At 34.2% G+C, this 256503-nt stretch overlaps 11 protein-coding genes, 1 long non-coding RNA gene and 1 other non-coding gene across 14 annotated transcripts in view; 4 read left to right on the top strand and 9 right to left on the bottom strand.

Moving 5' to 3' along the window:
* The first annotated feature begins 34390 nt into the window (after positions 1-34390).
* Positions 34391-43713, top strand: LOC138322983 (uncharacterized). The gene is made up of 4 exons (XM_069267265.1): positions 34391-35320; positions 37775-37821; positions 38312-38392; positions 40316-43713. The coding sequence occupies exons 1-4, from the start codon at positions 35311-35313 to the stop codon at positions 40541-40543; spliced, it is 366 nt and encodes a 121-aa protein (XP_069123366.1). The 5' UTR covers positions 34391-35310; the 3' UTR covers positions 40544-43713.
* Positions 43714-45003: 1290 nt separating this feature from the next.
* LOC138322982 (cadherin-23-like) lies at positions 45004-71489 on the bottom strand. Its single transcript, XM_069267264.1, has 29 exons — positions 71226-71489; positions 70239-70364; positions 67992-68070; positions 67469-67593; positions 66518-66718; positions 64943-65107; positions 64000-64161; positions 63312-63373; positions 62862-63108; positions 62456-62704; positions 62012-62084; positions 61456-61898; positions 61033-61171; positions 58401-58610; positions 57839-58143; positions 56591-57112; positions 55810-55998; positions 54260-54473; positions 51737-52041; positions 51188-51448; positions 50708-50796; positions 50201-50287; positions 49646-49714; positions 48830-48896; positions 48441-48571; positions 48088-48128; positions 47783-47846; positions 46717-46791; positions 45004-45726 (listed from the first exon to the last, which is right to left on the bottom strand). Exons 2-29 carry the CDS (start codon positions 70344-70346, stop codon positions 45453-45455), a joined length of 4956 nt encoding a protein of 1651 aa, XP_069123365.1. The 5' UTR covers positions 70347-70364; positions 71226-71489; the 3' UTR covers positions 45004-45452.
* Positions 71490-73966: 2477 nt separating this feature from the next.
* LOC138322981 (uncharacterized) lies at positions 73967-78537 on the bottom strand. The gene is made up of 5 exons (XM_069267263.1): positions 78400-78537; positions 75954-76032; positions 74993-75070; positions 74155-74327; positions 73967-74029 (listed from the first exon to the last, which is right to left on the bottom strand). Exons 2-5 carry the CDS (start codon positions 76012-76014, stop codon positions 73967-73969), a joined length of 375 nt encoding a protein of 124 aa, XP_069123364.1. The 5' UTR covers positions 76015-76032; positions 78400-78537.
* LOC138324286 (cadherin-related family member 1-like) lies at positions 78450-178012 on the bottom strand. Its single transcript, XM_069269366.1, has 17 exons — positions 175823-178012; positions 174093-174155; positions 173481-173558; positions 93511-93683; positions 92741-92791; positions 92478-92567; positions 90447-90536; positions 89772-89783; positions 88785-88901; positions 88101-88226; positions 87602-87677; positions 86882-87000; positions 85883-86083; positions 85007-85171; positions 84404-84532; positions 83384-83438; positions 78450-78587 (listed from the first exon to the last, which is right to left on the bottom strand). The coding sequence occupies exons 2-17, from the start codon at positions 174142-174144 to the stop codon at positions 78577-78579; spliced, it is 1545 nt and encodes a 514-aa protein (XP_069125467.1). The 5' UTR covers positions 174145-174155; positions 175823-178012; the 3' UTR covers positions 78450-78576.
* LOC138324160 (uncharacterized) lies at positions 98961-102494 on the bottom strand. The gene is made up of 5 exons (XM_069269244.1): positions 102395-102494; positions 101844-102036; positions 101215-101402; positions 99656-99692; positions 98961-99015 (listed from the first exon to the last, which is right to left on the bottom strand). Exons 1-5 carry the CDS (start codon positions 102492-102494, stop codon positions 98961-98963), a joined length of 573 nt encoding a protein of 190 aa, XP_069125345.1.
* On the top strand, positions 126098-138390 carry LOC138324159 (cadherin-related family member 1-like). Its single transcript, XM_069269243.1, has 17 exons — positions 126098-126134; positions 126258-126323; positions 127037-127209; positions 127767-127817; positions 128189-128278; positions 128602-128691; positions 128985-128996; positions 129209-129325; positions 130422-130547; positions 132659-132737; positions 133078-133202; positions 134173-134373; positions 135814-135978; positions 136673-136834; positions 137476-137538; positions 137742-137988; positions 138146-138390. Exons 1-15 carry the CDS (start codon positions 126098-126100, stop codon positions 137524-137526), a joined length of 1545 nt encoding a protein of 514 aa, XP_069125344.1. The 3' UTR covers positions 137527-137538; positions 137742-137988; positions 138146-138390.
* LOC138324158 (cadherin EGF LAG seven-pass G-type receptor 1-like) lies at positions 139343-165000 on the top strand. The gene is made up of 7 exons (XM_069269242.1): positions 139343-139407; positions 139884-140022; positions 142394-142603; positions 142854-143158; positions 147352-147873; positions 161390-161578; positions 164680-165000. The coding sequence occupies exons 1-7, from the start codon at positions 139357-139359 to the stop codon at positions 164998-165000; spliced, it is 1737 nt and encodes a 578-aa protein (XP_069125343.1). The 5' UTR covers positions 139343-139356.
* On the bottom strand, positions 148042-153283 carry LOC138322979 (uncharacterized). Its single transcript, XM_069267262.1, is given in 3 exon segments — positions 148042-148074; positions 149813-151295; positions 151297-153283. Coding segments are annotated over 2 exon segments (2406 nt in total). The 5' UTR covers positions 153124-153283; the 3' UTR covers positions 148042-148074; positions 149813-150716.
* On the top strand, positions 165158-173279 carry LOC138322980 (uncharacterized). Of its 2 annotated transcripts, XR_011208510.1 has the most exons (5): positions 165158-168230; positions 169123-169173; positions 171293-171787; positions 172097-172213; positions 172600-173279. It is a non-coding gene; the product is annotated as an uncharacterized lncRNA (long non-coding RNA). The 2 variants fall into 2 exon arrangements; XR_011208509.1 differs by having other exon boundaries at positions 165159-169173.
* A 3493-nt stretch (positions 178013-181505) lies between the features above and the next one.
* On the bottom strand, positions 181506-190519 carry LOC138324285 (cadherin-related family member 1a-like). Its single transcript, XM_069269365.1, has 13 exons — positions 190514-190519; positions 189431-189481; positions 188651-188740; positions 187893-187982; positions 187280-187396; positions 186553-186678; positions 185563-185638; positions 185102-185220; positions 184609-184809; positions 182948-183112; positions 182603-182764; positions 182350-182377; positions 181506-181627 (listed from the first exon to the last, which is right to left on the bottom strand). The coding sequence occupies exons 1-10, from the start codon at positions 190517-190519 to the stop codon at positions 183047-183049; spliced, it is 942 nt and encodes a 313-aa protein (XP_069125466.1). The 3' UTR covers positions 181506-181627; positions 182350-182377; positions 182603-182764; positions 182948-183046.
* An 8933-nt stretch (positions 190520-199452) lies between these two features.
* LOC138324615 (U2 spliceosomal RNA) lies at positions 199453-199645 on the bottom strand. The gene has a single exon (XR_011208652.1). It is a non-coding gene; the product is annotated as a U2 spliceosomal RNA (small nuclear RNA).
* Positions 199646-218250: 18605 nt separating this feature from the next.
* On the bottom strand, positions 218251-230260 carry LOC138324512 (uncharacterized). The gene is made up of 3 exons (XM_069269570.1): positions 229429-230260; positions 222081-222242; positions 218251-218662 (listed from the first exon to the last, which is right to left on the bottom strand). Exons 1-3 carry the CDS (start codon positions 229532-229534, stop codon positions 218313-218315), a joined length of 618 nt encoding a protein of 205 aa, XP_069125671.1. The 5' UTR covers positions 229535-230260; the 3' UTR covers positions 218251-218312.
* Positions 230261-254567: 24307 nt separating this feature from the next.
* Positions 254568-256503, bottom strand: part of LOC138322978 (uncharacterized) — a 6556-nt gene continuing 4620 nt past the window's right edge. The window contains exon 2 of the mRNA XM_069267261.1: positions 254568-256503. This exon is cut by the window's right edge and continues 213 nt beyond it. Coding sequence (XP_069123362.1) covers positions 256310-256503 — 194 coding nt within the window. The 3' untranslated portion in view covers positions 254568-256309.

Here is a 256503-nt window from a genome sequence, read left to right as displayed (position 1 = left end):
CAGAGATCTCGTGAAATTACAATATCGTTAGTTATAAACACCAAAGTGGTAATTCACAATCCTACAAAACCATGATGTAACACTGTATTTAATTATCAACAGGATTTTTACCCTCTTGTAATGGGTCTGTTTTTGCATTGGTTTATGACCAGGATCAATCCTTTGTCATCAGTAGATTTTTTATGGGACAATAATACTTGGTGGTCGTTTTATCAGGACCAGGTCGAATGAACTGGGTAACTGTCAATAGATAAGTGATGAGTCAGAGGTCGGTCTGTTACAGGTGGGCACTAGAACAGGTTAGGGCTGCTGAAGGATACCGTGTTGGGCTCAGTGCCAAGGAATCACTTACAAAATAGTATTGGGGGCGGGGGGAAATCGACAATTAAAATAGAGTTTGATTCTTTGATGCAGGTCTCTTGTATGTATACATCATGAAAATAATTTCAGTTTGGTGGAGGTAGCTAGTCATATTGTCTGTGACTGACCCCTTATAAAATACATAGCAGATCAAAAGGATATTTGGTGCAAGGGCGGGATTTTGACATACATATGGTGACTCCCACCATTTGATGGTGAATACACCATATCTGCCATCTTTATCAGTATGAGAAGGTAAATTTACTGCTTATATACTGATAGGTATTATCATCTGCTTGTAATATCTGGATATTGGTAATATAAATCATCAGGTAAAGAATTGTCACTGCCAAAAGGAAAGGTATAGCCGTAATGTATAATGTATTAGGCTTAGCAAGTACTCTACAAATCATCATACAGAGGAGTACAACTTCCGTCTTGTAGTGTACAGTACCGCTATCAGGAAAAGTAGTCTGTATTGAAGTCTCAAGATATAGCCCTACAGATATGGAAGATGGGGTACACTATCTCTCACTTATAATATGTAGGATACGTGTATTCTCAAAATATAGCCCTACAGGATGGGACGACGGGGTATATTTTCCACTATGTAGAGTATATCAATCGGGAAAAGATCTACCCCACTTCTTTTTGTTTTCAACATACTCGCACAAATAAGCTCCTCACTACATGCAGTTGACGTAGGGCTATACAATAAGTCACTACATGCAGTTGATATAGGGCTATAAGTTTTAGTCAAACATTTATTTTATAGGATTAACAGTTCCATCAAGTTCATTTGTAAAATATTACAAGACTATTATGTAATAGATTGTATAGATAGTTGCTAAATATAGATATTATGATGTAAGATACTAATATATAATTATATATAGCAATATGAATAATGAAATGGAGATTTGCTTGTAGAAATCTTTTCATTTTTGTTGTTCATATATAAAGAATGTTTTATGAATAAAAAATGTTTTAATTGTACTTATTTTTTTTATCAATTCTTTCCAGTAATATGTTTCGCATTTTACTCCAATTTTATGTATTGTTAAAGATGCTTCACCACCGACAAAGCATAAATGATACTCATCATTTGAACAATAATTGGTGTTTAATCGTGTATATGTATGTCTAATTGATACAAAAATGATAAAAAAATAATTTATTTTGCTTTGGTGCATGCGCTATCAATACTTCATTTCAACATAGTGCCACAGATTTTTTTCGGGGTGCAATTAATTATTTTATCTAGAAGTAAAAGTAGAACCTCAAATTTTACAATCGTGCTAATGGTGTAAAGTAAGTAACTTTTGTAACTGAAGAAAAATACTAAATCGTCTGCTCCTGTTTTTGATAGAAAAAAACCCATTTGTCAGCGATTGAGCATTTTTACGGAGCAAAAATAGAAGAAGAAAAATCAATTGTCAGCGGCTGAGCATTTTTAAGGAGCAAAAATAGAAGAAGAAAAATCAATTGTCAGCGGCTGAGCATTTTTAAGGAGGGAAAATCCAAAGTAACATATTTGAAGGCATGGTCACAAAATAAAAATTGATGCCCAATATAACTTACTCATTCTAACCAGGAGGATTAAGGGAGATAAACACAGTGTATTGTCAAAAATTCTAACCTTACACTTTTCATAATAAACTGTAGAAACCATTACAGTCTATATAAAAGCCCATACTATATAGGTAATGTTCAGTATTCTTGAGAAATGTGACCAGCCTATGGGCACTCGGTAAAATCGGACATTGCTGATGTTGTTGATGCATGGTTACTGCAGGCAACCCAAATTGCCTCGTATAACCTAAATGTATTGGACTGGACAGTAATTAACAGTTTGTGAGTCATTTCAGAGGTCTTTGCTAACATTGTTCCTTAAAATACTTACGTACTCTCCCTGGATAGCCGACTCTCACGTTTTTGGCGGGAAAGTCGCAATTTCCACTGTCCATCTCAAACAAGCTCGTGTAGCAACGCGAGACAAATTCACAATATTTGAATGATCGGCCCTTCTGAAATACATAATGAAGCTGTAAATGACCATTTAATCAAATATGACAAACATTAAAATATACTGTGTAATAAAATACTTTTCTGTTTATTCAGAAGCACCTGTATATCGCAAATGGTTTAATTATGATGGAATAAAAATAAGTCAATAATGCCATATTGCAAAATCTCCGTTTTGACAGCTTCTTGGTAAAATATTACCTTTGGCATCTGAGGTTGGCGACCCTTTGATTCCACATACCACATTTCAATGTTTATCAACACAATCTATTAATGTAATTCTGATTCCTACTAACTGTATTTATTTCAAATGAAAATAAGTTCATATAAAAAGTTACCTTACTAACTACTTTAAATCGCGTTTGGGCTTGAACAATGGTTTCTTTGTCTCGTGGGTACTTTGTAGATTTATCTTCATGTGTGACTTATTCTTCATTCTTTAACAAACCAAAAAAAGTTCAAGAATACAATATTAACTATTGACACTTCCAGCCAGTCAGTCTTACAATGGTAATAATAAAAAATGACATTGCACCTTCTAAACAAACAAACTCACTGTAATGATGTCAATGTTTGACTGAAGGAACTTGCTTTATTGGATTTACCTCATTCTATCGTGCAGACGCATTTGTACTCTTCTAATTAATAATTTGGAACAGTTCATTTTGAAATTTTAGGGGCGAATAAGTTGACCAAGTGAGATAGAATAATTTCTTGAACTTGTCAAATAATATTTATCACAATAGCCATAATACAAATTCTGTCTTTTATTAGCGTTTAAATAAAACACATAAATGTAAACCGATATTTTGTAAAAAGTGCCGCAATTTTTATACTCTTAAATAAAGAAAAGCTTTTACTATTATTTACCAAAAGTTACCAACATTTCTAAAATTACAACATACGTGCTAAAAATGAATTTTTGCAGTACTGTCAAAAATCATATGTTTGTCTACAGTGCAGTAAAATGAGTACATACATTGTACGGTCAGATTATGAAGCCAAGTTGTGGTCTACAATTTCACTTCATATTTTTATCGTATTATTAGTAATTGTAAAATGAATTCTTCAGGTATGTTTTTATCTAGATATGAATAAGAGCATAAAATAAGGATTTTAATAGTTAATAAATTATTTCATGTAATATTTGTCTGTCCATTTGAATGATTTTCACAGCCTCATTAAAACGTATGGTTTCCATTAGACTTTTGAAGAAAAACTATCATGTCAAAATTTCCGCCCATTTATGGCACATATAACTTTTGCACGGAGTTGTTCCTAATTGACATTTCTCTAATGTATTTCTAACAGGTTACACACATTACACAAATGATGTCGTAAATATTGTCTCATTTTATTAATATGAAATGAAGGAGACATAAACGTTACACCATTAGTCACCCATACAAGGCAGGTATATATTTCAATGCTTCTAAAACACCTATCAATACTTAATATTAATAGCCCTTGTTATAGCAACAATTTTCCATTCTGGTTTATCTACATTAATAAAGTCATGTACATGTACATATGGAATGTAAAATCAAGTAGCTTTTAACTGTTTAATGATAGCTTGGTTTGGCAACCAGAGTCATCTACTACGTCGCAAGTTTTGATTATTCAACGTTGTTACGCTTAGAACTGTGATATTGGTTATCGAATGAGTTCATTCCATTTTGTATTGCACAATATTTTTGAAATATTTGTACAGTGACTATAAAAAAAACATTTTAACCGTAAATTTTATTTTTACTTTTGAAAACATATTTGTTATTGGTGATAATGAGACATGTCATATTCAAGGGAGTCCACATGCACATGTAAATAGTTGGCAATCTACTTAAAATCAGATATTTAATTAGAAATCTAGATATATACACCACGTTTGTGCAATGAAGGTCATGCTTTTTAATTAGATCGTTGACATATCGTCTATTGATAATTTCCCAAACATCCCTAGCACTTGCAGTACCCTTGTGAACAAATATCCATACTTCACTTCCATGTATAATCTGTAGATACCTCTCCCTCTCATAGGCAACAGTCGTGTGCTCTTCGTGTTTTTTAAAATAATATTTCTAACTATTAATGGACAGTTGTCTTCTGCTTAAAGTTGTCAGTTTTGGCGGGTTTCAAGATAGACTGGATGTACTTGCTGAAGTGATCGGGACCCATCGGCGGCCATTATCCGAGCTTGCTCACTGACAAAACACCATAATAAAGCCTGTTGAGAAGAGATATGCGAACAAAAAAATAATGTAGTTCCACAATATTAATACAAACTTACATAAAATAAATGGTATTTTGTCCAAATAGACCAATTAATAGAGTTTTGCACGGGTGTGTCAAGTAGATAGGCTTGTCTTTTCCATAGCAACCACAAGATCACCATGTGAAGTACGTAAGAGAGAAACATGATCCGTTATGTTACGAAGGTCACCGTGATGTTGATTAAGACTTAGTTAATGAGAGAAACATGTCGATCGATACAGAACAGATACATCATAATATCATGTTCAGGTTTCTAAGGAAATAGCACAGAGTTGGAATGTAAAACTAAATTATTTATATAACATTGATATAATTGGAGATACCATACAAAGTTTGGATTGGAGGATAACAAGCATATTGTTGGGGGAAAGATAGGGTTACATGTTTTCCATTCAATTAAGAAATCTTCCTTTTATCTTGTTTTTGCAATCGTAACGACATAAATCTTTATGCCGCCCAACAAAACACAAAATTGCTCATTAAACTTTCTTTTGTCTATATGACTCGAATTATGAATAAAAATGCTGAATTTGATTGAGTATTGATATTTGGATTTAACGCAATTATCTACATGCAATTGCATTTACTTCTTTTCTCAAACCCGTTCTATAGTAGTTTCAGGAAATATAACATGTAAGTAAAGGGTTTTTCATGGCTTTGGAGTAATGATGGATTTAATACACCCGAGCGAAGCGAGGGGGTAAAGAGTCCCGAGTGACGAGAAATCATGCAATAATTATCTTACTGCATGTTTCTTAACCGCGTATAAAAAGGCAGGTTGATTAAAACATACCCGTCTTGCCATCCCTATACCCCTACTCTCCCATTCCTCTTTGTTTGATTTACTTGTACGTATTTTGCTTATGAGTACTTTTCGGGTTCTTTGCTTGATCAGTTTGTCATTACCCATTGTAAGGAGCACAAGGATTTGTGCAATATGTACAGAAAGAAACTTTGATTCTGGGAAATACTACACCAAAATCGTTTAAGGGATATACTCAGAATGGAACAATTGGGTTATTGTTAAGCCCTGTTCATTAAATGCGCTCAACTCTCTTACGACCTCTCTGTAGAATGTATGACGCGATGTTATTAATGAGTACCTGGAATGTACGATTATTTTTAGTACGGTTCCACTAAAATATGCTGTCAGGATATGCAAATTTCAGTAATAATTGCTTAACGCGGTTTTTACGAGACAAAATCAATACGAAATTATGCTTTGATATCGAAACCTTCTTAACATATGTTACACTCAACAAATCTACATACCAAATATCAGGTACATTGTATGTGGTTCTGTTTCAGATATTCTGCCGGGAGTACATGATGTATTTCTATTTAGTTTAAACAATATTTTATTCAAAGATAAGACAATACAAGTAGAATACAATTCAATGATGTACAAGCTTTAAGCTTATGTAAATCCATCTCCTTATTTGTGGTAGGCGTATATCTTATAAAGTAGAGTAGCAAAAAAAGAAAGCTATGGATAAACAACAGTGTTACTATCAGGGTACTGATCCAGATTTCCATAATCATTTACAATTGTGTACAGAAATAGCATATCCTATGTCATGTTAATGGTATGGTTATAAACAGAGAATATATACATTGTATCTCGAGCCACCTGTACGTATTTGACTTTATAATACACAAATTACAACATGTTTATGTAATTATAATCATTACAATTACACTTATACAATAAAGAAATAAACTGTAAACTTTAAGCTTATGACCTTTATAGAGTACAGTTAACTCGTGTATATTATCTTCATGTACAGTAAATACAGAGCATTGTAATCATTCGTATGCAAACATGAAATAAAAAAAATATATTGCATCTAAGACCTTAATAGAGCACAAGTATTGACCAAGGTAGATTAATCTATACATATATGTATATGGGTCATAGATTCATGCATTTACTTTATAGTAAACAGGTTACAACTAGTTGCAATCACATATGTATAAATAAAATATAATTATGTAGGACTTAATGAATACAGATATTGACAAGGTATATTAATACATGTTTGGCATAGTTAACTTAGTTACATCATAAAATAATTAGAGTAATTACATGATTAGCCAAAACGCTCACTCTTTATAATAAATTGTTGAACAGCCAAGATAATCTCTTCATTTTGTTGTATAGTAAGGTTTGGACTTCCCCATGGTAAACAGTGGTATAATTCAGCGTCCAAATATATCGTTCTCTTAAATTTATATATTTTTCACAAGCAAACAAAAAATGAAATTCTATTTGGTTGGTCAACATGGAGTGGAGGCCAGCATTTGATTCCAACAATCGTTAATTCTTTATTGTCTATCAGTAACACTATGACAAATGAACATCCTTATAGTTCTAATTTGTTTTTTTCGGTTAGCTTTGTTCAGATGATAATTTGTCCTAGGTATAATTTAGCCGCTGCTATTGCCTTTGAGTTGTGGAATGTGAATAGCTTTGTAACATCGATTTGATGACCCCGTTGATATCGTCAACACATCGTTTCCACAGACACGCGCTATACTTTATGCGCGTATATGTCGTTTAATTTACTCCTCTCCGCACACGTGCTGTCAGGTGAACGTATTTAATTAGCATACGGATCACCCCCGCAACACAAGGAAAATATACTGAACAAACCGGTAAAAAGACGTAGATCAGTACGATACATTCGTCGGATGCCTTTAGTTGGCTAGCGAATTTATGATGTGGTGTTAGTCAGCTAAACATGCCTACATTATTATATTTATATATATTAGGGAAAAAAAAGAAAGAAAAAGAGAATAAGTAAAAAAGCCTAACAATATAGGCAGGTTTAGCGGACTAATGTGGTGTAGGACTGTTTGTATTAACGGATATCTTGGTATGATAAATGATGATCTCTGTATGTCGACTGATTCTGATCTGTCTCTAAGACTCCCGTCACCAATATATATCATACAGTCGATAGTTTACTAGACCGCTCAAACACTTACATTTGATAATTCGACTGTTCATAGGAAAAATGACGTGTGCAAATGAAACAGAAACATTATACATTGTACAATCCACTTTTGACGGCTTGTCAATATCCAATTCCTTGGATATTCAAGGCATTGACAACATATGTTGGCTTTAAAATTGTGTCGTTTTATTTCTCTCCTCCGAAATAAAAAGCAGGTCGAAGGCAAATCTTTACCCACACTTTGTAACAAACCAAACTACTGTATTATCTTATCTTGAGTATGGATGGCAGATTCAAAAAAGCGTTTTCCACAAATTGTAAAGTAACGAAAGAACTCCCTCTAAGAGAAGAATATAGGACTCTTTCATAGGTGGATATAAAGGATAGGGATATTCTACCCGAGGGCCACAAAATGTAGTAAAACACGAGGCTTGTAGTAAAACAAAGGTCCTCAATATTTCGTAACCACCACCCCCCCCCCTTCGCGAGCCCTACACCCACATGATATATACTTGATATACGTTTTTCATATATCATTACATATAATCCCTGTACACATCTATAGACAGTGGCGTCGTAAACAGGAAATTAATGAATACGCAAATTAGCGTGCGAGGTTGGGGGTTCGGGGTCCCTGGAAAAATATTACGATTTAGAATGACGGAGATGAGTTTAACGATGCATTTTGATGTATTTGCGAGCGCCGTAGGCGCGAGAATTTGGTGAATAGGGGTCTGGTGGTCTCCCTCTGGAAAAAAAATACGATTTAGAATGGCTGAGATGAGTTTTACGATGTATTTTGATGAATTTGGGAACAGTGAAGGCGTGGGATTTTGTTGTTTTGGGGGTCCTCGGTTCTCCCCGGGAAAAAATTAAAAATTTAGAATGGCTGAGATGAGTTTTACGATGTATTTTGATGAATTTGCGAGCGCCGAAGGCGCGAGATTTTGTTGTTTGGGGGTCCGGGGGTTGCCCCGAGAAAAAAATATTACGATTTGGAATGCCTGAGATGAGTTTTACAATGTATTTTGATGGTTTTAAAGCGTTCTTAACACGGTAATTTTTTCGATTTAAAGTTACCTGCATTTAGAAATGATAATTGTGAGTGTCGTCATACCATTATGCAACCCAGCTCGATCTGAACATACCGGATTCAGACCATCGGCACATTATTGTGTAATTCAAAATAATAATGAATTGATTGTCTTGCTAAGACATATAAACACATCAATCTTTTAAGAAACATTTTTTGAAATAATATAATCCTTTGATGGACAATTTTAGTTTAGTTCGTGTGTATTGAATTTTTATTATTAAAAATTTGAACATTACGTGCATGAACGTTTTAGGAAACGCGCCGCGCAGCAAACTTTTTTTTCTGGAATGAAGTACAAAAATGTGCAGGAGGACCCTTTTTTTGCAAATGTGCATTTTTAGAACATTCACTCGGTGAAAATGGAGGGGCAAAAAGACATGTTTGCCCCCCCCCTGTCCTGGGGACCAATCCCAAACCATTTTTTTTTTTAAATTTTACCGAGGAAATAGAAATTTTGTTCACGCCGTGACGTCACGAGGCTTTATTGCATGGGTAGCCATGCAATACAGCTTTAGGCGGCTTGAGTGTATTGCCCTAGACCAGCCAGTATTACACCAGTAGATATGAAAGAACATGTAAAATAGGATGATGTAGAATCATGGGTCAGCACACACTGACAATGACACTGTAAAATCAGGGTCAGCCCACACTGTCGATGATATTGTAACATTACTGTAATACCGTGGGCCAGCCCACACTGTCGATGATATTGTAACATTACTGTAATATCAGGGTCAGCCCACACTGTCGATGATATTGTAACATTACTATAATATCAGGGCCAGCCCACACTGTCGATGATATTGTAACATTACTGTAATATCAGGGCCAGTCCACACTGTCGATGATATTGTAACATTACTGTAATATCAGGGCCAGCCCACACTGTCGATGATATTGTAACATTACTGTAATATCAGGGCCAGTCCACACTGTCGATGATATTGTAACATTACTGTAATATCAGGGCCAGTCCACACTGTCGATGATATTGTAACATTACTGTAATATCAGGGCCAGCCCACACTGTCGATGATATTGTAACATTACTGTACATATCAGGGCCAGTCCACACTGTCGATGATATTGTAACATTACTGTAATACCGTGGGCCAGCCCACACTGTCGATGATATTGTAACATTACTATAATATCAGGGCAAGCCCACACTGTCGATGATATTGTAACATTACTGTAATATCAGGGTCAGCCCACACTGTCGATGATATTGTAACATTACTGTAATATCAGGGCCAGCCCACACTGTCGATGATATTGTAACATTACTGTAATATCAGGGCCAGCCCACACTGTCGATGATATTGTAACATTACTGTAATATCAGGGTCAGCCCACACTGTCGATGATATTGTAACATTACTGTAATATCAGGGTCAGCCCTCACTGTCGATGATATTGTAACATTACTGTAATATCAGGGTCAGCCCACACTGTCGATGATATTGTAACATTACTGTAATATCAGGGTCAGCCCACACTGTCGATGATATTGTAACATTACTATAATATCAGGGTCAGCCCACACTGTTGATGATATTGTAACATTACTGTAATACCGTGGGCCAGCCCACACTGTCGATGATATTGTAACATTACTGTAATATCAGGGCCAGCCCACACTGTCGGTGATATTGTAACATTACTGTAATACCGTGGGCCAGCCCACACTGATGCTGTAACACTGATCCAGTTAATATCACACGTAAATTAGAAAATCAATGACGATATATATCCAGATTTTTGCCCTCCACTCGACCCACGGTAAATCAGACTGACCAATAAACTATCTAAAGCGTTCCCTTACAGTACACATGTTACAATGGATATCTGCAACTAAAATCATCCAATCTATGTAAAATCAATATTCACAAACAATCAAATATCCATCCTTCTTGCCTTACTATTAAAGCGTAACAAACTACATTGTCGATGGTAATTAAGCAGTGTTTTGTAACGTTGAGGAATATTTGGTAGATTTGTTGGAAGAAAAAAAAAACGTTTTGTCGAAGTTTGATATCAAAGCATCCTTGTGTATTGATTTTGTCTCGTAAAACCCGCGTTATGCAATGATTACTGAGATTTACATATCCTGACCGCAGTGAGATTGGGTAGAACCGCAGGTCTCATTTTATTGGAGACATGTAATATCAGCTTTCACTGGTCTTCCGTATAGTCGTTATACTGGTTGGAGATTATAACGCTGCTGCTTTTTCAAGCCTCACAAATCTCCAATTTTGAATTATCGGATGCCATAGATTAATAAAAGCAACATACATAGTAAATAATATTAAGTAATTCAACAAAAAGAAATAACAAATTATTAGGATTTTTTTATTATCAAATTGAAAATAGATATATGAAATCATCTGACAATAAAAATATTTGGTGATTGATAGTGAGTGAGTGTGCATGCTAATATATGTCTATGCAATCATAAAATGGATTGGAATATATATATTCATAAAGAAAAAAATGTTATTGTACTTGTATTAAATTCTCAGATACTACAGTGCTTAGGTATAAAGACAAATGCTTGGAACATAAACTTGATCCTCCTTATATATATTATATATTTTAAGACTCTCCCATATGTGGATTTAATCTTACAAGAAAGATAGGGATATTCTACTCGAGGGTCACAAAATGTTGTAAAGCCCAAGGATTGCCGAGTGCTTTAAGACATTTTGTAATATCGAGGGTAAAATATCCCTATCCTTCAGATCCACATTTGAAAGCGTATTTTTTATTCATACCTTGACGTTTTATTGCAATTTTACAATATAGTATTGCGCCATTTTGAAATAAATTCGAAAAATGTTACTGCAAGTCGATTCTCCAAACATGAAAACGCAAAACCTGTTGTTTGCATCTTTTAAGGTTAACCCAGCCTATTGTCTGAAAAAACATCGAGAAAATAGTAATTTTGTTGACGCCGTGACATCATAAGGTTATCTTGTATGGGTAGCCATGTAATACAGCCGCAGGCGACATAAGTGTATTGTATGGGCATGGGTAGCCATGTGATACAGCCGCAGGCGACATGAGTGTATTTTATGGGTAGCCACGTAATACAGCCGCAGGCGACACGAGAGTGTTGTATGGGTAGCCATGTAATACAGCCGCAGGCGACATGAGTGTATTGTATGAATAGCCATGTAATACAGCCGCAGGCGACACGAGTGTATTTTATGGGTAGCCATGTAATACAGCCTCAGCCGACATGTGTGTATTTTATGGGTAGCCATGTAATACAGCCGCAGGCGCCACGAGTGTATTGTATGAATAGCCATGCAATACAGCCGCAGGCGACACGAGTGTATTGTATGGGTAGCCATGTAATACAGCCGCAGACGACATGAGTGTATTGTATGGGTAGCCATGTAATACAGCCGCAGGCGACATAAGTGTGTTGTATGGGTAGCCATATAATACAGCCGCAGGCGACATGAGTTTATTGTATGGGTAGCCATGTAATACAGCCTCAGACGACATGGGTGTATTGTACGGGTAGCCATGTAATACAGCCGCAGGCGACACGAGTGTATTGTATGGGTAGCCATGTAATACAGCCGCAGGCGACATGAGTGTATTGTATGGGTAGCCATGTAGTACAGCCGCAGGCGACATAAGTGTATTGTATGGGTAGCCATGTAATACAGCCGCAGGCGACACGAGTGTATTTTATGGGTAGCCATGTAATACAGCCTCAGCCGACATGAGTGTATTGTATGGGTAGCCATGTAATACAGCCGCAGGCGACACGAGTGTATTTTATGGGTAGCCATGTAATACAGCCTTAGACGACAGGAGTATATTGTATGGGTAGCCATGTAATATAGCCTCAGCCGACATGAGTGTATTGTATGGGTAGCCATGTAATACAGCCGCAGGCGACATAAGTGTATTGTATGGGTAGCCATGTAGTACAGCCGTAGGCGACATGAGTGTATTGTATGGGTAGCCATGTAATACAGCCTCAGCCGACATGAGTGTATTGTATGGGTAGCCATGTAATACAGCCTCAGGCGACATGAGTGTATTGTATGGGCATGGGTAGCCATATGATACAGCCGCAGGCGACATGAGTGTATTGTATGGGCGTGGCTAGCCATGTAATACAGCCGCAGGCGACATAAGTGTATTGTATGGGCATGGGTAGCCATATGATACAGCCGCAGGCGACATGAGTGTATTGTATGGGTAGCCATGTAATACAGCCGCAGGCGACATGAGTGTATTGTATGAATAGCCATGTAATACAGCCTCAGGCGACATGAGTGTATTGTATGAATAGCCATGTAATACAGCCGCAGGCGACACGAGTGTATTTTATGGGTAGCCATGTAATACAGCCTCAGCCGACATGAGTGTATTGTATGGGTAGCCATGTAATACAGCCGCAGGCGACACGAGTGTATTTTATGGGTAGCCATGTAATACAGCCGCAGGCGACATAAGTGTATTGTATGGGTAGCCATGGGTAGCCATGTAATACAGCCGCAGGCGACATGTGTTTATTGTATGGGTAGCCATGTAATACAGCCTCAGACGACATGGGTGTATTGTATGGGTAGCCATGTAATACAGCCGCAGGCGACACGAGTGTATTGTATGGGTAGCCATGTAATACAGCCGCAGGCGACATGAGTGTATTGTATGGGTAGCCATGTAGTACAGCGTCAGGCGACATAAGTGTATTGTATGGGTAGCCATGTAATACAGCCGCAGGCGATATGAGTGTATTGTATGGGTAGCCAAGTAATACAGCCGCAGGCGATATGAGTGTATTGTATAGGTAGCCATGTAATACAGCCTCAGACGACAGGAGTGTATTGTATGGGTAGCCATGTAATATAGCCTCAGCCGACATGAGTGTATTGTATGGGTAGCCATGTAATACAGCCGCAGGCGACATAAGTGTATTGTATGGGTAGCCATGTAGTACAGCCGTAGGCGACATGAGTGTATTGTATGGGTAGCCATGTAATACAGCCTCAGACGACATGGGTGTATTGTACGGGTAGCCATGTAATACAGCCTCAGCCGACATGGGTGTATTGTATGGGTAGCCATGTAATACAGCCTCAGCCGACATGGGTGTATTGTATGGGTAGCCATGTAATACAGCCTCAGACGACAGGAGTGTATTGTATGGGTAACCATGTAATACAGCCGCCTTATATCCAGTGATTTAGTCTGTCTGATATATTTTTGAAACTCGCCTTTAAGTTTTATTTTTCGTTCGCCAAGGCTTCCAAAAAATAAAAACTTCAAAGACTCGCCTTATTTTTCGCTCGCCAAGGCTCCCAAATAAAAACTTCAAAGACTCGTCTCATAAAATTCCATATGAAAGGATCCTATTTATATATGACATACGTCATACCTTTCCTGAAAATAACTATCAGATGACAATACGATGCTGTTTTAAAGTACTGGCCAAAACACAATGTTTTTTTCATTATAGAAATGGTATTGTTAGATTGTTATGAATACACAATGATGATGGGTAATTGGTATATAAATGTTTTAGAAAAACACAGATTCGCATGACTGGTGTTTACGTCAATATGTTTCGATGTGCTTAACATTATGAATATGTTATCATTGTCATAGGAACAGAAAAACAAACATTTTTTACAAGTACATGTGTGTCAGAATTAGTTATTTAATTGGTTGAGGAATATGAAGTACCGATGTTCAGAAATAAGCATGCGCGAAAATAAGGAACCATTGAAGTTTTCCTTTAAACCAATAATATATATCAATCTTTTTCTTCTTCCATTACAAAGATAGATTATAATATAACATTGTTATATTTTATGTTGCCGTGTTTTTATGCATCAATGATGTCGTTACACACCTGGGACTAATTAGTGATGGTGGAGATATACTGTTTCTATTTTTATGTATTATTCATAATCCTTAGGTTACTTAGCATCAGTCCTACTATGTATAATGCTAGATACCAATGCTACAAAACCTTACCAGATGATTTTAAACTTCTTTAAATGTGAACAAAATCGACAGAATTTTATTTCCGTATTTAAATTTTCCTCACGCATGTTTGCTAATTTTTTTTTATTCATAATCATTAGAGTTACTCTCTTTAATTAAGTACAATTCTAGAGAACAATGTTGGAAAACGTTACCAGATACATTTAATTTAATATTCTTTACACTAGAATTTTATTTCCGTACATGGGCTTGCCTCATACACATTCTTACTATAAACTATTTGGCAATTTTTTTCCTCAGGTCAGCACATTATTCTGGCTGGATATCAATACCCCTTGGTTGGTCTTGACCTCTGCTTAGAGAAAATCCAGCAATGTCGGCTCTTACCATCAAAGAGAGGGTGCTAAATCAGGATCAGTACGTTGTCTATACAAGTTAATATTTAATGACATTGGCGCAGACGTTTTCCATCGCATACGATAACACTCGTTACTCAAGTCTGGCCACTGGCAAACGTCAATAACTTCATCTCAAATTTCACGAAAAAAGAGATAAATATTGACATGATTGCTAGTATATGGTCCCTAGTAATACATTACCAACTTTGTATGTTTTATTTTCGTATTGCCATATATATTGAAAAATAGATTTTAATACCGCACAGTTTCCCCTAGGCATATTTACCTTTAACGACCTTAATTTTACCTTTGCTTCTCTGTTTCGATTTTGACAATAACACTCGGAGATAGTACCTTCTACCTTCAGTATGCATACAACAACCAGGGATGAAGGTAATAACAATATGTTTGAACATGTCTTTATTAATTTTCACGTATTCGCTATCACGCTGATTGCCTATTTGCGACTCCTATATAGCTCAAATGTATGAAAACATTTCTTTCGAACATTGTCTTGTATTAACTCTTTCGTTTGAGCTAATGCTTCAATGATATTTTATGACACATTCCTATTGCTTAAGAAATAAACGAGCTACACAGGCAATATTTACTAACCTGGATTTCAGGACAAGGAATCTTGACCTGAAATTGAACAGAAATTCTGGAAAAGGAATCTTGACCTGAAATTGACCAGAAATTCTGGTCAATTACTGCTCAATTTCAGGTTAAGATATTTTGCCTGTGAAGGCTTCGTCATTTACAGTAATGAGTGTGATGAGATCAATATATCTTATAACGACGACTCAAATGTAATAAACCATAGATTGTGATTTCTATTACAAGCATTGTTTTGATATTTGACAGAATCTCACAAAAAGACTTTTATACCAAAATCAACATGCGAATTTCTTCTCTTGGTCAGTGCTAATAAGCTTTATTTTATTGTAAATTGTTCATTGGGAATAAGTTATGTCACTCTCGTTATAAACGAGAAAAGAACTAAATCTTTTGGAAAATAAACTATGATTTTTTTGGAAAATGAAAATATACTCTGCCTCTATCTTGGCGATCATTTCATTAATTTTCATTTGAAGCTTGAGTCCGAAGCTATCCGAACAAAGAATGTAAATCTATAATCTAAAATGATATGTATATTAATGAATTTCCTTTGATTATTGCTTGTTTATATATCCAATCACTTATCATAGTTTCCTTGGACATTGTATTCTACTGTCCTGTCGAAATGAGAAGATATTGAGAAATGGACTCTCTAATTGAGATTTTTGATAAACGGGGATACAGTTGTAACGGAGATGAAGAAAAGGATGCTTACTTTTTGGTAGGAATTGCTGATACTTTTCGGTAAAAATTCAATGAATTGTAATGATGTTGTTGACTTATATTACCATTGGTGTTTGTAGCTTAAGTTCCACCACGGTTTTATTATCAGGTCGTCATCCTGTTTAGTTTCAGCTGAAATTTCAGTTGATTAAACTTATCAAAATTAAACTTTGACAATATAAACCTGTTAAAATATCAAAAGTAAAGTGAAAATATATATCAAACTGAATAAAGACATACATCAAAGATGTTGATGTACGCAGTATGTACCCTTCTGTGAAAATTATATCTGTCACTGAGAAGTATACATATGATAAGGTGACCGAGGTAAGGAATAACAACTGGCAGAGTATTATACTTACTAATGACTTATCCCTGTTGATAAGCTGAATTTATCGTAATTCTAAATTAAAACGTAGCGGACTTATAATCCGACACTGTCTATTGTTGCCTGGACAACGCATGGATACAACATATCAACTACTGAATATAAAACATTTAAAAGAACGCAATAATATTCATGTCTCTTCGTAAAATGACATAAGATTAAATGCACGACCAACAAAATTACAAGTTTTCTATAAACTACAGGTATCTCGCTTTGTGTCTATGACATTTAATGTCAGGAATGATACTTATTTCGGCGCAATCACAAGTCAGCGCAACATAGAACAACTGGTGTAGTAATGAATTTGCGCTTTCCTAATATCATGTTTCCGGTAATTTTTACGGGAATGGTAGTTTCGCGATTTCGCAGAACAATGGTGTTATCGCAAACCATTCAACCGTGATATAATAAGTAATATATTAATCATTTGTACTCAGATAGCCATATTGTTAAATTTCTGTTCACCAATATTCAACTCATAAGTATAAATTGCGAAACCAATGTCAAACAGAAAATATAAGAAGCACATAAGGTCTAGTACAAAAAGCATTAAAATATTCACATTTACTTTATCAATGTGAAGACAAGTAAATGTATTGAAATCAGTTACTTATTACTTGTTACCAATTATTTTAAGGAACTCTGATAATAAATATTTTCGATCGACAAACAGATAATTTCTGAAATAAAGTAACAAAATCAACAATTTTGCAAAAGAAATATAATTTTGAAATTCAATATTGACTATCACTTCTAGACCAAAAATTCTTCAACATATTTGTTAACAATCATTTCTGGGAAATCGGAGCAAAAGATATTGCGACCAAAAAAAAATCATGAAATATACATCAACAATTACACAGCAGAACATATATCTCGTCTAAAATTCAATATTGGCCATTACGTCTAGGGAACAACTGTTTTTATGTAATGAATATTTGATTTTGCCTAGCAACAAGCCTTATTACTACCTGTGCGTCTACCCCATCCGCTGGTATTGCAAGAGAGCCCGATTACAGACGTCAGGTGTCGCTTTGGACGTGCCAGGATCAGTGGGTATTAGTCGAGGTTCCATATCATCACCATTTTGTTTATCATTAGTCTGCAGCAAAGACTTTGAGGATCATTAAGGATTGGTTATATACATTTCTCGGTGAAGTAGTAAACAAGGTAAGTGGTTACATTAAAGTTCGCATAGGTCATTAACATAGTCGCAATGTATCTTATTCCGTTTGCATCTACATTTTCAGGTTCTGATACTTCGTTTTAGTTATTTTAACTTTGTCTATGACCGGTCATTATCATCACCAAATTTAGCATTCAGCATGATGTTCGAATATTAGAATGACAAAACTGCAACTGAGTAAAAAAATGTTTGAAGTTAAATAAACGGTACGTGCTTTTGGACTTTTTGGTAACCATAGTATCAAGTGGTTTGATCTGTTTCTTGTACCTTAAGTTGAGAAATAAAACTTTGTCAGAATCAGGTGCAAAACCTAAAAGCATTTACTTTTGACCTAGTCTGTCCGATATTAAAGTGTAGTGTAAAATAAAACATCATGCAATGCTAGCACGGTCAAACTAAACACTAGTTTACAGACGATTATGGAAACCTACTGCCCGTCATTGATAGCTATCACTCCCTAATTAACTATATGATTAATTATAATCCTACATAGTTTACAGCATACGTGACCTCTGTCTACTTAATTACTAATTGTTGATATACAAGTTACGCGTAAAACGCGAAACGCGAAATCCAATTTAGACGAAAAATGTATCACTCCCTTGTAGACATTTGCAATGCTACCAATCAAGCAGGCGTACCAAATATAATAATTAAGCAATGAGTATATGCTTTTATCGTGTGTAAGACCGTGCGAGACATCATAGACGCAACTCGTATACTTTTATATAAATTTTGCTTCTTACGAAGATAAATAAGAATGATTTAAAACCACAGGACTGGAATACAAATGAAAGATGTTTGTGGCATTTCAAAAATTACTACCGAATCCTTCTAAGACAGGAAATAAGCATGGAAGCATTAGTGGGGGCGACTTAAAGTATTTGTAGACAAATTTTGAAATGAATTCTATTTTGTAATCTCAAACTTTTGATCTATGCATTAAACGATACTAAAGCATACGGTATATATATGAGGTCCTGCTGGACCTTGTTTACTTATCTGTAACCTCCCGCACAGATTTACTAGCGATATTTATTAGAATAGCCCAGGTAAAATACCCAGGTATGCATGCGAGATATGCATATAACTTGACCTGGACAGGTATGATTGCAACACTGTAGTAAAAGCAACATAGGAAACATAAGAGAGTAGAAAAAAGGAAACAGGAAGGTTAGAAAGTTAATACCAGTGTCAGGTAAAAATTTACATATAATATTAGGATAAGTAATTAAGTACACAGATATGAAACTGACAAACAACGAAGGCAACGTGTTACAGAATTCCAAAAGCTGCAGTTGGTATTTTGCATACAGCGTTATAATCATCAATCCAATCCAGGTTTGTGCCGATGGAATAAGAAACGCAAAGGGCCATCGCGGCGGTTGCTAGGAAATCACGTGCATTAGAGTCATATATGGCGGCCCTATCAGGAAGTACTCGGAGGCCTGATTGCTGAAACAAATGCATACGAAGTTTAATGTCGTTGCCGTTTGCGATTGGAACCAGACTGATCATCGTTATCACGCCAAGTTATCAGATTAAACTAAATAGCCTTCGAATGTCAATATTTAAACCACCCAGGGACACAAGTGACCAATCACATTGGCGCAGAACAAGAACAACAGGAAGAACTCCACAAACTAAATATAGAAAATATAATAGATAGTCAACCGTATTGTATCGCACTGTTTTAAAACGATCTTTATTCTTACCTAAACTGTTAACCACGAAATTAGATCGCCGTGGAAAAGAGCTGAGGAATGAAATATGCATTAAATTCATAAATGAATCCAAATCAAATATTATCGTCATTATCGACAGGTCTTTTCCACTACGATCTAATTTCATTTGATGTAGTTTAGTTAGGACAATAGACAGAATGACTTGAAGAGTCAGGGCAATTAACAATCGATGAAGTATTGCCTCATATGTATTGATATATGTACAGAAAGAGCGAACCTAATATCATTTTTACGAGACAGGTCGTCTTTGAATTCTTTCATGTCGTTAATAATGTGCATCTATATAAGTCTGATTGTTTGCATCCTGGAATCAAAATTTGATGCTAATATTTGTGCCATTAGAAATGAAATATACATAAATCCATCAGATGGTATGGTTCACCTATCTCACATCAAATCGGGTTTATATGTCATAATCATTACAGAAAATGGTTTGTCGGCATGTTTGTCATTCCTAAGCATCGAAGGAGGAGACTCGTGACCATGCAATTATAAATAGCACAAGATATCACGATATGGACCCCGGTGACAATACAATTACTGATATCTCAGAAGTCAAAACGATTTTCCTTGTAATGATGATTACTGATTCGTTCATACGTAACAAAAAGAAGCAGGCTACAAATGTGCATCATTACTTTTTATATATCCACATGTTATCGCTTATGTTTGATAGTACATCAAAAATCAGTATCAAATAAAGGAAGAACTAATAACGCTTTACAAATAAATATTGGATATGTAACACATATCTCTGATTTAGCAACACTATCTTGCCCACTATCTTGCCCACCCGGAAGATTTAGACAGGATGGCCCTTAACAATCTGTCACCATTCTACATCAATAGCTGTCATATATCTCAAACTGGCTGATGAGTCAATGCAGTAAAATATAAACAAATCTCTGTGATTGTCGTCACAGGTTGTCCACCTGGCAAATCAACATGTTGGGGAATTATTACATGCTAATATCGACACAATAGTAAAAAAAGAAATCATATGTCACATGGTAATTCCTCACAAAGTAATGACGTCATAATATACATCTACCAAGATGGGAGAGAATTCTGTTATATAAAAGACGGCATAGATAACAATTTGTGGTCAAATATGCAAAATTATATAGAGAATCATTTGTTACAGAAGCAAACATAAATGTACTTCCATTAAGATATCGTGGATGTTATAAAGACGAATGTTGTGAATATTTGAAAGCACCAAATAAGAAAGAGGAAAGTGCCTACGCACATTAAAGTTATTCAGTTAGCCTATTCTAAATATGGACTGACAAGACAGAGAAACCAGCGTTTTATAAGTCTACCGAATAATGCTTTAAGAGATTCACTTCTTACGTCCACGAAGTATATATGTACATATACGTAAATAATACAACGCTTGATAGGAATGTGTATCTCGGGTGCAGAGTTACTGCGATTATTTGCCACGCGCTCTGTTGGTCTGAAACGTGCGTGCATTAGTCAACCCGTGTCTGCTTTAATACATACACTTATTTGGATGATATGAGGATTATCAATAGGATTTTTCCAGTATCGACCAGAATGGCAGGTTTACAGGTACAAAACTTGATGGTCTATGGCAAATTACCAGTTGCAGGCAAGGTAGTTATAAGTCACGCAGGGCAGAACTGCCAACAGCGCCGTTCTGTCTTTCATTAAGTGACCCGACATATTATCACAAGCCCTCCGCCTCTGGGTCGAGAGTTAGAATCCCTTGTGGGCAGTTCTCAGGTACTGAACGCTAACGGTGGTTTTTCTCCTGGTACTCCGGCTTTTTCCTACCTCCTTTACCTGGCGCGTCCTTCAATGCCACTGGTTGTTACTAGGACGTTAAACCTGTTAAGAGAAACCAAACTAATTTTCAAAAAGTGAAATAATTGACATTACAAGGAACTTTTCAAATTACTAAGAGTCTATATTCAATTCACGGTGACTATGGTAAAGATAGACGAAACTCTTCTGGTTTCAAACCTAATGAGTTAGTTGTGAATTAAAATAATTTTTTTTCTGGATAATAATGAAGTTTATTATTTGGATAATAACATAGTTTATTATCCTTACGCGATGCAGTAATACAGAATGACAATTGACTTGGCTACTTTATGTGACTACAGGGTGAAGAAGGATATCGATCCAATTTCCTTTGCTGTATTTTCATATCATTACATAATAAAGTTAAAAAATTCTCGTTATTTTCAATAACTCAAACAATGATTGCAAGAGGTATTACACTTTCGATAAAAATGTTTAATTCTTTTAGTGGGGAAGAGCGTTTTAATAATGCATGAAAAAGGTGAGACAGTAAGAAAGGAAAAGTAATATTCCACGTTTTGGGGGCAACAGGTGCAGATGTTCAGTGTACCTCGAATGTAAGTAGATTTAAGCATGCATAACCATTTAAACATGTTGATTTCATGTTTTCCTTGAAACATCTTATTTCTAACATTTATCTTTACGTTTGGTATAATTATACATTAAAACATTTGTATAGTCACATACCGACATCCATATTCTACCATGTTAAAATGACGCAGTTTATTCGACATCATACTATGAAATATATCAAATGAAGACGGAAAGATAAATACAAGATGCTATACGAGTGTTATTTCAGATGATATTTAATAAAATTTGAATTCTTTGATTTTTTTTGTATTTTTGCGAACCTTGGAGAGACGAGTTTCATAACATCCCATATTAAATGTTAACAAATTGAAGATACTTTTTACCACATTACTACAACAACCTACATTTTAAAAAGGTTCAACGTCCACGAGACCTGACGTCACGGGATTGTTTTCCTGACGTCTAGTCACAAAAAAATTCCAGCCAATCGCACCAGGTTGTATTACACTAGTGATATAAGCAACAACATTACATGGCAATGTCACTGGATACCATGCAGGTTACATAAATTATGTGATAAAACACTTTATGATCGAGAAATGTTCTGTTTCCCTTCATTACTTTTAATATACATACTAATTTCGTTTCTACTAAACGATTCCTACTTCATGCACATTATGATTGAGAATGTCATCGATGTCTCAGAATACGGTTACTCTTCTGAAACTATTGGTCATCTCCGTTGAAGACTGTAGAAATCTACATTTTAGTATATAATTTCTCCCTGTGTATATTATTTGGAGTTTGTATAGTGATGCTGTTGTTGGTTGGGTATTCTGTATTCTGTACCGAGTTGATTAATGGCTTTTCAGACATTTTCATACATTTGATATACATTCCCATGTCCTAAGAGTAAATATTTCCCTTAATAGGCCTCTATTCTGGAGGTGCAAATACAATGCCGTGGTATACTGGACAAGTAAGGCGGAAAATTGATCCAAAGTCATCTAGTGTGTTGTAACACTAGCTCCTGCTTTAAATAACTTAGTGAAGGCATCTTAGATTTAGTTCAGATATTACCAAACAGGAAATGGGTGATGTTGTGATTGGGTGTGTAGAGTATAGGGGATCTTCTTTAACAGTTTCATTTAACATCGCCTATGATATTATTTGGTTAAGATATACGATATCCGAAATAGATTTAGGACACCTTTTGTTTCTATACTCTATGATTTTACATGTAAATACCAATAGTAACCCTATTGATTTAGACCAGTATCTTCTCATAACCTCTCAATATTCTATACACCATACTTGTATTTGTGACATTTATTTCTGACTGTGGTTTGATCTTGTGGGTTGACCTTCAGTCTTGTTTGTTTATATATTCTAAGCGTATGTTGTTCTGTATTAATCAACAGAGCTCCCGCATGAATTTGGTTGTTAAAAATTATTCAAGGATGGTTCTCTCTCGGGCGTTATTTATCATTTTCATCCCTTTTTTATTGATTCGTTATTTGTTTCTGTATAATGCAAAAGGAAAAACAAAAATTACTCAAGAGCGAAATTACATGTAATATTAATATCTACAGCGATTGCCACAGTGTTACAAATTGTTAATAAAGGGGAATCCAGATGGAATTTATCAAGTCTAGTAAAATCAAAATGATAAAGGGAAATTTACCAGAAGAATATCTATATATCTATAATGTTTGAGCCTGGATAACAGACAGAAATACATAGCCGTCTACCTTATTAGGTACATATAACAATATTACCATATCAAATGGGAAATATGTTTATTTTCCTGCTGATATCTGTGTAATATGGCTGTCATGTCCATCTTGTAGTCGGATCATATATCACAATGGTCACAACCCAGCCTTCATTACACGTGGTATGTCCTTGTCCACACCCTCATTATTTGTCCAGATAGGTCACAAGTGTGTGTGATTGCTGTTCTGGATTCACCCCAGTGTCATAACTTACCTGTTTTCTGTGATATTGATGACGGGGTCAGACAGGCGGTAATATTGCCCTATAACACTGTATTGTCAGATAGATATTCTACATTCTGTATGTTTCAGGTGAAGGATCATACAGGGGAAGCTGTTGTCCTGGTCAATATTACACCTAGTGACATTTTCGTAGTGATTAAAATTATTCAAGGATTAATTTGAATATTCTTTTAATGTTATGGGGATGTAACACAAAAATCTGAGTGTAATCTAAATGATGAGAGTATTTTCTAAATGATGAGAGTATTTATCCGAATAAATCCTTTACTAAAGATAATCTTTTCAAAATTTAAAATTTACTTTGAGACTCTTCCGTTATGACAGCCAATCAGTTTGTTTGTTTGATTATTTTAACGTCCTATTAACAGCCAGAGTCATGTAAGGACGGCCTCCCATGTATGCAGTGTGTAGCGTGTGTGAAGTCCGAGGTGAGTTTTTTGGGAGACTGCGGTATGTTCTTGTGTGCAAAGGGAGGCATTAGGAAAGATAAAGTCATGAAGAAGAGAAAAGATAAGATCCTAAATTTAATCGCCTCTTACGATCATGCAATAGGGGCAGCAAGTGCAATTCTAACGCCCTACCTGCAGGGCTGAAGCCAATCAGAAGCGAAGTTATAAACGGAAATATTATACAGTTTTCTTACTTTCTACGGATTCAGCTTAAAGGCTCAAAGCCTATTTCAGTTAATATTGATGATGTAATCCGTATCTGTATAGCCCATACGTCCGGCCAGTCGTCCGTTTGGCCGTCAGTCCGATTGGTTTTCGAGATATAACTTAAAATGTAAGGTATATAGTGTGATAGTGTTGATTTTCATATTGGCGACATTCTCTTTCATTTTTATGTTACCATGTAAACAGTGTAAAAGACACAATTCACAATATTCTGTTTTTAATTGGTTGGTGTCTTAGTTGTGCCTTTCCTTATTTGTGATCATGGAAACATTGGTAACAGTTTCTACTGATACTACGTCTACTAGAACGTCTACTTTCCATATTATCAACGGCATTGTTCTTCAACTTTCAGACAAATTGCTAATGGTCTCATAATTATCTGCATCAAAACAGCGTGTCTGTATGGAATCAGTCAATCTAGTCGACCTACATGTACTAATAATTTCAACATTGCATATGAATTAGTAAAAAGCAGCGAAAACATGCTTTTTACTAATATGGTAACATCAGAACAAAAAATCTGCATTCTTCTAAATTATCATAACGGCATTTCACCTGCTTATAGAAAACTTCCTTGCAGACCTCGATTTCATTTTTACTTGAATTTACAACATAAATTACAAAAACATTGCCAACATGCATAACATTTAAAATACACTTTCAAGGCTGCTATCATTTTTTAGATATGATTTTAAAGGGGATTTAAAAAAAAGTTGTAGCTATTCAGTATAAAAAAAGACAAGAGCCGTTTATTCCGTTCCCGCCTTCCCAGTAGTATCCGGCTGTAGCCTGTCTCACGCAGGCTCACACGTAAGAGGAAGCTATTTTAAATGAAGTTATGATTTGTTTGCAGTCCACAGTGATAACGCTGGATCAATAGTGAAGTTGTAGAAGGAAATCTCCACAGAACGATCGTCAACTCTCTTAGGATGATGTCTCCAATCTCACACCAGACCACAACACTTGGTGAGTGTACACTGTGAGGTTTAGCTGCTTCATTTTATTAATGATTACTTGTGTGTTTGTAAACGTCCGTTTTTTCAGATTATTTCTTCTATTTTTCTAAATTTTACTTTGTGTGTACCATCTCGATGTGTCAACATTCTGTTTTAGCTTATATCTCTATGTGTGGAATATGTAAAATATGAACTTTCATATACATATGATTTCCTTCTTATCACATGAATAGTTTTATTACACTACGTGAGAGTTTTGAATTTCGTGTGATTTTTCCCGTATGTCTTTATACTCTTTTAGTCCATCTTTTTCAAAATGCTATACTGCCAAAATTGTTTATTACCTAGATACCTGTCAGAAAAAATACTTTTGAAATCCATAATTAACCAGCCCAACAGTGCCTCAGTCTTATACACACGGGCCATTTCGAAGGTCTATTTCTCATTTATTTGGCTGTTCCCTATATATCGCAGATGACAGACTATTATTTTCGTTTTCCATCCATCTTTGACGTTTTAAACTTAAAGGTCCATATTGAAACTAATTTTGTGTTTTCTATTGTATTTGTAAAACGGACTAGATAATGTAAAAATCCGGGTGTCGTCCTAATTACCCGGAAGTAGTTGACTATGACTACGGCACGCGCAAAACAGCGGAGTCAATCTTTATTGTTAACACAAATTACATGAAATCCTTTATTTCAGGGTGTTGTAACTTTATCTTAGATCATGAAAATATTTGTGCCGACGTTATGATAAGGATTGATAATTTCATGAAATATTGTACCAAAAGTTTTTCATATAGTCTAAAAACGAAAAAGGTTCCTACTATCCGTGAAGGCTGTTGATTTGCAAATCAGTTTTGTGTTTTAAAACAAGATGGTGACCTTGACATTACTAAAACCATTGAATAAAATCAAGGACAAGGATAAGAAAAAAAATCAAATTACATGAATACTGCTTTTCATCAAAATTTTCAACATGTCTGCACATGTATTTTGTCCAATATAAGTGTCTAGGTACAAGCCAGAGTGAATAAGCAGGATACAGGAAAACTGAAATACATTTACCTCTGTGTAAAATAATATAAAGTAACGAATAAATTTATTAAAGGTTTCACGGTTTATATAGCTAATTAAACGAATGTGACTAGCCAAGTGTGTACAGGTTTTCTGTGGAAGGGATTGTTTAATATTTCGAAATAATAGTTTTCGTGATTCATTAATCCGAAGCCGTTCCAGCTCACGAATGTGAGTTGTATTATATTACACTATTGTTACACTATTGTTACTCTATAGTTACACTATTGTTACACTTGTTACACTTTTGTTACACTATCATTACACCATTGTTTCGTTTACTGTTAAAACGTTTGACTTGAGTCTTTTCAAATGACAATGAACAATTGATACGGTACAGTGTTGAAGCCATTTTCATCGCGACCACTTGAAACTGTTTATCAAGATGTTCTCATCTCTTTTATTTGGGAGGTCCGCTGCCATGAGACCTATGTATCTATATACTGAACTCAGAACCTTATGCCACTGATTATTCATGTGCTTTTCTTATTGAGAATTCTCATTTAGAACTCAAAATGGCGAGCTTCTCTTTATCCAGTGCCATTGTTAGCCGTTTATCTCTAAAGAAAATTAACAAAAGAAACCAATAAATGATAAAAATTACCCCCCCCCAAATAAAAAAAAAACAAAACAAAACACGGGACTCCCACTTACTAGGATCATAGATGTTGTACATGAATATGAAAAAACATTATCTTTGTATTTTTTTCTATAAACATGTTATCTAGGAACGGATACCTCAACTTCTCCTATCAGGTGGGCCGCTCTTAGTAGCCACTTATAGATGATCCAGAGTTTTCGTTTCTTTGTTTCGTTCACAGTGTGATATATCGATCCATTCCAGTAAGGTACATTTCGGACCTTTTTATCTTTTCTTTACCACACTCGTGGTGTCTTTATCAGCGTGGATCCATAGGCAACCATCGTAACATTTTATAGGGTGTTATCAGAAAAGAGAAGTTGCATGTCTATATGTGGTATGACAAGGTATGTGTCCCACACACCTATTGGACAATTATCTATCACCATTAGACATGACGATGTTATAATTTTACGGGATATGGAAATAAAGAGGATTTAAAAAAGATTACTTTATTACATGTGTTTGAGAGGACTTAAGGAGTTTAAGTTTTAAATTACGCAGCCTTGGATCACCGCCGCCTAAGTCAGAAAGTTTGTCATCATCGGTGGGATGCCGTATTACAATGATGTCCAATATTCACTAACACACCACTTCTGAGTGTTGACTTTGGTGCTTACGCATGGTAGTTAACCGTACCTAGCGGCCGTATACTAAAATATGACACATTTAAATGACCTTAGAACGAATATACGTACCCAGCCAACCATCTATCTGGTGTCAGGGCCAGAGTATCTTGGGCTACCAGCCTACGACATCATTTTATGTCTACAACTTTATTGAGATTATTGCAGATACAATGAGGCTGATTAGCCCATCAACTCTCACACATGATAGTGAACTCTAAATGTGGGATATCCCTGCTGTCATTGTACTCCTCCTGTGATGATATCTGACATTACAAAAAACCATATGTAATACACATATAAAATACTTTATTACTATCCACAAAGAATAACACAATTGGACTTTTTAAAGCATACCTAACTTTATTTGTTTGCTGAGAATAATCTAGTATGCATCATAAACTGTAGAAAATAATTGATTATATGATAGGTTAGTGTCTAATGAATAAGATTTGCATACCCATTGTACATTATTAATCTGAAGGCAAACGATAACACTAATTACGACTCATGCACTAGTGCACACGTACCACAATAAAGTAGCTTTGAGATTTCCTACTTAATTATATCTAACAGCCTCATATAGTTATTTCACGTTAGTCTTCCTTAGCTAATCGACATATATAATTGGATTTAAAACAATTAACATCAAATAAAATAAGCAATAAAGTTAGAGCGACAGCAGTGCAATGTTTTTGCAGTACAGTAAAACAAATATATGATGTTGACGTTTACAACGAACTCATAGTTATAACGTATTGATTTTCATTCCCATCAAGGTTCCTATAAGTTGTACGTAACATGTGTATAACGAACTATGTGTATAATGAAGAATTTTTGTTGGTTCACAGAAGGTTCGTTTAATCGTGTTTTGCAGTATTAGTTTATCGTCAGATTAAGGACGCCCCATGGTTTCTGAAGTGAAGTAGGGAACCTTAGGCATAGCCACCACTAAAAACGGCTTATTGCCAATACCTTTGTGTACTAGTATATACTAATATCAGGACATTTCGTCACGTCATGCATAATAATATAGCTATGATGTGCTGCATGAACGAAATGACTACATACACGAAAATGATTCTGAGAGCAATTGTAAACTATTTCGTAGCCGTAAAGAAATTTGATTGGTTCATTTGAATTTCATTTAGGATGTTGTCAGATCATTAATAAAAGTAGTGAGAAAAATGACATGTATTTTAATCAGATTGTTTGAGAGAGAATGGCAATGTCGGGTACCTAAACTACTCGGCAATACTAATCATATGCCCTTTTGTATCAGAGATTTTTGAAAAATGTTTTTATCGAAATGACAATTGGCCCATCCTCCAGTTATGATAATAAACTATATCAGCGTACATCCTGGTTCATATTTTAGGATATAGTCAAATCAACATATGCTAATATTAAGATGAACGCTTTCTGTAGAAACATAATTCAGGAATGCAGTTCAGAATCACATGTAGCTAATAATGGTTGGTTAATATCCATTTTTTCTGCTTAATAATAATAAAAATATGGAACACGTACAATTTAAAATTTATGGGGAAGTATTGAAATGGCGGAATGTTTATCTGCTTTTATTTTAGTATCAGTCGATAGCATGCACGTTAAAAACTTGAAATAAAACAAAATAGCCGCAATGATAGCATCGTTGAGCAATAAAATGCAGCTTAAATACTGCTTGATACAAAGTTTTTTTGAGCTGGGAACATCTGTGTCCGCTCGACAGGTTTACTGATAAAGTTGTTTACTTTGGAAAAGTCTTAGAAGCAGAATCAATAACTACAAATGCAGGCTAGAGTTTGATCGTATTCGTTGCTGGGTGACTATGGTAACAGTTTCAAGCAATTTAAGACAATAAATCGACATTTTGTACCTTTTATGGGTGTTTAATCAAATTATATTAATAATTGTACACGTCTTTTTAATGGCAATTTCTGTATGATAAACGTTGAATGGATATCTTTCTGTATGGAAAACCTATAAAGGATAGAACCTAGAATGTATATCTTTCTGTATGGTGAACCTCGTATGAATATCTTTTTGTATGGTGAACCTCTGATAGATATCTTTCTGTATGAAGAACCTCAGATGGACATCTTTCTGTATGATGAACCTCGTATGAATGCATTTATATATGGTGAACCTCTGATGGATATCTTTTTGTATGATGAACCTCGGATGGACATCTTTCTGTATGGTGAACCTCGTATGTATATCTTTTTGTATGGTGAACCCATGAAGGATATATTTCTGTATGATGAACCTCGGATAGATAACTTTCTGTATGATGATGTGATCTGATAGATATCATTTTGTATGATGAACCTCTGATAGATATCATTTTGTATGATGAACCTCGGATAGATATCTTTCTATATGGTGAACCTCCTTGGATGGACATCTTTCTGTATAGTGGACCTCGTATGAATATCTTTTTGTATGGTGAACCTCGTATGAATATCTTTCTGTATGGCGAACCTCGGATGGATATCTTTCTGTATGGTGAACCTAGGATGGATATCTTTCTATATGGTGAACCTCGGATGGACATCTTTCTGTATGATGAACCTCGTATGATTACCTTTCTGTATGGTGAACCTCTGATAGATATCTGTCTGCATGATGAACCTCTGATAGATATAATTTTGTATTATGAACCTCGGATAGATATCATTTTGTATGGTGAACCTCGGATGGATATTTTTTCTTTTCGGTGAACCTCGGATGGACATCTTTCTGTATGGTGAACTTCGTATGAATAATCTTTCTGTATGATGAACCTCGGATGGGCATCTTTCTGTATGATGAACCTGTAATAGATATCGTTCTGTATGGTGAACCTCGGATGGATATCTATCTTTATGGTGAACCTCGGATAGACATCTTTCTGTATGGTGAACCTCGTATGAATAATCTTTCTGTATGGTGAACCTCGGATGGACATCTTTCTGTATGATGAACCTGTAATAGATATCGTTCTGTATGGTGAACCTCAGATGGACATCTTTCTGTATGGTGAACCTCGGGTGGACATCTTACTGTATGGTGAACCTCGTATGAATATCTTTCTGTATGGTGAACCTCGTATGAATATCTTTCTGTATGGTTAATCTCGTATGAATATCTTTCTGTATGGTGAACCTCGGATGGACATCTTTCTGTATGGTGAACCTCGGATGGACATCTTTCTGTATGGCGAACCTCGGATGGACATCTTTCTGTATGGTGAACCTCGGAAGGATATATTTCTGTATGGTGAACCTCGGATGGACATCTTTCTGTATGGTGAAACTCGAATGCATTTCTTTCTGTATGTTGAATCTCAGACGAGAATCTGTCTTAATATCGGCCTATAGTTGATCACAGTTCTGTATGGCGAACCTATGATAAGTAAACTTCGCTAGGAAGATTTCTTTACTGAGAGTCTTTTATTCGATATTATTCTGTATAGAAACTCTCTAGTTGAAGGGTCCAATGCCAAAGTAAGCTAAAAATGTCAAACAAGAAAAAACACTTAAAACGTTGATACGGAAATAGCGCTTTTCAGTTGAGCTATGCGATAAAATGTGACACAGGTTTAAATTTTGAGCTTCGAAAGTACTATTTTAGTAATGAAAAACATGATATACAAATTACACCAAAAATATAACAACAATTGACAAGAAAAATTGAAACAAACATGAAAGCTATTGGTTTAAAAGGCTTAACAGGAAATTATTCTTGCTTAAAACAGACAAGAAAATATTTTGTTAAGATAACAATGACAGACAAATACTTTTGTTTAACATATAAATTACGAAAATGCAATTATTTTACATTAGCAAACAGAAAAATATATTATTTAACAATGACGGACATTGATACCCCAGCGGATGATTTAATTAAATGCTGCTAGTAAAAATCGATGATACCCTGGAGTCTTACAGGTAATTGTGACAAGCTGTATGACCGAGATAGCTACAATACGGGGTTATGGCTTATCCACATATGGAGGGAACGTGATAATGCATGATGTAACTACCGCTATTACTAAGACCTCAACATAATGGTAAACAAAAGGACTTAGTACAAAAGTTAATTATAATATCAAGGTAAGAAAAGTTAATTAATTCATAGGTTTGATCAGTCATTAACTGCTACGGTCATTTGAGGACTTGTCAGGTTTACAAGGTAGAGGAAAGACAGATTAAAAGGAGGAAAAACACCAACCAGCGGTCAGTACATGGCAACTACCAAATACATGATTCGCGACCCAAATGTGGAGGACTTGCGGGAATGTATCGGGACATCTTAACCCCACTCGGCAATCGCGATGCTATTATCGTTCATTATAAAAACACATACAAATATAAAATAAATTTACCTTCAAATTTTGTTTATATAATCCCTTCTCCATGTTTTGATCTGTTCAAAAAGCAAAGTATCCGCGGATCATGTCTATAGAATTAACGTTTGTTTGCCACAAAAACAACACAAAGAATTAAGCCTATGCATTTCAATCGTCTCATCACTCAGAATGTCTACTTGTCATATCAACTCAGTAGAAAACACAAAAGATACTTCATTTTACACTAGCAAAGACAATACTAGTGGTCAAGCCGTATGGTACTCTCATTTTCCCGAATAACTCAATAAATAGTGAGAGATGAAAGACGACCTTGTGGCATTTACGCTCCATTTTCATTCTCTCCAAACATATTTCTGTTTTCTTGGGTTGTATAAAGTATGGACATTAGGTCGTTTGCATAAATTCATCTTTGTTATAAAGACATTGCACTAACACTATCTATTTGTTATCTGATAAATTATCAATATTTTCTTCTGCAGTCATCATTGGTGTTTTGGCGATATTGATGTGTGCGGCACCGACGTCTGCCAGTTCCTCAACAACTGAAAGCGGTAAGTATAAATCTGCTTTTGTAGTTAGTTTTCCAGATATTTAATTTACACAATACACAATGTTGAGAGTGCTAATATAAAGACAATTTATTGAATAGTATTTCGTGTCCACTTTTTACTCATACATATCAGTATTGTACTTAAACCTGTCTATAAAGGGATTATATAAAGATCGTTTATAGACAAATGTCCTGTATAAAGTCAGAATATATAATACATTCCACCAAAAGCGATTGATGAGTCTGTCCTTTATAGACAGGTGTCCTTTATATAGAGTTGTCCTTTATCGTAGGATAAACCATATGCACTGCCCTCCAAAAGTTCTGTTACACGTGTAGTTTTACAAATATACATAACATACAGAAATATGTAACCTTTTTTTTAAATACAGGCATCAGTATATGTTATTTATCAACTTATTTATCTTCTCTAACTCATTGATTTTTTTTTCGAGAGTTGTCTAACAAACAAATTTCCAGATTTTTTTTTACATAAGTAACAGAACGTTTGAAGGACAGTGCATATTATGTATATTTTGTTTTGAACCATTCGTATCATTAACCGATGTTGAAGTAGGAGGAAGACAATCGTATTTCATTGAACGTGTGTTGGCTTTCTAGGTAACAATAACAAGTGTTATATTGTCTATATAACCACATAAACACATAATACAATTGTTACCTTTATACTTTGTTTTCCACAGCCACCACAGAAAGTAAGTACACTATTTTGATAAATGTTGTTATATATAATGTCATGCATTTTAAAATATTCACAAATTAAACTATTTTATCATTATAATCATATCCACATGATTTTTATGATTTTTTTTATCGAAATGTAGGGGTTTTAAATTTTCGTCTATTGTAATTTTAACTATCGTAAACAGCAAATTTGTTTTAAACAGTGACCAAAATATTCCTGATTGTGTCATAATAAGAATAAGTTTTTAAATGTTAAAAAGAAAAAGTGGGGAAATAGAACAATAAGAGAACAGACTATGATATTTAACGTATGGCACAAAATCACTTTCGTCACGTTACATATTAAAATGTGAACCATTATATCATATAAGTGGAATATAGTTCACCAGCACTGTTGATGAATGAACAGAACAAAACAAACAGGTGTTGTTTTATTATATTTACACTGAATTCTGAGGTCCTTTGTTCAATTAATTTTCACGTGTGGTATGTACACCCAATTATCACGTGATTTGGTGTTTTATAACATAAGTCACCGTAATGATAGTATCATCAAGTTTGGCGTGATGATTATTTACTTTATACTGCAATATTAAAGAGTGCGTAAACGCATCTGATGGTTTATGTCAGTATGCAATTAACGTTTTGGGAAATCAAAATATCTACTTAATCATTTTTCAGGCTCCATTGAAAGTAAGTTTATAAGTATAAAATCTTAATATATGTTTTGCACTGTCTTTAACAATTATTCACATTGACAACAGTATAGGGGAGACAATTCACACATCAAACTTCTATCCATTGTTCCACACACCAGTTGGTGTTAATATCTAAATGCCTTTACAATTCCAACACAACATCATACTACAAAAAGGTATTGAAATATATGTTAAGTTGATAATTTATGAAATCTCCATCGTATTTTATGATACAATAAAACTGTCAAACTGAAGTTAAGCAAAAGGTGAAAAAAAAATCTTACTTTTTTGATTATTTAAGTTCATTATTCGGTTTTCCTGATGTATTATGATTTATATTGAATATTTCTAAAAGTCGTGAAGATTGAGCACCTGTATTTTTGTATCAGCTATTAATAACACACTCTGTTTCTATTGAATATTTAGGTAGTAATTTGCTTAATTAACACCAATGAAGAAATAGACTACTCATGTCTGTACATAGCTATGCTAATTACTTTATGTATTCATATTTGAATAAAAGTCATATTTTATGCATCATTTTTTCTATATACACGTTTTGTGTTTGTGAATTTTGTCATCTTCGGACATTACCTGTAGTTACGAATATATAGATACTTATCAAGCACAGTTTTTTTTAATTTGTACATATTTGTATGACGCGCTGTTACAACCCACTTGAAAGAAATAACGCACTTTGTAGTTAAAACATTTTTTGAAAAAAATTTTCAAAGGTTTCAAAGTGCGTTATTATTTCAAAGTGGGTTTGTACCAACGCACATTTCTGTTCAATCTTGTGACTTGTTATGTAAACTCTTTTCTCTATAATGCAATATAAAAGCAAACACACCTACTACTGCCGATTCTGGCTCGACGGGTTCCACTGACTCAACAGCAAGCAGCATGGCGTCCAGTAAGTCTTAGACGTGTCCCTCTTACCCGTGCACGACTACATGACTTGTACATTCTCCCTTGTATTTTTCCTGGTTTATATTCTGAACATACATTTTATCTTCTGTTGCTAAAATGGTATGGTATAAAAATGTTGATCTATACAATCAACCCTTCAATTCTACTGCTTTCAGTACTACAAAATTATGTTATCCTTTGTGGTATACCAATGGGGTTTATATTTCAAACATTTAATTTTTCTGTTTGTTATTTATTCAGGACTACATATGTAGTCCAATACCCATCCTTATGAGTTGGTTCTTGCACATGTACCGTTCACTTTGTCTGTAAACGTTGTCGAATGTTCTGTTCCAATGTCTTTCTATTTTACCCAGCCTTAAATGTATCAGTGTAAAGCTTGTGTCTTCCTCTTTATTGACTGCTTGGAAATGTATGCCCCAGAGTTTCTGTGTATAACTACCTGTTGTGATGAAGCATGTACTAAGTAATCAATGCATGATGTAATTGCTTAACTTGATGATATCACGATATTTTATAATTCAATATAAAATATGTTTATAATTCAATATAAAATATGTGTAGGATCTTACATGAGTGTTCATTTCATATGAGATTTTATGAAACTCGTCTCGAAGTTTTAATTTTTGCTCGCCAAGGCTCGCAAAAATAAAAACTTCTTAGACGAGTTTCATAAAATCTCATCTCGAAGTTTTAATTTTTGCTCGCCAAGGCTCGCAAAAATAAAAACTTAGACGAGTTTCATAAAATCTCATATGAAATGAATACATATTTAAAATTACTTTTTATCACATAACTCCAAATACCTACATAACAAAGAATTTCACGTCAAAATGTATTCCGAAAATCCAGCAACGGCCGCCATTTTGTCTCGACGTCCTCATAATCCTGACGTAATGTCATTTTTCCTTACGTCATTTTCTTGTTTCTGTCTGATGTCACAATGAATTTCTAGCTCATGAAAATCTCTCCAGGTCATATTACACTAGTGAAATATGCAAAAATATTACACGGGCGAAATCACCGGATATCAGGCGGATTATGTGATAAAATAAAATGTGATATACATGAATATGTGTTCCACTGTTTTGTGGTTGTTTGTTTGGTGTCTGCCAAGTAGCATCCTCTATATTCCAGGGGTTGCTATTGAAATTACTGTCGTACAAAAAAGTAAAAGCACTACAAAGAATGATCAAATAATGCCTATTTAGACTACTTTAGAATATGACAATGGATCGATGCCCAAATTCAAAGCCAACAGCATACCGTTATTCGATTCTTTTGATGTACATCGAAGAAACGAACTATCATGTTTCATCTTATACAAAAGTTATTGTAAAAAAAGTCGAAAAAGTTGCTGTGACAAAGTCCAAAGGTGGATATAACGACAGTGAATAGTAACTCCTTAAGTGTCAGGGATGGTTTTGTAGTTAATATATAAAGTTGATATACCCGTGGCGTTACAATATGTAAGTATTAATGTAAACTTTAAATGTTTATTGCAAGTAATTTATTTTAGACTAAAATATTCAAAAATTCAAAAATTGTATTATCAGTATTTTAATAGCCAACAATGTATTCCTGACAAAACACCACTAGCTTTTTATTATGATCATCATGCTATATTTATATTGTATGGTGTAATAGTTCACTTTCAATTTGTTATCACTCCTATGCTTAATGTTTGATCAATATGGTCGAAAACGTTACTTTTGAGGAATCAACATACACTCATCATCGGAAGGCTGTATAACGTGTAAGACAACAAATAAATGTATCTGTATGAATCATTTATCATTACTTATTGAATTTATAATTACTATCCATTTGTGTTATATATATATTTCAAATTATGTTACCGTTGGTATAACGAATTTCCTTATGGAATATAATGTAGAGAAATACAACTTTCAAGTCTTGAAGTTAAATATTTCTTTGGAAAACTATTCGAATATGTAAACTTCGAGCTAAATTCCTGACGATAGCTACGATATTGAAGTATGCATGCTTTCAATTTCATGTGTTCTAATTAATTGTAGTGATAACTATTTTACTACAGATATAATTCATGCTATGTTCTCCATGCTATTTGTATGGTTATAATTATCATCATAATTCTAGCTGTAATCTTTATGATAACTTCATATGTATCTAATATACAATCATTTAATTTGATTCTGTCGTTATAGTGTTATATTGCCCTAGTGGAATCTAAAGTAACGACCTCGGACTACGTTCCCTGTCATTATTTATTCTTTCACAGCAGTTTAACAAATGTAATACCATTTAGATCTCAACAAAGGTTCATAAGTGATAAATATGTACCAGTATGATTTCATTTGTACATATTAATCGTTCTAGCTTTTATAAATGTCTGATATATAATTGTACGTGCTATTTTATTGTATATGCAATCATTTGTTTTTATATTTATTAGCTCCCACAACTACGGCATCAACTACAACTACAACGCCATTTACCATTGTGAGTCTCTAGCTGCAAATAAATAATTTATCAAATATGTTTGATTTTGCAGTATTTAAAGATGCAAACCCGGTATTACTAGTTTAGTAAACATCATCTTTTTTTTATTTGTTTTATTTTCGGTAGTTAAATTTTTTCTGGGTCGTGATTTTTATCATAAAGATGAAAACATCGATTAATAGAAATGCGTTACCCATACATTTATTTGGGATGATAAATTGATGGTATGATGTTGATATTTGGTTGGTTTATGATCCGTTCACATTACGAATCTCATGATGGATTGAATTAGGTTCTATAGACGTATACACATTTTGAACGACTACTCTTTTAATCATTGCAATGCATTTAGCAGGGATATACCCCAATATGTGAGTACTCGCAAATGACTCAATCGGTAGATCAACCGGCCAACATTCAGGGATTCATTTCCTCTAATCTTGCCACACATTTTTTAGCGAATGTTAATGATTGATCTCTTTGTTTGTAGTCTTGCTACAGTGGATTCTGTTCTGGTGATGGCTGTACAGCCAACATCACCTCTAAGTGTTCGAGCACATATCGATGTATGGTAAGCATTTGGTATTTGCATATTACAGAGTTATCTGCCCTTGCGGGTAGGTATTGATTGTGACGTCATGTGTTTTGCGGGCGTAACGTCATACTTGTCGGAGAAAACGACGTGAATTGCGCCTATAGAATAATGACGCCACAATGGATACCTACCCGCAAGGGAGCTAACTCAAAAATATGCAAAGACGGAATATATAAGATTATGCCGCAAAATATCGGAGCTAAATAGCCAAAATTACCAGAGTTATTATCAAATATAGACCAAAAGCCGTAGCTACATATCCAATATAGGCGGAACTACATAGCTATTACAGCCGGAGCTACATAGTTAATATAGCAAATATAGCCAGAGTTACTAAACTGATATAGCCAGAGCAACATAGCTAATATAACCAATATAGCCAGAGTTACTAAACTGATATAGCCAGAGCAACATATCCAATATAGCCAATATAGCCAGAGTTACTAAACTGATATAGCCAGAGCTACATAGCTAATATAACCAATATAGCCAGAGTTACTAAACTGATATAGCCAGAGCTACATAGCTAATATAACCAATATAGCCAGAGTTACTAAACTGATATAGCCAGAGCTACATAGCTAATATAACCAATATAGCCAGAGTTACTAAACTGATATAGCCAGAGCTACATAGCTAATATAACCAATATAGCCAGAGTTACTAAACTGATATAGCCAGAGCTACATAGCTAATAACCAATATAGCCAGAGCTACATAGCCAATATAGCCAGAGCTACATAGCTAATATAACCGATATAGCCAGAGTTACTAAGCTGATATAGCTTTAGCTACATAGCCAATATAAACAGTATAACCACAGCTACATAGTTAATATAACAGTAGCTACATTAAAGAGCCGATATAGCCGGATATATAGCAAATGTAGTCGGAGCTATATAGCCAAGATAGCCGGAGCTACATAGTCAATATAGAAAATATAGCCAGAGCTACATAGCCAATATAGCTTGAGCTACATGACATGGCTGCCAATCTAGCTAGAACTGCATAGTCAATATAGCTGGAGCAACATAGCCTTTATAGCCGGAGCTACATAACATAGTCAATATAGCTTGAACAACATAGCCTTTACAGTCGGAGCTACAGTACATAGTCAATATAGCTTGAACAACATAGCCTTTACTGTCGGAGCTACAGTACATAGTCAATATAGCTCGAATAGCATAGCCTTTACAGTCGGAGCTATAGCACATAGTCAATATAGCTTGAACAACATAGCCTTTACAGTCGGAGCTACAGTACATAGTCAATATAGCTCGAATACCATAGCTTTTACAGTCGGAGCTACAGAACATAGTCAATATAACTCGAACAACATAGCCTTTACAGTCGGAGCTACAGTACATAGTCAATATAGCTCGAATAACATAGTCTTTACAGTCTGAGCTACAGTACATAGTCAATATATCTTGAACAACATAGCCTTAACAGTCGGAGCTGCAGTACATAGTCAATATAGCTTGAACAACATAGCTTTTACAGTCGGAACAAAAGGGACAATATCAATATGTCATTGTTTATGTTTTTGTGTACGTCCGTGACCGTCCTTAACATGTAATTTTATTTGTTTGCCTTGTGTCTTGACAAAGGGAGGGGCAGATCGCCTCGAAAATTCGACATTATTTTGTCCACACTGTTATAATTTCTTCTTTTCCATGTAGTTATTAATACATATAGTGCATTCGGATCAACCCTGTGGTTCTAAGCATAACTTACGAGTGTAGAATCATATTAGAATTACTTACTTAATGGTGCTCCGATGTGGATTATATACATCAATTTAGCTTTTCTATTGTGCTAATTAAATGTCAACAGTAATCGATTGACTGTATATCTGATGTACACATGTTTCATTGAAAGCATTCTTTTTAATTTCAGATCGAAAAAGAAAATAACGCCACCGATACTTACTTCACTTTGTCCTGTGTTTCATTCCACTGTGTCCGCACAGCTACAAAATATTGTTGTCCCGACAATGATTGTAATCGGGTCGAAAACGAGTTTGCCAGCAGCGGAGGTCATGCCCTCAGCTCATGGATCGGTAACATTCTCGTCATCTTCGCTACAATGTTCGTCATACGGCAAACGACGACTTTAGGATACTGAGGAGTCAAACGTCGGCCATACATAAGGGGATCCAATTGTGAAAATAGTTCAAATGTTTCAGCGTAATGATATCTGAAAATATATTTACAAACAGAAATGCAGTCTGAATGTCAGAAAAACCTGCATGTTCATATTATAACTTAAAAATTGTTAAAAAAAAGGGCAAAGATAAAAAGTATCTAGGATTCCGCTTTGGATCGAATGAAAATGTGCTATTGTGCTAGAAACACGACTGAGATTAAATAGTGCAAACCCAGAGAGCCGAGTAGGGGTGGGGGTGTTGGGGCTGCAGCGGGATAATCCAACTGAGCCTATCTGTCATTTTCAGAGCTGCTTACTGCTAAATAAAACTTAATCTCATGGAATCCTAACACAGCAGGGTTGTTCCATGAAAATTGTGATCTCAGTATGGTATAAATGGTCAAATTTAAAAATATCAAGTGTTGAAATTTTGAGTCAGTCAAATAAATAAATTCATCAATTGGAATCCTTTCTTTATAAAGGAATGTGTTAAACATAAGATCAAAATAGATAAAGTGATTAGTTGGTATAGGTTTCCTTCTTTTTGGAGATTTTTCTTTTTTTTCTCTCTCTAAATTTGGCTTTCAAAATTTCAAAGAAAACCTATGCAATAATGAAGAATTCTTTTTATATTCTTCATCATCCTGAAGAAAACAAATGATAGTATCACATTATTCTTCAGGTCTAAAATAAACAAAAGTTGTATGGAAGCTACAAAGCAATTTAGTTCGGTGTCCCCGTCTGTGACATACAATCGCTTTATTGTACATGTAAAATTTACAGATGCAGTCATGGGGTTGTATGTAAGGGTCATGCAGTGATTCTATTTGTTTCTATTTACAAGGCGTATGACGCTACGGCCGAGAATTGCCTTGTAACTTGGCAATCTATCGACAAATATTGTTGAGTTATCGATAACAACAAATATGTATTTTCTATAACAATGATTGCTCGTTAACTGTGATAAGTTTGAATAATTGTTGATGGTGTTTTGTCATTTACGGTACTGACATTTGATAGTTGTATGTACTATCTTGCATTACCAGTTATGATGTATTTAAAAATCAATACTTCGATCTCGAGATACCAAAACAGCGATGATGAAATACGATTTGCTTCTGGTGATTAAAACCTCATATTTTGACGTATTTTTTTCACAAATTGAATCTCGACTTTTGTTCAATTCATAACAGCGGTGTTTTATAATAATATACGCGTCATTAAATGATATTTAATTTGGATATTTTGATTTGCTTCCGGTGATTAATCGACGGAAAATTGTACTTCACTCACGTCGTTTTTGTATCTCAAAACCCCCGTATTAGTTTTATAGTGATTATTGGATGAAGTCTATGAAACACAGACTGAATCTCCATTTTTTGTTCAATTTATTACAGCTACATTCTATAACAATACGGGGTTTCTGGATCCCAAACCGACATGTGTAAAGTGCAATTTACCGTCGATTAGTCCCACCACCCGTTGATTATAACGTCATCATTTGACTTAAGTTTCGTGACGTTTTAATAACCGGAAGGTGGGACTTATCGACGGTAAATTGTATTTTACACACGTCGTTTTGGGATCTCGAAACCCCCGTATCTATTTGCCATTAAAAGATACATGTATTTGATTTGGATATTTTGATTTTTGTGGCAAATGGTAAAGACATTTGAGATATAAATCAGTTTCTATGAAATACAGCTCTAGTTTTGATAAATAAATAGTGAAGAGATTTAAAGTGTGGAGATGGACAATGATCACAGAGACTAATCTGATCCGTCAGAGTCACGTCCCTACTGAATCCTTAGTGAAACGAAGGGATGTTATTACGGGAGATCAGAATGCACCGAGATCAAAAATATTATAAAAGATGTAGGTGCCTCTCAATAACACGGTTTCATTGTTTATCAGTAGCTTACATGCTCTTGTTAAATTATATTTTCTTTTGGTCTATTATTACGAATGCAAAAAGCTTAAAGCGATATTATGTTTTATAGAAACAAAAATCAAAATCCTGAAGCAAATACTAGGAATTTATTTCACAACTAGTGGTACCTATTTATTTTCAATTTGTAGCGTTGAGTAATATATTTGTTTTACGCCGACTACATAATGTGGTAACTTTTGGATAGCCTGTGTGCACCAATGTACATTATACATAAATGAATAATTTAGGAAACGATTGTTCTTAATTGTTCGGGAAAAATAAATATATCCGCTAGGTTTCTGTCGACAAATCCAAAACCATTTTAAACTAAGAAATGTTTATTAACGCTTGTGCTTTATATAGTCTGTTATATAGCTTTGTTTTATTGTATACTTCAGATAATATCTTTTTTTTTTAAATTGATCAATAAGGTAACATTCCAACAATATTTTTGTGAAATCAAGTTTTAGCCATCATAAACTTCCCCCCTTCTAACTCTTTGTATGTGTTAGCAATACGTATTAACAGATTTCGATTTCTGAAAGGTTATAAAATATTATTATAAAGTATACCTACGTATAAAATTAAGCTTTAAAATTTTGTTTTCCCAGATTGGATAATTTTTAACAAAAATCTGATGATTTCGTATTAAATATAATGCCTACCAATACGATTAAGCTTCATAATTTAGGTTTTCTCAGCAATATTTGGACAATTTTGAATCAAGGGAAATAATCTAATGAAATAAAGCTCATATTTTAATAAGACTAGTGAACACTTAAGTGCAGAGAACAATTGATGTAAATAGTTATTTCGTTTTCAGTTAGATGTAACAACGACCGCTTGAATTTGAAGCGGGGAATTTGGTCAATCTTGTGTTGATCTTTAGATTGTGAGATATTGTAATTATATGTTTTGTGGTTTCTTAAGTAAACAGTTTCTGCTGTCTTAAGCAACACAACTTAAATTAAGTGATTTATTTTGGTTACTGTTTTAAACCGCTTCGTTTATCATACAAAACAATCATTCGATTTGAATAAATATTTAATAATATTTCATCATGAAAAACAGTAACCCAAATAGTCCTGGAAGAATAGCGTGTGTCATAACATTGGTTAAATTCTGACAAAATATTCCTTTACCATTATTTGATTTTGTAATATATTGTATAACATACTGATTGTATCCGTCCTTTGAATAAAAAATCTACTTAACCACCTTTTCTTGTAAATAAGAATTCTTGACAAACACGAAACATTGCAGTAAAACAGTACAACAAACTATTGTGATATTATGCACAGGAACAAAAATTATACAATGGTGTCATTCATACGTATGAACTCAATGACATTTATAATGTGAATTAGGATTGGAAATGAAATAAATGACCGACAGGAGTTTGCAAATACGAAATAATAAGTATTCATATTATATGAAACCAAATGCTGTATCTTAGTGGTAATTTTCTTTAACGATAAAAACGCAAAATTTTGTAAAAATGACTTTCTATTGAATCACCGAATAACGTTAATTTATGTCCGCGCTAACGAAAACATCATTTACAGTTTTTCGCATTTGCGCTTAAATTTGACTACGCTATAATAAGTACGTATACAGCTGTGTCTTTGTATATCAACCATTGAATAGTTATATTGAATGACGTAACAGTGGTTTGAAACCAAATAATGAACAATTTATTTCACTCGAAAGAAAACAAATATTTTTACAATTAAACTGAGATTAAATCATGGACATTCACATTGCATTAAACAAACAGATATTGGACTGTGCGAAGCCAACTGTTTAACACTTATGATATATCAAAAGTTATATCAAACCTATCGATGCCATATCGTGTGGAACCAATAATTTCAAATCAAGATTCTACAACAAAAATGTTAAACGGAACATTGAAGTTCACATCGCCTGAAGCATTGAACGTTCCTAACAGGCTGAAATAAAACATTTAAATATAACCATTTATGAAAGATTGAATTTATAATAAAACATTGCTGCGAGAACAATCAAATGTGTTCCAAGAGAACAGTAGAATTGTATACTTAGAATCCTCATTTAGAAAATATTAGCAAGCATTTACATTTCTAATACACGATATACAATTTTTGTATAGACATTTCTTCAGTAGAGAATAATCTTTCCAAATGTTGTTTCTGCCAGATAAGAAAACAAAGTTTAACTTTTCTTTTGAACATCTTGGCTCTTATTTTGAACAATGAAATATACAAAGTTGAAAAAACAGTGTCAATGCACTAGTTGAACGTGCGCCCGGACAACAAGACAGTATATATTACTTTCTTATCTATCAGAGTTACTTCCCTTCGTTTTCTTTCTTCAGTACTGACGGAGTGAAAGGGAGAATAACTCTGTTAGTTTAGAATGAGATATCTAAGTCTTACCAAATGAAGATAAGCCACTGATCACATCCAAATGTTTGTAGTGAAATATTAAAAGATTTCCAAATTAATATACAAAGTAACAATAACAATAATTAAGTGATGACAGAATATTTTAATGTACAAATTGAATGTCGTTTAAATCATATTCCGGTACTGAAAAAAACTTACAGTAAAAAAATCTTCCCGTGTAAAACTTTTTTTAATATTTCATCCTTATTTTGATTTGCTATGACGATATGAACAACACAAATGCTAGTCAATAAAAAACACATATATCAAGTTTACGACATACACATTGCCAACAAATAAGAAGGTATATGGATTTGCAAGAATTTAGGGGGAAGTGACTCTAATATAACTCGAAGTCAGAGTTGATTTGATTGCGTGTGCATCGATATAAATTGAATGAAATGTACAATAAATAGCTCACGTTAGACAGTTGATTTTGATTCCTGACGGTGAGTAAACCAGTAGTAGTTTTATCTACATAACACATCGCGTTTAATTCTCCGATTATGCATCATGGATATGTTATCCCTTCTCATACTTCCGTAGTTTCCAGCGTCAGGGCGGGATTATCGAAATCTAAATGAAACTCTGACTCGTCTTCCATGTCGTTCATTTGTGTCACGTGACCATTTTGTGCTTTCTCGCGCTCATGCATGGCTAACACCATTTGTAGAGGGTCTGTGTCGGTGTCGGCCGTGTAGAAATCCTCCGTATACATATCCATTACAGCCTCCTTCTCCTCTGTTGTCCGATAATCAGGTGTCATGCCTTCAGCGCCCACCTCATTGAGATCAAGTGAGTTTTGGCTGCAATCAATTGATGGATATATATAAAATATCAAATAAACACAAATTTAAGATGTTTTTTTATCACATAACTACAACAACATACATTAAAAAACAACTTCAATGTCAAAATGTACTGCAAAACTTCAGCGGAGGCAACAAGTTTGTCCATTATTATAATTTATTTACATTTTCACTACAGTTCCACTATGAAACCTTACCAAACGCAGTTGGCAGTCATATAGACAATGAACTCTAAGCGCTTATCATGACGTCATTATTATTGTGACGTCACAATTGTCGTGCCAGCGATCACGGAAGACGGCTGTTCAAATAACTGTTCCATCCATGACGATAACGAATGATTATTTCATTATAGATGCAAAAAATACCAAATATATTTTTACCATAAAACTTTACCATATTTAATTTACTCCGAAAAAAATAAATGACATATTTCCAGATATTATTGTTAGATAAACTCTCAGCCCGATGCTGAGGGTTTTACAACATTTTGTGATCATGAGGGTAGAATATCCGAATATCCCTACCCTTCATTCCCACGTATAAAAGAGTATTTTTCTGTCATACCTCGGCGTTTTATTGGAATTTTACTGCTTCGAATTTCTGCTTTTTTGAAATAAATTCGGAACTGCAGGTCAATTCGCTTTACATGAAAATTGATTTTGAAAAGAAAGTTAAAATTGTACAAAGAAAAAAGTAATTTTGTTGACGCTGTGATGTCACAAGGCTCCATTGCATGGGGCAGCCACACAATACACCTTCAGGCGACATGAGAGTATTGACCTAAACCAGTCTGTATAACACGTGTAGTATAAGAGAAGTAAAGTTGCTACCAGTACAATATGAAATGCTAAAGGTGGTCCGATTTATTCTACAGAATATAGGACCAAACACATAGTACATGTATACAGATGTTTAGCGATTAGCTGTGAGTGGGAATATTGAATATTGAAATGTTTAGATCACAATGACAGAAAACATATTTACCTGTCCGTATCACTCAGAGTATCGATTTCGGTCATGACAGGCAATGGTACGTCCTTATTCAGGATAGGGTTGGTACTGTAGAATCAACAAAAATAACAGTATTACAATTCTATTTAATTGACAGACATTACCATAACGACATAATTTACCAAATAATATTTCGATACAAATTCAAACCAGGTAGATCTATAACGTGAAGCTACCTAAATTGGTACAATTTTTGAAGAAAATTGTTAAACCTTTCTAACGTACGTGTATGATTTTTACTTTTAACGCTCCACACATACATGCCTCCAGTTTTAATTTCCTGATTTGTTTACTTGTCAGAATTGCATATATTTATAAATAGAGAGCTTTGAAGCATATCCGGTCCGGCCCTGTGTGTAAGCAGGTTTGATTACCCAAAATGGTTCACCTCCTAATTTAATTTGATAAAGAAATGTCTAGACATGATAAAAATGTTTGAATTAATTGAAAGAACGTTCAAACATTTCTTAATTGATTTAAGTCATATATCTGTCAAAAATATCCCATTCAGCAATTATTGTCCGTGTGGTGTTTTAATATAAATGCTATTTTTAGGGTTGTCACAAGACGTCGTCTCCTGGATTTTTTTTACAATTTCATTATTTTCATGTTTAAAAAGAGATAATTAGCAACAGAAAAGAATATGACAAAAACAAATTGCCACATGTACTGTTAAGCACTTTTTTTTTTGTTCAGGACAGTTATTGTTAGTTTAGATTATAAACTGAAAATTCTACTGCATATGTATTAAAAGTATACCAATTTTGGTAGTGTACCAATTTGGGTAGCGTCATGTAAGTGTCTTAAATGTCTGCCAAAGTGGTGGAGAGTTAATCGCAGAATTTCAGACATTGTATTCTTCGCTCGCTCTGCCCTCCAATATCACCAATGCATGTAAAACCACTATCAACAGACGGTTTAGAAATATGAAAAACTTTCCCAGATGATAGGTAATGCTCTATCAACCACTGATACATCCCCTATCTCCATAGATATGGTATGGACTTTACCTGTTTTATACCGATCAACTTAAACTTACATTGAAGCGTAAACATTACTTCCAGGAACGATAGAATTCTTTTTCTCCCCGGAATCCTTTTCATCTGACAACAAAGAAAGTAGTCATTGATAAGACGACAACACTTGAAAGACAGTACATGGATCAGGGGACAAAATCGAAGGTTGTGTTGTCATTATCGCCAATGCGAAAAGCTATAATGCGTAGACTTGGGAACCCTTAAACATTGTAAAATATCTTAATAAAAATTAAAATACATAATATTTTACAAAGTATAAGTGTTATTGTCATGCTTTTGGGATTTCGTTTTTATTGTCAATCCGTACCTTTCGTTGTAACAGTGGCCGCCTTCAGCTTTCTTTTGAATCTGAAATAAAGATATGGAAGGTACCCTGTATTACCTGGGAAAATGCGAATGTGTTCGATATAAACCCATTTTAGCTCTATTTGAGCCAAACGTGTTGCAATAAAAGGTAATTTCGCTGGAACCAGTTTCGGTAGGCAGTTTTATATATAAGGCATATAGCTGATGAGACTGTAAAATAACATTGCCTTTACTTATTAAAACATTTTGAATGTGCAGGAACGTTTGTGATGATTTGAAAGCAGCCGTATTGATATCAGCTTACTATAAGCAATACTATCATAGTATACAAAATATATATGTGAGATTACTTACTTCCCTTGACTACGACACGCTACCACAATCAGGATACAGATGATAATTGCTTCTAGAATTGTGGCTCCCGCTAAGATCATCTTTTGTTTAAACTCTCCATTTTCCTCTTTCAGCGGTTCTTTGAAGGCCTCCTAAAATACATATGAAGTTGTTTTTGATTCACCTCTTTTGACGCATGTGATCACCATTTTTCGTAAGGACTGCTTATAAAATGCTGAAACGTAGCTTACCAGTGATACATTAGAGTTATTTTATTTCCTTTAATATTTCACTCCTCTGTTTAGTAGTACATTGTCATGAGACGCAACATCTTGTGTCAGTTATACATTGAACGACATCTGTATTAGTGTGGGCATACATAAGGACGTTTATTCTGGTAAATACGTTACCTCAACAGAAAGCAACCGGTACTTTAGTTGTATGGATATAAGCTGGCTGCCAAATCTGTCCACCAATCTACACAACAGAAATATACCCAACACATAACGATACAGACCATTATTGTCTGGCTAAATGCCCAAATATGTTAACAAAATAGCTAATATAACATCTTCAATATAACATAATAGCTAATATAACATCTTCAATACAACATAATAGCTAATCTTAGACTAGTTAATTTAAAATAATAGTTCATCTATCTCCAAGGTTTCATTTCTAAGGAACACAATATTTATTAAACTAGGTAATTGACTTCTCAATGTTCTTCATCATTTAATTATCAATTGTGCTGTTTGGTTCCTGCAATTTGTCACATTATAATATTTTTAAAGATGCTCCACCGCTGACAAATGGTATTTTTTTACTATCAAAAACAGGAGCAGACGATTTAGAATTTTTCTTCAGTTACAAAAGTTACTTACTTTACACCATTACCACCATTGAAAAGTTTGAGCTTCTAATTTTACTTCAAGTTAAAAATATGAAAAATAATTAATTGCATCCCGAAAAAAATCCGTGTCACTATATCCTATATGGAAGGAAGTACTGATTGCGCATGCACCAAAGGCGAAATAAATTATTTTATATTATTTTTGGTGTTAATTAGACTATTATATACAGGATTAAACACCAATTATTGTTCAACTGATGAATATCATTTATGCTTTGTCGGCGTTGGAGCATCTTTAATATATCGGCTGATTTTTTTTTAATTGAGGACAAATTATAAAGTTACGAACGAAAAGCGTTTTTATGGGACTCACTGCTTTATTTCACTGGCGGTAAGAATTCTGCCCGTCGATGGATCCTTCACATAAAACGTTAGAATAGACCTAAACATATATAGAGAGAAGATTTTCACTCAAAATTAGCTAAAGCTAGATTAATAGGTTTTCTAAAAATAGTCCTGACCAGTTTGTAAATACAATTGATATGCGATGCAAGCTTACAAAGTGCATTGACAAACTATGTTATATCACCGTTGTTAGATCGTTCAGGTATACGTATGTAATTAAAACTATAACGTATAGTTTCTGTTATGAATTCCGAGTTGCATAATAACTACTGTTATATCTGTTTTGGTAATGAATATTGTAACACAGGTTTGAAACGATGAAAATGTAAAAAAAACTATGAAACCGTGCATTTCTTTAATGCAGAAATGTACAAATATATGAGAAATAGTACATTTTTATCATCCTTTATAATTTTGTCTTTTCTGCAACTCGATCTCATTACATAAATAAACACCTAACTACAATACACTCTTGTTATCAATTGATGACCTTACAAACTCGGGTGGTAAAAGTGTTACTTACCGACTACTGTCCACGATACCATCATCTCTCGTGTAAACATTCACCTCGTCAGGAACAAAGATCATTCCAGTAAGATTGGTCAGTTCTCTATAAAAAATACAGCATAGAATGATACTATACAATGTACCCAAGTATGTACTGCAAGTTAATGTGTAGTTCCTTCTAAATTTAATAAAACGCATATAACTTTTTATGCATAACCCATAATTGTCAATGATATTATTTACGAATCGAGTTGAACTTCAATCGATTTCAAACTATTCGTTACATGACGTCATCATAGGATCATGCTTCTATCAAATACGACAAAGCGGCATGTACTGGAGTAACAAAATAAACATTTTATAAATTTGATGTAGAAAAAATTTTTTGGTTCAACACAATATAAGGTATGTCCTTAATACAGACAACATGAGTTTGAATTAGATAAATTTAAAACGAAAGTGGGTATAAGTACAAGAAGTAATTAATACTTATTATTAAAATGTTCACAGCGACTAAACTCACCCTGTAACATTTGTTTTGATATTCTCCACTTCCTGTTTGCTACCTTGAAACACCATTTTGGCCATTTGATTATCAACTATAATATCTATCTGTAAAATTAGTTGTATATCAAGCTATTAGAAAACAGCAGGACTGTAAATATAATAAAGGTTTAAAATTTATTTTGATTTCTTATTTGTCTTTGTAAAATTAAAACATATGCAAAGTAAATATTGTAATTCTCTTAATGTGAATATATCTTAACGCTGATTTGCCGTTATGGAAATTACGGCACATATAACTTTATGGTCGATCTTCTCACGTAATAAGAACTACAATACGTTTAGTCTAGACATACACAAATACACAATTCTGACGTTAAAATCATTCCAGTTTTGACATTTGGTTATAAAACAAAATAGATAAGTCACAAAAGGCAGAGACATCTAAAACATCCAATGCTATAGCTGCATTTTCAATATTAATAGAATAAATATTTACGTTAAGATATGCCGTATCGTTGCCAGCTATATCCCTTGCCAACACCTGGAATGTAATAGTACCCTCCATAGCCTCTTCAAACAACATATTGGTCGTGATCGTCCCGTTACTAGACAGACATACAGGTCGCTTGACCTTAGATTCCGCACACTGGCTTGCCTTTCCTGTCGCATCGGTAATTTTTTGAGGCATTTCCATGTCACCAACAATCTTAAATGAGTGGATACTATAGGTCTCACTATCCTTATCCGTCACTTTCCCCTAGAGAAAAAATAGCAACGTTCTATTACAGAAAATCTTGAAACTTATTACACCGAGTAAAACGAAATGTCACTCATTTATATGACAATGGATTTGGTCATTTGAAAAAATAAATAATACCAGACTGAATAAAAGCATGTTTTCTCTGAACCGCTTACACACAATCTCACTGTATTCTCAAAATAAACCACGACAGATTTATTTCGATAACATAAAATGTAATCGAATGATTAAAAAACTAAATATTCTGAATAAAAATATTAAAAAATAAATAGTATCAACACTTACAACGAAGTCAAATATTTCTGTGTTGAGTTTAATGTTTTTTCGAACCCCTGTACGAAAAACTTTCTGTGTAAATACTGGTGGGCTGTCGTTTTGATCATCTAAATCCACGCGAAGTATCTGAGTATCATTAATTGCCACAGGTATGACTTCAGTACGATTACAGGTTTCATTTCTTAGAGAAGCATCCGTGGCCACGACTTTGATCTCAACAAATGGTGTAGTCTCGCGGTCCAAAGCCTTAACAATGGTAACAACTCCAGTGGTTTTGTTGACATGGAAGTATTGGTGGTATTTCCCATAATTGTCTGTTGAATTGAATTGTGATATGCTAATGAGCAAAAGAAGACTTGGATTCAAAGTTTATATAGAGAATACATGATTAATATCTTTCAATACAAGGTTTATTTTGGTGGGAGACTTAGGAAAGCCGAGACGAATTACTTTACAACACATACCTTTGCTATGAGCCAAAAAAGACGACACCGTGATATGAGATTTTCGATATCGTAAAAACGACGTCATGCCAGTGAATGTGACGTCACTTTTTAGTGGGATTGAATGACGTTTCATTCACAGGAAGGTGAAATTTCTGGGTCAAGTTACATAAAGTTTCGTCAGATGTGGAACAAATTCACGTGATCATACTGACGGATAAAGCATTTTGTATTTAAGAATAAAGCACAAGCTTATCCGTTAGTAGTTATCCGTCAGTATGTGGGGCAATTGCAGGATAAATGGTAACATGAAAACTGATATTAATTTCAAGTAAATTAGTGAAAATGTAATTGGGTAATGAGTGAAATAGTTGTCGGAATTTCAGGTAACAAAATTACATACAATGAATTTATATGGAATTTTGCAATGCAGTTAATAGATTTTAAAAAGAAAAACAAGTTGATAGGGTTAAAGGGGTATGAAAAAGCAAATTCCGAGTATCTACCAAAGACAAGATCTTGATTTTGGACCTGTTATCGTATCTAGCAATAAAATGATCAGCTTACAGCGTCGAATGTTCCATGCGTATTATTCGCGGGAACTTTACAATTTATTTGTTCATACCAGAAGATATCTGTTATGCAAGGAATCGGTGGAAACTGTTATCAGATTTAAAAGAAAATATGTGGGCTATGCGTTGTAAGCTATTTCATTTTTATAGACAACAGCAGGTTGATAGCTGATAGAATATTCCCCAATCCGTTTTTCAAAATGAAATATCTTAATAATATCGGATTCACAAGCCATCAATTAAAACTGAAGACTTAGACTTGCATTTTCAGGGTTGATATCCCTAGCAATCTGTCAGTGATTGGTACTGTAGTTGGAATTTATTTTACAAAATCATGGTTTAAGTGGTAATCGAATCAGAAAACAGTAAGCTTGTACAGCTATACTTACTGATACTGTAAGTGGTAATCGAATCAGATAATAGTAAGCGTGGACAGCTATACTTACTGATACTGTAAGTGGTAATCGAATCAGATAATAGTAAGCGTGGACAGCTATACTTACTGATAGTGTAAGTGGTAATCGATTCACATAACAGTAAGCGTGGACAGCTATACTTACTGATACTGTAAGTGGTAACCGAATCAGATAAAAGTAAGCGTGGACAGCTATACTTACTGATACTGTAAGTGGTAACCGTATCAAATAAAAGTAAGCGTGGACAGCTATACTTACTGATACTGTAAGTGGTAATCGAATCAGATAAAAGTAAGCGTGGACAGCTATACTTACTGATACTGTAAGTGGTAATCGAATCAGACAACAGTAAGCGTGGACGGATATACTTACTGATACTGTAAGTGGTAACCGAATCAGACAACAGTAAGCGTTGACAGCTATACTTACTGATACTGTAAGTGGTAATCGAATCAGATAAAAGTAAGTGTGGACAGCTATACTTACTGATACTGTAAGTGGTAATCGAATCAGATAAAAGTAAGCGTGGACAGCTATACTTACTGATACTGTAAGTGGTAACCGAATCAGACAACAGTAAGCGTGGACAGCTATACTCACTGATATTGTAAGTGGTAATCAAATCAGACAACAGTAAGCGTGGACAGCTATACTTACTGATACTGTAAGTGGTAACCGAATCAGATAAAAGTAAGATTGGACAGCTATACTTACTGATACTGTAAGTGGTAACCGAATCAGATAATAGTAAGCGTGAACAGCTATACTTACTGGTAACCGAATCAGATAAAAGTAAGATTGGACAGCTATACTTACTGATACTGTAAGTGGTAACCGAATCAGATAATAGTAAGCGTGAACAGCTATACTTACTGATACTGTAAGTGGTAATCGAATCAGACAAAAGTAAGCGTGGATAGCTATACTTACTGATATTGTAAGTGGTAATCGTATCAAATAAAAGTAAGCGTGGACAGCTATACTTACGGATACTGTAAGTGGTAACCGAATCAGATAAAAGTAAGTGTGGACAGCTATACTTACTGATATTGTAAGTGGTAATCGAATCAGACAAAAGTAAGTGTGTACAGCTATACTTACTGATACTGTAAGTGGTAATCGAATCAGAGTCGTTATCAAAAGCTTCCACTGTAGTAACTACTGTATCGTTGGTATTCTCCATTACACTGACTATCCTGGTCGGTTGGGGAAACTGAGGTGGTTTATCGTTTACATCCCTGATCTGTATTGTTATATCTGAGGAGAGCGTCGTTAGTCGTATTGGTGATCCTAGGTCCGTGGCGTTGATTTGAAACTGTCAAATAATCGAATAAAAGATAAATACAACTTTATTGTATAAGTTTCCAAAATTTACTTAAATTGGTATCTACACATGTTTTAATTAACAATCTGTGATATCCTCTGAACCAGGACCGAATTTCATTTTATATAATAGCCTTAAAGGAATAAGATTCCGTTGTTTGTGCTGTGATGATTGAAGATGCTGCACCGCTGACAAATATTATTTTTTCACTTTCAAAAACAGCAGCAGACGATTTAGTATTTTTCTACAGTTACAAAAGTTACCTAATTTTCACCATTATCATCATTAAAAAGTTTGAGCTTCTAATTTTACTTCAAGTAAAAAATAACAAAAACAATTAATTGCATCCCGAATGATATACTGATTGCGCATGCACTAAAGGCAAAATATAGTATTTCATATTATTTTTGGTGTTAATTAGACATAAATATACACGATTAAACACCAATTATTGTTTAAATGATGAATATCATTTATGCTCTGTCGGCGGTGGAGCATCTTTAATAAAAAGTATTTGATATATAATTATATATACTTTGTCTGTTTGCTTTGCAAGATAAAGTTATCGTAGAACCTTTTCGTCTAACCATACGTATAGAGTTTAACAAATAATAAACGCATTATTGTTTTAAAAGCCCTATAACTATACATAGCTACATTCCATTACACACAGGTACTGTTTAGATTTTTCCAAGTGTGCCTTATTTATTATTGTTTTTGTGTGTTAAAAAACTACATTAGTCAAACAAAAAGGAACATTCATTTGTTTTCAATTGTATGACATTATATCATTTCAATGCGTGGATGTTTTTACCTTTAATCAAGTATTTTAGAACTTATGATAATGAAAATGAACTCTTAATTACAGTATTATATAATCTAGTATTTATGTATATGTTTTTATTCTGCGACCAATAATGACAATGCCTGAATACAACTGTCATATTAAATATGGTAAATATACATGTTTTTTATGTCACTCACTTTAGAACTTTACCTTGTGCACTGATTCGACTGACCTACAGTTCTTCAAAGGGCGAAATATTGATTGAAAGAAAAACATGTTTGCAACAATATTGACATCTTTTAACTGAAACAAGTACAATTGTAGTTATTAATGAATGCTGCAGGACGAAAAGTATGCGTGGTCAGTGTCGTAATACGTGATATTATTTTTTTCTGGCTCGGGACAGGAAGACAAACGTGGCTCTACGAAGACACTGACCAAATTTCTTCATACATATTCATCTGTCACGTGTCTGAATTACCTGACAAATAGCCCTATGTTTCTTTACATCTTTGTATGATTAATATTATTTCATGTTACCTTATATTCTGGACGCTCTTTATTTGTTACGGATCTATTCAACGAAATCTGGCCGTTATCCTTTCCTATTGTGAACGGTAGAGGACCAGAACCAGGTTCTCTAGTGAGTGAGAACATGATCTTTCCATTGAGTCCTTTGTCTTTATCTGTAGCTGCTATCCTTGTTATATTTATACCTGGTCGTTCACACTAAAAAAATATAGAAAACATTTTATAATTAACAGTACACATTGCTTTGAGGCTGTGACCCCTCTTCATTTTGCAGTTGATTTTGATGAATATTCTCATGTAAAGCACATCAGTAACATGTGATAATGATGTAATTATTACAATTGTGTGTTTTCTACATACCTTTGATTAGATGTATTATCTAAGATAAACTAATGTGTTAAAGATTACTGTAAAGAAATAATAATTAAATGCTACATTGAAATAATTCATATGAAATTTTATGAAACGAGTCTTAGAGGTATTTATTTGCGAACCTTGGCGAGCGAAAATTAAAACTTAGAGACGATATGTTGCAAAAACACAGCGGAGGCCGTCATTTTATCATGTAGTTCTTAAGTTCTGACTTCACAATATGACATTTTGACGCCACAATGGATTTCCAGCCAATGAAAAGCGCCTCGGGTTGCAAACATTTTACACTTGGTATTAGGCGGATTATGTGACAAAAGTTAATATTTCAATAGTGTTGTGATTGCAATTTTAAGATTTGCGCAGGTTTAATACACAAGTTGAGAATGAATTATCAAAAACCATAATATACAACATATACCTCGAGTATGCTGAACATGAATTTATCAATTTTGAACTCCGGTTGGTTGTTGTTCTCGTCTACGATTTCAATGAAAACTTCAACACTTGACATCAAAGATGGATGACCGCCATCACGTGCTGTTACATTAAGGAGGAATGTGCCGACATTATCAACCATCTCGTCATTGGCATATATCATGCCATTCGTGTCATTAATGTAGAAGAAATCTGTCCCATTTGTGTTCTGTTCTATTTCATAGGTAATACCATCAGTGCCATTAAGTCCATTGTCAGAGTCTGTCGCTGTGACTTGTAGAAGCCACGTTCCATTCTTTACTTCCGTTTCCTGCCCAGACCCATGATAAGTTGTTCCAGAAAATTCGGGACGGTTGTCGTTCACGTCTAAAATGAGCAATATTAATTCTGTTGTGTTCCTCAAGCTTTCAGGGTCTTTATCTGAATTTTCAGCAATGATGGTGAGTTTTATCTTACCATCTTTCTCAGCCTCTCTATCGACGACACCAACGGCGTAAATATCACCCTTCAAAGATAATAATACATTTGTAGTTATCATTTCAATAACTAATTATTATAAAGATCATTTCTTTTAGAAAAACACTTACCAACATCAAATATAGTTTTAATCCATGGGATAAAGTACTGGAAATGTCTTTGATTCGTTTGCTATTTATTATCGCAATCAAAGCAAATTCGCTTAGCTCATCGAATTCATATTAATATCGCTTATATTAAAAATCTGCAGAACTTGTATTTTCCTATTGTTGATAAATATTTTGGTGTTTATATATAAAAATAACTTCTTAGTTAAAAATTTTCATGGGACAAAAAGAATGGGGACAAATGGAGAAATTAGTTCACCAGCTTCAGTTTATGTTCGCTCTTCAGATATAACAATATTCTTAATGAACTATAATATTATTTTACACATGCAATATGTCAATTTGCTGTTGATAATGATATTAGTTAAATATATGAATCTGAGTCAACGTTTAAATTATATTTTGGTATGGTTGGTGTTGGTAGGTTGGTTGATTATCCTATTAACATCTTAGGTTATTTAGGACGGTTCCTCATGTAGGCAATGCACTGCATGATTAATGATGAACCGGCGTAACACAGCTATTTAATTACACAACGCAATTTAAGAACCAAAACCAGGAAACAGTGCTTATATTAAGTAATTAAATAGGAAAAGAGAAGGAGTGGGTCATAGATGCAACACTGACATGTGTTGTGATAAACATACTGTAGATTCATTAATCCAGAAGTTGTTATGGTTGGGTGGAAGTCTGTATTTCACCGTGGCATTTTCTCCTTCGTCAGCATCAGTTGCATTAACTCTAGCCACCCACATGCTATTGTCCGTGTAGTTCCCCTCTGTAATGTTAACTGTGGAGTCGAAGGGAAGGAACTGCGGTGCATTGTCATTGACATCCGTCACGTTGATGATTACGATGGCCGTGGAGTTGTTAACGCCGTCTGATGCACTGACTGTTATGTTGTGGACCGGGTGAGTTTCTCTGTCCAGATTTCTAGTTGTTGTTATAGTTCCTGTATACCACAACATGATAACAAATTGAGTAACCTTCATATCTTTCAAGTACAACATACTTATCATGATACAAGATGAATGCTTATTTTGATCTGAATTATAAATACATTATAATAATTATACTTTAAAAATTACTTAAAATTAAAAATATAATTATAAAAAAATTCCCACAAAGCATTGACGTAACAATCAACACAAACCATAAACTCTGTAGTATGTACGACGGAATATACCAATAATGATATCACCTGTTTACCTGTTCTTTTTTCTTTAATTGTAAAACTAGAGTATGGGTCTGAAACCACTGTATAAAACGGTCCGTCTCCTGTAATGTCGACGTCAGTGGCTGTTAGAGTTATGACGACTCTGCCGATAGCATAAGACTCTGGAATGGCTACCTCATACACATCCTGCGAGAACTGAGGGGCTACGTCATTAACATCCTCTACAGTTATAGTTAGGGTTGCTGGAATACAAATGTGATACATATTTATTATATATGTTAGTGGACAGTAACATTAATATGTAAATAAAAGATAAAATTTATAAAACTTACACCTGGGATATGATTATTAACCCCATTTTATACCATAGCTATGCATGTTTCACAATGGAAAAACCATGTGATAAATTCCATAGCAGTTGGTTATCAATTATGTTTACACACTCCAGTGTGTAAAGGGAACAACCAACTAAATAAAAAAGACCTTCGAAATGGCCCCTGTGTATACAAGATTGAGCCAGGATAGAATTTTAACACGGACGCTGATTGGCTGGCTAATAATGAATTTCAAAAGTAATTTTTTTTCTGACAGGTAATTATTCTTAGATAACCATGATATGAATTTGGAAATTCATATTGAGATTTAGGTTCAAAATTTCAATTTTGATAATGAATACGTAAAAATATTAGAATTTCGAGATTTTTTAGTGCAAAATGCGCCTGATTTCAACGAAGCTACCCTGGTTAGAGTTTGAGCAGAAGGACCCAAACTTTTTTTTCTATCTATTGTCATATGAGAACCTAGACTTTAATTATAGAACACAATAGCTAACTAATATTCCTTTGTTTTAATAATACAGTACAAATTTTAACAAAGTGTAACACTGTGGTCTATGTAAAATTATTTAGTTGGTTGTTCTCTATAGCGAACGAACCGGAAATATAAGAGTCAGTCACCGGAGCCGAGTGAGTCCATGGATAGAAAGATAAGTCGCCAAGTTTTAGGATAAAACGTGTCACTGTGACTATGCATGCAGTTTATTTAGAATTGATCAGTAAGTTAATGGTACATATAACGTAGATTCAGGTAATTAGCACGGCTATAAACGTGTGACATGTGCATTTAACATAAGATGGGTACGGTCACGTGGGTGCGCGGTGCATGGTCTCTTCAGTTGTCACAATTTAGTTAACGGAATTGTATGCATGTTCCGGTTTAAGTGAACCAGGATTTAGTGATCAAATTAAGAAATTGGGGGGTCAGTCGTCTCCGCCATATTGGAGCGCTGAAAGCCATAAAGGTATAAAACATAAGTTACAGCTTATACATTTGAAATTGGTAACGTTAAGGGGAGACAATTACATTGTATTACATAATGTCTAGTTTGGGGTTTGCTATTTATACCTGCCAGGTATAATTGGTGGGAAAGGGGGGAGGGCTCTTTCATTGTATTACATACTATTCATCTCAGGTAAGCCAATTTAACTAATTATACTGTTTAATTGTACAATTAAGGCTAATTAGTTTATTAAAAGTATGTATTTTATGTTATAATGATGAAACATACCATTTTGTGAATATTTTTTCTGTTCATGAAACTTATTAATGGTGTTTCAGGGTCATTCAAGATTTCCCGAAATATGTGTTGGCTGCACAGATTCCAGTCATGGACGAAGACATGCATCTTTTGTGCTCTTTACAGATTTGATCTTTGTTTAATTTGTTTATTTTAAACAGAAAGGCTCTGGAACCATGTTCCTGGTAAATTTGAATATGTAAAAGGTTTGGTATATCTGGTTTCTTCCAAAATCTTTACATTTCTACATTATTTCTATATTACAGATTTGACATACAGCTGAAATACACTTTACATCATAGAGAATTTTAATTTCTGCTATAGGGTTGTTCTCTAAACACCTACGGCGCCTCTGATTGGTCAATTCCAAGATCTCTTGGTTCCGATTGGCTCTCAACTTCGGGCTACTTTTCATAGCGCATTTTCTTTTAAATAGCATTGTATTTACTATTTAGCAGGTAGTTGCTTAATCAAAGTATAAAACAATATAATATTGGCTCTCTATTAAGGCACTATACTTTATGGTGGAAAGATACATGTATCAGTACACAATGTATGGTGATAAGTTTCCCTGAATGAAGACGAGAAAATGGTCACCACGGTATAACTATAGAGCTAAAGTTATGGGATAAATAAGTTCCCCAACGCGTGACTGTTGTTTATCATGTTTATCTAAACTCTCGTTAGTTAATTTTCAAATTTTTAAAAGACACTCGCTAAAGCTCGTGTCTTTTCAAAATTTGAAAATTAACTAACTCGAGTTTGATAAACATGATAAACAACAGTCACTTGTTGAGGAACCTCTATATATATACGTTGGAAATAACCAAAATAGATTCTTAAAGTAAGAATGTAAATACCGCGCACATAATATGTTATTGCTAAATATTGTTAAAATAAAGCATGACCTTATATTTTCATCACCACAGTAATGTTCAAAAGATATTATTTCTTATTTTTGTTCCATATTGTAGATGTTTTGATGAACATACTATGACATGCAAAATATAGAATAATCGTTTACATTAACAAATACATAAACATTAGTTGCAATTGGTCCATTATTCAACAATATATATTCCACTTACTCGTATCATTTTGTGGACAATTCTCAGCACACATGGTGTCGTTTACGAGAAGAGTAATGTCTACTTGGCTGGCTGTTTCTCTGTCTAGTTCACTACTCACAAACACAGAACCATTGTCACTAACAACATCAAACATGTTCTGAAAAAAATAAAATTCTTGATTTTAAATACTATCAATGGCGATATTCAGAAAACAATTTCTACACGAAAAGTGGTGTCAAACGTCTCATATATATGGGATAAGGAAACACGTTCGGATTTATTCTAATGTTTAAAATGATCACTTCAATCGTGTCATAGACCTATACTTCTCGTTATAGACTCAGTGTCTCAACAGATGACCAACCGAGTCGATATCGACCTCCAAGTGACCATGCAGTGCTAACGAGAATAATGTAGAATTACAGCACATCTGATATTTACCTCTATCAGACTTCTGTTGACGGAATCACCGTCTATATCTGTTGCCTTAATTCCAAGTATGATATACTCTAGATTACTATCTTTGTCGACATCAGTTGCGTTATATGTTTTTATGATGGTTCCAACAGTGATATTTTCTTTTACGCCTCTTGTATACTGTGACTCGCCGAAGTTGGGCTTTTCGTCGTTGACATCTGTGATTATGACAGATACATTCACAGTGCCTGTCAGTGGCGGGGTACCGATATCTGCGGCGATCACAGTCAGGATATACAGGTCCTGGGTTTCTCTGTCGAACCTGGCATTCAGATCAACTGTGATGATGCCTTTGATAGCATCAATTCGGAACTTGTCGGATCCTCCCTTTTCGATATAGTAGCGGGTTACATTATTTGGGCTCGTAGCGTCATCATCCTCAGCGGACACATTTTTGACGGGATGACCTTAAAATAAAATAAAAATATTTTTGTCTTTTTTTCCCCATGAAAATTTATTATCCGTGTTACATAATCCTGGTATGCCATGCATGTGTTTGTGATTCAGAATTTCTACTTACCTTGCTTTGAGTTTTCGGGTATACTTGCATTGTAGTCATCATTTAGAAACTTTGGGGTATTATCGTTTTCATCCTATCAATAAAAAAGACAATGGCGATGACGAAAATGATAAGTTGAGGATATTGATGCATACTGTCAGTCCTTAAATGTATAGATTAGGAATAATAAATTCCTGGACGATACTGAATATATGTAATAAATATTCCAAGTCATTGAAAAGTTGTATTTATCTTCCCAGTTTTATTACCTGCCTTCGCATACACATCACTTGATAAAACCACCTTCTTGTGATTCAAATCTCCTCAATTTCAACACAAGAAAAATACTTTATGTCTGAAAAGACCATTGCTTTTCTTCATCGAGTGGTCGCTATATGCAGGTTTACCTGTATGTATATTATTAACCAATAAAAAGGCATTTTGAATGTTTAAATTCTAACTCACATGTGCGTTGATTATTACAGTGATATTTGATTCTAGAGAGGGTGTTCCAAGGTCGTAAGCGATGACAATCAGTCTTATCTGTCCATTCTCAGACGGGTACGTAAGGTTCTCATAGTCCAGAGGCTCCGTCGCTATAAGTTCACCCGTTGTGTCGTTGATTGTGAAATTACTCTGGAGATTTGGGTCCGGAATGTCTAATCTGTACCGGACCATACTGTTATTTGTACCAGGCTCATCGTTGTCATTTGCCTAGAATGTTTTATGAACACAAGTTAATGTTTTACCTTGACAATTATACACTTTTAAAACGCCAACGAGTAATACAACTTTTAGAATTCATATTTTTTTATTCACATTGAAAAGCAAACGATGGTGAGTTTATTTCAGAGGTATTTCCATCTGTTACCTTTATAGCAATATTTGGGGTGAACGTGGTAGTATTTTCGTTTATTGACATTTCCACTGTAGTATATATAAATTTGGGTCTATTGTCGTTGACGTCTGATAGTGTAACTGTGAGAGACACCACAGCCCTCTTGCCTCCTCCATCAGTCACCACCACTGTCAGGTAGTACGTGTCACGTGTCTCCCGGTCAAGGTCACCAGGACTCCCGTTCGTGTAAACCGTACCGTTTTGTGGATCTATAGCAAATCTGTAGAAAAGAAAGAAAAGTTTTCATTTTTCTTTCCTGTTCACCTTCGATATACCTTCGAAATCTACATAATCGTAAGGTGAGGAAAACATCAAAAGACATATAACGATCACTGCACGGGAAAACTGACATTAGGACATTAATATTACGTTCGATAAAGTAAATGCTCAAACCAATATTATAAATATCTTGGCTATACTTACAAAGAAGAACCTTTAAGTGTGTAGTTTAGGTTACCGTATTTTCCTTTATCGTCATCTTTTGCCTGCAACAAAAGTAGTATGACCTCGATAGTAATTGCATCGCACTAAATGTATGCTAATATTAGTAAATTATTGGAAAATAGCCTTACACTTATCCAGTCATTTTATCTTAAAACAAATAATAAACAACAAAATATTCAATGTATCTTCATTTTGCATTATAACTATACCCAACAACGACCAATCCATTTTAAAATAAATTCTAAGCACACCGGAAATGGTATTATATAAAATACCTCCATCTAACTGCTACGATTACAAACTACAGTTAGGTTGGAAATTTATATATTGATTTATCACATAATCCACCTGATATCTGGTGATTTTTGCCCGTGTAATATTTTTGCATATGTCACTAGTGTAATATGACCTGGAGCGATTTTCATTTGCAGGAAAAATGACGAGACGTCAGGATTACGAGGACGGCGGGGCAAAATGGCGGCATCTGCTGGGTTTTCGGAATACGTTTTGAAGTGAAATTCTTTGTTATGTAAGTATTTGGAGTTATGTGATAAGGCTTGCAAAAATAAAAACTTCTTAGACTCGTTTCATAAAATTTCATATGAAATAAACACTCATATAAGATCCTATATATATTCAGTAAATATACACCATTTTCGGTTATTACCGTTACTACAATCACTGATGTTCCATGTTCCGGATTTTCGGCGATGATGGCGTTGTAGTCACTCTGATCAAACACAGGATCATTGTCGTTTGTGTTGTTGATATTGACAGTCACTGTACATGTGGTAGTCATACTGTTGTTTACTTTGCCCGTGGCTACAACCTGTGTGTTAATAATGGTAATTTATGATATATACTGTAACGTTACATGTGGTAGTCATACTGTTGTTTACTTTGCCCTTGGCTACAACCTGTGTGTTAATCAAGGAGAGCTTTTGATATGTAATTCACCACCATAATTTACAAATATTTTATTACTATACTTTTACCATACAATTACAATGTTTTTATTTTACATGTACGAATAAGAGCTCAAAATTAATTTTAGCAGTACTACCAAATTTCATTATATTTACAGTGCAATGAAATGTGTACAAACGGTCAAACCATTAAGCCAAGTTTTGGTATACAATTTCGAGTCCTATTTTACAGTGTTATAATAATTGTAAAGTGACACTTGTAGATCTATTTTTATCTTATCTTGCAAAAGGCATAAAACAAGAACTTTCACAGTGCATACATTCTGTGTTTTGATTAATGTTTACAAGCCATCATACACGTTTGTCTGACCATCTGTGTGGTTTTCACAGCTTAATGCTTCAAACCTGGTGGTTTTCAATATTTGTCCCCAGTTATGGCACATATAACTTTAATGTTCAGATAATACGTTCATATTTTCCCTTGGTTACCAATATATAATACATGTATATGATCAAGGCCATTGAATCGGTTTGAGTAATAAAATTACCCAATTTCAGGAAAGGTTTTTTGTCAGTACAATGTTCATGATATGGCAACGGAAATACACTTAATATACATAAATGTCCGATAATTGACCAAAGTACATCAATCAAGGAAAATGAACTGAAAAATGCAATACTTACCTGCAGTTCAACCATTTCCTCTGTTTCATAATCAAATTTAAATCCATGTACAAGTCTCAGTAGGACGGTAGCCTGCCCGATAACGTGTGAGGGGGTCGATTCAATACCGGTACATTTTGTTCCATTGGCATAATTAACGGTCAGGTCGAATTCACTGTTTTTTCCCTGTCAAAGAAACAATATTGTAGCGGATATTTAATTGTACATATTTATATGGTCGTCTCCTAGCTTTGCGCTAGGGGAGATTTCCTTTTAGTTCAGGGTAGAGCTCGGTAGAGCGACAGACCAGCATGTCTGAGGTCGCGGGTTCGAACTCGGCTGGCGCACACTACTCTGTTACAGTATTATATTACATATACACTTCCTTTCTCTATTTTGGACACAATTTATATTAACTAATATGTTTAGATATAAATAATTTATCAGAAAATATTTCTTTATATTCTAAAGTTTACATTTCTGACTTTTTCGCCATATCTCATTAGTCAAATAAAAAAAAACCGTCACATGATCACCTATAAAACTATCATTAACCGATTATTACAGATATAGATATATATATACCCTTATTTTAGTATTTGATGTTTGTACTGAAGATCTGCTTAGATCGTAGTCTAGCTACTGTATATAAAACCTAATATAATTTTGTGATCTGAAAATTCTTGGTAGGATATCTTTGAAACATTAAACTTTATATACTGAAATATTAACATGATTTTATTACCACCTAAGTAAATGACTTCATCGAAGGAAATTGTGTTATGCGTCAACAATTTTGACAAAGTATATGCATATATGCCGGTACAAATAACCAACGAATTCCATGCACAAAGTGATTATGATTTCATACTTTATTGACATTAGACCTCTTGGAAATCTATCAGTTGAAAACAAAAAATACTTAAAGTTGTGTCTTTCTAAGATTTATTTTCTAAAACCAAAATAAAAATAATGAAGCAATTATAGCATTTCAAAATTAAAATCACCGTCAATACTCAGCCTCTATCGTCGGTTAATAAATTTCTTAGGTCGATATAACAATATGTCAACCTCATAAAAATTCTATATTTGTGTAATCAAGAGGTTTTTTTCATATTTGACAGGTATACAAATTATCAACAGAACTATTACTGTTCTGTTGTCAGAGGAATAAGTTTCCTTTGATTTACAAGCGACATACGTCCTAGAATCAGGGTGGTATCCGGATAAATAATATGTACGAAATAAAAATATCATTGTGTTCACGTCGTTGAGATTTATAATGATAATACTAAATGTAGTGTAGAGTCACCTATTTACAATGTAGTTACTCTTCTATAGTCGTAACAGTAAATAATACCGAATTATTGAATTATTATTTTTTTTCTATATACATAATGGTGTTTCTCTATTTTTGATAACTGAATCTGCTACTTTGTCTCAAACTTTTTATAGTACATCTTGTCTTTAATCGTCTATTTTTCTTTAATACAATATTTTTTATTTCTTAGTTTTATATTCTTGTTCTTTTGTTCATTGTTAACACTATTCCTATATAGCTTATTTTTGAATATTTGTATTCAGTCAATTGTTTACCTGATCCAGATCAGACACGTTTATGCCAACGGCTCCGTTGATGGTCAGAGGAATGTTCGATACCTCCTCGTCTACGGAAGCGTTGTAATGAGACAGACTGAAGGTGGGGACGTTATCATCAATATCCTCCACAGTCACTGTGACGGTGGTATTGGCTGTAGAGTTTACAGTCGGCTCTCCCGAACTTATAACTTCACTGGCCTGTAATCATTAGTAAATAACATGCTAACGGATTCCTGTCTTTTCCGTCTTAGCATATTACATAGTTATCTCCCTTGCGGGTAGGTTTTCATTGTGACGTCATTATTTTGTTGGCACAATTCACGTCGTTTTCTCCGAAAGTATAACGTTACGCTCGCAAACAAACGATATCACAATCAATACCTACCTGCAAGGGCAGATAATTCTGTAATATGCAAACACAGAATTTATACACCACAAACCCAATGGTTAAGTATGAGATTATCCAAAACGAATCAAATAATACATATCTGATTTTGCAAATATTTGCTCGAGATTCAGATTTCAGAAAAAAAGTAAATACATAAACTTTAACAATAACTTTCAGGTACATTTGTGTTTCTCTTCAATAGTTCCATTACTTGATATGCAAATAAACGTATGGTTCTCAAATATGATATTTCTATGAATTTATGACACATTATTAATTTTTTTTCAACATACATAGAGAGAACATATCAGAGAAAGCACTAAGAATTGTTTTTCTTATTGCTGAAACTATTTGCTTGCACTCCATTGGTCAAATCACTTATTTGAAGACAAATTATGTGCAAAGCACTTTAGCTAAAAATAGCGTTATGTTTATAAGTTTAGAGTTAAGATAATAATACATTTTCAGCATTTAAAGATGTATTTCGTAGATCATATCGTAACGTTTTTGGAACAAATTTGTAAGCTAATGATTTATAAAATAATGAACGCCGATCTTACCTTTATTTGAAGCCTGCATACACCTTGTTTTTCTTTTAAGACTCCAGTATCCCTATCCAGTACACGTCCATCTTTCAATGAAAGCTTACCGGTCCTATTATCTAAAGTAAATAAGCTGGAACATTCTGGAAGAAAGATAATGGTACACATAGACGGTCAATGATTTACTCATTAAATGTAAAATTATTTCTATTTTACTCTATAAAAAATAGTGTGAAAATAGAAAATAAATTCTATCAATATGTGAATGTTTCTACAAATAAGTGTTTTGAAGTATATTTAGTTATATTTCAGTTATTTATTACATAAACCTCACAAACACTACAATAAATCCAGGACGTGTTATGTCAGATATCATTTTAATGGTCAGCTTTATTTACTAAAAGATCTATTTGCATGTTAAACTATTTTCATTGACTATCGGATATTAGGTTGTGCTATTGATGAAAAATATTACATATCTGATTCACAATTCGGTTTATGAATGTGTCTTGTGTTCTGAAACATATATTGATTATCTTACGTGAATCGTTGTAGAGGCTATACGTGATATCACGAGGGAATCCTCTATCGCCATCCTGAGCAAGGATATTACTTCCGACCTGAGGCAAGACAAAACACTATCGGTACACAGTAACACATACTTGTTTGAAAATATCAACATTATTTCTCACAGTGCATATGTTTTTCGAATATGCATTATTAATAGGTTTTCCATGTTTAGTTTATTATCTACAAGCATACTCTAAAAGTAACAAATATTAAACAAATATAATATACATTATCAAAATTCATATTCAATACGTTTAAGAGTAAAGTAAAATACACTATTCTAAAAAGTAGAAAGGGCAGCACACTATTATATAACAATTATAAATGATCTGACTTTTTATAATTATTTAATACGCCATGAACTATTAGGAAAGTAACATATCAATACTTTATTAGTTAAATAGGTGTCATATTTCATAGTCATGATTCTAAGTCTATATAAATAATACATGTAATTAGTAATGATAATAAATAGAAAGACAGACAAAGCTGTTCTTTGTTTATGAAATCCGTCTTGGCTGTGGCATTTCTGTTATATTTTTTGTCTACCAATAAGTCATGCGACATGACAATTTCGTTATAACTTCATTATTATATTACTTGAAAAGTCACAAGTGTTATTCCATAACTGTTGAATCGTTAAAAATTATGTAATAAAATATAAAAAGAATAATTGTAAAAGTTGTGTACTTTGTGTTGATAACAAAAATTAAAAGTTTGTATAACCATTTTGTTCAAAATGGAGAAAAACTGAAAATAAATAGAAACGACCTAGTCACTATTTCATATTATTATCTTTCGAAGATGTAAACAATCGCAGGAAATCTCATCTGCCTAATGGACATATCTGCTTTCGACTGAAAACACCAATTTATCGACTATAAGTTCCTGATTTTTGTGTTAAATCTAATAAACGTTGAAACGTATGCAGATGTTTTGTGAAGATTTTTTTAGTGTAAATAATCATATTGTACCTGTTTTTGCAGAGTTTTCATAATATTTTTTTTTGGTTTTATACTTATTTCTACCATTATTTTATTTTCATTTTTAATAATACTAGGTACTAGTCCGCTAAATCTGTCTATACCATTAGGCTTTTATATGTTTTTTTTTAATTTGCCTAATATATTGACTATATATTAAGAAAACAAAAAACAAAAAAAAACTTAAATATAGGCAGGTTTAGCAGACTAATAAGGTACATGTATTTCTATTATCATTATACAATTGTATAAATATTTAACTTTCCCTATATATCCTTAGTTATAATGTCTATATATCCGTCTAATGGGCATTCCCTATATATTCCTGGTTATAGTCGCTATCCGTCTAATGGACATTCCCTATATATCCCTAGTTACAATGTCTATCCGTCTAATTGACATTCCCTATACGTCACTAGTTGTATAACCTTTTCCCATCTTACTTCCTTCAAAAAATCAGCCTAGCTATATATCTAAATTTTATGTGTATTTTTTATGTATTCACAGCAAAAACACATCTTTCTTATACATTGTAGGCCTATGCATATATTTACTTGATAATGTACATGTACACCTATATACATGTATGAAATATACATAATTAACGGGTGAAAATACCTCTCACTTCTTGTCATATTTCCATCAAATACTCTAAAGCTACATAGAACGTATGCTGTTTTTCTTGTCAATATAGATACGCTGTAACTGCATCAGCTATTACACTGAATCAGGCCAATATAACTGATATAATATATGTGGCCTCTTATAGTGGTGTTATGACATCTACATCCATTCGCCGGATGAGATTTACAGCGAACTCAAAGATGAACTCGCGATCGTTTTTTTTTCTATTATAAACAGCCAATGCCGACAGATACAGTTTCGTGTTGCGTTTTGCGATATTTTAACGTTGACTAACATTGTCAATATTTCAAATAAAATGTTGCAATTTTGAAAACTTTCTTATTTCAGGTAAAAGAATTTATTTTAGGAAGTCAAATACCCTAAGAAATCTATGTAAATGTAATGATTTAGTACCTTTAAGATATTTAGACTGGTAGATATTCATAGACGTTATACACGACAGACTGGACGATCCAGTCATATGATAATACATACAGTGTATGTTCAAACAGGCCTGAGTATATGTCGTATAAAAGAGCGAATATTTCTTAAATGAAATAATGTTGTAGAACAACAATAGAACAACAATTACACAGTAGCTATCAGCTTACCCATGAAGAGTTTTCTTTGATGGCAAATAGGTAAGGTAGTCTCTGGAAACGTGGGGGCGTGTCCTGAACGTCACTAACTTTAATTGTTATCTCAGCAGTACCGGTCATGGCGGGGGTACCTTTATCCTGTAAGCATGGGAAAAAGACACGCTAATTTTATATAAAGTGGCGAACTAGTTGTAAATTATCCGGACAAAATAATATTCTATCGGAAGGTTTTCGGCATGAGTTGATTGTTTGCCCCCGTGAGAAGTGTGTTGATTTTTTCTCATGACCATTTCTCACAAACTTCTATAAATGCACATAGAGGGATTAGTGTGAACGGTTTGCCAATTGTCAGTATAATGTGTCCAATTGGGTGTGATATTCGGTATCTTTCACGCAATATTAAAGATTATGCTATACAATGGATAAAACGTTCACATTTATAAGGAGATGAAACTTGCCAGGGTTATCCCGCAGTTGCTAGAAATAGGCCTATCGGGGTAGGGGAAAGGCAGCTCATGATAATGACATGAGGTCACCAATTCAAGCGGATCTATTGTCGACCACGTCCCTGTGATGACGGCACTATGAAAATTCTTCTTAACAATTGAAGTTTCTTTTTTTTTCGTTCGCTTATGGAAGAAAAATAAGTGTTAAAGATTTTGACTTTCAGCACGTGGGTTGAGCTATCCCTGTCGACTTGACATTGTATTAATCTGCATGAAGTCACCTCACATCTTATTTGAAGAATTAAGTACAGTTACAATTATTGAAAAACTTTTAAATGGTACATGTATTTCAAATACTGATGCTGTCATCTGTGTTACCTAATGGTTTACTTATCTTTTGTTATATATTTTGAAATGGTAAACTGTCACTTGTGTTACCTACTAAAATCTAAATGATATATCGGTAAATTAGTCATTACAGATACAATATTACGTATGGTACCTAACAAAACTGTTATGATTTCTTGGTGTGTATGCCATTGATGTTACCTACCGCAGCCTCTATGGTATACTGGTAAAAATTCAGAGTCTCGTAATCCAGGGCTTCGTTAAGGTTTAAGAACCCGCTATCTGGATTGATGCTGAAAACACCTTGATATAATCCTGCCGACTAAAAATTAAGGTATCAAACATATAGTTGTCTATGAATCTGTCGTTATTACTTGGTACGAAATTGTCTGGCACTGAATGATTGATATCACACGAGCAAATTTACGAGAAATACCAAATGATAAAAATATATTTTTGATCTTTGAAATATGAGATATATACAAAATAGCCGTATTTACCAAACCCTGATCGAAATGTAAAACTGGTTAAACAGGTATTGCTTTATATAGTGACTCATCGAAAGCGGTCGTAAAACAACACCGGCATCATAAGGGTCAAATATCAAAATTCAAATGAGACAAAATTTACATAATATAACAAACACTGGAGAGTGAGATTTTTCTTAAATGTCATTACTTAGAGGAATACTTACCTGACCTGCAGCCTGCAAAATTGTAATGGATATGCTTAATTATTATTTATATATATTGATAACGAAATATACATGTATTTCACTATCATCAAGTAAAGAAATAATCATTAAAATGATTCTGTTATAATCGACTTTCTAATTTCGAAACTATCACCACTCAATACTTTTAGTTTCCTAAGTATGGATATTATATATGCTATGATTTCCTCAGTTCTCAATGGCTAGTACATGATCACATGGAGTTTGATATAAAACATATCAATTCGTTGTTTCCATTTTTAGAGACATCGAGTTAATATTCCTTTGTGAACTGCATTGCCCAAACGTTGAGTTCATCAAGGGGCGTCCTATGGTCAATGTTTTTCTTGAAATTAACATGAACTCTAGAGAATGTTTGTGACATAAGTCAATGACGTTAATATTTTACAATTATCAACCTATTTTCAGGTGGATACGGTGAGTTATCAACACGAGTAAGTGATATATCCCGAGGCCGGAGGCCTAGGTTTATATAATTTTTGAGGGTTGATTTGTATCCACCGTAAATAGGTTAATAACTGTTTTATTATATGACATTTACCGGATATTAACCCGACTGTTCAAAAAAACTTAACTACAATAAATAGGATGTTCATAAAGAAATTTATCCATTACATGTAGTATATGTTAAGTATCCAAATGTTTCTTGCTAATATTTATGACTGACAGAACCGGAATAGTTTATCGCTGCATCAACTGGCTTTCTTGAACGTTTTCATAACTTGAAGTTTGCAATTGATCACCATTGATCGCAATAAACTTGTCGCCTTCCGTCATATATGTTGCCGACTATAATAATGACGTCGCAATACATTTTCCCGACGTCATTGGATTAGAAAACACCCATTACGCTATATTTGAGTACGATGCGACGTCAAAAGTGATTATGACGTCACATCTAAAGGGAGTTTCCCTTGATCGATTTTTGACACAGGTTACTAGACTCGCGAGAGGTATTTGGACTGAGTCCAGTAATTTTATATCCTCACAGGCTTTTCGCCGCCTTTCGGGGTTGATATCGCAGTTGATGAAGGTACCTGAGAAACGTATCGGCCAATCAAAATACAGCAAAAACAACAGTCATATAATAAAAAATACGGACCTTTGTTTTGGTTCATATGGTGTTATACCGCCCTGGTAGAATTTAAAATAATGACTTCGGGTTACACTCTCGGTTATCGTTTATTCTACCAGAGCGGTATAACACCATATGAACCAAAACAAAGGTCCATAATTGATATTTATGTGATTAGGTGAGCGTGTTACGGCACACGATATACTTGATATTTAAATGAAACTTACGTGTAAACTGTACACAAAAGCCTTGTTCACACCATCATCAGCATCTGTTGCTGAAATGTTGACATTAAGTGTCGATGGAATAGTCGCGTTCTACAATTGTAGAAGTAATTTGTCAGCACAGTGACTGAAAACAACTATGTTATATCGAAATCCGTTGATGATTTTAGGTGTTAACTGAAAAATACCTTCAATGGTTATAAAACATGGCATTCACATATGCAATGTATAGAATCGGCGAAGAGTATAATCAAATTAAAAAAAAGAAAAAAGGCATAAAGTGATGAATAAATAAATGAACAGTCTAGCTTAACTATGCATTTTTGTAACAGACAAAAACGCAATCTGTATGATATTTAAAGAATTGCCATAACATTAATTTTATTTTACCTCGTCTATTTCGGAAATATACGCAGGACGTTTGAATACAGGTGGGTTGTCATTGACATCACTGACGTAGACATGTACGAAACCTGTTACCTAAAATGAAAGGGGAATAACACAAACATATTCCAGATTTCATTTTCTAAAATACAATAATGCAAATATTCACTCTAGTAAATTAAATTCAAATAAATGAATATTAATTTAAAGTTATTTATACGTAATAGCTACAAAACATATTGATAAGCTATAGATAATAACACCATATATCTGTCTTGACCTTTTAATTTGATATCATTTATTCCAAGTAACTGGTCTAAACCAAATGTCATCGGGATCAGCACATTTAGCTGGCATAGCCAGGTTTCCAAATTGCACATGTTTTAATAGCTATCAGTTAAGAAATACACGAGGATCCGGATTAGACAATGACCGACGTTATGCTGTATTAGTTACTCAAAATAAGAAGTATTAATGACGAGAGACCACAAAACCATTTTGAATGTCATAAAGGACATTTACTTCAGTTTTTAATACCTTACCGTGTTCTCACCATCACTTGCGGTGAAAGCTAATCTAACATCTCTCTGCCCCTGCAATTGCAATACAATAAAAAAGTATTTGGGGTATATATAGAGGGCGAATTTCTGAAAATATATCGTAAGTAAACAGGTTATCATATATGTAGATCATAGTCCGGTCTGTTTAGACATCTTACCCTATCGTAGTCGAAATTATCCGGATTAATGAGGAAGACATTCCCCGTCACAAAACCGGCACGGCTGTTAGTTGTGGTCAAGTAGACACAGGAGCGGGTGAAGTCATCATATATCCCCAATGTGATGACGTCATTGTTTGGATCAGTGACATTAAATGATGTGATCAGGGAATCTGTAAGGATAAAGTAAGGGAACGCAAAATTAGTTGTCACCTCGTTTATACTTGTCATCATAACCTGGTATGGATAAGTAAATTCTACTGTACTGTACAATTTCTGAGACAGTAAATGATGAGTATATAAAAAGAATATATTTTGAAAGGTGATAAAGCTATTGCAAACTAAAAACAAAATATGAAAGGTAACGAAGACTAAGGAAAGATTTACTTCAATATTTTTTTCTTCATTTGGATAATTTTAATTCTATTTTGATAATTGTTGTATTATATAATTAATATGTTATATTTGACACCTGGTACTTTGTCGGAATATGATTTCGTAACTGATTGAAATGTGGGATAAAATATCAATTAGAAGGCGAAAAGACGTCATTTGGCGCGATGTCGCGTGATTGTATCAGGCGAAAAAGCAGCGTACGAAAGGGGTGAGATTTTAGAAAGTTTAAAAAGGCGATTTTTCGTGTTCATATCAGATAAAAACACTCCGAACGGCGCCTTTTTATGGTAAAACAACGCGAACTGGCAGAAATCCGGCACCATAGTTTTGCAATTCTGTACTCGAAAAATATATAGCTTAGACTTTAAAACACTGACGTGGGAATCAGAGTAATATGTTCTGTATGTAAGAGCGATAGAAACAAAGCTTTTGTTATATTTACCATTTGTTTTGTTCTCAGGTATAAATCCATACAGATTCGATGGAAACCGAGGTGGTAACTGCTGTGACAATGTTGTGTCTGTAAAAAAATCATCAAAGTTTGTTAACATACTAAATTGTACTTAGACATAAATTTTTTGATGTACTATGATAATATTCATTATTGTCAAGATCTTTATTTTATCCCATTTTTGAGGTAAATACCTATTGTTCATATGTGACATTTGAATAGTCATTTTGCTACCTCAAGTTAGAGTTTTGACAAGTCATATAATACAAATCAAAGAAAATCAAGGTATTGCCAATTGAACATATTTTATGTATTCATATAGAGTGTTAGTACAAATCGCCCGAATTACTGTGTGTATTTCGTTTGGTCATATGTTCTCTTAAACCAAAGACACTATAAATACTATTTACAGTACTAATATTGCAAGAAGATTTAACATGAAATATATACAGTGAAATGGTCTTATGGGTCAGGTGGGATGAGTTAATTGGATTCCAACTTTATTCGCCTTTTAGGATTATTCATTGGTGGCAGCTGCGATTCAAGTGTTCTCTCTATGGTACACTATTAAGTTTTTTGGCAAGTGGTCTGTTCGCACGGCCGTATCAGAGGGTCTATACTTGACTGTTGTAGATTTGTAATTTCTGATTTATAGGGTCAATAAACTATGATTTACACCAACGACCATCATTGATATCCGGGACATCACGTTATCGACATGAGAGAAAACACATCTGGATTGTAAACCATTTAGAAATTAAAATATCTATTTATTTATGTTAATGTTAACTGGGTGGGATTAGTTGGGAACGTGATTACTCTGTGTTATAAAACAGGTGGTAAATTCATATACCTATATACTGTAATTAATATAAGTACCTTAAGAATGAACAAACAGAAACATAAATTATCACAAATACATGTTTATAGAATACATTAAAACATTACTCACCAATATAAAATAAAACAAACAGGAAAATCACATTTCGTACCAATCTGGACATCGCCATCATTGTTGTTCATGTACGACTCTGAAAAAAATGATATATGTATTGGTAGAAATGCAAAACTTTGTTCGGCAATAAAACACTAGAAGTTGTGAGCCACAATTTCATTGCTAATCTCAAATCCTTCTCTGTACATGTACTCTCAGATTACCATTAATCGTTTTGATTTTGATGTTTATTTTTTTTTCTATATCGGGTTATGAAATAGTTCTTTTTTTATTTTAAGATTAATTTTCCAGAGAGTAACGTTTATCTTTGACCTATTTTTTTCTTCTGATTTTTCCACTTCAAATTAAATTCCTAAAAAGGAATATTTCAAAAGGCGCTTTAGGCTCAAAGAAAATTTTATCATTGTCACACGTCAATTTCAATAATTGTACTATTGGCGAAAGAAATCCAATCTGTTTTCATCATTATAAGGTTACAGAAATTTTATATAGAAGTATTGACAAAACCCTTACGTATTTGGATCATATTTTGAGTTAATCTGTCCTGTTTTATTTGCTGTCATAAATATCCTAGGTAATACTTTGGTCTGATTATTTCATTTCGTTTTGCCTTTTTTCGGTAAGTACTCTAAACTTTTCTTATGTTGCGTTGGTACCTTACAGTAATACGTAATTGTATAACTGAAAGGTAACTCCATTATTTCAATCGGCCTCTTTAAGAAATAGTCAGCCATCACAATTTTTGAAATAAGCATTAATGATTTCGTAATGGCATACTTTTTAACTCAAAAGTAACTATATCAGTTAGAAACTATAGGCTATTATTTCTTCTCTTATAGCCATAAATGGCTATTTTTTATGATTGTTTTTACTTAAAACTAAATATATATCGTAGGAAAATGAATACTACACTTGTTTATTCCAGGGTACTTGGAATCCTACCAATCTTTGATTTGTGTCAAGACTTCAACGTACTGGCAATAATTGTTCTTCAATAATACAAATGTGAAAGACATACCTTTAATGAAAAGATTACATAACACTGTGTAAAGGTGAATAACAAAAGTCATAATTTGTTACTTTGGGGTCAATATCATTTGTTTATTTGTTTGTAATGAACTTTATTCGTAATTCATACTGTATGTTATCACGATATAAATTCTGCACCTAACAAATTCGCATAATCACAATGAAGATACCCGCTAATGAATGTCTGTCTATATAATGCCTATACTTGGTACTTTTTTAATGTTGAATCACATCAACAGTTCTGTTCGTTGTTTCTGTTTGTGATATTAACTATATCAATAATGTCTGTTTAATGAAAATAACTTTTGATACATGTACCATTCAAGATATATGTTATTCTTGAAAAACAAATGTTAATTATTTTCTTCGTGAACTTGCCTTATAAGGCGAAGTATACAAAAAAAAATCATGTAGGTATGATTTTGATAAAATAATTTTTCAGATTTTCTTATCTGCAATATTGATATAGACCTTTGATTTTTTCCTGATCGATATAACTTTATCATGTCTACACCAACGAACATTCGGACTAGATTTGATATCGTCTGGCCGCCTTAAGTCTATCTCTTCCTGGTTAAGATAACAGTACCAGACTACTGAGAACATGTAGGAACACTAGCACATAACGTTACATAACAGCAGGTGGCCAGTTTAAAACGTGAATTCTGAAATACTTTGATGGTTCGATCACAATATACGATATACCAAGTAATAATTTTTATAGTGTGTCATGGTCATTATTGAAATACTTATACACTCCTATAGTCAACCAGAGATAACAACGTGTTTCTCGGAAAATTTACACTCACTGAAATGTATGTGTTCACGCCTAAAATGAATCTTGGATATCGGTTTCTGAGTAGTTAATGTAGTAGTAAGGTAGCAATACAGACGCTTGTATCATCACCACTTTCATATTTTATCATCGCTTAGTTTGATGGCTGTATCTTGGAAATACCACAGATATATGTCCAGTGAGGTGTAATTAAATTTGTAAAAACACCAAATCGCTAAAACATTCCTACTTTATCAAATCAACACACGAAGTCCTAGATGTTTGTTTTGGTTTGAATGGATTCCTTAGCGAACTCAAAAGTGAATGTTGGAATGTATATAACATGAGACATAACAAATATTTGTTTTTTTTTCTATTAATTCCCATTTCGTTACCATGCTCATAAATTGTATCGAAAAATTAATTAAAACGTTGACAAACTACAAATTGCTTTTCGTGTTTCCCCTTATCCTCATCAGGAATGTATAGATCCCGGACGTGACTCCGTAAGTAAATAACCTATGATTTGATAGCGGCGTGAGATGAACGAACAACGACACACCTTCCTATACAACTTGCATGTACTATTGTGACATAATATAACCTCAACAAAGATTATAAACAATAATTAACACTTACCTTGATGAGACAATAGTTCACCTGATCATTGATGTAAATTAAGATGTCCTTCTCTCTTACACAGTCGTTTCTCAAGGTGTATGTGTGTGTTCCGATGAGTTATATCAATATATCGCCCATTGTATCCGCTTATCAGTCATGTGGTACAAGTAGCTGGGCAGTTGTCAGGATAAAGGCCTATCGATTTCCTGTAAATACTTCAACCCTGCAGTGAGGTAACAATATGTGGTAAAACCTAGATTAAACACGACCGAAACTGTTTTATTGCATTTTACCTGCACTGGTTTTAATTTATGACTAGGTAGTTAGACATTCCTAAAGTCTAAGTGCAATACATTAGCGCTATGGTTATAACAGTAGTGAACTACAGTACGTTTAGTGTCAAACTACATCCAGAGGCAGTTAGGAGTGGACTACATTTACTGTGGGACTAGAAGTGGACTGTAAATTTCATAAAAAATCATATATAACAAGCAGGTTATTGCACACTGCCTTAAATTGGAGTCACAGAATATTGCAGTATTGTACTCGTAATGAGACACCACAGTGAAAGCATATAGCTTTACATTGGAGTTAAACTAGTATGTCACTGCATTTAGAGTACAGGTGGCCTGGAGATGGACTGTATCTACACCAAAAAAACCACACTGCATTCATTTGGTATATATAGGCGTGTATTTCTTTATTTAGATAAAACGTACTAGTTATGAATACAATTTAAAGTAGACTAATGAAGGACTACATCTATACCACACAAAGGCATACAATGCACTACATTTACATGTAGATAAACTGTCACTAAATAAATACTTTGTGTAAACTAGTGGTGCACTTCATCATACTACGTATAGTTGGCTGGTTTTGCTTAACATCTAGACAATGCACTGGTTCCCGTGTATATGTAATATATTTCGGGTGGCGAATGCTTACATATTTCAGGGTACTGCAGTATGATCATGGTATGTTTCTATGAAATAGTTCATTATGACATCATACTTACAATGGGAAACACAGTGATTCCAATCCCGTTATTCGAAATGGTTAACAAAAGAAGTGTTTGCGAACTTTTATATTCCCAACAGGGACGATATTTAAGACAAAAAGTGAAGAAGATATCAGAAAGGGAACATAGTTAGAGAGTTATAAAGATCAGAAATTCAATCGCCTTCATGGCACTACCGTGTTACAACGTTTGTAGACTTTTATTCACAATAATAGTATTTGAGTACGAAGGGATTTTCTTAAACTTGTGTTGTTCAATGATGAAGTAAGCATCGAGTGACGAGAGTTTATTAAGACACTTATTTCATGCTTGCTATACGGGGAAAACATGGAGAATATACACACTTACCTGTCTATCTGTATACTTCACTCTTTCACTGTTTACTGTTTAAGTTACTTGTACCAATTAATCTGGTGAATATGTACTTGTATATGTTCGGGATCTATTGAAGACATTTTATTTCTGCGTTTAAAAAAAGAACTTATAATAAACAAATACTTGCATCTGCAACATACATGTACATCAATTAAAATGCGAATTTGCAGTGGCGGATTCAGATATCTTTTTTTTGCGGGGAAAGTTGGGGAAGTGTGAAAAATGTTTTAAAACTAGATTTAAAGACTTAGACTGACTTAAATGTGTCAAAATAACCTTATATTCATAACATCTAATCTTGTAAGCGATTATTTATATATTTCCTCATAGAATATAAATGTTTCTCAATTTAAATTTCCATGTATCGATGTGCCGATTTGTTTATCACAACTAGATCAATATATGTCAACCTGTAGCAATACTCTTAAACAGCATATACTGCTGCAGGGTTGATTTCGGTGAGACCTCTACCTAATGAATGTTAAAAGGAATTTAAGTGGACATGAACATCTTGGTGTTGTATGAATAACAATTCGATATAGTCTTAATTAACTTTAAGTTAGTTTATTGTCAATTTATACACGTGTCACCTCAACGTGGATGTCGTATGTATATTACGTCATATGCGCCATGATCACTAGTGAGTTTTATTGAGAGAACAGGCGGGTGACGACATCTAAACATCTCAAACAGCTCTCTTGATTGTTCATTGTATGACCTAGTGCAGCACAAATACTTGTATATGCATACTGGTTAAAACGGCATCCAGAATAGTTATGTCTGAATCTCATGAAAAACATACATAGATAAAATATGCTTAACTTAGTTCGTTATTAAAATAAATTGCAAGAAGATTAGAACCAGGTGTTCCAGAAAAGTAGGTGTCTACTTCTCATATACTACATCGCCCATACGAATCCTGACCAAAAATGTGCACTGAAATCACTAGGCATATAAAGAGAAAATGAATACAATATATGATAAAGAAAAACATAATCTCATCTTTATGATAAATTAAAACAAATCGTGCCATTTTCAATTTTATTTCGGGTATTTGAGAAACAGATACCGCATCCTAACTGATCTACATATAATTGATCACACTGGATGTAATTCATTTTTAATTCAGTTAATTTTCAGCTTCTTTATAAAAAATCAGAAATTGCAATATATATATTTTATGAAAAAAGAACACTCAGAATGGTGTATTATATGTTATGGAGATAAGCCGAAAACTATTAAATATGTGGGAGAGAGAACTGTATCGAGGCCCGTCAGCGCCGATATATGTTCTCTCTCCCACATATTGTACAATTTGAGGCGTATCTCTAACGTAAAACATAGCAATTGTTTGTGTTAATAAAGTACAGTTTTATTTCTAATATAAGACAAAGACAAAAACTGTCTTTGTCTATGAGCTCAGGTAACTCTACCAATGTGCATTCAACCATGACAAATCCCATATAGACAATGGCAAAACAGAATTAACTTTGCCTGTTATATGTGATGAATAGCATTCATGAACGGAATGCATGACGCATGCTTTTGGGTTGGACAATTATCTGTAAATTCATTTACACTTTGTCCACCAACAGTGACTGAGGGATATTACTTTGAATTCTCAATTTAAGCGATAAAATAAGGTGGTTTTAGTGATGTTCATTACTAAAAGGATATTTCTTTCCGATGTCTGATGTGGCAAAGAAATTACATATGAAACTAGACTTGCAATTTAGGCATTTGTTTGAAAGCGTCTTGCTAAAATGAGTGCATATAACAGTGATTTCCAGGCCAGTTCAAAACAGTCGGTGCCACCAGAACTTTTACTGAATTCAGAGGATAAAAAATTTCGACCTCTCTAGGGACAATCTTGGAGGAATATTTATACCATGTGCAATTTCATTCAACAAGCCAATGGGATTTAGGTGAAATTCTGAAATATTGTTGAAACAATATCAAAATAACTGTAAAACTACAGTGTAAAAGATTTGGAAATTTAAAATCAAAAGAGGTTACAAAAACAACAAGGTTTCATCAAGCGGAGTTAATGCTGTAGGGAGTTAATGCTGTAGATAAGTGTTAAATGATGAATTCATAATAAGGAGGAAAAAACTCGATCTGGGATATATACAGAAACTCTGTGGATGTGTTCATTTCTGCACCAATAAAGAATTCAATTCTTTTCAGAGTAATGTGTGGGATTTTTTCGTAATTTGAATTAAAAAATAATGGAATATTCCGGCAGGTTGTATGTTGTGTGTTAATTTAATTATTGGATTATGCTCGGAGACATATTCACCCGTATTGTGTAACTCTTCCATATGCTACCTTTTACTGTCTTATATTAGAGTCACATATATAAGACAGTAAAGGGTAACATATAGGACAGTTTCAGGTAATGATCCGATAATCCGGGAGTTAAAGTACAGAAACAACAATAGTTGACATCACAACTATGTTTTATATTATAGGATATTATCAACAGATCATTTAAAGTGAATCCTTATAATTCAATCTACTTTTGATATCCATTCAAAATGCCTAGTTCCTTGAGCGACTCCTTTTTTATGAAATCGTTACATCTTGTATCTGACAATTAGAATCAATATCACAAACTACATCGTCATGTGCTCCTTGGGTTGACAAAGTACATTTTTAAACCAATGCTCGTTACAACCAAGACTGAATTATTGAAATCTATCTCGAAGGTGTAATATATAGCTGAGACGATTGATCGATTTCCATTTATTTTTTAACAAATAAGCCAAGACATCAACACACTTGCCTCGTATTACCTACCTCAGATGTAATAACATTGATAATACAAGCAATGTAAAACAGCCGATTACATCAACGCGAAAAATCGCCGTAGAGCTGCGACAATATTTCAACAATACAGCAATAAAAATAACATTCTTTGTAAGTGTGTGTTAATGATATATGAACAGTTGTTTTAAAATAAGGACACATATATCTCATAAAATTCTAAATGTTATCTCATCATGATAAAGACATATATATATATACATGTATACATACGACTCAAAAGTGAAAAAAAAAACTTACATAACAATCATATGCATTCATCAGAGATATAATGTAGTTTTGCATTACTGCCATTTTGCCGTTCTGTGAATTGGTTCTTGAGCAAGACTAAGATTTTAATCTTAAGAGTGTATGTATAAGAGCTAATTAGCGATACATTAGTCACAGAAACGTTTTTAAACAGTTTCCGTATATCATTTATGCGTAAAATATCATAAACGCAAAAGGGTGAAAATTAAAATTGTTTTTGGGGATGAAAATTTAAAAAAAAATCGGTTTTAATGTTTGGCATATATGTAACAAAGGCAAAATTGGGTGTTTTTCGTGTAACGTTTTGTTACGTCTGAACAAAATGTGGTTGGCGTTAAAACACCTTATGCAGCAGCATGTTTTTATCTTTATCACCACAAACTATAACTCACTATAACTCTTTAACTTATTGTTAAATATATATATTTCTAATACCATATAATCGGAAAAACAACTTTGTGAAAATATTCGCATATACAATATATATATATATATATTATATGTTTTTTAACATCTGTCAGGATAACTTACCAGAGTTGTCATGTGTAGTGGCTTTACTGATCGGTTTGAAAGTCCTAGTTCCATCCTTTGAATAAAAAGGCCATACAAAATCATTTTAAAGCACACATACAGAACAGTCCTCATGTGATTAGGTCAATTCACTGTGTCCCCGCGATCGGCACGAGAAAATAGTAAATTCTTTGGCACAATTTCGAATGAATTTTGGTATAAAAACTGTGCTTTTTAGTCATTAACAATAATACCAGGTATTGAATATACATTAAATTTTATTTACTATTTTTTAATTTCATAGGGGTAAGAAAAACTGTTTACAAAATAATTCTTGTTCAGAACCCAATGAAATAAAAAAAAACAATGATGACATAAATGCTTATAATTAATTTTCCAGAATAATTGACAAAACGTATGAGTAAAAGATGAATATGAAATACATCTTTTATTATACGTAATAATTTGATGATTAAATGTATCTCAACTGCAAAAACACTTAATGACAGACTTACTGTTAATGTTAATAGCTTAGTGGTAATCATATGTATATTTTCATGCTTTTTGTGCCTCACATTTTTCACTAATGCTATAACTGCGCTTAGTATTTTCCGTGTGTCGTTACTACAGCAATCATAATGAATGCGTGAATTCATCACAACGCAAAACATTTGATTGCACCAAAATAAATGTGTTTACAGTAAGTCAATATTAGTATGCATATTCTGCATTGGCATATTAAGGAGTTGTCCGCCCTTGCGCGTAGGTATTGATGGTGATGTCATATGTTTCCGAACGCCATACTTTTCAGAAAAAAATGACACGAGATTCGCTCACAAAATCACGACACCACAATGATTTTCTACCCACATGGAAGGCAACTCCGTTATATGCAAAGGCGAAATTCCTTGTAGGCAGTATTAAACGAAATATTAATTATTAATAAGCGTTAATTTAGTAAAGGATTCTATTTTGATAAATACAAAGGCAGTTTCATCGTTTTGTTAAGCACTATTACATAAAAACTACCGTAGAGATTACCGATGTTCTGGGATACGGATATTCGGAGGTGGCGGCGATTTCGTTTACATCGTCGTTTGTGTTGTTGATATATACTGTAACACTAGAGGTGGTAGACATACTGTTGTTAACTTTCCCCGTGGATACAACCTGTGTATCGTAAAGGATGGTTGTCAGTATATAAACAGTTTACAATTAAAACAAAAAGCAAATACGTATATATATATAGGTACATTTTATAACAATCCCATATAATTAACGCTTGTAAACGTTGAGATAAAACAATAATTTGAAATAAATGACTCTTTGAAATGTATCATTATTTGTTTTACTTAAAACGATGAAGACCTCTATTGATTCGGATATACATTCCAGCCTGTTTATCAAAATCACCCAAGGAAAAAGGAAAAATGGTCTTTATATACCGGTCAAATTGTAATATAAATGAATATTTGGGACCTTAAAAGTGGTCTTATTGAACAGGTTGTGTTTTTACAGAGGTGGTCGTCAAGACAGATTTAACGGTACAAAAATTGTATTTGCTAGAAAGTAACAAAAAATAAATATCTTATTTTCAAACTTTTTTCAATCCAAATTACAACTAGCAGACAGAGAATAACTTACGTGCAGTTCAACAATGTCCTCTGTTTCGTAGTCGAATTTAAAACCGTTTACAAGTCTCAGTAGGACAGTGGCCTTCCCGATAATGTGGGAGGGGGTCGATTCAATACCGGTACATTTTGTTCCATTGGCATAGTTAACTGCCAGGCTAAACTCGCTGTTTTCTCCCTGATCAAAATATTCAAATTAATAATATAAAGCTACATTGTAATATAGTAAGTATATAAGTATTCCCTGTCTGCGTAAAACACTGAACACATCTTTTACAATCTTGATCATTTATGATTACTGACAATACATCTTTGTGTATTTTTCTTATATCGAAGTAAGTTTATATTTTAATAAATCGTTTGATATGTCCGTATTTTTGAGTGTATATTGCAAGTTTGTTCTGTAGATTCGATTCTGAATTACGGTTACGAAGTATTTGAAGTGTTCTCTAAGTTTAACCCTTTTATATTTACCAACTTTTGTAAAGTTGTATTTTCAAGGTTTATTAGATAAATCTACATGTAATCGGATCTGTGTCACAAGACTCGCGCGTTAGCACCAAGAGCAGGAGAAAATGGCGATAGTGCAAGAAAGAAGGGACAGAAAGCGATCAAACTATCTCAATATTTTATCGATGATTAGAAAAAACATTGTATGAAATATAAAATCCTACAACTGAATACATGTATGTGGTTATCATTCAATCTGCTGTTGCATCTCTCATGAATTATTTTCGCCAAGGTTGCTAAATTTAAAATTGTTTATACTTAATTTTGTACCAATTTCCGGTATACTGAATATGCTGCAGTATTGCAAGCTTCACACTGTTTTATCTGCTTTATATCTGATCGTATATGGTCTATTAACTGCTATGATATAAGTGTTTACCTGATCAAGATCATACACGTCGATGCCGATGCTTCCATCGATGGTCAGAGGAATGTTTGACACCTCCTCGTCCACGTAAGCGTTGTAATGAGACAGAGTAAAGGTGGGGACGTTATCATCAATATCCTCCACAGTTACTGTGACCGTTGTACTGGCTGTAGAGTTTACAGTCGGCTCTCCAGGGTGTGTAACTTCACTGGCCTGCAAATCATCAGAGGGCACACTCTTATATCACATTATGATCCCTATTAGGATCCCTCAAAATCTGGCTCGGATTAGTTTGAATCTGAATTTAAAATTAGACAAAAATGACTAAAAACAATCAAACTATTGTTACACTGATAGGGATTTAAGCTATTGTAGTTATTTCTGCATCATTTCCAATGTTTAACCTCAGTTTGATTATGTGTTGTACATTTACCAAAACAAACAGGCTTTATATTATGATGTATTATTACCATATCTAATTACTTATATAACATAAAGTCCGTTACTATTGGGTAAAAACGATACATTTCGTAAAAAATGATAACTTTAATAAACAGACAGGGATATTGCCTCCTCCGGTATCTCACCAAGGAATATAGCACATTTAATGAAGCAACATTTGGCCTTTTTGAAATGTCACCAAATATAATTTGGCAAAAATCACGGAACATTATAAGTAAACTATATGTTGAATATATTATTCCCATTGCAGTTTTTGTAGTGGGAAACATAATAATATTGAATTTCAATAGTTTAATATTTTCAGGACGTAAGAGACGACAAGAAACGTCCCACCAGGACAGTTCACGCTAGCCTTATAAGAAACGTCATGATGAATACATCCGTATCTGTCTTCAATAATGTGTCATGGGAATCACAGGTTAAGGAAGATTTGGTTTTATTGATTATTTTAACATCACTTCATATTGTAAGTAGAAGCAGGATCGAATTGTTCAGTACCATACTTTAGTGAATCTAAGGTTTAGATTTAAAGCGTTAAGGAAAACTTACCTGTATTTGAAGCCTGCATACACCTTGGTATTTCAGTATAGTCCCAGCATCCCTATCCAACACATCCTTCAGCAGAAGCTGACCAGTCGTAGTATCTAACGTAAATAGTCTGGAGCATTCTGAACGACCAACAGGGAAAACGTTTAATCAAAGATTCTACGTTGTTTATGATACGAGAATACTGACAAGGCAGTCCCCACTGAATTTCTGACCCACCAGAGTACTTGCCTCTACCGCAAGTCTCCGTCAATGCAATAAACAATGTGCAAATTGAAATGTTTTAACCAATCTATATGTATTGTTGAGAATTTGACCAGAATCCTATAGCTTCATAATGATATCACGAAATTCCTTTAATTTAAAAGCAACAAAATAGTGTTTTTCGTGCAAACTTCCAGTGGTTTTTACCTCTAACATAATGCCTTTAACCTGTGACCCTCTGTCACTGATCTTTGCTCAATTCCGTAACACATTTACTTCATAATTTAATGAGATAATGTCCATCAGGAAATGCATGATTTGAACGTAAAAAAGACAAAGGAAACAAATATTACAATAAAGTGAACCCTTTGGCAAACGGAGGCCGAATGTGAAATCTAGCTGGATGATGTATGTTTAAATATAATTAAGATATGGTCCATATTTGGGAGGATTTTACCCATGGACTGCTTACCTGATTTACAATTCGTGATGTAATTACATATATATAAAGTACATTACCAGAATCGTTGAGGCTGTACTGAATTTGACGAGGATTTCCTCTGTCGCCATCTTGAGCCAGAAGATTTCTCCCAACCTGAAAATAAAAATAAACATGCCCAAAGATATATTAAAGGCATTTAAAAACCAAATGAATATCAATTAAATGCATATTGACCTAAAGTTCAAAAATATATATCCTTTATCACAGCAACACAATAGACCAACTTTGATGATGTTGCTGATCTGTGAATGTCCTGAAAGCGTTTTGTTGCTAAATCAAACATTTTTTTAATCAAACATGGTCAAGAAAACAAATAAAAATATCATAAATAGTCATGGGAAAACTTACTTGATGAAAAGAGCGTTGAATGTAGAACCAACAGATACTAATAGATGGATTAACACTAATAGAAATAATCATACCGATAATACAATTTCAATACGGTCTCCATCAACCTATATGTAAAATGTAGATACCATACACAGGAGTTGTCTCTCTTTGTTATATTAAACTTACCCATTGATGATTTTCTTTAATCGTCATTAGATATGGAAGTCCTTGAAAATAAGGAGGCGTGTCCTGCACATCTGTCACTTTAATAGTTATTTCAGCGCTTCCGGTCATGGCAGGTGTTCCTTTGTCCTAGAACCATGAGACAAAACAGAGGAAATATCTATTATGATTAAATGACAATCATTAAATATGTAAAATTAATTATTCCGGGTAATAACTTTAACCTTGGTATCGAACTCAAGTCCAGAACGGGGATGTAGACTATATCATTGTCATCATCATGGCATAGTAAAACTTTGAGGGAGATACTTATATCTCTGTTCTCGTCTATAACTACTTGTACAGTAATGTATGTATGTCAGCGGTAATTAATGCACTCATTAATCTAGGTAATAATATATTGTCCCGATAAAAATACTTTTGAAGGGCTATACACGAAAATGTCATAGTAAGATATCCTTACAATCAAATATCAAATTATACAAAAAATAGCTGCAATTGGTGACATCAACCCTCTCTCCACATATTCTTTGTCAAAAAGGAAAATGTTTAAGATTATTTTGAGTTCAAAATTATGTGCAATTTGAATCAATTGCCTCGGTCCAATTAATATACTAATACACTATGATACCCTCTATATCCTCTCTACTCTCTGAACCCTCTATTGATATCTGATATGTTACCTACCACAGCCGTTATGGTATACTGGTAAAAATTCAGGGTCTCGTAATCCAGGGCTTCGTTCAGGGTTAAGCTCCCATTATTTGGATCGATGCTGAAAACACCTTGATATAATCCTGCAGACTAAACATAGGATTTAAAATATTTGTAATATCTATCGAGTATATAATAGCCAGATTATCATACATACAAAAAAGACTGCATATCTTATATATTGGAATAATGATAATTGACTTACTAACAAGATGTGTTATTTTTTTAAAGATGCTCCACCGCTGACAAATGATATATTTTCATTATCTAAAACAGGAGCAGACGATTTAGTATTCCTATATGGAATGAAGTACTGATTGTGCATGTAACAAAGGCAAAATAAATTATTCTATGTTATTTTCTGTGTTAATTAGACATATATATATACACAAATGAACACCAATTATTGTTCAAATGATGAATATCATTTTTGCTCTGTCAGCGATGAAGCATCTTTAAGTAGAAAATAGTTTTGTAAGAATACTCTAGAAAAAAGCACAAAGATAGTGGAACCAAACCAACGAAACCAGAAGGATGAAGTTATCTACCTTTTATAAACAATGCAGAGACAACGAAACTGATAAAATGACTCTCTACACCTTATATCGCAAAGGGAATTTCATGTCATTTTAGAAAACGAACACTAGAACGTACATTAACGGTGCTATAATTGCTTCAATAATAGAATAATAAAATGTCTACCGAATTGATGTTCAGAAATAAAAATAGCGTAACCAAATAATATCGGGTGTAGTGATTGTATGGTAATATTCAGGACTGAATTTATTAATTTTGAGGGCTTGAATGTTTATACCTATCCATTAATATCCCAAATAGTCCCATGAGTTCATTTAGACATCCTTACTAATATTTATTATCCCAAAATACTGCTTAACGTTTTAAATATGTCAAACCAAAAGGTATAGGCACAGTGTATGTTCTCTGTGAGGAAATACTCACCTGGCCAGCTGCCTGTAAAATACAAAATCACGATTGTATAATAAGATATAATTATCCAAACAAGAATAACCTGTGCTTGTTAACCTCTTAATTGTTAACATATGTAAGAGGATAATAGACGAGAAATTAAAGTTCAAACTTCCGATAAAATGAAATAATAAAGAACAGCACTCTGTGTCCAATAACGGAAACATCATGCAAAGGAAGAAAGTTTCATTTCTAATGATAATGCAGTGTAAGAGAATAAAAATGCAATATATATAAACAACATGTCGACTTTATCCGGCCATTCATTGTTCCAAAACACATGTTTATCTTACAAATGAATTGGTTTATATCATATGGATACCTGATGAGACTTCTTTACGTGTTTTTGTTATATAAATGAGACACTTAATCTAAGTTCAAAATAGCTCTGACTATTAATCCTATAATAATTACCATTTACCTCTGATATAGTTGTACAGTTCACATTAGCTGTAGTTGAGATAATGCACTTTGCATTACCGTTTTGATCCAAATGATGTAAGGAAGAGCTTAAAATCTAAAGTAAATTCCAAATATTTATCATTATGTTTATAATTCAATGCTCTGTCCTAAGAACATGTGCGTGTCTGGGTGATAAGGTGAGCGTGTTATATTATAGTGCATATCTAACATTTGAATAAAACTTACGTGTAAACTGTACACAAAAACCTTGTTAACACCATCATCAGCATCTGTTGCTGTTATACTGGCATTATGTGTCGATGGAAAAGTCGTGTTCTACAAATGTAAATGTATATCTCAGATAGATAGCTCATACTTATCTAATCTATTTATGAATGGACGAATTAATATTGCTTCATCGCCTTATCACACCACAACAAATTCTTAACTTAAAGGTGTATGGTGCATCCCTTTCGCTCTTTTTGTCATAGTGAAAACTGTTGGGTTTTTTTTAAAGTGTTATACACATTTTTTCTTCGTCTGTCCGAGGTTTAAACTGTCTAATTTTACAAGTATTTTTGCCGAATCATCCCGAACTCTTCCGAACATCGTCACGAGAATCTCAAAGTAATACGAGAGTTTTGAAACCAAGAAAAAATGTCAACAATTTTTCGTAAACGAAATATGTGGTCGACCTCAGCAGACTGGATCTTCAAAAACAAATAATGCTCGCATATTGCAATATTTGATACATACAATATTGAATTACGGAAATGTGTGAATCAGATTTTTCAAATACTCGCTCTATGGACATATACCAGCCCGATTTGCTCATATTAGCCAGAAGGAAAACGTAAACAAACACATGTGCGCTTACGCTAGTTACCTGGAACACCACGTGCAGGTCGTGTGGACGTCAGTCACGTGATACGATTCGCAATTCCGACAAATCCCGAAGGTACTGAACATGGCGGTGATTGAAGGCACTTTATTCAAAACCAGGAATATATAATCCATATATTCCGGATCTCTTATAGGCCATCATATGCTCTTGGGGAGCTAAATAACCAGTTACATGTCCATGTTCAAATATCAAATGTTTAAGTGACATATCGTTACTGTGAAATTAACATGCAATATAACTTAACTTAGAACCAATTTATTCAAAGAAATTATATATAACAACAGTATAGGGGAGATAATTAACTCGATTGTCGTTGGATGAAATGTGCATTGAGCTATACCACCGTCTATTAGATTAGGATTTTTACCTATATTGGTATATTTACATTCGTTATTGTGCAAATTGAATATATCAGACAATTTGGTAAATATTCATTACACCAATAATCCGATAAGTATTGACTTCCCAATGTAAAAAATAAGCATTTACAAAACATATGTTATGTTCTTCCCTTTTGGCTTTATTCATGAGCAATTTTCAATCTTCAAATATAAAAAAAAACCTGCATATGTGTCTTCTTCATTAGACTTATATTTATTCTCATTTCCGTCATTTATAGACAAGTCGAAAAATATCCAAATGCACTACTTAGTGAAGATAATCTGTACTGAAGAAATTTGACCGAAATATGTAATAAGCACTAAAATACTGAAAATGTATTGAAACTATTTTCAGCATCAATGTATTTAAACTTATCTAAATTGACAGAAATAACTTTTTTGGTGGAAAGGAGGGGCCAGTACACGATTATGTCATGACTAAAACTTTAGATAAAATTTTCTCAATACTTCACAGGGATATCCCGTGGTTGTTAGGGAAAAGATAACTCTATATTACACAGGAGGGTGTAAGACAGCTCACACGCGCTAGACAATAACGTGACGTCATCAATGCATGCTGCGTAGCCGCGTCATGCATTGTTGATGACGTCATCAATTGTGATGCATAACGAAGTTCCTGTGATAATGGCGCGATGAAAAAATCTGGAAAGCAACGATAATTTCGTATTTCCCTACTTAGTACGGGCGAAACAGAATCAAACATGGGTCTGTCAAATGGACAGAGATATCTGAACCCTCGTAAAAGGTTTTGGCCGTCAACCCATGGCAAGCCTGGGGTTGACAGCCAAAATCTTTCATTCGGGTTGAGATATCCCTGTCCACTTGACAGACCCATGTACGATTCTATTAATCTTTGTTTGTATAGAAAGACACCCAGATTTTAGTATACCACTATTATGTCAATATATAAGTTTTCTTTTTATTATGCCCATAGTTTTACTTTGATATAGGATAATTTCAATTATACATTACCTCGAGTATTTCATAAATGTATGCCGGTCTTCTGAATTCAGGTGCGTTGTCATGGACATCACTGACATAAACATGTATAAAACCTGTTACCTAAAGTGAGAATAAAAACCTTTAAAATGGTACACAGACTCAATAATTTAAACACAATGAGGATTTCTAAGGCATTTTAAAGCATTGTTTTACTGCATTATCACAAAGATCCTTTCAAAAATCAATACGTCAGATGTTTTTGTAAATCAAAGTCCAATTCTTTGAGACCTTACCGTGTTTGCGCCATCACTTGCTGTGAATGCTAATCTTACATCTCTCTGTCCCTGTAACGATGAGCCAACACTACCTCAAAAACTTAAGTAACAATGTTCGAAATTATGTTTAGGTTAAAGCAAAAGACACGATGTTTGACACAAATAATGAAATAGTGATATTTCATTATCTTGCTCATAAGATTTTTACTTCTGATGTCTATACATGTATCATGATACAAAAACATTGATTGCCGATTCTAGCACATTGATGTTTTAGAGAAAAAATAAGCGCGATTGAAGTCACCGTCATTTCTGATGAAAAATATTTACATATCAAAATGTATACTGCACCATAAAAATGTAAATATTGGTTTTGATGCATGAATAGATCGGCATCTTTGTCTTTTTATTTTTTTTATTTCATTTTATATTTGGATTAAACATTTGGCAACTAGCGCTTTATGTCCCAGATAACGAATGTACTTAGTAGCATTGATTTATTGTGTGACAACAATATTATACAGAAAGCCTCACCCCAAATAGTGATAAGTAAATAAATTCACTCTATATGAACCAAACGATACATGCAAAACGAGATCGAGTTTAAGAGCTTATGCAATGTCATTCATGGTATGGGTATCAATATATTACGATGCAATGTGCCTGATTTTTTAAAAATACATGTATCTATAATTTAGTTTTTGAAATTATATAACAAATACTGTTTGATCGGATATATATGGTTTGTTTCTGATGCGCTCATCTTTCTAATTCCCTCAACAACTCACCCTGTCGTAGTCGAAATTATCCGGATTGCTAAGGTAGACATTCCCCGTCACAAAACCGGCACGGCTGTTAGTTGTGGTCAAGTAGACACAGGAGCGGGTGAAGTCATCATATATCCCCAATGTGATGACGTCATTGTTAGGATCAGTGACATTAAATGATGTGATGAGGGAACCTTAATTAATGGAGAAAATGAAAATGATGAACGTCACAAAAAAGATCCGTGTAATGAACTTTCGTAATTGGTAATATGACGTTTCTTTTTCTATCATTTTGCGGCAGTGGACAAATTCATTCAGTAGTTTCTCGAAAATTTAAGATATATTGTCTTTTTATTAAAGAGTTAAAAACAATTTTACCATTTGTTTTGTTCTCTGGTATAAAACCGTACAGATTCGAAGGAAACCGAGGTGGTAACTGCTGTGTTTGAACTGGATCTGTAAATAATATTAAATCATTAATATCGTTTGTTCATTGGATGCTGAAATGTTTGCTTTTCTGTTCTGTGAAATCCGGAATCATTGTAAATAGGACTCGTAAATACGAAAAATGTGTCGGTATAATTTCACAATAAACAAATATTTTCCTTCAAAAAAACTTTGAACAGATCAAGAAACATACAAACAAAAGTAATGATTAAAATGTATTTTAGTTAAAATGAAAAGCTTTCAAATTATATTCTGTGATTTGAGTAAATACCGATATGTTATACGCTTTAAGTAAGTATCGGATTAAAGTATTTATAAAATAAACGTTAAATCATACACTATCACCAAAAGCTTGGATATCAAAAGACTATGGCCATTCTATCCTCTTATCAAGAGCGTTTTGTAACGGTGCGCAGGTTTAAATTCTTTTGAATTTGATTGGTTTCATGTCAGGGCGAGATCGCTACGTGATAATGTACAGGCATTAAGGCACGCCACGGATTTACGAGGTTAGAGACAACTGGAGTAATGTAAAAAGTGTAATCGTCAATATGGTAACTATATCACGCTCACTCCAGATAAATTATCACAACCTTCAAGCCTTTATGATGCAATCATTACTCACCAATAATAAACAAAGCAATTAGGAAAACCAGTGTCTTTGCGATTCTCTCAGCCGTTGTTATGAAAAACATCTGAAAAAGTATTCAGAGATCGATGGGGACAAAGCTGATGAATTTGTATCATTCAAATAAAGGACAACTTTAAAACCATTTCATTACAGGGCATTCCTTGTGACTTCTACAAAATAAAAAAAAACATCTTTGATTGCCGTATTTACAATGTTGTGGTTCCAATCTAATAGAGAATACATGATAAAACAACACAGAATAGCAATGTCTTAATTCAATATGAATGCCTATCAGGCATGTTCTTTACTGATCAATCTTGCCCTTCGATGACCCTTGCGGGCCTGTACAAATATGATTCTTTTAAAGAAAGCATTTCTTTTGTCGAAAACTAATTATCAAGCTATCAAACAAATTTGAACCAGATCATTTCGGTACCTTCAATGGTAATTTGTCAAGATATGAAATGACGCTTTTCTCTCGATTTTATACACCTCTAGGAACGATGGGCGCCTAATTATTAAATAAAGTTTTGTTTTGTTTTGCAAAAGAGCATTCAGAACTTTACAAAGTTACAGAATCCAAGATGACCACAGATCGCCCTTGTTTCCATTAGTATAAGCATATTTAACTTGTGAAGAAAATGAATAAAATTTCCTATAAATATAATTATATGTTACTTCGCGAAGAAAGAAAATTACAAACGAACGAAAGTTGATTTAAATTATCCTGAACGTTACATTTGGCAGAACGTTATATTATGTCTTATAAAAACTGTATGCCGAAACTTCTGCTACCAAATTATGTCACGGTTACCCAATCAAATACAGCAGAGATCATTCTGAATTGATTCTTAAACCGATGGTAATGACGTCCTCAAATTGTAACTAAAAAGCAACATTTAAAATGTTTGAGTAAATCATTACCATTCTTCCCATAGTCTAAACAATATAATTATATGATCATGCGTGTTGACAGGTTTATCGAAAGTGATAAACGTCGTGTATAACTCCAACAATGATTAGACGATGATAATGAGATGATATATATAAATTGATACTTTTTTAATGATCATCATTTAATTAAAAGAAATAAAAGTCAACAAAGAAATAAATTTAAATAATAACTTACACCCGTCATTTGCAAGAATGTATTAACGCGTCCTTTGCAATGAAAAGCCGGCAATCCATATTTGTGAGTCCACCATGGCCGATTGGTTTAAGGTTTTAGATAAACTTTCACTAGACCTCCAACTCTATTGCGGGTTCGTAATATTTGGCACGTCATTAAGTGACTATGACTGTTTATAGCATGTTAAACATACATAATGTAAATAATCAAAAACCACTCACCGTATGTTTTTCTTTCCTACTATTTGGACTCTTTTATTTTGGATCAACTGAAAACATGTCATTTTCATTAAAGCAGGACTCCATATGAATCAGTATGATAAAGATTATTTGAAGCATGTTGCTTTTAAGCTTTATGTAATTGATATGCAAGTTTAGTATCCTACCACAATAAATGTTCTTATCATAATTATGCGATTTTTTCTCAATCTGAATATTATTCCGTGTTTGGAACCTTATTTAATCTATGTTTATTAGTTCAATTTGAATATCCAGAGATCATATATACCCGGAAGCAAATTATCTATTCAGTTCTGAGCATTATGTATACAAAACATAGCCTTCGGACATTTGATTAGATAGTTTTATAACGTCTCTTACATATTCACGAATTCCCAAAACGGACAAAAGCAACACATAACACCTACCTGGACTAAACCCGATGTACTTATTTAAGGAACCCTCCTTTATCACACTACCGTCTCTCTAGTTGTGTGGTTGGATGATTAATATACGTATAAAGTCGTGTACTGGTAATTCCATCCGTTTATTTGTCAAGTGTTACAAGGCTATGTCATTGTTTACAACCCAAATGCTGGGTAACAGCGTGCGCTTTATCCTGAATTAAGTTAGCTCCTTATTGTTCATTGTTTAATATATTTTGGTTTTGATCGATGTCTTATTTATTCGACATCTCTAAGCCTTTTGCATACTGTTGCCTTCACTCCATATCCAACTGTGCAAATATCACCAGTGGTATTTGAGTACACTTCCTCATTTCATAGTAAATTCAAGCGTTTTGATTTCAATGTTTTGAATTATTTGACATATCCATATTATCTCTTCTATCTAAGAATTTTAAACATGGTAAATAGTACAACTGTTATAAATAAAGACATTTTGATCTTCTGTTGAATATGATTAGAAGTTATCATAATTTGAAAAATTTAGAGTTGATATTCAATATCGTCTTGATCGTTCGTAAACATACCTTTAACTTCTGTTTAAATTGATGTTTCATTTGGCATTACTCTTAATCATAATACTGTAGTATACGCTAAGAAAAACGGTATATTCCTTTTAACAGTGCCACCCGATTAAGCAATCCAATAAAATGTTATTTCCAATGAATAAACTGATAATGTATTCTTTATCACCCTTTGGAAGATTGGAGTAGTTTGTATACACAATCTTAGAAGGACATCTTTAGATGAAAGACACAAATACATTCAAAGACCACAACTAAAAAAATGGAATAAAATTATCGTCATTATTGAAAACAATAGTGTATTTGGGTTTGTTTTCTTTACCTACTCTTCATAATCCAGATTGCTGGGTTGAACATACCTGTGTTTGTTTGTATCTTCCGTCTTCATGTTCTTGCAGGTGTTATTAAAGCATTGATCTGCTCACGTATCACTCCGTTATCTCCTCGATGATCCGATGAATTCACAAAAATACCATATCAATCGATGATCTCTTCTTCAATGTTCTTAATGTTTAGGCCAACTGTGTACCGGTGAATTGACAGAAAACCATGATTTCAAAGGGAACATTAAATTAATCGAATTAAACAATCCTAAAGTTGTCCTTTAAAGATATTCAAATATACCATCAGTTAGTTATGCTAGTCATTTGTCTTTTCGTTATTACATATTTGAACACTCTGGGCAAAATAGAATAAAAGATATCAATTTAGAAAATAATTATAATGTTAATGGCGACCTTGCAGCCTTGAACCAACTTCTATTCGCGGCTACTTAATTTCGCTTATTCCGACTCAAAACAAGTTCGGGTAGATTAACTTTCGCGGGTCGGACTATCGCTCTACTTTCATTACCTTTCCTGACAAAGTATTTATAATGTATTACAGATCTGTTTTTGTGAAACAGACTATAGCCATTTACTTGCGAATGTATATGCCTAAGTGTTAATCCCTATACAAACACGTACAGCACGACATAATAGTACTCACGATCACACACAAATATACAATAGAATCTGCCAGTATTGGCGACAATCAGTATGCCTTGAGTTGTATTTGGTTAAAAATTGTCGGTATTAGTGTATTTAAAACAAAACAAAACAACATCTACTACATGAAGCTAAAACGGATACCATAACTCAAAATTCATGGACTTGAGATCTAAAATCTCCAGAACTGAAGTGACCCCTTTTGTCCCCTCACTGTAACTAAACGAATGCACCGATAACGATTTCCACCTGGCGTGTAATGGCGGCTGACACAAACACCGTCTCATGCGGACGATAGGGTTCTGGGATTTACTGAACTGTGTATTGTTTATTTAGTTTGAACATATATATTTTACTTCTGAACAAATATGGTCATCTTAATGTTAACAAAGCATTTTTGAACTATACAGCCATATAAATGTATCGATAATAACACGCGGAGATAATAACTTTCGCGATTTTCAGTCGATCGCAAAATTCGCGAAAGTAAATGGCACGCGAATAAAAATTGGGTTACAGTATAATAAAACAGAAGTCAGCGCCTGAAATATAAAGAGAGACTTACCTTTGCAATCAAAAATTCTCAATATTGTGTCAGTAGTCTAGAATAATTATACTGACTAAAGTTACCAACTTATGTTTCACACATATTCAGAAACCGTGTGTCTAGTGTAAACTCAAGCTCTTACCCGTTCTTTCGTTGGATGAAAACAATCCTGCCATACGTAATTTGCTTCTTGGTTTTTAAAACCAAAATAAATTGGGAAGGAATATACTGAAGTAAATGATTTACTTAGACAGGGAAACTAGTATAATTAAAGGTGACATAATCAACACAATTTCAGGGCTCACTTAGAGGGAACAAGGGCATCTTGGTTCAAGGGGATAGTCATTTAAGGATTGAATCTTGCTTTGGTCGATTTCATGGGGTGATGGATTGAGTTGCTCTTGAAACAAATTGAATGAACTGCTTCGCAGTTCATGTTGAATTTGTTTCAAGAGCAACTCAATTCATCACCCCCATGAAATCGACCAAAGCAAGATTCAATCCTTATATTTCAATTTAATCGTATTAGATTTTTGTTGATTTTTGTTGAAAAATTGCGAGTTCCTGGGCTTGTGCAAGTCTACAACGTGAGACGTAAGAAAAGATTGCGTCATTAGATTACAGTTAATTAAAAATAAATAGCGCAAATATTACAATTTATCATACATTTATTTAAAAACAATTTTATTATCAATGTAATCCAGATGAAAAATAAAACATTTACACTTCGATTCGATTCAAAATGGAAAGTCACCGTAACGTAATGGGAGCGGAAAGGTTCTTGTGGTCTATGTAGCCTTTAAAATTGATACAAGTTAAACAACTGATTAAAGGTAAATCAACACGCATTGACTTTTATATAGTATTTCTTATTGCCGTTTAGGCTTCATCATTTGTTTGTAACTGAGACGTTCTAACGTAGTTTCGACACAAGTCACACACGGACATGGCACATTTATAGTAGACAATGTTGCTGACTCGAACGATACACAAGAGTCAGTAAAACGAATTATAAAAGATACATTATAATCTAAATAATGTCAGAAACACGTTAAAGCTGATTCATAGCAATATCTATATCGTCCTGTGATCAAATAATTAAACAAAAAGGATTAAGTCCATTAATTCATTAATTCTGATAATAAGGAATTAACATTAATAATTTTTTCATATACATGTACAACGTTGTATTTCTTATCTTTGATGTTCTATACATGTACTTAACGTCAGTGTAGATGTAACAATAATTATGTACAGGTACATCTATAGTGATAACTTACCGATCCTGTCGATCGTGACAAACACAGTTGTCGGCCCTGTATTAGGGGGTGTACCGCCGTCAGAAGCTATCACCGTCAGTGTATACAGGTTGTCAGTTGCTTTATCGAATCCGGAATTCATTTCCACTGTGATGGTGCCATTAACGGCATTCATTCGGAACTTGTCATTTCCTCCCTTTTCGATAACATTATTAGGGCTGGTGGCATCGTGATCGTTTGCGGTGACACTTGTGACGACATGACCTTAAAATCAAATTGATCCCATCAGGTTTGATATATCATCAGCAAAATGCTCCACGATAGTAATAAAATATAGTTTTTCATGTATAGTGTAACATGTCTTAACCGGATGTCCTTGTGACCGGTATATGTGGTCGTTATAGTCAAGTTGCCGGATTCCCAGGTAAAACTAGCAATAAATAAAGAAGGAAAATATCAATTTCACCGGAATATACAGCGACCTGGATATGACAAGGGTTTTCATTTATAATTAATTTTACCTGTACTGTACAAATTAAAGAATATACAATACCAGCATAGTGGAATGTTTCATTGCTGTCAAGGAATAAATCAATATTTGGTATAAAACAAGTACTGAATTATATATATCTATCAGTTGAATATTATGCAACCTCTCAGCAACCTATTTAGTGAAACTCATTGTAAGCCAATTTAGATATAGGCCGATCTTACCAGGTAATGAGTTTTTAGATATCGTGGCGTTGTAGTAATCCTACAATTTTTCTCTACATTTTCATCCTTAAAGTTAAAACAAACAATACATTATGTATACATGTATGTATTCACGTCCTTCCTGTCAGTTGAGTATTCATAATGAAAATTGACACAATCAACAGAGAAGTGCCCGATAAAACTACAAATCATGAAATTTAAATCAAGATACTGAATTAGAGAATACTAGGAAATGGCTTGCAAGTATGATGTGTCATCAACGATACAAGTAATACAGAGGACAATCTTAAATGAATCATATTGATAATTATTACATAAAGGTGGTGACATTGAACCTGATATAGCATTTTTGTTTAAAAAAACAGCGTTCATTAAACAACGTTCCTTCAGGTCTTCCTATTTTATTAGTGACACGTTAGATATTAACTAACGTGTAGGATGATTACTACATAGATGCCTATACTCAGAGACGGTATACCCAGGTCGTGTGCAATAGCAATCAGAACAGTACGTCCATTATCTGACGGATAAGTGAGATTTCCGTAGTCCATTGGTTCCGTAGCGGTAAGCTCATCTTTTGTTTCGTTAATTGTGAAATTGCTATGAAGATTAAGGTCTGAAATTTGTAGTGCATATCGTTTTTCCTAAAATTGCTTAAATCACATTTATAAGTTAAAAAAACCCAATAAGGTTAAGATAGCACACCTCCACCGAAACAATCTTGTTCGAGATGACTTTTTGTTTCATAATGTTATGATTTGTTTTATCTGTAAGATATCTAAGTTACCAGTGCTATAGTCCTTTATAGGAAATGTTCTTATGCCCAGAGTGTTGTTGAACGAGTGTAGGAGGGACTCCTGCATGAACTAAAGTGGTAACTGCAGTTTTTCTTGCACTAGGATTCACCTTACGGCCTTTAATCCCCGCACTTTCACAAATGCTCTTAACGATGCTCCCGACATCGGTTGGGCAACATATCAGACTTCTTTGTTCTCTTTAATTTCTTATGATACGCCATATAAAAGCGATCGTCATCCTTCATTATGCTGGCTGGTCGTCTCACAGCATATACTACTCGTACATGACAATTTGACACCGCAAATTTCCTGTGGACGAATATGTATATATAACTTTGAAGATTTTTTTTTCGTAAATTATTGCTATTTCTTCTACCGTCAATGGTTTTGCTTTTCTCGCACAATTTCCCTTTCCCTTTAACAATACATCAGTACAAACTTTACTTTATGAAGCATATAGTAATTCGTGTTTGCTTTACTTGACATTGATTGCGTGTTTTATTATATACATGACAATAAATATGATAAAAAAATATCAGTTTAAAATTCAATGCACATGTATTTGTCAAGAGTTTTATATACATGTAGATTGATTACGTTGCATTTATATAAAAATACATACCACAGTCGGTATATACGGTCTGGATCCACCATTTATACCATTCCTCGTCTTTGTCGCTCTTTCGGTGAATTCCAAGTATTTTTCACCGGTTGAATGAAATTTAAGTTCGACGTCGCCCCATCTTATATTGGCATATTCCTCTCTTAATCGCAAACTGAAATGAAGAGTGTTGTTCATATACATTGTATTGATCAGGGCGGTAGATTTTGCTGAAAAGATATGCCCAATAATCAAAATAAGCAAAATAAAAGAAAGAAACTTAAGTCATGTAAATTGAATGTCTATCTTTCACATTGTGAACTTTCAATATAAAACATATCAAAGACAAATATAAACTATTTATAAATTATTGATTATTACGAGTGAATTATAAAGTTGTAATTTGTAGCCAATTAGAATATTTAATCTGTACTGGGACGCTACCAGTACTCGTGAAGGAACAGTTGTCGTGATTCGGGTAAAATTTCATTCTTAGCATCTCATGAAACACACTATTTCCACATAAACAAACAACACTATCATGAAGTATTTTTCAGCAGTTCCAGACATTCAGAAATCTGGATTCACAGCAGAATATGTACACAATCACGACTATTCTTCCGTCATGACTACTGGCTGGGTCCCAGTACTGTACAGTAGCCTGTGCTCGTTTCCAGACTTCAGCCATGTTGTAAATTTGTTCAAATCTGATAAAGTTTTACTCATCATATTTGGATTTCTCATCTTTTCTACAAAGTGACGAGTTGATTTGTCAGAATGCTCTAATGCGTCAACGCCTCATACGTCTCTTTCTCCGTCTTGTCAAATGTTTCATGTAATTTAGCTTCTTTTTCCATGTATCGTTTGTAGAGTAGATAGTCTAAATCCATTATTCTCTCCACCAGCGAGTTTAACACACGTTCCCCTTCCCTTTTCATGATAATGCTGTGGGAACGCGTCTTCAAATTCCAATCCAGCAAGCATCGATTTAGGCAACGTTACGTTTTACAAATTTATTTTACTAAAGAAAAATTAAGTCATTGAATAGTCTTTTTAATATCTTCTGGTTGAGCGTAGTACTTTGTTTGAATACCCTAAAATCTCGATTATAAGCCTGAATCGATAATAAATAAATTATCAAAACGTTTTGTAGTTGTAGTGGGTTTTTTTTATTTTGTACAATTTATATACATATATTGTGTGCGCATGAAATCAATTTTGTTAAGTATAATTGTAAGTAATGTTTTTGGTTCATGACTCGCTTAGAATTTAAATACAGTGTATTTGAAACAATGATGAAAAAAGATAATAATAATAATTTAAAAAATGCACTATGATGACACTGAAAGAAGAATATCTTTAGCAGATATGGAAAAAGTGAGACAATGGATATTTACAATAATTCCAAAAAAATCACTCAAACGATATATAAATATTCACATTTTTTTCTTTCCGCATGATTGTATTATAATTGAATATAAGCGTAATGTGAATCCTTGTAAGATTGATGACGACTTCATGACTCTCACATAGCTTACTTTAGCTTTCGCACTTGCTCTAGCCTGACTCTCATCTCTCCACTCACTCCCTTTACCGGATATTCTATTTTTCTCTAAGCTTTCTCACTCATCTACAGTAGTCCTACTTGCCATGCGCCCATGACCGTCTCGCGTCGCTTGCCTCCGCATTCTCTCTATTCTCTAACTCCCTCTTCCTGCCTTTTCCGGCTGCTTCCCCCCCTCTCTTTTTCCTTTTTTTTTCCACTCTCGCTGTCTTTTCCCTCTTACCCTCTCTCGTTCTGTTTTTTTCTCCCCTTCCCCCTATCGCTTTATGTATTTTCTCACCATCTCTCTGTATTTCTCTCTATCTTTCTGTATTTTCTCTCCACCCCCTCTCTCTCTACGTTGCTCTTTACTCTCACTCCCCTCCTCTCTATCTCGATTCTCCTCTCTTTCTCTCTATCTCTGTCGGAAAAAATTACTGTTAGAAACAATGAGACTTGTTATTGTGAAAGATATATAAAAGATATACATATGCTATATACCATTGTCGCATTGGGACCATATATGAATAGAGAATGACCTTAGTCCTGAGTGCATAAAAAAATGTATACATACATGAATATCTATAAATAAATGCATATTTTTGTATTTATTATCTATTTTATTCATGTTCATTTTTTTTTTAATTTGAATATTCAATTTAAACACTGATGGATTGTTTCGAAAGTAAGTCGGTCCCGTAAGTATGCCTGTCATGCGTTACAGGATAAATGACTTCGAAAATAAGACGGGCTTGAAAATAGACCGGTCATGAAAATAAGCCTTGGATTTTCTAACAAAAAGAGTATAAGTCGCGGCTTATCGAGATTTTAGAGTATGTTCTTTATACGTGAGGAAATGTGACTTATAACCAAAGTTAACCATTGCAGTTGAAACGCAATAAAACAGTTTCGGTCGTGTTTACTCTAGGTTTAACCACATATTGTTACCTCACTGCAGGGTTGATAATCATGAAGTATTTACAGGAAATCGATAGGCCTTTATCCTGGCAACTGCCCAGCTACTTGCACACCTTGAGAAACGACTGTATAAGAAGGACGGACATCTTAATTTACACCAATGATGAGGTGAGCCATTTTCTCATCAAGGTAAGTATTGATTATTGAATTGTCTGACTAATTCAGTCTATTACGAGTTTTATCAAAGTCAAGAATGTAAGATGCAAAATGGCTTGATCACATGAAGCTTTTCTTTAGATATTTTTTTCAGAAAGTAAATTATTTATCTATTTATTAGGATCAAATATTCTATACTTATTATAATACATTTATTATTAGCTTTATCCTTCAGATCAATTATTAGGTATTCTACATATAAATAGCTATAGTTATTTTAATTTATTTCATGTATTTAATTTTTTTATTTGATTATTTATTTAATTGAATAAGATATTTTCATACTTGCCATTCTAGATATTAACAGCTATTTATAATTGTGTTTCATATTTAGAATGTCAGATTAAGTACATTTAGCAGTTTTGGCTATTAAATTGTTGATTTTATTATACCTCATTAGTTGCCTGGCACAATGAATTTTACCTGTACCTGCTAGGCGCCAGGCAAGAAAAAATAGCCTGGGTCCACCTGTCTTGCCATACATGACTGTCCTCTGCTAATCCTTGTATTTAACTATGAAGCAAGTTCACTTACCACAAAATTGCGATTCCTTAAAATGAATACATATGCCCTATGAGTTTTGAGTTTTGAAAAGTTACCGAATTTTGTCAATAATCAGCTATTTTGCTGAAATAAATCAAGTTGAAATATATCAAAGAGTTAACATTAGCTACCTTTGTACCCAAATAACTCTGTCAGAGACCTTTATATAGGTCTCTGACTCTGTAAGTACTTCTAGCAAAAAATGGTTATTTTACAATTGTGCGATTGGGACGATCGGTCAATCTTTGCGAAATCATTCCATAAACGGACCGTGTTGATGAGTCTAATTTGCATGTACTTTCATTTTAGTGATATTTAAATCAAATTTCTTAATATCTGTTTAAACATATTTTTCGACACATGTAATATTATATTATAATATTTGATATACATCTTGATTGATATATCAAAATTTTGATTCATTGTATTGTCAGTTATATGGCAATCTCGATGTGGCGCAGTGGTAGAAGGCGCAGGTATGTTTGGCTAGGCGATTGGGTGCTGTAGATCGTGAGTTCGAGGCCCGGATATGGCACGAGTCAATAAATTGTCATGCTTTGTTAAATTGTGTTTCTTTGATATTTTATATTATAAATATAAACATATGAAATCTATATGGAATTTAGCAAAAGTTGTGTACATTTATTAGAAGATTATTATCTATGTCAAGATACATTTTTAATCGTATATCTGTTTTAGTGTTTACACATAGGGATTGGATTTCGTTTTTATGTTAACCATGCTTGTATGGAGCAATTCCTCTAAGAATATATTCTATGGGGCGCTAACGCGCCCCATAGAATATATTCTTAGAGGAAACGCGCCCATAGAATATATTCTAGAGGAATTGCTCCATATGGTTAACATAAAAACGAAATCCAATCCCTATATTTACACTCACACGACTTTTTATTTATATTTCATGCAATGAAATCGTCATTTGGAAGTGACGTAATTATTCAATAAAAGTCGGTCAAAAGTGGGAGGAGCTTACTCATTTGAACAGCGAATGGTGACGCTTCACGTAAGGTAGAATTATTCATCCGCGACGACAAAAAAGTTCAATATTTTTGTTTAAAATAAACATGACAAACAAAGTAAATTTCAGAGATAATTTTATTTAATCAGATTAGAACTTTACATATATATTCAATTTTGCTAAAAGTTAATATATAGCGTAATAACATAAAAAATTTGTACACGGCCACATGTGTGAACTCGGTGACCGTTATTGTGCAGCGAGGCGAAGATGACGCACGCTTACACACTTTAGTTTGACGAAGTTGGCAAAACACCGATTTTCAAGTTAGTGTTTGAGATGTCGTTTGACTTGACGTATGGCATGTTGATTATATAATCACGCGATTATCGCCATCGATAGTTCACTTGTGTTCGATGGATACAATCAATGTCAACACGTGGATTATTAGCGGTTTGATTAAATACTCAAAGAACAAAGACAAGAGGATATGTTTATATACTGACCTCTATCAGAGGGTCTCACACCCGTCCACCCCAAAGGCTCGATTGTAGGACGAACATAGGCACAGAGGTAATGTTTACATTTGACACCCATCATTTTTAACAAAAATGAAAGCACGTCGCCCCGGTCGGGATTTTTTTCCGTTTCTTTATACAATTGTTAATTTAAAAATTGTTTGAATCATTTATATTAATTAGATATAACACATGTATATATTGTTTTACATTTTTCCAAATTCTATGAAAAACAACAATATACACGTAATGTTGCGTCAAAATGTAAACAAAGCCATGTGTTTCTTTTTTAAAAAAATAAGTAGTCCTTTTACGTTGCACAGAACATTTCCTTACGCAAGTTCAAAGTTCAATTGTTACCATGCAGTTAATGGTAAACAAAATCGGCTAGTATAGAGCGTATATAGTGACCAAGCCTGGCAAGTGTAAAATATATTTATACATAAGATACAATATTTTTATCTTACATGCATGTTCATATTAAGGATTTATAACTGCATTTGTGTACAATAATCAATTAACTTAATTGTTATCATATCATAATGACATGTAACTTACTACGTTATATGTATGCACAATGTATATAGTTGATGTGTTGGATATACGTACCCAATGTAATACTTATTGGTACAAAATTCTGTCACATATACTAATTATATATGCACTGTGCATTGTATATGGGGATACAAGTATACACTAGTACTGTACCTGCAAAAATGACTTGTATGCGGTAAACTTTAGGCACAAAGGTCTGTCGTTCTTTATGCCTTTTTCTTTAACCCCAGGGGCGTCCATTATAGCATTCAATTCAATTGATAGCATGTGCGTGAGAGCTCAGCCTCTGTTCCCGAAGTAGTTTAGTAAAGTCTCACTGTCTACTGACCATGATGTTTTTTGTGTTTCAAATAATTACATTACAAATATATGCTTAATTACTTACATAATTGATATACTAATAATAATAAAAATACTGTTAGATGTGTATCTATCATGATTCCAACTGTTTTCGAAATCAGAATGATATTTTCTGTCAGTGTTCCAGCAAAATTAATGTAGATTTTATATTTCTTACTTTTGAGAAAAGTCAACTTTTTATGTCCTTGTTCCCCCGATTGCCAAAATTCACTTGGAAGGTTCGTTTATCAATACGGTTGTTGATTTCTAGTCTGAAAATCAAGGCTCGTTCCTGGACGCCTCACTTCTCAATTTGGCGACATTCAAAATTCAACAAAAAGTCAGCGGAACGAAATTCAATAAACCACATGAGTTTTCTGCTACTCATAATTATCTAGATACTTAATACAGGCATAGAACTCGAATAGCCTGGGTTCTATTTATAGAACTTCCTGTAAAAACCAGTTTATGTGTGAGTAAATTAATGATACAATTTCTTTATTCGGATTACCTATTTCTAAATTTGCACCTATTTGATTCCGAACAGTCACCATTGTACTCCACCCCATGTTGTTTAGTCCTCATATATGAGCCCGGGTGATTCGTACCTTAGCCAAGCTGGACGATCTTGAAGGACTAGAATAAGCATTCATTTGTGGTATTATTGTTGCTCAATTTGCTAACAACTGATATAGCTTATAATAGTATTAAAATAACTTGGGTACAGTGTTACTTTTATCTTGAAACATTTCTATTAATTTAACGGTCACTCTGACACAAAGGAAAACAGGTCAGGCCTACTGTAGGGCTACAAAGTAAAAATCTGTACAGACGTGATAGGGAAACACTGCATCGTTAGTAGATGAAATGTAATGAAAATGTAAGATTGACGACGAAAAAACGATCATTAAAAGGCCTTCTGAAACATTTAATTAATGATGTTGAATTTGGATATGTGTTTGTACATGTGTGATGTAAAAAAGAGTTAATTTGGTCTTTTCGCCGTCGAAAAACCGTTTTTGATGAAACCACGTCGGTCACCACTGGATTTGCGAAAGCATCTATCCGTGAATCCTCTTAGCGCTCCTGTTTCTTATTCAGCCGCATTTTCGAAATTAGAGACATACAAAGCAAGTTGACCTATATAATAATACATCATATGGTTGATGCGCTGAGAATTTGAAGACTTCATTACCTTTGAGACTTTAACGTCTATCTAGTCCAAAAGGTTTCGGCAATAGCATTCATTTTTTACTAAAAAAGCTTGCTTTTCCAGTATTGCTACGGCCCGGATGACCCACTAATTTAAATGCGATTGACCTCTCATTTGCATGCGATTTTTTCTCTTTTCCTCTTCCTAGAACAAATATGCTGCCATAGTGCAGTTAAACAACTTCTATGGTATTTCATTAAATAGAATAGTTTCAAACATGTCTACAAAAACTATAACATGAACGTTCCTATAATTGAAAAAAATAGTGAGGATAATTTCCATCAGTGGTAGCGATCGGTGGCCTAATTCTCGCCCAGCATTTGCATATATATGTAAACATCCGGTTTGGGTAACACTAAATAAAGGAATTGTCAGGATTTTGGTATGTAAGTAACTAATTGTAGTTTGATGTATACATTCATAATCTATTATGTAATGACAATTTTTTTAATTCATCCCGACGTAAGAAAGATACAAAAGTTGTTTGTTTTTTTACATGTATTATATTGATAGTCATTTTGGAGAACAGGTACGTTCGTATTGATGATCATGTACATTACGATGGCCCACTGAATTTAACCAAGTCTCACTCAAACAGACGCTTGTTAAACTACGTACGCATCAAGCGTCTGGGTGATCTATGCAGAAGCTAACAAACACGATAAATTCTGAGTTACGCTGGCTCCTTATCATTTCGCACGGATTGTCAACTAACGCATCCTTTCATTAACGAGGGAATATTTAATACACGGATACAGATACAATGAAATATCGTGACACTCAGCAATAGTGGTAAACGGCCGAATGTAAACAAAGACGTCATCACGCAAAGCGGACCTGTGATGTAAACTTGCAAGTCAAGAGATATTTTCCATTTAATTATCGAGCGTAATAAATACATTCTCATATCAGAAAAACACCGAAGTAATATTTGAACACTGCATGTTGCAAGCCACCTTGCTAGTAAACTTCGGAATTCTTTTCGTATTTGGAGACAGAAGCAGTGAAAATCGTAAGTTTCATTTCGTTTTGCTTCTTTGCCTATCACGCCTATGGGTCGGTATATTATAATTATATGAACTATTTGACAAACATCGGCACATTAAGTGAACTTACAACATCATGAGTATGTGTGAATTCCTGCTAACATCCATATAATCGACGTTTTATTTTATTACAACGCAACAAAATTGAATATCACTTTAAATTTGAAGTAGTTTGTTGTTAATATAATTAGCAGTTGACAAGATTCATTTTTGGTATTATTTTCTAATGCGATGACATCAAATTTAATATTAATGCATAGAGTCAATTTACCAGATTGTCAATATGTCTATAAACATCACAAAGCATGTGTTTTATTTGTAGGCAAAACAATGCATGATATAGATCCATACACAATACGTATATATGTGTGTGTAATACACATGTGAATACAGAATTTCTTTAGATAAATAGAAGAATTGTAATGCTAGATTTATTTAAGACAATTGATATCTGGGATTTCGAAATTGGCGGTATGAACTTAAAACATCGATTAAACAGTCACTACATATATAACTTCATGGATTCAGAGAATTTATATAATAACACTTACCAAAATAAACAATAACCTGTGCACTGTAATACATGGTAAATTTACACTTGCTCAATATTACAGTATTTTGGTTTAAAGTAAGTTTTGCTAACAGTAAAAAACATTGTATTTTATCAATGTGTATCAGGTATAGGAGACAAATTAATTAATGATGCTAATATATTAAAGATGCTTCACCGCTGACAAAATGGTATTTTTTTTCACTATCAAAAATGGCAGCAGACAATTTAGTATTTTTTCTTCAGTTACAAAAGTTACTTACTTTACACCATTACCGCCGTTGAAAAGTTTGAGCTCCAATTTCACTTCAAGTTAAAAATATAAATAAAATAATTAATTGCATCCCGAAAAAATTCTGTAGCACTATATCCTATATGGAATAAAAGTACTGATTGCGCTTGACCCAAAGGCAAAATTAATTATTTTATATTATTTTTTTGTGTTTATTAGACTTATGCATACACGATTAAACACTAATTATTGTTCAAATGATGAATATCATTTATACTCTGTCGGCGGTGGAGCATCTTTAACTCAAAGTACTTGTGTACATGAGTCCAGTTTCTTCCTTTTGTCATTGTTTAGATGATTTCTGTAACTTTTTTATAACAAATTAAGAATATTGATATATATGTTAAATTTTATAATTACAGGACTCATTGGCTAGTCATCTGAAGCAGATTCATAATTGTTGAAGACTGGAGATTATCAGGATTACTTTGGAAGCAGTGAAATGATTCTAAGGATGACTACCAGGCATATATTAAACTAGCTGCGACAGCATACATGTAGCTCTGGACAACAAGCATATGGGTTGGCGCTTCTCATTCGCATTGTTTCGTAATGCCAATTAAAACACAAAAAATACAAAAAAGTAAATCCAGTATATTTGCAACTTTGGAAAGAGTTGTCACCATTTGACATACTGCCGATTGTTATTAATCTGTGGAGAGATAGAAGGTGTTTAAACTTTTAACTTCACAGACTGACTCACATGTTAGTCTTTCTGTTTTGTTGTAAAATTCATACAAACAAAAATAATTTTCTTGGCTTTGAATGAAACACACTATATATGTTCTGACAGACGGTCATTATCAGAACTACAATTCTGTCCCATTGACTGTAATGTTGCAAAACATCAAGTGATGACAATTAGCGAGTGTCGAGTAACTTTGCATTTAGATATATATAGAAATATCTACATTTATAATATATAAACTGATAATTTATTTACCCATCATCACGCCTGAGTTATCATTACTACAATGTATATTTCAATGATTTCACATCTGTGACACGGCCATATAAGTACATTTTGTATATGGAATGACATTCATTTATTTGCTACAACAGAAACATATTAAACAGTTTACTTGTTGACTTTGTGCAGTGTGTTCACAAAAATGACACAAAGTTTAACGCTTCTGGTGACATAGCCCATTAGTTGTTCCATTTAGTTGATGCCTCTATCAAATGTTTTTACAACTGTTTCTGATCTTGTTACCAATATATGTACAAACAGTTGTAAGTAATGTGACATTAACAACAAGTTGCCAATAATGTGTGATTACATGTACGTTAATTTCATATTCTTAACATAATTAAATGGGAAAAAAAACCTTTAAAACATAACAAAAAGAAGTATTTATTTTAGTACATAAAACATAAAAAACCGATCATTGATTTACAAGGTCAAGGAGAGTAACTTGTACATGACAATTTCAAAATTGACTAGGGTACACGAAATTCGGCAGTCCAGAAAATTTGTAATCTGGGCGGTTTAGGCTGGGAACGAAGGTTTCCAGATTATCGAGGGTCCAATGTACAATGTCAATGTATACAAATAACACACTGATTTTGAGAATGGTTGTTTTAATATGCTGTTAAGAATTCTCAGTGTCCATTTTATGCATTATATAGAGACAGTATCATACTGAATCTAACTTTGATATGACTTTTTCTTCAATATTGCAGCAAAGTATCAAGAACTGCTCTTTACTTAATAATATGCCTGAATACATTGTGAGTGTATCACAGAAGAGAACTAGAAAAAAATAATGTATTGTGATGTTATTTCATGTTTGTATTAAAGTATTTTTGAATAAACATAATTCAAAACAATTCAGTTTTGATTTTGATGCAGTAACCAATTCTTTAAATGAACATTTGACCCTTAGTTTTTGTCATTTATTTCTTCTCTTGAAAAATTATCTAATTAATTGCCTTTTGCCACATAGTTCATCGGAAAAAAATACTTGTATATTATATGCATTGCACATAGTTTCCTTATAAATGAGGTCTGTAAACAACATTTGCAGCAGAAGCCATGAACTTTGTAAAAATGCCATCAAGGGATATCCATGTGTCAGATCATACTTTCTTCTTAATGGAGAGTCTTAATGTTTCCCTTGTTGTCATTTTACTGCAGATTGTTATTAGCTGTCTCCATGGCTTTGTCCTCAAGATCAATTATCAAATAATCATAACTACAATTTTTTTTCTTTATTTTGTGTTATTCAGACAATTATATTCAAACATTAGAGAAAAGGTCCACATGACACTGACTGTAAATATTTGTTGAAACTGTTGAATTCAAGATAGGTTCAAAGTTCAAATCTAAAAGAAATTTTCTAGCATTTTCTTAAAATCTTCTCATAATTTTTAGATTCATCTTTTGATATGAGGAGGAATAGTTGTGTCTGCAATCTCAACAATTTATCCAAAATTAATTAAATGAATACTTGGAAGATAAATAACCCAACTTGATAATGACAAGGGACTTGCAAGAAAATACACACCCTAAAATGTTACTAATGACATATTTTGCCTTCTTTGAACTAAAATTTTGTAGTACATCAATGCTTTTTCAGTTCAGTACTTACAGTACTTTGATTTATATTTGAGTTGAATGCATCAAATCGGATCTGTTCCCGACATCGACTGTGCATTGTATAACGTTAGCCTACCTGTACCTGCAGTTATCGTGATTTTTCATGCAATTTAGTAGAATTTTACGATGCATACGCAGTAGAAAGATATAATCTAAAAAAGATTGTGTTGTACAATTTCTCATTGCATATACAATGTAACTTTTGATATTATATGGTATAAAATAAAAACTGTCGTTTTCCTCGTATCAACGTAGGCCTAACGCAAGCCTGTGCTTCGTCTCGGCGAAATCTAACTCAGTCGTCTCAGGGGGTGTCTTCACCGACGTTCGAGCATATCAGAAAAAAAATCAATAAAATAACAAACAAAGATTATCGTATACCAGGTATATTAAAAAGCAACAAAAAACTTTGTGATTTGTGATCAATGTGTTATTATCATTTTTTCCACTTTTCTTCATGCTGAAAAAACAGCTACATGCACATTACATTTACAAATTTTTATTTTTACTATTAGGAAATACTCAATCATACATCATAAAAAAATAACAATGTTATCTGCTTCTTATAAAAAAATTACTGTATATAAAAAAGCAGAAATCTGGCTTAGTGTTAACGTGCAGATCTTCTGATCTTTTGATTCTCACAACCGGCGGCAATTTTTTTTTTTCGTTTTTTTTTTAATATATCATGCAAACATGCCTATTCAAACTATTCACAATGTCTGGTGAGGGCTACATGTATATGTAGCTCTATTACTACAGAATAAATAATTATATCTGAGGATTTACATCGGATATATACACGGTCAGTATCTTACAGTAGCTAGGCCAAGGACGTGTCCTTAAATAGGCCTGTTAGTTTTATATTGGTGTTGACACGGAAAGACGAGATGACTCCTGTCTCCTGGACATTAAAACAAATCATTTATTTCATCTAGGCAAATAATGCAAGGAGACGTCCTAAGCCTATCGCTACCCACAATACACTCGATCGTGGTCTTACATTTGTATACATATGTATTATGTAACTTTTCATAAATGATTTGATCCAGATATATCTGTCTTCGATAGTTATATTTAGAATTATGAATATGTGGAAGGAACGTGTGTACAAGATAAAAACAACCCATCTCAACTGCTATTCCGGGACGGTGACATGTAATATTGGTCACCTCAGCCCAAGCACAGGGGCACGCAAATTATTCATGTAAAATAATTCCTATGTACGTCATGTCCACATGACTGAAAATTGCGAAAAATGAATTATATATTATGTAAATATCGGTTAGCTTGTAATAATAATGATAATACTGTTAGAGTTATCTTCATATTTCCAACTGTTCTGAGATCAGAATTACTTTTTAGTGTTCCAGCGAAATCAGTATCTTGAAATTTACATACTTTTGAAGAAAATCAACTTTTTATCTCCCTGTTCCCTCGATGCAAATATTCCCTGTTGCCATACTTAGAAGATCTTTGTCATTACAATGTTTATTTCCGTTGAAAACAAATATTCTGACGCCCCTCGACTCTGCGAATTTAAACTCAACAAAAGAAGCGGAATAATATCAATAAACAATGCATTTTCAGCAATTGATTCCCAATTCTAAATTTGATGGTTTGATCCCGAACACTTCAGTTACGTCACTTTTTAGTCCTATTAGTCTTGCACGCTTCATTTTAAAGGAATAAGTGGTATAATGGTGGCGATTTGCATTCATATACAATAGAACATAGTTTAGAATCATTGTGTAAGTTTATCTTGAAATATTGTATCATTAAAAGGTCACTTAGACAAAAATTTCAAGAAATGACGGTAAAACAACACTCATCTACTTGTTAAAAATTACTTTTTAAAGAAGGAAGAATCAACAGCCTTGGGGTATGTTGCAGATTTTCTGGTCAAGCGGCTAGGGTTCAATACGCACCGGTAAAAAAAATCATGACCAGAGGACAGAATTAGTGTCAGAGTGACGAGATAGTCCAGGAAATGCACATAGAAACGGGTTTTTCCTTTATAAAGCTCTTAGTGCCTCTACAAACTCTTGATTGTCAGTTACCCCAGTTATTTCAATTACACTTATAAAAATACAAGTTATTTAACTTTTTTTAAATAGTGTTCATATAGGGATTGGATTTCGTTTTTATGTTAACCATGCTTGTATGGAGCAATTCCTCTAAGAATATATTCTATGGGGCGCGTTAGCGCCCCATAGAATATATTCTTAGAGGAATTGCTCCATACAAGCATGGTTAACATAAAAAACGAAATCCAATCCCTATGTGTAAACACTAAAACAGATATACGATTAAAATGTATCTTGACATAGATAATAATTTCTAATAAATGTACACAACTTTTGCTAAATTCCATATATGATTTCATATGTTTTATATTTATGATATAAAATATCAAAGAAACACAATTTAACAAAGCATGACAATTTATTGACTCGTGCCATATCCGGGCCTCGAACTCACGATCTACAGCACCCAATCGCCTAGCCAAACATACCTGCGCCTTTACCACTGCGCCACATCGAGATTGCCATAACTGACAATACAATGAATCAAAATTTGATATATCAATCAAGATGTATATCAAATTATTATAATATAATATTACATGTGTCGAAAAATATAACGCGCCCCATAGAATATATTCTTAGTAGGAATTGCTCCATACAAGCATGGTTAACATAAAAAACGAAATCAATCCCTATATTTACACTCACACGACTTTTTATTTATATTTTATGCAATAAAATCGTCATTTGAAAGTGACGTAATTATTCAATAAAAGTCGGTCAAAAGTGGGAGGAGCTTACTCAATTGAACAGCGAATGATGACGCTTCACGTAAGGTAGAATTATTCATCCGCGACGACAAAAAAATTCAATATTTTAGTGTAAAATAAACATGACAAAAAAAGTAAATTTCAGAGATAATTTTATTTAATCAGATCAGAACTTTAAATATATATTCAATTTTGCTAAAAGTTAATATATAGCGTAATAACATAAAGAATTTGTACACGGCCACATGTGTGAACTCGGTGACCGTTATTGTGCAGCGAGGCGAAGCTGACGCACGCTTACACACTTTAGTTTGCCGAAGTTGTGGAACACCGATTTTCAAGTAGCTCAATGTGTTTGAATTGTCGTCTGACTTGACGGTATTACATGCTTGGGAGCCATGTGATTATATAATCTACGCTTAGATCCATATTGCCATCGATAGATAAAACAAATTCACTTGTGTTCGATGGATACAATGTATTTGTGGTGACGCGGAACTGTCAACACGTGGATTATTAGCGGTGCATGTTTTATAATACACATGATTAGATACTCAAAGAACAAAGACAAGAGGATATGTTTATAACTGACCTCTATCACAGGGTCTCACACCCGTCTACCCCCAAGACTCGATCGAAGGACGAACATAGGCACAGAGGTAATGTTTACATTTGACACCCATCATTTTTAACAAAATGAAAGCACGTCGCCCCGGTCGGGATATTTTTCACGTTTCTTTATACAATTGTTAATTTAAAAATTGGTTGAATCATATATTAATATAAAACATGTATATATTGTTTACATTTTTCCCAAAATTCTATGAAAAACAACAATATACACGTAATGTTGCGTCAAAATGTAAACAAAGCCATGTGTTTCTTTTAAAAAAAAAGTAGTCCTTTTACGTTGCACAGAACATTTCCTTACGCAAGTTCAAAGTTCAATGTTACCATGCAGTTATGGTAAACAAAATCGGCTAGTATTAAAGTATAGTGACCAAGCCTAGCAAGTGTAAAAATAGTGTTCATATGTACATGTATATGTCTATGAACATTACATCAGTGCTGTTGCTATTAATGAATGACATTGTGATTCTATTTTGTTCCTTGATGCGTGGGATTGCCCTGAAAAATAAATTGTTCATGCACACTGTTGGTATTACTTTCATTCCCCATATAAAAATTGTTAGTAATTGTCAGGATATTATTACGGTATACGGAAAATTCATTTATTTATTTATTTCAAAATGAATATAAGTAAAACTACAAATAATTAAACTTGTTTTTGTAAGGTTATACTGGAACATGTGTGTATCACAGGAACTGTAAAACTGAAGTTGACTACGTAGTGCACTAGAGTTAACACTGTAGTGCACTAGAGGTAACATCGTAGAGCACTCCAGTGCGCTACAATGTTTAGCTAGTGAACTACTTTGTTTACTGCTGGTGCAATACAAAGTGCAATAGATACCAAGTTTAGTCATGCTCCCAACTGTCGGAAGGTGTGTCATTGTTCCTTCATCTCACACCGCTATCAATTCATAGGTTATTTACTGACGGAGTCACGTCCGAGATCTATACATTCCTGATGTGGATAAGGGAAAAAGCAATTTGTAGCTTGTCAACGTTTTAATAAATGTTTCGATATAATTTGTGAGCATGACAACGACATGGAAGCCGATATCCAAGATTTAATTTTGGTATGAACACATACATTTCAGTTGATTTATATATTCAGAAAAACACTTTGCTATTTCTGGATGACTTTAAGATTGTATTAGTATTTCACATAATGTTACCATGATATACTATAACAAACATTAATTATTGACTCGCATATTGTGGTCGACCCATCAGAGTGTTATAGAGCTCACGTTTTAAATGACCACCTGCTATTATGTAACGTTATTTGTTAGTGTTCATACCTATTCTCAGTAGTCTGGTACTGTTATCTTAAAGGGACAATTCATTCTACGAGAACATTAAAATTTGTATATATATCGGGAAACCCCCAGTTCTAATGCAAATTAGATCAGTCGGTTTTACTGTGATATGTCAGAAAATCCCATGGTGGTGAAATGCGTGTGAAATATTCAAACTCACTCGCTGTCCGCCATTACACATTGTGGTCGAATATCTTGTATGCCGAACCCAGTCCCTTGCTCGTAGAGTAATGCTACTTTTGTCTAGAACAGCTCAAATCGCTCTGACAGAAGTGTGTTTACCTTATTGGGTGAATTGTCTTGCCTAAAAAATCATTATATCACCTCCACAGTGGTTATGTAGTTCATTTGTTTAACGTGCGTGACTTTGGCTCGGATATTGGTACAGCGTACATATTGTACCTGCTTAATCGTATTGATCAACGATTTGTAATTACAACGGTATAAATTAAAATACTAAACAATGACGTGGAATTTGTCAATATCTTATGTTATATGTTTCATAAGAAATGTAGAACAATACATTTATGCCATATTTTGCTTCTTGGTTATGTAAAAGAATTAGCGTGAGTGAATTGTCCCTTTAACCAGGAAGAGATAGACTTAGCCCGCATGTTCGTCGGTGTAGACATGATAAACTTAACGAAAAAAATAGAAAAAAACATTTGTATGTAAAGAATAACATTTATCTTGAATGAATCATGTATCACATAATTCTAATGAAAAATATCCAGCCTATTACAATTTTGGTGATAGAAATACAAATATTGTACTTACAAAGTTAAGACATCGATGTAGCCAGTTAAAATACGATTTATTTCGTGTAAACCTAATCAACAGTCCTAATTGTATATGTGGTCATAAGTGTTAGAGTGCCTATCATTTTTTCTTCGAATGTAATAAGTATATGAGTGGCAGAATTATTTTATGAAACTTGAATGTTGATGTAAATTTGAAAGTTTTACTACGTGGCAGCGAGCTATATGCTGATCATATAAACCAAAGTATGTTCAGACACTTGCATTAATTTATAAAGTCCAGCAAAAGATTTTGACTTTGTAAAAATGTAAAGGTGGGGTTGCAAAATCCGCCCACGCACCGATTTTTTTTCAAATTTTGCAGTGTTAAAGGTCTAGGTACATAATTACTTTTTATGTGTTTTTTATTGATTTAAAAAAAAAAATTAAAAAAGCATAAGGGGCCTGAAATGATGTTTTCTAAAATTACTTTGGGCATGTGGCAAGGGGACCCTTTGTGTCCATCTTTTGATCATATATTTTATTTTTTAATTATTTTTGATAATAAAAGATACTTCAATCTTTATTTTATATCCATTTATAATGATATTTACGAATTATTTTTTTACGACAAATTGATTTTGATTTTTTGTCAGGATAAAAATTGAGGATATTGGGTTTGCACAAAATATTTGGCATGTTATTGATTTTGTCCACACTTTTATACCATTTTAAAAACATGCTATAAGTATAAACTTATAACAGATACTTTTTCAAAAAAATTGAAATCCGGGAAAATAGCATTTCATAGACTGAAATGTAGCGAGAGGAATTTCCTAAAAAAATCAATATTTGTCCTAGTTGACCTAGTTGTGGGTGAAACACATAGTTTCTCTTTTCATATCAGAAATCAAATAATTATTGGAAAGAAGTATATTTTCGTCAAACCCAAAAGATACAAATTAAGATTATCCATCTCTCTTATGTAGATAAAAACTATTTTAAATTGAATTAAAAATGATTAAAGAGGGAAACAGAGTTACATTTGATTTTCAAATAAAATATGTATAATATAAAAAATAATACCAGCACCACAAAGGCTACAATCTTAATCTTGAGCAATCAGACGGCTTTTATTTCGAAGCAATGGCAACAATGTATTTAAAACTGTTACTATCTCATTCGGCATACCCCATAACCCATATGTACCAATTTTCACTAATATCTAATAATATCTAAATTTCAACCAATCAGAGACATCCATTTTGTTTCCATGGCAAGCAATCTTTTAAAAAGCGATTCCATGTTACTCAGCATATTTTATAAGCCCTATATACCAATTTTCACTTCAATCTGACAATATCTAAATTTAAGCCAATCAGAGGCCTCCATTTTGTTTCCATGACAACCAATCTTTTTGAAAGTGACACCATGTTATTCAGCATACCTCGTAATCTATATTATACCAATTTTCACATAATTCTGACACCATTTAAATTTCAGCCAATCAGAGGCCTCCGATTTGTTACCATGGCAACCAATATTTTAAAAGCTGTTACCATGATATTTAGCACCTAAAATTATTACTGTACACTGATTTTCACTTATATCGGACTCTGGAATCATAAAATGGAAATATACTAATATATACTAACAAAGAAGTGGTCCATTGCTATATGCACTCTCTATTTTTAAGTCACTCAAAAACTGTTTTCCCGGATTTTAATTTTGAACCTATTTTAAACACATAGACAGAAAATGTCATGGGAGTATTTTTAATTGGGGCTAAAATTGTGGACAAAACCAGTAACAGAGTGATATGAGATGACAAAGAACAATGTTTCGTTTTTTCCAAAAAGTGTTACTTTTTCGTAAAAACAAAAATTTCCGTTAAAAATCTAAAAGAAATGACTTCAATATAAAGTATACGATCTACTCAAATGATTTATGAATAAAAGATGTAGAATATCCAACAAAGGCTAAGCTTTTTTGGCTTGTTTGTGCAGGTAGTTTTAATGAAAATGACTACAAAGAATTCAGGTCCTTTGGGCCTTTTTAAAATCACAAAAAGAAGTGTCATTTTAAAGGGACAACTAGTAGTACTTTCAATATGCAAAGTTTCAAGAAAATTGGGCTGTGGGCAGTTTCTATGTGATTTTTAACATTAGCTTGAACACCACCTTTTGTATTTAATGTTGTAAATATTATTCAAGTCTATTGTCTCTTGTCTCGTCATTGTATGTTAGGAGAAGGTTTTTATCAGTTATAATAATTTTTGCCTTATCCCTTTGTCTTTTGTTTTGAAAATAAAATATGTTCAAACTAAAACTAAACTAATGATTCATATATCAAATGAACGAAGTTATTTTTTATTTGATTAGACATTATAGGATAAACAATACTATAGACGGGCATTCATATAGGGATTGGATTGCGCTTTTATGTTAACCATGCTTGCATGGAGCAATTCCTCTAAGAATATATTCTATGGGGCGCGTTAGTTTGCCGAAGTTGTCAAAACACCGATGTTCAAGTAGCTCAACGTGTTTGAGATTGTCGTCTGACTTGACGATATTGCATCCTTGGGAGCCATGTGATTATATAATCTACGCTTAGATCCATCGCCATCTACAAACGGAACATTTTCACTTGTGTTCGATGTGTACAATGTATTTGTGGTGACGCGTAACTCTAATACGTGGATTACTAGCGGTGCATGTTTTATAATTCACATGATTAAATTCTCAAAGAACAAAGACAAGAGGATATGTTTATAATTGACCTCTGTCAGAGGGTCTCACGCCCGTCCACCCCGAAGACGCGATCGTAGGATGAACACAGACACAGAAGCAATGTTTACATTTGACAGCACTGCACGTCGCCCCGGTCAGGATATTTTTCCCGTTTCATTATACAATTATTAATTTAAAAAATGTTGGTATCATATATAAATATAAAACATATATGTATTGTTTACATTTTCCCAAAATTCTATGAAAAACAACAATATACACGTAATGTTGTGTCAAAATGTAAACAAAGTTTTTCTTTTAAAAAAAGTAGCCCCTTTGCGTTGCATAGAACATTTTCATACGCAAGTTCAAAGTTCAATGTTACCATTCAGTCATGGTAAATAAAATCGGCTGGTACTTGCGTATAGTGAACAAGCCTAGCAAGTGTAAATATAAGCGGATATTTTTATTGTGATTATGTGAATTTGTTATGTGTAAAATCTATATTGCGATAACATACACTATGAATTACGAATAAAGTGCATTACAAACAAGTAAACAACTGATATTGAGACCAAAGTAACAAATTATAACTTTTGTTTCTTCACCTATACACAGTGTTGTGTTATGTTTAAATCAGTAACAAATAATGATCCTTGTTTCCTCACCTATACACAGTGTTGTGTAATGTTTAAATCGTTTATTAAAGGTATGCCTATTGCACACAATTATGACCAGCACGTTAATGTCTTGATACAAATCAAACATTGGTAGGATTCCAAGTACCCTGTAACACCGCAACATTAGAAGAGTTCACTGTACTTACCGCAAGTTGGTGACGATCAGGACCCGATACCTAAGACTATAAGACTCTTTCATATGTGGATATGAAGGAGAGGGATATTCTACCCGAGGAGCACAAAATGTAGTAAAACCCGAGGCTTGCCGAGTTTTTTGCAACATTTTGTGATCCCGAGGATAGAATATCCCTATCCTTCATATCCACTTATGAAAGAGTATTTTTCTTTCATACCTCGACGTTTTATTGCAATTTTACAACTATAATATCCCGCTATTTAGAAATAAATTCGAAGAAATCCACGGCTGAAAGTCAATTTTTCATATATGAAAAATTACGTGATATTTTCAATAAATTGCGTTGTTTGCATCTTTTGTAGTAAAACCAGTGAGGTTTGTGAAAAAAATGTTAAAATTTTACCGACGAAATAGAAATTTTGTTGACGCCTTGACGTCACGAGGCATTATTGCATGTGTAGCCATGCAATACAGTCTCAGGCGGCATGAGTGTATTGCCCTAGACCAGCCAGTATTACACCCGTAGGTATGAAAGAATAATAAAATCTGTGACCTGTAAGTGATTGAAATCGGGTTATCTCAGTCGAGGGCTAAGATTTTGTAACATCCTAAACTCGGCTAACGCCTCGGTTGGGATTATGTTACAAAATCTTAGCCCTCGACTGAGATACCCGATCTCAATCACTTAAAGGTAATAGATTTTTTTCTCGCGCCTCTAAGACAAAATAAAACCATCTATAAACGCATTCAGAGTAAAATTATCCCGTCTTGGGCCTCCTTGTTCAAAGCCGATTGACCATTTCATCTGCGCTTCGAATTTAGTCATTCCGCGTAAAACTATAGTTCGGTTATATCAAAGAAAAAAGCTGATAAATCGGTACATACTGTTTTAATAATTAAAAACAACAACCAAAGAATGCATGGTAAATGCTGAATTTACATATTTCTAATAATATTGATTGTCTGAAGCGTGTGACGTCATCGATTCGAGATTATGACGTCACATGCGCGGACTGTTACATGAATGGCGTAAAATTCCGCCAAAAATCGCGTAAAGGTACCAGACAGATCGGACGAGATAGAAAAATCTAGCACTGGGTATCATGTGAGATTTCCCTGTCCGAGGTGTTAGAATTTTTTTTCTTTCCTCTGTAATGCTTGTTATTGATTGGGACCAATATACAGTATGCCTTAATAGTACTATTAGTGTTTATCTCAAATTCAAGTATCACGATCCGGAAACATGACTAAACAATATTAGGTGGGAAAAAACTAAATGAAACAATCAAAAACTTATTACCTATGAAATTTATGACAGCAAATAAAAGATAACACATGACAGATTAACTAAAACTACTACAATCACGTAAGGATTTTGTCAATACTTAAACAAACGCAACCAAAACAAGGTGAAGTGTGATTTCTGTAATATTATAATGATGAAAACCAATTCAGCTCCCTTCGCCAGTGTTATGTAACAATGATAAAATTTTCTTTGAGCCAAAATCGCCTATTGAAATCTTCTTTTAATAGGAGTTTGATTGAAGTGGAATAAATTAGAAAAATATATCTCAAAGATACACGTTACTCCAAGGAAAATTAAACTTAAAATATAATTCATAAATATCTAAATGTCTAAATCGGCATAATTAGTATCAACATTCTCATTTCATAGTTGTAATAAATAAAACAACGGTTAATGTTTTGAATGGTTCTATATAAAATCTTTTAACATTTAAATATTACTATTTCATAACCCAATATACAATTACAAACAAAACGATTAACTGGAATTTGAGTGTAAATGGTTCTGGACAGTAGGATTTGAAATTAGAGGCAAGGATTTGAAAATAAAGCTGTTAATTACAGTTCATGGTATTTTGATAGGAATCATTGTGATATATATAGCTTCAGGCACTAACATTGAAGCTATGAAGTTTTATTGAGTCATTGTGATTCGTATTTTATAAGTTAGGGTTTTATTTCCAAAGTTTCGCATTTATGGCGATACATATACCAGACTCATTTTTTCAGATCACACAGCTGTACATGAACAACAATGACGGCGACATCCAGATTGGTACATAATGTGATTTTCCTGTTTGTTTTATTTTGTATTGGTGAGTGATGTTTTAATTTATTTTATCAACATGCATTTGTGATTATATTTGTTTTTGTTAGTTAAACGAACCTCATTCTTATGTACCTACAGCACGTTTTATAGTACGTAGATCGCATTTCCACCTAATCCTACCAAGTTAACATATACATAAATAAATTTTAAAAAAGAAAATAAACCCTTTCAGAAAATAAATAATTTAATTTTGGTACATGGTTTACAATCCAATAGCGTTTTCTTTCATGTCGATAACGTGATATCATGGATATCGATAATGGACATTGGTGCAAATCCTAGTTCATAGACCCTATTAATCAGAAACTACAAATATGCAACAGGCGTGTTTTGTACTCCTATCTTTGACTTGTTTAATAGTTTTGCACAAAACTTTGAAGAGTTAAGTTTTGTATTACGTAATTTCACACGTAAAATAAAACATATTGTTTATACATACTGATATGTATTCGTCGTTTTAATAAAACGGCCATTTTCAATCTAATTTACGTATTTGTCATTTATATCAATCAAGTCACACGAGCTTGCCATGGAAGAGACATATCAAGTTTCAACTGAAATCATTTATAAACTTTCCGTTACAATCCGCAACAGTCAAGTAAAAACTCTCTAAAAACGGCCGTGCGAACAGACCACGTGCCAAAACGTATAATGTAGTCTACAACTCCTATATATAGGGTACCATAGAGAGACAACTTGTATTACACCTGTCGCCACCAATGTCGCGGAGAAATTGGGATCTAATCCACTTCTTCCACCTGGATTATATAAAAATTGTTTAAAAATGAATATGATCATATCATGTTAAAAAAAATCTAGGTCCAAATACAACGTAGTATTTAAATGAATTTTGAAGTTTTTTTACAGACACAACTTTGTCACAACAGTTACCACCTAGGTTCCGATTGAATCTTGATGGATTTTACCTAAATATCACAAAAGTCTAAGCTTTATATTTTTCGAGTATAAAAGAGAAAATCAAACATTGAAAACTTTTATGCCTGATTTTTGCCAATTTGCTTTGTTTTATCGTAACAAGGCGCCGTTCGGAGTGTTGTCATCTAAATGATCTGCGCTAAAACACGAAAAAGCGCCTTTTTAGACTTTCTAATCATGAAGAGATAAACACGGTATAAAGCTAGTATATTAATAATCCGAAATAAAAGGCCAAAATCAATTCAAAGTAAATCAAAAATCATTTCTATGGATTGTTACGGTTGTTATGATTGGAATTTCTAAATCTCGCCTTTTCGTCTTTTCGCCTTGTAAAAGTATTTGACATCCCACTTTCGTAAGATTTTCGCCTGATACAATTACACGACATCGCGCCGAATGATGCCTTTCTGTCTTCTAAACTCTCTAGTTAATTTTAGCCCACTGATTCAATCAGTTACGAAAGCATATTCCGACAAAGTAACAGCCTGCAAATATAACTGATTAAGTATCAAATACAACAATTATCAAAATAGAAGTCAAATTATCCATGTAAAGAAAAACCACATTGAAGTAAATCTTGCCTCTGGCTTGATTAGCTTCCTAAAAGGCAAAAAACAACTCCTCCCACCTGACCCCTAAGGCTATTACTCTGAAATTTCTTGTTAATTTTTCTTGCAATATAGGTACTTTTGTATTGTGAGCAACACTTATAGTGTCTTTGGTTTTAAAGAACATAATGACAAAACACAATGCACACAGTAATTGGGCGATTTGTACTGACAATCTATATTTATTACACAAAATGTGTTCAATTTGGCAATACTTTGTTTTTCTTTGGATTGTATTTTATGACTTGTCAAAAATGTAATTTGAGGTAGCAAAATGACTATTCAGATGTCACATATGTACAATCATATAGGTAATTACCTCAAAAACGGAATAAAAGAAAATCTTTAAAATAATAGATATAATCATATTACATAAAAAATCTAGGTCCAAATCGTCATATATATATTTAAAAGAACTTTGATGTTTTTTACAGACACAACTTTGTCGCAACAGTTCCCATCGGATCTTTACGAATTTATACCTGAGAATCAAGCAAATGGTAAGTATCACAACAGTTTTGTTTTTGTCTCTGTCACATACAGCTCTTATTCTCACGTCAGTGTTTTAAAGTCTAAGCTATATAGTTTTCGAAAATAAAAAATCAAATCAAACATTGCAAAACTATGGTGCCGGATTTCTGCCAGTTCGCGTTGTTTCACAGTTCGCGTTGTTTTACCGTAACAAGGCGCCGTTCGGAGTGTTGTCATCTAAAATTATCTGCGCGAAAACACGAAAAGGCGCTAAATCTCGCCTTTTTGTCTTTTCGCCTTGTAAAATTACTTGACAACCCGCCTTTCGTAAGATTCCTTTTCGCCTGATATGATCACGCGACAACGCGCCAAATGACGCCTTTTCGTCTTCTAAACTGTTTTATCCTACTGTCTCAGTCAGTTACGAAAGCATAGTCCGACAAAATTACCAGCTGGCAAATATAACGTATTAATTATAAAATACAACAATTATCAAAATGAAAAAAAAAAAATATTTGAAGTAAATCTTGCCTTAGGCTTAGATATCATTCATATTTTGCAATTTCAATAGCTTTATTAGCACCTTTCAAAATACACACCGTGTGTACTCAACGTTTACAGTCTCAGACATAGTTCAGTACAAGAGAATTTACTGATCCAGACCACATTAAAATGACAACTATATACGAAGTGACCACTAATTTTTCGTTCGTCATATCTTTGCTTTAATTTATCCTTACAGGTTCCCTCATCACATCATTTAATGTCACTGATCCTAACAATGACGTCATCACATTGGGGATATATGATGACTTCACCCACTCCTGTGTCTACTTGACCACAACTAACAACCGTCCCGGTTTTGTGACGGGGAATGTCTACCTTATCAATCCGGATAATTTCGACTATGACAGGGTAAGGTGTCTTAACAAACTGGAATTTGATCTACATATATAATACCATAATCTACATTATACCAATTTCATATAGAGGATATTCTTTGGGTTTTTTTTATGAATAACAGTTATTTTTCATCGATTCATTGAATGAGAATGGGGTGGGAGTGATATTTTGAAAAATAGATAGAAATTCATTTATTTAGTTTTGATTCAATACAGATCTGTGTTTATTAATTCTTATAAAACTAAGTCTATGAAAGAAGATAAAACTAAATTCAATTTAATGTATATTGTTTCAATGGTCTTCTAAATAGTCAAAGTACATTACAAATAAAAAAACACAAAAATACAATTGAGTTATTTGGACACTTTCCTGTTACTTTGCTTGGTGTATATGCATTGTATTTCATGGTACATGTAGGAAATGGTTAAAAAATGTAAAAAAATGTTATCGAATAAATTTCCGTTCACTTAATTTTACATATTAACTTGTTTACTTAGGATATATTTTCAGAAATTCGCCTTCTATACATACCCCCCAAAAATTACTTTTTCTGTATTGGAACATTGCAGGGGCAGAGAGATGTTAGATTAGCTTTCACTGCAAGTGATGGCGCGAAGATGGTAAGGAATTAAAAACTCAAATGATGACATCGTTTGTTGCAGACGTGTAGTTAATGTTCTTTTGCCATACAAAATGCTCTCGTCATTAATACTCGTTATTTTTATTATGAATAAAACAGTATAACGGCGGTCATTGTCTAATCCGTATTCTCGTGTATTTCTTAACTGATAGTTATTAAAACCAAATGTGCTAGTCCCAGTTACATGTGGTTTAGACCAGATACGTGGAATAGATAATATCAAAAGGTCATGATGTTATTGAGTAGCTTATCAAAATGTTTTGTAACGTACAAGATACACATGATAATATTTGTCTTTTTATTTAAATTATTTTTGCATTATTGTATTTTAGGAATTCCCTTTCATTTTAGGTTACAGGTTTCGTGCATATCTACGTCAGTGATGTCAATGACAACGCACCTGTATTCAAAAGTCCTGCGTATATTTTAGAAATACCCGAGGTAACCTAAACTTGATATTACGGTATTTTGATTATATACGATACATATCATACATGACCTGTTCTTGTGTATTTCAAGACAATCATAGTTTACTCATTCCTGTCGCTTTTCTATACCTTTTTACAACATTTTCCCCACTCCCATGCATTTTACTCTAATACTTCGCCTACTATATATATCATGCAATAATTGATGTTTTAACGTTCTGTAAATATCAGGTTTTATATCCATTGAAAGTTTTTTTCCTGAACTTGTGAACGGATTTCGATATGATATAGTTTGTTTTCAGTCACTGTGCTGAAAATTTACTTCTACATTTGTAGAACGCGACTTTTCCATCGACACATAATGCCGGTATTACAGCAACAGATGCTGATGATGGTGTGAACAAGGCTTTTGTGTACAGTTTATACGTAAGTTTCATTTAAACATCACGTAAAATGTTATTACTATAACACGCTTATCTCATCACATAAATATACTTATGAAACCAATCGTATTGCCTGGGCTCGTATCGAAATTTGACTGTCGATTAATACAAAATCATCTAAATGGCTGTTTCGTTACTTGATGACGGTAAAATACATGTATATTTCGTAGATAAATGTTATCTTATGTAATCTAAAAGGATAGACTTTTTGTATGTTATCAATATATTTATAAGCATGAAGAAACCGTTTTAAAACAATCCCTATCACTTTTGCAGGCTACAGGTCAGGTAAGTTGTCTCTTTATCCAATTTTAAATTTGGACCATGGTTTGGTAATGATGCCATATTTCAAAGATAAAAAGAAATATTTTTTATCATCTTGGTATTTCATCTTTTTCGTCAATTTGCTTGTGTTACATCAATCAGTGCCAGACAATTGCATGACGAGTGACAACGACAGATTCATAGAGAATCGTATGTTTTGATACCTTTATTTTTAGTCTGCAGAATTATATCAAGGCGTCTTCAGCATCGATCCAGATGACGGTATCTTAACCCTTAACGAAGCCCTGGATTACGAGGCCCTGACGTTGTACCAGTATACAATAAAGGCTGTGGTAGGTAACATCTATGACATACACACCAACACATTATAACAGCTGGTACTATAATTAATATTTTAATTGTAGTAAGTACAATTATTAATTTACTGGTATATCATTACGATATTGTTAGGTAACACAAGTGGTATTTTACCATTTTAAAAGAAACGTTATAATAATTATAGAACACACAAAAGATAATTAAAACATTAAGCTGTAGTATAGAAGGTAACACAAATGACAGCATCAATATTTGAAAGACACGTTTTTGTAATCCACTTAATGTTTAAGATAAGACAATTAACGTGATTAATTGCCCTTGTCGAATAACAATTATGATGTTTAAATTACTCTCCTGACTAATGTGATACATTTAATATCTTTTTAGTAAGAATGGGAATGTAGTTTTTGTTGAATTTTCATCAAAAAATTTGGTTGTTTGATTAATGCTTAACAAACTCTGAACAGTTAGGGTACCGGTCATTTAAGGAGACCCACATGCATGCAATGTGAGGTGAGTGCATGTGCCTTGATGAAAAGTAATACAATTTTATATGGCATCTGTCAAGCGGACAGCGATATGTCAACCCGAGTGAAATATTTTGACTGGTCAAGAGGAGGCTTGCTGATTGTTAAAGAGCATTTTTACGATTATTTTACTTCCATTCGCGAACAAAAAATGATGAAATTTCATTTTTTTTAGAAAAAATATAGTATCGTCGACGATAGCGCCACTTTCAATTTCATCATCATGTGAGCTGTCTTTCGCCTACACCGGTAGGCTTATTCTTAGCAATTACGGGATAACCCTGGCAAGTATGGGAGAAAGTCCATTTGGCAGTATGATCTCTTTAATGTTGTGTGAGAGATACCGAACAGCACAACCAATTAGACACATTACGCTGACAATTAACAAACTGTTCGTCCTGATTAATTGATGTTCTTTTATCTTCTGTGATCCGGCCAAGGGAAGAAACCAACACACTTCTGATAGGGGAAAACAATCAACTCATGCCGAAAACCTTCCAAGAGAATATTATTTTGGCCGGATAACTAGTTCCCTATCTTATATACAAAGATGTCTATTCTTGTCTTTTTCTTATGCTTGCAGGATAGTGGAACCCCTGCCATGACAGGTACTGCTGAGATAACAATTATAGTTAGTGACGTTCAGGACACGCCCCCACGTTTCCAGGGACTAACTTACCTATTTACCATCACAGAAAACTCTTCATGGGTAAGCTGATAGCTACTGTATAATTGATGTTCTTTATCATTATTTCATTTACAGCCAAGACGGGCTTCATAAAGAAAAAACAACTTGTGTTTCTATTTATTATTATTCTTTTTATTTTTAATATAAATTTAGACTATGAAACATGACACATATTTAACTAAATAAAGTATTGACATGTTACTTTCCGATCAAATAATTATAAAAAGTCCGAATATTTATAATTGTTATACATAATGTATGATATTGTGCTGCCCTCTCTACTATTTAGAATAGTGTATTTTACTTTACTCTTAAACGTATTAGTATGATTTTTTTATTATGTGTAATATATTTGTTTAAATGTACTAAATCATTACATTTACACAGATTTCTAAGGGTTTTGACTTTCTACAAACGTTCTTATACCTGAAATTAGAAAGTTTTCAAAATTACAACATTTTATTTGAAATATTGGCAATGTTTATCAACGTTAAAATATCGCAAAACGCAACCCGAAACTGTATCTGTCGGCATTGGCTGTTTATAACGGAAAGAGCCGGGTGGATCTTTGACTTCGAAATCGGGATCGCTGAAAATCTCTTACGGCTAATGGGTATAGATGTATTTTATCGGTTATATTGACCTGATTCAGTGTAATAGCCGATACATTTACAGCGTATCTACATTGGCAAGTAAAACAGCATACGTTTTATGAAGCTTTAGAGTATTTGATGGAAATATGACAAGAAATGAGAGGTATTTTCACCCGTTAATCATGTATATATTATACATGTATACAGGTGTACATGTACATTATTAAGCAAGCATATACATAGTTCTACAATGTATATATATGTAAGGTATATTTTTGATTTAAATACATAAAAAATACAAATAAAATTTAGATATATAGATAGTTAGGCTGATTTTTTTAAGTAAATCAGGCTGAAAAAAGGTTATATAACTAGTGACATATAAGGAATGTCCATTAAACGGATAGACATCATAACTATGGATATATAGGGAATGTCCGTTAGACGATATATATATTATAAATAGGGGTATATAAGGAAATTCCATTAGACGGATAGAGACTATAACTAGAGATATATAGGGAATGCCCATTAGACGGATAGACATTATAACTAAGGATATATAGGACATGTCCATAAGACGGATATATATTATAACTATGGATATATAGGGCATGTCTATTAGACGGATATATATTATAACTAGTGACATATAGGGAATGTCCATTAGACGGATAAACATTATGACTAGTCATATATAGGGAATGTCCATTTGACGGATAGACATTATAACTAGGGATATATAGGGAATGTCAAATATTGATATAATGATAAAAGAAATACATGTACCTAATTAGTCCGCTAAACCTGCCCATATTATTAGTTTTATTTTCCATTTCCCCCTGATATATTTCTTTAATATATATTCTATATATAAGATAATTTTTTAAAGCCTAATAATATAGGCAGGTTTAGCGGACTAGTACCTAATATCATGATAAATGAAAATAAAAATAATGGTAGAACCAAGTATAAAATCATATAATATAATAAAAACCCTCCTTTATAGCTGCAAAAACCTGTACAATATATGACTATTTACACTTAGAAACTCTTCACAAAACTTCTGCATACGTTTCAACGTTTATTATATTTAACACAGTAGTGTAGTCAGAAACTTATAGTCGATAAATTTGTGTTTTCAGTCGATGACAGAATGTCCATTAGACAGATGAGATTTCCTGCGATCGGATGTTTTGAATGTTCCCGCATCGCGCATGCACACAGGGATTGTTTACACTCGCCGAACGATAATAATATGAAATAGTGACTTGTTCGTTTCTATTTATTTTCAGTTTTTCTCCATTTTGAACAAAATGGTTACACAAACTTTTAAATTTTGTTATTAACAATATTTAATATCTGTTGCTTTTACGACTTTTAGAGTGTGCTTGTATATAACTAGCACAACATGGAATTCTACTCATAATACATATTCGAAATACATATGCAATGCGAGAAATTATGTTGATATTTACTGTTGTATTTCACAAACACGTATGTATTACTGTGTACAGATAGTTTTTTGTCTTACCTCAGGTCGGAAGTAATATCCTTGCTCAGGATGGCGATAGAGGAATCCCTCGTGATATCACGTATAGGCTCTACAACGATTCACGTAAGATAATCAAAATATGTTTCCAAACACAAGACATATTCATAAACCGAATTCTAATTCAGACATGTAATATTGTTCATCTATATCACAACTTAATGCTTGATAGTCAGTAGAAATATTTTAACATACGTACGTTAAGCAAATGTATCTTCCTATGAATAAAGCTGACGATTGAAATAGTATCCGACATAACACGGCCTGGCCGTTTGATGTCCATTGACACAAAGTGTTTAGTTTATTTTCCAGTTTCACACTATATTTTCTGGAGCAAAAAAGAAATAATTTTACAATCAATGAGTAAATCATTGACTGTCTATGTGTTCCATTATCTTTCTTCCAGAGTGTTCCAGCTTCTTTACTTTAGATAATGTGACTGGTCAACTTTCATTGAAAGATGGACATGTATTGGATAGGGATACTGGAGTTTTAAAAGACAATCAAGGTGTATGCAGGCTTCAAATAAAGGTTAGATCGGCTTACATTATACTTTTATAAATAATTGGCCTACATTTGTTCCAAAAACGTTACTAAAACGAAATGGGAACACTAAAGTATCATAGGGCCAGTGGGCACCAGTGCTTTTTCAAATAGCCTAAAACCATTGCGAGTTTATGCACTTTGAATATAATTTCGCAGTAAGGCTTTCTGTTGTTACCTACAAAGAAACCATACACATTAACATGGTCCACGAAAAATATCTTTAAAGCTGAATAAGTATTATTATCTTAACTCTAAACTTAGAGTTATTTTCTAAAATATAGCTAAAGTACTTTCCATATTATGTGTCTTCAAATAAGTGATTTGACCAATGAATGCAAGCAAATTGTTTCAGCGATAACAAAACACTTCTCAATGACTTCGTAATGCTTAGTTGGGAATAATTCCAAACGATATCTTTTGATATGTCATAAATACGACATGCCCTGGGATATTCTTACTATGTATTTTGAAAGAAAAACTTGAATTGATCATTAATGTGCCAAAAATCACGGAAATCTCACATCCGAGGCCCATATTTTTATTTGCATATCAAGCAATGAAAGTATTGAAGAGAAATATAAATATACGTGAAAGTTATTGTTTAAGTTAATGTGTTTACTTATGTATACAAAAATGTATTTTTTTTCTGAATCTGAATCTCGAGTAAACATTTGCAAAAACACATACGTATTCTTTGATTCGTTCTGGATAATCTCACACTAAACCATTGGGATCGTGGTGTATCATTTCTGTGTTTGGATGTTACAGAGTTATCTGCGAATTGTGACGTGTGTTTGCAAGCGTATCGTCATATTTTTCGGAGAAAACGACGTTAAATGCGCCCACAAAATAATGACGTCACAATGGATACCTACCCGCAAGGGACCTAACTCTGTAATATGCCAAGACGAAATTGACAGGAATGCGTTAGCGTATTATTTACTAATAATTACAGGCCAGTGAAGTTATCCATTCCGGAGAGCCGACTGTAAACTCTACAGCCTGTACCACGGTCACAGTAGCTGTGGAGGATATCGATGATAACGTACCCACCTTTAATCTGTCTCATTACAACGCTTACGTAGACGAAGAGGTGTCAAGCATTCCTCTGACCATCAACGGAGCCGTTGGCATATATGTGTCTGATCTGGATCAGGTAAACAATTGACTGAATACAAATATTCAAAAATAGGCTATATAGGAACAGAGTTAACAATGAACAAAAGAACAAGAATATAAAACTAAGAAATAAAAAATATTGTATTAAAGAAAAATAGACGATAAAAGACAAGATGTACTATAAAAACGTTTGAGACAAAGTAGCAGATTCAGTTATCAAAAATAGAGAAAACACCATTATGTATATAGAAAGAATAATAATTCAATAATTCGGTATTATTTACTGTTACGACTATAGAAGAGTAACTAGATAGGTACTCTACACTACACTTAGTATTATCATTATAAATCTCAACGACGTGAATACGTGAATACAATGATATTTTTATTTCGTACATGTTATTTATCCGGATAATACCCTGATTCTAGGACGGATGTCGCATGTAAATCAAAGGAAAACCTATTCCTCTGACAACAGAACAGTAATAGTTCTGTTGATAGTTTGTATACCTGTCAAACACGAAAAAATAACCCTCGTGATTACACAAATATAGAATTTTTTGAGGTTGACATATTGTTATATCGACCTAAGAAATTTATTAACCGGCTGAGTATTGATGGTGATTTTAATTTTGAAATGCTACAGTTGCTTCATTATTTTTATTTTTATTTTAGAAAATAAATCTTAGAAAGACACAATTTTAAGTATTTGTTTTCCACTGATAGATTTCCAACAGGTCTAATGTCAATAAAGTATGAAATCATAATCACTTTGTGCATGGAATTCGTTGGTTATTTGTACCGGCATATATGCATATACTTTGTCAAAAATGTTGACGCATAACACAATTTCCTTCGATGAAGTCATTTACTTAGGTGCTAATAAAATCATGTTAATATTTCAGTATATAAAGTTTAATGTTTCAAAGATTACCAAAAAAAGTAATTTTTTACCAAGAATTTTCAGATCACAAAATTATACTAGGTTTTATATACAGTAGCTAGACTACGATCTAAGCAGATCTTCAGAACAAACATCAAATACTAAAATAAGGGTATATATATATTTCTGTAATAATCAGTTAATGATAATTTTATAGGTGATCATGTGACGGTTTTTTTTTGTTTGACCAATGAGATATGGCGAAAAAATCAGAAATATAAATGAAGAATATAAAGAAATATTTTCTGATAAATGTTATGATAAAAATGATTTATATGTAAAAGTATTACTTAATAGAAATTGTGTCCAAAATAGAGAAAGGGAGTGTAGAAAGGGAGTGTATATATAGTATAATACTGTAACAGAGTAGTGTGCGCCAGCCGAGTTCGAACCCGCGACCTCAGATATGCTGGTCTGTCGCTCTACCGAGCTCTACCCTGAACAAAAAGGAAATTCCCCCCCTAGCGCAAAGCTAGAAGACGACCATATAAATATGTACAATTAATATCTGCTACAATATTGTTTCTTTGACAGGGAAAAAACAGTGAATTCGACCTGACCGTTAATTATGCCAATGGAACAAAATGTACCGGTATTGAATCGACCCCCTCACACGTTATCGGGCAGGCTACCGTCCTACTGAGACTTGTACATGGATTTAAATTTGATTATGAAACAGAGGAAATGGTTGAACTGCAGGTAAGTATTGCATTTTTCAGTTCATTTTCCTTGATTGATGTACTTTGGTCAATTATCGGACATTTATGTATATTAAGTGTATTTCCGTTGCCATATCATGAACATTGTACTGACAAAAAACCTTTCCTGAAATTGGGTAATTTTATTACTCAAACCGATTCAATGGCCTTGATCATATACATGTATTATATATTGGTAACCAAGGGAAAATATGAACGTATTATCTGAACATTAAAGTTATATGTGCCATAACTGGGGACAAATATTGAAAACCACCAGGTTTGAAGCATTAAGCATTGAAAATCACTCAGATGGTAAGATAAACATGCATGATGGCTTGTAAACATTAATCAAAACACAGAATGTATGCACTGTGAAAGTTCTTGTTTTATGCCTTTTGCAAGATAAGATAAAAATAGATCTACAAGTGTCACTTTACAATTATTATAACACTGTAAAATAGGACTCGAAATTGTATACCAAAACTTGGCTTAATGGTTTGACCGTTTGTACACATTTCATTGCACTGTAAATATAATGAAATTTGGTAGTACTGCTAAAATTAATTTTGAGCTCTTATTCGTACATGTAAAATAAAAACATTGTAATTATATGGTAAAAGTATAGTAATAAAATATTTGTAAATTATGGTGGTGAATTACAAATCAAAAGCTCTCCTTGATTAACACCACAGGTTGTAGCCAAGGGCAAAGTAAACAACAGTATGACTACCACATGTACAGTGACTGTCAATATCAACAACACAAACGACAATGATCCTGTGTTTGATCAGAGTGACTACAACGCCATCATCGCCGAAAATCCGGAACATGGAACATCAGTGATTGTAGTAACGGTAATAACCGAAAATGGTGTATATTTACTGAATATAAATAGGATCTTACATGAGTGTTCATTTCATATGAAATTTTATGAAACGAGTCTAAGAAGTTTTTATTTTTGCAAGCCTTATCACATAACTCCAAATACTTACATAAAAAAGAATTTCACTTCAAAACGTATTCCGAAAACCCAGCAGATGCCGCCATTTTGCCCCGCCGTCCTCGTAATCCTGACGTCTCGTCATTTTTCCTGCAAATGAAAAATCGCTCCAGGTCATATTACACTAGTGACATATGCAAAAAAATTACACGGGCAAAAATCACCAGATATCAGGTGGATTATGTGATAAAATCAATATATAAATTTCCAACCTAACTGTAGTTTGTAATCGTAGCAGTTAGATGGAGGCATTTTATTTAATACCATTTTCGGTGTGCTTAGAATTTATTTAAAAATGGATTGGTCGTTGTTGGGTATAGTTATAATGCAAAATGAAGATACATTGAATATTTTGTTTGTATATTTTGTTGTTAATTATTTGTTTTAAGATAAAATGACTGGATAAGTGTAAGGCTATTTTCCAATAATTTACTAATATTAGCATACATTTAGTGCGATGCAATTACTATCGAGGTCATACTACTTTTGTTGCAGGCAAAAGATGACGATAAAGGAAAATACGGTAACCTAAACCTACACACTTAAAGGTTCTTCTTTGTAAGTATAGCCAAGATATTTATAATATTTGTCTGAGCATTTACTTTATCGAACGTAATATTAATGTCCTAATGTCAGTTTCCCCGTGCAGTGATCGTTATATGTCTTTTGATGTTTTCCTCACCTTACGATTATGTAGATTTCGAAGGTAAATCGAAGGTGAACAGGAAAGAAAAATGAAAACTTTTCTTTCTTTTCTACAGATTTGCTATAGATCCACAAAACGGTACGGTTTACACGAACGGGAGTCCTGGTGACCTTGACCGGGAGACACGTGACACGTACTACCTGACAGTGGTGGTGACTGATGGAGGAGGCAAGCGGGCTGTGGTGTCTCTCACAGTTACACTGTCAGACGTCAACGACAACAGACCCGAATTTATATATACTACAGTGGAAATGTCAATAAACGAAAATACTACCACGTTCACCCCAAATATTGCTATAAAGGTAACGATGGAAATACCTCTGAAATAAACTCACCATCGTTTGCTTTTCAATGTGAATAAAAAAAATATGAATTCTAAAAGTTGTATTACTCGTTGGCGTTTTAAAAGTGTATAATTGTCAAGGTAAAACATTAACTTGTGTTCATAAAACATTCTAGGCAAATGACAACGATGAGCCTGGTACAAATAACAGTATGGTCCGGTACAGATTAGACATTCCGGACCCAAATCTCCAGAGAAATTTCACAATCAACGACACTAACGGGTGAACTTATCGCAACGGAGCCTCTGGACTATGAGAACCTTACGTACCCGTCTGAGAATGGACAGATAAGACTGATTGTCATCGCTTACGACCTTGGAACAACCCCTCTAGAATCAAATATCACTGTAATAATCAACGCACATGTGAGTTAGAATTTAAACATTCAAAATGCCTTTTTATTGGTTAATAATATACATACAGGTAAACCTGCATATAGCGACCACTCGATGAAGAAAAACAATGGTCTTTGCAGACATAAAGTATGTTTCTTGTATTGAAATTGGCCATTTGAGGAGATTTGAATCACAAGAAGGTGGTTTTATCAAGTGATGTGTATGCGAAGGCAGGTAATAAAACTGGGAAGATAAATACAACTTTTCAATGACTTGGAATATTTATTACTTATTTTGAGTATCGTCCAGGAATTTATTATTCCTAATCTATACATTTAAGGACTGACAGTATGCATCAATATCCTCAACTTATCATAATCGTCATCGCCATTGTCTTTTTTATTCAAAGGATGAAAATGATAATACCCCAAAGTTTTTACACGATTATTACGATGCAAGCATACCTGAAAACTCAAAGCAAGGTAAGTAGAAATTATAAATCACAAGCCCATGTATGGCATAACCAGATTATGTAACACGGATAATAATATTTTCATGGAAAAAATGGTCATAAACTGTTATTGTAATTGTTTTTTTTATTTTAAGGTCATCCTGTCAAAACTGTGTCCGCTGAGGATGACAACGCTACGAGCCAAAACAATGTAACCCGCTACTTTATCGAAAAGGGAGGATGCGACAAGTTCCGAATTGATGCTATCAAAGGGATCATCACAGTTGATCTGAATGCCAGGTTCGACAGAGAAACCCAGGACCTGTATATCCTGACCGTGATCGCCGCAGATATCGGTACCCCGCCACTAACAGGAACTGTAAATGTGTCTGTCACGATCACAGATGTCAACGACGAAGATCCCATTTTTGGCGAGTCACAAGATCAGCAAGCGTATAAAGCAGAGGCGTTAACATCTATAAAAAATAATCAACTGATGCCGTTCGATAATTAGTAATCATAGGGTATTTCATACTTGGAATGAAAGCAACAGATATGAACGGTGATTCGGTTAACACAAGTCTGATAGAGGTAAACATTAATTAAACTTTACTTAATTTACATCGGTTGCGAAACAAGTTATACAACCTATGCAAATTACTCTCTATGGTCGGGATGTAAGCGCGCGAGGGGACAGGTAGCCCCGAACTTTCACGTCCGTACCGGGGATCGAACCCCTGTCGGGTAGGTGAAAGGCGAGCGTCTTAACCACTAGACACCCGATCACCCAGTAAATATTAGACGCGCTCTAATTTTACGCCATCCTCATTAGTACTGCATGTTTACATGGAGGTCGATATCGACTCGGTTGGTCTGTTGAAACACTGAGTCTATAACGTGAACTATAGGTCTAGGATACGATTGAAGTGATCATTTTAAACATTAACATAAAACCAAACATGTTACTTTATTCCATATATATGGGACGTTTGACACCACTTTTCGCGTGGAAATTGTTTTCTGAATATCGCCATTCATAGTATTTAAAATCATGAATTTTTTTTCAGAACATGTTTGATGTTGTTAGTGACAATGGTTCTGTGTTTGTGAGTAGTGAACTAGACAGAGAAACAGCCAGCCAAGTAGACATTACTCTTCTCGTAAACGACACCATGTGTGCTGAGAATTGTCCACAAAATGATACGAGTGAGTGGAATATACATTGTTGAATAATGGTTGCAACTAATGTATATATATTCATTAATGCAAAGTATTATTCTATACTTTTCATGCCAAAGTATGTTCATCACAACATCTACAATATTGAACAAAAATTGTAAATAATTTCTCCTTTAAATCTGCACAATATTATGGTGATTTAAATGCTTTACTTTTAACGATATTAAGCAATAACATATTATGTATGTCGCATTTTCATTTCGCCGCAATTTTAAGAATCTGTTTTGTTTATTTCCAACGTATATATATATTAGTTAATTTTCAAATTTTGAAAAGACACCAGCTTTAGCGAGTGTCTTTTAAAAATTTGAAAATTAACTAACGAGAGTTTAGATAAACATGATAAACAACAGACACGCGTTTGGGAACTTATTTATCCCATAACTTTAGCTCTATAGTTATACCGTGGTGACCATTTTCTCGTCTTCATTCAGGGAAACTTATCACCATACATTGTGTACTGATACATGTATCTTTCCACCATAAAGTATAGTGCCTAAATAGAGAGCCAATATTATATTGTTTTATACTTTGATTAAGCAACTACCTGCTAAATAGTAAATACAATGCTATTTAAAAGAAAATGCGCTATGAAAAGCCAATCGGAACCAAGAGATCTTGGAATTGACCAATCAGAGGCGCCGTAGGTGTTTAGAGAACAACCCTATAGCAGAAATTAAAATTCCCTATGATGTAAAGTGTATTTCAGCTGTATGTCAAATCTGTAATATAGAAATAATGTAGAAATATAAAGATTTTGGAAGAAACCAGATATACCAAACCTTTTACATATTCAAATTAACCAGGAACATGGTTCCAGAGCCTTTCTGTTTAAAATAAACAAATTAAACAAAGATCAAATCTGTAAAGAGCACAAAAGATGCATGTCTTCGTCCATGACTGGAATCTGTGCAGCCAACACATATTTCGGGAAATCTTGAATGACCCTGAAACACCATTAATAAGTTTCATGAACAGAAAAAATATTCACAAAATGGTATGTTTCATCATTATAACATAAAATACATACTTTTAATAAACTAATTAGCCTTAATTGTACAATTAAACAGTATAATTAGTTAAATTGGCTTACCTGAGATGAATAGTATGTAATACAATGAAAGAGCCCTCCCCCCTTTCCCACCAATTATACCTGGCAGGTATAAATAGCAAACCCCAAACTAGACATTATGTAATACAATGTAATTGTCTCCCCTTAACGTTACCAATTTCAAATGTATAAGCTGTAACTTATGTTTTATACCTTTATGGCTTTCAGCGCTCCAATATGGCGGAGACGACTGACCCCCCAATTTCTTAATTTGATCACTAAATCCTGGTTCACTTAAACCGGAACATGCATACAATTCCGTTAACTAAATTGTGACAACTGAAGAGACCATGCACCGCGCACCCACGTGACCGTACCCATCTTATGTTAAATGCACATGTCACACGTTTATAGCCGTGCTAATTACCTGAATATACGTTATATGTACCATTAACTTACTGATCAATTCTATATAAACTGCATGCATAGTCACAGTGACACGTTTTATCCTAAAACTTGGCGACTTATCTTTCTATCCATGGACTCACTCGGCTCCGGTGACTGACTCTTATATTTCCGGTTCGTTCGCTATAGAGAACAACCAACTAAATAATTTTACATAGACCACAGTGTTACACTTTGTTAAAATTTGTACCGTATTATTAAAACAAAGGAATATTAGTTAGCTATTGTGTTCTATAAATTAAAGTCTAGGTTCTCATATGACAATAGATAGAAAAAAAAGTTTGGGTCCTTCTGCTCAAACTCTAACCAGGGTAGCTTCGTTGAAATCAGGCGCATTTTGCACTAAAAAAATCTCGAAATTCTAATATTTTTACGTATTCATTATCAAAATTGAAATTTTGAACCTAAATCTCAATATGAATTTCCAAATTCATATCATGGTTATCTAAGAATAATTTACCTGTCAGAAAAAAAAATTACTTTTGAAATTCATTATTAGCCAGCCAATCAGCGTCCGTGTTAAAATTCTATCCTGGCTCAATCTTGTATACACAGGGGTTCCATTTCGAAGGTCTTTTTTTATTTAGTTGGTTGTTCCCTTTACACACTGGAGTGTGTAAACATAATTGATAACCAACTGCATATGGAAGTTATCACATGGTTTTTTCCATTGTGAAACATGCATAGCTATGGTATAAAAATGGGGTTAATAATCATATCCCAGGTGTAAGTGGTATTAACATAAATTTTATCTTTTATTTACATATTAATGTTACTGTCCACTAACATATATAATAAATATGTATCACATTTGTATTCCAGCAACCCTAACTATAACTGTAGAGGATGTTAATGACGAAGCCCCTCAGTTCTCACAGGATGTGTATGAGGTAGCCATTCCAGAGTCTTATGCTGTCGGCAGAGTCGTCATAACTCTAACAGCCACTGACATCGACATTACAGGAGACGGACCGTTTTATACAGTGGTTTCAGACCCATACTCTAGTTTTACAATTAAAGAAAAAAGAACAGGTAAACAGGTGATATTATTATTGGTATATTCCGTCGTACATAGTTTATGGTTTGTGTTGATTGTTACGTCAATGCTTTGTGGGAATTTTTTTATAATTATATTTTTAATTTTAAGTAATTTTTAAAGTATAATTATTATAATGTATTTATAATTCAGATCAAAATAAGCATTCATCTTGTATCATGATAAGTATGTTGTACTTGAAAGATATGAAGGTTACTCAATTTGTTATCATGTTGTGGTATACAGGAACTATAATAACGACTAGATTTCTGGACAGAGAAACTCACCCGGCCCACAATATAACAGTCAGTGCATCCGACGGCGTTAACAACTCCACGGCCATCGTAATCATCAACGTGACGGATGTCAATGACAATGCACCGGAGTTCCTTCCCTTCGACTCCACAGTTAACATTACAGAGGGGAACTACACGGACAATAGCATGTGGTTGGCTAGAGTTAATGCAATCGATGCTGACGAAGGAGAAAATGCCGTTGTGAAATATAAGCTTCAAACCAACCTAAACAACTTCTGGATTAATGATTCTACTGTATGTTTATTACTTACAACACCTGTCAGTGTTGCATCTATGACTCACTTTTTTTTCTTTTTTTCTTCTTCTCTTTTTTTAGTTAATTTAAGCACTGTTTCCTGGCTTTGGTTCCTAAGGATGTATGAAAGTCAGTCTTTGACGTAAATCTCTCCATGCCAACCTGCGTCCAAAATGAGGTCGTAAAAAATCAGATGATATTTACATTAATTATTTTGCATGAGTTATGAAAAAATATTATCTAATCAGTAATCTGAAGTTGGAAAAGCAAACTAAACAAACTTTATTTCGTTTAAAATGATCATCTCGGCATATTTTACGACATGCCGGAAATCGGCGCAACTTGTGTACACAGATCGGATCGGCTGTCACTTTTGTAAACATTGGAAGGTCTACATCTTTACCGTTGTATATTACGATGTACGGCACTGTCATTGTGTGAAATATGAAACTGGATACTAGTCTGGATACTAATCAGTTGTTAAAAGTCAGAATCAATTGAAAAATATTTACAACACCGACACATCTAGCAAGCAGCAGATAACATCAACACCTCGTGGTATGCAGACCCATTGCATCTGTCAACGGTTTCGGAGTCTATCAACTCTGCCTGCAATAGGTCTAGTGAAGGTAAAATCTATTGTATTAATATTGTTTTAAATGAAAACTTATAACTTAGTTCAAGTTTTGACTAGATCTAGAACAAGTCTACCATACATGTGATTAACTTTTGTTTAACAAACGGACGAATGTTTCGCATGCTTTGCTTTTCAACCGTTACTGTGTCATTGTTTAAAATAAACGTGGAAATGATGACTGATATCGATATGTGAATATGATGGTGATGATGATGCGGCTGATTATGATTTTGATTATTAATTTAAATGTGTCTCAAAATAGTTTAAATAGAAAATTGAAACTAAAACAAAATCAAAAATCATGTTACATTTTTGTAAGTCATAAACTTTCACATAGCAGCTTGATTGGAAAAATGCAAATGTAAAAACACTGAATTATGAGTATAATTTGAGTGAGTCCCTCTTGTGACCCTTTGTTATGTCATTTAAATAGTTATGACATGAAAATGAAACCTGTCCTATGTTTTCTCGGCCTATAATTTCAAATATGGTTTGAATGGATGTCAACACATGCACACAATGCTTGTAAATGTACATGTAAGTTTAGGCCTACAGTACATATGAAAAACATGTATGTTGCATTATATACATATAAGCTTAGGCCTATATACATGTACATGTGTATAATGTAGATGATTTCTGAAAATGACAAAACATGTTCAATTATTACACCAGACCTGTGTATAAGAAATAAGGGAACTTAATTGTTCAACAAGGAAACTGATTATAATTGATAACTCAAATACATGTAGTAGTCCTAGTTATTGGAAACTGGCATTTTATTATGTTAAGGGTTTTCCGCTGATTTAAAAAAAATAACATATAGAATTTATACAGTCCTTATAATTAGCTTATCTGTTTTATTCGCACTTCAACTGGATATTATCTGGTACATATACTGAATATTATCTGGCACATGTACATTCAAGGTTTTGTATTATATATATACATTATACATATAAGTACATACAAGTGTAAGGTATGTATTGTGAATTTGAGATTATACTACAATTACATCAGCATGAATCTTAAATATTTTCTATTTTCCAGCATTTATTAATATCAGTGTTGGAAGAAGACAAATATCATTCTGATGACACTGAATGTACCACCTGTAATTGAGCTGACAGAAAGAAATGTTACCTGTAGAAGATCTGATAGCAACCAATCAAGAGCTGTTGATGATGAGAAAACCTAAGTATTTGCCATGAAGACATTTAAAAAAGGAATTCAGACTGTAGTCTTGACAGGAAAAAATCACAACACAGCTGTATCAAAAGATCTCTGACAGATAAAATAATTCATTAATCTACAAAAGTATCCATTGTATGTGAATTGTATGCCAAACCATGGAAATTATAATGAAATATGGATGAGATACATGTATATGGTGCTATAATCATTCATAATGTTACTGTTTAAAATTTCCTAGAGTAACACATTATCCAGAAAAGACTTTGTAATGAACACAACTTTGTTTTCTTAAAGAATTTTAGTGTTGAATATTGATCTTTAGATTTTACACTGCATATTTTTTTTATAGAAAATAGGAATACAAGGGAGGTAACTCCAGAACAGTAAATTTTGTCCAGAATATATTTTTAATACACTGCAAGATTATTTAATCGTGAATTGCAGATACATGTATTTTATATTAAATCATTAAAAGATGTTATATAAGTTATTTTGAATATTACACTTTTTAAAATAATTTTATAAGAAATGGATACGCAGAAAGATTCATCAAAAGACATTAAATAGGTTTTTTAACGTTTTATAAGTTTCATATCAGCAATGAATATGCTAAAATGAAGAAACAGAAGAAAATAGACTATATTCAGATTGGATAGGGGGTGGGCTTGGGTTACTCAAAATTGCAATATCTCAAAAAGCGACCTACCATTTTCTTTTTACATTTTCGTAACATTGGCTTATTTGTTTAATATGACAAATTTTAAGAAAAAGTTAAATATTTGAAATATTATTTTTCGCTTATTGTTTGTCTAGGTTTAGTTTTTGAAAGCCAAATATCAATTTCTCATTGGGAGTGAATTAAAGTATTAATAAAGACAATTTCTTTTTATGAAAACATATATCCTGTTTATATATTGGAAATTGATAAAAGATGATGAGAATAAACGAAAATTTGAACACCAATGGTAGTTTGTTTAAATTTTTATTGCCATTTCATTTAAACATGCATTTTCGCCATTGTGAGGAAGGCTCTGGGTTCTGTCCCCTTGCCGAGATACACCAAAGTCTATAAAATTGGTAGTTTCTGCTCCTGCTTAGCGCTCAGCATACAGGGAGTGGGACGACGTCAGTATAATGTGACCGGGTGGGGTGTGTTGCTTGGTGTCGTTGGCGGCATGCTGCAGTAATATAGCACAATAAAAAGGGCAAAACACACACCTCGCACAACATACACGCAACACACCGCATACATGGGACGCTGTCCTTACATGACCATAGCTGTTAATAGGACGTTAAATTAATCAAACAAACAAACAAAGAAAGCATTTTCATGGTTTACAGTTTTGAAGAGAGTGATGGACTACATGTCGTTTTTAATGAGCTGTAGTGAAAAAACGAACACAGCAACATACTGTTTTCTTTCCAGAATTGAATTCAGCATTATCTCTTTTTTATAATAATCGTGTTTGAACAAAAGTTAAATATTCTGAAAAAATTGACCTCTGACTTTCATACATCCTTAAATTGCGCTGTGTAATTAGTAACTGTGTTAAGCCGGTTCATCATTAAGCATGCAGTACATTGCCTATATGAGGAACCGTCCTAAATAACATTAGATGTTAATAGGATAATCAACAAACCTACCAACACCAATTATACCAAAATATCATTTAAACGTTGAGTTAGATTCATAAATTTAATTAATATCATAATCAACAGCAAATTGATATATTGCATGCGTGAAATAATTGTTTAGTCCATCAAAGTTGCTCAAACTGTTATTTAGGATACTCAATTGCACATATGTACGACTACATTATCTAATAAGAACATTGTTGTATCTGAGGATCGAACATAAACTGAAGCTGGTGAAACTAATTATTCCATTCGTCCCCATGCATGTTGGTCCCACGAACATTTTAAACTGAGTAGTTATATTTATATATAAACACAAAAAAGATTTATCAACAATAGGACAATTAAAAGTTCTGCAGATGAAGAACAGCCACGGTTTAATATACGCGACATTAGTATGAATATGTTGAGATAAGCGAATTTGCTGTGATCGCGGTAATAAATATCAAACAAACCAAAGATGTTTCCAGTACTTTATCCGACGGTTTTAAAGGATATTTGATGTTGGTAAATGTTATTGAAAATAATTGGTCTTTATAATAATTAGCCATTGAAATGATAACTACAAACATGTATCATTATCTTTGTAGAGTGATCTTTATTTATAATAATTAGTTATTGAAATGATAACCACAAACATGTTTCATTATCTTTGTAGAGTGATCTTTGTAGTTATCATTTCAATAATTATTTATTATAAATAAACATATATTATTATCTTTGTAGGGTAATATTTATGTCCATGGTGACGTCGATAGAGAGGCTGAGCCACATGGTGAGATAAAACTCACCATCGTTGCTAAAAATTCAGATAAAGACCCCGAAAGCCTGAGGAACACAACAGAATTAACATTGCTCATTTTAGACGTGAACGACAACTATCCCGTATTTTCTGGAACACCTTATCATGGGTCTGGGCAGGAAACAGAAGTAAAGAATGGAACGTGGCTTCTACAAGTCACAGCGACAGACTCTGACAATGGAATTAATGGCACTGCTGGTATTACCTATGAAATAGAACAGAACACAAATGGGACAGATTTCTTCTACATTAATGACACGAGTGGCATGATATATGCCAATGGCGAGATGGTTGATAATGTCGGCACATTCCTCCTTAATGTAACAGCACGTGATGGCGGCCATCCATTTTTGATGTCAAGTGTTGAAGTTTTCATTGAAATCGTAGACGAGAACAACAACTATCCGGAGTTTAAAATTGATAAATACATGTTCAGCATATTCGAGGTATATGTTGTATATTGTGGTTTTTAAGCAAATCTTAAAATTGCAATCACAGCACTATTGAAATATTAACTATTATCATATAATCAGCCTAATAGCCAGTGCAATATTTTGCATAGTGTTATATAAACCGAAATTCACGTCAGTAAACAATATTGTGAACAATATTTGAATTTAAGAACATTTTCATCGGGTTTTGTCGTTCTGTAAATATAATAGAGAGAGCTGTTTCTTTAGATGTTACCTCTTTATTGGTCTTGGTCAAGAGTGACAATTCAAATGCACATACAATACAATGGAAAGATTAAAGTTACACTTATAAGTTTACAACACATCCAAGAAATAACAGGCAGTACAGTTTACAATAAAAGGTTTACTACACACTGAACACTTGATAATTTAGTTTAATAATTTGGGGAAAATTAGCAAATAATCAATTATATGGTAGAACTCACTTGACAATGAGAGGGGTAATGAGAGAGTAATTAATGATAATAGAAACGACAATAATGATGAAAATAATCAGAATAATAAAGAAATTAGTATCTTAAATTGTAATCTATAAACTTTGACCTTTATCGATAAGTTATAAAATATATCTATACTGGAATTCAGCTTTAAGTACACTAATAAAGGGAAATTCCTATTTATAAATATATCTTCAATTTATGTAGCTTAATGTATATTATTTCATCATTTACAAACTCAAATGAGAATATTAATATAATTAACTCCATAAATTGTTATTGAATACTAGATAAACCAAACTATACAATAACTGCCTATTAACTAATAAAAAATGATCTGTAAACACAATGTGTTAAAAATCTAAATTTGGTAACTGAAGACTTAATTTACACAAGAGAAAATGATCAAACTGATCATGAACCAATGAATAGTTACACACTATGCTTAATATATAGAATATCTTGTAATTCTATGAGAGAATAGTTCTTCGAACAAGAATACAATAAAATATTAAGCGAATAATCCATTCGCACCTATAAATTCTCCAAAATGAGTAATTCTAGATATTTTATATACTTAGCTTAATTTCTGCTTATTTAGGATAAAGAACAATCAATATTTATATCCATTGATCAATTATGATACAATTATAATACATCTATTTCAATCAAAGAACTTTTGGTAAGTATGATAAACATTTAAACATGAATCCTATCAGAAACATTGATTTTCAATATAACAAGGGAGGTAACTGTTACTACATATTTGTATTTCAAACAGAATAAATCGTTTCATATATAGCGTTAACCTTATTTAATTCAGGATAAATATGTTTGTTTACAGAAACAAGATCAAAATGCGAAACATATTCCTGAGCGTATGAATTCAATTATTTAGCAAAATCAAGCTTATACATAGACAACATTTATAAACAAACATTTCAAAATTATAAGACGGCGATGCCTTTTGTGCTTTCAGTGACATTATAGATCAAACCAAATTGATAAATAATAATAATATCACATATACAGAACAATTACCTAGTCTATAATTGATATATCCAACCTTCAGCATGTTGATGAGTTTAGAAAACATTTTACGAAGAAGATTCTTTCTCGAGTTGTTAATTTTGTAAAACGCAGGAAATGCGCTAACCAACAAAGGGGAGTAACTCTCATCACTCGCATAAGTTAGGTTGCACACCAGTAATTACAAAGTGGCCAAGTTTGCGATATTTAAACTGGTTATAACAACATGCTTTCAGTATAGAATTTTACAAATATAAAACACAAGTAAAATAAATAATACAAATTAATCAAAAACAATTAATTCAAGACCATAATGATTTTCAAATTAAAATCATTAGATTTGGAATTAATTGAATAAATAAACATTCCATACATTGACTTTAACATAATTATCATATACAAGTTATACACTATACAAGATACAAAATATCAAAGTCTGTGCTTACCTGTAAATATAATAGAGAGAGCTGTTTCTTAAGATGTTTCCTCTTTATTGGTCTTGGTCAAGAGTGACTAGACCAGTTAACCGAAATCAGCATCTCGACAGGTGCACATGCGCAGTGATCGTTAGATCATAACCTGCGGACTCGAGTGGTCAGACGCGCTTACGGCAAAAGCAATTAATGACCTTCGCGTAAACATTGAAAAAGACCTTATAGCAGTGTCTGATTTACCGACAAAGATCTGGTTAGGTAACAATATCCGGCGCTGTCAACACTTAAGCTCTTAAATTAGGGTTTTGAGTAATTCTTATTACAGCTCTGAAACTTGTCCTTTGTTCATATTTTTCTGACACATTAATCCGGAAGTTTCTATTATGTTTCTACCTAAGGCAAGCTATAGGTAATGAATTTACACTAGTATATACATATATATACGTTCTTATTACAATTATTGAAACTTTCAAAATTGAAATAAAACAAGTTTGAATTAAAAACTATTTGAACAAATGAAATCAATCATAGTTAAAAATAAAACAAAATAACACACTATTTTTCACTATGAAATATCCCTCCTGCTTAGAAAAATTTTCGTCCCGAAAATTAGTAAACGACAAGTGAATAAAATTAAAATAGGCTTGTCATGTGTTCACAGTAGTATAAAGGGATCATAGTTCAGAATTCTTTACAATGCAATGCGTTGAAAAAAAAATGATATTCACAAGTCATCATACATAAAATGATCACAAAAATAATGTACACATTTGAGAACAAAAATTTACAGTATTTACAATGAGCTCATAATATAATCACATTTCAATCTACAATTCTTGTGTGATTTACATGCATGTTTGGTACACAGGCAGTTCTGTTCATAGACATTTCATGTCCCATTTGTTACAGAGTACAGTCACTTAAGCAATGAGAAATAACCATGATGTACAAGCAAAATATATGCTGTATAAGGCTGCGCCAAAATTCTTTTTATTTTTCTAGCTCGAAATGGTGAGACTCGATAAGATTTGCAGGGGTAGATGCGATGTTTAGTATGGTTGTTAATGACATAAAATTCTGACCAATCAAAATGAATTATTGGGAAGATTTTACCATGAATAGAAATGTTACTAATATCTATAGGAGGGCAAAATGTCCAGTTATCTGGGCACAAAGGTAGAGAAGTTACTCTAACAAGTTCACATTCGTGACCACTGGTCAGTTCAACAAACAGAGAGGTTTTGTTAGTCTTAATAAGCTTTTTCCAAATTACATACACAGCAGTAAGGATGAAGATAGTTGTTAGAAGGGAAAGAGTGACATATGGCCATGGTGTTAGCAGTGAATTGTATACATGTTCTGACATGAGAGTAGGTGTTGTTGGGTCAGGTAAGGCTTGATAGTGAAAACTTGGAATTACAGGTGGAACAGTGAAGGCAGAAGACTTTTGAGCAAGAAGAACTACAGCAGAAAGCTTTCTAAGTTTAGCATACAGATAGAAAAACCAATACAATTGCTATGCTAGAGGTAACTATTCCTATTAAAGCAATAACACCACTAGTATCTGGCCAATTAACTGTCTCAAAGGGAATCTGACCTTCTATCATTGATTCAGCTAAAGAGGAAAAGACAGTTTCACCTTTTTGGGCTTTTTGGGCAATCTTCTTCAAGCTCAGATCATACTGGTTATCATTTGCAAGATACTTAGAGAAAGAATGATTGTAAATTTTGAATGAAGGAAGCTTAATGTGAACAAACTCAGAAGAAGACGTATCACCTAATATTGATGAATGTTCAGATGGTGGAAAAAATTCTTGTAATAGAGCTAAGTTGATGGGATGGACAACTGAGATATCACTAGTTCCGTTTCTACATGATCCTAACCGAGGTGGCATAAACAGATTGTTTGAAGTAAGGGAACATCTACATGGTATTTGAATAACACAAAAAGTACATCCTTTAATGATTCTCTGTCCTGAAGGACAATCCAAGGCTAACATAGTGATATGATACAAAAGTAATGTAGAGGGGGCCAGTTCCTTAATACTGGGCGAAAGAGCATTTGCGATAAATCTAAAATCACAATTTTGTTTCACTGAATCCTTGTGATTGTAGAACACAGATGATAAACATGATGGTTTGGCAATTGAGGACAAAGCAACTTGAAAAGGGCAATACAATATTTTATCACCTGAACATGACTTCAACTGGTCATGTGAAAGAGTTGAGAAGTGCTGATTGTCATGTGTATGTAAGAAGTAGTCTGGGGTGCCAAGTAGCTGTGTAGCATGAGTAGACGAAGCGTTAAGTGGAACAGGAACAGAATACACTTTATACAAAGAAAGTGGTTCAACAAAGGTAGAAATTGGTATTTGCAAAAGAATGTACAAATTTCCGTGGTGTCTAGCAAAAAGGAAGCGTGCGAATGAGTAATAATACAATGGATTCCTATGTATTATATTAAATCCCGGAAACTTCCTATCTATGATACTTTGTATTTGTTTCAGGGAGTCATCAATAACATGAGGTGCAAGAAGAAATGGAGATAACTTTCCTTTCACTAAGTCATGAATGGCTAATTTAGCATGTTCTAGGTGTTTGTCTAGAATTGTTGTAGCGTTAATTTGCATTAACATCATCTTTTCCAAAAGTACAAATTCGTGTTCTATTCCATCTAAAGATCTGGCAAATTGGTTAGATAAAGTTATTGTTTGATCATGGTTTGTTTTGATTGCATTCATAACATTGTCAAATCGATCATTTACCGTAGAAATGAAGGATGTAAGTTGGTGTGCTTCGTCTGCCATAGCTTTTGCTAGCTTAACATTATTCCTATTCAAAATCTGCATATGACGCTTGAGATTTGAAACATCACTTGAAGTAGCTGTACCAAAAAGAGACTTGGATATCTCTCCAATAAAATCAAAAAGACCTCGTTTGTTTCGACGTGAACTGAATGGTGAATTGTTTGGAAGGTAGGAATGTGGAATTAACCGATGCAATTCTCTCACAGTCTCGTTAACGTTTGCCATACATTGAGTACGAAGATTGTTCAATGTTTGAATCACTGAGTTAGCAGACTCACATGTTCTTCTCTTGCAAGGGACGATGCCTGGTAGTGACAAGCTTGTTGGTAGTGGTATTTTAAAGGTGTGGGACCAATATTCCTGTCCAAGATGCAACTTTTGCGCTGGCTCAAATAGAATGCCATAATTCAATCTTTGCACGGATGATGATTCACTAAACACTATGGGCAAGCAGAGGAGGGCCATCACAATCACGTTCCACATTTGAGGAAGACCAAAGACACCTACAGAAGACATAGAGGGGAAAATAAAGATTAATCGTATAATATGCCGATAAAGAGTCGTCGACTACTCTTAAGCACTAAACTGACAGAGATCTGCCAAGATCTTAACACATTATTCGATAGACAGAGAGAAAGTAAAGTAAGATGGTACCACTATAGTTGTCTAAGGGATAATCCTCTTATATAGGATCATATTCATTGTGAGAAACAGGTCAATTTTGACTGTTTGCCTCTTTTTCTCGCTTTTCCTGACTGCGTACGCTTTATATGGAACATTCTTACTATTTCTGCTGGTATATTTTCAACTGGTTCCCAGGTTCGATCTCTGTATCCGATCCATTTTACACCGTTTCTTGTTCTGCATTTCAGCAACTTTTCAACAGGATAAGTCATGGTTTGACTATCATTATTTCCTGGCTGACTTGCATCATCAGCACTTTTGTCATGTTGACTATTTGTCATATGTGTCCCAAGGTCAGGGGTATCATCATTATCTGCCACTGGTGCTGCAGGTGGCACTCTAGGAGCCACAAGTGGTGCTATGGGTTGATTCACCACTGGTACATTAGGTGTATCAAACTTAGGTTTCTGATTTGAGCTGGTATATGGCTTCAGCCTGTTTGCATTTATAAGAGACTTCAACTCTTTATGTGTATCGCACCTGCGAAGTTTGTACGTGTGATTTGGTCCTATATATCCACAATATAAAATGGACCATCAAGAGGATTGTGGAGTTTGGGTGATAAACCCTGTGGTACTTTTGTTGTATGGAGCATTACTAGGTCATTCATTCTGAACGTGGGAACAGAAGCTTTCTTGTCATAATGCTCTTTTTGCTTAGCTTGTGCTTGCTTTATAGCTTTCAGCTACAGTCTTCACATACTTCAGATGATTCAGTAACTGTAAGACATGAGTCTTAGCATCTTTGTTTAAGCCATCTTTAGGAATGAGAGATGTGTCAAAGGGCAGGTTCATCTCTTTACCGTAGAGCATATGATATGGAGACAGGTCTGAGGATTGAGTAGAGGGGCTCATACGAAAGGACATGAGAATCCCAGGCAGATAATTGGGCCAGTTTTGCTGGTTCTTGTCAACATAAGCTCTAAGACACTGTGCTAGAGTGTTATTCATTCTTTCGCACGTAGAATTGGTTTGCGGATGGTATGAGCTTGTAAAGTGTCGAGTGACTTGGAAAATTTCGCAAACTGCAGTGACTAACTTACTGAGAAAGTTTTGACCTCGATCACTGACAATAACTTGGGGTGCTCCATATCTGCTAAATATCTCTCTAAAGAGAACATCTGCAATCTCCTTTGATTCCTGAGTTTTTAATGGGAATGCTTCAGGCCATTTGCTAAATGAATCTACAATAAGTAGAATATACTTGTATCCTTCTTTTGATGTAGTTATTGGACCTAGAATATCCATATGAAGCCTTTGAAAGGTATCAGTAACGGGGATTGGGGTCAACGGGGCATAACGAAGATGTATGGGCTTCTTGATTCGTTGACAAGTGTCACATGACCTGATGTAGTCTGCTACATTCTGGTACATCTTTGGCCAGAAATATTTCAGCTGAATAGCTCGATAAGTTCTATCAAGACCAAGGTGTGCTCCACCAGCTTGACAATCATGATATGACAAGAGCACATCTTCCCGCAGACATTGGGAACTGCCAATTGTTTGAAGTAATTCTGTGCTCGCTTAGCACGGGTTTGGTACATGTGATATAGAACGCCATCTAAAACAACATACTGGTTTGAAAGATAAAGAATTTTGTTTGCAGAAGCCTTGTCATCTGGTAGATCTCCTTTTGTTAGATATGAATAGATACCTTTGAAATCAGCACATTCTGACTGAAGTTTTGATACATTATCTGCTGGAATAGGGTCACTCACCTCCATGACTGTGTCATTCATTTTTAGCACTAGCATGTGAACCTTTGTACACAAATTTAACTTGTAGAGGTTTGTGTTGTTTCGGTTGAATATTGCTTACCTCAGCACTTGGTAATACATCTTCTACATCGGGGGCTGTATTATTATCATACTCACGACGTGAAAGAGCATCAGCTACTACGTTCTTTGGTCCTGCTTTGTAAATGATCTCATAATCGTATCCTTGTAATAATACTGACCATCTGGCGAGTCTCCCTGTTGACTCTGGTTTTATCGTTTTTAGCCAAACTAGAGCACTATGATCTGTGTAGATCTTAAACTTCTTACCTGTGAGATAGACATGATAAGCTCTAATACCTTCAACGATTGCTAGTCCTTCTTGTTCTGAGACACTATACTTACGTTCGTGCTGGTTTAACGATCTACCTCCATATGCAATGACTTGTTCTCTTTTGTGTTCGTCAATCTGACCTAATACATATCCTATAGCTTCAGTGGAAGCATCTGTGGTAAGAATGAAAGTTTTTGTGTGGTCTGGATAAGCTAAGACAGGTGTCGATGTTAAGGCATCTTTTAAGGTATCAAACGCTTGTTGACATTTAGATGTCCACTCAAATTTTACGTCATTGTTGAGTAGTTTGTTCAGAGGAGCTGTGATTTTGCTATGGTCTTTTGACAAACTGTCTGTAATAGTTACAGAGTCCAAGAAAAGAGCGTACTTGCTTTTGAGTAGTAGGAGTTGGAAAGGAACGGACAGCGTCTGTTTTTGAGGTGTCTACTTTCACACCGTCCTTAGAAATGACGTGTCCAAGATAGTGGACCTCTGGACGAGCAAATGAGCACTTACTGGGCTTGAGCGTAAGGCCAGCTAGTTTAAGTCTGTCAAACACTTCCTGTAAGTGTCGGATGTGGTCGTCAAACGTGCGTGAATACACAAGAATGTCGTCCACATAGACAAGACATGTTTTCCAATTCAAGTCTCTAAGAACTTTGGTCATGAGGGCTTGAAAGCTAGCGGGGGCATTCACTAAACCAAATGGCATGCGTTTCCATTGATAAATGCCTGATGGAGTGACAAAAGCTGATTTATGAGCTGTGTCAGGGTCCATGGGAATCTGCCAGAATCCAGAAGCTAAGTCGAGAGTAGAAAAGAATTGAGCATGCGATTCACCTGTTGAATCAAATACATCATCAAGACGTGGAAGAGGAAAGGAGATTTGCTTAGTAACAGCATTGAGCTTTCTATAGTCTACTGCAAAGCGCAGTTGACCATTTCGCTTTTTGACCATAACTACTGGTGATTGCCATAGACTAGTTGACTCCTGAATAATGTCATTATCCAGCATCTCTTGAATTTGCCTGTTCATTTCTGCTTTTACTTCAGGGCTTTGTCTATAGAATCGTTGGCGAATAGGGGAATCATCAAATGTCTCTATTCGATGTGGTGATTCAAGAGTGTTTCCTAACTCTGACAGGTCAGTGGCAAAAACTGATCTATTTTTAAGAAGAAAAGAAGAGAGAAGATCTTGTTGTTGTTGAGAGAGATTGGAGGTCTGAAGGTCAAAAGATAGGTCGTTCTCTGGAACTGCATCGTCTTCAGTAATGGAAGTATCTACTGGGGTGTCTAGCGACATGATAGAATTTTCTTCAAAAAGAGAGACTGATGCAACAGTTTGATTCTTTTTGATTTTTATATCCCTATTGGTTGGGTTCATAATTTGCATACAAGACAACTTCCCTTTCTTGATGTAAGCTATACTTTTTGCTCCTGCTAATTTTAATTTAGGGAGAGATGGGGAAGGTTCCAGGATCACAAGAGAGCCTAAGGGTAAATGTGATACTTTGACAGGTAACTGATAAACATTATTTGCTGGAATTACTAACGGATGATTTTGCTCTTGCTAGGGCTATGTCTACGTCTATTGAAAAGGTTGTTTCTGTTGTGCTGTCTTTTATGTGTAGTAATTTTGCTGATGTGTCAAAAATAGCACCATTGTTCTCCAGAAAATCCATACCTAATATCATTCCTTGGTGAAATTCTTTAAAAACATGAAATTTCTAAGTAATTGCAACATTACCGAAAGAAATAGAGAGACATAGGACACCAAGACTGCGATGAATTTCACCGCCAGCTACTCGAACACTAAGGTCAGATTTTTGTAAGTTTGATATGTCAACAGAAAGTTTCGTTAACATAGGCAAGGCTACACAAGAAATAGTTGCACCTGTGTCAACCAGTGCTTTCACTGGAAGGCCATTGACCTCAACACTTACAGAATTTCTATCGACCGCTGTCACCAATGACACACATTCACTAGGAGTTAGTGGTTTGAACTGGTTGAGTGGGAGGTTTTGGAGACAGTTTAGTATCTTTGATTAGTTTGTTAGCTGAGTTATGGTGCCTATCCTTGTTGGGGATAGGCGCGTATCCCTAGCACCTATTGTTAAAGTTGCCTCTACCCCTTTTATTTAGCGGACATTGCCTAGCATAGTGGCTGTACTCATTACAAATGCTACATATTGCATGAAATGCAGGACATTTTTTGTCTTATGGAACAGAACTTACCACAACCGCAAGGTCTGCTCTGTCTCGATTGATTTTTTTGTTGGTATCTCTGATGATCCCGATTCTGATGTTGATGGTGCTGCTGATGGTGCTGTTGATGGTGCTGCTGATGGTGCTGCTGTTGAAATCGTCTGTGTGGTTGGTGATGATGAGGCTGGTGTACATGTTGATGTGATGGTTGGTACGACTGTTCAGTTTCTGCTGTTTGGCTGTTGTGCTGGACTGCATTTACTTGTACTGTTTCCAACTTTTCAATCTTTGACATCAGTGTTGAAAACATCTGCACCATTTCAGTTGAATTTTGAGTGTCACATTCAAGTTCAGCGTTTGCTAAATCTATAGCATGTCGAGGGTCACAAAATGTCTTCGGTTCTTTAGGTAGCACACACCTTCGAAGTGATGGTAGTAGTCCCTGTACTATAATCATTATTTTTGCCTCTTCAGGCATGCACTGACCTAAAGCCTATTTTTCTGCACGCTCAAGGTAATCTTTTACTTTCTCATCTTGTGTCTGCTTCAGAGACATGAATTTGATATTAATTTGTTTGTGATCAAAACGTTGATCAAATGCTGTTTTAAAGTCAGCAAGGTTGCTTACTGTTGTTTCTGGCAGGCTGTTGAACCATACCTGACTGAGCCTTGAAAAGTGCATCCGAATGCTGCAATTGCATCCTCCTCACTAACTTTGAGGAATCGTCTCCATGACTGCATTGTCCTCCACCATATTTTTGGATCTGTACCGTCAAACTTTGGTAGAGTTACACCAACACCTGACATGATAATAGGCTGCGTAGCCTGTATGACTGTTTGTGTAGGTGGAGGTGGGGGTGGCGGTAGGTCTCTGCTGCTCTGGCTATTGATTGACTGAAACATTGTTGACATTCTTGGACTATTAAGATAAGTGGATGTGGTTTCTGTTGTGGCTGTGGCTCCACTTTGTGTTGTTGAGGTTGATGTTGTCGGTATTGTAGTATCGATGCTGATGATGGCCGACGTTGTCACCGACATATTGCTGTTGTTCCTTGTGTTGTATGAGTGGGATACCGCTGTTCTGTAGTTTAGAGGCCTGTTATTTCTGGACTCTCTCATAAGGAATCTTGAGGAAACTCCACCAAGTTTTCATCGGGTTTTGTCGTTCTGTAAATATAATAGAGAGAGCTGTTTCTTAAGATGTTTCCTCTTTATTGGTCTTGGTCAAGAGTGACAATTCAAATGCACATACAATACAATGGAAAGATTAAAGTTACACTTATAAGTTTACAACACATCCAAGAAATAACAGGCAGTACAGTTTACAATAAAAGGTTTACTACACACTGAACACTTGATAATTTAGTTTAATAATTTGGGGAAAATTAGCAAATAATCAATTATATGGTAGAACTCACTTGACAATGAGAGGGGTAATGAGAGAGTAATTAATGATAATAGAAACGACAATAATGATGAAAATAATCAGAATAATAAAGAAATTAGTATCTTAAATTGTAATCTATAAACTTTGACCTTTATCGATAAGTTATAAAATATATCTATACTGGAATTCAGCTTTAAGTACACTAATAAAGGGAAATTCCTATTTATAAATATATCTTCAATTTATGTAGCTTAATGTATATTATTTCATCATTTACAAACTCAAATGAGAATATTAATATAATTAACTCCATAAATTGTTATTGAATACTAGATAAACCAAACTATACAATAACTGCCTATTAACTAATAAAAAATGATCTGTAAACACAATGTGTTAAAAATCTAAATTTGGTAACTGAAGACTTAATTTACACAAGAGAAAATGATCAAACTGATCATGAACCAATGAATAGTTACACACTATGCTTAATATATAGAATATCTTGTAATTCTATGAGAGAATAGTTCTTCGAACAAGAATACAATAAAATATTAAGCGAATAATCCATTCGCACCTATAAATTCTCCAAAATGAGTAATTCTAGATATTTTATATACTTAGCTTAATTTCTGCTTATTTAGGATAAAGAACAATCAATATTTATATCCATTGATCAATTATGATACAATTATAATACATCTATTTCAATCAAAGAACTTTTGGTAAGTATGATAAACATTTAAACATGAATCCTATCAGAAACATTGATTTTCAATATAACAAGGGAGGTAACTGTTACTACATATTTGTATTTCAAACAGAATAAATCGTTTCATATATAGCGTTAACCTTATTTAATTCAGGATAAATATGTTTGTTTACAGAAACAAGATCAAAATGCGAAACATATTCCTGAGCGTATGAATTCAATTATTTAGCAAAATCAAGCTTATACATAGACAACATTTATAAACAAACATTTCAAAATTATAAGACGGCGATGCCTTTTGTGCTTTCAGTGACATTATAGATCAAACCAAATTGATAAATAATAATAATATCACATATACAGAACAATTTCTTAGTCTATAATTGATATATCCAACCTTCAGCATGTTGATGAGTTTAGAAAACATTTTACGAAGAAGATTCTTTCTCGAGTTGTTAATTTTGTAAAACGCAGGAAATGCGCTAACCAACAAAGGGGAGTAACTCTCATCACTCGCATAAGTTAGGTTGCACACCAGTAATTACAAAGTGGCCAAGTTTGCAATATTTAAACTGGTTATAACAACATGCTTTCAGTATAGAATTTTACAAATATAAAACACAAGTAAAATAAATAATACAAATTAATCAAAAACAATTAATTCAAGACCATAATGATTTTCAAATTAAAATCATTAGATTTGGAATTAATTGAATAAATAAACATTCCATACATTGACTTTAACATAATTATCATATACAAGTTATACACTATACAAGATACAAAATATCAAAGTCTGTGCTTACCTGTAAATATAATAGAGAGAGCTGTTTCTTAAGATGTTTCCTCTTTATTGGTCTTGGTCAAGAGTGACTAGACCAGTTAACCGAAATCAGCATCTCGACAGGTGCACATGCGCAGTGATCGTTAGATCATAACCTGCGGACTCGAGTGGTCAGAGCCACGTAGTTTCGCTTACGGCAAAAGCAATTAATGACCTTCGCGTAAACATTGAAAAAGACCTTATAGCAGTGTCTGATTTACCGACAAAGATCTGGTTAGGTAACAATATCCGGCGCTGTCAACACTTAAGCTCTTAAATTAGGGTTTTGAGTAATTCTTATTACAGCTCTGAAACTTGTCCTTTGTTCATATTTTTCTGACACATTAATCCGGAAGTTTCTATTATGTTTCTACCTAAGGCAAGCTATAGGTAATGAATTTACACTAGTATATATACATATATACGTTCTTATTACAATTATTGAAACTTTCAAAATTGAAATAAAACAAGTTTGAATTAAAAACTATTTGAACAAATGAAATCAATCAAGTTAAAAATAAAACAAAATAACACACACTATTTTTCACTATGAAAACATCCTTCCGCTCGATTTTTTTGCAACAGATCATTTCGAAGTTTTAATTTTTTGCTCCCCAAGAATCCCAAATAAATACCTCTAAGACTCGTTTCATAAAATTTCATATGAAATATTTCAATGGAGCATTTTATTTTTATTTTTTATAGTATTCTTTAATCCATTTGTATAACTTAGATACCATATCTAATCAGAATAGAAAACACACAATAGTAATAATTACATCATTATCACATATAACTTTGCTTTACTATGTGCTTTACATGAGAATATTCATTAAAATCAACTAGCAAAATGAAGAGGGGTCAAAACTTCATATCAATGTCTACTTTTTCTTATATTTTTCTATTATTATTTTATTTTGTAGAGTGAACGACCAGGTATCAATATAACAAGGATAGCAGCTACAGATAAAGACAAAGGACTCAATGGACAGATCATGTTCTCACTCACTAGAGAACCTGGTTCTGATCGTCTACCGTTCACAATAGGAAAGGATAACGGCCAGATTTCGTTGAATAGATCCGTAACAAATAAAGAGCATCCAGAATATAAGGTAACATGAAATGATATTAATCATACGAAGATGTAACGAAACATAGGGCTATTTGTCAGGTAATATAAGGTAACATGAATGATATTGATAATACGAAGATGTAACGAAACATAGGGCTATTTGTCAGGTAATATAAGGTAACATGAAATGATATTAATCATACGAAGATGTAACGAAACATAGGGCTATTTGTAAGGTAATATAAGGTAACATGAATGATATTGATAATACGAAGATGTAACGAAACATAGGGCTATTTGTCAGGTAATATAAGGTAACATGAAATGATATTAATCATACGAAGATGTAACAAAACATAGGGCTATTTGTCAGGTAATATAAGGTAACATGAATGATATTGATAATACGAAGATGTAACGAAACATAGGGCTATTTGTCAGGTAATATAAGGTTACATGAAATGATATTAATCATACGATGATGTAACGAAACATAGGGCTATTTGTCAGGTAATATAAGGTAACATGAATGATATTAATCATACGAAGTTGTAACGAAACATAGGGCTATTTGTCAGGTAATATAAAGGTAACACGAATGATATTGATAATACGAAGATGTTACGAAACATAGGGCTATTTGTCAGGTAATATAAGGTAACATGAATGATATTAATCATAAAGCGAAGATGTAACGAAACACAGGGCTTTTTGTCAGGTAATATAAGGTAACATGAATGATATTGATAATACGAAGATGTAACGAAACACAGGGCTATTTGTCAGGTAATATAAGGTAACATGAATGATATTAATCATACGAAGATGTAACGAAACATAGGGCTATTTGTCAGGTAATATAAGGTAACATGAAATGATATTAATCATACGAAGATGTAACGAAACATAGGGCTATTTGTCAGGTAATATAAGGTAACATGAAATGATATTAATCATACGAAGATGTAACGAAACATAGGGCTATTTGTCAGGTAATATAAGGTAACATGAAATGATATTAATCATACGAAGATGTAACGAAACATAGGGCTATTTGTCAGGTAATATAAGGTAACATGAATGATATTGATAATACGAAGATGTAACGAAACATAGGGCTATTTGTCAGGTAATATAAGGTAACATGAATGATATTAATCATACGAAGATGTAACGAAACATAGGGCTATTTGTCAGGTAATATAAGGTAACATGAATGATATTGATAATACGAAGATGTAACGAAACATAGGGCTATTTGTCAGGTAATATAAGGTTACATGAATGATATTAATCATACGAAGATGTAACGAAACATAGGGATATTTGTCAGGTAATAAAAGGTTACATGAATGATATTGATAATACGAAGATGTAACGAAACATAGGGCTATTTGTCAGGTAATATAAGGTAACATGAATGATATTAATCATACGAAGATGTAACGAAACATAGGGCTATTTGTCAGGTAATATAAGGTAACATGAATGATATTAATCATACGAAGATGTAACGAAACATAGGGCTATTTGTCAGGTAATATAAGGTAACATGAATGATATTGATAAAACGAAGATGTAACGAAACACGGGCCTATTTGTCAGGTAATATAAGGTAACATGAAATGATATTAATCATACGAAGATGTAACGAAACATAGGGATATTTGTCAGGTAATAAAAGGTAACATGAAATGATATTGATCATACGAAGATGTAACAAAACACAGGCTATTTGTCAGGTAATATAAGGTAACATGAATGATATTGATAAAACGAAGATGTAACGAAACACAGGGCTATTTGTCAGGTAATATTAGGTTACATGAATGATATTAATCATACGAAGATGTAACGAAACACAGGGCTATTTGTCAGGTAATATAAGGTAACATGAAATGATATTAATCATACGAAGATGTAACAAAACACAGGGCTATTTGTCAGGTAATATAAGGTAACATGAATGATTCCGAAATCTCGGAAGAGTTCGGACAGATCTTACGTAGTCAATGTAGTCACATAACGTTCTCTTAAACGACATTAAGATATCGGCTACCTTCGGTTTGTTTGACTAAATGGGACCATCCTAGCGATGTTCAATATTTATTTGATTTTTATCAATAGTTTTCGAATCATTATCGTTAATCTTGACTTCGATTTAGTCCTGTCTCTGCATGATTTACAACGCGACTTTTTTCAACATTTTTCTAAATAATGAAAAAAATAAGACAGATACGGATATTGGGACTTTGATAATTACAGTTATGCTTGTTTCAATGTTACTAATGTTACAAACAAGTTTTTGTCTTTCAAACAATATTTCGCACTTGGTAGTAGGTCAGTCGATTCGGTGCACGAGATGAAGTTCTAAAATGCAGCTGTTTTGGCTCAGTGACGAGTACAGAAAAACAAATAATATGCTAGCGGTATTCAGTCAATGTCATTATTGGTCGCAGAATAAAAAAATATACAGAAATACTAGATTATATAATAGTTTATTTAAGACTTCATTTTAATCTTGTAAAGTTCTTAAATATTTTATTACAGGTAAAACATCCAACGAATTAATATAACACATTTTTACACAACTGAAAAGAAATAAATGTTCCTTTTTGTTTGACTGATGTAGTTATTTTCACACAAAAAAAGACACATTTGTAAAATCTAAATAGTACGTGTAATGTAGTTTTTATCATATAATCATTATATAATTGGATTTTATTGAGCTTTTAAATAATGCATTTATTATTTGTTAAACGCTATATGTATGGCTACGACGTATGACTAGACAAAAATAACAATAACGTTATCTTTTTTAAATGTTCTTTCTGCAAAGCAAACAGACTATGTAAATATAAATATATCTCTTCTATTTTTTATTAAAACATATCAGTAAAACACATCAGTATGTTTTATCTTTTTATATTTTTATAAGTAGTAGGGATGTAATTTAGGCGTATTATGTTAGCTTAATATCATCACAACACAACCAACGGAATCCTCTTCCTTTAGGGCTATTATATACAATGAAGTTCGGTCCTGGAACGGAGAATATCAGAGCTTGTTAATTAACACATGTGTACATACCTATTTAAGTAAATTTTGGGAATACTTATCTTTTATTCGATTATTTGCCAGTTTACAGTCAACGCCACGGACCAAGGATCACCCATGCGACTAACGACGCTCTCCCCAGAAATAACAATACAGATCAGGGATGTAAACGATAAACCACCTCAGTTCCCCCAACCGACCAGGAAAGTCAGTGTAATGGAGAATACCAACGATACAGTAGTTACTACAGTGGAAGCTTATGATAACGACTCTGATTCGATTACCACTTACAGTATCAGTAAGTATAGCTGTCCACGCTTACTATTATCTGATTCGGTTATCACTTATAGTATCAGTAAGTATAGCTGTTCACGCTTACTATTATCTGCGGTTACTGTTATCTGATTCGATTACCACTTACAGTATCAGTAAGTATAGCTGTCCACGCTTACTATTATCTGATTCGTTTACCACTTATAGTATCAGTAAGTATAGCTGTTCACGCTTACTATTATCTGATTCGGTTACCACTTATAGTATCAGTAAGTATAGAAGCTTATGATAACGACTCTGATTCGATTACCACTTACAGTATCAGTAAGTATAGCTGTCCACGCTTACTGTTATTTCACGTCTGCGTATACAATGGGTAATAACATTATAAGCAAAATGCATTTTATAGTTCGCGCGGATAACACGCAGGGAACATTCGACGCTGTAAGCTGATCATTTTATTGCTATATAAGATAATAGGTCCAAAATCAAGTTCTTGTCTTTGATAGATACTTTGAAATTTTTCATATCCGCTCAACTCTATCAACTTGTTTTTTTAAAATCTATTTATCTGTAATCATTGCAAAATTCATATAAATTCACTGTATGTAATTGGGTTACCTGAAGTTCCGGCAACTATTACACCCATTACCCAATTACCTTTTCACTGTCTGTCTGTCTATCCGTCCGTCCGTCTGTCTGGTTTCCATATGATAACTTGAGAATTGATGGATGGATTTTGATCAAACTTCACACAATGGTAGCATATGAGACAATACAGCTTGGGAATGAATTTGGGGTCAAAATGTCAACTACAATGGTCACTGTTACTAAAAATAGATTGGTTCACAAAATTTCGTTTCCAGACAATAACTTGAGTAACATTAACGGATTTATAATAAAGCTAATCTTACTCTAGAACCAAATGCAATATATCTGTGATGCATACATATGTATAAAATGATTGTTATGTATGTTAATATTTGTATCTCTTGAGTCTTGTTTATATTACGTTCTGATAATATTTATAATTTTATGAGTTTTAAAGGTCCTAAATTTATGAATACACATGTAGCTGTTAATGCATCATTTACATGTACAAATAATGTTCTTTCTATTTGTTGTATTTTTAAAATATTGTCGTAGCTCTTCGGCGATTTTTCGCGTTGATGTTATCGGCTGTTTTACATTGCTTGCGTTGTCAATGTTATTACATCTGAGGTAAGTAATACAATGTAAGCTTGTTGATATCTTTGCGTAATTATTTAAAAAATGAGTCGCTAGAAGAACTCGGAATTTTGAATGTATATCAAAAGTAGATTGTAAGAGTTATAAGGTTTCACTTATTCACTTGAAATGATCTGTTGATAAATATATGTTATGGACATATAATACAACAATCTGAGTGTCCTCTCATAAAACGCAAAACAAATTTATTCAAAAATATATTATAAAATCTATCAACCTTTTTCCAGAAGGCTCGCATATATTGCAGTTTCTGATTTTTGTATAAAGAAATCGGTGTATCTTAGAATCTATCTTCATTTTGACTATGTTTACAGAAGTATGAATGCAGTTGGCAACGAACATAGTCTATGGTGGGTTAGCTTAAATCTGTATTTTACAGGTTGTTGTTTTCATAAAATAATAATAATAGTTGTGTTATGTCTATTATTTGCATGATTCAAGAAAGGCAGTTGTAGATATATATATGTATTTATTCCATTGAAACTATCCTTTGAATTGAAATATATAAAATATATATTGCAATAGAATTGTTTAAATGAACCAATAAAATAAGGATACTACGTAGTTGAAATGAAAATTTTATGTAATTCTAAATCGCAATTATTTAAGGTTGTTTCTCAAATACCTGTAATACAATTGAAAATTGCACGATTTGTTTTATTTTTAGGTCATCTGACCCGAACCTGTAATCATCATGCTTCGTCCGTCGTCGTGCGCCGTCCGCCGTCCGTATACTTTTCACATTTCAATCTTCTTCTCAAGTTTGACCAGTGGGATTGAGCTCAAACTTACCTGAAAAGATCCTGAGATGGTCCTGACCAAGTGTTGTTATTTTTCGGGTCAATCCGAAATCCAAGATGGCCGCCACAGCCGCTATCTTGAAAACACATTTTGAACTTCTTCTCAAGTTCTACTGGTGCGATTTAGCTGAAACTTGCATGAAATGATCCTGACATAGTCCCGACAAAGTGTTGTTATTTTTCGAGTCGATCCGAAATCTAAGATGGCCGCCACAGCAGCCATCTTGAAAACACATTTTGAACTTCTTCTCAAGTTCTACCAGTGCGATTTAGCTGAAACTTGCATGAAATTATCCTGACATGGTCCCGACAAAGTGTTGTTATTTTTCGGGTCAATCCGAAATCCAAGATGGCCGCCATCTTGAAAACACATTTTGAACTTCTTCTCAAGTTATACTGGTGTGATTTAGCTGAAACTTCCATGAAATGATCCTGACATGGTCCCGACAAAGTGTTGTTATTTTTTAGGTCAATCCGAAATCCAAGATGGCCGCCACAGCCGCCATCTTGAAAACACATTTTGAACTTCTTTTCAAGTTCTACAAGTGCGATTTAGTTGAAACTTGCATTAAATGATCTTGACATGTTCCCGACAAAGTGTTGTTATTTTTCGGGTCAATCCGAAATCCAAGATGGCCGCCACAGCCGCCATTTTGAAAACACATTTTGAACTTCTTCTCAAGTTCTACTGGTGCAATTTAGCTGAAACTTGCATGAAATGATCCTTACATGTTCCCGACAAAGTGCTGTTATTTTTCCGGCCGATCGGAAATCCAAGATGGCCGCCACAGCCGCCATCTTGAAAACACATTTTGAACTTCTTCTCAAGTTCTACCAGTGCGATTTAGCTGAAACTTGCGTGAAATGATCCTGATATGATCTGGTTGATCCAAAATCGAAAGTGGCTACCATGACACCATATATGATTAATTTGACTATTGCCGAGGTAGTCAGATGACCGTTAAGCCTTCTTGTTTCAATTAGATGATATTATGCTTTTCTATAGCATATATTGTATTTATATTTTATATACATCTATATGCTTAGTGATTTCAATGCACATTTTGGTCAGGAAATTTGCATGTGCGATGTAGTGGATAGACGGAGACGCCTACCTTTCTGGAATTAATCTTCTTGCAATTTATTTTATTAAAGAAAAATCAGTCTAAAATAATTGAATTGTCATCTTAATATCTTCCCGTTGAGCGCAGTATTTTATATCAATACTATATTCTTTATACGTGAGGAAAGGTGATTTTCTGAAGTGGATTTAATCAGCCGTCGACTTTAATTACCATATAGCCGGTTATTTTGGTGAGTTAATAGCGGCTTTAAATTTTCACGATCTGACTATAATGTATTTGTGATAATTTATGTTTTAGTTTTATTTATGTAGTTTCAATACAGATTTGTGTTTATTCATTTTTATATGAGAACAACCAACTAAATAATTTTACATACCACAGTGTTAAAGTTTGTTAAAGTTTCGTAATATATTATTAAAACAAAGGAATATTAGTTAGCTATTGTGTTCTATAATTAAAGTCTAGGTGCTCATATAACACTAGATAGAAAAAAAAGTTTGGGTCCGTCAGCTCAAACTCCAACCAGGGTAGCCATGTTAAAATCAGGCACAGTTCGCATTAAAAAATCCTGAAATTCTAAAGTTTTTACCTATTCATTATTAAAATTTATATTTTGAACCTAGATCCCAATTTGAATTTCCAAATTCATATCATAGTTATCTAGGAATAAGTACCTGCCAGAAAACATTTTTTTTCATAATTAGCCAGCCAATCAGCGGCCGGGTTAAAATTCTATCCTTGGTTCAATCTTGTATACACAGGGGTCATTTCGAAGGTACTTTTTCATTTAGTTGGTTGTTCCCTATAAAAATAAGCCTATGCAAGAAGATAAATTCAATTTAATGTATATGGTTTCAATGGCCTGCTAAATAATCAAAGTACATTTTTAAAAAAAAATTAAAAAATGAGTTATTTTGACACTTTCCTTTTACTTTCCTTGTTGTATATGCATTGTAATTCATGGTAGGAAATGGTTAAAGAATTGTTTAAAAATGTATCGTATAGATATCCGTTCACTTATTTTAACATGTTAACCTGTTAACTTAGGATATAATTTCAGAAATTCGCCTTCTATACATACTCCCCAAAAACAACTTTTTTTCTGTATTGGAACATTGCAGGGGCAGAGAGATGTTAGATTAGCTTTCACTGCAAGTGATGGCGCGAACACGGTAAGGTATTTAAACTCGGCATCGTTTGTTGCGTACGTGTAGTAAATGTTCTTTTTGACATTCAAAATGGTCTTGTGGTCTCTCGTCATTAATACTTCTTATTTTTATTATAACTTATACCGTATAACGTCGGTCATTGTCTAATCAAGATCCTCGTGTATTTCTAAACTGCTATTAAAACCTGTGTAATTTCAGCTGGCTATGTCAGTCAAATGTGCTGGTCCTGGCTAGGTAAACTCGACCCAACAGGGAATCTCGCCCCGAGTGAGTAAAGTGAATCAATACGATCGCAATCGTCTCCAAGGAGGTGATTAACGATTAAAATTAAATGTTCGATGTTTAAAATGATCCGATCACATTAATGCTAACCTATGTTTATATGCGATCTCGACAAGAAAGTAGAACTCGGCCCAAGTACATTCACGGTGTCAAAATTATTCAGAGTCGAATATCATATGATATATTCTATAGTGATAAAAATTCAAATTAATGAAATATTTCGAGGCATTCATTATGTATCAAAATACAATGCTTTTACTTTTAATTATACTTGGCCAAACTATCGACCATGCCGGCGCCATACCGGATTATAAGTCAGTGACTGGGAAATAAATCTATTCCCATCTAACGGAATATGTTTGGGAAATCAGATTAAAACATACATCAGGTATCAAACAAAAGAAATGCATCGAAATTTTGAAGAAATTGAGTTTTCGAACCCAATTATTTTTTTACATAAACTTAGCCTCTTTCGAAGCTGTCCTGTACCAACACTAGATGTCTTCAATTAAAAAGGGGGAATAACTCTTCAGCAATTCTGATATAACTTTTTCAGGTATCGCGCTACCAAATCAGCAGGTGCCCTCCGATAACCGCACTATATGGTTTATTGCCATAAGTGCTATCAGTAGATGCACAGACAACAAAGAATTTAAATTTTGGATTTATGGTCACAGCTTTAATTTATATCTACATTTGGCGGCACGGTCTGTCAATAGACTATACTGGAACGCCATCAAACAAATTCAATCCAAATTACAACACAAATCAATTGATATATTCTGGGACAACAAAGAATTTAAATTTTGGAATTTATGGTCATAGCTTTAATTAATATCTACATTTGACGGCACGGTCTGTCAATAGACCATAATGCCACGCAATCAAACAAATTCAATCCAAATTACAACACAAATCAATTGATAGATTCTGGGACAACAAATTTAAATTTTGGAATTTATGGTCATAGCTTTAATTAATATCTACATTTGGCGGCACGGTCTGTCAATAGACCATAATGGCACGCCATCAAACAAATTCAATCCAAATTACAACACAAATCAATTGATAGATTCTGGGACAACAAAGAATCCACCAATTAACACGGCTACCGGTCCAACAATAGACCATAATGGCAAGCCATCAATCAAATAAATTGATTGATTCTGGGAAACCATTCTCAATCAATTAAACAATAAATTCAATCAATCAATCAATCAATCAAATCACCTGCAGCATCAGAAACTGCAGAAACATTCTGCCACTAACACAAAGTCCAATGAGTTGTGGAATAGTTTAAACATGACTTGTACCATGGGCAAGGTCCAGGAGCTGTGACGATCCTTCCTTCTATTACCATGGCTGAAATATATGATTTCAGGGAGGGTGACGAAATTGAATGTTCAAACCCAATTATTTTTTCACAAAAACTTAGCGTCTTCCAAAGCTGTCTCTGTACCAAGATGTCTACAATTAAAAAGGGGGAATAACTCTTCAGCAATTCTGACATACCTTTTTTCAGGTATCACGCTACTAAATCAGCAGGTGCCCTCCGATAACCGCACTTTATTGTTTATTGCCATAAGTGCTACTATTAACACCTGTGTAATTTAGAAAGCTGGCTATGCCAGCCAAATGTGCTGGTCCCGGTGACATCTGGTTGATACCAGTTACGTGGATTAAATAATGCCAAAAGTTCATGATGTTATTTAGTAGCTTATCAATATTTTTGTAACTATTACGTACAAAATACACATGATATTATTTGTTTCTTTATTCAAAATAATTAACTAGAATGAATATTTGCATTATCGTATTTAGGAATTCCCTTTCATTTTAGGTTACAGGTTTCGTTCATGTCTACGTCAGTAATGTCAATGACAACGAACCTGAATTCAAATATCCTGCGTATATTTTCGAAATAACCGAGGTAACTTAAACATGATATGACGGTATATTGATAATATTGTGTACATATCATACAGGACCTGTTCTTGTGTATTTCAAGACAATTCCTAGTTTACTCATTCCTGTCGTTTTTCTAGACTTTTTTAGAACATTGTTCCCACTTCCTTGCCTTTTACACTACTACTTCCCCGACTCTATACGTTATGCATTAATTGATGTGTTAACGTTCTGTAAATGCCCAGTTTTATATCCATTGAAGGTAAACTTGTGAACGGATTTCGATATAATATAGTTTGTTTTCAGTCACTATGCTGAAAATTTACTTCTACATTTGTAGAACACTACTTTTCTATCGACACATAATGCCAGTATTACAGCAACATATGCTGATGATGGTGTTAACAAGGCTTTTGTGTACAGTTTACACGTAAGTTTGATCCAAATATCAAGTGTATCGTGTACTATAAGACGCTTATCTCATCACATTCATACACTTTTATTAAGTTGTCTCTTTAACTAATTTTAAATTTTGACCATAGTTTGGTAATGATGGCAAATGTTTCTATGTATACCATATTTCAAAGATTAAAAGAAAATTTTAATCCTTTTGATATTTTTCGTCAATTTACCCGTGTGATATCAATCTATGCCAGACAATTGCATGACGACAATGAAGACATGATGACACAACGACAGATTCATAGAGAAACCTATGTTTTGGTTCCTTTATTTTTAGTCTGCAGGATTATTACAAGGTGTCTTCAGCATCAATCCAGATGACGGGATCTTAACCTTTAACGAAGCCCTGGATTACGAGGCTCTGAAGTTGTACCAGTATACCATAACGGCTGTGGTAGGTAACATCAATGACATACACACCAACACATTATAACAGCTGATACTATAACTAATATCTTAATTGTAGTAAGTACCACAATAGATAATTTACTGGTATATCATTACGATATTGTTAGGTAACACAAGTGATAGTTTACCATTTTAAAACAAACGTTATAATAAATATAGATAACACAAAGATAAGTAAAACATTAAGCTGTAGTATAATAGGTAACACAAATGACAGCAGTCAATATTTGATAGACTCTTTTTTTCAATAATTGTAACTGTACTTAATGCTTTTTTGAAATTATATGAAGAAATACTGTTTGATCGGATATATATAGTTTGTTTCTGATGCGCTCATTTTACTTATTCCCTCCACATCTCACCCTGTCATAGTCGAAATTATCCGGATGAGGTAGACTTTCACCGTCACAAAACCGGCACGGCTGTTAGTCGTGTTTAAGTATACACAGGAGCGAGTGAAGCCATCATATATCCCCAATGTGATGACGTCAATTTTTGGATCAGTGACATTAAATGATGTGATCAGGGAACCTGAATTAATGGAAAAAATGAAAATTATGAACGTCACAAAATTCAAGATCCAGGGACGGATTCAGGATTTGAGGCTAGAGGGGGCGTGAGACCAAGCAAATCAGGCGAGGAAGACCCCCAGAAGCTCTCGAATAAATGGTGAAAATCCTACATTCTGAGGATTTTATGAACACATTTTTAAGAAAATCATTGTAGCTATTTAAGGATGTGTATTTTTTTTATTTTCATGTCTAGTGTCATATTTTGAATTAAAGTTTTGTTTTAATTTTTCTATTGTGTTACTTACAGAATTGCAATACCAAAAATTTAATATTTAATAATAATTAATGTAATATTTACAAGGGCATAAAGCTAAGAAAAGGTGGGGGTCTGGGGCCGCCTATGCCTCCAGAAGCTCTCGAATTAATACTAATAAATATGCATTCTGAGGACTTCATGTATTTTATTGCCTTGATATTGTCTTTTTTACAAAATGATAAAGACCCTTTTTGATATACAGTTTCATATTTTTCATACTTTTTCTGCCGCATTTGGTTCTTCCTGTGGTTTGATTTTCCACTTTTTTTTTCTTTATGCACATTGTCCGTGTAATGAACTTTCGTATTTGGTAATTTGACGTTTCTATTTGTATTATTTTGTGTTATTGGAAAATTTCAATCAGTATTTCTCGGAAATTTAAGATAAATTGTTTTTTTTTAATAAAGAGTTAATAACAATTTTACCATTTGGTTGGTTCTCTGGTATAAAACCGTACAGATTCGATGGAAACCGAGGTGGTAACTTCTGTGTTTGAACTGGATCTGTACATAATAATAATTCTTATGTCTTCAGATTCTTAAATGATTGATTTGCTATCATATTAAATTGAGAATCATTGCAAATAGGACTACATACTATGTGTAAAACCTTCGATCTTCGAAACGTTGAAATACACAAGAAACATACAAAACAAAAGTACTGTCTTTCAAATTGTATTCTGTGCTGTGATTTGAATAAATATCAATATATCATACCCTTAAGATAAGTGTCGAATTAAAAGTGGTTATAAAATAAATTATGAACCAACCACCATCACCAATATCCTGGATATCAAGAGAAGATATCCACTCTTTCCTCTACAAGAACGTTTTGTAACGTTGAAGTGCACAGGTTTATATTACTTTGAATTTGAATGGTTTCATGGCTATGGCGGAATCGCTACGTGATGACGAATTTACAGATCAGAGAAAACTTGAGTAACGTAAAAGTTGTAATTGTCAATATGACAAGTATAACACGAACACTCCAGATAAATTATCACAACAATCAAACCTTTAAATAGAATAATTACTCACCAATAGTAAACAAAGCAAACAGGAACACCAGTGTCCGTGCTATTCTCTCCATCGTTGGTATGACTGTTCATATGGTGGTGAATAATTTGAAAAAAATGGCAAGTTGATGGATTTTTAACATTTAAATAAGTGATAGTTTCAAAACCATTTCATTACAAAAAACTCCTTGTGACTCCTAGAAAATTAAAAATCACATTTGATTGCCGTATTCACAATTTTTTGTTTCAAATCTTATTGAGAATACATGAATAAAACACATATAGCACTTAATCCAATATGGATGCCTGCCAGGCATGTTGTTTTCCGATCGATTTGATTTTTAAAAAAATCTTGCTCAACGATAACCCTGGCAGAGAGTGTACATATATTTTTTTCTAAGAAAGAGAAAGCATTTCTATCGTCGAAAACCAAGATGACAAGCTCTCAAACAAGCTAATTTTGTGATGGGGATGGGTATAACATGAACAACTAGTTACCAGAAACATATCTTGACATGCAATTTGAAACAGATAAATTCGGTACCATCAAAAGAAGAGGTACAACAAAGAAAATTTGTCAAAATATAAAATGACCCCTTTCCTCGATTTCATGCACATCTAGGGACCATGGACGCCAGTACATTTTCCTGTTTTGTGAGAGAGAATTAACAATCTTACAAAATTAAAAATGTAAGTTGACCACCGATCGCCATTGTTAATTTTATTCTTACCATGTTTAGATGGTGATTAAAAGGACATTTATAAATGAAATTTATAACATAGAGGTACAGTGGTAACATTATATAATATCTATTATTTCCTGCTAAAGACATGAAATTGTGGTTTTTCCTCAACACTATGCATATGATAATCGGACGGCTAAACGTTTTATGAGACGGCATGTGTACTAAATACTAACTTTTTTCGAGGCTACTAATTTTCACGATTTTCATTTCAAAAGAAGTTCGCACAGATTAACATTCAAGAATTTTAATTTAAATATAAATTCCTATCAATATAAATGATATAAAATCAGTTCGCAGAAATAAACTTTCGCGAATTTACTTGGATTGCGATAGTAAATCTCATGGGAACGTAAGTTTATATAGATTATCCTACACATTACAATTGGCAGAAAGTTTCATTATGTTTCAGATTATAGCAATATGCAATAACTTTCGCTACCAAGAACATGTCACAGTTGCCCACTCAAGTACAGTAGATATGAATCTAAATTGATCTAAGAAGTTCTTTCCCTTTTGGATGATAATGACGTCCTTGAATAGTAAGTAAAATGAATCACTTAAAACGTTTGAGTAAATCATAACCTTTCTTCACATAGTTTAAATAATATGATTACATGATCATACGTAATGACCGGTTTATAAAAAGTGATAAACTACATATAGAACTCCAACAAGAATAAAACGATGGTAATGGAATAACGGATATCCATTGATAACTTTTTAACGATTTTCATTTAACAAAAAAAGATTTAAAGTCAACAAAGAAATCAATTCAAATAATAATTTTGATCTGTCACTTGCAAGAATACCTTAACGCTATGGCGTCCTCTGCAATGGAAAGCCAGCAATCTATATTTGTGAGGCCGCGATGGCCGATTGGTTTAAGTTTTCAGATATACTTCCACTAGACCTCCTTCTCTGCTGCAGGTTAGTAATATTGGGCACGTCATTAAATGACCATGACTATTAATAGCATGTTAAACGTAAATATTCAAAACCTACTAACCGTATGTTTGCTTTTCTACGACTCTGACTCTTCTCTTTTGGATCGACTGAAATATATGTCACTTTTCAGTAACGAACGTTTTTAAGTGAATAAGTATGATGAAGCCTATTTGAAATATGTTGCTTTTATGCTTTATGTAAGTATATCAAACGCAAGTGGATTACCTTACCGCAACAAATGTTCTTTTCACAACAATGTGATTTTTCTGAATCTAACGTAAGAAGTAAATATTATTTTGTATTTGAAATCTTCGTTAAATTGGAACTTCTTGCATTGAGAAATCATGTATTTACTGTTACCCGCCAGCAAATTATCCATTTAGTTCTGAGCATTAATTCATACAACACCTTGTCTTAAGTCATTGCTTAAACAATTTCATAATGTCTCTTACATATCCAGGAATTTCCCAAACGGACAAAAGCAACACCTACCTGGACTGAACAGTATTTCACCAGAACGCCGGTATAGTTAAAGGTTCATGTACCCCATGTATATACGTACACAGTCGGGTACTGGCCATTCCACCCGTTTATCAGTCAAGTGCTGCAAGGAAGGCTATATTATAGTTTTCAACCCGGCTCGGCTGCTTGGTAACAGCATGCGTTTTATCCTGAATTAAATCAGCTCCTTATGGTTCATTTTTGTATATTTTGGTTTTGATTTCGATCTAATTTATTCGACATCTCTCAGCCTTATAAAGTCAACTTTTGTTTACATTGATGTTTCATTTGACAATACTCTTAATCATAACCGTATACATTAAGAAAAACGGTATATCCCATTCACAAGTGCCAGCCAAACTTATGATTTAGTCCTCCAGGTTATTTCCCATAGATAAACTGAATCATCTTTTCTTTATTGGAGTAGTTTGCATACACAATCTAAGAAGGACGTCTTTAGATAAAACACAAATACATTCAAAGACCACAAAAAAAAATCAAACAAAATAATCGTCATGATTAAAAACAATAGTGCATTTCGTTTTGTGTTTTCTTTACCTTATTATCTTACACATTTTTGGGTTGAACACACCTGTGTTTGTTCGTGTTTTCCGTCTTAATGTTCTTACAGGTGTTTTTAAAGCATTTATCTGCACTCTAATTACTCCATTATTCCCTCAATGTTCCGATGAATTAACAAAAAATACCATATCATATTATTTCAAAGAGGATATTATATCAATCGAAGATCTCTTCAATGTTCATAATGTTCAAGCAAACTTTGTACTGGTAAATTGACAGAAAATTAACATATCAAATTATTTCAAAGGGATATTATATCATTGGAATTAAACAATCACAACGTTATCCTTCAAATATTCCAATATACTATGAGTCAGTTATCCTATTCATCTGTCTTTTCGTTATCATATATTTAAACCCTAATGGGTCTGAAAAAAATATAGACTAAAATTAATAATTTAAAAAATATTAAAATGGTATTAGCAAACTTATAGTCATATAAAACTGAATTCAGCATCTGCATTATAAGAGAACATAAACAAGGATTAATAATTGTGAGACTTACCTGTGCAATCGTGAGACTTACCTGTACAATTGTGAGACTTACCTGTACAATTGTGAGACTTACCTGTGCAAACGAACGTGTTCGGTATGATGTCAGTAGTCGTGCATCATTACACTGACTAAAATTACCAAATTACTTGGTTACCTTGTGCCTAGTGTGAACCCAAAATCTTACCTGTTGGATATCGGTCTTCCACTGGAAGCAGGTAGTAATGTAATACGCAATTTGCTTCTAGGTTTATAAAACCAAATTACATAGCGAGAGAATAAACTTATAGTAAGTAAATGATTTACATGGACAATGAATTTAGTAATTAAAGGTGACTTAATCAGATCAGCATCGGGACTCCATTGGAGGGAACAAGGGACATCTGGGTTCAGGGGGATAGTCATAGACGAATTGTTTCGATACAGAATACTAAACAACAAATCTAAATGATATCAGTAAGACATTAAGGTAGATTGCATAGCTATATTCATATCGTCCAATAATCAAATAATTAAACAAAAAGGATTAAAATTATTCTCTAATCATTGTTTGATAATAGTAAAAGGAATTAACATTAAATACTTTTTTTATTTAACATTGCTAATTATCGTCTTTGATTTTCTATACATGTAGTTAACGTCTGGTTTAGATATTACAGTAAATTTGTATTCGAATACAGGTACATCTACAGTGATAACTTACCGATCCTGTCTATCGTGACAAACACAGTTGTCGTCCCTGTATTAGGGGGTGTTCCGCCGTCAGAAGCTATCACCGTCAGTGTATACAGGTTGTCAGTTTCTTTATCGAATCTGGAATTCATTTCCACTGTGATAGTGCCAGTCACGGCGTTCATTCGGAACTTGTCATATCCTCCCTTTTCGATAAAGTATCGGGTAACATTGTTAGGGCTGGTGGCATCGTAATCGTTTGCAGTAACAGTTTTGACGATATGACCTTAAAATGAAATCCATTGAAATTCGATATACCACCAATAAATTGCACTATGATTTTGATAAAATATAGTTTATCAAATACAGTCTAAATCGGATGTCACTGTTAATACTATATATGGTCATTATAGCCAAGTTTCTGGATGTTACAGGTAAAAAATAACACCACAATAAGAAGGAAAATATTAGTTACTCCGGAATATACAGGGATCCGGATATAATAAGGGCCGGTTTAGATAAGTTATACTGTACAAATAAAACAACATACAATATCAGCATATAATGTTTCATAGCTGTCAAGGAATGAACCAAGATTTAATATAAAACAAGTACTGAATTATATATTACTTTCAGTTGAATAATGTACAATCTATCTACTTTCTGCGACATATTTAGTGAAACTCTTTTTAAGCCAATATAGATTTAGGCCGATCTTACCAGGTAATGAGTTTTCAGATATCGTGGCGTTGTAGTAATCTTGTTCAAACTCCGGGGTGTTATCATTTTCATCCTTCAGTTTAAAACAAACAATACATTATGTATACATGTATGTATCCACGTTTATCCTGTCAGTAGAGTAGAGCATTCAAAATGAAAATTGACACAATCAACAGAGAAGTGCCCGAAATTGCAAAACATTTATCTACATCAAGATACTGGATAAGAGAATACCAAGATATTGCTTTCGCGTGTTCTATGTATCAACGATACAAGTAATTCTGAGGACAATCTTGAAGAAGTCATTAGTAAAAATGCTGCATAAAAGTGGTGACACTGACCATGATACGGTATATTTGTTTGAAGGGTGATTCTATTAAACGTTATTTCAGGTCTTCTTATCACATTTATAATCCGTTATACATTTACTTACGTGTACGATGATTACTACATATATGCCTTTACTCCGAGACGGTATCCCAAGGTCATATGCAATAGCAAACAAAAAAGTACGTCCATTATCTGACGAATAAGTGAGGTTTTCGTAGTCCAATGGTTCCGTAGCGGTAAGTTCACCTGTTGTTTGGTTAATTGTGAAATTGTTCTGAAGATTTAACTCTGGAATTTGTAGTCTATATCGAACCACACTGTTATTTGTACCGATTTCATCTGCGTCTGTTGCCTGAAAATTAAAAACAAACGTACACCAAATAGTGATCTATGTCTGACATTGGAAAAGATGATCTTTTCTCTGCGTCTTTAAATATAAAAATCCAAGATGGTTGACTGCCGCTCATCGAACAATCCGATCGCTCTGAAAATGTATTATGCACATCTAGGGTCCTAATAAAACCTTTAATGATATTTGAGACAGATTCCTTCAGTACTTTCTGCGAAATAGCGGTAATAAACTTAAAATTATCAAATTCCAAGATAGCTGGCTGTCGGCCATCTTGATGATCAATCGGTCCCAAAAATACAACATGCACAACTGGCTTTATGGTCCTAGGAAAATATGACATTTGAATAAAAGACCCATTAAGCACTTTATGAGAAATAACTAAAAAAAGAATTGTATAACGTACGATAAAACTGACGCACTAGGGATAACGGACGAAGGGTAATTTGAATTTCCCAACATCGTCAAAACAAAATGTTATTCTGTAGATTGATTTTGCAAAACAAACATTTACTTTATATGAAAATCAGCTATCATGACTGAATAGAAAAAAAATGAAAACAACAGTCATGTTTTGGTTTTGTAAAATACTATTAATTAAAAACCAAATTGTTTTTCATCAAGGTTTCATCATTAGAAACCTACTTCTATCATAACGCGATGTATCGCGTAATCATGCCAATACTTATTTAAACTTGAGAATACAACGAGACGCCCTTGAGACTACCTGGCAATAATCATATAGGAAATTAATTAGATATAGTGTAATGGTAGCCATCTTCGATTTGGGATCAACCAAGATGTGGCAACACTTTGTCGGACCATGTCAGGAGCAAGTTTCAGCCAAATCGCACCGGTAGAACTTGAGAAGAAGTTCAAAATGTATTTTCAAGATGGCGTCTGTGGCGGCCATCTTGGATTTCGGATCAATCCCAAAAATAACAACACTTTGTTAGGACCATATCAGGTTCATTTCATGCAAATTTCAGCCAAATCACATCAGTAGAAAGAACTCAAGAAGAAGTTCAAATTGTTTTTCAAGATGGCGGCTGTGGCGACCACCTTGGATTTCGGATCGACCCCAAAAATAACAACACTTTGTTGGGACCATGTCAGGTTCATTTCATGCTAGTTTCAGCCAAATCACACACCAGTAGAACTCGAGAAGAAGTTCAAAATGTGTTTTCAAGATGGCGGCTGTGGCGGCCATCTTGGATTTCGGATTGACCCGAAAAATAAGAACCCTTTATCGGACCATGTCAGGATAATTTCATGCAAGTTTCAGCCAAATCGCACCGGTAAAACTAGAGAAAAAGTTCAAAATGTGTTTTCAAGATGGTGGCTGTGGTAGCCATCTTGGATTTCGGATCGACCCGAAAAATAACAACACTTCGATTTGGGGTCAACCAGAGATGTAGCAACACTTTGTCGGGACCATGTCAGGATCATTTCATGCAAGTTTCAGCTAAATCGCACAGGTAGAACTTGAGAAGAAGTTCAAAATGTGAAAAGTTACCGCACGGCGGAAGGCGGACGACGACGGACGAAACATGACGACAATAGGTCATCCTGACCCTTCGGGTCAGATGACCTAAAAAGTAGCATCATTGTTCGTTCTTTCATATGTTTTGCAGTAAATGAATAATAATCTATTAATTCACCAAAGTTGACCCGCAGTTCATCATAATTGAAAGGTGTCAACGGTGGTACTTTGACAGGACTGCAATCATGAAATCTAATATAGTATCATCTTAGATATGCAAATAGATTATTCCTATAAATTGCTTAAAATCACACTTAAAAGTTTAAAAACAATAAGGTAAAGACAGCACACCTCCACTGAAACATTCTTGTTCGAGATGACTGTTTCACCATGTTATAACTTGTTTTATTTATAAAACATTTAAGTTACCAATGCTTTTATCGAGAAAAAAACCCATCATTTTAAAGATAAATATCCAATCATTAATTACCATGATAGGAATATGTCCTGTGAGTGTAGCCGTATTTTCTACAAATGATAATACAACGGGATCAGATATAAATTCGGGCCAGTTGTCGTTGACGTCTGACAGTGTAACTGTTAGAGACGCCACAGCCCTCTTGCCTCCTCCATCAGTCAGCACCACCGTCAGGTAGTACGTGTCACATGTCTCCCGGTCAAGGTCACCAGCACTCCCGGTCGTGTAAACCGTGCCGTTTTGTGGATCGATAGCAAATCTGTGAAAGGGGATTTATAAACTTTAAACGGCTTGATTTGAATATTACATTTATTTATAAGGATTTGTTAAAATATTCTTTCATTTTGGGATATATCAAAATTCTTGCTTTTAAAGCAATTGCTAGTTTATTAAGCTAAAAATCTCGGAATAGATTGGAGAATGAACTCTCAAAGAATAAAGAAACAAATAATGCTTCAATTTGATATATTTTCGACTAAAAGAAGATATATTTGAATAAATTATTCTTTTTAATATAAAAGAGAATAATTTGGTTTACTTATAAAATTATGTTCCTATTATATAATTACATATTACAGAATGCCAGAGTAGCTGTCAGCATTTCTATTCTATTCGGAAATTATTTTCAAGGAAAAATTCAGTTGGTAATTTATAAGTAGTATTCAACTTGTTCATAATGTCTCATAAATTTTGTTATACAGATGTTGCTGGTTTTTTTTATTTAGTATTACGTTTGACATATATAAGCAATGAAAATAGTTTTTAAGCATTAAGACATGAAATTTCAACTTATATTACAAATTATAATCAATACATGTATACTCATTCTGCTAAAAATTGAAATGATTTTGAAAGTTTTACCTTCAGCTGTTGGTTGATCATGTATTACTGTGGGATTTTGTAGACATAGTGCCTAAAGTTTGAAATTGTAAAGGAAAAAAATAACTTACATAGGAGAACCTAATGTGTAAATCAAATCACCATATTTCCCAATATCAGCATCTGTCGCCTGTAACAAAATGATTTTCTTTTACTTCAACAACAATAATGTAATATAACGTCATATATTGGAATCGGTTAACAGTGAAATTTTATCTCCAGAAAAGAATTCGTATTAAAAGCCGCGAAATATTGACATCACGAAATTTTGCTACTAACACTCAATTACCTGATGTATTCCACACCTTGCGGTTCAGATACAAAAATAGTCAGATGCTACAAATTACACATTTACCATAACAACAACAACTGGTGTTCCAGGGTTCGAATTTTCGGGAATGGTGGCGCTGTAGTCGTTTAAATCAAACACAGGATCATTGTCGTTTATGTTGTTGATATAGACAGTTACTGTACAGGTGGTAGTTTTACTGTTGTTTACTTTTCCCGTGGCTACAACCTGTGCGTTATAAGGGAAACTTTTACATTGCAGATGCCATTACATGTACTATATTTCTCCAAACGAACACAAATTATGGCAAAAACATATATTCATGACAGAAATGCTGTATATAATTGCTTAATATTATAAATCCGTAATTTCAGATGACTTAAAATGTTACACAGATCAGTACACACTTACGAGAAGTTTAACCATGTCCTCCGTTTCGAAGTCAAATTTAAAACCGTTTTCAAGCCTCATTATGACGGTGGCTCTGCCGATAATGTAGGAAGGGTTAGGTTAAATTCCGTCACATTTAGTTCCATTGGCATAGTTGACTGTCAGGCTAAACTCGCTGTTCAGTCCCTGATAAATAAGATATAAGTTATCAACCAACTTCACAGTAGTACCGACACAGAGAGAGAGACGAGGGGAAGTAACTCAAATTTTGGTTTTCAAAAGAAAGATTTACAGGGTCGCGACCAGTTACCATGATTTTTCTAGGTTCTTAAGGATTTTTTTTTCAAAACTAATGCACAGAAGGTGTTGAAAATCGACATAAATAATCTTTCGTCCATGATACTTCAGTAACAATAGCCATTGTTTAATTTTAATATTATGTTTTTGACTAGGCGCCATTTATTTTCACCGCTAATTGATACAGTTGACGATACCTAAAGTACCAGTTACCGTGATTTTAAAAGTTTAAGGAAATGCTCTTTTAAAAACCTGCTTATTGCACCAAAAATTGGTATGTAATGCAATAGAGCAACCAAAACCTATTTTACATCTTTTAATGGAATGATATAATTGTAATGCATGGTTATTTTGGGATCATGTGACGGATCGAAAGCATCACGAAAAAAAAGACAAAAGGTGCGTCCGAGCAGTGACCGGGGGTATCAATAAACGCAGGATTCAGCTTCTGACAGGTGTAAAATAGACAAACAAAGGTGCAGACGACCTAAAACTAACAGAAATTCAATATATATATATATATAAACTTATTTTGTTCAAAAAGAAGTTAATATAAGATATCGGCATCGGGTAAAAAATGTCTTCTCTCTTACGATCCTGTCCATCCCTGCAACTTCCCGTATACTCCTTCTATCCATGATTTTGCAAACTTTGACCTATTTTGATGCAGACGATTTTTGAATACGTTTGTCAAACAAAATAAATGATGATTTCATGAAATTTCGGATTAACATGCAATGAGTAATGATTTAAGCTATCCCCCGCAATCATTAAATGTTAAAAAATTTGATTTTAAAAGAAAAACGTAAGTTTGTTAGAAAATTTAGTTGCAAATAGGCATTTTCTTTTATTGAATGAATGATCACTTACATGGCTTTCGTAATTTAGCTTTTCAAAACTTTCCAAACTTGTGTGCGCAGAAATCACGTTAACTGGTTGCGACCCAGTCGATGATTTAGGTTTGAATCCCGTCTAGAATTTATATATTTAGGTTTTGTTTTTCAAGTTTTTGTTCCATATTTCCATATTTATGTTTTTATGGTACATTATTCCATATTTCATGCAATATCATTTGAATGTAGGCGTATTATGTTTGTCTGCTGATAGAATTTTTTAGTTTAAACTGTTGACGTATACATTATTTCGTTTTATGCATTTCAACTGTGAACTTGCATATCATTATGTTAAATTAACCTCAGTTCAGTTTAGTGTTTGTTTTGAATTTAATTTGAATCAGATGATCATTAATGTTCTTGGTTGACTTTTGTTCCTATACCGTCCATTTTCAGTTATTTACCGTATCGTCAATACTGTTCAATTGTACAATTCATTGCATTGATGCTTTTTGTTCAGTTATGAATCTTTCCTGTGTTCATAAACTTTACCTGATCCAGATCATACACGTCAATGCCGACGCTACCATCTATGGTCAGAGGAATGTTTGACACCTCCTCGTCTATGTAAGCGTTGTAATGAGACAGATTAAAAGTGGGGACATTATCATCAATATCCTTCACAGTTACTGTGACGGTGGTACTGGCTGTAGAGTTTACAGTCGGCTTTCCGGAATGGATAACTTCACTGGCCTGTAATCATTTGCAAACATTAGCTGTATAATTGGCACTTGGCTCTCCTGGACATATTATTTCGCCTGCCTGCCTAGATGTATAATCAAATAAAACTTTTTAAAAAACCGGTATATATAGGGTAAATAAAGTAAATTATATTTTAGATGAAACCATTCCTCTCTACCTGTATACAAACCTTAAGAATCTTGCCCAATATTACTACAAATTCCAAAACATTAATACCAAGATGTTTACAATAACTTGAAATTTAAAGTTATAGGTAATTAACAAAGACATGAGGGAAACATACCTCAATCTGAAACCTACATACACCTTGGTTATCAAGTAGTAGTCCAGTATCCCTGTCCGGTACCTCATTCAGCAGAAGTTTTCCAGATGTACTGTTTAAAGTAAATAATCTGGAGCAATCTGATAAGGAAGACAAAATCGTAAATGATTTGAAGATATTTTTGCGAAATAATTACATAATCATCGCATTTTGTTTACAGTTAACACGAGGACGATATTGTTAAGAACAAAAGTATATCATTGCTTAGAAATGATTAATTTTCTTTTTATGAATGATTTTTAAGCAAACTATTGCGGTTAATAAGTAAGAACTTTCATGAAGTTCTCAATTTGCTTTGAATATTTTCTGTCTTCAATGAATCATATTCATCTTTTTTTATTTGTGGCAATTATGTTTTATAATATTTTATTTTTATTTTACATTCACATGGTTGTGCTATGGACTATAATTTATCAAATCACCTGAATCATAAAGTCTGTACTGGATTTGACGAGGACTTTCTCTGTCACCATCCTGAGCTAGGATGTCTTCTCCAGCCTGAGAACAATTCAAACATGAACCCTTTCAATACTTTAAATCAATAGATACCTAACAAAACTTAATTCATAAAAGATAACTTTTAACCGTTTTCAATTTTCGTGATCATAGAAACGTCCCGCGAAAATATCATCATCGCTTAGTTAACCAGATATACGGTATATATCAACCTATTTTGCAATAAATTAAACAAAAAATCAGACAATCACTGAAAAGCGAAAAACTATGTTAATCATTAAATGCTGATATGACCCATTAGACTTAATTCCGTTACTCTGATGTTAGTGATTCGGACAATTATCGCGTGCAGCGAGTTATTTAGAACAAGTGGCCCAAAGGGCCTTAACGGTCATCTGACTACCTTGGCAATAGTAAAATTAATTATATATGGTGTCACTTTGTCAGGACCATGTCAGGATCATTTTCAATTTCTTTCAACAAATTTTATTTCAAACAAGAGGCCCAAGGGCCTTAACATAAAGGAAATTAATTAGATATAGTGTCATGGTAGCCATCTCCGATTTGGGATCAACCAGAGATGTAACAATACTTTGTCGGGACCATGTCAGGATCATTTCATGCAAGTTGCAGCCAAAACGCACCGGTAGAACTTGAGAAGAAGTTCAAAATGTGTTTTCAAGATGGCGGCTGTGGTAGCCATCTTGGATTTCGGATCGACCCGAAAATAACAACACTTTGTCGGGATTATGTCAGGATGATTTCAGATGACCTAAAAATCCATATTTACATTTACCAGGACAATTTATTTTTACGCAGATCAATGAAATAATATGCATTAGTTGTACGATCGTACGGTTGGCTTATAGGGTTAAACATTAACAACTAAGGTCATTTTATGGCAACTTCCCCTGTATTGTACAACAGCGGCTAGATGCTAGAATTCACGGACTTACCCATGAGGAGTTTTCATTGAAGGTAAATATGTAAGGGAGCCCCTGGAAACGTGGAGGCATGTCCTGAACGTCCATCACTTTAATTGTTAGGTCAGCGCTCCCGGTCATGGAGGGGCTTCCTTTATCCTAGAAAACGAGGCAAATCAGCGAAATCAATGTTATTTTTGTTTTTTGTTTTTTTAGAACAAGAGACTTTTCATTTTAGAATATTTAGCTAACCTTGTCAAATAATTATTTATGCACTGCGAAAGAGAAAACATTGGAGAATAACAATAACATAAAAGATTAACCAATATCGTAAATACAACATCCATCTCATTAAAAATTTGATGCGCATAATTTATAACAATTAGTCTTAGCAGAAGTATCAACAATGCCCGAGCTAACAATTCGAAATATTTGGATATAGTTTGTTTCAAAATAGAATAATAGAAGAGCTGTCCGTAACGAAAAGATAAAAAAAAGATAATGAATGGGGACGAGTGTGTGAAGTATTGTTGTAACACAATACGAAAAATGATGAAATGCTACACACTACATGGATATATATCAAGAATAATAAAAAATGTACTGACCTGGTATTTTGAAAAGACATTTTGTCCGAAGAAGTTGATAAAAGACAATTGTACATCTTAACAGTCATTTATTTGGAGCATTTATTAAGAGCAGGCATTCTTGTTTTCAGTTCTAATAACTTGAAACTTAGATACTTATATCTGTTACCTACCACAGCCGTTATGGTATACTGGTAAAAACTTAGGGTCTCATAATCCAGGGCTTGGTTAAGAGTTAAATTCCCATTATTTGGATCGAAGCTGAAGACACCTTCATATAAACCTGAAGACTATAATTAAAAGTAGTATAGCATGTACGGCTGTGAACCTCTAGTGCAAGAACACTATACCGTTTTTAATGACTGACAAATATAATAATTTCTCACATACCTACGGTTGTAATACTGACTGGTATTATATAATACACTCATTTCGCCCGAGGCTGTATATTAGTAACCCTTACAAAATGTCAACAAAATTACTGGCGTCAAACGTCAACAAAATTACTGTTTTCTTGGTAAATTTTTAACACTCAGAGACTAGGCTGATTTTACTATAAAAGTTACAAGCAACGGGATTTACGTTCAAAATATTACGCAATTTTCATGGAAAGTTGACTTGTAGTCGCGTTTTTTTTCGAACTTACTTCAAAATGGCGGGATATCATAGTTGTAAAATTGCAATAAAACGTCGATATATGAGAGAAAAATGCTTTTTCATATGTCGATATGAAGGATAGAGATATTCTACCCTATGCACACCTATTTTATACATCAGTGAACTTACTTGTAAATGAAATTCAAAATCGCTGTTCACTCCATCATCGGCATCTATTGCCGAAATATCCGCATCATAAGTCGATGGATAAATCGAGGTCTATAAATGGAAATGAAATAAAGGTTGATCACTCGATTAAAATGACTATTTATTGATATTGATAACTATAAATCGTCAATATTTAAAAGTCATGCTGCTAAATTTAATATGGTATTAAGTGGGTATGATATTGATTCAAACTATGGTATGTAAATCATTATAAATACTTTTTTTATAATTTGATATTGAAAAATCGTCTGACTATCATTTCCTCAGTTTTGTTGTCTCTTTGAACGTATACCAGAAATATTACATTGTTTCACCTACAATCACCGATTTAAACCTTAATGATTATACACTGCCCTCTAAAAGTTCATTTAAATATGTTAAACTTCGCTGGCAATTAATCTCTCAAAAACTAATTAGAGAAGATAAAACACTAATACCTGTATCAAAAAGATTTACATTTAGATTTTCTGTGCTTTACGTATATTTGCAAAACTGCACGTGTAACGTGTGGAGGGCAGTGTATATGTCTGTTTCTGTCGCTAATTTGAATTTCAGAAGAATCTGTGTAGAGACACCTCCACATATAACAAAATTCACTGAAATTAGGTTACCAGGCTTTGGCATGGACTCAACACATCACGTTTCCTATTCATTTTTGTGTGTTAATTTTATAATACACAGATACTATCGTGTTAGTATCTATATCTCTCACACTTTACCTCAGGTATTTCAAATATATATGCCGGTCTCCTGAATGCAGGTGCGTTGTCATTGACATCACTGACATAGATACGTACAAAACCTGTTACCTGAAATTGACAAAAAATCGCATAAAGGTCATATTATTTCCTTGAAATTAATCTATCGTACAATTAAGTTGATTCTAAATTTTAACTCACAATGACACAAACCATTTATCGAATTTTATTGAGCATTCTTGCCATTTTGTAATATAGAATCAATTACTTTCGGTAAGGTATAGCGGCGATCATATAAAGGAAAAAAACACAAATATCGCTATGTACATAATTGTATCTACGAATAAGTGTTTGTTTGTTTGATTAATTAACGTCCTATTAACAGTCAGGGTCATGTAGGAAGTGTGGGCGTGTGTTTTGGGATAATGCGGTATATTCGTGTCTTCTTGTATAATTCAACACATGTTTTGTAACTGCATTGTGTTCTACAGTTTATGTAGCAAATCCTTTATCGTTGTCATTGCATGCGATATGTGGTAAAATGAGTCCTATAACAAATTTCAAAGCACTTTATATTAGACTCTGCACACCTACATAGGTTAGCAACAATATGCATCTTTCATCCCTCCAGCTTTCGGGCTTCTATTTCAGAGAATACCTTTCAATTAACGTATCACCGAGATACTCAGAGGAGGGGGATTATCAAGGATTTGGAAAATTGATACACTAATGTATTTCAAAATGAAAAGAAATGTGCATTAGTAATCATATCATATAACTACTTATTGCGTTGCATCTTACCGTGTTTGCACCATCACTTGCTGTGAAAGCTAACCTTACATCTCTCTGTCCCTGTAGAGATCAAACAATACGATTAAATCTATTCAATACTAGATGAATGTATTCTTGAAATTTCAATTTCATCATAAATTACTTTTGACGGGGTACACACATGGTCAACATTGAATAAATATCATTTTAAATTGTCTTTTACATTGTGTACTTCTTGCAACTTTGTATCACTCGACCTTATAATCCATTGATCGAGGTCAGTTCATAGATAATATCTAATACATCGACGTACCGTTTTTGCAAGTGGAAGTGTTGTTGATAAGGTAATACTGATATATTTCGTTCACTATTTAAATCAACCTTATCACATGGTAGATGAATTTATAATGTCAATACATCTGATATAAATCTGATAGCCACTCTATTGCAATGCTTTAACATTAGGATCAATGAAAGGGACGTAACTGATAATCTTGATTTAAAACATCAGCACGACTATAATACAATTCTCATACAATATAATGTGGGAGCTTTTGAAAAAAAAAATTATTATTATTTTTAAGTAAAAGTAATCAATAGACTGTATTGAACAGTGATTTTGTATCAAATACATGTAGTTGGTTGGCAAAATAGTGGTATTAAAAACTTGAATGACTAATAAAGATGCCACACTGCTGACGAATGGTATTTTTTCTTCTTTAAAAAACAGCAGCAGACGAATTAGTATTTTTCTTCGGTTACAAAAGTTACTCTCTTTACACCATTACCAGTATTAGAAATTTCTATTTTTTTCCCTTCAATATGAAAATATCAAAAACAATTAATTGCACCTGAAAAAAACTCCATGGCGCTATGCCCTATATGGAATGAAGTACCAAAGGCAAAACGAACTATTTTATAGTATTTCTGTGATAATTAGACACATATATACACGATTAGACATCCGTTATTGTTCAAATGATGAGTATCGTTTATGGTTTGTCGGCGGTGGAGTTTAATTGATATTATTATAGAACAATGAAACGAATAATGTATATAAGAGGGAAATGAAATATATTTGATTGTTTTAAAAAGACTTAAAATTGATCCAACGTGCATGCTGGATTAGCATCTATCATTCCATTTGTTTTAATGAAATTTTTTGAAAGTGGGTTTTTGTACTGTTTTAAGCAAGTGTAATGAATTTTGCAAAAATTAGTGAGGAAAGGGTATGTCGTTTGTTTATGTTTCTGTTTATCCAAAACAAAACTCTCACCCTGTCGTAATCGAAACAGTCCGAGTTTAGGGGTAGACATCCCCAATCACAAAGCCTTCACTGGTATCTGTCTCCGTCAAGGAAACACAGGAACTGGTGAAGTCATCGTAAATCCCGAGCGTGATGACGTCATTATTAGGGTCAGTGACATTAAAAGATGTAATAAGGGAACCTGTAGGGTGAAAGTAAGGCAGCACAAAGGTCTAGATAATATTGTATTTGTGGAAAATTGCTAAAGCTACAAAAGATGGACGTCATTTGAAATAAAAGCCTTTCATTTGCAGTATTCTTTTTCCAATTTATCAGCAGACCAGTCTCTCTCTATATATATATATATATATGATCTTTGAGATTTGAGTTCATGTTATAATATCTCATGAAGTGAACACAAATGTAAGATAACTACAACAACCTAAATGTTGGAAAATCGCAACGTAAAAATGTTTTTGCAAAAATTCAAACAAGAAGCGGCCATTTTGTCACTGCGTGCTCAGCCAATGAAAGTCGCTTCAGGTTATATTACACTAGTGACGTATACAAAAATATTACATTAGTTGTCACTAGACTATAAATCTACATATCTATATAGTTTAACATTTTACACAAGTTTGGCAAAAGATACCGTAATCTTACCGTTTGTTGTGTTCTCTGGCATAAATCCGTAAAGATTCGATGGAAATGTAGGAGGTAATTGTTGGGTACAGCATGTATCTGTTTATAATATTAAACTTTCCATTACATCTCCTATTCAACTTTTTATTTCTAAATCTGATTGTGTAACAAGAGGCCCATGGGCCTTAATGGTCACCTGGTATTTGATACAAATTACTTATGTCATTTACTAGCCAACTGATGTCTTTTGATCACGCAATCGGAACATAGATCTTATAGACCAACATACAAAGTTTCATTAAGCTTGGTGCATATTAACTCACAATATCGTGTTCAAAAGGTTCAATAATTAATATTGAAAAGGGCAATAACTCCTTAAGAGTCAAATTAAGTTGAACTTGTCCGAATTCTTTCCAATGTTAGTCTACACACAAAATTTAAATGAAGCTGGATGCATATTTGCATACATATAATTATCGTGTTCACAAGGTCCAATTATATTTATTACGGACATCGCACGACGCACGACATACGACGCACGACGACGGACAAAAGATAATCACAATAGGTCACCATAACCTATGGTCAGGTGACCTAAAAATCTCAGACCGGTAACTATCTTTTAAACACATACACAAGTATGGTACATTAACATAAAATATATTATTCATCATACAATTCAATGCATTTAACCGTTTGATTCCAACTTAGCCGAATAATTTACAAACTCAGAAGTTCACAGATATTGAAGATCAACTGAATTCGAAGACAATTTCGGCATTATGGCCTTCAATAAAGTTCCTTTCATCCTTCTCTAGGTGGTATTTATAGTGATATTTTTCAAGGTTAGAAAGTATTGTTGAAATGTTATATATCAAGTTTACGGACTATATCAAGTGCTATTCCATTTATAGGTAATGAGTCATACGGGCGATACATTTTATACCATCACTCACCAACACAAAGTAAAACAAAAAGGAAAATCATATCCTGTGACTGACTCATTCTCATTTGTATCGTTCTTTATGTTAAGTGTTTGATCTGGAAAGAGGAAAACGTAAACAAATATATTGTAATGAAACAGTTGTAATATTAGTTACATGTGCATGTTCGAGATATAATTAGAACGTTCTAACTCAGCTTTAACGCAGACTGAAGTAACCATTATGATACAGTGTATAACTTGTAATTCGACTGCTTGTGTGATCAGTATTTCTTACTTTATTAATATGAGGACATTTTTCCATTAAGGAGCTCCGAAAGTTATCCTCCAAATCTTAACGCAATTGCGGTTCTGTTTGATGGATATTTGTTCGAGAAATGTGCCTAAAGTTTCTGTTAAACACACATTAATACAATTTTGATAATGTGACACGACCCAGATTTGGCTAAAGCCCCATTATGTTTTTTATATTTTTTATTGTAAAAATATCCAGTTTGCTTAATAACAGAATCATGATTTTATAATTGCATACCAGTTAATAAATATTGTAATCATGTTTGTAATTAAGGTTGGGAAAACCAAATAAATCCCGAGTTACGTTGAGATATATATATACATATTTGTAAGTGCATTTACATGTTTTATCTATGTACAGTGTATTATTTTAAACAGTTAGGAGAACAACATATGAGGTATATTGACTGATTAGTTTGTAGAACGGTTGTCCAGATATAATGGATCTTTAATGTCAGCTCTTATAATTTGGTTATGTTGATTCCGTCAAAGAATTGAAATGTTTACCAGGTTTATGAAATAACACATATTACGTTAATTTAATTACTAATTGCATATTGACAGTGTTTCTATCGTTCGTGGAGTGTTATGCGAACTTGTGTTGTTGTGTTTTTGGGAGCGTTGACTTGGAGCCGCTACATTTTCTCTTCTCCTGTTGCACACATTACTGCGTTGGTCTGACAGGCACTTGTAAACCATATAAGTAATACAAAAAAATATACAGCCGCCATAAAATCACTTAACAAATAAAGTTATCATAAAAATGTTCTAGCCATCCGATTTAAGTGTTATTGACAGTAATGGTATTGGCTGGTTGTATTTTAATTTTAAATTTACAAAGATTTAAGATCTAAAAGAGGATAAAATTGGTGTGATATGACAAATAACAATTGTGTAACTCCTTACTTAAACACATTTTACTTAAATGTTAATTATGTTTCGTTTAAACATATTTTATTGGAACAAAAGGATTGGGCACAAGTTATTTCAACTTATATCAAGCCCTCTCCAACAATATTACATATATACATAATCAACATTTGAAGATGGCAGACTTAAAATATTTTTCAGAAACGAAATTTCATCATACTCAAAAATCAATATAAACATAGAATTAACGTAGTAGTTTTAAACATACAAAGTACATTTCCATTTTTTCATCCAAACTCCATGACGGATAGAGAGAGAGAGAGAGAGAGAGGGAGAGAGAGAGAGGAGGGGAGAGAGAGAGAATGACAGAGAGAGAGAGAGAGATTAAAATCTTTTTGTATCAAGAATGTATTTTTGAGTTTCATTAATAATAAATTCATTTTCGTTATATGTTAAGTTAGAATCACTGAACAACAAGGTTTGTAGGCTGAGTGGTATATAATTGTTTAAATTTCTGTAAAGCTCTATACGTTGCCGAGCATATAAGTTGCAATTAAAAAAATAATGATATACGTCTTCACGTTCAAATCCACATGCACAGCTTTGGTCGTCAGAAAGATTTACTTTGAACAGGTCATATTTTAGTATACTTGATTTATTTCTTAGTCTGCAATGCAAGATATTAGTTTTCCGGTCACCAAGGAGAAATAGATAGGATGGACATGAATTATGTTTTTTACGGAGGGTATCTCTAAAAATGCTAAATCTGTTTGTATGTCTAATATTAGTATCTAAATTGTTCCAGAGCCTTATAGTTGATGGAAAGAAAGACAAATTAGTTGTTTCCAGACGGTTATTGGGTAATTATGTTTCGTTACACATACAGTACTTCGTATGTGTTTGATAGGAGGAAATAAGATAGGACAATACAGTTAAGGTTACACATTTACATAGGCAAGATAGGAACCAATCGTCGAAGAGTTGCGTTTTATTTCAAGTATATGTATATACTTTTTTCTATTAAGTACTCGTGTTTCATCAGTTTTAGTTTATAAATGTAAAATATTTTAACAAGAAGTTAATGGTGAGTTTGTCTTAACCAATCATATTCATCTTCGTGTTATGCCAATAATAAGGGTAAGGGATATGATTTATAAATTATGTGTGCCGTAATTTTCATACTCACGAACCGAATATAGCTTTTAATATCTTATTCAACATATACATCCACGTAAGGACAATAAAGGAATGATAGATTCATTAAAATTTTAAATTCCAGTTTCTATACTGTAGACATATGTATTTAAGCGCAAAAGTGATTTTGAATAGGTCAGTGCAATTATGATTTCACGTTATATAGACGTTATATATCACTGACGTCAGAATACATTCGCGTTCCATCTCGTGTCACTTTAATGATGCTTGGGGATGCGGTTACTATAGCAGCATAGTACACATGCGCGTGGCCACTCACCAGTATTCTGTCACATGATGCACTAATATATATATATATATTTAATATCAAAGAAACACAATTTAACAAAGCATGACAATTTATTGACCCGTGCCCTATCCGGGCCTCGAACTCACGATCTACGGCACCCAATCGCCTAGCCAAACATACCTGCGCCTTCTTTGTTTGTTTGATTAATTAACGTGCTATTAACAGCTATGGTCATGTAAGGACGGCCTCCCATGTATGCGGTGTGCTGCGTGTATGTTGTGCGAGGTGCGTGTTTTGGGAGACTGCGGTGTATTCATGTTGTGTCTTCTTGTATAGTGGAACTGTTGCCCTTTTTATAGTGCTATATCACTGAAGCATGCCGCCAAAGACACTAAGCAACACACCCCACCCGGTCACATTATACTGACAACGGGCGAACCAGTCGTCCAGCTCCCTGTATGCTGAGCGCTAAGCAGGAGCAGAAACTACCACTTTTATAGACTTTGGTGTGTCTCGGCCAGGGGACAGAACCCAGAGCCTTCCTCACAGGGGCGAACGCTCAACTCAAGGCCAAAGGTGAGGCGATGCCAAGGGAGGCATTAGGAAACAGAAAGTCAGTTAGGAAGAAGAGAAAAGATAAGATCCTAAATTTAGTCGCCTTTTACGATCATGCAATAGGGCCAGCAGGTACAATTCTAACGCCCTACCTGCCAGGGCAGCCTGCACCTTCTACCACTTCGCCACATCCACATCCCCAAAAAAGGATGTTTCTATGAAGAAGTGGTAGTCGGTTCGATATGCTGAATATATATAGATATATTCTATATACTGAAGTCTCCAAAAATTATACGATTTGAAAACAATACTTTAAACAGATAATATTTGAGTAAAAATATAAAATATTGTTCTACCATATAACTAACTTACATGTATATTGATATATTTAAAAACAATATTTTGTTAAATATTAATATCCACAATAAAGGCTACCTAATGTTTAGAAACCATACTGGCAGAAGTTTTAGAATTCAACTAAATGAAATTGGACCCAATTATACCAACCTCGAATGAGTAGTAGTTCAGGGGTCCATTGGTAGAGCTGGAATCTAGTACATCTTATCACCGTTTCTCAAACTGTTCAGGTGAGTTATAATACATGTTACATATTGCATTAGGTCATAAAATATCATGCTTGACTGTTCCTTGTAAATACCGCACGTTATATGACACCTGGTGTTATCTAACAATATATCAAGATTTACGGTCCCATTATATTCTTTGCAACGACTCATTCCAATTCAAACAACATGAGTGGCCGTAGCCTGTCGTATGTTTCAGTTTAAGTATGGTCATCAACTGTTCATAAATAGACACACAAGCTTTCCCTTCTGACTCAAAACATTAGGCAACATGCAAATTTTAAATGTCAATAAAAGTAGTTTACTATGTATAAACATGTCATTTTGTCCTTAGTCAAAATGTCAAAATTTAATTTGGAAATATTTCCAATGTATATAATCAATTGATTTTAAGTAAGATTTAATTTACTATTTAGAAGTGACATGTTCCTGTAACGTCATTTGTGATCATATGTAGGTAGGAAGTGTACTACAGCAAGACTATAAAACGGGTAACTAGTGATCATTACGTTTGTTGGTTGGCTGGCTTAACGTCCTAGTTTCAACAGCTAATGTCATCTAAGGACGGGAGCCTTTGCTGTAAACATGTATTTGGAGACTGTGGTATATTCACGTTGTGTCATTACCTCATGTTATACGTTGTCAAGTACCTGCGGAAATCAAAGAGAGATCCTTCCAGAAACAGACATTCATATATATGCATTACATTGCGTACATCTGTAAATGACTACAGGTTTTAATAGGACCGTATGCCAAAGTAACCAAGCAAGCAATATGCAATTGTTTGTATTATTGGTAAGCTAGTACTGTACTTCAGTAAGACTTACAAGTAGACTTCTAATCATTGCATAGGCTAAATCGCACTTGAAGAACTTTTGAAGTTCAAAATATTCGACTATTGTGGCCATCTTTGATTTGGGATCATCGAAAAAAACCGACTTGGTCAGGATCTAGAATTTGTTTGTTTGATTAATTAACATCCTATTAACAGCTATGGTCATGTAAGGACGGCCTCCCATGTATGCGGTGTGTTGCGTGTATGTTGTACGAGGTGCGTGTTTTGGGAGACTGTGGTATATTCATGTAGTGTCTTCTTGTATAGTGGAACTGTTACCCTTTTTATAGTGCTATATCACTGAAGGATGCCGCCGAAGACACCAAGCAACACACTCCACCCGGTCACATTATACTGACAACGGGCGAACCAGTCGTCCCACTTCCTGTATGCTGAGCGCTAAGCAGGAGCAGAAACTACCACTTTTATAGACTTTGGTGTGTCTCGGCCAGGGGACAGAACCCAGAGCTTTCCTCACAGGGGCGAATGGTCAACTCCAGATTAAAAGTGAGACGGTGCCAAATGAGGCATTAGGAAAGATAAAGTTAGTTAGGAAGAATCCTAAATTTAGTCGCCTTATACGATCATGAAATAGGGGCAGCAGGTACAATGTTAACGCCCTACCTGCAGGGCCAGAACTTGAGTTCAAAACATGAAAAGTACGGCGGATTATTATGCTTTAATAAAGTATTTGGTAATTGTTCTTGACAGTTAGTGACAAGAACTTTTTTTTAAATGTACGTGTTCCCTATATACAAAGAGGTATCCGTTGCCTTTTCACCTGAATGTTATTATGTTGTGTATCTGAAGATTAAATTACCCTTTATAATGCCACAAGTTTAATGCATAAACGATATGGATCCAGATTAGTGTTATCCCTATGTAATACGATACAAAAACAATTAAATCAGATCTTCAGAAAATTTCTAATCAAGAAAGAATAAAATGTGCTTTCATGTAAAATTATAATCGATTATAAAGATATATTTATATAAAACCAGTTCACGAACGATTCCCGTAAACGCTGCATGAGACAAAAACAAAACAGAAACTGAAAAAACTAGAATTATGTCAGTATGACATTAAAAGCCGCTGCAACAACAGAATTTGATTCCTAATTCATCCTACATATCCTGCTACGAAACACATGTGTTGCATACTTAGCAACTGTTTGTGTGTTATTTCTGTCATTTAGTTCAAGTTAATTCACGGGTGATTTGTTTTAATTATTAAGAATTGTGGAAAGTTCGACCAAATACGCAGACATATGTTTCCTTGTACACTGTTTTCACTCCAAACCGGCATGGCCAACACGTTTTAGTGTTCGCACGGCTTGTCATAAATCGGCAAAGATATTTGTCATTGATACACATCGTTTCTGCAGTAGTAAATTCAAATTTAATAAAACAATTACATGTACCTAAAACATCTACTTAAGCCATTTACAGTTTCAAATGTGTTTATTTGTGAACGTAACGTACTTGTAGTTCACGATCAGTTGGAGAAACCATGCTTTAATTTGCGGTCCCCATGTTTTGTTTACGCAGTCAGTAAAATATGATTAACCGCAAAGTTTCGTATTTTACTCTGGATGCAAAAATACTTGTTACGATGTTTTAATACATCCATTAATCTCTGAAAGATCGAATCCCCAAACATGACCCGATGTGAAAATGTAAAAGCATGGCTTCAACCCAACGCCATTTTCATCGTCTGAAGCCACATACCGACCGGGAAACACGCTAATAATACAGAAATATGTTTCACCAAAATCCTATTTCTATTTGTGAACTGTAAAAATATCAAGTAATGATAATAATAATATGAACAGGTTGGTGACATGGATATCGCTCGTCTATCTGGCAAACTGTCAATACCGGAAGTCAGCAGATGTGCACCGCATCAACCGGAGATGGTTCCAACACGCACCTATTTCAATAAAGCCGCTTGGCTCAGCAATTAACGGCGTCAACAGTTGGCAACTATATGAAACAGCGAAGATATAAAATATCCTTTAGATGAAGCCCTTTGTATAGCAATATATATATATTATATATATATATATATATAATATATATAATATTTCCGCAGAAATTTATGTATTCAATATATATATATAATAAAAGAATATTCCGGGATCTCTACATCACTTTTGCAGCTGTAGCTGCTCATTAGCTATCTAATATATAAGATTCGAAGTATTTTTAAAAAAATAACCGTCAAAAAGTTATAGATTTCAGCTATCTTCCAAAGCCAGTAAACTGTTATACAAGATATAGACCACAAGGACCACCGAGGTTAAAATTCTGATAGATATAAAACAAGAGGAAAACAATTTATACATTAGCATTGCATTATATTATTTTTTAATATAGCTGATTGCTATTATAATTTCTCTGAGTGCACTAGGAGGAACACCTTGTTTTAATCTATAAAACTGATACTGTGTTCTTTTTGAAAGGAATATTTAAAATTCAATTATATCACTTCGATACATAATGTGTTAATCATACATTTTACAACTGCTATGAAAATTTAAAAGAAACACCTGTTTTCATAGCGGTAACTAGATAAACAGATTTACAGTGAGGTTGGTATGCTGAGGAGAATTTGACATTAATTAATTTTACTCTCCTTGGGGAGAGTGGGCCGTTCCCGGAGGTACTGCAATACCGGGCCAACCCGTGGCAAGAGCGGAGCAAGCCCCTGACATCTCACCTAAGTCCAAAAATCAGTTTAATATCGAAGTACCCCGGTGGGGTACGTATCAGATATTAAGCTGATAAGAACAGATACTACACTTTGATCTTAGCCAAAAGGCCGAGAAGCGATACCGTTTTTTGTTAAACTTTTGATATAAAGTAAAATCTATTCTGTGCATGACTGGTATTCAAAAATTAGAATATGAAAATATAACATCTTAAAAACTTACTTATATAAGCGCTTATAAACTTAAATTTGGAATATATCAATCAACATTTATCAATTTCAGAATTTGTTAAGCTTGTTATTGAAGTATTTAAGGATTTGGCGTTAGTATTAAGATTTTAATTAAGCAAAATCGTTATTACCTTCTCGCTGGAGTTACTTCCCTTTTAATAAAGCCTACTGTCACTGTAAAGTAGTTTTCGGTTATCCGGACTGAAATCTTAAAATCATTAAAAAAACACCATCAAATGGTGTTTAAAAGCAATGACATGACAATGTCGATTAAACCAAAATTCTGGAATTATTTACAAAGTGAGTTTTAGCTGTTTCATGTTACAATCGAACATATGTAACGGCTCACTCTTAAACTAGGATCAATATAGGAATATATTGGGGAGAACGGGGAAGTAGTGTTTTTGAAAGTTATTCTATATATTGCACAATAGTAGATATTTAAGTAGTAAATGCAGTATATATGTGGTAACATATTGTGAATGGCCATGGGTATATTCGTAGATATTGCGTAGTCCACCTACATATAGCAGACGACCAGACGACATATTTAGGCCTACTTTTCTGTTGTTGACCACTCCGCAGATATGTGAATTGCGATCTGGATACATAGGCATTATATTGTATTTCTGCGTCCAGGATTAATGGATTATCATTATTGTTTTACTCACATCTAAGTAATCGATATTTTACAAGTATTCCATGTTTTTAAATTAATCCATGAGTACAAATATAGACATACGTGTTGTACCGGTGTGTAAGATCACATGACTGGATATTTAAATGAATGTTTCGAGACATCTCTCAGTCAAATTTAACATAGTGAAGACATCACCTCATACAGAAGGATTTTAAAGAATTTGCTATATTTTCCCTACTGTGCCAACCCTCAGGGCCCTGGGGGACCGTCTCACCGTTTATATAAAATTGGTTCCCCTTTACCCAAAAAAGCCTCTGACCAAATTACAAGAAAATTCCATCATTCCTATAGAAAAAGGATTTTAAAGAATTGGTTATATTAAAAATGATGATTATAGGTCAGTTGACCTATAAAGTGAGCTTTTAAATACTTTCTATGTTTTCATAAACTTTTAAAAGGTTTTGAATGATGAAATACTTTTAGAGTTAATACTGGGTTTAAACAGCAATCAAACGATTGTATAAAATGTTATAGGGAAAAAATTGAAAAAGCGATAAAAAGTAATAATGTCACAATACTTTCAAAAACAGTTGACGGTCTGTCAGCTGGTCTCAAAAATGCAACATACTCAACTAGGGTCATGGGGAATCTTCATATCAAATTTGAGAATTTGTTTGATTAATTAACGTCCTATTAACAACCAGGGTCATGTAAGGACGGCCTCCCATGTGTGCGGTGTGTAACGTGTATGTAGTGCGAGGTGCGTGTTTTAGAGACTGCGGTATATTCGTGTTGTGTCTTCTGGTATAGTGGATCTGTTGTCCCTTTTATAGTGCTATATCACTGCAGCATGCTGCCGAAGACATCAAACACACCCCACCCGGTCACATTATACTGACAACGGGCCAACCAGTCGTCCCGTTCCCTGTATGCTGAGCGCTAAGCAGGAGCTGAAACTACCACTTTTATAGACTATGGTGCGTGTCTCGGCCAGGGAACAGAACCCAGAGCCTTCCTCACAGAGGCAAAGGTTCAACTGAAGACCAAAAGTGAGGCGCTGTCAAGAGATACGTTAGGAAGAAGAAAGTAAGTTAGGAAGAAGAGAAAAGATTACGATCTTGCGATAGGGGCAGCAGGTACAATTCAGAACTTTCTGAGATATTGCTGTAACAAACTTCAACTCCAAGGTGGCTGCCTGTTCGCCATCCCAAATTGCAATATGTACAACTAAGACCCTCTGGGAACGAACCTACATATAACTTGTAATCGGTTTCAAATTGCAATATGCATCAAAAAGGTTTCTAGGTGAACCTATATAAGATTTGAGAAAGGTCCCTTCAGTGCATTTTGAAAAATGATGGTAACAAGAATTGTTGACGGACCACGGACGAACGGCGATTTGAGTATAGGTGGAATGTTTATCAAATTGTCGTGGCAATACCTCTGGGGCCATCTACGAACAGTCTGTTTATCTTAACTTGTTTTGTTTGTTTTTGTGTTTACAGCCCATTGACAACTAAGGTCATTTAGTGCCAAACTACAAGTCATGCATCAGTTGTAAGAACAGAAAAATAAATGCTTGTATCGAAAAGATTAGGATAAGACATACAATGAAGACAAGCTTGTCTATAATCAGCAAGTAGTTTAAATAGCACCATAAAGTTGAATAGTTTATCTGATAATGACAACAATGAACCCTGAACGTAATTTTTGTAGTGATACAGAAACGTATACAGGACATAACAAATTTATAATCAAATATTCTGAGATTCAACATGTGGAAACCAATTGAAAAAGAAAGAAGTATATTAAAACCCCTTATAACGCCAAACCCGCTTATCATCATGAATTTATTCAGAACGGACTTCCCTCCATATAAATGCATCTGTTATACCGACATCACATTTTCGGAACAGATGATTCAAATCGTATTATATTGAAAAAAAACTTTCTAAACACATGTGGAAAATTTTAGAAAATAAACCCGACTTGATACGGAATATTACTTTCAGCACCAATCAACACGCTATGAATTCGGATTATCGAGGATGACCAAAACTTTTTAAATCCAAACAATGGACAGAGATGTGTAATTCAGACAGCAACAGAATGATCATACATACCAGCTGATATTGGCGCCCAGCAAAGAATGATATTTGTCTCAGAGTGGAAAGAGGAATATTTCCCTGCATTTCTCTTCTATCCCTCTTCTTGTCAAATGTTGAATAGGAAAACTTCACAAGTTTGAGTTGGTTTATTTACGTCCTACTATTAACAGTAAAGACGGCCTCCCGTGTAGGAAATGTCCTGCGAGTGCGAGGTGCGTGTTTTGAATTAGCTCACATTAAGCTTCTTAGCGGAAAGTTACTTCATTTGTCAAATTGAATATGGTCACTGTCAAAATATCATGTTGTGCTTGGATTTGTTCTAAAATGAATATAAAGATCACAGGACCAAGAATACCCTACAGGTTTAATTTGAGGAAGCAAGACCCTTTCAGTACTTTCTGAGAATGTGACAAAATCAAATATGACTGCTTTATCAGTTATGTTGTTTCCATTTCAAAATACCAAATGCAAATAACAATCTAAAGGGACAAAAAGAAACATACATATGAGATTTTAGACCGTTTTAGAACTTTTCAGAAAAAAAACAGTCACTAACCTCTATCAAAATTTAAGATGGTTACCTTCCGGCAATTTTGTTCATTTGTTCTAAAATTGCAATTGCACCACCAGGGTCCAAGGGACACCAATATATCACATTTGACACAACTTCAATTATAAAAATCTACCATGGCGGTCTATCGGCAATTGTGTTGATGGGTCGGTCTCAAAATGCAATTCAAATATGTATACACAACTAGGGTCCTAAGAGAACTACACATGAAATTTGAGAAAGTTCCTTCAGTACTTTCTGGGATATAACGGAACAAATTCAATTGCCAGAATCCAAGATGGCAACCTATCGGCCATTTTTCACCGATAGGTCCGAAGATGCAATACATGCAAGAATCTTAGGGGAACCAACAAATTGAATTGGAGAAAGATCCCTTCAGTATTTTCTGAGAAAGAACGATAACAAGCTTTTGTTTTGCGAATTGAAAGACAGACGGGTGGACAACAGGTGATTTGAATAGATGGAAGGCTTAAAAGTATATGCAATCAGCACGCCCCTCAATAACACCATGTTACGAGTCAGTCAGGACGAAATGCATATCTACGTACTGTACATCCACTTATACAGGCAAATGTTTATAGTAGAAAGCTTTACCCACACTCGCTCGTTATGTGTCTTTATTCTCAACCAATAAGCAGAAACTGCATCGTGAAGTGAAGATATGCATACATAAAATACGATTCCATTGATGCCATCAGGACTATATCACCGTGCATTAAGCTAGTTTACAATGGAAAGGGTTTTAGCTGTCACTTACGTGTTAATGTTTTCTTTTCCGTATCAATCAGACTCTCCAGTACTGATAGCAGTTTTCAGAGATGTTTCGAAGTGTATCATTCTTGTGAAAGTGTATCAAGGAAAAACTGCTGTAAATGTGATACGATGTGTAAATACTATGATGACTGCTGCGATGATGCGCCACACCCAAAGAGACTGGGGATACTCGACGAAACATATTCATTTCTAGAGAGTACCACATGTGAGCGTATTGTATTTTCAACAAAATACTTTTCTTTTTCTGGAGCATTCATGGTGTCAGATTGTGCAAAGGACTGGCAAGAGAATGAAGTGAAAACAAAATGTATAACCACCACCCATAACAACATAATTGATGCTTTGCCAGTAACTGATACAAAAACAAACATTACATACCGAAATAAGCATTGTGCATTTTGCAACGCTGTTAAGAATATCAAGCCATGGGGTTTTCGATTTTGGTGCTCAAACTAATATTACAACACTATTTTGCAAAATGATCCCGAAACTACTATAAATGATTATGTAGATATCATTTACTCTCCCTATTGTGTTCATAGTTTTGTACCCCGAAAGGACCACAAGATTCGCCAATGTTTTCCAGGTATCAATTATAATATTCAACAGCTATCAGTTATGTCAAATGATACATGTGAAAATAACATGTTTATATTTTATCGTTTGAAAGGCAAATACCTATACCGCAATTTCCAATGTGCGCTTCAGCAGAACCCTGATGATGATATATATTGTTTAGGTGGTGGTCCAGGATTTGATTCATCCCCATTTAGAAATACACTCAGCATTTTGATCGATATTTCGGATATATTTTTCACGCAGACTTCTTCAGTATGTAGTGAATCAAGTATATTCTTGAATCAGGTAAGATATTTCTTTGATCATGTATTGACATATTTATTTACTTATATTTTTGTAATATGTGTGATGTTAACTATTTATGAAAACAATGACTTTACGTACGTAAGAGTTTCCCACAGGAAAAAAAGGCATGGTGCTGGGTTTCGAAAAGGGCACCTTGACCGCGATAAATAACCATCATAGGGGCACCAAGATTATATCGACGACTTCCATAACTCGGGAAAATCTTTAAAACTCTCTTGTTTATTTATTTCTGGTTTAAGTTGATATTAGTTATGTTTTAAGCTCTCTGAGTTACTAAGTAATATCAGGACATTTCTTGAATAATTTTGGGTAAAAAATAATTTTGGAAATTGGAATCTGCCGATCATATATGTTCATGACTATAATTGATTCACAAGAAAGATCTAAATTTCATTCATCAATAAAAAGAATTGTAAAAATGCGAAATATACATTTATTTCAATCCAATAACATTTATTTTCATATAGCTTTAGAAGAAATATTAAAAATACTGCATTAAATTGAATAATTTTAACATGTTTCACAATAATGGATAATTAATCTAAATACTGTTCTTAAATTTACATGCACTAAATTATGAATATACAGAGAATTGTTACAGTAGTATACTAGTATTCAAAATGTACCGTAATTCAATCGGAGAGAGAAAAGTAGATTTCTTTTTTATTTGATTTATTTAAAATTATTTAATATTAATTTAATAATTTTATTATATTTTTTCTAAATTTTTTGTTTGTTTGTTTGATTAATTAACGTCCTATTAACAGCTATGGTAATGTAAGGACGGCCTCCCATGTATGCGGTGTGTTGCGTGTATGTTGTGCGAGGTTCGTGTTTTGGGAGACTGCAGTATATCCGTGTTGTGTCTTCTTGTATAGTGGAACTGTTGCCCTTTTTATAGTGTTATATCACTGAAACATGCTGTCGAAAACACCAGGCAACACACCCCACCCGGTCACAAAATAAATTCACACCGAAATTCTATAAATATATAATACCGTTTCCATTTTAAAAAAAACGTGAATATTAGTGAAATCCTGAACTTGTATACCAATCCGAATTCACTATTACAATAAGTACCAAAAATGGCGGTTATTCCAATTGCAAAGCTTGTGTCATCCATCAGATATAGATAGGTCTATCAAAAATTAAAAACCTGAGTTAATCATTTACAGTTTAAGCAGTATTTGTTTTGTTATGCTCACTAGCTGTAGTCATGAAATTTATTGAAAGGCCATCTGATTGTTTTCTAGGCGGCCGATCGGCTGCTTGATTTCAGTTTAAGTAATGCACAGACGTGAAAGTGACATCACAAACCAAGGTAGAAATATCCTAAGGCTGCTAATTAGGGCAACTGGGATGTTGGTAAGGGGGTTACGGAGTGGTTAATTGCACCGTCTCACTTTTGGTCTTGAGTTGAGCGTTCGCCCCTGTCAGGAAGGCTCTGGGCTCTGTCCCCTGGCCGAGACAGACCAAAGTCTATAAAAGTGGTAGTTTCTGCTCCTGCTTAGCATACAGGGAGTGGGACGACTGGTTTGCTCGTTTTCAGTATAATGTGACCGGATGGGGTGTGTTGCTTGGTGTCTTCGGCGGCATGCTTCAGTATTATAGCACTATAAAAAGGGCAACAATTCCACTATACAAGAAGACACAACACGAACATACCAGAGTCTCCCAAAACACGCACCCCGCACAACATACACGCAACACACTGCATTCATGGGAGGCCGTCCTTACATAACCACAACTGTTATTAGGACGTTAATTAATCAAACAAACAAACAAACTTAATTATCATGCCAGTGCCCCACTGCCTGGTATTTTGGTAGTTTAGTAAATGTGTACTATAGTATGTGGAAACATCAAGAAAAGGAGACAAACAGGGCAGGGGGTCAGGTTACAGGGCATGTGCGTCATGTAATGCGGCGCTATGCTAGTCGGGGCTGTGGGAAACACTTTATGTGGATAGATGCATAACAAATCTAGCAAAATTTTACTTCAAAATATATTACAAGTGTAAGTTATAGCATGTTTTTTTATGAATATGTATATTTAATAAGAGGCCCAAGGGCCTTAACGGTAATCTGACTGCATTGACAATAGTCATATATGAAATTAATTAGATATGGTGTCACGGTAGCCATTTTCGATTTGGGATCAACCAGAGATGTAACAACACTTTGTCAAGATATATCAGGATTATTTCAGGCAAGTTTCATCCAAATTGCACGGCCCCCGGGTAGAATTGAGAAGTTCAAAATGAACTGTTTTGAAGTTGGCGGCTTTGGCGGCCATCTTGAATTTTGGATCGACCCGAAAATAACACTTTTGCGGGACCTTGTCAGGATCATTTCATGCAAATTTCAGCTAAATCCCACTTCGGGGCAGATGACCTAAAAAGTCAATATAATTAACCGCCGAGTAACTTTTACATGTTACAGATTGGTTGTCGGCGACTGAACTGCCCATACCGCATGGAACCCTATTACAGAAAATGTGTGGAGGTTCACAAAGGTTCTTTTGGATTACTTGATTTTTTATTTGTAGCGGAGCAAAACTACCGTGCTGCTTTACCTTTAATCACAGGTTTAATTACTCACGTTGTTTCAGAACTCAAAAGCATCGAAGATGTTAAAACTACAGGAAGTTTAGTTCTCTCCGATGTAATTCCTGGGAACAATGCTATTTCAGGAACGGGATGTGTCTTCTTCAGAATCCAATATCCAGTGCAGTTTCAGATGCCGCTCAACATAAATTCGATAAAAAAATCAAAGAAATACAGTGGCAAGTATTGTAACAAATTACACAAATATGCAAACGACAAAACGATTTGCCCATATAAGTAATGTTGAGAACAGCTCTTGTATTGCCAATACATCCGTCATGAACCCGAAATATATCGTTGGTGTGTATTCACTACATACAGATCTGCCTTGTTCTGCAATAAGTGTAAAGAACGTTGGTAACAACAAGTCTAACAGCATTTACATTGACAGAGTTGCCATCATGGAGAACGATACAATACAACGCCATGAACAGTACTATATATGTGTGGAAACGTTTCTACGGAATTACCATGAACAGACGCCTATCTCGGTATCTTACTACAGAGAAATCCTCAACGAAATTTGTGTCAGTGTATCCATCGTATGTTTAATATGTTGCCTCATTCAGTATTGTGTCATTCCTTACATGAGGAATGAAAAATCAATCATGATGATAGTACTGATTTGTTTTATTTTGTTAGCCCAAATATGTCTCTTGATTACCTACCGAAATTCCTTTGAAGACGAATTTTGCCAGTTGTTTGGTATGATTCATCACTTTGCATGGCTGGGGTCTTTTACATTCATGTTCCTGTGTGCATTTCGCTTAAATTATGACCTTCGACAATTGAACATCAATGGGCACTTGGCAAAAGTGTCATCTACAGTGAAATATTGTCTCACAGGTTTTATGTCAACAGTGCTTATTGTTGTCGGGACTAAACTGGTAAATGTAAAGGTAAATCCATATGATCAATGGTATAGTGGAAGTGTCTGTTTTATTTCAAACACAATGGCTTTACTTGTTGTTTTTGTGATCCCCGTGTCTTTGATATTGTGTTGTAACCTCGTCATACTTGGTTTGCTTATACATCACATTACTACGACGTCAGTAGCAAGGGCTAACCGATCTAATCAATCCAATGTTGCCATATACGATAAAATAGCTACAACAATGGGGTTAAATTGGATTCTTGGAATCGTTGCTGTTTTGACGAAAGTTGAAATATTATTAGTGATTTTTGAAATTGTGGCAGGTCTGCAAGGGACATTTTTTATGTTGAATACTCTTTGCAATCACCGAGTAAAAAGGTTTTATGTTGGGATTTTAAAACAGAAACGAGAACGTTCAAGTAGACCAAGAGTCTATGTAAGTCTATACCTTAGGTATATCTAATCATGGGTTTGTTGATAATGAGTTTTTGTTGTAGACAATAAACACACAACATAATCATTTCAATCCATTTTTCCGGAATGATATTTGAATTATTTTCAAAGCTAATAATGTTTTTTGTTTGATTAAATTATCGTCCTATTAGCAGCCAGTGCCCAAATATAATCTATCGAAGGTATGAGCAGTAAGATAATTGTACACACCATTAAATTAGTTTGGTTATTATATTTACATTCTATTAACAGCCGGGGTCTGTACGGTTTACTCGTGTTGTGTCTTCTTGTATAGTATAGTGGAACTTTTGCCCTTTTTAATATGCTATATCACTGAGGCATGCTGCCAAAGACACCAAGCAACCCCCCCCCCCCCCCCCCCCCCCGGTCACATTATACTGACAACGTGTAAACCAGTCGTCCCATTCCCTGTATGCTGAGTGCTAAGCAGGAATAGAAACTACCACTGTTATAGACTTTGGAGTGTCTCAGCCAGGGGACAGAACCCAGAGCCTACCTCACAGGGGCGAGCGCTCAACAGAAGATCAGAAGTGAGGCAGTGTCAAGAGAGACGTTAGGAAGTTAAAAAGGAAGTAGAGGAAAGATAATATCTTAAATTTAATCACCTTGTACGATCATGCAACAGGGACAGCAGGTACAATTCTAATGCCCTACCCGCAGAGCCATTTGAAGAGATTTTCAATGTTGTTAAAATTTTCACTGGTGAGTACATCACCTATCCTTTCCACCTCTTCTTTTATCAATGATGTCCTCATTAACGTTTTCCTGTGAATACCAAATGTCCTTCGTAATTCCGCCCGGCATAAAGTTTTTTTGGCCTGTCTTACCATTACAAATTATTTCTTGCTGCGTTTTGCTCCAAAAAAATTGATATCAGAAATATATCCAACCCTACTGTAATTGGTTTGTCTGTGTTTTTCTTTCCCTGGAAGTAATATTTCTTTTTCTGAGGAGTGTGCCCTTTTCAAAATTAAGTGACCAAGATAAGATCCTTAATTTAGTCGCCTTTTCGATTATGCAATAGGGGCAGCAGGTACAATCCTAACGCCCTACCTGCAGGGCCAGTTAGGGAGAAAAGAAAAGATCGTATTTAGTCGCCTTTTGCGATCATGCAATAGGGGCAGTAAGTACAATTCTAACGCCCTACCTGCAGCACAGACATATGTCTTGAATTATTGATTTGGGTTACATAGCTGTTAAAGTTTACATAATTAAAGCAGAAGACACCTAACAACGTAGACTATGGTATGTCTTGGCCAGGGGACAGAAACCAGAGCCTAACTCAAATGGACAGGCACTTAACTGAAGGTCAAAAGTGACGTGGTTTCAAGCGAGACGTTATGAAGAAGAGACTGCCCTGCAGGTAGGGGGTTAGAATTGTACTTGCTGCCCCTGTTGCATAATCGTTAAAGGTGACTAAATTAATGATATTATTTTATCTTTCTTCCCAACTTATATTTCTTCTGCCTAATGTCTCTCTTGACACTATCTCACCTTTGGCATTCAGTTGAGCTATCATCCTGAGCAAAGATTTCATGTGACTTGATTTATAAATCCCTGTTGCTCAAATGTAATAGAGTTAAACTCATATCAAGACAGTGCAAACTTTATCAATATACATCAGTAATAATTAGTGATCTTGAATTGAAATACATGCCAGATTATGAAATAATCATTTTAAACAGCGCATAGATTATAGAAAAATACATATTCTAAATAAACATAAAAATATCTAGAACTGGAAGAAAGATACATTGTGTTTATGAGGTATGATGGCTGCATAAATTATGTAAAAAGGATATATATACTGCCAGAAACACATGCAGATGTAGATATTATACATGTATCTTGAAACATACGTAATTTTCTGTTTATATTAAAAATTCTAATTACATTATGCACTGTTTGTAGATGACAAATGTATGCAGTGTGTAGCGTATGTGAACTGCGAGTTTCGTGTTTTGGGAGACTGTGAGGAAAGCTCTGGGTTCTGTCCCCTGGCCGAGACACACCAAAGTCTATAAAAGTGGTAGTTTCTGCTCCTGCTTAGCGCTCAGCAAACGGGTAGTTGGGCGACTGGTTCGCCCGTTGTCAGTATAATGTGATCGGATGGGGTGTGTTGCTTGGTGTCTTCGGCGGCATGCTTCAGTGATATAGCACTATAAAAAGGGCAATAGTTCCACTATACAAGAAGACATAACATGAATTTACCGCAGTCTCCCAAAACACGCACCTCTCACAACATACACGCAACACACCGCATACATGGGAGGCCGTCCTTACATGACCATAGCTGTTAATAGGACGTTAATTAATCAAACAAACAAACAAACAAACCAATTACAAAAAATGTATGACAACATCCATTTTCATTGAGTTGGCCCCCTGTGGTTATTCCACATATATATGTGTTTGACTATAACTTCGGAAATTTTAGTGAGATATTTTTAAGTCTTATTTCTGAAGGAAAGAGTCATGACATTGGGTCTTTCCTTAATTTACAATCTTTATTTCTTTATGCAAAATGACGAAATAGTTCCCTTTGTGATAACCGTAATTCTAATAAAAAAGAAACTAGACACGGTGCTCACAAGCGTTCCCATGTTCCAAATAAAGACGTTTCCTACAAGTTTCGCGAATTTGAAATACACTGTGTGTGGTGTAGCCCATATTCCCTTTAAAAACCATTTTACAAATTAAAATACTCAATAAATACATATTGAAACATGGGTTTTGTTCATTAGTTTAATTTATACTCTTCTGTACAGTCCTATTTTAATCCAGTAGCATTCTTGATTCATTGCAAGGAGACTTGACCCATCTGACACACAGGAATCTTTTTGTATGGCAACACGTTAAACGTTCCTTCTTTCCGTCGTTCTGACAGGCGTTTTATTCCGGTCTTGTTAAGTGATCTCTGAAAAATACCAAATTTGTATTATTGATGTTGTACAGATTAATTGTTTGTTGTTTATAAACTTGTTTGTGATTTTCCCTTTGGATGAATAAAGTTATGGTAAGTATTATGTTAGCCTAAATTGGTTACGAAAACCCATCAATGTCTTTCTGTGACTAAGTTGTAGGTTCATTCTATAACATATTCATCTATAAAACTGATTAACAAACAAATCTCAACATTACCAACACTTAAAAACATTAAACATGTGTGTTAGATACAGTATATATCTATATTGATCGTCTAGAAATGGACGGACACAAACAAAAAGTGTTATGACATTCCCCAATCTTCCCGTTTGTTTCCTTAACCAGATGATATGCAGTGATGCAGTAGGTTGTGAATGTCCTGGATATTATAACAGTTGTCATAGATATTGAACGATATTCCATTAAACGATAGCTTGTTAAAATATTTCATTAGGTTTTAACCGCCCACATATTACATCATGCGGTTTATTCTAACTGGTATAAGTTAATCATGTAAACATACTTGAACATAATTATTATAATATCATTGTTTGCCAGCTTAGTCAAATTAACGGACATATGTAGCAGTTCGTGTCAACTCATCAATCCAAAACGGTACGTTTTTACTCATCCTTTCTTAAAACCAAAGAATTAACCATGAACATGCTGTTTTTTTGCCAGAAAGGTTAGATGTGCAATTGAATGTAGACAATAACAAATAGACAATATCACATTTACAGCGAATGGCCCCGTCTAAACACAGAAAACGTACGAAAAGTGTATGTTCGTGTATACTACCAATTTTACTACGAGCAAAATCGTTCCGATTCAAAACTTTGGTCAGAATGTTACAGAAAAGTACAGAGCGTTGCAACACAACTAAGGTATCGGTTTGTCTAGAATTATGTATAGCATATGCTCGTCACTATAAAATGCCGATACAAAGGGTATTTTCAGTGACTTACCTCCTTTTCTGGCAAAATTGCTGGCGGCCGCCATTTTGATCCGTGAAACACACCAACTACAGACCACGTGATTCCCCACCGTGAAATTGCATCATAAATAATCATGTTTTCTTTTTTTCGAAAAAAATGATCCCGGGAAAAATCAATTTTTTTTAGAATTTCCATGACGATTGACATATTTGAAAATATGAAAAGCCAATAAAAAGTATACCTCACCAAATTATTTTTCAAAATATGACCGATTTGCTTTCAAATACCCTTAAATTTTGGCCTAAAAACGTTTAAATAGGCGAATCCGTAGCACTTTTCAATGTTTTATTTGATTCATTTACCCTTGTTGGTTTTCTATATTTATTTTATTATTGGAGCATACAAGATGCTAGACCGCTGACAAATGGTATTTTTTCACTATCAAAAACAGTAGCAGACGATTTAGTATTTTTCTTCAGATACAAAAGTTACTTACTTCACACCATTACCACCATTGAAAAGTTTAAGCTTCTAATTTTACCTCAAATTAAAAATATGAAAAATGATTAATTGCATCCCGAAAAAATTCGTGTTACTATATCCTATATGGAATGAAGTACTTGTTGCGCATCCACCAAAGGCAAAATAAATTATTTCATATTATTTTTGTGTTAATTAGACATACATATACACGATTAAACACCAATTAGTGTTCAAATGATGAATATCATTTATGCTCTGTCGGCGGTGGAGCATCTTTAATTAATTTATTTATTCATTTTATAAAATACAACAAACCAGTTTGCAAGCTACATGTAGGCCTGACCCCAAACTTTCAAAAATAGTCTAATTCAGCAGGAAATACGTCAGCTTTTTGTGACACAAATATTTTGCTCTGTGTGATACTGTGTTAAAATGGACTATTATCTGTAATAGTATCTTTCAAAGTATAAGTAAAGATTTTAATAAAAAATAAAATGAAAATATTTTCAAGCAATTTTATTTCCGTATGTTGTTTGTCCGTTTTCGGACAAAAATTAGTATACCGGTATCTTATTTATGTTTGTTTGATTAATTAATGTCTATAAACAGCTATGGTCATGTAAGAACGGCCTCCCATGTATGCGGTGAATTGCGTGTATGTTGTGCTGGGTGCAAGTTTTGGGAGACTGCGGTATATTCATGTCGTGTCTTCTTGTATAGTGGAACTGTTGCCCTTTTTATAATGCTATATCACTGAAACATGCCGCCGAAGACACCAAGCAACACATCCCACCCGGTCACATTATACTGGCAACGGGCGAACAAGTCGTCCCACTCCCTGTATGCTGAGCGCTAAGCAGGGGCAGAAACTACCATTTTTATAGACTTTGGTGTGTCTCGCCAGTGGACAGAACCCAGAGCCTTCCTCACAGGGGCGAACGTTCAACCCAAGGCCAAAAGTGAGGTGGTGCCAAGGGAGGCATTAGGAAAGATAAAGTCAGTTAGGAAGAAGAGAAAAGATAAGATCCTAAATTGAGTCGCCTTTTACGATCATGAAATAGGGACAGCAGGTACAATTCTAACGCCCTACCTGCAGGGCTAACCGGTATCTTATGCAGAGTGTCTATTGAAGCTCGAAAAGTCAAATATTTCCATTCAAACCACCACTAACTGCCTTCGGCATCTACATATGTATATACTGTGTAAATCTATTTCTTTCTTGCAAAAGATAGGTATACAATTATAATGATAACGGTCATTCATTTGTAACTGAAGTTTTTCATTTTGTGTCCCCGTAAATCCATTTGTATCCCATCAGATTGTTTAGCGACTATTATGATTCTTGGAATTTACTTCATGTATGAATCTTCAAAATTATACGATTGCTACACTTTTAGATTAGATTGATACACTTCAAGCAAACACTCGGAAAGGTTCCAGACGAAATATTTGCCGATGTCAGGTCGAGTTATAATAGATGGGTATGGGGAAATAAAATACGTTTGTCGGGATCCGGATAGCGACGTACGTTACAAACGTACGACGTCACAGAAGGGACGGTCTACGTTAAATCAACGTCCTTTTTAACAACAAGGTCATCCATGGACGGCCTCCCATACATGCGTTGTGGTGCGTGGATGAAATGTGCTGTGTGTTTTGTAAAAAATGCGGTATATATTCGTGTTGTGTCTTCTCATATTGTGAAACTCTTGTCCTATTTATAGTGCTATATCACTGAAGCATGCTGAAGACACCAGGCAACACACCCCATCCTGTCACTTAAGTCGTCCTACTCAATGTTTGCTGAGCGCTAAGCAGGAGCTTTAACTATCACTTTGACAGACTCTGATGTGTCTCGGCCAGGGGACAGAATCCAGAGTCTTCCTCACAGGGGCGAGCGCTCAACCCAAGGCCAAAAGTGGTGTGGTGTGAAGGGAGACGTTAGGAAGAAGAAAGTAATGTAGGAAGAAATATATTGCATGATCGTTAAAGGCGACTAAATGTAGGATCTTACCGGTACTTTTCCCTTGACACCGCTTCACGGTTGGCCTTTTATACATGAGAGCCCGCCCTTACATGACCCTGGCTGTTGACCTTGCAGGTAGGGCGTTAGAATTGTAACTGCTTGCCCCTGTGAGGAAGACTCTGGGTTTTGTCCTCTGGTCGAGACACACCAAAGTCTATAAAAGTGGTAGTTTCTGCTGCTGCTTAGCGTTCAGCATAATTGGAGTTGGACGACTGGTTCGCCCGTTGTCAGTATAATGTGACCAGGTGGGGTGTGTTGCTTGGTGTCTTCGGCGGCATGCATCAGTGATATAGCACTAGTTCCACTATGCAAGAAGACACAATATCAATATACCGCAGTCTCCCAAAACACGCATCTCGCACAACATACACGCAAAACACTGCATACGTGGGAGGCCGTCCTTACGTGATCATAGCTGTTAATAAGACGTTAATTAATCAAACAAACCACTGTAAAATGGTTGTTATGACAGGGCAAGCTGTCCTTACATAACCCTAGAGGTTAATGATACGTTAATTAATCAAACAAACCACTATTATACAATTATATTTTACAGATTTGTACCTCCTTTACATGTGATACTGCGTGAAATTTATAATGTATAGCGCAGTATCGTGTGGTTGATAATTTGCGGTTCTATGTAAGAAGTATATTAGCTAAGGTTAAGTCATGTCAATGAACATCTGAATATTTCGGTCTTGGTTAGAATTCGCGGATTTCAGTGAACACGCGAATATGGCTAAAATAAACGACTCACGAAACTCGCTATACGGTACTACAAATATTACCTCATCTTAATTGTTAATTGATCATAATTTTACTAGTAACATGCGGTATACAATTAATGGTGATATTCTGATTATGAATATGTGATATCTTGTAATGAAGTATGAATTAATTGCTGCAAGTGTGTCGTGTTATGATTATATATTAGACGTGCACTATTCCTATTGTGATGTCACTCCCAAGTCGATATTGAAATGGAGGTCATAATACCCCAGCGTTGAGTTCTATGGGAAGATGTAGTGGAGCCATTCTCTATGCATTTCTATATTATTCAACATGAAGCAAACATTTTTAAAATCATTATCAAATCTAATAATATAATGACCTTTAATTACGCCCTGTTGTTATATAATTCTACCAGGGCGGTATAACACAATATGATCCTCAGCAAAGGTCCATGATTGATATGGAGTAGGTTGTACAAATAGTAGACTGCTTTTAGGCGATATGCATCCTTATCAAATCAAGAGTATCTGTTTTTCGTTGGAATTAATTGTTTCCATTATCTAACATAATAAATTCGTATCCTACATTAATACATTTGCCCTACCTTTATAATGGTCCAGTGTTATCTTGAGTATAACCGTTGATGTTATTTCTTCTTACTTGTTATTTCCTATTACTCTATGATGTATCTACATTATATAATTGGATACAATATTTGTGTGTAAGTCCAGATGAATGAAAGTATCTTTTTTATTGTGAGAATCAGATATTCTGAAATGATACGACTTATCTCCCCTAGAACTATATCTTGCAGGCGGAGATCTGAAAAGGACAATTATCTTTCATAGTGTTGCTGCCTTAGCTTAAATAATGATATTAGAAATCTTACAAATATTTATGACAACACAAGCATCGATGGTTTTAACTATACTTCCCTAAAATAATGCAAACGTAGTACATAGAGTAAAACGGGTCCTTACTTGAGAGGTATATAAATTGGGAATACATGGTCAATGTCTTAAAATATAAGCTGTATTTTGGCGAGGGTTATGAAAGTCAAACTGGCGAGCCTCTGGCCTTTATGTCACGAGCTAAAATACAGCTTGTATTTTAAAACACCGGCCATGTACTTTTTATCCTGCAACATTTCAAAAATGCTGATTATTTTCAATATGATTTTATATTTATATTCATCACAATGTCCGACTATAAAACAATGGAGCAACCAATTGGAGGTCGAAGGAATCGTCGCACGTGAAAAAATACAGCTGTTTTCTGTTAGTGCCGAATACAGCAAAAATATATGTATTAAGTGTATTCCGACAATAACAATGCTAGTTTCCGGATAAATTAAAATATAAAGTGGCACGAGTATTAAACGACTATAGGCATTACGTCCTGTGTGAAGCCAAGGATTTGTCGGATTTGACTTTTCATCATGCTGTTTCCCCTCATTAACGATTTACATGAACTTGCTTGCCACATGTTCAAAATATTCATTTGAATAATTCTTGAAAATTATGATTATTTCGAGTGTTTTTCCAATAACATTACATGAATATCAAATGTATTCCTGCAATCGGTATAACATTAACAGATAATCACTCGAATAGTTTGCCCCCCTATGTACGTTTCCAATTAGATGTATGTATCGACGTATTTCAAACATGTCCTTGGTACCAATGCCGATTTTGTATTAGCAGAAAAAATCGGTTACAATATTTAGACAGCCATCAGTTGTCTTTTAACTGAGCATTACTGTAAACCAGCTTTCTTTCGCGGATATGCACTTTCTCGATTTCCATTCTAATACAAGTTCGCGAAGATAATAATTCGCGGATTTACCAATTCAATGAAAGTGCCTATCAATATAGTTGATGTAAATATTAATTCGCGTAGATAAACTTTCGTGAATTTACTTGGATCTCGAAAGTAAATCGCCAATGAAAATTAGTTTACAGTATTCATTTTCCTCTTTCCATCCTTTTCATTTAATGATCCCGACTATTGAAAGTGTATGATCTAATCACCTAACTTGTTTTGTAGCTTATTTTCATTTACCATTTTAGAATTATTTTGTAAAGATCAACCTCATTGATTGGATGTATTACGTTATCAATACAATATGCACGAGTTACTCTCATAATGAATGTTAATTACACGATAACTTCTTCGATATTCAAAATTTACATCATTTGCTATTCATTATTTGCTGATTTTGCACCACACTAATTATAATGATGAATTATGAGAAATTAGTTATATATTTTATGATAGCCAAGTTCATGTTTACATCATATACGTATCACAGACAACCATAACATGTTGTGTATTACCATTAACCTAATTCATATTTGTTACTTGCGTAAACTCGTAGCTTGTCTTTGACTTATTAATAATTTGAAAAGTATTAAAAACAAAAACACTGACACATCATGAAATAACGACAACGAGACATTTATTGTTTACTGACACCTGAATGAGAACAATGAAAATTGCATTAAAACATATCATTACCCATAGTTTCTTAATGCCGACGTCGTTTTCTTTTAAACAGTGAATTCCTATATCTAGCGTACATACGCCAATTTCTATGGCGCCTTTTCTTCTGATAATATACGGCATTGCAACATTTTTGGAATTGACGGTGGCGACGTAGAGCACACTTTTGGTACTTATCCATAATATTCTCTCTGTAATGACTACCATAACGACTCCGTAGGAGCTTTAGTCGCTGTTTGTAACGATATAAGCGGTACCGCCTGAGTTTCCCTTTCAACTGGTTACCGTAGTAGCCACTGTGACATGGTTTTCTTCGAAGAGCAGAGACTCTTCCTAGTCGGCAGCATGTCGACGTATGTAATCGTGATACTGAACCTGAAAATAGACAAAATAAAATTAGCATTTTTAGGTCACCTTAGACGAAGTCTCAGATGACCTACATTTTGTATTTTAATCGTCTTTTATCCGTTGTCGTGCGTCGTCCGTCGTTTGTCCATAAACAATGTACAATTTTGACTTCGTCTCCAAAACTGCTGAATCAAATTCAATGAACTTTAGCACACTCCAGGGGGCTGTAAGAGGCCAAAAGGGGAAAGATTAACTAAAATCTCAACAAGAGGTCCATGGACCTGAACGGTCACCTGATATTTGATAAAAATTAATTATTTACTAGCCAACTGATGTCTTTTGTACACGAAATAGGTGGTTAAGGTATATCCGTATTGTGTCTCCTTGTAATAGTGGAACTCTCTTTCACCAGCGTGGTAATTAACATAGCACTAGTACTGCTGATATGTTGATATGATGCCACACACAATCATGACCTCCCGCCATAATTGTAATGGCAAGCTGGCTACATAACGAGCTATCACGTGCAATTAGCAACGCCCCTTAAAACATTAAAAAGGTATAATCTGTGAATCACTGAAGTTTTAAAGCAGGGAGGTGTTAACTTTCCAACCAATTATTACAAAATTACAACTTCATTATTCGGTATATATTCCAAAGCAGAACAAATACGTGTGACCTCGACATTTTTTGGGGAAACCATGAGGGGTTATTTTTTAATTTAGATGAATATTTCTATGGTCATAACGTTACTTGTTGTAATCAGACAAAATAAAACATACATTTATCAGAATATCTTAATATGTTAGCACTTCCTGTAATACTCTTACATCATATTTTGGGCTCAATATATAATGATCATTTACCTAAGTATGTTTGTTGGTTTCTTGATTAATTAAATGAACGTGCTTTTAACGACCAAGGTCATTTAAGGATGACCTCCTTCCCGAGTTGCGTTAAGCCTACTCTATAGGACTACCGCACGGAACAATACATTGGATAAGATCATAGAATGAGGGCTTGAGGAAACTGTTTTTAAATTAATGCCCTTTCTGCATTGAAAACAGCAGGTGGAACACAAAATATCTCGTAGATAAAACGAGGACCCACCTTACCTATAACTTAAGAGTTTGCATTAAATTCTTAAATTCTTTCATGAAATTAAGAAACAATCGACGTTAAAAAGTGCACCTTGCAGTTACTTGAGAAAGAAAATGTTTTTAATAATTTTAATCCAAGTGACCGACAGGCATATTTTATTTCTAGTTATATAAACGAATGTTTAATGCTAATTTTGTTATTATTCACCAGAACAGTTTAGAAACGTGCCACATGAACTCTTGTTGGCGAAGGTCGACTTATCATTTTTACAACAATTTTAGAAGATTCATTTTTATCATAGTAATTAGTCTCTTCAGGAATTAATTAGACTATGTCTCAAGTTCAATGATTATACGATCACTTACCAAACTGGAAACTTTATGAAACATAAACAAATCTTCACTTTTACGTAATGCTAACTTTTTCATAGTTTCCTGTACAGAAATATGTTTGACAATCTTTAATAGATCTGCATTCAAAAACAGGAAAAAGCGTGAAAAAGAATCATCTTCAGAAAATATACTAAAACAAATCTTTAATTCTTTGGATATATATTAGCCTTGTGGTAGTGTTGTTTTAGCTCACCTGGCCCGAAGGGCCGGTGAGCTTATGTCATGATACGGCTTCCGTCGTCCGTCCATCAACATTTCCTTAAAAACGCTACTAGTCATGGATTCTAACCAAATTTTGCCAGAAACATCCTTGTGGGAAGGGGAACAGAGTTTGTATAAATTTTGGCTCTGACACCCTGGGGGAGGGGGGTGGGGCCCAATAGGGGAAATAGAGGTAAATCCTTTAAATCGCTACTAGTCATAGAGTTCCCCATGGATTCTAAGCATATTTGGCCAGAAACATCCTTGGAGGAAGGAGAACAGATTTTACATAAATTTTGGCTCTGACCCCCCGGGGGCAGGAGGGGCGGGGCCCAATAGGGGAAATAGAGGTACATCCTTTAAATCGCTACAAGTCATAGAGTTCTTCATGATTTCTAACCAAATTTGGCCAGAAACATCCTTTGGGCAGGAGAACAGAGTTTGTATAAATTTTAGCTCTGACCCCCTGGGGGCAGGAGGGGTGGGGCCCAATAGGGGAAATAGAGGTAAATCCTTTAAATCGCTACTAGTCATAGAGTTCCCCATGAATTCTAAGCATATTTGGCCAGAAACATCCTTGGAGAAAGGGGAACAGAGTTTATATAAATTTTGGCTCTGACCCCCCGGGGGCAGGAGGGGCGGGACACAATAGGGGAAATAGAGGTACATCCTTTAAATCGCTACTTGTCTTAGAGTTCTGCATGGATTCTAACCAAATTTGGCCAGAAACACCCTTGGGGAAAGGTGAAAAGAGTATGTGTAAATTTTGGCTCTGATCCCTCGTGGGCATCAGGGGCGTGGCCCAATAGGGGAATTGAGGTAAATCATTTAAATTGCTACTAATCATAGAGTTCCCCATGGATTCTAAGCGTATTTGGCCAGAAACATCCATGGAGGAAGGGGAACAGAGTTTGTATAAATTTTGGCTCTGACCCCCCGGGGGCAGGAGGGGCGGGACACAATAGGGGAAATAGAGGTACATCCTTTAAATCGCTACTTGTCTTAGAGTTCTGCATGGATTCTAACCAAATTTGGCCAAAAACATCCTTAGGTGAAGGGGAACAGAGTTTGTATTAATTTTGGATTTGACGCCACGGGGCAGGAGGGACGGGGCCCAATAAGGGAAATAGAGGTAAATCCTTTAAATTGCTACTAGTCAGAGTTCTGCATGGATTCTAAGCAAATTTGGCCAGAAACATCCTTGGAAGAAGGTCAACAGAGTTTGTATAAATTTTGGCTCTGACACCCTGGAGAAGGGACAAACAGGGAATTTACAGGTAAATCTTTAAATTCCTTCAGAAATGAAACAATGATCTTGTATTCAGAACATTACTTGGCATTAAAACCAGGTGAGCGATTCAGGCATCTTATAAACAGTCAGGGTCATGTAAGGTCTTCCATGTATGTAGTGTCAAGGGTATGTGCGTGTGTGTGTGTGTGTGTGTGTGTGTGTAGTACGAGGTACATGTTTCGGGAGACTGCGGTATATTCGTGATGGGTCTTGTGTAGTGGAAAGGTTATACTTTTAATAGTGCTTTATCAACCCATCCGGTTCAAGAGTTCCTGCGTTGTGGGGATATAAATAATATAAGCATGTGGTTTACTTCAATGGCTATTTTCCAATGCCATAGGACACATTAAGTGTGTACAACACCAAATCTATCTCCAACACAAATATACCTCAGCGATGTCAAAACGCTTTTACTAAATGACCTAAAGGAAAATGGAATTAAAAAAGTCTACACGCCTACCCGTAAAACGTGTAAAAAGGTAGTTTCGTCCATCTTGCATCATCCATCCACTCCCGTTGTCGTTCGGTAGGACGAGATCTTCGTCATCTGTCGTCTTCATTATCACAGCAGCTTTCCACCTAGCTCTCGCCTTCCTGATTTCTTCACTTGTCAACAAACTTCCTGGAAATAAAAAAAACCTTACATTACCGTCACCCTTGCCGTCGAAAACATTTTCTGATATGTGAGTAAATTTGTGTATCTATTTTCGGTCACAGTGGCATTTGTAGTTGACCTTTTGAACCCAAGTTCAATCCAAAGATGTATTGATTTATATTTTGTGTGAAGTTTGATCAAAGTTTAATCATCAGTTTGTTTGATGTGTTCTCAAGTTACCGTCTGGAAACTAATACTTTGTGAAACAATTTATTTTTAGTTAGCAATAGTGACCTTTGTAGTTCACCTTTTGATCAATATAAAAGTTGTCTGTTGTCAGTATAATTTATTAGAACGGGTTGTGCTGTTCAATGTCCGGGCAGTGTTTACACCACGAATATACTGCAGTCTCCCAAAATACGGACTAAGCAACACATCGCATACACGGGAGGCTGTCTACTTGATCCTGGTTGTTAATAGGACGTAAATATCATAAACCATCCTAATGCACTATTGCAAGCCGACACGTCACGTTTATACTGTGCAAATCACTCGTTACATTGCATATAAATGGTGACAGTCCTAAAATGACCTATGCTGTTGATAGGATGTTTGGCATTATACACTAAAGTAATGGTATATTGTACCGAACGTGTTTACCAGTGTTACAAGTTACGCATAAACATGTTCTAATAAATCAAAGCTCTTTACACCGACACTTAATTGATTTTGCGCGCCAAAACAAACGCCTCTTAATTTGAATCATTATATATGGGTCATAATTTGCCCATTTTGCGTATCTTTCTCCGCAACATTGAATACCATTAAACCGAGACGACATGTTACGTAAACATTAGCGACGCTACCGTTGCTCAGCGACCTTAGTTGTTGTTAAGAGGTTAAACAAACAAACAATCGGTGATTACATTGTATATCGTATTCTAACAAAAGGTTAATGCACCCGGTATTAGTCATCATTTGCAGATGCATGACCTTGCTTCCGTATTTTTTCCGGGTGAGTCACACGATCTAATGTAGATAGTTTTATTTTACCATAAATACCCGGCAATACACGAACAGTAGCAATGGTCATGAATATTTCAGTATTCGTCAGAGCCCAAATCGGGTAGCACGTCTTACGTAAATCAACATCTTTCGTAGCTTTGGTCTGATTAAATTTAAGTAAGTATGCTATAAAATAAGCCAACACAACAATAGTTTCTAATCGAATTGAGTTTGGCTAAAATCAACAGTACATGAGGAACCTTACCAAGTAGAAATTGTTGAATTGGTTGGTCGAATAAGCTGAACGTTGTTTTAATGACTGTTCTGTGATGTAAAGTTTTTTTCGGAGACTGGAATTCTCGTGTTCCCTGGTCATGGTGAAAGTATTTTATAGTGCAATCACGCTGAAGTATATGGTCAAAGACAACGAACTGCACACTCCACTCAGTGATATTATACCGAATTAATTGGTTACCGAGTCATCCAACTTCCTTTATCAACAACACTTACAACAGCAGGAATTGCAAACCTTTTCATGCTACTTAGTGCCTCAGAGTGAATCGTGGGTGTAATTACCCACCCCACATCTCAAACTCAAACAGAAATTCAAATAAGGGCACAATAGTCTTTCGATAATTATTTTTTATATATCTATATCCCTAGGAACTCAGCGTCTTCTAATGTAAAGGTTTTTCCTGTTAACTCGATCTTCACTAAAGATTAAAGTGTTTAGAACTAAAAAAAAGTTTCATTTTCATTTGCCGTTTTTTAGTTGGTTACGATCTGTGCCATTCGATGATCAGATGCAGAGCAGGGGAAACTTATAAATAACTTTATATATAATTAACCCATAACGCAATGATCAAAACAAAAAGCATTATGCCATGATAGATTAATTTTCATAATAAGTAAGCATAAGTGGGATTGAATACTGTTTTTCGCATGTATATCCTTGATTTTTCCTATGACACCGCCTGAGACATTCGAGCTTTACAGTTTACGAGAGTCTAGCTACATAGTCAGGTTCCCGGATTACACCATTTTTAATTGCTTTGAATAAGACGTAAAATTGCTATTCAACTATGCCGGAATTAGACAAGGGTCGGTTTAGACAAGTTATACTGTATACCATTTGAAAATAGCACGAAATATAAAATGCAGGGAAACATTCTCAAACAACCTTATTGTTCATGATATTCAGCAGAGTCAAAATAAAACCATTCATTATACTGCAACAGTGTAATTTGTATGAAAAAAGGACAAACAACAACTGATATTTATTGTTAAGGGTTTGCATATTATCACCCGCGTTGTTAGTATAATGTGGTCAGGTGGAGAAGGCTGTTTGGTGTATTGATCAGGATACTCCAGTGACATTTCACTATAAATTAGGCAAACTGTAATGTTTTCCGTTATTACATTGAGACATTGAATTGGTATTCATATCCGTTATTACATTGAGACATTGAATTGGTATTCATATTGCGTATTTTTCTATGTACTTTTTTCAGTACTCTACATACAAGCAAATTACACACATCAAAGGAGGGCGATCTTAAGTAAACAGAATTATTACAAACAGAGTAATCCCCACCAGAACTCTCATGTACGGGAAAAGTCCCCGATTGCTGACTTACACAGGCTAATACATTGTATATCTGATAACATCAAACGATTATAAATGTTTAAATTCATATTCTACCGATCTACATTAAATTTATTTCAGTATTATCTAAATATCTACCCGAAGTGATCACCGAAATATTGAGAAATTATTGAATCATATATACCCTGATATACCGAGATCGCCAAAAATGTACAACCGTTTGAATTTGATTTTCTCGTTATTCGGGTATACGATTTTTGTTAAATTAAATCATTGACAACAACATATGTCTGCGCAAATTAAGTTCATTAGTTCACAAACCTTGGCGGCATAAGTAATCATTGAAGAACGCAGTGAAGCGTAAATGTATTATTTGATGTAAAACCAGCGGATGGGCTACAATTCAAAGAAAGCTATAAGTAGTAACTATAATGTACTCTACATCAGTCTGTTTGACTGACAAGGCCACATATTTCAGATGCTCTATTTATGGCACCAATTAACTATTTTTATATATAGTGTAATAAAATGTGTTGCACTCAGATTCTCCTAGTGAGTATCCCGCTGCGCAGCTATTTCTCGCCGATTTCCTATTTACTTGTGGAATACGCATTACTTTTTTTTGTATACGACGATATAAAAGACTATTTAGTAGAATCGTATTGGAATATCTCTGCCATTTTTTGTCCACAGTCCGTGGAAATATTCTATCTCGTATATTTATTTTGATGAACCGGAATATTTAAGGAATTTCTAGTTTTTCTTAATGTTTTCAATGTTAACATACTGGCATGGCCTGGTTGATCTGGGTCTCCTGTCAATTACCTTGATTCTGCGGTAATAGTATCGCGCGCGCCTGTAATTAGCACTAACGTGTTCTGATGGCCGTATGTTAAGGTCATTGGTTTGATCAAATACGTAATGATATACCTACATGATTCTAAATCTACGCTTTTGAAAATATGATCAGCAAGAAGCCAATAATACTATCTGCTAAATATTGCAAAAATGTATCAATATATGGCTAAAAAGATAATGTAATAATATACATACCTCCTGCGATTTTTCAAAAGTTAGGCGTACAATTGCATCCAATGCGTTGATGCCAAAAATGTATAATCTAAACGTAGTAGTTTTACCTCGGATCAAATATAGCCTTGACATGGAAAGTTCACAAATTGATCAAAAGACGATATTATTAAAATGGAATAGGCGTTATAATTTACCCGCTGCCCCTATTGCATGATCGTAAACGGCAACTATAAAATCCCAGGATAAAATAAGACATTTTCTTTGCAAATACAATCAAACAAATAATCTGAAATCTGTTAAATTCAGTGTTTATAGTGTCATTTTCAGTCAATAATGATTTCCTTATAAATACATCGATGCGGCAAATAGGACATCAGAATAGAGATCATAAGGGCGACTAATTCTGGGATCATATTACATTTCCTCTCATGGCCATCCGTACCGCTATCTGTAACCTCACGTTATACTATAAATGATTTCACACGAAAACTATTGCTCTTCAGGAATCAAACCTTACTTTTGTGATAGCCAACTGCATCAGATGTTGACACATCACATTTCTTAATTCAGATATTCTTCGGTTGTGATGATTACTACACGAAACATGAAATGAACACATATTTGTATATGGTGCTTATATTTGGTCCTATGTCAAACGGTTGCCATGGTCTCAAATTATGGTTCGCGGGGGTATCATGAAGTCATTGGATTTCATTCAAAACTGCTTAGTTATAATTTAGTATTAATAATATTTAACACATCGCAATGCTGTTTATTAAATTTCGTTATTTTAAATCTAATCTGTCGAGTTTTTTGAAAGTATCAAAAAATAAGAATAGCTGAATTAAACTATGATAGTATAGTCAAAATGATGTTACGCATAAGTAGATTATTGTTAATACATAAGAATTCCACCATCTATAAAAGCGAGTGATTTACAGATAGAATTCAAAGGAGCATTCTTGGTCGGACAAGATAAATTATAACATATATGTAGTATGCAGGAATAACGTACATTAACAGTGGGCCACAATAATTTTGTTTTTATATATTTTTTTTTTTTTGTTATCATACCATGGAAAACAGTATATAAAATATGCATACATTTTCTTTTCTTTAGAGAATGAAATTTCTCCGCCGTTTTCAGTTAGTAAGGAGCGGTCAGATTTAGTAACAAGACCTCAAACCAATGCCATAACGATTGTCGTATTAATGGCAGCACCATTTTCTCGGATGGATTTAATCATTTAAACAAGGAAATTCATCTTTGATGATGGAGATTTAGTGTGTGGTTATTTTCTAACAAATCACTTAGTACATGTGTAGTTGGCCGTGTGTGTCGGACGGAAACGGGTCCGTTTGAGTCAAAAACCCTCTTTATAGACGACTATCACTGACCAAAGTGGCCACATGTACAGTGACCACAGTGATCAATAGTATTTCACGCGAGTCAATAAATAAAGGTTTTACTTATTACTACATATCAGGTAACGAATTTTATACGCATGACTGATTACACAGATAGACATACCTACAAATAAATGAAATCGTCCTAATCGTTCTAACCAAGGGTATTTGACTATACACGGATCGTGAACAGTTGTTCACCATGCTTACGTACAGATCTAAGTTGCTTGCCGGCATTTAGTTTTACAGTTGCCAGGTAACAACCATCATATGTTACTCTTGGGACTTATCTAAGCAACACGAGTTATCGAATGTTGCTGACTACCGGAACGAAAATTATTGCTTAAGGTGAATTATTAGCGTCTTTTTAATTGACGATGTTACATTTTGGCGTGTTTATTTTGGCGATCTAGATATAGACCCGCCAAATCGCCAAAGTAAAGCCCCGCCAAAATATCCCACTGTACATGTGGAAATAATCATGATTAATTGCTATAAGGCATGTTTCCCTATTGAAGTTACCCCCACATGTAAATTTATTTGATGGCATTAAAAATGTAATTTGTTTTCTTAATTCAACATCAAGTTATACGTAATCAATGATATGTCCGTTATACAAACGTGTAGATACTGTATACACTGACAAAAGAAAACGTATTCTGGGAACTTTTCAACACTAGCTTGACATCAGCTAGATCCGATAGAAAACGTTTTGTTTTTATATCAGTTTTATATATAAAATGTCAATAAACGTTGAATTTGTAGTTTATTTGACCTTTATCACATTATCATTAAATACAAAACGTTGATTTGATCAAGTTATCCCCTTTTAACACTTTGACATTTATATATAACGTACATACTTCTTTTGCTCTACATCCAATAGAAAGTAACGGGTACATTATTAGATTTGGCGACTTTTTGTTTTGTTGTTCATATTAATGGTGTAATACCACGTATAAAAGTAATATATTCTTTTTATGTAGTTGTAGTATTGTTCAAAAACAGTCATTAATGTCATTGTACTTGTTGGATATCTGATGTGTTTAAATATATGTCAAGTATACATGCATCTGCCGTTTTATGTAGTTCCCATTATTCTATGCCATTTACGCTACATTGAGTAAAAAATCTCGCCTATTCTGACAGCTATTTGGATTAAGACGTCTCCAGGTGGCCGAGCTCTTACTTGTGCTATTTGAGCATTTCTACTTAGCATTTAATGGGCACCAGGCCTGATTGTAACGGAACAGATGCATTGATAGCACATCCATGATTAATGACTAAGTATATTTAAATGATAACAAAGAAAACACATCCTAGGCTACTGTATCGGAGTAAAACGGATTTTTCAGCAGGACGTTATAGCTGGTTTAATTTCTTACTGGAGACGAAAATGCAATATAATCTAAAGGAAATAAAGAGGTGAAGGCTCAAGCCATTCCGTACTGTAGATGTCCCGAACCTAATTACTATCCTATATATATCGTGCTCCTGTAGTGTATTTTTGCATTAATTAAATTAACCTATATTTTACCTGCCTGGCAAACAGATTTTTGAAATATTTTGTAACTAAGTATAAATGATACACATAAACGTGATAACTGAAGGAAAGGCTGTGAGCGAGGTCTCGGGGCGACATGTCTACTGACAGAACAGAGTCGGTGAGATAGCAGATAAGTACAGAAACACGTGTGCATGCGCGTATTGTAGGTTTTTACTACACTATGATGGTTTCATCGTAAATTCTTGCCACCATTTCCCTAAAGATGTCAGCTGGTCTGTGTACCAAGATTATCCGGCACTCTTGTTATTTTATCAAATAGCATATGACTTATTTTGAAAGCAATTATCAATGTGATTGTTAGGTGTTCTAAAATGACAATAACGATTTTAAAACAGTCAAAGACACTTTATCTAAAGCATCTTCAGATTTATTCATTCAGTTATCAAGCTAACTATACTAGGGAGCGTATTTACTACGTACTACAACTTACTACGCTTAGCATGTGTATATACCCGTCGGTCTCTAACAATGTCAATAGCATGTCTGCATGTTTCTTCAATAGGAAAATGTTGTCTCATACACGTTCCTGCATAGATAAAAATAACCTTAGATTGTTACAGAAAAAAGAAAAGACACATAAAAAGCTGTTGTCTTACCTTTGGAACCAGAATCGTGAAAATTTGGTCTAGAGGTATTAACCATCCGTAAACTAGCTAGCATACTCAACCAGCAAACACACATAAGCCAAGTGTCACACCGCATGCTCGTCTGAGGGGTGCCGGATCGGGTTGGTGTCCAAAGTTAGCATTTCAGCAGATTTCATAGATTAAAAGATCACAATTGCCATTAAAAGGGCAAACGTAAACGCTCCCCACTTCAAAAAATGTTTTGCATTAATTTGCATCTAAAAAGAACATGTTTAATGTAATGTCTTCACACACAGGTCGACCGCCTTTCTCAATGTCCTGACCCTCACACGGGCAAAATGCCTGGATGCAGACATGGATGTACGCAGTGTTCTATAGGAGCAATTCGGAGCTGGGCCGCATGTATTCTCACTTGAGTTAGATATAGACACACAATTTCCTTTTCATTGCATTTAAATGGTCATGTTTGAAATATTTTTCTTGCTTTACACATCTTCGTCAAGTATGTTTTCACATGGACATGATCCTGGAATGTTGAAACGGTTTGGTCTGTGAATTAGTTAACATATATTTTCCCTGATGAGCCATTTGACTTTACAGCGAGGATGACATGGTAGTTTGTTAAGCACAGCAAACATCGAGTTGGTTCTTACGGAGACTGTATATCTACGGCATGACCCTTACTCCATCTATTACGAAAATGCCGCACAAAACATCACTGCGTTCCATTTGAAGTAAGACTTCCTAATATTTTTTTCATTGAATCAATCTTAAGCTACTGATACCCTAATCCCAAATCATAGCCATGTAACTCGTGTCAATTTCATAATGATAGGCTTTGCAATGTACACCGCATGTACATTCCCATCCAGCTGTCCTGAACCGATAAGACACGCCCCCACATCCACACATTGAGTGACATCAGTGTTTCTCTCTAGTCAGAATTTTTAATGCATTTCGGAAATTCGTATACGCGTTATAAAGAATCCTGCATTCGATGGAAATAGATTTGCAATGCTACCTGTATTAAGGCCTTGTTTTACGTAAGGCACTTACCTGGTCATAGAATGTGTGTGAATGAATCATCAGCTTGAATCCAAAACTGCTTGATATTCATTAACACTGAATGTAATACCATTGTTACGCGTTCTGAGAGATAATGATCCTTATTAACACGACCTATATTATCATTACTAATGTGACTCGTTTTGGCTGTTGCCGATACTCAATGTCACTGTCTGTTAAACAATAGGTCCAATATAGATAGTTGTTAGTTTAGTCTTTAATGTCACTATTTCTTCTTTGCAATGGTAATGGTTGTTATTTAAATTCACTTCCTATAACATTGACCCGGGCTGTTAGTTGGATATTAATTTATTAATGTTGCCCTGCAAGAAAGATGTGACAAAAAGTACCTGATGAGTAAATTTTAGTACTTGATTTTAGTCCTTATATTGTCTCCCTTGACACTGCATTGCCTTAGCCTTAGTATACTCAAGAGTTTTGCTACCATAAGTAAACATTACACAAATATATCCTCATATTCCTAAAATACAGGTGCACGCTCTTACCGCAAACAATTCATCGTATACAGTGACTTTAAGTCTATAAAATAAACTATTTCATTCTTAGAAGAACGACAAACTAATTTTCTAATAAAACGTCGGTATAACATATAACCGGATGTAGTATGATTCGACATCTTTGGTCTTCGAACTCTTTGATGCAGAAGGCGTGGTTTTAAGTGTAAAGGGTCTGAATAAAATAAGACGATGTCAAGGACTCAATTATAGTTTCCCTATGGTAGTTATAGGCAATAATGACAGCCGTCGCGGACGTCTTAAGTGCTGACACTCTATGTGAAAGATTTTGAGGTATTCGTTTAATAAACTTTTTTTTTCAAATAAAACAATTCTTTTCTAAAAATCGATTAATTAGCCAAAAGTTGTTTCTTACATACTTTTTTATTATTTCATCTGGGTTTGAAAATGTTTCTTTTAATTCAATATTGAAATATTGCATTTTGTCAACAAAATGCGTAAATAATGTTAAATGATGATACAGAACAATGCTGGTTAATGGCGGATATCAAAGGGATGTGTATCAATGGATTACACAAATGTGCGTTTTATCTGTTTATCTACATATATTTTGAAAGCATTCTTTTTAAATGAGAAAGAACATTTGATATCTCCACAATGCGGAACTTCATTGTTTATAACTGGATATGATAATATTAATAACAAAACCCATTCATATCTAACAAGGCCTAGATTATATTCTTTTGAAATCGATACTGTTGATGGTTTATATCTGATGCCATTGTCTTGCTGGCTAATATTCGCTGACTAATCTGATCCGATATGAATGATTTTCAAAGTGGTTGAAGACTATATTTTTTCCTTTATTTTCATGTTCAAAGTATTATATGAACAGATCGACAAGCAGGTATTGTTTTGTTTCGAACAACCTTTTCATGAAAATGTCTCTTATGTCATTCCGATGTGTTTAAATATAGTTTTTTTTACCACAATGCAAAATACAATATTGTTTATCAAAGTATATAAATCATATTTATAGTTTATGTAAAATGCATAGTCATCAAAAATAAGAAGAACAGTGTTTAAAATACTATCTGAAATTAATCTCGTGCAAAGGAACTATATTAGAAACAACATTTAAAATTAAAATAAATTCATGTGTTGACCGTTGGTGTAAACAAACATTAATTAAATGAAAATACCAATTACTTGATAAGAAACTGGTTACCTATTACTTCACGACAGCTTGTAAAATGTTTCTTTCACAAATATTAGGTTTACGTATAAATCCTCATCGGTACCCTTTACCATTATATACATATATAATATTACATTTAAACATTATATTGTAATTATTTGTTGTCACGAAAGTGGAATTTTTTCAAAATATGTATTTTTTTCAATTCCCACATAAGTTTATAAAGATACGAATTCAGTACATCTTGTTCTAGATTTCTAAACATTTACCACTTCTGGCTTATATTTCATTCCGTAACTACTTTGACTAGATCTCGGATGACCAAGCAGTTATAAACTATACGCAAGTCTTAGTCTTAGATTAACATGTGTTTTTTACTTTGCGTATATCTTGTAGAACCCTTTTAATGCCGTTCCGAGACCACTAGACGGGTGCCAGTGCACAAGACCGAGAGAGACGTGCCAACAGTATAAAGACGTCGTAAAACTAGAGCTTTTGACATGTTCGCTTGTTGTGACAAGATAGGAGATATACCGCTGTATACCAGACGATCACACTACATCAACGGAACATGCCTATTCTCCCTGATACTCATTTTATGGACATTTAGGCTCGTATAAAATGATTTTATGACACTAAGTTCGGATATCGTATCATCTTCACATTTATGACTTTCGTTTAAATATTTTTTACATCAAATTTGTATAATGAAGCGTTTAAGCGGTAGTTGAAGTACCAACAACGCTGCGTACGTGATATTTCTCATAAACTGTTGTCATTAATCATCATTCCTAGTATTTTTTCAAATGAATTAACTTTGAAAGTAACCTACGAAACAAGCTGTTGTACTTTCCGTTCTCTAATAATCTTTCTAGGTATTTGATATTTTTGAAACCTTTCTATTGCATATTATTCAGCGAGACCCGTCGTTATGAACTGAATTTTAATTTTAGGAATATTTTTACGGAAAGAACAATTATGAAACTTGACCAAGATGTTCTAATATTTTCAAATTTCATCTTGCCTATCCAGTAGAGTTTTGGGTATGTAACTAATCACTTTGACATATGTAGAGCCATTTCATCTATTATATTTCTTAACATGAAATTAATACGTCATATATTTAACATTAAGTCTTTGTCATGTGCTTTTATTGAGGGCAGATTTTAAACAAACAAAAAATTCAATTGATGTTCACGGGTTGAAATATTAGAGATCATGATAGGAAACCTAACAACTATCAAATCATTATATAACATAGATATAACATGTTGTATCTGTGAGAAGTGATTTAGACCCTACAGAAGGAAATGACCATCAAATGGAACTGTCACCAGACAGTTGGATATCAGCGTAATCCGTAATATTGATTACCGTATTATGTAAGATTTTTTAAGACATTTATAATGATAACTTTATTATCTTCAATACACTAGAACCCATCCTCTTATGTTTAGTATGTTTTAAGACGTGTGATGTAGCTTATTATGCCTTGCTTAATTGTTTGAGTTCGGATTTGACTTAGTTTTTCATTGCTGAGGTTGTCGGTTTTGCAAAAACTTCTTACTGTTTGAGAGCGTTTGCTTCAGTTCCGCATATATATATATATATACCATTCTCCTAAAACATACAAACACACAAACATGTTGCACACATATGACATCGTCCTTAAAAGATCCTGGCTGTTTATTGGACGTTAATCTAAAAACGAAGTCAACCCAAATCTAACCAAACAAAACCGTGTCAACCAATGTTAAACTTTAATTATATTTTTTCCAAATTCTGTTTAAGCGGGATTTTTAACAGCTCTGGTTCTAGTATAATATGGAAGGTCAGCGTATCGCTAGGAGTTGTCATGGAAACCCCGTCTTTTGATTATTGAACTATTTCAGCGAAACCACAGTTATGATATCAAAAAAGGTAGTTAGCCAGTATCAGTATGTGATATTTTTTATAGCTATGGCGAATTCGTTTGAAGTGTAAAGGTGTGCCGATGAAAATGTTTATTACAAGATAACATCGTTGCTGCGTAGAAACATTCAGTAACATCTCAATTCATAACAGTTTTTTTATTATAAAATAAAACCAAAGATTTTTGGCAATTTGATAAACAAATATTGGGATTGGGAATGTGTTAAAAGACATGAAACAAACAAAATAATGCTACGGAAGTATTCTGTGGTTATGCTTGATATCGTACTTTGACTAAAATCAATACCATGGTGCCAAAACAGACGGTATGGTGACTCCTTCACATTTCATAAATATTTTAAATAACATACTTTTAGGTTAGTTTCGATATTGACAATATATTTATGTGTTTAGCCACCACCCTAAAGCAATCGAAGGATCTAGGTAAACCTAATTATAACTGAATCCATTTACTAAAATGTAATCTTAAATCTTACAGACGCTACTCTCCTAAGTTAAAATGTTTCCGTCCATATTTGAAATGCACGCCTGCGTTTTGGGTACAAAGACAACTCTCTTCTCTAACCACCAAACCAGTTTATGTTATCGCGGTAAATTCATTGTGTGTCGTTGTAAAAGTGGAATGCTGCGCCTTTTCAAAGTGCTATCTCACTGAAGCATACTGCCGAAGACATTGAACAAACACAACTCACCCGGTCACATCATACTGACAGCGGACAAACCAGTCGTCCCACTCCTGTTATACTGAGCACTAAACAGAAGCAAAATCTACCACTTTTATAGACTATGGTATCTCGGCCATGGGGCAGAACCAAGAGCCTTCATCACAAGGGTGAGCGCTCAACTGGATCCTAAAAATCAAGGCATTGGCAAGCAAGACATTAGGAAGTAGAAGTCATTTAGAAAGAAGAGAAAATATAAAATCCTAAATTTAGTTGCCTTTTACCACTTTCATGCAATAGGGGCAGCAGGTACAATTATAAACATGCAGTAAACCATGAATGAGACACGCTTCATATTATTGAGTTAACATTACTTTCCTTTCTAAATATCGTCATAAACACTTAACGCTATGAATGAGCATTCATGTGTTAACGTAAAAGAAACATATTGCTTTTCATGGGATTCGAACTTGCGATCCAGAAGTGGAAGGCAAATATGTCAACACATTTTAATTACTCATTTACTGTGACCCAAAACATCAAAAAAAACACAAAATTAAACAATCACAACGGTTAATCTGTTATCAACATGAAGGTCGCACATACTGTTTACATATCGAACCGTGTGAAAGTCCCAAGATTAATATTATCAAATCTATCCAACGTCTTCCTCTTGCCGAGAATCTCGGGAACACCACATGTCGTTAGTGTACTATATAAATACTCTGCAGGAGAGGCGACATTTTGGCAAGCAGCATTTGAGAATGACACATATTTTATATAGATTATCGTGATCTGGCAGCGCTATATTTGCTTATTGTTAACGGTTTGACACTGACATTTGTGGCATAAGTATTTTTTTCATGGGCACTTTTGACACCACAGGTGAAACTTAAACAGGTAAGTGTACTATTCAAGCTACAAAAGATCCTTAACTATAGTGTCATGAGAAATATGTAATCAGTTAATATGATATCACTTATCTCCACAATAATAGTCACTGTTAAAGCTGACAAATTAATACGAAAATATTAATACAATTATTCAAAAAGCGACGAGGACAATGTTGATTTTGACGACTATTCAACCTCTAAAACCAGTTAATTGATTTTATATGAACAATACTACGTTGATCATATATTTCATAATTGATAATTCACTTTCAAAAAAAACCGGTTTATTATAATGGATGTGAATGCTCACGAACTCGAAAGAAGGTGACATCTAAACATTTACAATTTTCAGGTTTTAAATCATACAGGTATTTCATCTTTCAGCTGGCTCGTCACTATATGAGATAGAGGTTTCGATCGTCTGTCTATCCTGTAATTGTTTCGTTCTTCTACTATAAACTCGTCCTCATATTCTGTAGAATTTGTCGGCAAAAATGTTGTTAATGTACAAAATTCATATTATAATATCAAGATTTTTAACAAAACAAAAATTGAAGAGTATTGATGATTTAATGTTCAATATTGTAATATTTGAATGCAACCGATATCAAAACAATCAATCCCATTAAACAAGTAATGTGAGTGCATCTTATGTTTTCCATATAATAAGTTGTAATTTATTAGATCTGTAGATAATATCCCATTATCTTGAGCAGAAAAAAGTGCATTAGAGAGAGTAGTCTAGAATAACGCGTTTGTTTCGAGCTGATTTAGCAATTTTTCTGCCACGTATTGATTTCTGATTTGAAGTATACCCAGCCATTGTTCGTTCGTCTAAATTAAAGAAACACAATATTATTTGGATATATATTTTCTGTAAGTGCCTCCAGTGAAAACAAGCGTAAGATTATTACTCCGGGTAAGATCTGGCATTCGACACAATACATCAACCTTTCTGTGGATACTAGCTGGGGGTATAAAGTTAATAACAACAGCCAGACTCACTGTCCCTGGAATATATACAAAATAATTTAAAACCAATCTTTTTCTCATTATCCCGAAGGCAAAATGGTAGCTTATTGTTGATCATATTACATACTTGTTTAGGTAGTAAATAACAAAAAAAAAACTTATATAATTCTCATGTATGAAATAGAATATACTTTAGACCACCTCGATTCACTTTGAAACTAAATTGGACATTTTCACACATTATCTTTACAAACCAATTTTGATTGGTTATCATATTAACACGTTATTTGTTTTATTATATATATACTCACGAGTATAACTTCTAGCTTTAATCACTTACTCTGTATGTTCTAATCAGAATCTGAACTCGAAAGAAAAGGCCATATGCTTTATAATGTCACAAACTCCAATGTAAAAACCTAATAATTCATGTCATAAGCTGATTACTAAAGCTATATACCAAACAATGAAATTATATTAAACATAAATAAATATAAATAATAAATCAATTATGAATCTGACGCAAATATTTATCTCATGATCCTCTCTCAGCCGTTCGGCAGGTCAGGATTATTACGTTAGTATCCTCTTGGTTTCAAAATAGCCAAATGTCATCAAAATATATCGGAGATATCAGTATGCACTCACATTCGGAGACGTAATCTAATATTTATACGAAATATAATTGGTAACTATGAATCCTGTGCTCGTGATGAATATTACTGAAGCACATTTTACCTGATTATCGACATGACTAAGATATGAAGCTCAGTTAATAATATCCCACAAAAATGGAATTTCGGAGCTATACTTATTTTCACGTGCAAGACGATATAAGTATTAGCTGAAAAGTACAAAGCTAACATGGTATACCGTGATCACACCTTTGTCTTTCTATAGATTAGCATAAGATAAGACAAAATTATCTAAACAAGAAGCAACCGAACGCACGAGGTCATAATGTGGTGCGGATTTCAGATCGTAAAAATAAATCTTGTGTTTCTTTATCTGCTGAAATCTCACAATGAAGAACTTGTAGGAACACATGTCATATGTATACATACTGTTTAATGTACGGGGTTGAGGTAATTAATCGTACAGAATATATTACACCAAACGTATGCCCTGTCAAATATAATCACTTAGGCTCACTTTATTGTACAATGGTTCATAATGTTGGGGGAAATCATGCCTCAATGATTAGCAGAAAACTAATTTGTTATGGCACGTTTTCTGATCTGAGCGAAATAAACTGATGCTTTATATCAAACGTTAGGGTGGTGAACAGATTTACATTAGGTCGAGTCTATATTAATCCATGTCTATATAGACGGGAGAGACAGGCAGATTTGACCTAAGGACATGACCTTAATGACTAATATAGACAGACCTTTTCAATATGAATCTATAATTGACTTAGAGGGAAGTTTAAAGCCTGTTTTTAACATAGTTTCCTATTAGATATGATAATTGACTATACCACTACTGACCTATATAGCTAGTAACCTAATACAAGCTTATAATGACTTTCAATATTTACTTTATCTTTGAAGTATGTACCAATTACCTATATACTTGAAATGTAATGCTACCACGATGGTCACTTAAATATAGTCCTTGCTACTTTTATATGGATCACTAATTTCTTTGTTTTTGTTACAACTGTTATAGTACTATTACGGTGTAAGAGTTCCTCTATCAAAATGAGACACAACACGAGTATACCACATCCTCCTAAAACAAGATATATTCACACATTGTTTGTTTGATTAATTAACGTCCTATTAACAGCCATGGTCATGTAAGAACGGCATCCCATCTATACGGTTTGTATTTTAGGAGACTGTGGTGTAGTTGTGTTGTTTCTTCTTGTATAGTGGAACTCTTGCCCTTTGTATAGTGCTTTATCACTGAAGCAAGCTACCGTAGACACCAAGCATCAAACCCCGCCCGGTCACATTATACTGACAACGGGCGAACCATCGTCCCACTCCCATATTGCTGAGCATGCAGCGCAACTCAAGCAATCAGTGACATGAACTTTATTAACCAAACAAAAATTATGACATTGGAGGATTCTGTCATTTTGGAGGTTATGATATTTTCTACTTGTCGCCACGAAAGATAAAAAAAAATGCATGGACTGTCACATTAATTTTAGCGCCATCTCTTTGAAATCCCTGCAAAACAACGAACATGAAGACCATTCAAGTCAAATGTCATCGTCGCCATTATAAACATTCTGTTGCCTCGTCCGTGAAAGGATCGAGGAATGGGAAGTCAAATATTAACATTTTGGTTCTGATTTAGAAATCACTAGCAACATTAATGTTTAAACATCAAATATATAAGATTACGTGATCTTTTTCTATCTTCTGTGTTAACGAAATAAACCACGAGTTACAACTTAAAATAAAATGCAAAATAAAATCACTTTTCTTATCTCATACATAAAATCAAATATTGTTGAAGTTAACATGTGTATGCTTCTTATTTGTCTACCCATCATCCCGACTATTTGAATCTACTACTCCTGTATTATCAATTTATATACACAGTTTTTTAATTTAGAAATCCCATTGTATTAGTATTATGGTTGTTGGGTGCTCTGTTAGAAACTTGGTGTACCCCTTAACAGTTTCTCTTAATGACCAACTGCAATAATCTCCTTGCATACACAACATTCTTCTGATCATTCTACCCCTCCCATATCTAATAAAAATCATAAAAAAGCTATTTATAAAGCAAAGACCAATTCGTAATCACCTTTCTAATTATCTCTGTGTGTTCCCTATCTCCGTCGCAGTGTTGGCGCATTCTTTGAAGTTCTATTCATTCTCGGAATTCCTACTCGACATAGGTAAAAACCCCTAATCCTTCCATATGAACATACATATGATTATCTTACTCGGGTGAGGCGTCGGTTTAACACATTAATCCTATCATCATTATTTTAGCCATTGTTTCGATGATATATAAAGCGGTGCAGTCTTGTAGCCATTGTTTCGCAAATCCTTTTTGTGATTAAACTCCTCAGAAACCACGTCTACGACGAATCGGCACTTTTCGTATTAATTCAACCCCATAGGGGTTGAACTATAATGATGATCTGATGTGATTAAATGTATTGAGGGCATGAAACGCTTCATTAAGGAACAGTAACTATTAAAATTAGTTATAATCAATAGATTATTCCACTTAATATTTCTAATTCTGATGATACTACTCTTGAACCATTTATTACACTCTATATCAATCTTTCGCAAGCCAAGATGGGCAAACTTTATTCAGGATTTGTGTTGTAAGAGTGCGTATTTCCATGATCCTGTTGTTGAACTAAAAACAAATCCCGTCATGCGCAATTTGATGTTCTACGGTTCGTTCCCGTTATCCACAGCTATACTTTTCGCTCATTTTTCATATGTAATTGGAACAGGAATCGTATAAGGTATTTAGTAAGATATGTCGCTGAATAAGCTGTTTCAGATATGCCAGATTTACATCGGTTTAGGGTACGATATCACCTAGCAATTGTAAGAAATCATAGTTTCAATAGTGTATTGTGCGGAAGGACGCATTGTATTACATGGCTTTTTTATCATCATAGGGATTCAGGTGAACATAGTATATAGGAATATGTAATGTCTACATCAATATTTAATTTGAATATCAGTAAAATAAAGCTGTTTCGCGTGTGTGTGTTCGATGGTTGATACATTGTATGCTATTTTTCGGTGTCGCCAAACATATCTTTGATTTATGACAGAACACATGAACATTTATTTTGAATGGTGTTTGCAGTCTATAAATCCCAGTACACCTTACCTACCCTGTATGCAATGTGTTGCAAGCGTGAATGTATGTTTTACGAAGCTGCGGTATATTTGTGTGGTTTCTTTTTTCAACAATGTGACGTTTCCCCTTTTTATAGTGTCATTTCAATAAGTATGCCACAAAATGCACCGAATCTAACTTTTAAACTTATATCTTTTTTACCAGCTTATGTATAATTAAGATTCTTCACAGATCTCTGCCAAAAACATAGTTTTTGATATTTAGTAAATCACTTCGAAGTTGTGTCGCTCTTAATATCGCTGTAAGACTATTGTCAAGCAGTGATTAGCCTACTAAACGCTGCAACGGAAGTAGGTGTAATTAATATTGGAGTGAACACTTTTTGTGGGATATTTCTATGCACTTGACTTTAATAACGCAATTAAATAAAACTTTTCCATTAGGACATTGAGGTAATGGTTCTCTCGTACGGCGTCGGACTGCACACAGACATGATTAACGTAATATCGGATTAACTAAATGGTAGCTACGAGACAAATGAGATTATTCAAAACAACCAAGACAGCTTAATTCATTTTTTTCTGTAGGTGAATGTGTGCTGGAGTAGGAAGGATCATGGTTTAATTTAAACATACAATTTACTTCCCAGCGTGAAATGTTGACATCGTAAGACGGCTTATCGCCTTAATGTATGTACAATCATTATTAGTATAATAACCCACACAGAGTTTCCAGGTGTCTTCATGTGCCGATGAAATTCATATAAACTAGTTTCACAACCCATATATCTCCACGTAGGACCACATGTTTTTCGAATGAACGAACCGGGTACATGAGGAATGGCCGAATGGGGGAATATGTAAAAGGGACACAAAAAATGTAATAAAAATGAGTATAAACCGACAAAAAATTGATAAAAGAAAGAAGGCGTATATTATTTCTATACTTATACTTCATCAACTAACCACGTCTCATGAATTTATATCAAATCTGAATCATTACAGACAAAGATAAGCGCCAAATGCGATTTTATATGCGTCCAAAACGAGTCGATCATGGTTATTCTTGTGGTTCTGCAGTTTGACAGTTGTTATACCCCGGTGTATATTTCATTGTCTGTTTGAATAGAGCATCTAATCTTGCATCTAATGTACTTCAGATTTTTAAGGCTTTGACTTTTAAGCACCTCTCGTTATTCTGCGACCTAATTGAAACATTAGGCTTTGACCTTTACGCCCTTGTTGCGTGACGTAGTCCACTCCCTGCAGTTTAGCAGCTTCACACTGGTCCAAGACCTCACTGTCATCCCATTGGAAAAGCATACCTTGTATGGTCTATCAATAAAAAAAATAATTTAAAAAGTAAATATCACAAATTTATTAATTACAAAACACACGTTACGTCTGCAGTTTTGTGATATTTCACAAAAATATGTCACAACATGTATGAAGGTAACAGCCCATCCTTGGCATAAGTTGTTAATTTGAGTTAAATAGTTGTACGATTTGAGTAAAAATGACACATTTATGACGATTTGACGATATTTTCGCAAATTGAGATAATGCTACATTCTTCATTACTTTAGATTATGAAACGACTGTGTTAAAAGTGCGATTCAAGCAGAATTCCAATTAGCTTTTGTAGAGGGAGAATAAGAAATTCACTAAACGCATTTATTTAAGACAAGTTGTGAGATAATCCAATCAGGAAGTGCAATGTTAGCTTTAATTCGAATGGATTCTCGAAAATTGGAATTAAATTTGTTTCAGTATGTATTATGTGGATCCGATTAAGCGATAAAAGCTAGACAATGCATGGCATATGTATGTTTGTTGGTCCCTTTACGATGCCTCTGTACCTGATTATGTTCACAATGTGACAATACTGGGCTATGTGAAAGTCATATATGGATATTCATTTCTGATACTGAATAGCCGGTATTTTAAATATTATGATGATGCTTATGACTTTTATAATTTTTATAAGATTTATAATTATTTCTTGCTGTTTTGACAGTCTAACGATGGATCCGAAAGCCTGACGCTGGTTATGTTCTTTTGTGATAAAATTGGAACCTAGTCCGTTTTTTCTCTCTTACTTAATTTGTTCCTGACGTCTCCCTTAAAACCTAACGTCTGGCATGTGAGAAAGGCTTTGAGCTCTTTCCCCTGGCCGAGACACACATTATAATGTCGTAAGAACACCCAGTGCCATTTAAGGACGGCATCCCGTGTAAGCGTGTACGTACATATTTTCAGAGACTACAGTATGTTCATGTTGTGCATCGTTGTTATAGTGAAACAGCTGTGCCTTTTTATAGTGCTATCTTACTGAAACATGCTGCCTGACTCACGGAACAATCACAACAGTATAAATGAACCGTGACGACAGGTTTGCCTTTTGTCAGTATAATATGACCGGGTTGGTGATGTTATGTTTGGTATCTAGACAGTGTGATTCAGTGGTGAGACAGACGTAAGAAATGAAACAACGACACACGACAGGGACATACTGAAAATGCTCCCGATACGCGCAAGCAAATCATCGAATACACAATGTTTCATCTTTCTTTTTGACAGCCACCAAATGGATCCGTGCTCTCTTCTAGCTCTATTCAAATTTGACATAGATGTTGTACTTTGACTACATCCTAACAAAGTCAGCACTATAAGTGTATATGGCTAGTGTTAACAGCATGACGATAATGAGATAGGAGAATGATTTATGTTGTGTTGTTGAACTGCAATTAGCATTACCTTATTGTGTAATGTGCACATCTGATATAAAAAATATTGCTATCAAGATCACATTAAAAGGAATATACCAACTCTAGAGGTCACGACTAATGTGATACTGATACTGATGTGAAATTATCACAATGGACTAGAATCTGGAACAGTTTTTTGGGTTAATGTATGTTCTGCAACACAATCAAATAGAAAAGATATCCTCACTCCTTGGTATTTATGACACCGTTTTGGATCCAACTGGCAACTAAGGCAGTTTTGAACACCGATGAAAAGACCACAATCATTGAGACAACTCGGTGATTCACCATGTTTTAGCTCTTTATATATCCTTGCGTTACTTTGTTTTAGTCGATAATTAACCGAAATACTAGAACTGAACAACAGCACATGGAAAATTTTGAAATGTCATAAGACATCATATGTGCTGTAACGAACTTCTTATGCTTAAATTTACAATCATTACGTCGAAGAAATGACCTGCCAAAATTAATGATCTGTATAAAGAAAGGAATTAATACAGGAAAGTATAAAAATAATGTCGCCACAATATATACCTTCTCACAAGGGAAATAACTCAGTATGAAACGTGGAAAAAAATCAAATTTATCACTTTAAGGACTGCAACTTCTTATCTATATTCTACACGTGGTCTATACCATATATTTAAATTTAATAATTCTGCAAGAAACCTGAGACATACTACATGTACTCTATTGTAAAACATTTTATAAATTGATATCTAATTAATTTGATACAATCAAGCCAATATACTATGTAAGAGATATGCAATCGTCATATCGTCATATGCTCAATGAGTTCAATATAAATTAACGCCATTATATATCATTTGCAATTAGTCATATCCTCTGTTATGAAACCATCCCAAACTGTGGAAAGGGTCACATATTTAGATCATTTTAAGATTAGGAGAAAGTAACCTAGAATACCTTGAAGTGATTACTCAAGCAGAAAGCTCAAATCTGTTTGAGTCGCATGTAGGGTCTATTTTTAGATATCCGGCTTTCATTCATAAAATACACCAGCTGTTTGATATGTAATACACATACGAAGTGGATTTTAAATTATCAGGTGTTTTGAATTGTATTATCAAGACTTCTAAACACTCAATATGATATCCTCTCACCTTGACCTACGTTTTATATCCCGTACATCGTGTTATCTACAAGTTCCCAGTATACTATTGTACGACAAGATGTAGAACAAGAGTTACTCCTTTATATACTTAAAAGTCTATTACATAAAAAATCAAACGTTTTACATAGAACGTTTGATTTTTTTTAATCTTTACGTGAACGAGCCAAAGCTCTGACCTAATAAACAGATATGACAGCAACTGAAAGCTATATTACTTCGCATTTTACATGACCCAATATTGTGGGGGATGTATCAATGTAATCTGACTTTATGGACACGAGTTTTCAAAATGATTGGCTGTAATTAAAACTCAATGAAATTATATGCAGTCAGTTAACATTGCGGAGGCATAGTTGTAATTATTTGAGGACCACGTGTACATATCATGTATATTGGAATAGCGCCATGCTGTTTCGATCACACATCAGTTTAATAACATAGTGATTAGTTTACGAATCTTACACCTACTCATATTGTCAATCCGAAAACAACAAATGACATCGATAATCACTGTTTGCGATAATTGGATTTTTAATATAAAACAGTAACGAACATGCGACCTTATGTCTCCTGCGCGACATTGGCAACCATAAAACAGCAGGACCCCATCCCTTAAATAGTATCAAAGTAGCGAGCTCGTATATTTCATCATCGAAATTGCCAGCGAAATAATTATCTAAAAACATCAGGATGGACAAAAATAAAATCATAACTCTAAAATTCTTTGATTATTCTCCTGTGACATAAGATTATCTCGATAACTGTCCACGTGCTGCTGAGCGTTACCTTCCGGAGGCGTCACAACGCCTCTGCATGTCCACCATAGGCGCCTAACACAGGACACGGAACGATGGTTCAGGTATAACTGAAAAGGTCAATATATTTCGTCACGTTATAAGCATTTCAATATTCAATCATTATCAATTTAGTTTGAATTTAAAATTTTCCTTGGATAGGGACATTAAAACTAGAGTCAGTTTTTACTCTTTGATTAAATGCAGTCGATAATCTGAATATTACTGGTTACTTCTCAATTATCAATAAAACTGTTTGATCTTTACAAAGGTGTCTGTTGTTCGCCCCGGCACCGCAAACTCATTGCTGTCAACTGTTTACCATTGTTCTAAACATATGTGCTTCGTACATCCCGATCCGTTTACATATCCCCGTCCCAGCTCGACGGCTACTGTGATGATGTTAATATCTATCTTTCATCACCTCTGATGTTATATTCAATCCGATTGTGGTTTGGGATGCTATGAATATCACTTTTTAAATATTATCTTGCATTCATTTCATATAATAGTGATTTATTTTAATTTCATTTTCCAGATTTGTATTAACTGATTGATATATTACTTTACTTTCAATTGTCTGAATAATATGTTTAGAATTTTAATCTTTAGTTTTAATTACCTCAGAAAATGAAGCACACCAGTTGAATTCCCAGTAAAATTTAGATACATTTTAAAATGTTATTGTTTCTGTAATACATTACACACCTTCAAGATTATATTGCTTCGCTTCTTTTGTTTTAAAGTGTTCTCTGTCTGTGCGTTTGCCAGTTAATAGCATTTGATTTATGTGGTATATTTAGGTATGAACTCAATTACATGTGATTTGTGGCAATTGCTTTTGACATTTAATTTGTAGTAATCAAAAAGGGGTATCTAGAGAATGTAGAGTGGAACCCACAAACGTATACCAAGTGAAACTCGGCAGTGCAAAAAGGTTGCAGATATCAACGCCAAACTAATTCTTTATTATCACGAGTAACGTTTCTCTATTAACCGACATCAAACATAGGATTCAACTACATCTTGTCGAGGCGCCGGTCTGATTCTCTTCTCTTAAGTAGCCTTAGAACATTTATAGACCCATAATTGTTGCCAAAGCATTCTAATAGTTCCGATATATAGTACCACTGTATAGTTTCTGAATATTGCAGCATATACAAAAGTTGACCAGGTGTGACCAGAGAATGACGTTATCATACATGTAACTGACTATATACTCATCGTCCCCTTGATTGTGCGATGTTATCTGGTATTGATTGATCAGATATATCAATGTTGACAGATTACGTTAATGATTATGTAATTAATAAAAAAAAGTCGACATCAGTAATTATGTCAAACAATTAATAGTCTCCTTACTACCTTGTATAGTTTTGGTCTACACGGGTTACTTCCCTTCAGTTAAGTTTCTTTTGTAGATAGGACAGATGGCGTGACAAGCAAAGTTACGAACGCGTTTTATATGTTGTATCCGTCTGTAAAACATCTAGATATAATTTCTAGCGTTGTTAATCAACTTCAGTGAAGATCGTATAAGCGTAATTGATGGAATGCCATCGGCAAGGTGAAAACTCGGTCTGTATTGTTGTGGTTGGACACGATCCTTTTGAAACATCAATGGCGTTGGTTGTAAACATAAGAAAGATCGTTTGTATTGGCCAAGTACTAAAAGAGTTCAATCTATACTGTGACTGTAGGGGCGATAATCAAAACCAACAAAAAATATCGAAGTATCGAATGAAATGAGATATTTGGTTGTCTGCGGATATGTTAAATTTGGGTTGTCCTGTAAGTAGGGCGTAGGCATTACGGTCCACGTCCTTCATTCAAGCAACACACCGCATACCTTGGAGGCCGTCCATACATGACCCTTACTGTTAATAAGACGTTAATTGAATCAAGCAAACAAACAAACCACTGCATGATCGTAAAAGGCGACTGAATTCGGAATATTTTCTTTTCTCGTCTTCCTAAATGACTTATTCCCTTTTCACGTCTGGCTTTGCGTGGAGCTTTTATCCCATATTGACATTTACAAATGTAGATATTACTCTTTATGTTTGAAGTGCAACTTACGTTCTCTGAATACGATTTGTGGTAGTGACGTTAACATCACGTTCACATAAACTATACAAACAAATTTGTATGATCACATCTATCATCTTTAAAACATATTGTCCGACTTACACTCGATCAATTGCATAGGGCGATATTTGTGAGTTTTCTGTATTCCATTGAGATTCTTCCTAAATTACATTCTTGTTCTTAATTGTTGTGTTAACACTACCTTTAGCCTAGTTGAGCGTACGTCTCTGTGAGGAAATCTCTTGGTTCAGTGTCCTGTCCTATAACACCATCATAGTAGACTTCCTCTCGGCTTAATTTTCAGGATATAGGTAATAGAACGACTGGCATCTCCACTGCCGGCATAGTATTAGGCGTCGTTGGAAGTACCTTTCACTATGTTAACGCTATAAACTGGACAAGAGTTCTACTACTACAGAGTAACACAAAAGTCTCCCAAAACACACACAACGTTTCTCATGTACATTGCAGATTGTCCTTAAGTGACATGATCTGTGAATAGAACATTAACAATTATAAACCAGGTGACCAGTACTACTATGTCTTCGTTCTACTACTCTACTTTACTGCTCCTGGTTAGGATGCACGTGTACTGGGTCATAAATACATCCTTAGTCGTAGATGAACACCATTTTGTGATATGAACACTGTTTGGTTACATGACTGTGCCAAATAGCCTTGCCAAGTCTAAGTGTCATTTTGTATAGAGTGCGGAATGACACGACCTCTAACGATTAGTGGAGTAACTTAATTGCTGTACAAGTTGTTTTCCCAGAATGAGCGCGGATCCAACTACTTGCAATGCTTTATGAATGACAGACACTTTTCGTCTGTACATCACACATCGACAGTTTGATTTATGGTCGGGCGCTAGTGTAAGCAGCTGATTATGATAGAGCGTCTCGTGTTTGAACACCACTAAATCACTTAACTCACTGTGATTGCTCTATCAGTACCTCTATCTGCCAAGACTAATAAAACGTGCCAAGTGTGTGTTATAGTATTTGGACGTACCAATGAATTTCTACTGATAGTATTACGTAAGGAATACACGCCCGCGCATAAGTGTATTGTCGAAATAAGATAACTATGCCATTTGCAAAGTTGTAATTCAAATTTGGATTGTCGACGCTACATGAATGAAAGATGTCTAGAAATATATTGTCGGCTAATTGATAATAGGTTAGGCAAATTGGTAATGTACTTTTTACATTTCGTTATGTTTGATTTGGTAGTCGGTTGACGGTCGGGTATATTGGCAGATAGAACGACTGTGCTGCGATGGCTACCTTCCAACATATAAAGAGCTCATTGAGATACGACCTGCACTTTTTGTTTGGCCTTAACCCTTCACTTTGTCTCCTTATTGTCGCTATAAGTTTGTGACTGTACACGTGGAATAATTGGATATCTTGGCTTTGGAACACCTCTTTATGAGTTGATGTGGTTAGTAGTACCTAGATGCACACATAGGACGGTATCAGTGTTTGGGATATTACATTAGTTTTCGTTTTATATCCCTTGTCGTTAAAAAGGACAATTGTTGGTGTCCTTGTGATATTAGGCCTTTGTCATGCTTTATAAACAAGTAATATAATAAATGACATCAAGCTCAGTCGCAGTGTAATATGCTTACAACTTCACTCCTTATCCGATTAGTTTTCAGCCGGAGCAGCAGCATCAATCACGTTATTTGATTCATCTACCTCAGGGAACAGAGACTAGAACTATTCACACAGCGAATAACGCCAAAAGACAAGAGCAAAGAAAAGTAATAAATATCATGAAGAAAGAAGTCTTTTAGAAAACGAAAAGAAAAGTGTCCAAAATCAATGCAACGATCGTCTTTTGAAGGCAGCGGATAAAATTTTAAGTAATGACTGTAGAAAATGCACAGGATACTATTTTATTTCATACCTACGGGTGTAATACTGTCTGGTCCAGCCCAATACACTCATGTCGCATGAGGCTGAATTGCATGGTTGCATGGTTACCAATGCAATAAAGCCTCGTGACGTCGCGGCGTTAACAAAATTTCCATTTCCTCGGTAAAATCTTAACATTTTCATCAAAAACTTGACTGGTTTTACTATAAATGATGCAAACAACGGAATTTTGGTTGAAAATATCACGTAATTTTTCATGTATTGGAAAATTGACTTTCAGTCTTGGATTTCTTCGAATTTTTTCAACATGGCGGGATATTATAGTAGTAAAATTACAATAAAACGTCGAGGTATGAAGCCTCGGGTATAACTACATTTTGTGACCCTCGGGTAGAATATCCCTATCCTTCATATCCACATATGAAAGAGTCATATATTCTTTCCTCAATAAAGAGTGCGTCCCGCAGTATCACACATTGAGTGGAAAAATAGGATTTAATGTGAAAAAAAAAAAACACCTTTTGATTTGTTTGATAGTTTGCGTAGTTTGTCATGTTAACTAGTTTTTCGTCAATTCATCTGACAAAATTTTGTTTACCACTTTCTTACCTTGTGTACGTGATGACAAGAAATATAAAATCGATTCATTTTCACTGGAGTTGTTCAGACGTTATTATGATGGCGAAAACAAAGTTTTTGCAGCACATTTCTGAACATATCTTATAATTTTGTGAAAAGACAACAAAAACCTTGCCTATTTGCCACTCTTTTGCGTTGGAAAACATCGGATTGTCGCATGTGAAAGGAGGATATCGTGAAACATTGACTGATGCTCAATCAGATAGTATCGTTGATCCTGGTGTAGACAACCAAACACGTATGTAGTGTGATGTCCAACCCGCATCGCTAATCTCAATGTATTTTAGTCACTTGTGAATGGGCTTGTGTAAAATTGACGCCAACGAACTTATCTTCTCAAAGCGGCGCTTCATTCATAAAACTATTTCAGAATGACAGTATATCATATGGGCATAAACAAATTACTATGTGTCTGGTGAATTCCACACCGGTCTCACCAATCTACTGATAACACTGTCAAAAACTTCATGTTCAAAATTATCAAAAAATAAAGCAACGAATTACCTGACATCACCATTAATGTTATTTTGTATAGCCATTTATTATGTTAAACTATTTGTTATCCCATTCAATAAATTCTGTGTCGCCCTTCACAGTAGACATGTCGGTATTTTGTAAGTGACCTTTATAGTTGGCCGTCCACCGATGTTTCAGCAGTATGCCAGCGTGGCGTATCTCTGGCGATAACTGGAGACATGAGAGAATCTTATATCGACATAAAACGCGATAACATCATCGTCGTATTCTGTCGTAATTTAGACATGTGACACTTCATTTTTCACAGAACACGTGGCTTGGTATCTTTACTGGTCCCAAATAACATTCTAGTAGTATTTTGTTGAAACGAGATATTTCTTCATGAGGTATCACCCAGGCTTAAACACGCCTTTCCATGATATTTGCATTGCTACTACACAGTACCTATATGTTGCTACTAAGCCCGATGTATGTTATTTTCCAATATGAACATTGGCAGTTAGACTCTGGCGCACTTATACCACAATCAGAGTTCAAAAGCTCATGAAAACACTTTGGTTTATTCAGTGTGGGAATTCACTGAAAAATGCTCAAATATTCTTAAAATTGATCAATATTAAAATATATTCTAATTAAATGTTTAAAATGGACTAAAGTATTGTTTTTATCTAGGTATATTTGGTTTATCGATAGGACTTTTTCATCTTCTGCTATTGTTTAAAGGCCCAATATCCGTATCTTTCTTATTTTTTTCATGATTTAGAAGAATGTTGAAAAAAAATCCTTTTGTAAATCATGCAGAGACAGGACTAAATCGAAGTGAATATGAGCAATTATGATTCGGAATATTTTGATAAAAAATCAAATAAAAAATATACATCACTAGGTGGGTCCCACTTAGTCAAACAAGACGAAGTTAGCCGACATTGTAACGTCGTAGCCGAGAACGTCATGTGACTACCGTAACTACGTAACGTCTGTCCGAACTCTTCCGAAAACGGGTCATGAACTTTCCGACTTCCGTTCGGTAATACTCGTAACTTCTATGGCGACCAGTTTAAAATGAAGGCATGTTTACATGTATCGACTTTCAACAACTGCTGTTCCAAAGTTATTTAAATACATTATAAATATTCTTTAATATATCCTAATTTAGACTACATCTAAAAATACTAACAATATCGAAGTCGAATTTAACTTGAATTTTAGTCGATAGTTACGTATAGTGTGGCTTTAATCCGTTGTTCAGGACAACAGACCGGAAGACAGTGCCACCAAATATTTCTCGCCAAATCTTATGCTGTTCCATCGAGTGATATTTTTCTTTATACAGACGTATAAGTTTTATTTTCATTGTTAATTTTTCATCTATTTTCTTTCAAAAGTGGTAATGACCAATGTAATATTATAAGCATTGGTTGTCATATTTTTGTCATGCATTCGTGTGTAACATACATTGGGTGTTCTAGCATATCTATCGTGGTGCGCTAACGCTTAAATATTTTGCTAAAAAACTTCAATTGCCTAAATCACCAAAAACTTACGGTCTTTTCCCGCAAAACACGATGTTTGTATAATATTAATTAATGATAAAAGAGTGAACTTGGTGTATATTAATTCAATATGATTTTTCTGGCAACATCATTTGGCACCATGATATATCCAAACTTGGTATATTATCTGTTTAGAATTATGGATTCGCGATTATTCATGAGTTATACAGACTTCTTGTACGGACATATGAGCTACGGAATTATGAACATTAAAAGTTGTTTGTGATATTGGTATATGGAAATATCCAGCGTAAAAAAAACTTTGATATAAAAATCAGTAGTTCCGCGAACAGCATTGGAACAAACGAGTTTGAATTGTAGATTGCGCCTCAGTTGCACACACGAACATGTCGACTAAATATAAGATCTACGTTTGTTCCTTTAATATTTCTCTTCAGTGTTAACGTCTGACTTGACGTTGCGCTACATCTGGAATTCATAAAGTAGTTTTTAGTATGCTTACGTATAGTATAAAGGGAGTTGGACGACTGGTCACTCATTGTTATCCGAGTGGCATAAGTTTGGCAAATGAGCAAGGATTTTACATTACAAGGCGATAAAACACGTACATACCACAGTCCTACAAAACATATCGCTTAGATCAAGAGGAGAAGCGTCCTTATATGACCTCAATCAATCAGTCGATCATTTCTGGGCCAGGTACCGAATATGTGTGATTTGAATCAATGACCTGTCGCACTATGGTCCAAAATGGTCAGCGTCAGATATATATATCCGATAATCGGTTTGTGACCGTCTCTCTGTTTAATTGCTATATAATGAATATAATAAGTTCAATGGCGAGCCACTTCTCAAAACGACCTTGAACATTTTGAAACTGAGACGTGCGTTCACGGATCGTAATGGATATGGAGGGCGGCGTGGCATTTCTGATAACGCCCATGAAATTTTGGCTGCACCTTACCTTTCTTATTGTACTTGCAATTAACAAACTTCATTTCCTGTCGTAATTTTACACAACTGTGACAGGTGTATATTGCAAACATTGAAAATACGTAAAAAGATAAAAAGGAAATAAGATCAATTTCTGGGTGTGGTACATTTAATATCCTGTTTATAAATGTAAATTAAGAAACACCACATGTTGTCATTGAATTCTAAATATGTAGTTAATGGAAATTTTTTAAAACTCCCTTCCGTGAAAAACATAGCGACCGCCAAATATTTTGATGCACAATGTACACTACTAACAATGGTATCATGGGAAACGCACAAGGAGTGGGCCTGAGTTACAGCTTACATTATTCTATATTGTATAGTGAACCTGTTCTAGTGTGAATATATGATTCAATGGCGTAATGAAAAGCATATGTTAAAATTAGTAAATTATATAGTTATACTATACAGACAAAAATATCTATCTTTCCATTGATATGTATCGATATATTTCCGGGAATATACACACTAATGTTACCACCGTTGAGAAGGACCAGTGTTTTCTTTCAAAACCAACGAAGCTTTACAAATTGTCGTCATTAATGTCATAACACCCTGGTTATTTTCAACACATGCCCACAATCGCCAACAGTCCTCATCGAGATGCGACGGCGACACTTTGAGCTTGATCTGCGATTTGATTAGCTGAGGAGAGTAGATAAACCAAATTCGGGTAAATGTGACATAGAAATAAACGAACTAACATGTGATACTATACTTTTGGTCATGAGACAAGCATTCTCAGGTGCGAGGAAGGCTCTGGGTTCTATTTTCTTCCTAAATGACCTTATCCTTCCTAATGCCTCCCTCGGCATCGCCTCACTTTTGGCCTTGAGTTGAGCTTTCGCCCCTGTGAGGAAGGCTCTGGGTTCTGTCCCCTGGCCGAGACACACCAAAGTCTATAAAAGTGGTAGTTTCTGCTCCTGCTTAGCGCTCAGCAAACAGGGAGTGGGACGACTGGTTCGCCTCTTGCCAGTGTTATGTGACCGGGTGGGGTGTGTTGCTTGGTGTCTTCGGCGGCATGCTTTAGTGATATAGCACTGTAAAAAGGGCAACAGTTCCACTATACAAGAAGACACAACACGAACATACTGCAGTCTCCCAAGACACGCACCTCGCACAACATACACGCAACACACCGCATACATGGGAGGCCGTCCTTACATGACCATAGCTGTTAATAGGACGTTAATTAATCAAACAAACAAATCGCCTGGCCGAACACACCATCTATAAAAAAGGTGGTTAGGGCCAATGGTTTGTTGCCAGTATGTGGCCAGGTGATATTGCTTTTGGATCTATGAAGGTATACTTTATTGAAATAGCGAAAGTTTTACTATTACAAGGTGACGCAACACGAATAGACCAGTCTCCCATACAGACATCCACACACCGCAAAACATAGAAAACGGTGGAAACCGTTCTTAAATGGTCCTGGCTGTTAACCTAATATACCACACAAACACGCCAAAGGTGTGTTGTACACGTACATGTATGATGCAGAAATGCAAGTGATGACTACTTGTATGAAATACAAGTTTCCACGTGATATGGAAAAGTGTGTGACTAAAATTCAAGTATATCCTTTGGAAAGAATAATTGATGCAACTAGCTCGCTTTCAGAGAGGTAACCTTGAAATAAACCCAGCGAAACCTTAGTCCTGGTTTTGTCTCTATTTCTTTCATCTCTTTTTTTCCCCATTATTTTCTCAATTTTCTTTCTCTATATCAATTCTTAGTTTGTGAAGTGATATTTATTTTAAGTCAAAATCTAAAGATTTGCACGATGAAATATTTGGTTTAGAAACCAACGTCAACCAAAAGTTATTGAAATACAAAAAATAGACAAGACATAATATTTTGATAGTATATTTAATGGAATTCATTAGTTTATTTGTAAAAATAAAACGCATATTATAATATGAAATAAAATAATATTTTGAAAGTTCAACAACACAACGACAGTGTCTACCATTGCCTCGGGTTTATAATACATTTCAATATACATTCACATAGTATAATTATGTATATAATAGTTCAACATCTCCTAAAATTAAAACATAGGAATTGTTTGTGTGTGGAGATCATAAAAATGACATTGCTGTGGATTTGGCCACATATATTACCCATCATTCATATCCAAAGTAATGCGAACCTCAACCATCCTCTCTCGTACAAAAACACAATTTCTCTCACACATAACTTTGCCCTAGTTTCTAACATATTTTTGCTCTATACTGTATTTCAACATCTTAAATTTAGAATGCACTTTTATTAAGATTTACACTCATAATTTGTAACCATCGTTCTCATTTGGAGAATAGCGGCCCCAAAACAAGTCGCTAAGTCTTGAATAGGAAACCTGTCATTTTTTCGAAACTGAAGCCGTAAGTCTCGATGTGGGACCTCTAGATTAGTAGTTAGTCTTTCAGTCTCGTACGTAGACCAACAGTCCCATTGTCAGACCCCCAGTCTGTTATTGAAACCCAAAAAGCCTTATTCTCAGTAATTTGATTACTACACAAAAATATAGCGGTAACTAAATTTTCTTCAAAATCCACAATAACCAAATACATTTCGGGAAATCTATGCAATATGTCATGAGAATAAATTTGCCAAAATCACTTGCAACATCTATGAAGTATAAACACACGAACCACTGTTGATGGATCTGGTGGTGTATTTCGGTAATTTCCAATGCTTTAAACTGGTCGTTTATCTAATTTATGTTTTGCTTCAATCGTTGAACAAATACACGTCTTCATTCAAATCCCAGAAATGTTTTATCAAGCAACATTGAAGAAAGTGTTTGTAGTATGCAATTTACTCTGAATAAAGATTAAAAAAGGTTGCAGTTGCCAAAAATGGATCACCGAAACTTTTAACAATGTTGTTCAGCAATGTTAATTTTAAAACTCTGATACCCTCTAAAGACAAATCTACATTATTAACGAGGTTTATTCCGGAAACGTTTACAATTTTCCGTAATAAGCTACATTTTTACAAACTTGGACTACCTGGATATATCGGAAATCTTCCACACAATGAACTCTTAGAACAGTTTACTCCCTTGTCGAACGCCCTCATCTCAACAGATTGTCTTAATGGATTTATGTCATATGGGACACGCTGGATGATACTGTACGTATACACGAAACACCAACAATACTTATCTAGCCAACTAAACAACAAGCCTCATTCTAACAGTTGAATAATCTATTTGTAGAATACGCGAGACTATCAACAACACGAATATAGGAAATGTCAATACTATACTGATGAGCAAATACGTTTCAGAACGCAACTCTTTCGACAAGTGCATTCAATAACCGACATTCTTAAAACCGTGGGATCAGACACATTTCCTCAAACGTTCTGAAATGGCTTTGGTCCTGACCATATGCGTTGCTCTTTGAATGTTTGGCATGCACATTCCCGCGTCCAAGGATGGGTGACGTGCCTCGGTTTTGGTGATCAGTTCTGAATCAGCCCAGCTTTATTTGGCAGGGCGTTTCCCGTCCCCATCGCCTGCCGGACAGAGGCGCCGTGCTTATCCCACGAGAGCTTTCATTTCATTTGTCAAATGGATGATATTTGCTCACAGGTAACTGAAGTGACGTCGTTTGACATCTCGTCTGCACTTCCGCTTGTCGACGCGCTTACGGTGCATCACTTTGCACATTTGCAATGACTTTCTATAATCTTCCCTGTATTTGCAGCATTTTTCAAATAGTTTACCGAAACTTGCGGCTCCGCAAGATTTTATTTTCTTCGCAAGATTCTGTCCATATT

Source organism: Argopecten irradians, chromosome 5, assembly GCF_041381155.1.
Source record: "Argopecten irradians isolate NY chromosome 5, Ai_NY, whole genome shotgun sequence".
Lineage (NCBI taxonomy): Eukaryota > Metazoa > Mollusca > Bivalvia > Pectinida > Pectinidae > Argopecten > Argopecten irradians.
Note: the sequence above shows the minus strand (reverse complement) of the source record. Positions and strands in the feature narration are given on the sequence as shown.

Bases quoted from the DNA above. Each gene is read 5' to 3' on its own strand.
- LOC138322983 (XM_069267265.1), top strand. The intron at 37,822-38,311 runs GTGAGTCTCTAG...CTTTGTTTGTAG, and splicing joins CTACAACGCCATTTACCATT to TCTTGCTACAGTGGATTCTG. The intron at 38,393-40,315 runs GTAAGCATTTGG...TTTTAATTTCAG, and splicing joins CGAGCACATATCGATGTATG to ATCGAAAAAGAAAATAACGC.
- LOC138322982 (XM_069267264.1), bottom strand. From the start codon at position 70,346: ATGACCGGTACTGCTGAGATAACAATTAAAGTTAGTGACGTTCAGGAC. The intron at 67,594-67,991 runs GTAAGATAATCA...TCTTTCTTCCAG, and splicing joins TAGCCTCTACAACGATTCAC to AATGTTCCAGCTTATTTACT. The intron at 58,611-61,032 runs GTAAGTGGAATA...TTTGTATTCCAG, and splicing joins TTGTCCACAAAATGATACGA to CAACCCTAACTATAACTGTA.
- LOC138322981 (XM_069267263.1), bottom strand. From the start codon at position 76,014: ATGATGGCGATGTCCAGATTGGTACGAAATGTGATTTTCCTGTTTGTT. The intron at 75,071-75,953 runs GTGAGTAATGTT...ATTTTTTTACAG, and splicing joins GTTTGTTTTATTTTATATTG to ACACAACATTGTCACAGCAG. The intron at 74,030-74,154 runs GTAAGATGTCTA...TTGCAATTGCAG, and splicing joins ATAATTTCGACTACGATAGG to GGGCAGAGAGATGTTAGATT.
- LOC138324160 (XM_069269244.1), bottom strand. From the start codon at position 102,494: ATGGCTGAAGTCTGGAAACGAGCACAGGCTACTGTACAGTACTGGGAC. The intron at 101,403-101,843 runs GTATATACCGAC...AAGAAATTAAAG, and splicing joins ATAAATGGTGGATCCAGACC to AGAACAAAGAAGTCTGATAT. The intron at 99,693-101,214 runs ATAAAGGACTAT...CTATAGATGTAC, and splicing joins TGGGCATAAGAACATTTCCT to CTGTACATAATTATTGTTAC.
- LOC138324159 (XM_069269243.1), top strand. From the start codon at position 126,098: ATGACTATTCAGATGTCACATATGTACAATCATATAG. The intron at 126,324-127,036 runs GTAAGTATCACA...TTATCCTTACAG, and splicing joins ACCTGAGAATCAAGCAAATG to GTTCCCTCATCACATCATTT. The intron at 132,738-133,077 runs GTAAGATAATCA...TCTTTCTTCCAG, and splicing joins TAGGCTCTACAACGATTCAC to AGTGTTCCAGCTTCTTTACT.
- LOC138324158 (XM_069269242.1), top strand. From the start codon at position 139,357: ATGAAAGCAACAGATATGAACGGTGATTCGGTTAACACAAGTCTGATA. The intron at 140,023-142,393 runs GTGAGTGGAATA...TTTGTATTCCAG, and splicing joins TTGTCCACAAAATGATACGA to CAACCCTAACTATAACTGTA. The intron at 142,604-142,853 runs GTAAACAGGTGA...TGTGGTATACAG, and splicing joins AATTAAAGAAAAAAGAACAG to GAACTATAATAACGACTAGA.
- LOC138324286 (XM_069269366.1), bottom strand. From the start codon at position 174,144: ATGGAGAGAATAGCACGGACACTGGTGTTCCTGTTTGCTTTGTTTACT. The intron at 90,537-92,477 runs GTAATGTATAAT...TTACATTTGTAG, and splicing joins ACATTTATGAAATACTCGAG to AACACGACTTTTCCATCGAC. The intron at 83,439-84,403 runs GTAATCTCTACG...TTTTATTCAAAG, and splicing joins ATCCGTATCCCAGAACATCG to GATGGAACTAGGACTTTCAA.
- LOC138324285 (XM_069269365.1), bottom strand. The intron at 187,983-188,650 runs GTAAAGTGTGAG...TTCCATTTATAG, and splicing joins ATATATTTGAAATACCTGAG to ACCTCGATTTATCCATCGAC. The intron at 183,113-184,608 runs GTAAAGTTTATG...CTTATTTATCAG, and splicing joins ACGTGTATGATCTGGATCAG to GGACTGAACAGCGAGTTTAG.
- LOC138324512 (XM_069269570.1), bottom strand. From the start codon at position 229,534: ATGCGGTGTGACACTTGGCTTATGTGTGTTTGCTGGTTGAGTATGCTA. The intron at 222,243-229,428 runs GTAAGACAACAG...TTTTATTTCCAG, and splicing joins TCACGATTCTGGTTCCAAAG to GAAGTTTGTTGACAAGTGAA. The intron at 218,663-222,080 runs GTAGGCGTGTAG...GTCTATTTTCAG, and splicing joins CCTTTTTACACGTTTTACGG to GTTCAGTATCACGATTACAT.